Source organism: Excalfactoria chinensis, chromosome 1 (genome assembly GCF_039878825.1).
Source record: "Excalfactoria chinensis isolate bCotChi1 chromosome 1, bCotChi1.hap2, whole genome shotgun sequence".
Lineage (NCBI taxonomy): Eukaryota > Metazoa > Chordata > Aves > Galliformes > Phasianidae > Excalfactoria > Excalfactoria chinensis.
Genome location: NC_092825.1, coordinates 45,389,273 through 45,612,109, shown reverse-complemented (window position 1 = coordinate 45,612,109; position 222,837 = coordinate 45,389,273). Strand labels below are relative to the sequence as shown.

Genomic DNA, 222,837 nt, shown 5'->3' with positions numbered 1-222,837 from the left:
TAATAAATGGGGTTAGCGATGTGGTGAGCCCTGTGCAGTGTGCAGCACTGCTGTGACAGCAGTGGGGACAGCCACGGGGACGGCCACGTTTCAACAGAACCAAGTTTTAAAGCATCATCTTCATGCACTTGGGGCAGGAGAGCTCTAAGACAGAGCAGTCTCCATCTGTCCTGAACCTCCAAATCACATATATATACATATATGTATGTATGTGCGTGTGTGTTTATATGTGTCTGTTTATGTATCTAGATCATTCATGTACATGTAGCAGACCCAACGCTTTGATCTATTAGTCAGCTTCTGCTGTCACAGAAGAACCTGTTCATATAAATGCAGCCACAGGGCAAACATTTGCAGACCTAGATTTTAAGTCAGCTACAACCATAGCTTTGTTAGCTTTGGAAATAAATACTTCTGCAGATACATGCCTAGATATATCTGACACTGCATTAAGAAGATGACAGCCCTGATAAAAGAGCTAATTGGTTAAGTTTGTCCCTATAAATCTGGGCCGGTTTACAGTGCTCTAGTCACTTCAAAAGGATGGTTGATTTATGGTGAACGGAGAAGTAACATCATTATTTCACCATTTTCATCAATCACCGTGGCAAATGGTGCATGAGCAGCTATTGTGCTTCTGGTAGCAAGTTTTCGGCTTTGCAAGGCTGCCCAAAGGCAATGGGACAAGGGGAAGGAGATGGTGGCTCCTAGCTTGCATCGTCCCTCTTTGCTGTAATTACAACGATACCTTTTTTTACAGTAGCTCTCTGAACAGCGACTCTTCTCTGACAGCACTTCAGCTAAAAGAGAAATGCATCTCTTTCAACAGAACCTTAAGTGACTTTGGATGTATAACGCCTCCATAAAACTGCTTGGCAACTTGATTTATTGGAACAGGATCAGTGACAAAAGTGACTTCTCTGACAGTAATGGATGAAACACTTCCAGTCTAGCTGCTCCATCTCTGCTCAGTGCTGATGCCAGCAGCAGGCTGGTTTTGTCATCTCATTCATAATCTTTCTGCTTTGCTCTCAGCTCAGTCTGTAGCACAGGACGGATTTTGATTTTGACTTTTTCCTAGTCTTCTATGGGAGCTGCTGCAGAAGATGGGTCAATGCAAATGACACTTGGTTTCTGAAATGGTGTCTAATTCTACATCCTGAGTCCTTGTCCAGGTGAGATTTGGGTGCGTGCAGCTCTCCTGGCACTTGTTCCTGCCCGCATCCCAGTTTCCATAGGGAGTAACAGGAATGGATGAGGTGGAAGGAACTGCACTCTTCTTTATGAATACAGCTCTGGGTCTGGCTGATTGGTGGCTCTAGATCCTGGGGCAGCCTCAGTCATATCTTTCATGCAATCCAGATAAGAAGATTGGGTTCAAGAGCCTGAATTTTAGGTGGAGATTTCTCAAAGATTAGCCTGGGGAAGAGGAGTCTCAGGGGAGAACTCATTACACTCTACAACTTCCTGAAGGGAGGTTGTGATGAGGAGGGGTTTGGCCTCTTCTCCCAGGCAAGAAAGAGGACCCAAGGAAATGGCCGCAAGTTGTACCAGAAGAGATTTAGATTAGACATAAGGAAAAGCTTTTTATCTCAGAGGGTGGTCAGGCACTGGAATGGCTTCCCAGGGAGGTGGTGGAATTGCCGTTCCTGTTCAAGAGGCGTCTGGATGAGGAGCTACGAGATCTGGTTTAGTGGTTTGTTGTAGCTACGGTAATGGGAGGATGGTTGGACTAGATGATCTTGTAGGTCCTTTCCAATCTTGTGATTCTGTGAAAGGTAAAAATGGAAGTGAAACATCACGACAGACACAGCTGGGATTTAGGTGCTTCAGGATCTTTGAGCACTTAGATCCTTAGATCGGTGGATTTACACCTGGTCTGTGCTTGAGCACTAGGGTCTGTGAGAGGTGTGCGGTGGGTGGAGAGCTGCCTGCAACATGTATTTCTGTCATCCCAAGGGAAAACGGAGAAGCATTGCCATGGCAACTGCTCTCCTTCGAGTATTTTTTCCAGAGCTTTCCAAGCCAGTCCAGGCTTTTCTTTCTTTTATATTTTTTCAATATTCCTAATGTTTAATTTAAGGTCTTTCCTAACTGGAGTCTGAAGTTACAATTGAAGCATCTTCTTCTATGAGACAAAGAGTTCAGCCACCTTCCCACGCAGCTGATGAAGAACAAGAGTAACAGAATTAAACACTGCTGCTAGTAAGGGAGGAGAGGATTTGAAATCTGACGTGCATCATATTCAGACAAATGAGACAAATGCAGCTCTTACCCAAAGCAAAGTACAGAAATAAAAAGCAACGTACAGCTTGACAATTTTGGACACCTTTTTTTCTTTTTCTTCTGGAAGATCTTTCTAGCTGTTTAATCACTGAGTTTCTCACTGTTCTTTGTGAGTCAGCTCTGTAAGGGAGCATCTTTCCAAACCATCATGTGCTGTCTCATTGAAATGTCTCCCATGAGCTGTAGTATTATTTAACCAGGGTGCTCAGGAGGGGATGGGAGCTGCGACTTGTTACTGAAATGGGGTGCTACATGGGACAACACCAGAATGGCCTTGCTTCTGCTGTGTTGCCATTTGCATTGCACAGAACTTCGGTGTACACCTTCGTTGAGAGCAGTGCTTTTCTTCTGAGGATACCCTCAGTGCTGCTTCCCAGGAGGGCTGATCCTGAGCTCCAAGATTGCTCCAAGCACTGCTCCTTGCCATGGGGAGGGGGAAACAGAATTATCAGATACTGCATCTTGGGAATCCTGCCTGAAACACCCTCCAATAGGGAACCTGCCCCGCTCCTTTCAAATTGATGAAGGCCTTCCTGTTGATTTAGTGTTTGACATGAATGGGGAAACAGGGCTTGGAGCCCATAAGACTGGAAAAAGCAGTTATGGTTTCAGGCTCATGGAGTGCCCCAGGGGCAGTTTTGTTCCTTTCAGATGTATCTGTTGGTCTGACAGTGTGCGCTCCTCTGCCTTCAAACCTCACCTTCAGGGCAAGAGGCGCCTTGTCCTCGCCCCGCTTCTCGTATGCCCACACCAAGTGTTACCACCAGAGGGTTTCCTTGGGGCCTCAACCCCTCAGCCTGGGAGATGCAGCAATTGGGAGGGATGGGAGCTCTCCAGACAGTTCTGATGTGGAGGTAAACACAATTGTTTTCCAAAATCCCACAGTCAACAAGCTGATTTATCATAAATAGCCATTGCTCAGCCTGCTGTTATGACAAGTTCTTTGGAACAAATCCAGCCACAGAATTATGACATGCTAAAAATGATGTCTATTCCCATGGCTATAGACAGAGAACTGCTACTCAGCAACAAATGTAACACCGAGTGCCATAAAAATAGCCTATCTGGGATTATTCAGTGTTTGGGAGTTGTCATTTCATAAGGGTAAAAATGGATCCATTTTGTCACAAAATATGCATAATATGTATCCAGTCTTATAAATAGCATTTATAAAATTACATGCATAATTTTATCTTAAATTGGTGCTGAGCAAACAGACAAAACAATCAACAAGAACTTAGCCCACAAGTTTTGTTCTAAGGAGAAATCTCGGTTGCTTGTAGCAACTTAGATAACCGCATCTTGGATGACTTAGATAACCGCATCTTAGATGACTTAGATAACACTTTTGTCTGAGAAATGCAGGTGTCAGAGCAGACCTTTCTTCTCCCTGTTCCTCCTTTCTTTTTGTTAAGACAGCTTTAGGGGAAAATTGAAAAGAGTTTGCAAGTGGAGACGTGGATGTGGTGGAAATCTAGAGGCTGAAATGTAGCTCTGGGCCAGACTTAGGGGCAGTGGTTGGTCAAAACTTGAACTGGTTCTCACTGGAGCAAGTGGGGATGGTGCTCTTTGGCTTTTCCTCTTGTGACTCTGCTTTCTGACCCCGGTCATCCATCACATTTACCTGTGTAGCAATGATGTGGAGACAAAGCCTCCGTACCAGTGAGTGAAAAGGTAAGGAGAGGAGCAAGCCTATGTGCTTGTAAGCTCCTGGGCATCTCTTCTTTCCATTGCATATGTTGGCTTTGCTGAAAGGAAGAAGATAAAAGTGGAAAGGGTTTCCTGCTGCCCTAGTACCCTTTTTTGTCTCTAAAGGTGCCTGGTCACATTACATAGCAAAGTGCAGGGGAAAGGTAGGAGTTGGGGGTGGAGGAGGAGGCATTCAGGGAAAAAACTATTGCAACATTGGGGTCATAGTACAGCAGATATCAATGCGAGACCTTATAGGACAGAGCCATCGTTTTATTTGAAAACTGACTTCACTTATTCACACTCCCATATCCTCATGCAAAAGCAGTAAGATGCCAGTATCCACGTGGCAGATTATTATGGGCCAGATGGCCACAGCTGCCACCAATGGGACAAACTCTGCCGAGGGGGTGGATTCAGCTTTGCTGGGGAAGAGGCAAAGCTTTTCCGAGTCTGAAAGAAGTTGGGGACACATATCTGCACAATGCACGTGGTCTCCCTTCTCTGTCTATGTGCCCTCCAGAGGAGAGCCCATTGTGTAACAGTGGAGTGGGGAATGGGGTGCAGGTGCTGGGAGATGGTAGGGAGAATTTTAACAGCAAGATTTGGTGATGGAGAAGAGAGTTAAATGAGTTTCCCAGAACGGCGCAACAGCACAAGGCGGCAGCTTTACTGAATTCGGAGATCATTTAAATTGCAATCAATGCTTTTCTTTGAAATCAGCACTAAGAAGCGCTTCTAATGAAATGTGATGTTTTTCTTTGAAAAACAAATCTTAGAATGGTACATTAAAAATTATTGTTTTTATGGGGGTGGGGTTTGGGGGGTGGTGGTGGTTTGTTGGTTTTCTTTTTGTTTTATTTTTCCCCACACGAGTCCATAAAATCCAATAAATATTTTCTGGGCAAAAAGGCATCCCTCTCACCACCTTACTGAAATCATCAAATGGTTTCCAGGACAACTTTCTGACAGCACCAGAGTTTGCATTTCTGCTTCTGGAAGGGTCACAAAGGTTCTTGGTCATAGAAACCATGAGTTAGACACGAATGTCAGAACAGCGCTGTGATGTTTTCCCACCTCTTGCTAAATCGAGAAATATTGCCTGCTAACGTGATAAAAAGGCGTGAGGCTGGCAGGGGATTGATACCCTCCTGGAGACACGGTGTGCTTGCTCTCCTCCAAGTTCTCTCATGCTATTTCCATGGCAACTCCATATAATGATGACTCCCACTGATTTTCTTCTTTTATCTGTTATTTTGGTCTCGGATAGTGATGGAGCTGAGAAGCGTGTTTCTTTCACACCATTTGATGCCCATCGCCAGCTAAAAGTAAATAATGTCCTCATTCTTCAGACCTTTAGGAAGTGCAGTTGGTTCACAGTGCTTTAGTGAATTCACCTGTGGAGCTGGAAAGGGCTGAGATAGGAAAAGTGGTGCTGCGGTTGCTCAAAGGAAACCAGAGATGATGAATGCTCGCTGTCAGCCCAGGTGACAGGAGTACCTCCCAGCCTTGCCTTCCTTCCGCCTTGGTAGAGGCAAAGTAGGAAGCCACGGTGCAATGGGGAATGGATGGCTTGGGTGCAGGGAGCTCACAGAGATGGGAGGTCACCCTGCAGGGCTGGAAGTGCTCCCACTCTCTGCTCACTGCTTATATTTATGGATCTGATCTGGTTCATGAGACGGGAACAGGAACTTCTCCCTGACAGAGACACTCTCGACCCAATGCCTCTGGCTCGTGACTTCCTCTCTCTTATGAAATCTCTGCAGCATGCTACTGCTGGGAGATTTTACACAGCAGAAATGTCAGGCATGCAGCTTGTTCTGGGAAATTCGTGCTTGTTTCATCTAGTTACTACAGCAGGACACAGGCTGCCCCTGTTTAGTTCCCTGCTGGGTCCCTCTTTCTGCCACCTTACAAAGAAATCGGTACAGTTTCAGGCCTGAGACCTTTTGCTGCTTGACTTCACCTTGTCAGCTCCCAGCAACAGAAGTTAATCCCAAAGGAAAACAGAAAAGGAGTCAGAAAATCTGTGCTACGTGCAGCTCACAAGTAAGACCGCTTGCTGATTAGTGCCTCCAACATGGGGAAAAGAACGAGGGCTCCATACTATGAGTCCTGCTTGGAAACAGCCCAGGTGTGAATCTTGCCTGCAAGTGGCACACAGCATCTCAACTGGGTGTGAGGTGACGGGCACCCAGCCATGTAGATGATTCTTGGCCTTGTGCCCTGAGGGGACCAAACAGCCTTCCCCTGTCACACCAGCGTTGGAAGACAAACAAGCACATGAAATATCCCTTGTAGGAGCCACAGACACACCAACCACGCAAGAGGAGCACTGATAAATGCCAGACTTGAGGTCACCAACACAAAGCTGAGCCCAGGGCCTTGTCTACATGTGTGACTACCATCCCACCAATCACAACCAATTCTACAACCCCCAGAACAGAACAGGTGGTGAAGCCACAGGGTTAAACAGCAGCATACTTCTCAAGGTCAAGCTGAGGGGCTCTGAGCACCCTGATCAAGCTGCAGGTGTCCCTGTTCACTGCAGGAGTGTTGGACCAGATAATCTTTAATGGTCCTTTTCAACTCAGCTGATTCCATGATTCTACAACACACTTCCAAACTCCCTGTACAAAAAATGATCAGTTTTCACGTTTTTTGTTTCTTAAGAGGTCGCTAAGACACGTATGCCCTTAAAAGTGGTTCTTTCTAGCCTTAGGCACACAGGTAACTCTAATCTGAGAACTAAAGCCAAAGGAACTTTCATCAGTGATTTCAACAGCAGGAATTTAACTTTTCGTCCCAGATTCTCACTTCAAATACATCATCATGCTTTTATTAATTTCAGAGTGAGCATTGTACGCACAGTTGGAGGTACAGCATGCCCCAAAAGCTGATTACTTGTAGAGTGCTCCGTGAAAGAGAAATCAGAAGAGACAATATCAAGAGATGCATATCTTTGGGATCTTGTAAAGGAGCATAAAGATTCTTTCAGCATTTCCACATTCATTCAGTATAGAGAAAGCAACTGCCACTTTTAGAAGCTACTGTCAGACAATGAAGACAAATGCTATTCAAAAGAGAGGCAATGTGCATAATGAAACCTGCAGAGCAGCCTTTCCCCTCATCCCAACCTCTCCTGCCTCCAAGGTTTGGAAATAATGATTTGGAGCCAAAACCAGGGCACTCACACTGATAAAAATCTGGCACTGGGACTCCCACTGAATTAAAAGCTTGACGGCCACAAGACTTGAAGCACCAGCCTGGTGTGAACTCCTGCTAATGCCTTGGTTGCAGAATACTTCGTGTTCCATCCTCACCCAGCACAGCTGCAGCACAGACGAGATGTGTGGTGCAACTGTGTAGGGCTGAGCAATTGGAATGTCCACCATCTCTGGCTGTGGTTCTTCTCTGGTAGATTCCATCTCTTCTGGCTGATGTCTTATCTCTCAGATCCACCTGTTGGGTGCAGCGCTGTGTGACGCTTGTATACATTAAAGTAATGTGTACCCTGTGCATGTGTTACAAACAGGTCCTGGGGCCAAAGCAGGTCTGGATTTGGAGCTGACCTTTCCCTGCACTGTACTGCATGTCAGTGGATGCACATGGAGCGGTGAGGCCGTCTTAGTGAAGAAGCCTTTCAGGTCGTCTTTAGAGCTGCTCTTCAGCCCAGATTTGCAATCTCTCTCTCTGAACAGAGACAACATTACAACTACCTTCAATGCAGGTTGAGACTTTACTGTGGAACACACGCGATCACATGTGGGTGAGCATACCCTGGCCCACCAGACTCACAGTCCAACAGAGCCCATAGCATCATTAAGGTAGGAAAAGACCACAAAGAATAACCCAGTCCAACCATCAGCCCGCCACCACCATGCCCACTAACCACATCCCATCAGTGCAGCAAGTAGCATAGCAAGCTGCCAGAAGCTCCCAGAGAGCTCTGACATAAAGCAGTGCCCCAAATAAAACGAGTTCAGAGAAGCTTTTTGTATCGTTGTGTAAAGCAAGCTGAATGTCACAGCGGAAAAGCTTCCTTTTCAGGCTGGAAGGTTTGAGGTTCAGTGCGTGGTTTGCATTTAGTGATTGCAATTTATTGGAAGATGCCGAGTCAAAATGCATCAAATAATTCTGAAGCAAAAATGCAAATTCTACTCAAGTTCAAAGAAAGGCCGTGACATCACCTTTTTTTCTTTCTTTTTTTTTCTATTTATTTATTTTTTTTAAACACGTTTAGTATGAAAGCCGTAATGAGTTGCATTGCCAATCTCACGAGACCTTCCCCGCCCCTTATCTTATGTAATTAATCACAAGCAGCACCCCGGCGTGTTGACGTTCCTCCAGTCTCACGGAGGCGGAGACGCCCCCTCCCCCGCCCCCGGGGCAGCGCCCCCAGGCTCAGCTCCCCAACCAGCGTCTCCGCTCCGGGGACGGCTCTGCGGGGCAACGGCGCCACCGTGCGGTCGTATGTCGTCACTGCGCCACTTGCCTCTCCGCCGCGCCCTCGGGGCTGGAGGCCGAACAGCAGCTTCCACACCCCGCTTTGCTCCTTTTCTCCTTTCTCCCTTTTCCTTTCTCTTTTTCCTTTCCCTTTTCCTTTTTTTTTTTTTTTTTTTTTTTTTTTTTTTTTTTTTTTAATTTTCTTTCTTGTTTTATTCCCCCCCCCCTTTTTAATTTCCTCTTTCTTTTTCTTTTTCCTCTCCTCTCCTCTCCTCTATTCTCCTCTCCTCTCCTCTCCTCTCCTCTCCTCTCCTCTCCTCTCCTCTCCTCTCCTCTCCTCTCCTCTCCTCTCCTCTCCTCTCCTCTCCTCTCCTCTCCTCTCCTCTCCTCTCCTCTCCTTTTTCCTTTCCCTCCCTGCAGCAGTGGGCAGGTATCTTCGCTGAGTCAAAAACACTGCCTGCGTCTCTTTCTTCCCATGACTATACCAATGGAGAAGAGGAGGCTCAGGAGACCTTATTGCTCTCTACAATCACCTAAAAGGAAGTTGTAGAGAGGTGGGAATTGGCCTTTTCTCCAAGGCAACAGTGATTGAATGAGAGGTAATGGCCTCAAGGTGCACCAGGGGAGGTTCAATTCGGAAATTAGGAGAAAGTTCTCAGGAAGAGCGGTGCTGCAGTGGCACAGGCTGCCCAGGGAGGTGGTGCAGTCACCATTGGAGGTATTCCAGATCCATGTGGATGTGGCACTGAGGACATGGTTAGAGGGTATGGTGGGGATGGGCTGATGGTTGGACTGGATGATCTTGGAGGACTTTTCTAACCTTAAGGAGCCTATGATTATATGATTTCATCCACTATTTTCAGCACTTCTTTGCACTTCTGTTCCAGCATTTGAGCCTCATTGCAGATCATTTCGGAGGGAAACAGCGGACATCACAACCTGTCAGAGGCAAGGCATTCTGTTTCTACTCCTGAATCATTTATTAGACTTCAACACACCTGTTTTGTAAGCCACAACCTTTGCTTTTCCCTCAAATATGCCTGCTAGTGTTTTGATTTGAGAAGCTCCTCACCAGGTGAAGCCTTGGCTGACTCTGAAGAGGTACTTGTCCCCTCCAGACGAGGTCAGTCAGGATGGCAGCTCCTGCCTGGCACCTGGCACTTCAGAAAATCCTTTTACAGAATAAGAGCACTCCTTGTAGGTATGGCAGTACTCCACTTGTCACCATAGTGAAGGCAAAGCAAACACCAGATTCCCCAGAAAGGTGGAGTAGGTCACCTGGCATGTTGACTTTAGGGGAGGGAGAGGATCCCACGTAGGTCTGTGCTGCGTGCAGAAGGGTGAGTGTGCAGCAAGCAGAGAGAGGGAGCAGCAGCAATCTCAGACTCACGTGGGGCATCGGGGTGGCTGGAGTGGGGTAGGGACCCCCTCTCTCCGAGAAACAGTTCCCATGGTTGGTGGCCCAGGAAGGGCATAGATCCATCAAACACAGCTGGCCTTCAACCGCAGCCTGGGTAGAGTGATGCTGACAGTATGGTGCCCAAGTGCTGGGCTTGCTGATGACAAGGAACATGTCTTCTCTGATGCTGGCCATCAGAAAGCTGTCATGTGCCAGCACAGACCCCTGGGCTTCCTGGTGTCCTCACCAGGAGGGGCAGCTGCAGCTCTCAGCTTGCAGTCAGCCTTGGTTGCTCCTTCTGGCTCCTGTTCACCTGCCTTAGAGATGAAGCCTCAGGACTGAAGAACTCCTCCTATTTCTAGCCACATAAGTTCCTCCAGGGCAATGGGATTAACTGGTGTTGGGAAAATGAACCTGGAGAAGGCATTGCCCAGTGATGTGTGCTCATGGCAATTTAGGCCAAGAACATACCAGGCTGCATGAGTAAGGGTGAAGTCAGCAAGGTGAGGGAGGCCGTATCTGCAGTACTGTATCCGGTTTTGTCTTCTCACTGCAGCAGAGACTGAGCAAGCTGCATAAGTCTGGCAGGAGGACCCCTGAAATATCTGTGGGCTGATGGAGCACATCAGCAGGATGAGAGACCCAGGGAACTGCTCAGCCTCAGGGAAGAAAGGCAAAGGGGGATCCAGTTGCTGTTGGCTATTAAGTAAATGAGGTCTATAGCAAAGATGGGATCAGGCTTTTCTTAGAAGAGCACAGTGGAAGGACAAAGGATGATAGGCACAAGCTGCATTACGGAAACTTCTGATTAGACACAAAGAAAATGTGCAAATGAGAGCGATCAGGTCTCCACCCATGGAGATATTCAAAGCTTAACTTGGTCAAGGTCCTTCACTACCTGGTCTGGTTCTCAAGTGAGACCTGCTCAGGGCTGGATCCCTCCTGAGGTCCCACTTGACCAAAACCTTTGTTTAACTGCAATTCTGCTAAAATGCAGAAAAGAGCTGGATACACGAAGGGGCTGCAGAAACACCTACTCTATGCACAACGTGTTTCACCCTGTACACTGCTGTGTCTTGAATATCAAAACAGGGAGGGGAGTGGACTGCAGCATAAGTGATATACGAGGGAGGGAGGGAGGCAAGGGGGGGCTCTGTGTCAACCACTGCTGGGAGACGGAACCTTTTGGTACAGGTTGGGTTGGGTTGGTGAACCAGTGAGGTCTTTCCCCAGCATCACCTGCTCCAAATTCTAATGGCACCCCCTGTGCCTGCATTTGCCCAGACGGATGGAGCCCTGGAGAGGTTCTGGTGATTCTTCTGTTCCTCACCCTCCTCCTGTGACACTCTGACCTACAGATGCTAAAAAAAATATAGCCCAGCACAGTGCCTCCTCCACACACTTGTTTCTTTCAGGACTGGCCCATCCTGCCCCACCAGTTTAATATTACATATTACGGGGCATTGTGTGTGACTAAGTGGCTGTCTGGGTTGGAATAGCAACAATAAGAAAAGAGGAAACTGCTGCTTTCCCAAAAAACCTCCCCTGGAGCTCTGTGAGGCGGCACCAGCCTGTGCCCAAAGATCTACTGAGATCTTTTGGCAGTTAAATCAGCCCCCACCCAAAGCCACCTCAGTACTGAACAAGTGCAGGTCAGTCCTGAGGCCATCATACAGCAGTTTAAAGAATGACTCTGAAATGCACCGTAAATCCACAGAGCGGGGAAGGACGATTCCGCAAAGCAGCATTCACAGTAACAATCAATCACAACAATCGTCGTTCCCTGCACTGAGTGCCCGTAGTATCCCTCATCCCTCCTTGTTATGCTGCCTCAAGGCCGAGGTGCATTCCTGCTTCCAAAAAATAATGTTATTTCTGTGCAACACATCAGACCAATGTGTTTTCAGGGGCTGAGTGAAATCCCTACAAGCTTCTTTCCTACTCCCGATAGTGCAAATACCCAAAGGTGCTGCTGCCAACCCTCCCTCCTTACCAGCTATTGCGGGGAACCATATCCCCAAGGAACCACACCAGTCTCTCGAAGTCAGGGTGTTTTTATTAATTAAATATCCCATATACAAAGAACTAAATAAATACATAGCTGTGTCAGACGCCAGCATACCACACACACCCACTTGGAGAGCTCTGTGTGTCTCTATACGAAATACCAGAGAAAGCTATTTGCTGAATGCAAAGCAGGATGCGGAGTGATTCAGCTCTGCAGGGCGCAGTCCTTGCAGCACATGGGCAGGCACATGCATGCATACTCTCATGTGCACTCATCCCTGGGACAAAGCAAATCCTCCGTAACCTGGCTGCTTGAGAAATGTTGATGCTAATGTTGCAGAAACACTCGGGAGGAGGCAGAGCTCAGGATGGGGATGTTGCAGGCAGCTGCAGAGGAGGGGTTTTGATTGCAGGCTCCCACAGGTCGGGGTGGTTGGGAGGGTCTGTGGGGTATGGCAGCCCCTGGGGGGGGGCTCTGTTGGAGAGTGTGGTCAGGGATCAGAGCTGGGGAGGTGGGTAATACTCAGCAGCGAATCAGAAAATGTGCCAGGGCAAACAGGCGGGGGTGTTTCAATGCTGGTACCCACGGTGCACTTGCAGGTAGGCAGCAGTCGGGACATGGAGAGCTGGTGCTGCTGCTCCTTTCTCTTCTCCTGCCAGATGTGGGGCCCAGGCAGACACATGGGCCAATCTGGGGCAGAGCAGGTTGTGGGCCTAGCTGGTGATCTTCCCGCTGCTCTAGCCCTGCAGCATTCCTGCTGGAAATAGGCCAGGGCATGCTCTCCCCAGGATGAGCTCCATCCCACGTAGAAACGATTACCAGAGCAGTGTCTGAGAGCTGTCTTCCAGGAATGAGAAGGGTGCCGGTGGGAAAAATGAGGGAGAACAGGGCCTCTCGTTGTCAGCATTGCCAGTGTGGGTCTGAGTCTGTCTCTTCTGCAGGATCAGCACACCTGTCTCTGCGTGGCCCTTAGTCTATTTGCTCCCCACACAGCTGCTACATGGGGCCTTTCCCACCAGTGTAGTCATGGTATGGGCTCGGGTGGGCCTTGGCCCGAGGGATGGAGAAATCATTCTTTGCATCAAGGGTCTGAAAGGGAAGCAAGGCAGTTTTTACTTTTAAAAGATGGAAAAAAAGTAATAGAATAGTGCTTAAAAAACAGGGAGGGGAGAAACGGGACAGGAGATTTCCCAAGAGTGTGACTGATGACACTGTAGGAGAGGATCCTGGTACGGCAAACCAGTTATTGAGACGTGTCATCAGAGGACATGGGAGGACATGGCATGATCTGCTGGATCTGGCCAGGCTGTGAGCTGGAGGAGGACTGGTGAGTGCACACAGGGTGATGCAGAGTGCCGCTCTGGATCTGCATGGCAACTTGCAGTGTGACAGCCGATGGGAATACATTCAGGCCATGGGCTGGGGAGAGAAGTGCACACTACTGAGAAAGGGGCACAGTCTACTGCAGGGACCCTGCTCAAAGAGAGAACTTCTTATGCAGTGTCAAATCAGTAAGCATTGAAAACTGCCACCTGAGATTTTGCCTCGGGGTTCCTCTCACCTCCCATGTTCAGAGACAAGCAGCAGTTCTCCCAGCCACAGATACCTCCATGAGTACAGTGTCATGGCATCACCTGACCCTATAAGAAGTATCCACCTGCCTCTGCCGAGACTGCTCTGGGCCCATCTGGTTTTGCCTCTTCTCCTTCCCTTCTAGTCAGCCCCCGAACAGTAGCCTACATCAGAGAAGTGTGAGCTTACCTTCATCTGGAGGTGAGCAGAGTACGGGGAGTAGCCGGTGCCTTCCCTGTCTCCTAAGTCACAAGACAAAATGGGGGAAAATTTGGTGAGCAAGTGTTATATCGTCGCTTGGAAATAGCACGTCAAGGGACAATTAAACAGCCTGTGGCTACCTTAGAAGCTGCTTTTAGACAGACCAAGCTCTATGTAACATACAGTCAGGAATGCATTAAAATCCACTGCTGAGTTTCTTGTTGAATATTTCTATGTGAAAGCAGAACTGGCTGGTATTGTAAATAATAGGACAGAGGCGGCCTTGGAGTTTAGACCACCTTCTGTTGCCTCATGATTACTAACCTCATCTCCAGCCAAATCCCTCCCATTGGCACACACCAGACCCCCTCTGCAGTATTCCCTGGGAGATCACATCCTTTCTCCTCTGCTCTCTAACAGACCTGGATGGCTGACTGCAGGGGGCAAATGAGATCTCGAGAGCAGATTCACTGGAAGGTTAGTCATACCTTCTACACATTACTTTGAAATGCTTCAACAGACAAAACCTTTTTCATCCAAGAATGGATGCGATCTGTACAGTAACAAAGATCTTGCTTCTGCCTTTTTGGGTGAGGGATTTTATTTATTTATTTAGTGGATCATGGGAACGAAGTCAGAACTGGATGAAAAAATCTCCTAGGTATAACCCGGAGAGGCCTCAAGTGCTGAAGCATTGCTAAAAGATGACAAAAAAACTCTCCTGAATTTTCATCTGAGCTTACCAGACCTAACAGAGTCATAGGGAATTACATCTCAGCCCTGACACCCAGGAAGTCCCTTATTCAGTCACTCCTCCTACACATCTGTGGCTTCTGCTCTGATCTGTGCTCTATTCTTTCGGCTGTCTGGTAATTCATTTTCACTTGCATTTCTTTATCAGTCTGAAACTTTGTCTTTCCCACTTCTAAATTGTACATCAACTTCAAGCTCTTTTCCTTTTAGCTCTTCTACCTCTTTTAACTTGTGAGTGATGCATCTGTGCTTAGGGCTGGGGGCAGTTCAGTCGATCAGTTCATCATACCTTGTGCAATTTCATCTTGGGTATAGGCGTGGTTGTCCATTCCAGTCACCTGCTTTATGAATGTGGGCTGGCAGAAGTCGTTTTCTGGAGGGTAGTCCCCCAGTTTGAGAGGGGCGGTGAGGAAACAAATTTCAGGGATGATATACATTATCAAGAAGATCCATCCATTGGACACCAGAGCAATGGCCACAACAGGATCATCCCAATTAGCTTTCCCTAAAGACTGATTGCCTCTTGTGAGCATAGTGATCCACACAATCCAAATGGCAATGGAGAACAGGACAGTGACAAAGATGTGTGCTCCGTGTCTCTTCCAGCTCTTATACGGCCCGCAGAATGTGAACATGGAAACCAGGAAGGTCAAAGCCATCAAGAAGAGCACATAGATCAAAAGCATGACGAAGTCCTCGTTGGCCTCCTCTGGAGCCATATTTAAAAATGCGTCTCTGCTTTTTACCAGCATGGTGATTAGGTATTCAATGTTGATCACAACTTGCACCAGAGCAAAGGAAACAATTAGTAGCAGCAACACTGGCCAGGAGAAAGACTTTTTTCCTCTCACCAGTCTGATGAGATTGGAGGCATGGATGAGGAGGCAGGAGAAACAGAGTGCAAAGAGGACTCCAAACAGGAAGAAGCGAGTGGGGCGAATCCTTTCATTGCTTCTAATGATGAAGGCAAAAGTGATACCAAAAATGCCGAGTGTGCCTAAGAGGAAGAAGAAGTAGATGGAGATCATGTGCCTCTTGCTGTTGTCTTGGACTTTACAGATGAGGAAGAAGAGGGAGCAGATGAGGAAAACAGTGACAAGGACTCCAGCTGCAGCCAGTGACTCCAGGACAATCCCCCAGGCCTGATCCATGTCACAAAGGAGGAAATAGTCAGCATGGATGCTGCCGCAGCCTCGAGGAGGCTGTGTTGTCATCCTGATGTCTTCTTGAATAACTTCACAAGGAAATGTGTCCTCAAAGCTGTGGAAAAATAAAAGTCATAGGCTGTTGGATCAACCACCTTGGTGCTGCAGCAGAGCAGAAAGAGAGGCAGGTTGGACATCCCACCTCACTGGGCAAGGACGCCACAGTGCTAAAGACATGCAGCTGTGGCAGCTTAGCCATCTCCTTGCTCAGCACTGGCACTCTGTCAGGAGCAAGCCAAACCCTTCAGAGGGTGATGATTCACCTCAGAAGTCCCCTGCACCATGCCTGGGGTTGTGCAATGTCCCGGCAGCATGGGCAGCAGGGGAAAGTGAGGCCCTTTCATGGAGTACAGGGGCTGAACTGCCTTGTCACTTTTGTCCCAGGCAGTACAAGAGCAAGTTAGTCATAATCACGTTTACACCCTTTTGCCAGGTTTATACAACGTCAGTACCTGGTACCAGTGAGCTCCAGAGATGAGCACTACAGAACAGGAAACTCTTCATTCATTTTGTTTTCCTCCTGTTACTTTCGCTGAAACACCCGTGGCTTTGGTTTAGGTACGAGTGAAAGGACCTGCAGATAGCTCACTTGGATACCTCCAGCACAGTTCCTTTCACTCCAAATTAAACAGCAAAAGCAGGAAAACAACCATTAGCCACAAACTCACAGTCCTTCTTCAGCGTAGCACAGCAATAACAACTATCCCAGACATCTCAGTCCCCTCCCCAGACTAGTGCTTTGTGTGGTTAGAGAATCAACATGTCAGAGTCAGTGCTGGCACTGCATGAGGAGTATCCAACAAGTTACTGCTTGAAGAGCCCATGAGCCAAGGATGCACAAGGTCTTCCAACATGCCTAGCACGCTCCTGCTGTCTCATCATAAAGAGTTAAGTGATGGCTGAGTAAGCCTGAGGTAAGCCTGTCTCGACAGGGGATCATAGGGCTGTTTGGGTGAGCCCTGCTCATCTCCGCAGGGAATTAAGTTGCTGAATGCTTTCTAAACCTAAAGCACATCCAAACAGCATTGCATGAGGATGCTGGACACTGCACGACCCATTACACAGGCACTGAATAAATTTAGATCTCAGAGCAGGTAGTGCTTTTGAGGCGCCAAATTGTGCAGTCAGACTTAGACTCTAAAATCTCTCAGAATGGAGGTTTAGGAACAATGTCAGCATTAAACAGGAGGGAATATCTCTTTGATGGTGACCTGCACTCACAAGCTAAGGGCTTTATTTTCTGGCATATAAAGAAAAAAGAGTTGATCTTGCGAAATGTAGTATTTTGTTCTCACTGTGCCATTTGCTTTGATTTCCTCCCATCCAGAACAACATACTGCAATTACCAGGCTAGTTCAAAAGACAGATTCCAGGGAGGGGAGGTTGAGTCTTCAGTAAATGGCACCTGACCCAACCAGGGGGTAAACAAAGGGGGAAAATACCACTGAATCACTCTCAGCCTCACATAAGCCTCAACATTACCCAATTAGAAACAGTGCAATATCACCGTGTAAAAGGAGATGCACAGCTCTTCCAAAAGATGCCTGAAATGAAATGCAAAATATGCAGGCATGCTGGAATCTCGCGGAGAGAAGAGTGCTGGTGAACAGCGCATGTGGGAGCTTTTGAAGATGATTGTTCACAAAGGATTTTTGAACACTCGCACAGATAGCTGAGAGCTAGATGGACAATAGCGAAAAATCAAAAATGAACGTTTCAGAAAAGCTAGAGAGCTTTTTTTTTTACCCATAGAAAGTTACTGTTCATCAGATTAGCTTATCTCTTCACTGCTCTGACACAGTGGAAGCTGGAGGGACCCCACGGCGGCACAGTGCACAGCCCAGCCACAGATCCTGACTGGGGCCATTACAATTGTTGCAGATAAGAAGGAGTGAACCTCACTGTTCTGAACTATTGGGCCACATGCACCGATCTCTCTTCCCTTTTCTTTTATTCCAGCATGGATGTCCTCTGGGGCATGAAAAGGCTCTGGCCTATCCTGCTTTTCCCAGAAGCAGAGCTTGCCCATCCAGCACCTACAGGAGCACCCGGGATTTCCCTGGGTTTCTGTAGTCTGTGCCAGAAAGCACGTGCAGTAGTAACTTCACACTGCTGCATCTAGTTCACCCCAAAGTGTGGTTGTCACTGTAGCACTGACTCTTCTCCCTCCAGGCTGTGCCTCCTCTCTCATTCATACTTTTGCATAAAACATGCCCATCCAACTGCAAATTTCAAATCACATCCCAGGAATGTCTGCCCCAGCTCCAGTTGCCTGTCTCAAGTTGAAGCCAGGACTGGCTCTGTTCACTGTGACACCCCGTGCCCCCTCCTCTCCCACCCTCAGAGATGAGGTCATGCTGCCATCCCACCCCAGTTCCAGAGCACGGGTCTGCCCTGGATCCTGCATGACATTGTCTGGAATTACCTTGGTGGATCCTGCCCTGAGAAGGCAGCAGGGAGACTCCGGCTGGAAGAGGCTACCTCTTAGTTCACCAGTAACACAGCCACTTCCACTCCCGTGAACCCAGCGGAGCAGCAGCCCTTCACTCACGTTCTTTGGGAGCTTTAAAGGCTGGAGGGTTGCAGAGGTGTGGCCGAACACGCCTATTCCAGTTGCACTACCTCTCCGGCACTGCTATAAAAATATGGTCCCTGTGCCAGGAAATGAAGTCAGGGTTCCTGACGTCAGCAGGGCAGTCACCCCTGTGACAGGGTGGGCATGGAGCCTCTGTCTGTCCCAGCCCAGGTCTGGCTGAATGCTGTTCAGCCAAGCTTCTGATAAGGCTCCTTTGGCTGCTGATGCCTGTGGACCATGGCTGGGAAAAGCAGTGTGCTCCCTACAGACTCCAAGCCCTATGCCTACGAGTGTGCTTTCTGGCCAAATAACTGCTTGTAAGGTGGAAATTGAGATCTTAGGATGAAGACAGCCCCACAGCACCTGGACTGAGGGCGGCTGCAAGCCCAGCTCCAGAGACCAGAGACAGCTTCCTCCAGGATCCTGCTGCAACACAGTCTGTGCACATCCTATCATCTCACTCCTTCCACAGGCAGAAAGATCCACACGCTGTCCCAGGGCAGCTTGCCTTTCCTGGCAGCACAGCTCTTTCAAGCACTAAGCTGCAGTATCCGGAGTGCTCCCCAAACAGTGAAGGAGAGGTGATGATAAATTCTCCCTTGCCCTACATTGTGCCTCTGGTCTGACACACTAATTGGGACAGTCCCTTACAAAACTGGTGTATCTTCATTAGGGTCATGACTTTGTCTGTTATTTCAAATGTTACTTACCAGGAATATTTTATTAAGGATTAAGGAATTGACAGCTGTGCCTATCCACAGCAAGCCCTGAACTGAGAAATCCCTCCCACCCTATGAAGGATGTGATCCTTCCCAGCACTGCAGGAGTGGCTGTAAACCATAAAATGATTGAATCATAGAATATCTCAAGTTGGAAGGGACTCATAAGGATCACTGAGTCCAACTCTTGTCTCCGCACAGTATCACCCAAAAAATCAGACCCTATGTCTGAGACTGTTACACAAACACTCCCTGAACTCAGGCAGCTTGGGACCATGCCCATTGCCCTGCGGAGCCTGTTCCATGCCCATGCTGGGGTCAGGCTGTCAGTGGTTATCTCACCTGTACATTTGTTGTTATTCTTTTTGTTTTGAAATGCTAATTTATTTCAGGCTACTGAATGTCACACACAGAGATACTCACAAAACACCTTCCTCCCCTGTACGTGCACTGGAAGCACGTGCAGGAATGCTTGTCTCATTTAGTGAATGGCAGAGCTTGGTGTGTAACTACGGGCTGGGCTGATCCTCATGTCTTTCATACTTTCATTTAACTGTAAAATCATGCAGCTTTTTGGAGAAGGGCATAGCAGGGTTTTTTTTTTACCCGAAAAAGAAATAATAATGTTAGCTTTTAAGTAGGTCTGTGGCTCTGTGAGAAAGCCAAAGAAGGAGGTAGCTGTGAAAAATGAGAGAAGGAAGAGTCCATGGAGACAAGTTTAGCACCGCCTCAGTGGGACCCAGCTGGCCAAGGAAGAAATCCTCAGAAGCTTTCAAAGGTCACCAGTTACTCTCCAGTCCGTTTGCATCTTGTCAGAGCCCATCACAGACTGCTAGCTACTTTCCCTGTGTTTACACAGATACACAAACCCCCATGGAAATCAGTGTGTCAAATTACATCAGGTCTGTGGGGAAAAAATGGAGAAAAGATAAGAAGATTAACACTGACATTTTGCAGAATGCCTGAGAAATCCTTGTGAGTCAGTCATTAAACACAGCCTGTGCTTTCAAGATACTAACACATGGGGCTGCATTTGTAAAAGACATCCCCAGTGACCCAGGAGTCCAAGCGCTGCTGGCTCCTGGTAGCATGAGAAGTGGTGCTCATGGCCCTTATGCAGTGTGAGGGCTGTAGAGAAGCAGCTCTGGTCTGCATCCATTACTTGTGTGCTGGATATCTAAGTTCACATTTGAGATGACATAAGATACCCTGCCTGACTCCTAGCAGCTGCTCATGGGTTTTCTATACCTTCTGTATCACACCTTGAAGGTCTTTTCCAATCTAGAAGATTCTGTGATTCTGAAATACATGGCAGTCCTGTGCGGATGCTTTGGATATCTTCATGCGTCTCAAATCACCTTACTAAGAATAAGTGGTTCAGTGGAGTTCCAAGGTTCCACTGGCTATTTCAGAGCTTAGATATCCAGTTTATCTGTAGGTAGCTGGATGAAGATGCTGACAGATGAACTTCATTCTGATGTATCAACACTGACAAATATGAAAGGGTAGAGTAACAATTACCAGCAAGGGTTTTGGCATATAGGATCATTGTATCACAGAATCACTAAGGTTGGAAAAGACTGCTAGGATCATCTGGTCCAATTGTCAGCCCAACCCCCCATGCCCACTAACCGTGCCACTCAGTGCCAGGGAGGTGATGAAGTCACCATCCGTGAAGGTGTTCTATAACCATGTAGATGTGGCACTGAGGGACACAGTGGACATGGCGGAGATAGGCTAACAATTGGACTAGATGATCCTAGCGGTCTTTTCCAACCTTAATGATTCTATGATACTGTGATACAGTAGCAAATTGGCTTGCTTTGGCCATACAGTGTCCCTGGACAGATAAGCTGGCGGCTGGTGAATGAGAGGAAGCAGCAGACGGGCTCTACCTCTGTGTTGGCTCCACTCCTTTCCCCTTTCTCACTGCTAGCATTGCCTCATTCTGTGGTGCCAACGCCTGGTGCTGCCCACTGCACCCTGCAGTCTGGGGCCAGCCAGGCTCCACCAGTTGCATCAGGTCCAGGGGACAGAGAATGTCTGGGAGGTTCAGAGAGTGAGTTTGTAACTTTCATTAAACCAAGTAATAAAGCAATTAGATGCCTAGGGAGAGACAGTGCGTGGTGTTCTGGGATGTGTCTAAATACCGTGTTTATTTTTGGTCAGATACTGGCTACACTGTGAATATCGTCATTCATTCTGCGTAGCTACCTGTGCAGTACATTGACAACACAACAAATTCTCTTGTTGAAAATCTCACCTCCTGCAAGTAAACTCCTTCATGCTGTGCTAACAGTGCAACAGCCTCCACACCCTGTCCTGCCCCTTCCATTTCCTCCGTCTTTAAATCAGTTGAGATATAAACAGTACAACACCCTTGGAAATAGTCATGGGGCAGAGGAATGGCCCAGAGATGATAGACCAAGTATCCAGCTCAGAGCACCCCCTCTTTAGCCAGTGTATGGACAAGGGCAGCATCTGCCATTTATAGGTGCCACCTCCTCACAAACTGGGCTTTGTGCTGGGGGTCCAAACCATGAACTCCCTGTGCTCTGGTTCTGAAAGGCTTATCAAAAACCCCATCTAAACACTGAATGATTTTCCTTTGGAACTGAAATACAGGACACCAAGAAGAGAATGACTTCTGAAAAATAAAAATTAAAAAGAAAAAGAAACTTGTGGCAGCGTTTTTCAGAGCTGTTACTTGTTTGCAGCCACCATCTCTTCCAAACTGCATGTGTTGCTCCCTACCATTTCCAGTTCCAGTAAGAAAATAAACATTTCAAATATTTAACAGTGATGTGCTGCTTTGGCAGGGAGCGCTGGTTGCCGCCTCCTTCTCAGAAGCTTCCTTCTATAGATGAGCAGGGTTCGGTCAATCTCCTTCTATTCCTGGCTTCTAAATGCCTGGATTCCTGATACAGGGGGGTTCATTTTCTGGGAAGATAAGAGATCTGTACAAGAAAAGGGCAAGGGGATTTGTTAAAACATTCAGGCCAGTGCTCGCTGGGAGATGGTTAGCTCTCCTATTGCATGGGCGGCTGTTGGCGACATGTTTTCTAAGACAGCTCTTCTGCTTTGGAATCAGAGGCAGTGGCTTGGGTAATAGGCTCCATAGAGGGTTGCTTCTGTGCACGAAGCGTTCCTGGGAATCAGGTTGTACACTAAATCACTTTGCTCAGTGATACAGGAAATTCTGTTTTGGGGCTCTTGGTATCTTAACGCCACTTCAATGACTCAAAACAAAGCTGAGATCCAACACCAATTTTTCCTCCCACTTTAGACCTCATAAAACAAACCAACCAACCCAAACCTGCTGATAGGTTTTATTTTTTTGCCAGTGTGCTGGTACTGATCTGTACCCCCACAACAACCAGCAAAAACAAACAACAAACAGGCATAAACTCACTGCCTTTCCTGGCTAAACTATCAGAAATACCACTATGTTTACATGTTTAATCTTAATCGGACCCATTCTGTTGAGTGACACAGCTGTGCACAAATCTACTATTGGCTGCAGAACCATGGGATCAGTCAACAGTTTCTATCTGTGTGCTACCCTGCCAAAGCTAATCATTAATCAGTACAGTGATTCTTGATGAATGCAATGGGTGGCAGTGAGGAAAAAATACAAGGAACAAATGAAAGGTAAAATTGAGGGCAATTGGTTCATAGCCTATTGCTCCTGTAGATTTTCTTGCAGTGTGGAGGAGGTCCCCATGGCAGGCAGATTCCCCATGCAGGTCAATGGGAAAATACTGCCTTGCTGGAGGTTTGGGACTAGAGCTTATCTCTTCATTCCTCACTCCAAAGCACATTCTTGAATGAGTCTCCCAGTGCAGCGTTTGCCAAGAGAAATCAGTTCTACTGATGTGAAGATTTTTCTTCATGTTTCCTCCTGTCCTACCTGCTGATGACAACTGATGCTTTATGATACCTCCAATCCTCTGGTATGACCGCTGACTGACATTAAGCTCCCCAGGGGCCATAGTGATGTTTACTTTATGCATACCTCTCCCTTTGCCGGTTAAGCAGCGTTAAAATCAATGACATCATGATACGTATTCAAATACTTGGGGGGAAAAAGCAGGAGGAAACAGTGCCCTATTGTATCTGTTTAACCAAGACAGAAGTTTAAATGGGTGCGCCTGCAACAGCATTCCAGCCCCAGCTGCTTGCTCCTGTAAAATGCTGCCTCTCACTGCAGCCTGTGGCCGATCTTGCTGGGCACAACGCCGTGCACAGACACACATTCCTGCACGCAGGCATGCACAGGTAGCAGCAGCCGCACCCTGAACACCTGTTGCTCTCCTGCCTCTACCACCATAATAGGTATTAAAAATAGATATCAATATGGGATTTGTAAGGTGAAGGGGCTGGTGAAAGCAGGAGCCAGGCAGGCTAGAAGGGAGAGAACAGTTGCAAGCAACAACATCACAGAAAGTATTTTCCCCTAAAAATTCACTGCAGGATGTTCAGTGTATGCTCTGCTGGGGCAGGAGCCCTTCTTGATCTGCACTCTGTAAATGCTGCTTAATGCAGTAGCTGCCCTTTGTAAAGATGGAGCACTTAAGCCATATATTTGAATCCTTGCCAGAGAGATTAAGTACTTGAGAAGTGGAGCTGAGGTCCTAATCTAATCCACTTCATTATTCTCTCTTTAATTCTATCATAATAAAGAGCGGAGATCTCAGGGGGAGAGCTGACTGGAGGGTGCTGCAGTCTGTGCATAGAATTCCCACTCAATGCTTTATGTTTTCCAATAAATGCAAAGGAAAACCAGCTCCTAGCATATGCAGCCTAATGCAAGGAGCAGCTCATACAGAAAGGAGTACACGCATTCTTCCACACTCCTTTACCAAAAATCCAACCTTCTTTTGAAACTTCAAAAGGAAATTCCCGCTGGTGGTTCAGACCAGATGGTGGGACTTCTTGCTGCTGGGATAGTTCCTACTTCACCTAAAGACTGCATTCCAGATACAACTAAGGCTGTCTGTTATCAAGCCAGTGTATTCCTCTTCCTGTCCTTGGTGGTCATGAAAGACATTGCAGACACACCACATTTATGCAGACATATCCAAACACAAGCAGTGATGAGTTGGGAAATAATATGATGCTGTTGAACATCAGATAGCAACCTCTGCACTCCAGGAACATCCAGTCTGGTGCTGAGTCCAGGGCTGGAAGGGGGAAGGAGTATCCAAACCAGGCAGATACGGCAGGCTGTCTCTGTCCTTAACTACTTTTCCTCCAAATTTCTTGACAGTCCAGGAGCACCCTGAAGCTAGGGGGAAGAACATTAATATCCTGCAATTATTAGTAGACAAATGGAGAGGACTTAGCAGGGAGGAGACAGGTTTATAAGGCTTCTGGCATGCAGTATGGAGAAAGATAGTACATGCCAGTGGATTTGTTTGGTCCAATTTGGTCCAGTAACCTCAACTAAGGAACAACTAAACTCGCTCTTTGGAGCCCCTACTCCCTGCTGCTTTCCAGACTCAGCAGCCCTGGGCTGTTCCATTTGGTAAACAAAGTGACATCCCCCCTAGTGACAGTCATACTCCAGGGAAGGGTTTGATGAAGGTGTAGTTGCCAATTAACCTTCTTAGAAATGCAAACACAGTTTCAGCTAATGATACAAGCAATCCAACAAAGCATCAGGGAAGAGGAATTGATCTTGGTGTATGTGCAGCAGGGCAAAGGGAGCTATGACCTTCCCACAGCAGGTTTCGCTCCTGTTTCACAGCCACTGCATTGCCTGATAATCCCTTCCTTGCTCATTATTAACAAACCACTCTAACAGACATCTGTTTGTAGTAATGAAAAATCTACTGGCAAGGGAACAGCTGTCCTGGAAAGGCTTCAAAGTGCTTTTCCAGGGAGCCATTGCCACATACAGGATCTCACCCTAAAGTAACAGCTAGCTGCTGCTGAGCACCAGAAGTCACCACCACGTTTCCAGGAGTAAGCAGTACCCTACCTATGGGACCTGCTGGGTGGTTTATTTAACTATACAGAAAAACCGTCACCTTCACATTTATGTTTTTAAAAGGCAAAAGAAATAACCACACATTTTGGCTCTGACCTGTTTGGCACATGGCACATCGCATCATGTGTGGGATGGGCTAAGGTTACAGGGCCACAGTGCACAGAAGGGCAACAATTATCATAAGATCTTACACTACATGGAATTAGAGTCTCAGTGGTATTCTGCAATGAGGCAGACAGTGAATCACCACTAGCCCTGTGACCTGGCACACTAGCCTTTCTTAGCCTACTCAGTCTGTCCTGCTCTAAGGAGTCAGACACAACCTGACAAGCCAGCTCATGGTCACTTTCCTTCAGCCAGAACTGAAATCACTCAGTGGATCTGAAGCCGTGCTGAACTGGAGCTGCACTATGTCAGGCTTTGTTCTTACCTGACAACCTAAGTAAGAAATAAATCCAACTCATAATGATTCACCTGTCTGATTAGCAGCATGTCTTTTCCCTAGAGGTAAAGGCAAAGGAAAGTGACAATCCAAATTTGATTCTGCCAAGCAAAACACATTCTGGATGTATTACATGACAGTCGGGTTTCTTTAGCAAACAGCATCTGTTGCTATCCCATTTCCAATTAAAAAATGCTTGCAGTTACATAACAGTTGATCCCCAGTCTCTGGTGTAGTTAATCTAGCTGTACACATGGTTAAAACTTCTGCTGGTCAGTTGATATGACTTTCCTAACTACTCATTTGTATTTATTACGTATAGAGAAATGAATCTGTAGAGTCCAACTGGTTAGGATGTATCTTGCTTTTCCAGTGCAGCAGAAAAATTTGATAGGCTTGCCCTCTATTTAACAATCCCTCTCCTTCCTCACCAAACAGATTAATACAAGTTGCTGAAAATAAATGAATGCTCTCTTTCTAACAAGCAGTTCCACACTATCAAGCAAGGAGAGATTTGTCCAGTTGGTCCAGGCAATAGAGTATCCACTGCCTTGTTTCATTGATCTCCTTGTTTTGTATCTTCTAGACTCTAGAGCATCTATGAACACAGATCTCAGTCCATCATGACTAGATGAGATATGCTTGCAGTTGTGCAATGAGGGGACCTCCACCTGCATGGGGCTATAAGTAGGTTCCTCTGGCAAGAGTCTTCAAAGCACAGAGGTGTCTCCTAGGTTGCCATCAAGAGAGGGAGAACAATGCAGGAATTGCTGAGGCAGTTCACATCTCCCCACACCCTGGAAAATGCAAGGCAGGCACTACTGGAGGAAAGTGGCCCAGGCAGGGATCTGCCTATTATGCCTATTAGCAGGGAGAAGTGTCTGCAGGACCACATCATAGTGTGATGCGAGCAACAAAACAAAGAACTGGCTTTGGAGTACCTTAGGGATCTGCCTATAAACTGCTTAGAGGAGCAAGGAAAGCAGGGGAGGGTGTAGCAGGTGCTTAGAAAAGGGCATGAACAAACGATGAATTCATGAGGCTATCGTGGTGAAGAAAGGTAGCCAGAAACACAGGGATAGCAGAAGAGAACAAGGAGATGGCAGGTCCCAAAAATGCACAAACTATTGGAAGCTCAAAAGGGCATCATGTTCTGGGGGATGCCAAGCATGAAGAAATCCTGCTCAGGGAAAACCTCAGCAGAGTTCAGCAGGCCTGCACCAGCTCTAGAAGCAAAGCACTTGGGTGCCAGTTAATTACATGAAGGCCTTGGAACAAATAAGCCAGCGTGCACAGAGGCTGGAAGGAAGGTAAGGAGCTGCATCCTGGGAGCTGTGGGCAGAGGCGCTCCCTGCCCCAGGCTGTGCAAGAAAATTCCCTTCCTTACATTATGTCACAGGTGGCTCTGGACTGTTCCTACGTGGCAGCACCACCCAGGATCTAAGTCTCTGAATGCTTCCAAAGATTAGTAGAGTCCCTTGGTCAGCTTTATCTGATTGGAAAATGGGAGAGGACTGGGTGGTGATGAAATCCTGCAGACAGTACAGAAAGGCAGAGCTTGCACCTTTCTGCTTACCTGAGCAATAAGGTTTTACTGAGGTGCTAAGCAGTCATGCTAATCTGCTTGGAGATTCCAGTACAGCTTCCTAGCTCAGGCTGTCCTGACTTCTACCTCAGACACTTCCAGGTGAAGCTGGATCGGTGACAACACACACATTCACCAGGAATTTCCTTCAATGCAAGATTCATTTTAAGACTCAGCCTGGCTTCTAGTGTAGTTGTTTTACTTCAGCAAAGCAGGCAGAAAATTACACATTCATCCAGTGTAAAGATCAATTAGATGAATGTCCAGATCCTGAAAGTCAAAAAACTTCAAGCAAGACAAAGTCACCTCGCCATGGTTGATTTCACATTTCTGCTTCCCAAAGGTCTTTCCCCATCTAGAAGTAACAGCTTGATGCAACTTAGCATTCAGCTTGTGAAGAACTCCTATCAGAAATCTTAATTCCTGTTTTCACATGTCAATAACCACTGCATAATCCTTTCTGCAGATTTCAGCATATTTTTGGATGTTCACCCAAGAAGAAAGAAGAAAAGCATCTCCCTCAGCACCACCTGCATGAATTAGTAGTACACAGTTCTGTGGAGTTTGTCAGAGAAGCACAGGTTGGACATGGCCAACACAGCTAAATCCTTCCACCAGGAGGCTGCCCTGGTGAGGCTGAAGAACATGGCAAGGGAGGGTCCTGTTTAAGGACCTAATCTGTGTCCTGCTTGGCACAGGACAAACAAATACTGCTGCTTCAGGGTTTCTGTCTTCCTTGCCAAGAAAGAACAAGCAAGCAGCTTCCCAAAGGGTTTGTTAGGGAAAAAAAAAAAAAAAAAAAAAAAAAGAGGAAAAAAAGCCAAAATATAACACACACAAAGCAACAAAACAAAACAAAACCCCTCACTCAGAACCTCTACTGTGTGCATGAGATAAAGAGGATTTTACTGAGACTATGCCTGCCAGCAAGGTGCCCTTTCTTTGTACAACAGATTTATCAACAGCTGGAGGCTACAGAGCTGTGCACCAGCCACATCTTCTTCGAAGTAAGCAGCTTCTGTTGAATTCAAAAGAGCCACAGTTGCCTGCAGTTGGATTTTCAAAGGAACGTGGCAGTCACATACTCACAAATAGTCCACAAAAACAGTAAAGATCGTAATTACAGCAATTGTCCTTGCATCAGCTGAACCAAGCAGTGATGGGGAGGGAGAGCCCCCGTTAATCACAAAGAGCCATTCATTGGGCAGACCAGATGGTAGCATCTGACTTGCAAAAGGAGCACCGGCATTTTCAAAGTGAGGTAGTCTGGAATTCAGACAGTGGATCTTCAAAAAATCATCTTTTGAACTACATGAATGCAATTTAACCAGAGTACAAGGAGTCAAATCTGACTGGGAGTCTTGGAAGAACCAAAGAGTCAACATGCTAATAATGCTTCACAGTGGCCCACTACAAACATGACTGAGAATAGCAACCCTGGCTGCAGGCAGAAGGAAGGTTCTCTCCAAATTTGACCTTAGTATGAGTAGACTAGCAATTTATTTCTGACGTTCATTACATAGATAGCAGAGTAACATAAGATGATCTATTCTGGACAGTAGAGCTAATATTCTGCTTGCATTTTTAAGAGTTTGCATTTTCATCTAAACTTTTATTGATAATTGGAAGATTCCTAGTTCATGTATTGATAATTCCAAGATTCCTTGTTAATATTAAAGCAATACTCACCAAAGGGTGCAGAAAGCCATAAACAAACAACTACGTGACTCGAGCATATATAGTGGAAAATTACCCCCAGATCCACAGAATCTTTAAGAGGTATTTGAGATCTGCGGTTAGAGGGAAGGAAAACTGACTCTGTTTAGGTTCTGTCAGTGGAGTCTATAAGGGCATCTGCTTCACACTGTTGATTGTATTTGGGAATGACCAGTCATTAATAACCACACAGAGCCTCTGGAATATGTGAAGATAAAGGTTTAACACAGCTGTATGCATGCACTTGAACAGCAGCAATAGGAAACTAGCCACCATTGGCTAATTTATCATTCCTTACTTTTTGTTGCTTTAAATAAAACTAAAGAAGCCTCTCTCCCAGGCTTGCTCCATGGATCCTGCAATCCCAATTACACTGCTACTCCACGTTATTATTATGACTCCAACTTTGTTGTGCATAGACTTTTCCTAGGTCAAAGCCAAGAGATTTAATTTTTAACTCCATTAACAGGATGAAGCAGTAGGACAAGAAAAACACACAAGGGAATCATTTCCTTCTAGAAAGCCAACATAATCAAAACAATACGATCTTATCATGAAATCCTCCCCTCTACCTCACATGAATGACTTGCAGAGCAGGATTTGCTCTTTGCCTTTCTTTACACAAAGATATATTTGTGTGTGAAAAATCTTTACAAGGATACAGAGAATTTAAATCAGCCCATATGGGAAACATGCCAACTAGAGGCCCGTCAACAGCGTTCTCTCTCTGCCTTCACAAAGATTTGAATGGAAGATAAAGCATTTACCCTTTTTGGCAAAGAAAGCCCACAGTGCATCTCCCATTCCTCAGGAACACTTGGAAATACCAAGCTCAGTGCATAATGGAAGGCAGAAACTTCTGACAATCTAATCTCTAGAGTTCATTTCAGAAGGGCAGAGGAGCAGCATGTGCATCTCTGCAATTATGATGATCCTTCAGCACATAAGGCAAAGATCTTGCTGTATGCTCTCTTCCTTGTGGGCATGCTGAATTACTCTGTCACTCTGCCTCTAGTTAGCCCAGCTTCAGGCTTCCAGATACATCCCTGAGAAGTGCTAAACAAAATCCAAGGGCACAACAGGAGGATCCTCAGGAGGAGATACAGCACAGCTGGCATAGCTGTAGCTTCCCCTGGGCCAGAGAGAGGGAGAAACCATTCTTTCCATGTACCAAAAGGAAAACATCCTCAGTTTTTCCTTTTAAATAGTTACTCAAGAGCTTTCTTAGTTTGACTAGGAAAAGAAAAAATCATCTATAGACTAAGAAAACTTCTTTCAACTTTGTTTTTTTTTCCTCTCTCCTCAAAGTTCAGGGGTTGACCCAAAGCTTGGGCTTCTATGTCAGAAAAAACATATTCTGATTCTCTGAGTTTACACAGTGAGAGTTTTTCCACAAAATGAATTGCTCTAAGTATTTAGACAAGAGTCAGTAAGAATCCAGAATGACTACATAACTACTTCTGGCACCAAAACCGATTTTTTACAGCATTTGTTTGCTCTGCAACATTTAAAAGAATTAATTGCTCACTCAAATGTTCGCAGAAGCACCTCACATGCTACCGCAGGCAAACCACAACTTCTTATTTATACAAGAGTTCGTATTTATATAAGATCAAGATGCTTGGTACACACCTCTGTCTACCACAGGTCACACAAGCAATTTCATTACTCTTCAAGTACTTCCAATGGCTTTTAAGTGTGTTGGATATTTTCCTTTTTTCCTGTGCTTGGCACAACTGTGAACGTTTGCTAGTTTCAGCTTCACTGTCCTTCCAGATTCCCAATCACTTCTTACTCAAGAGTTCCTACCTAAACTAAGCCTCTTCAAAGCACAGATAAATGGTGATGCTAGAATGTCATCTCATACAACTCACTCTTTGTCATCTCTGTTTTTGGGGGTTTGGAGTCATATAATGATTTGAGTTGGAAGGGTCCTCTAAAGGCCATCTAGTCCAACTCTCCTGCCATGAACAGGGATACCTACAGCTACACGGGTTTGCTCAGAATCCCTCCAGTCTGACCCCTGAAACCGAACTGACACATACAGTTTCAGTCCTATGGTTATGTTGAGCAGACACCAGCTCAGGTCACCACCATAAAAGAAAATCCCTGTGATTTCTCATTCTGATTCCCAGCTGTGCTTTCCTGCCAATGCCTGGCCTTGCAGCCCCTGGGCAGAGCAGGCTTTCCATGGGAGTACTGAGATGGCCAAATCCATTTCAGGTAGGTCAGTTGAATGCACTTCATAATCTGGACCGTGATAGGATTGCAAAGAAAGCTATCTTCTGGCAGCTATCCTCTCAATATTTGTACAGAATAACAAAAAACAAAACAAAACAACAACAAACCTAACAACAACAGTAAAAGGAGACTCAGTTTGGGTTTTCTATGGATAGGTTTGCACTACTTTCATCTCTGACACCAGTGTTTAATTTCACTATTCCTCCCCAAAGGCTTGTCCCACCTCTGCTGTCTGTGCAACATTAATTTGAAAGACACAATATGCCTGTTCTTTACTGCTTGGAGTAGACATCTGTGCAGCATTAGAAATCAGAACTATAAAGCATTATTTATAATATCATTACAAGCACATAAACAATCATGTCATCGACTTAGGGAAGTATAGAACTGTTTCAAACTGCAAACATCTCTGCTGAAGGTGTCTTGAGAATACGTTTTTTATTGAACTGTTTGAGTTTCAATCATAAAAACTGGCAGGTTGTTCTAGCCTGATCCTTCTTTATGGCACCAAGATTAATCCTTCACCTCAGCCCTCTGATGTGCAGAGGCTTGAAAAGCTCTCACAGAAGTGTGCTTTAGAATTATCCCCTGAGCGTCCACCTGACTGAACAAACACATACTGGCAGTGGTTGTTATACAGAAGCATGAAGACAAACACATATAAGTACTGGTGTTTTCTTTTATCCAGAGGGACAGGTCTCGCTCCTTTCTCCCCCCAGCCTCCCCCCCTCACATTTCATTAAACCATCTACAGATTTTCTTTTAGTCTGGATGCGAGATGTTTTGACTAAATTTAATCTTTAGACACTCCCTATCCTACTTCAGTTATATAAACACCCTCCAGCCCAACCCTCATAACATCGTCACGGTATGAAACTATTTCCTGTCACTTCAACCTGTTGAGATATTTTTGGTTGAAATTGAATGTACATACCTGTAGCAGGTGAGGCACCAGTGAGAATGTGGGTGGGGGCAGACCTTTGCTTTTCTTGAACCAAGGACTTCTACAGTTTGTCATGCTACCCAAAGGGAGGTGGTCAACTGTCTAGGAGTGACTCAAGGAGTGACTCAATATTCTTTTTATAAGGAGTAAACTACTACTCTCCTGCACTACTCTTGCCAGTAGAGGATCTTTGATCCCAAGAAGGGGCACAACAGTTCCTCCCTGGTGATGCAGTCTTCCACGCAATAAATGATCAGAGGCTAAAGGCTTCACCAGTCAATTAAGCATCAGCAATTTCCAGAAGGAATGACCCTGTTCCACCTCCTCCAACAGTAAAATTGACTTTCACATCACTTTACAAGACTGACTCAGGACTGGCTCTGTATGCCACCTAAGTTACATTGCTAGGATAGTATTGACAGGCTTATAATAAAGAGATCCAGAGACTTAGAGAAGTATAATGTTCATCTGTTGATAGCAGGTCAAATCCTGCCCAGTTTGTGAATCACTACATTCTACTATCCACACATCAGAAGAGCAGCTGGAAGAGCTACCTTGCACCAAAGCATTTGCATCCCATCTCCTGTGCTCACTCAAATTTCTCTATTTTCTCATCTCTGGTACATCCTATGGCTACTTCCTCTTACCCAAGAGGATGACTACTAAAGGGACATGCAGAACTAACATATTTTGTCATTTTGCCTCTCTGCACCAAGCTCTACAGAAGATTTGCACGTACTTCCTCCACTCTAAGAATATTTTCAGCTGTCAATAGACCTGAGTTCTGTAGCACTATGTATCTGGCATTGAGTCTACACTGTTTTAGAATTATCATACTTGAAGATGGATGTTTGGAAAATTGGAGAAAAAAAGGACAACAGACACAGACACTTCTCACAGCAGTGAGTACATCTCCTCCTCATGAGAAGACAACTTAAAACATGTTCCCTCCATCTCAAAACAGCTTAATCAAAATTCACCTATTCTAGAATGCCTTGCCTCAAAAGTATAAGAAAATTCTCACCAGCACAAATGTATATATAAGATATATGCTGAGACTATAAAATACCAAATTTGCCATTTTTTATTATTGCAGTAGTTTCTTTTTACTATTTACACCTTAGACAATAAACTTTTGAACGTATCTTTCACGGAGCAGAAAGTCCAGTTGTTTTTTTTTTAATTCTAATGGATGCTAAATTTCTGTGCTGAATGATCATGAAGCAGTTTCTCACCTATCTCTGGTCCAAGAGAACTGGCAAGTACAAAAAAAATGTACTGCCAATGGGAACTAGCATTAGTCTTCTAGCTTGTAGTGAAGAAAAGTACACTTCTTCCACTTCTGCAAGTCTATAAGACTCTGAACTCGGTACAAGACAAAGAATAATTGCCAGAGGAATAAACAGGGCAATGCAAGAGAACCTCTTCAAAACCCTTTTCTCTGTTGCTCAGCTCATGGGCTGCTTTTCTATCCAAATACCACCCTCTCGTGTTAGTATGTAAGTACTACAAGAATTGATTACAAAACCAAAAATAAAAACCAACCCACAAAAAAACAACTAGCAAACAAAGACCTCCCCTTGATTTTATCAATTGTTTCATACTTTCAACTGAATTCCAGGCAGTGAATAGCCCAACCAGCCACAGCAGGCTCCCTCTGTTGGACCACTCTTCACCTGACCCACTTAAAATATTTATGTCATATCTCTAGTAAGAATGATGTAAAGAGGAAAACCTTCTGGTAGAGCTGATATTCAAAATATGCAAAACAGGTCAACGACAATACAAATAAAACCAGTTTGCTTTAAAATTAAGCTATATTTGGAGCTCTCCAAATCATGTGTCCTTTCAGTAAGGCAAAATCATCACGATGTAGTGGAAACTTGGTTACTTCTTTATTTTTTTTCATCTCTTCCTTCCTTATGGCGGTTCAATTTGACCCTAGAAATACTCGGTGAGTTTGGGTACTGAGACAGAGGCTGCACCAATGGGAAAGTTGCACCCATTTCTCTGGGGATGAGCTGGGCCAGGCCATACAATCTTCCATTCCCTTAGGGGACGATCTGGCTTCACTGAAAGACAAACTGACACCATTATACCACAATGACCAGGCTCAGTCTGTAAATGGTGAAGCAGAAGAGAGGAAAACCTTTTAGGCCTTTTCCAGACAGACCGCCCAATGCAACATTAAGCAGTTCTGAAAAAAATCCACTGGAGATGGTTGTGAAGACTATTTTTGCCAAGCTTATGTAGCCAAAAACAGGAGAGTAAAAGTCTGTTCAAACACTGAGCTAGAAGGCTTTCCGTTTCTTCTTTTTTCCACCTGCCACCTTTTTCCTGACACCAAGAGCTTCTTCGGTATCATCGTCGTCACCATTTCGAGATCGCTTCTTTTCTCCTTGTTCTCGCAGCTCCTGCAACACAATCAAGAGATTGACAAGGAGTCAGGGCACACAAGGAAATTCAGATCACCACTGTGAGTACACAAGGATGAAATGCCATCACTTACCATTCGAGCAAATCTCTGGGCCTCAGCCACACGCTCTGTTAACATCATAACTTCCTCCTCTTGCATGGGGAATGCTGGCAGCTTCTTGCCAATCAGGTGTTCGATGCGCTGAAACAGCTCTACATCATACCTGAGAAAAGATGGCCTGAATCAGCCCAACTGTGACTCCTTCAGTTACCTCTGTCCATAGACACTGTCCCTTAATTCCACCCAGTAGAGATTGCTGGCTTGTGCCAATGCAGAGCAACTCTTAAATATATCCCCCAGTAATGTCACCCTTCAGAGTGGCTTTGCGGATTTACCTCAAGTGTTTGGGCAAAACATTAAAACCTATTTAATCTGTATCATTTATCATAAAAAATGTACATACATTATGCAGCAAAGTTATAAACAACTAGCTCCAATAATTACATAGCTGCTTCCAGAATTTACCTTTGATCTTTCTCTCTCCCCTCCCTGAACTTTGAATGCTCTCCCCTTTCATTAAAGAAATCCAACTGGTCCCTCAAAATGAAATACAGCATTTTTCTCTCATCGAGGACAAGGCCAATGCACTCTGCTTTGAAAGACAGCTGAGAAGAATAAGCCTGTGACATTTTAACACTTACTGCGTGACAAAGGTGATCGATTTGCCAGATCTTCCAGCTCGAGCTGTTCTTCCAACACGATGAATGTAATCCTGAAAGCAATTTTCTTGATAAGCAATACATGCCAAGCACACAAAAGAGTTGGGGAAGATCTACCTTTTTGTTTATTTCTTTCTTTATGGGGAGAAAAGAGTCAAGGTTTGATATGCTGACAGTATGCAGCTTTAAAGTTTGGTAAGACACTGGCCTGTGGAAGTGCATTTTTGTTTTTAACCTTTGTTTGATTGCTTTCTAAAAGAAAAGATCGTTATTCAAGACTGTAGGACAGAAGCTGTGAGACATGGATGCTAATGGAACAATCACTTCCTCAGAAAGATAATACTTAAAATAAAAGTGAGCCAATGCTTCTATCTTCATTCTCAGGATTTAGTGTTCTACCTAGCCTGTCTTTGACAGAGGCAAGCACAGTGAAAGGGAGGATGAACAAGAACAGTTTGGGAGCTTCTACTGAGAGCCTTCAGTTTATATGGTTCTGGGCTGTTTTCCAGGTTTTACACTGCATTATGGAAGTCAAAACATCCCATGTCACAGGCAGTACCTGTGGGTGTCACTAAACCATGAGAACGCTCAGGACATGTTCTGTGACACAGTGAGCTGAGAGGGAGGTGCACAAAAACTGTAATGATGTCATTCATGTGGCTGCTCCCCAACTTTAACTTTTGCCTTTCCATAATGACAAAATCAGTTTCTCCAAGGATGAACCACCTCTTCCTTTGTTTGCAGTGCATGGTACCTTTGATCGTTATAGGAAATAACAGCAAATCTTGAGCCATTTGTTAACGATGTGCTTTCTGAAACCAAGCTCGTGAGCAAAGCCACATATGTAAGATAATACTATGCTTTCCACAAGGAAGAAAGTTCGTAACTCACATTTTTCAGCTTGCTATACTTCTGTGATATGGAAGTGGAACATATCAAAGATACCACCCTTGATCAACTGAGCACGTGGGAAAATTTTATATTTTAAACAGAATTAAGCCTGGATTGCAGGAACACAGATGCCTACTTGAAGCCTGATACATGTTAAAACTATTTCCAAAAAGTCTGTAATCTGTTCAATGTGGTATTACAAAACACTCTTGAGCAAACACACCAAGACAAAGAACATCTCCCTTACTTCTCCTCTTCTCCTTTGGATTCAGTTTTGCAACCCAGATCAGGCCAGTCAAATTGAGATATCAACTCAGTCGCTGAGGCTGAACAACTTCTTTTCATCTAAACAAGTGTGAACTACACGCCCTGTCAGCAGAACAGAGGAAAGTTGTCTTTCTTCCTCTGCCTAGCTTCAACACTATACTTCCTGGTGACAGAAGACCCTCAGCTGGCACACAGACTAACTTACCTTAGAGTGCGTAGGAATATCAAAGTTTATCACCACATCTACATGCGGGATATCCAGACCTCTGCTTGCAACATCAGTAGCCAGCAGAATAGACCGTGCTTTTGCCTTGAACTTGTTTAAAGAGCCCAAGCGTTTGTTCTGGAAGAATGGTGGACAGAAAGGGAATGAGAGAATGTTCACTCTGGTTAACATGCTCTTGTTGAAATATGATAGAGAAGAACTGCAGTAGAAACCACTCAAAAAGAAAAAAAAAAATAAAATCTCACTTCTCTCATTTCTAATTACACAAATCAGCACCAGTATCAACATTAGATTAACATCTATGGATCAGTCCAATCCACTAGCTATGAAATACGTCTGCAAGGGAGCTGTGACTCAGTATGGTGTAGTTCATCTCCCAAGTGACATGTCTCCAGCCTAGTGCATCCTGTGGGATATGCCCATACCTGACTCATCTGCCCATGGAGAGGAATAGCAGTGAATCCCAGGTTACGGAGCAGTAGAGCAGTCCTCTGAGTATTGTTACATGTACTACAGAAAACCATGAAAGAATTTCCAGCTAGTTCATTCAAAATATAAACCAAGTAGCTGTCCTGTAAAGAGAGGGGAAAAAAAAGAGAAATTAATAAAGAAAATAATCAATATGCTACGTTAAAAAGTAATTTAACTATAAAGCCAGAGAAGATATTTTACAGATGTGGGAACAGTAAGACTAGACATGGAATAGGAAAGAAACAGAAGATAGTGGTAATACCTTGAATTTGGATGGGATGAAAATGTAGTACTGCTGTAGCTTTTCGACCGTCTGATATTTGGAAGAAACAGCACATTTAACAGGATTTTTCAGAGCAGCACGCTGGAGTTTTTGAACCTAAAAAGATTAAAGTAGATCAATACTGGAAGTTTCTGACAAAGTCTCTGTCCTTGTATCTGCATCAGACAGCCTAGTTGACAGTATAGTCTGATGAAAGAAGAATTAAAGGAGAGTACTCGCCTCTCACCTGCTTGGTCATGGTGGCAGAAAACAGGAATGTCTTCCTGTCTCGAGGAATCACTTTCAGTATCTTATCCACCTGCAGAAAGAAAATGGAGAGAAATACTGAGTACAACAGCAGTCAAGACATTAGACTCCCCAAAAATAAGAGCCATCCAAGCAAAGAGTACTGCAAGCATACATGCATCTTTGGTTCACAGAAGGCACAAATTTCCCCTCTTTCATGGGAAGTTTTAGGCTGATACTTTGTTGATAGTTAAGCAGCACAGACTCCAGAAGTCAAAGTTAGTACAAAAACAAGCAATATTTCTGCAGCAGGTTTGCACAATTGACAGTTAACACAGAACACAATGTCAGGCAATCCAGAGAACCCAGTCGACTTCACAGACAAAATGCCTCCTACTTGCTAGCTAGTACTTTGCAGAACTCTGCTAGGTTTACCTCCTACCACAGGCTTCCATGCAGTTATGAGACCTTAGTTATGAACTGCCACTAACTTCTACAGAACTGTTTAATATAAGCATTTCCTATATGACTGCATGTAATGATTCAAAGGGACCTTCATGGTGTTCCTAAGAGCTCCTTCAGCACAATCCTACCTCTGTCTCAAAATCCATATTGAGGATCCGGTCAGCTTCATCCATCACTAGGAACTTCAGAGCCCGTAAATTGAAGCCCTTGGTGTTCTCCAGGTGATCCACTAGACGGCCAGGAGTTGCTACAAGGGAGTAAGAGCGCCAGTTAAGAATTAAAACAAAGATCCAAAGAAATAAGAATTATCAGTTACAGAAATAAATCATTCACCAAATGTGAGTATAAGTAGGTTGCTTTGTGGTGAGCACTATTTCATCCTTGAAGTGTTCTGAAATGAGACTAGTCTCCATGAAGAATGCCCACCTTCCCCACTACCCCCCCGAAAAAAAACCAACAAAACAAACAGTAGATGAGATGTACTAAGAATGAGACCAGGGTTTTGAATACTTCAGGAGAGTTAAAGGCCGTCCAGTAGGAACACTTTGGAGTAAGCTGGTAGCAGCAAGGATACTGGTGCCTATTAAAATATTAACATCTCAACATTAACATTAACATCTCAAGATGAAACAAATGAAGGATGTATTCCTGCTTCCTCAAAGACACAAAGGCTTCTGCCACACTCTGGATGACTGTAATCTAATTAATATTAATACCCCATACCTCGTGTAGGTTGACTTACCAATTATAATATGTGGTTTCTTGGCTAAGGCCAGAGATTGAGACATTGAGTCAATTCCACCGACGATAACGGCTGCAGGACAAACAGAACACAGTGAATACCCCTGTTTATCTCCAGCCAACCTCTAGAGTATAATCATAGAATTACTCAGGTAGGAAAAGACCTCAAAGATCAAGTCCAACTGCAGCCTAACCACAGCACCCCAACTCTAACAACCCTCTGCTAAATCATATCTCTGAGTGCCACATCCAAATGGCTCTTAAACACACATAACGTGTTTCTTCTTACTCCCTGCCACCCACAACTATATCACAGTATCACAGCCTCTTAAGCCACACACCGAAGCACCCTCAATTATTTTGATACAGTTGAAGAGCTAGAGGCAGAGTCTACTCTGAAACCCAACTCAGCTGCAGAATCTGAGAACTCTTAAAATATCCAAAAAGCTTATGTCAGTAGCAAATATCTTTAAAAATAAAATTATATATATATATTTATATTATATTTATATTATATGTATAATTATATATATATATATACACGTATATATATATATGTATGTATATAAAATAAAGACTGTTATGCAGGGAAGATTAAGCTACATCCTATGTAGCAGAACTCTATGCAATTTAACACCAATACAAACTTACTGCTGGGGAGATTCTCTACTACTTCCACCTTTAGCAGTTTGGACATTAAATGCTGACAAGCTGCAAGGTGTTCCATAAGGGAAGACCATACAGTCAAAAGTACAGTTTCTTTCCTATAACCGATATCAGCATCACAAAATTCTTTTACCTTGTGTTCAACCCTCCATATAAACACTCTCTTTTTCCTTTGCACTCTGGGAGCTGGTCTTCAAACCTTGAAAACAAAAGCACGCCAGTATCACAAGGCTACTTACCACTGTGGACACCAATGGAGGACCCAAGAGCTTCAAACTGCTCTGAGATCTGGAAGGCCAGCTCCCTCGTTGGTGTAAGTACAAGAGCAAATAATCGCTGAGGTGCATCCAGCAGTGCTTGAAGAATTGGCAAAGCAAATGCTCCCGTTTTCCCAGAGCCAGTTTCTGCCAGTCCAATGATATCTCTGCCTATAAGGAGTAGCAAGGAGAGCAAGAAGTGTTACAAATCTGCATTAAACACAGTGGATTTCAAAGAATTATGTAATTAAGCATAGGAGTTCGCTAAGAATAAAAAGAATCGCCTTGGCAATAAATTCTCTCCCTCATTCCCCCAAAAAGGACAAGACACAAACAAAACTGAAGGGAATCAGAAAGAGGTAACAGCAAATTTCAGGACATCTCTAGAGAATTCTAACGTGTAACTTCATTTGCACATTATACATTACAGTCCTCATTCCTTTCAATTATGTTTCTGGATAACATAGCAGTGTTCTTACATCTCAAAAGCCACAATGTATTTTATGTTACAGATTAAAACAGTAACCCAAACCCAGAAAAAACTCAGGAATGTTATCTTTTCTTTTTGCTTTTGAAGAGAACCTTCTGAATGGATTAAAAAGTCTGACTACATTTAGGTGTCAGGAGAGAAAAGGGAATGAAAAGTCATTTCCGTTTTAAAACCAGTGTCACTACATCGTGCTTCTGTTTCGACTTCATGATGAATTCTTTCTGAGTAAGAGATAATCTAGAGGTAGAAATACTTGCTGAATTTAGTAAAGCATTTCCCAGTTTTCCCAGGACGTTTACAGAAAGACACTGTGGCTTTGTTATTTCTCACTCCAGAAATCTGATTTCAAAGAATTGTCTGCTCACAACAAAACAGCTTGTACAAGCTATGTCATCACTAATGGCATCTCCAATTTCAGAAGCAAATTGTAGATCTCTAACAGAAGAGACACAGCCTCAGGTGTGCCAAAGGTATCCAGCATACCTCTGCATACTTCAGAAAGGCCACAGGCAACGCTGACTAGCAGCTGAAAAGGCTGGGAACAGTTATATTTACCATGGAGTGCCAAAACGATCCAACAGGAGCGAACAGACAAGAATCTATACACTAGCTTGAAAGCTTGAAATTGCAGGCAATGTTACAAGAGAAATCAACATTCCAGCTCCATCAGGGATGGGCACAAGAATGAACACTGGGATTAATTCTATATACAGATCTTCCACGTGGAAGATGGGAAAATGCTCTCAACCCTGTCACTTCACAGAATCACTAAGACTGAAAAGACCACTAAGACCGCCTAATCCAACTGTTATCCCATCCCCACCAAGCCTGCTAACCATATCCCTCAGTGACACGTCCATGCATTTCTTGAATACCTGTGGGGACAGTGACTCCGCCACCTCCCTAAGCAGCCTGTTCCAATGTCTCACCACTCTTTCTGAGAAGAAATTTTTCCTTATATCCAACCTGAACCTCCCCTGGTGCAAGATGAGGCCATAAGCTCTTGTCCTATCACTGTTATCTGGGAGAAGAGGCCAACTCCCAGCTCATCACAGCCTCCTTTCAGGTCACTGCTGAGAACAATAAGGTCTTCTATGAGCCTCCTCCACACAAACAATCCCAGATCCCTTAGCTACTCCCCACAAGACTTGCACTCCAGACCCTTCAGAGTTCTGTTACCCTTTTCTGGACATGCTCCAGAGCCTCCATGTCTTTCTTGTAGTGAGAGGTCCAAAACAAAACACAGCACTTGAGGTGTGGGCTCACCAATGCTGAGTATAGAGGGACAGTCACCTCCCTGCTCCTTCTGGCTGCACTATTTTTGCTACAATCCGTGATGCCATTGGCTTTCTTGCTCAGCTGAGCACACTGCTGGCTGACATTAGCTGTCAGCTAACACTCCCAGATGCTTTTCATTTGATCAGCAGAATTAATTCATGCAGAGCTCGCGGGGAACTCATCCCCACACTGAGGATGGGAAACAAACCGCTTACCCTGAAGAGCCACAGGAATAGCTTCTACTTGAATCTTCGTTGGTACCTTCCATCCCAGCTGGTCACAAGCTTCACACAGGACATCCGTCACTCCCTGAGTATCGTTGAAAAGAACGGGAAACAACACAACACCGGTGAGGAATAAAGGAATTCACCAATGAAATACGTACTGCAACACAGTCCAGCTTGTCTCCACCACAGCCAAACCCAGGCCCGTGCAGCACCGCAGCGACATCTGCGCACGTGGCCGCCCCGTGACCGGCGGCTCCGCCGAGCACAGGGCAGCTCCCACCCTCTCCCTGTTCTAGCTCTCATCTGCGGGCTGAGGGCACACAAATGCCTCTCGGGAGCGGCGCGGACCGTAACGAGCCCCAACTCCTCCTCACCAGATCCTTGAAGCTCCGCGCCTCTTCCACTACCGGCACCTCCTCAGCTTCCAGCCCGGCCGCCTTCTCCGACTCCCCTTCCGCCGCCATGTTGACCCGTCCCTCCGGCGCGGCGCAGGGCATGCCGGGAGCTGTAGTCTCCGGTTCCGCTCCCCAGCAGCGGAGGGGCGGGGCCGGGCGGGAGGGTTCAGCCGGCGGCCATTGTGTGTCGGTGTGTGGCCGTGTATTACTATGGAGTCACTGACCACCACAATCTGGGTACGATCTCGTAAGCAGTCCCTCATCCATCAGACAGTCCACCTGTCAAATCCTTATCTTTCCAATTTGGAGAGAAGGATGTGAGGCATCATGTCAAAGATCTTACTGAAGTCCGGACAAATTACATCAGTGCTTCTTCCCTTTTCCATTGGTGCAGTTAAGCCATGTATATCCCATCTTCTGGAGAGGAATTGTCTTGTGGGCCACGTATGTGTAGGTTACACCAAAAGAAATGCCTCCTGTTTATGTCCTTGGAACTTACAACCAATACAAAGAGCACAATAACACTATTTGATAGAGCAAATTCTCAACTGCAAAACACTAGTTTGCAGCAAAGCCACCACCATTAGATAGGTAGTTTTGCCAGCGATGAGCAACAGCCTGCACGCCACTCATTAAAACCTGCCCTAATGGAGGTGATCCAGCACCCAGCACCCCCCTGTGCTCACATTCACTGTCTGGTCTCCGCAAACATTCAGTAAACATCAATTAATGGTACCCATTGGAGCATCATTTTTTTCTGTGTGGAGGAGTTCAGTTAAACATCTTTTCTTCGTATGCACTTTCATGTCAGACACCAGTATGTCAAACTGCCCCTCAGCTTCCATCTGTTGCACAGCAGCAAAATGTAATAGGATATTGGTGAGAAGGATCAATCTCTACTGAGTTAGCACTGCACTGTGCAATCCCCATGTCCCAGTTTCAGCTCAAATAGTGCTGATCGCATACTGATGTTTGCTCATTGCTGGCCACAGGTTGGACATGCCTGAGTTATGTCATCAAAGAAGGCCACTAAGTTGATCAGGCTGATGCCCTTGATGAAGCCATGCTGGTTATCCTGTATCATCTCTCTCTCTTCTGGATGCCTTAGTTCAGCTTCCAGGAGGATCTTCTCCATGACCTTCCCCAGCACTGAGGTGAGGCTAACAGGCGAATAGTTCCCTGAGTCATCCTTTCTACCCTTCTTAAAAATAGGTGTGACGTTGTCTTCACAACTTTGAAGTGCTGGAAACAACAAAACACGGCTGTAGAAATAGAGCATAAAATGAGAGAATGAATGTTGGGAATGGAAGCCAGCATTCTCCATCTCTCACAATAGATGCTATTGCTGACCAAACAGGTAACCTATGAAGGCTGGAAATGGCGATGAATTCAGTGACCTTTGGGGGAAATATGTCATAACTATCGTTCCTGAACTTCCTACTTTCCATCTAGTCTGAGTGTGGCCTCTCTGATCTGAAGCCCCAGTGCTGAGTGCAGCAGGGCACCCTCACAGCTAGGTGCATGTCCTTTGCTCTATGTAAAATAGATGTTAACATGTCAGAGAGCTTGGGCCTGGAAAAGACAGCAGAGCTGATGACAAAGCAGAACTCATGACAGTATTTCTGAGCAGATCTCCATCTCTCTTGCCACTCGGGAAGCACAACTGGGTGTGCCCGCAGTGGAAATGCTGACACTCATGAGCATCTGTCACTGGGTTCCTAGTGTGCCATTTCCTCTGCTCCCAGAACAATGAGGAAAGTTAGAGGAAATCCGAACAAACTCTCTGCATGACAGGGAAAGGAAAGGAAACTTGGAACAATTCACTGGGCAGCAGTGGAAATGAACTTGCTGCATCCCACTGTGCTCAGGAGCACTGATTTAAAAACAGAAAACACTCTGTGTAGATGCTAGCTATGAACACATATATTAAAAAATTATAACAATTTGAGCCATGAGCTTTCTGTTTATCATTAGTGCTAAAGGTTAGGCCTGGCCAGTACATAAGACACGAGCCCTTATTGTGGGATGCCTCAGGAAATGGATGGATGTGACAGGAAGTCGCTCACTCTTTGTTGAGCTTACTTCTCAGATAATACAGTAAGTGCTGTTCTGGTGGGGGCAGGGGGACCAGTTCACTAACGATTCTGTATCATTTCAGTTTGGGTAATTCCATTCTGTTAGTAAATGTGTATTGAACAAAAGTTTCTGACTGTTCTAAACTATGAAGAAAATCCTTGTGTGTGATAAAAAATGTATCACTTCCCTTTCTGTGCTTCTCAAAACAGGGCGCCGTTAATTACACTGGGCTTCAAAATTTTCACTGCAGGAATTTTAGTCTTGGCCTTTGAACAAGCACATTCCTAACCCCACTGCATGTTAAAAGCTAATTCTTCTTTAGGAGGTACAGTGTAGGCACATACATGGGTGAATTTTAGTACAGATATAATGGCAATTATTCCCTCTGTACTCAGCGCTGGTGAGGTCTCATTTCAAGTATTGTGCTCTGTTTTCGGACCCTCACTACAAGAATGACACTGAGGCCCTGGGGCATGTCCAGAGAAGGGTAACAGAGTTGTGAGGGGTATGGAGCACAAGTCTGATGGGGAGAGGCTGAGGAGACTGGGATTGTTCAGTCTGGAGAAGAGGTTCTCATGGGAGGCCTTATTGCTCTCTACACTGACCTGAAGGATGTTGTGTAGAGATGGGGGTCAGCCTCTTCTTCCAGGTAGAAGAGAGAGAATGGCCTCAAATTGTACCAGGGGAGGTTCAGGTTGGATGTTAGGAAAAAAAAAAAGATATTATCTGAAAGATTGTTGGTGCATTGGAACAGGCTGCCCAGGTAGCAGTGGAGTAACCATTCCTGGAGGTCAAGAAATGTGTGGATGTGGCATCAAGGACATGGTTATTGGGCATGGCGAGGCTGGACGATCTTATCTGTCTTTTTAAACCTTAATGATTCTGTAATTCTATTTCACAAGTGATGCATACCAACACAAGATGGACAATGTGTATAGTAGATCACAGCTGATGATAAATAATTCAGTCTACTCATCAGGATGCCTAGTGAGAGGCTACTGGTATATCCTCATACCCTGACTCTGTTCAGACTCCTTTACTATAAATAACTTTTATTATGCTTTCAAACACACTATGAGAGTTTGCGTTAAAATGGTTATTGTATTACCACTTCATCACTGGATCATTCTTCCCTGCAGCATTTTCAATAAAAGGAGAATAAGAGTGGCAACAAGAAGCCAAGCTTCATAACTGCCAGCCCAGGCTAATGATCAACACACACACTTTTCCAAGTCCAACTACTGAAGGAAGGGTCCAACCAACACATATGTTAATTTGAAGGGCAAATAACTACTATGAAAAAGCTGCTTACCTAGGGCACTTCCCCTAGATGCTGCTTCTAATTCTATATTGAAATGAAGACATTAAGTAGAAAGAGAATGAGACCTGTCCAGCAAAGCTTGGTACCTTAGGTTCAGTCACACTCACACATCTGCACTGCACAACAACACATATCCTGACCTCAAGTGTAGGCTTAACCTAGGGAAAAACAGAGCAGATGCAAGCTTTTTTTGCTCATGTAGCTGTAATGGAAATAAAAGTGTCTCTCATTTGTCCTTAGCTGCTGAAACAGTGGTGCGATTGCAGTGCAAGGCAAACCAGCCCTCACAAAACTGTGAGCTATCCACTCCGTATTCCTCTTTCAGATCAGCTCGTTCAGAGCTGTGTTGTCATTCCTATGGTGTTCCCTGTATAAAGGTACACAGATAAAAGCGACATTGCCATAAAATTGAGAAGGTAGGAGAAATAGGTTGTGATGATGAAAAAAGCTTTCTCAAAAGGATGGTGAAGTCATAACCATCCTGGTAAAGCTGGCTCACAAGACGTTGGAGCATTAAGAAAAGTGTTGCACTAGGCCTGCCTTTGCACAGTATGCAATTCACACCCCAAAAATACACATACATACTTGCATATACATACCTTGAGGTGTTTGTGTGTCAGAGGCCATCATGCACACCAGGATGCTCACTCACACAGACATAAATACATACACTCATACACAAATGATCACATCACTTTTCATTTGCCCTTTCCGAGCACACCCCTCACTGCTCATAAAGATTCCTTGGCTCCAGTGTCTAAAGCATGAAACTGAGTGATTGAAGCAAGGGCAGGAATGTGATCACATGCAGGTGTGCAGAGAGACACTGACACAACAGTACTTCATATTCATTTAATCAAACTAGCAGTGTACTTTCCCCTTACAGCAAACAGGCACGGGCATTACAGACAACTGAGTCACATTCTGAGGGACAAAAGCTTTTGTTTTACGCATCAAAACACATGTTGAAGTCATGAGAGGAAGATACAACTTGAGAAGGAGTTGAGCTTTGTGAATCGGAGTGTAGTCCTTCCCAAGAGTTTGCTCAGAGCTTTAGAATTAAAAGTCAGCTTTTTCATCATTTTGATTCACAAATCCTAAGTTCCCCTCACCATCTGGGTTCTACTCGTAGGAGTGGAATTGTCCCTCCATTAAGTTCCCTGATTGTCTCAAGCTAGATTTTGGGGTCTCTTCCTTGTACCTCTTTCAGGTACTGACATGATCTCCATCACCACAGCACCTGAGCACTTCAGAATATGTGTCTCAGAAACATCCTTGTGAGGTAGGAAGTGCTTCTGTTCCCATTTTTGCACAGAGAACTGAGGCACTGAGGGGATGGAAATCACAAAGGACATTCTTAACGGGGCAGTCACTCAAAACTGAGTCCGAGTCATTCCTCTTGCTTCCTCAGTGTTCTGACCACTGAATCATCCTACTCTTCTGCACCCTTGTTGACTATTAGTACCAATATATGTATTGCTGATGTGGAGCCTTCCCTGGGAAGCACTGCTAAGCGTATGCGTAGCTCTCTGTACATGCTGCCTCCTCCCTCCCCAGACAACCACTGTGGGTCTCACAGGCTGTTTGACTGCACAGAGAGCAGCACTACAACTTCTCAGGTGTGTTCTTCTCTCAGCTGGTCTCCAGCTCAGACCATAACACCAGCATACTCTTCCCTCCATGCTCCAAGAGGTACACTTACTCTTCTCCCCAGAGGGTCTGCTGGGGCAGGCTCTGGTCCCAAAGTCACTGACCCATCTTTCTCCCTGTTTTGGTTTCTACAATCTGTCACTGGTTAACCACAGTTCTCCTATGTTACAACTACCAGCATTCATCTTTACCTTTCCTACAGGGACTTACCCTTACAGCTAAAGAACTTGTAACTTGCTCTCACTTGCCACAGACTTGCATTGCCTCTAAGAACAGATGCACTCCTTTGGAGCAGAGACCTCTTTTTAAAAAGAAAACAAAATGTTTAAATAAAATATCAAAACTTTAAAAACTTCTCACATAAATAAATAGAACACAAACATCACAGTTCCCAGCCTGGAGAGGTTTCTTTATAAAGGATAACAGTTTCTGGCTTCTCTGGTTCACCCTACGATGACTGAGCCATCCACACAGTCTGTCATATCCGGGGCTGCTCCTTTCAACAGCCTTCCCCAGATGTACCTTGGTAACGGGGCTGTACTCCACTGGAAGTTGGTGGCTGTTGGCTCTTTGAGGGTATCACAGCCCCTTCAGCATTCATAGATTCATGAGTTATCCACAAACCAGGGTCAGTCAGCACCAGGGTTCCAGGGATTTCATCACTCTGCTGACCTACCGCTTTCTGCTACATGAGGAATCAGAGTCATGGAGGTGGATGTGAGGCAATGGGGTGTACCTCTGTGTGGGTGTGGGTGTGTGTCTATGTGTAACTGTCTTGATATCAGGGAGAGATTTGTGTTCAGATATAAATAAGGCACAAGATGTGTGCATCTATGAGGATGAGCACCACCAGTATTACAACAGCAACAGGTAGCAGTGCTAGTGGTGACAGTTACGTAGTGTTTTCAAGTCTGGTTTCATTACAGGGCAATTACTGTTTCAGCTGGATGGTCTTGGGGTCCCACTGGTGGTTCTAGCACCCAAGCTGAGCTTCCTCATCTGTGGGGAAAGCTCTGTCCTGGACTCAAGGAGTTCACAGACTTCATCCATTGCCCTGGTACAGATCTCGAGGTTGGCAGCCAGCTTCTGGATTTTGGCCTTCAGCATGGCTTGGCTCACTTTTGTGACCTCTTTTGTGTATTCTGGCACAAGGAAGCTGTGGGAGCCACAGAAGACCATGAAGCAGACGGAGTTATACAGGGAAATGGACGCTCTCTTCTCCGACTGGAGAAGCTTGGGGTCCCCTGGGCCTTGCCCACGGCGGAGGAATTCCAAGCAGCCGAGGATTTCCCTCATCTGTTTCCGACAAGTCATTGCAATTTCCTGCACCTTCTTCACCTCCTGGGAATTGCAGAGCACGGCAGAGAGATCAGAGGTGATGCTGACAGCTCCCCCAGCAGTGGCTAAGCCCAAACCCACTGCAGATGCCAGGAGGGAGGCTCCCATTGTAGCTGGGCTTAGGGACAGCCCCACGATGGCTGTGACTGCTCCCACGGCTGTCAGTGAGCTCCCACTGATGTTGGCAATCAGGGATCTTTTGCGAAGCTTGTTGATTTTGCGAGCTGCCTTGTGAAGGTGAGCAATCTGACCTCGCAGCCTCCGTCGCTGATCCAGCAGCGCTATGTGGAAGTGGCGTGTGGGGTCTGGCGTCTGGGGACGGGAAGCACCGTTCCTCTCCATGGCCTCTGTCTAGAAAAGAAAAAGATGGGATGGGATTTATAAAGAAAAGCACAAGACTTGCTCAGCCTTGACCTCCATCCCAAGGATGGCATCCAGCCAATTTACTCGCTTCGCCCCACTGCTGGGAAGGTTTGCTGTCTGTGCTCACATGCTCACGTACATGTGCGCACACATGCACGTACACCCACATATGCTTAGTTACTCTATTCTGACGTTCAGACAGGGGAATTTTTGGAGTTTTTTTGTCACCCTTGAGAAGATTAAAATATCTATATAGGATTTGAACTCGATGATCCTTATGGATCCCTTCCAAGTCGGAAGTTAAGTGACTCAGTGCCCAGTGCAGAACTACATGGTGGTGTCCTCCCGATGGGATTCAGAGGTTTTGTTATAGTCAGGGGCATATTTCACAGGAAAGTTAAGACTTTGAAGAGATAAAAACCATCCATCCTAGGCTGCTATTTAGGGATCCTTTCCCATTAAAGGAGGATAGAGGGAAGCTGCTGAGGCAAGTCAAGGTCTAATTTTTCTATCTACAGGCTGGGAATGCCTCAGATGGTGACTGTGAACATCCTTCCTCTCTTTATGCTTAAGTAACTCAAGGTCCTGCACCACTTCTTTCTTATTGTAACCTGGCGTCAGGATCCAGACAAAGGTGGGAATGATTGTTCTGCAGTACTCAATCCAGCCTATGTCTGTGAATCCTCAGCAGTGGTTACAGGGAGGCCCATGAACCATGCATTAAAAGGTCCATGGACAATGTTTAGGAAGTCCATGAAGGGCACAGAATAGCAAGCTCATTTTCAGTGTATACACTCCTAGGGGACTACTGGGACAAATAGTGCTGGCTATGGTAACATCTCCCCTCTAGATGGCGAATCCTCAGGGTTTTGGAGCTGTATGATGTCTCTTTTCTCTCTATACTTTTTCACCAGGGTAGAAGGAAATGAGCATTTTCAAATCTCTCTAGGGTTACAACATGCTTTATAAAGGAAGACAGCATCATTATTCCTGTTTTACCTGCATGGCAGCTGAGGCACAAGAAGAAACAGGAGGGATGCACAACACCTGCTGTTTGATGAGGGCAGTGCTCGTGCTCTCCACACCACTGCACCACATAGAAGATTGAATTGCTTAACATTTCTTAACAAGATCTGTGCTTAACATGATCTAGCCATGGATCTAAGAAGCTGGTCGCATTCCACATTGCCTTCATAACCACAATAAGACTCTGCAGTAGAAAAATTTTGTCCCAGTGCCAGCTAAGTGTAACTATTAATTACTGCAGATATGTTTTCTAAGTCCTCATTACTGCACAAACAGGAGGGGCCCAATCCCTCACACTGGGCACACTGTATGGTTTGGTTTTTCAGGGCTTTCATTCTGCAGACTCTGTCTTCCAGAAGAAAGAAACCATCTACCCCTGAGAGTGTTTCCACCCTAAAGAGTGTAAGTTAATAATTCTTTCTGTTATTTTTCTTTTCTACTTTTCCTAAACCATTTCATACAGAACCCATTAGGGCCTCCTCTGTCCCTGTGACCATCAGAACAATCATCCCATTCTCTCTCAGGCTTTTGTCATCATTGGGCTATTTGAGCCACTCAGTACATTGTGCTTTTCTTAGCTGGAGGCATTGTCCTCTTATTTTTTACTCTGTAGTCAGAGATTAAGCTGAAGGCGCAAGGACTAAAACTAAGCCTGAAAGGTACCAGTATCAAAATGAGCAATGCGCTCATCATCAATGACTAAGCAACAGATCATTAAATATATTGATTCCTGTAGCTTCTTAACATCTTGTTCTGCAGATTTTATTGTGGACAACAGTCTCTGGTAACACCAGCAGCCACCTCACTGAACAGTTAGTAGAACAGTCATTTGATATATAGCATCAAATTTGCAGTAATGCATGTCTTTTGAATGCACAGATTTATGCCAGCATAAAGGAAGACAGAAGTCTCCCACTCTTAGAGAAAAATCCCCCAACAATAACCGTTTAATTAAATTACTGCTAGTAGTAAATAATGAATTCTATTTGTTAATAAATTCATAATAAATTATTGATAAATATTAATAAATAGTGTGGTTTTTTTTTAAACATTATGAAATAATGTGTACGTTAGTCCCAATCTACAGCTAAACTTTAAACGCTTTCCTAATGCAGTACTCAGACAGATTCAAAAGAAAAGCTGATTCAAACTTACCTTTAGTTTCTGGCTGACCTCCCCACAGGCAAATTTTAGTCTGTTTCTGGAGGAGACCAATTTATAGCTCCTGTGGACCAATTGCTGCAATGGGAATGCTTTGCCTCATACTGGGAGTTTGCCATTTCCTGCTCTCCCTTGTGCAGAAGGATGTGACACACTGGAAAGTGACCTGCGGGACAGCGAGCACACATCATGTTCAGGAAACGATCCCTGCGAATGAACATTGTGTGTTCGCTTTTCCTGAAGTCTTGGTCGGGGAGGGGGAAAGTAATTAAATCTCAGCCTATTCCTGACTCTGAACTAGTGCAGTCATTCCCTCCAGGGAGCAGTTGCCTTTCCTTTCCCTGAAATAGCAACTGACTTTACTCTGCGCTCAAGCCACCAATTACTTGATGACTGAAGTTTCTCCCCTCCCACATCTAGAGCATCAACCAGCCAGCTTCTTCATTCAAGGCCAGTGTACTTTCAAAATCCTGGCTCTTTCGGACAATGGTGCTTGTGATTGGATGCAAAGCAGCAGTGCTGCCTGTGAGCTGGAGCAGGGCTCCCAGCCCATAAAAGGAAAGCAGCTCCACGGCAAGTCAAAGAATCATAGAATTGTAGAATTTCTTGAGTTTGATGGTAAATATAAGGATCACTGAGTCCAACTCCTGGCTCCATACAGGACCACACAAAAGTCAGATCATATGTCTGAGAGCATTGTCCAGATGCTTCTTGAACTCTGGCAGCTTGGGACCATGCCCACTGCCCTGGGCAGCCTGTTCCATGCCCACCACACTCTGGTGAAGAACTTCCTGATATCCAACCTGACCCTTCCCCTATGCATTTCCCTTGGGCTCTGTGGCAAGATGGCTGCTCTGGATTCCATTTCTTAACCCTTCTGTGGAGACAAAATCATTCACAAACCTTCAAAAGGGGTGATCTCTCAGTGGTTTTTCCATTTCTTAACCATGGACACTGTTCTTTCCCTAAGGTGTCTGCCCAGCAGCCAATAACCAGAAGAAAAGGTCACTTGGATCCCCTCCTCTGCTGTCTGCTGTTGCCTGGCAGCTGTGCCTACAAAAGGATATGGCCTGGATGAAGTAGTCGGAGTGATGGAGACAACGTAAGTGACACTCCTGCTCACTGAAGGGGAACTGTGGGCTGCACAGACATTTGGTTGCTGGAGCTGACCTAAAGAAGGGACAAGGACTGTGGAGCTGCTGACAGAGAGGAGAATGCTGAGGCTGTTCATTTTTGTGCAGTTTTGGACCATCTTAAAATGACTGTGAAACAGTATGTCAAGTGTTTTGTCAAGGTGGGCTTTCATGACACTGAGTGTTAAATTAAAACACTGATAGCACTGAAGAGCCACTTCAACCTGCCACAGACCTGGAAAGAGAAAGCATTGCTTTGAAGGTTCTTAAACAAGCAATCTTTGTCAGTTACACTTTGTACGGATTCCATGTTAACAGGAAAGTGAATTTTGACACCAAGGGAAATTGTGCTTCAACCTTTCCCTTTGTTTTAGCAAACATGTGCTTGAACTGGCGCCTATCAGCTTTGGCGAGGGTTTGCAGCTGACAGACACAGTATTTCTTTTGTACAAGGAGAACATTTCTCCATAGCCCATCCCAGTAAATACCCATATGCATACCCAGAAAATGCATACCCAGAAAATAAAGACTTTCCATGAAGAGCTACAGATAATAATCATAGAATCATAGAACAGTTTGAGTTGGAAGAGACCTTTAAAGGCCATCTGGTCCAACTCCCCTTCAATGAACAGGGATGCCCACACCTCAGTCAGGGTGCTGAGAGCCCCTCAGAGAGGAGCATCCTACCCAGGTGCCTCCAAGGGACTGAAAAACTCTCAGCACCATTATCCCAGCTATCAGATGTGAGGACATCTGCTGAAGCACCTGGAAGGTCCCAGGGGCTGGGAGTGAATCTCATCTACCAGGGACCTCAAGACTGGTGGGGTACACCTGACCCTCTCTGAGCAGTGCTGTCTGCTGTGTTTTTTCATCCAAACCCCTCTGCCGTTGCCATCCTTTCATTCTTGACCCATGAGGAGCTGGGGCTGGAGGGCGGAAGAGGTACAGCTGGTGTTTCACAAATAAATGCCCTAGCCAAAAATGGACCCTCTGCTTCACCATTTTCCCATCTAGCCACATCCTCTCAAAACAGACAGCAGCCAGACCCATGCAAAATCTGACCTGAAGGCATTTTGTGGGAGCAAATGACAATCAAGGGGAAGGAAGGATGTTTTATTGCTTGGGTTCTTTTCCTTCCAGTGAGTTTTGGCAGAAGAGACTGGTCTTTCTGCTCTCATTCTCTCCAGTAGAAGGGATGTAGGGAGCAAGTGTTTATTCTGAAGCTGTTTGGAGCTACTGCAGTGTGACATTTGAAGCTAGAGTTTCAAAGGTATACTTCCTCTATTAATAATATTTAATCAAAAGTATATTTACATTTGAATATCATCTTTATGAAATGGGACGTTTTGCCATATTTAGTGTTTTCAACCTTAACTACAGGGTTAAAAGCTGTCTTTTATTTTTTGGTGGTAGACTGAATTGATGACAGATTTTAACTCTTTGCAGCAAGACATTCAATCACATTCAGTGAAAACCTGAAATAATCCAGAACTAAAAACAAAAATAATATAAATCAGTTCAAAAAAAGGCTGCAGCAACTTTTAGTAATATTACTGGTAGATGGAAATTTTGAATACAAATCTTAGGAGGAGCAGCTGAGGGAACTGTGGTTGTTCAGTGTGGAGAACAGGAATTCAAGGGAGAATTTATTGCTCTCTGCAATGACCTCAAGGGAGGTTGTGGTGTGATGGAGGTTGGCCTCCCTGGTAACAGCAATAGGATGGGAGGTGATGCCCTCAAGCTGTCCCAGAGAGGGTTCAATTTTGATATTAGGAGTAAGTTATTCTTAGAAAGACTGGTGTTACATTGGAACAGGTTACCCAAGGAGGTGGTTCAGTCACCATCCCTGGAGGTGTTCCAGAACTGTGTGGATGTTGCACTGAGAACATGGTCAGTGGGCATGGTGGGAATGGGCTGACGGTTGGACTAGGAGATCTTAGTGGTTTCAGACAGCCTGAATGTTTCTATGATTCTAAGATAATACAAAATTAACTTTTTTTAAAGCATTCATGAGACATCCTGCTCAGGGCTCTGGTCATTTGTGTGGGGGTGATTTCGGCTGAAAGGAAATGTTAGTTTTGGAGAAACACAAGTCTGGCCAGGGAGGAGGAATGGGACAGGACTGTATATACTGTATTACACCAGTGCATTAACACCTGTTCCTGCTCTGTGAACAAGCATTCACATGACTAGAACACCATCTTAACTTGCTTTGTCAAAACACTGCCAGCGGTGTCTGCAGAGATCAAATATTGATTAAAACATGGAGAGCAAACTTTTGCAATCAACATAAGCAGAGCAGCTGACACTGTTACTCACCACCTTTAATTCTATGCTACATGCATGGCACAAGGCACTCTCTGACGCACAAAAAGCAGCTCCCAACTGAGTCTCAGGCCTTGCCCATGGCACAGCTGATGGGACTGAGTCAGGCTTGCTCAGTGTTTCAGCATCAACACCACAGTGAGTGGGTCTGGCTGCCCATACCCTCAAGCACTACAGAGAACAGAGAATGATTTCATTCATATTGAATCATTCCAGAGCTGCAAAGAAACCATGTAGAAATTAGCTAACTTGGCTTCTTGTGGCTGTTTTCCTTGTGGACTTCTTGATGGCTGGCTGAACTTGTGCTGCAACACTGACTCCAAGGAAACAAGAGTCTGAATTCTTCTACCACGCTAACTTTTGACAATGAGCAGTGCTATCATTGAGCTCTAAAAGAAATATAAATTATAAATGTTAAAATTTCATAAAGAGAGAGTTGACGTGCCCTGAGATGATCACAATCATGTGGTTGCAGTTGTATTCTTTCATCATCAAATAAGAGATTTCATGCACAGCCTGTAAGGAATCCAGTGCTACATTGGAAGAAGTTGAATTAAGGTTGAGCGGTTCACACTGTGATGAAAGACCCAACCCTGAACTCATCTAAATTTGTCAGGTCTCTTCTCAATGTTTTACAGTTTGTTTGTTTGTTTGTTTGTTTTTAACAAACGCTGGTAATAACTGGTTGCTGATGTTGTTGTGCTTAACTTCATATTGTTAAAGTTTTACTACCAGCGTTAAGATTAAAGCAGAAACATCTAAAAAATGCACTGCTTTGAAAGCAAAATAATGATATTTCTGACAATGATTAAATCCAGAATGAATCTGCCCCAGTCTTGCTCCTTTATCAGGACCTCCCCTGCTCTCTACTGGAGAAAATCAAAGTTTTTTATCTGTGACAAGGCAACGTGGGTGACCAAGCATTTGTACTGCCTACCCTTAGTGGACAAGGTAATTTTCCAGCCCTTGCTCATAAAGGCAGGATTTCATCTATGTAACCTCATATGTCAGAAATGTATCTTTAAACTCCCTCTGTGGACACTGGAAAAAGGCAGGAACATGCAGAATTTAAACCACTTATTATAGAGCAGGTTCCTGAAAGAGAAGGGTTGAACAAGCCTTTGGGAATGGCTGTTTCTCCTTGCTCTACTGAGAGTTTCAATAGGTGAATAAATGGGGTTGGGTGTAAATCCCTGAAGAGCGCTGAAACTGGGTAAGATGCATTTTCGACTGAAGGTTGAGGAGATGGTTTTTAACTCCCTTTGAGCTTCTTTAGGCCATTGTGTGCCTGTCATATTTCTGTGGCATCATCTGGGAGATCAGCTAGTGGTGCAGGCAGCTCTTGATCTCTCTCCCACCCCATTCACCGTCCCCTAGGATTGTGAGGTTTATGTTCCAGTTTCAAATATTCCATCTCATAGAGATGCCTCCAGGCTAGAGATGGCTTGTGGTGAACATCAGGACTAGGAACAATAATCAGAAATGTTCTTCCCTTTTGTTAGTGTGCTTAGAGAGAGAGAGTCAAAGCAAAATACATAATCAGAAAAGGCCAGACATTTTAATGCCTTTATTAGCATTATCATTGAGGCATAAACTGATGTGAAGACCTCAGAAATTATTACACGTTCCCCAGAATATCAAGGTACTCTCTTGAAGGAGCTGACAGTATATTTCAAGCCAAGGACTGAGTCTATTGATGGGACACCTACCAAAAGCATCTCACCACTCCTGTAAGGGCTGTCCAGGTTTCCAGGAGAGGGGAAGATGACATGCTATGGAGCCAGGATATAATGGGAACTGGCTCTTGGCACTTCTCCTAGACTCCTGGTTCAGATGTGTGCTATGCACTCCTCTGCCCAATGTCCCTGATACAGCTTAAAGAGAGAATTAAAATGGTCAGTAGCTCTTGACTTGAGTGGGTTTGTCCTGTTTCCTAACACCCTCCTGATCAGAACATGGAAGGGGGGGAAGGAAACCCGAGAGAGAATGTACTTCCGTGCATCTGTAGATACGCCCAAAAATATGAGCAGGAGCCATAAAGATGGGGCATGATCAAATGACCTCTTGGTGTGCAAACGTGCAGTTTAAATAATATAATGGCATAATCCTGAGAAGCACAAAGGCTTAGAGGAAGAGGAGAAATTTCTTCTCAGAAAGACTGGTGTTGCAGTGGCACAGGCTGCCCAGGCAGGTGGTGCAGTCACTGTCCCTGGAGGTGTTCCAGAACTGTGTGGATGTGGCACTGAGGATGTGGTCAGTGGGTATGGTGGGGATGGGCTGGTGGTTCAAGTAGGTGATCATAACAGTTCTGTAATTCCATAATTCTCCCTACTAGCTTTTGATCACAGCATTTTGAACAACCAAGAATTGCCCCTTGCTACTTGCTTGGAGAAGTCAGTTGGGTCATCCAGACTCATAAGGCAATCTCATGAGCATCGCTCAAGTCAGTTCAGAGAAAAAATGGAAGTTATCTGCTTGCTTACTTTAAAGGAAGATGCTGATATGACAGGCTTTTTGGAAACCTTAAGCTGGCAGAAAGAAATTTGAAGGAACAGCTGGGAGTATTATGTCTTCACAGGTGGGTGGACATGGCTGAAGTGACTGACCGTGCTGGGGACACAATGGCGGAGCTACCACTCACACAGAAAGGCTTGAAAAGGGGAAAGAAGATACTAGTACTGGTAACAGCAGGGTGGGATGAGGATAAGAAAGCATCATTCAAAAAGCTGCAGGTGTGTCTACTAAATATATACATATATATATATATTTATATTTATGTTTATATTTATACATATAAACTCCAGTGGATAAAATATAAAATGTAACTGAGCTATTCAAAAAGGAATCACATGAGTCACTAGTTAAAAATCAAAGCTATTACTAAATCCTCCATCTGTCACAGCAGCAGCAAAAGCCCTGCCTGAGAGCCTGTCAGGTCACAGGACTGCAGGGCTGCAACTATGGCTGTGCCAGCCACACTAGTGGAGCTGTGACAAGGCTCAGCACAACCTGGATAAATACAGCTTTTCCAATCAAGTCAGCATAGTTTTGGCATGTGATGGCAGGTCCTATCTTGTAAACATTGTGGAGGTCTTTTTGTGATGGGGTCATCTAGTATGTGGAGAAGAGTGACCTGGTTGATGTGATCTGCCTGAATTTCCAAAGCCTTTTTATAAAGCCTCTCTGAAAAGATCCTGAAGAAAACTCAGCAGCAAGATAAAAGGGAAAATCAAAGATGAGATCAAAGACTAAAAGACAAGTATAGGACTAAATAGGAAAAGGTTACTGTTGAAGCCTGCAGGAGTCTGCACTGGGATCCGGGCTACTAAACACAGTTACTAAATGACCCGGAAAAAGAGGTGAACAGTGAGACTATGGGCTTTGTAGGCAATACAGCTGGCAAAAATGATGGTGAAGTTGTACATTTAGAGAAGATTTTGTATCAGTGAATACAAGCAGACATGCTATATGAGCCTGAGGCCTCATCAAGCTGAGAAACTGGGAATAAGTTAACACAAGAAGCATCAGAGCTGTCATAAGGAGGGCAGAGTCACTGTTCCATACTTTGCTACTGCTGAGAGCAAGAATGCTTTTGCTTAGAGCATCTCCATGCCCAAAAGTCCCCGAACTTTCCAGCCTGGGGCTGCACACTCTGACAATGCAATATAGGGAGGAGGTTTTAGGAAAGGTTTCCTTCTGTAGCTCCTAAACATTACTCATGCAGGTACTGCTGTTACATCTGTGCTGAGCTCAGTGTTAGGAGGGGAGGTGTATCCAGCTGTTGGGATGTCTTATACATCCACTTTCTGGCACTCCTATGCCTCACCAGCTGCTGAGATGGAGCGCTTGCACACCTCTATCCCTGCTTTGAGGAGGGCTGTTGAGAAGACAGTGAAGGTGGCTGTTAGCAGTGCTTTAGGCCAGATGTGCAAGAAGGGTGTGCTGCAGGCCACAGCAATGCACACCAAGCATCCTGCCTTCAAATGTACGTACCTTTGGGAGCAGATTCTGAATTTGGCAAAGCTGCCTTGGAGACTGGTTGCAGACTTTGCCTTTAAGAACAAAACAAATTCTTGATACTTAGGTCAGATTTTAATCCAAATCTGTGAGGCAACGGTATACAAACTGATATCTCTTGGAGTGTCATTGGGCTCACTTCTAAGCCAGTTTTATTTCATACTCGCGGCGCATCTAAGACTGAGTGATCATACAGATCAGGTAGCAGCATTTTGTACTGAATGTTAGAGCTCTAGTAAAACTTGTTCATCTCTGACACAGCTCTGCAGGCTGAAAGAAGGGGAACTGGGCAGGGAAGGTGGACATGGCTTCTTGACATAAACCCTTGCTTGAATGGGGAACTGGATCAAGGCTCAGAAAGCAAGTATTTTGCTCCCTTTTGTGCCTCTTTAGAGAGGCGTCAGAAGATGAGCATCCTTCTTCCTTCAGCCTCTTTGCAAAATAATTGTTGCACCTGAAGCACTATTTTTTCTTTAGCAGTTCTGTAGGAAGTTCTTCACATGGTAACTTGTCATGAGGTAGCCCAACAAAGAAAAAAACAATCACTTTCTCCAAAATCTCTTCCATGGTAGGAGAATTTTTCTCCCTAGCACAGTAGGCTGCAAGGAGGTGTTAGTAATCAGACCACCTACTTCTCACTGCCTTTCATATTTCAGGAAGCATACGGAGGCTGATGCATTTCCTGATGTACATTCAAAAATAACATCGGTTTGAATCGGGGACCTCTGCTATCAACCCGAAGCTGCAGGCAGCTGATACTTGCTGGCTGTTCTGCTGCAATCTTTAATGAAAGCTCAATGAGTTTTAGCAGCGCCTTAGCACAAACCCTTCTGACTAGCAGGGAAACAAAGGTAAGGAGGAAGGTGGAGATTTACCCACTGCTAAATGCTGAATGTAGGTGGCCTCCCTTTCCAGAGAGTGCTCCCTGAAACTACCCTGTGACACAGCACAGCTTTAGTCTTTGATTTGGTCTTTGAGGCCATGGCATTTTTTTCTTTATATATATTAGTGAAGAAGAGGTACCAGTAGACCAATGGGAATCTCTGGAACAAAATTTCTTTCTTTTTTTTTTTTTCTGCATAGAGCAGCTGTCACAGGAATTTCTCATTTCAGTACATACCAGAAGGAAGGAGGGAGAGAACCGGGGGTTGGAAATAGATGTTATTTAAGGTCCTCTCCAACCTAAGCCATTCTATAAGTGTTTCACACTGGTAACTTTTAAAAACCCTTGGAAACTGACCATCAGTGGAAAACTACCAGAGATGTCCAGTGGAAAAGGAACAAGAAACAAATGGATTCAGAGTCCCCAAACTGAGCACTGTACATAGCAAGCTTTGCATATGCTCAAGAGGAAGGTGATGAAAGAATCTGCTGGGAGTATCCATTCTCCTCCAGTCATTCTCCAAAGATGTCTGCTTGCCCAACCCCACGCGGCCCCTCTGTTCTTGCAGGTGCTATGATGTCAGCAGTTATTTTTACACTGAGCTCAGGGCAGCACTTCAGCTGCTGGACATGGTTGCCAATCCACTCCTTTCCTTTGCAGGTTCTGCATCCCAGTGGCCTCCTGGAAAAGTGCAGGGAACATCATTTCAGGGAGGGCAGAGGGATGTTTGTTGCAGCAGCCAGGCACACACTGCCATGGCCTTTCTATTCTGGACAGGCCAGGAAGGAAGGCCCAGGATGGAGTAGCCACATGTGCAAGACTGGCTGCCTTAGTGAGCAAATGACTGTTCCTACTTGCCACTTTAGGGCTTTGTGACTTGCTGGTGGGTAGGGAAAGACTTAGGTCACTGGTACCGGCTGCCTAGAGAAGGTTGGGGAATCTCCTTCCCCAGAGATACTCAAAAACCCATCTGGATGTTATCATGTGAACCCTGCCCTGAGTATCCCCGCTTGAGCGGGGTTTGGGACAGAGAGACCCAGAGGTGCTGCCAACCTCAGCCATCCTAAGAGTCTGTGAGGTGTTACCTCACGGCCTGACACACTCCCACCTCTAGGTTGACATCCCCACTTGGCCTGTGTATGTATAGGAGGGAGCTGAGCTTTCTAACAAATTGGAAACGAAAACAAGTAAACTGATTCATTGGATTTTGATTTGATTTTATTTTTTTAGTGTTGTTGTATTTTTTGTTTTGTTTTATTTATTTTGCCATCAAATGAGATGAATCATCTCTGAACTGTTTTTCCTCCTCACAGGAAATGGTGGGAGTTCACATGTTGACTCAACAGGAGGAGGGTGGAAAATCTGAACCAGACAAAAGTTGGAGGATGAAAATAATTTAATTTCTAAGAAGTGTGGACAAGTGACTCTCAGTTCTCCCACCCCTAAAGCGGATGTGGCCTCTACTTGTTTGGAAGGTGTAGAAACATGAAAAGTGCGCTTAAACACCAATGGCAAGTGAAAAACCCATAAGAAAGGGGAGGAAGAGAAGCAAATAAATTCAAGAAGAATGATCCTGAGTATGTGCAGAAACAGATAAAGAGTAAATCTCATGTATATACATTAAGTGGTCTCGCTAGGACCTGTGATGTCAGTGGTGGTGTTCGCTATGCTTCATCACCTAGTGCAGGGTTAAGTGACATCAAAGAGACAAGGAAAAAATGAAAAATTGCCCTTATCTTGGAATTCTTATCAGCTTGCAGGCTTGAAGTTTGGTTTGGATTGCAATAGGTTTTCTTTAAAATTAGAAGGCATATGTTATTGATTATAACAATCTACATATATCACACTGGCTTGAAGTGCTCTAAAGGGGCTTTTGGATCTTGCTCTGCAGCTTGAGGTGCACTAACAATGCTCAGAAGTGCTCAGAAACTAACAACATAGAACAACTCTGAGGTCCTATTATTTCTTGATGGTCACCTCATCTAACCTGAGGCAACAAAGCTTGCTGTAACTGTGATGGCAAATGGTTAAGAGGAGGGAGAGCAAATCTCTCCAGCAAGTATTCTCCCTGTCTGCTCTTCTTTTGTGTCTGCATTGCAGGGAAATGTGCACTGCTTCTGCGTATTGTAATTAAGCCTGAACATGACTACGCTGACCACCTCTGGTGTATAAGTTCCAGCTTCTCGTGCTGGTAATCACATACAGGGAATAGCTGTACTTGGGAGAGGACGGCAGATCGCCATCCTTGTGGGTTCACATTCACTACTGAATGAAGCGGTGCTGCATTCACCTCTTCTTGAATGCTTTGGTCTTCTTTGGTACTTACACTCTTTCCCTCCTAACACTATGGCTTCGCTGCTTGCTTGTGCAACAAGAACATATTGTCTTCAAAACAGTAAAAGGGGAATCATGAGGTAAACACATAAATGGAAAAACAATCAAACAAGCAGAAGCACTTAAAAAGATTACAAAAATTGTTTTGAGTTGAGAAATAGTCTTTTTTTTTTGAGGGATACAAATTGATGGAGCTTAATGGCTTCAAAAGTGGAGTGAGGAGCGCAGCAATGTGCTGTGCTGCTGCTCTGGCACATGTTGAGAAGCTGTTCCTCTGGAGATGGTGGGTATTGTAGTTATCGCTGCTATACAGGTTTTAGGCATACAGCTGTATTCCATCAGACTGTGTGTGTGTAAGATTTTCAAGACCCAAAGAAGAACAGTCTCAAGAAGATCAGATTACAGACTGGAGAAAAATCTTCTATTGTGCTGCATTATTGCTCTTGCAAAACAGGAGTTGCAGAGAATGAGGGAAACTGTTTTATTGTGGGGTAGAAAGGCTCCTGTCCCAACCCCAGCACTGGCACCACAATATGGGAAGAGTTAGTGAGCATTAAAAGGTTCATCTTACAGATCCTGTAACAAGGTTAGTCCTTAGAGGGCACAGGGTTTCACATGATGGAGCAGAATTCATCCACCTGAATTCAGGGAGCTTTAGGAGATACTACCAATTTCATTGTTCAATTCTCTGTGCCCGCTATTGCCACATGAAGTGGCTTATGGCTGAGTTATGTTGCCATTGTAAAATCCCTGGGGAATATTGCTCTATGAGCCACCCTGTTTCTAGTGCTGCTTGCATGGCCAACATCCAGATCTGATGGATTTTCCATCCTAGTCACCCTCCTTGCCTGAGGAATAACACTCAGCTGGGAAACCTCAATGATGAGGAAGGATCAGAGAGAAAGCAGAAGTGGGAGAGACAAAGATTCCTATTCACTTTCCCTGTGGTGGGAGGGGAGAATGGAGTGAGTTATTATTACTTTTTTCTCTGTCACATATCTTCCATTTTGCTCAAACAATGGAGCAGAGCATCCGGTCAGCACCCTTCAAGAACAATCTGTACACATCAGGCAGAAATGCAGCAATGTGATGGGTGAGGGATGCGAATGGACAGACTTTAAGCTAAATGAATGAGGAAATCTTATCAGGTACCTATCAAGTATCCTATCAGTACTGCGTGCTGCAGCCCAAGGTTCTATGTACAGAAACTGCTCTGAGTTTGACAGCAACAGCCGAGCGAGCAGCGGGCAAAGATGGTGAATTTTCCTTCTATTTTGGCATCAAAATATGCACAGGGTGGCATTTTCACATCTCCTGCAGATGCGCTCTTTCCATTATTCCCATGTACTGAATCACACCAACATATTGTACATAAATAGCACTGCACGTTTTAGTTACGTGGTTTGTTTCTGCGTGCCAGAGGCTTCCACGCATCTCAGTCATTAGACACAAACGTTTTCCTATTTGGTCTTCACGTCCCTCCTTAGCCATTACCATTACAGAGCCTTTAAAGCGCCACGTTAACAGCAGCGAAGGGTTGCAGAAGAAAGCCTCCCATTTGGAGGAGCATAAACTGTACACCGTCTCCTATGTCACACGGACAAGCTTGGAATTGTAGCCTGAGAAGTTTGGGGAGAAATAACCCCAACCGAGCGTTCGGCAGTGGCGGAAGAATGGAGCGGGGTGAGCAGCGCTCAGACACCGCAGCCGGCAGCTGTGCTACCTCGGCAGATTTGGAGCCCTGTGGTTAAGAACAGCGGGACCCTGACCGCCCGCTTCCGGCTCAGGGGGAGAGAAGACCCTTTGGAAATTGACACCGGCTTTGTTGTTTCGCGTTAGCACGAAGAGAGAATTTATAATTTACAAAGAAAAACAAAACTTTCTCTCTCGGAAGGAGCGCTCGGTTGCAGGACACGGGATTTATCGTCCTCTCTCCGCCCGAATCCAACTCTTTCCAGAACAAGACAACCACAAGTGAAAATAGACCCCTCCATGCTCCCTCAGATGTAGAGAAAGAGCGATTTGGTGACAGATAAAGTATAAAAAACACACTTTATTCTCCCCGAAGAAACACAAGCTGAGCGGCCGAGAGCCGAGCAGCAGCGGAGCGGGGCGGGGCGGTGTGCACCAATCAGCGCCCGCTGCGCTGCTATAAATGGGAGCGCCGCGGCCTTTGCCTGTAGTGCTACTTGCACCGTCGTCATGGCCGAGACCGCTCCTGCTGCAGCGCCCGCCGCCGCCCCGGCTCCTGCCGCCAAGGCCGCCGCTAAGAAGCCGAAGAAGGCGGCGGGCGGCGCCAAAACCCGCAAGCCCGCGGGGCCCAGCGTCACCGAGCTGATCACCAAGGCCGTGTCCGCCTCCAAGGAGCGCAAGGGGCTCTCCCTCGCCGCGCTCAAGAAGGCGCTGGCCGCCGGCGGCTACGATGTGGAGAAGAACAACAGCCGCATCAAGCTGGGGCTCAAGAGCCTGGTCAACAAGGGCACTCTGGTGCAGACCAAGGGCACCGGCGCCTCGGGCTCATTCCGCCTCAGCAAGAAGCCGGGTGAGGGCTTGGAGAAAGCTCCCAGGAAGAAGACATCGGTAGCTAAGCCTAAGAAGACAGCAGCTAAGAAACCTGCTGCTGCTGCCAAGAAGCCCAAGAAAGTGGCAGTGAAGAAGAGCCCCAAGAAAGCCAAGAAGCCGGCAGCTGCTGCTACCAAGAAAGCAGCGAAGAGCCCAAAGAAGGTGACTAAAGCTGCCAAGCCCAAGAAGGCAGTGGCTGCCAAGAGCCCGGCCAAGGCGAAGGCAGTGAAGCCCAAAGCTGCTAAGCCCAAGGCGGCCAAACCCAAGGCAGCCAAGGCAAAGAAGGCGGCCCCCAAGAAGAAGTAAACTCCTGTGGCAGGAAACTCTTGACCCGCTTCTAAACCCAACGGCTCTTTTAAGAGCCACCCAAGATTTCCCAAAAAGAGCTGAAATGCTGCTTAGAGAACTTGGGCACTTCCCGAAAAAGATAAGAAAACCACTTTGCCGATTAACGTGGAGGTGGGCGGAGCGGGCTATGGGCTGTGGCGGACGCTACGCCTCTGCGCCACTTAGAAGCGCTGCAATGGCTTTGAAGCGCCCGCACTGCGTGCGGATTGGCTGCGCGGCCGCGGCTATCACCGCTTTTGAGGGGCGCAGCGCGGCCACACTGGGCGCAGGGATGTCTGGCGGGAGGGGAATTACTCGGGCGTTCCTGTACCAAATGCAGGAGTTCGCGTATTATCTACTTCAGCCGAGCCCTTTTTTAATTATTTTTTTTTTTTTTTTCCACTTTGGTCACTTTTTAATTAAAAACGTAATGAAATCGCAGCTCTTTTACTGAATCTGTTGGTGGCTCTGAAAAGAGCCTTTGGGTTTCTCCACACGCGGTCCTCAGCCTTCTCACTTGGCCTTAGCCTTGTGGCTGTCGGTCTTCTTGGGCAGCAGCACAGCCTGGATGTTGGGCAGCACCCCGCCCTGCGCGATGGTGACCTTGCCCAGCAGCTTGTTGAGCTCCTCGTCGTTGCGGATGGCCAGCTGCAGGTGGCGCGGGATGATGCGCGTCTTCTTGTTGTCGCGGGCCGCGTTGCCCGCCAGCTCCAGGATCTCGGCCGTCAGGTACTCCAGCACGGCCGCCAGGTACACCGGGGCGCCGGCGCCCACCCGCTCCGCGTAGTTGCCCTTGCGCAGCAGCCGGTGCACGCGGCCCACGGGGAACTGCAGCCCGGCCCGCGACGAGCGCGACTTGGCCTTGGCGCGCGCCTTCCCGCCCTGCTTGCCGCGGCCCGACATGGCTGAGCGCTAAGATTCAAAGGCGAAAATAGTGCAGTATTAGCAGCAACCCAACAGTTCCCTCTTATATCCTTTCTCAGTAACGTGAGCGCGATTCGATAGGCTAAGAAAGAGTTTTTGAGGAATCAACCAATTGGGACGCGGATCGAATTCTAACCAATGGCGATGAAGTATGGAGACCTACGAGCGAAAGGATCTGTCTCAGCCAATAGAAACTGAGAGTAGAGGAACCTAATTTGCATACAGGGACTATAAAAGGGGGGCGAACGGAACTACTGGAAACGTTCCTGTGGTTGGTTGCTGTGGTGTCTTAGCAGTGTTTTATCGCTATGCCTGAGCCGGCCAAGTCCGCTCCCGCCCCCAAGAAGGGCTCCAAGAAGGCGGTCACCAAGACCCAGAAGAAGGGCGACAAGAAGCGCAAGAAGAGCCGCAAGGAGAGCTACTCGATCTACGTGTACAAGGTGCTGAAGCAGGTGCACCCCGACACGGGCATCTCGTCCAAGGCCATGGGCATCATGAACTCGTTCGTCAACGACATCTTCGAGCGCATCGCCGGCGAGGCGTCGCGCCTGGCGCACTACAACAAGCGCTCGACCATCACGTCGCGGGAGATCCAGACGGCCGTGCGGCTGCTGCTGCCCGGGGAGCTGGCCAAGCACGCGGTCTCGGAGGGCACCAAGGCGGTCACCAAGTACACCAGCTCCAAGTAGAGTGGTGCGGATTACTCGATTTTAACCCAAAGGCTCTTTTCAGAGCCACCCACTCTTTCAGTAAAAGAGCTAAGGCGCTTGGTAGTGTTATTTTGTAGTTTTTGTGTCTTCAGAAAAGAAAACTAAGTAGGAGAAAAATGTTATTGTGTAGTTATGTGTTAATTGAGAGCACCTGCTGGCTTTAAACAAAATGTCACAGCATCTTCAGGAGAGCGTGCTTATCACAGATACTTATGTCTTTAGAGTCTGATTTATATGTCTTGTGTTCTATGGGATGCTGCCAGCTAATGTTCATGTTCCCACCGATGACAGAACTGAAGTTCCCTCCACCTGTGTATGGGTGAAAATCGTGAGTTGGGCACCACTAAGGAACAGACACTAAGATCGCTGTATGATCTTAAAAAAACGTTGAAGGGATGGGTGTAAGGAACGCCATCAATGTTCTTTCAGGAGAGAGAGAAAGCAAATAGGTTTACTTCATTGCAGTGGTGTCTCGGTACCGTGCAGCACTGCCCGTGGCACAGAGCACACTGTCCCCTACGGCCCCAGTCCTCAGTTCTCACCCCTTCCCTCTTCTCAGCCCCGCCGCTCCGCGTTGCAGGTCCAAGGGCCGGGACTGGCATACAAGAGGCGTTCACAGGACGCGCAGAAGCTGAGGCGATGCGGACCTGAGCGAAGACTGCACGGCCGTCCCCGGCTCAGGAAGGAGGCGGGGCCAGGTCCCGGGAGAGATAGGCAGCTCTGAGCGCGGATCGCCTGCACGGAGGAGAGCGGAGCCTTACCGAGGGTGTAGGCGGGGTCGGGAAGTAGACCGGCACAATTCGCACTGCGCGAAGCGGAGGCTGCGACCCACGCCTGGCGCGGTGCTGCCGCGGCCCTGAGCCGATAAGCGATTCCTTCACAGCAGCTAATATGGAGGTCTCGGGAGCTCGCCGAGAAAAGGCGGTTCTGCCTCCAGCTCTGCTTCTGGTGGGGGAGAGGTGGCAGTAGGGAGAGTCTGAGACATGGACAGCGGGACTGCTAAACCCCAGTCATGCTCTACGCTGCTATTCGTGGGGGCGGCGCTCCTATTTCTCCTTAGGCAACGGTGGACCCGGCAGCGAAAAAGCCGTCCGTGGTGGGCTGGCTGGCTCAGCACTGAGAAGAGCAGAGGCGGATTGGACGAGGCGGGAGGGGGAAGGGCTGGGCGGCTCAAGCTGCCAAAGGGGCGGGGGGGTGGCAGCGAAGCGCGGGCTTTTCGAATGGACGTCTCGGCCAATGACAGACCGCCTCCCAAGAACGTCCAATCGGCAGCGAGCGTGCGGCTATAAATACTGGCGCCGCAGAGAGCTTGCTGTACAGTCGTTGAGAGCAAGGCTGTGTTGTTGGTTACTGTGCGATGGCGCGCACGAAGCAGACTGCGCGTAAGTCGACAGGCGGGAAGGCGCCCCGCAAGCAGCTGGCCACCAAGGCGGCCCGCAAGAGCGCGCCGGCCACGGGCGGCGTCAAGAAGCCGCACCGCTACCGGCCCGGCACGGTGGCGCTGCGCGAGATCCGCCGCTACCAGAAGTCCACGGAGCTGCTGATCCGCAAGCTGCCCTTCCAGCGCCTGGTGCGCGAGATCGCGCAGGACTTCAAGACCGACCTGCGCTTCCAGAGCTCGGCCGTCATGGCGCTGCAGGAGGCCAGCGAGGCCTACCTGGTGGGGCTCTTCGAGGACACCAACCTGTGCGCCATCCACGCCAAGCGCGTCACCATCATGCCCAAGGACATCCAGCTCGCCCGGCGCATCCGCGGGGAGCGCGCCTAAGGCTGCTGTCCCTTTATTGCCAAACCCAAAGGCTCTTTTAAGAGCCACTCCATGCACAATAAAAGGAGCTGTTAACGCTGTTACTAGGTGTCTGAAGTGCTAAACTGTAATTGCCTGTTTGTTTTTCCTGTCTTTGTGGTTTTTTGTTTCAATTTAAAGTTTCTCCCGGGGTGCTGTGCTGTCATCAGATAAAACTAAAAGACTAGTTAATGAATGAAAACTTGCTTTATTTCACATACGCAACACATCTAAATCTAAATACATACCAAAGAACTTCGATTACACACTGGAAGGGAACCTATATCCCTCATACGGAAACAGTGCAGGAAGGAAATAGCTTTGCAGGTGGGTATCACGAAGGAGATTATGTACTTTGATCACTCTTCCCATGCTACTCGGTGTAAAACAGGATGCTTTTACTTTGGGGAATAATAAGTAACACAACTAAGTATATCACATTCAATGATACATTGCAGTGATAGTGCCAACAGCTCCTTTTATTGTGCATGGAGTGGCTCTTAAAAGAGCCTTTGGGTTTGGCAATAAAGGGACAGCAGCCTTAGGCGCGCTCCCCGCGGATGCGCCGGGCGAGCTGGATGTCCTTGGGCATGATGGTGACGCGCTTGGCGTGGATGGCGCACAGGTTGGTGTCCTCGAAGAGCCCCACCAGGTAGGCCTCGCTGGCCTCCTGCAGCGCCATGACGGCCGAGCTCTGGAAGCGCAGGTCGGTCTTGAAGTCCTGCGCGATCTCGCGCACCAGGCGCTGGAAGGGCAGCTTGCGGATCAGCAGCTCCGTGGACTTCTGGTAGCGGCGGATCTCGCGCAGCGCCACCGTGCCGGGCCGGTAGCGGTGCGGCTTCTTGACGCCGCCCGTGGCCGGCGCGCTCTTGCGGGCCGCCTTGGTGGCCAGCTGCTTGCGGGGCGCCTTCCCGCCTGTCGACTTACGCGCCGTCTGCTTCGTACGCGCCATCACCAAAGAACGCTGATAGCAAAACGCACCACCACGAAATGAACACGGCACTGAGCCGTGGGTTATTTATAGTAGATTCGCTCATTCTGATTGGCCAAAACAGACAGGTTGAATCTCATTGGTCGATTCGAAGTTTAAAATAACCGCCCTTGGGACATACCGGCAGCCTCCGTCTATCTTTGTTTTCTCTCAGCAGCGACTCGCCCGACACGCGCTTTTTTTTTTTTTTATTTCTTTTTTTTTCTTTTTCTTTTTTTTCTTTGTTTTATTTTAAAGGCTGAAATTTATTCTCGCATTTCTGGAAAGCAGCCGCATACGCTCATCTAAGAGACACCAGACATTAGATAGCAAAGCACTCAATAGTGTAGAGAGTAATAACAAAAGTAAAGGCAAAGCATATTTTTCCTTAAGAAATGACAATACAAATTGGTTCTGTTTTTGTGTGTATACAGAATTGCCACAAGTCCCTTAACTCAGGAAATGGGGATCGAAGCGCTTTGCAGAACCGTTTTGCTTTGAGGATCATGAAGTTTCTAATAAATCTGTTGTTTTCTTTGACAAGTGCTGTTTAGGAAGGAGATGAGAGTCTTTTCCTCATACATGCAATATTGGGTGCCGGGGTAACGTTACAGAGTGACCGTGTCGCAGCCGCGTAGTTTCCCTGTGGCGAAAAGCCCTGGGTCGTTTTAGCGGGGCGCTGTGAGGGGAGCTCGTTGTTACATTAGCTCCGTGCTCTCGGAGACGCACGCGCACGCAAATCCCGTCCTCCCTACACGCCGCCCGTCCTTCCAAGTATGCCTTCCCCTCAGCTGCGGTTTCCCCCAGTCTGCAGTAGAAAAGAAAAAAGAACGCGGAAAATGGATATAAAACAACCCGACCCGGTAAAGACACGCAGACGGGACAGGTACGTGCCACTGCCCGTGCGCCGCCATCGCCAGTCGGCGCATCCACCGGCGTTTCCGCACATCCTGCTCCGCCATTGGCTGTCTGAAAAGAGCGGGGCGGGGTGGGGAATAGCGCCCATCGCTATTGGTCGGACCGAGATTCGTTACGCCATTGGCCTCTCGTTACTCGTGTGGACGTCTCCGCCTATCAGGAGCCGGCGGCCGCAAAATGGGGAAGGGATATAAAGGCGCGCGGGCAAATGCGGGCAGCCGTTGCACATTTCTGGCGAGCTTGTAACTTTGAAAACTCAATCAGCGATGTCGGGCCGCGGCAAGCAGGGCGGGAAGGCGCGCGCTAAGGCCAAGTCGCGCTCGTCGCGGGCCGGGCTGCAGTTCCCCGTGGGCCGCGTGCACCGGCTGCTGCGCAAGGGCAACTACGCGGAGCGGGTGGGCGCCGGCGCCCCGGTGTACCTGGCGGCCGTGCTGGAGTACCTGACGGCCGAGATCCTGGAGCTGGCGGGCAACGCGGCCCGCGACAACAAGAAGACGCGCATCATCCCGCGCCACCTGCAGCTGGCCATCCGCAACGACGAGGAGCTCAACAAGCTGCTGGGCAAGGTCACCATCGCGCAGGGCGGGGTGCTGCCCAACATCCAGGCTGTGCTGCTGCCCAAGAAGACTGACAGCCACAAGGCTAAGGCCAAGTGAGCCGGCCCCGAGGAAGCGCGCAGAGCAGCGAAGTGAAACCCAAAGGCTCTTTTCAGAGCCACCCACAGTCTCGAGAAAGAGCTTGGAATGCCCCCACTTGATGAGTGCTTGCGTAGTGTGTTGGCGCGGGAAGCTCCGTATTGCTGGGCGTACGCCGGTACTGGTTGGGAATCTAACGTCGGTGTGGGCCTCGCAGTTCCGCCGGAGACGCGCCGTGGCCGGGGAGCCCCGAGTTTTCCCTCCGGCGCCGCTGCTCCGTCCCGACCGCAACCCGGAGTGCTGAGCTGAAGCCGCTCCCCATCCCCCTCCCTGGCGGCAACCGCTGCGGAAGCGGCCGCAGCCGCGGGCGGCACAGCGCGCGTTTTTCGAAAGCGCGGGAGAAACACACAGCCGGGGAAAAGGAGCGGACACTGCGGGGCTGCGGTCTGCCCCGTATACGCGGCCTCTGCGGGCGGCCGGAAAAGGAACAGCCACCTCTTCCCTATCTCCCACCCCCTTACCCTCCCGCGGGGTTCCTGTCAGGGCTGAACACGCTCCTGCTCCTCCCTTCCCCCCCTTCGGTCTTTTGGTCGCGGGGCCTCTTTCTCCCGGCCTTTCCGGACGCGGTGCCCAATGGACGCGCTGGGTTCTCCCTAGGCACCCCGACAGGCGCCTGACTCGGTCAATAGCAACAAACTTAGAAGAGCCCTGATGCGAGGGGCAGCCCGAACGGTGCCCGGTGAGCGCCTGCCTGTGGGGAAGCGGAGGCAGTAGAGCAGCTGCAGGAAAACGGGGACGCCGCCAGGCGTTAAGAGAGCTGAGCTACGTAGCTCTGCGGTCTGCACACAGAAAACGGAAGAAGAGTAGGATACGGTGGTGAAAACAGAGCGACAAATATGAGAACTATTAAATAAAAGAATAAAAGCCGTCACATGAGGTATGGTGACACAGCCCTTTGTTGGAAAGCAGTGGGCGGCTCTGAAAAGAGCCTTTGGGTTGTTGAAAGTTTCGGTTGCCGAAATCGGAGACGAGTTTAACCGCCGAAGCCGTAGAGGGTGCGTCCCTGGCGCTTGAGCGCGTACACCACGTCCATGGCCGTGACCGTCTTCCTCTTGGCGTGCTCGGTGTAGGTGACGGCGTCGCGGATGACGTTCTCCAGGAAGACCTTGAGCACGCCGCGCGTCTCCTCGTAGATCAGCCCCGAGATGCGCTTGACGCCGCCGCGCCGAGCCAGGCGGCGGATGGCCGGCTTGGTGATGCCCTGGATGTTGTCGCGCAGCACTTTACGGTGGCGCTTGGCGCCCCCCTTGCCGAGCCCCTTCCCGCCTTTGCCTCTGCCAGACATTCTGAAAGCCTGAGCTCTTCGATGCGAATGAGAAGCGAGAGCTGCTCGCGTCGGTGTTATGGTGTATAGTCGGACCTGATTGAAAACAGGGGCGGAGCCCGGGCGCTGGTGGGTGTGGCACTTCATCCTCCTCCCTGGTGGGCGGGGCCTTTGACTTTCGCCGCTCTGTGGCACCACCCCTGCTACCTCCTCCCTTAGGTTCCCTTTCCCAGCATCTCTCGCTCTTCTGGGGAGGCGGCGCTCCGCCTTCGTTCCTCTCCGAGTCTGTCTCGATGAGGGTTATTGTTTTTTTGTTTGTTTTCGGTAGTAAAATGATCTGTTGAAAGACTTTATTGCTCTTATTATTCACCTTTCTATGTGATTTTTATGTTTAATTAATGTTTACGTTGGATACCTTTTTTTCTTGTATCAAGTTATTTTTTTAATTTGGGGGAGTTTTGTGAAATTTTTTGTACTTTTTTCTTACAAAATCTCCCAAATGAAGTGACAGAGAGGCCAACCCAATGTACTTTTTAGGCAGTGTAGCCTTGAAAAAACGATATGCTTGCTTTGTATGAAATTATGGCTATGGTCTGATTTCATATTGCACTGAGAAAATCTCCTGGAGTTCCGTTTTCTATGTCATATATTGGCCAAATTACTCAATTTTTAGTAGAATCTAATGACCAGGCATTTGCTTTAAATGATTTCATAGTTACATGACCCCTTCTTTTTAAGAAATAAAGTTGCTGATTCTTGTGGACTGTGGTGTAGGTGTCACTTGTCCCTATTTATAATGTGCACTGTTTTTCACATGGGTACTCATTAAGACAAGGAGTGTGATTGGAGGTGGATGCAATCTGACTTTGTGTACCTGGAACTAAAGACTTGAAACACTGTCTAAATTGATCTTGTATTTTTTTGGAAAAAGAATAACTACATACAAATAATAACCTGCCCACTAATTTGGGTACATATTCATAATGAGTGCTACTCACTGGAAACAGTTTTTGGTGTACATGCTCACACCTCTATATCATCAAGTCCTGAGCTCTGCTTGTCTCACAAATGAAGGCAGCAACAAAAACCAACAATTTTGGGGGCTGTTTTAATGTACACAGTGTGCATCCTAAGAGCAGTCCCTTGGGAGGTCACTTCCCACTGAGCCACTGTGTTTCCAGGTGACAGTTTCTCTGAATTATTGCATTCTAAACATGCTGTATTAGGCAAGTGTTGGACAGCCTTTTTCCTCCAGTCTGTTGCTGTAGCTTTTTTTCATTCATGTCATGATGATGCTTGTCTGCATCCACCCATGTCCCTGCATAAGTGACAGTGCTACAGTACTTTGGTACATGTGAGCCTGAGAAAATTAACTTGGGGTGACCTCCATAGATTTATGCTCACATATTGTATGCACTTTGAAGCATCAACAAACTTAGTTTTGTGCCTTTATCTCAGACCAGAGAGAAGTGTGAATGTTCTAGGATGTGTCCAACCCATTAGTTTTATATTTCTGTTGCCCTCTTTTTCTTTTTCTTGTTTTTTGTTTTTTGTTTTTTAACCAATATATACAAATTAAAACAGCTTTGTTATGTACATTAACTGTATTATATATTTTATATGCTGTTCAAAACAACATTCCTCTTCACTCAACATGATTGTCAGACTGTAGCATCACTGTCATGATGAGCATTGTCAGCATAGAGCTGGAGAAAACCCTTTATTTTCTTTCCTGTGTCTGAAGTGTTGTTTAAGATTAAGTCACAGGCATGCTGGTCATGCTTGGAAAGGTTATATGTCCATGTAGATCACTGTTACTAATTGGATAAAAGTTAGTCATACATATCAAAGGTGGCTACTTCAGCTGTGTACATGCATGAGGTGCCTCCATGACTGCAAAGATCTGACATCATTCTGACTGGATAAGCACTTTTTTCCCCTCCATGATTTCCTTTCACCAGTGTACAGTACCAGTGACAACATGTCTCTGTTGCTCTGACACAACTTCATGACTCTGAAAATCAATCATCACAACAGGTAAAGCCTACCTCAGTTGCCCTCACCAGGCTTCTTTTTGTAGCTCAAGGCCCTGTGGGGCTGTGAGATCAGCATTGTTCCAGTATGGAGAGAGTGACTGCAATCCCAATGCACACAACAGTATCCAGAAACAGAGGAATGCCCATCAGAATGAAAGGCTAAGGGAGGTACTCCTGAACCCTAGCAAGCCTTTCTCTCACTCACACTGGTATTTGGTTCTGGCTCAGTTGTAGTGACTCCAAGAGGGAAGGTGTGTGTAAGTGATGAGATCTGAAAGTAGAATGCTGAGGTCATTTCCCCCAGCATCTTGTAGCTTGCATATTTTATATAAAGAATCTCTCTGTTGAGCCATGAAGACTCTCGATTTTTCTCTGTCCTTGTCATTCCCTCCCCTTTAGGCATATTCTCCTCACTTTTCTTCAGCCATAAGGAAAGGGTTACAGCTCACTCACTGTGCTCATTGCTACTTCATCCCACTTTATCTGGATGAAGGAAATAGTGTTTTCCAGATTTTGAAACACACAGACAGGACACTTAAATGCATATAGTTGGGCCCCTCCATGACTGAAGGGATATACTCCATACAGTATATACATACCTGTCTCCCATTTGCCTAGCTCCCACCCTCACCATTATTGTTCCTCAGCCTTCTGTTATTTGTCACTCTAAATCACATCCTGAAGTGTGAGTAATGGAAGGTGCTATACCCAGAGAAAGCGGTCAATGAATGTGGGAGAAAAATCCACTTGAGGGTCTCCAATCCAAAGACAATCCCTCTGACTTGGGGAGTACCTATGCAACAAACCACCAAGAGCTAAGGGATCATTTTGATGAGATATCAGTTACTCCACTTTTTTTCATGGCCTCTGTCACGAATGGGATATTGGCTCAGAGGAAAGTTTCATGTGAACAACTCAATTCTTACAGTGTTGTAATCATAATCCTCTGTCCAGAATCCATGAAGAAGGGCAGTAGAATCTCAAGGCTGCCTTGCTCACCTTGCCCATTTATTTCTCTCACTCAGTATTCAGGCTGAGACCATCAACTGCAGAATCATGTTTTACTGTTAAGGCACATGTTCTGCCTCTATTCCTTGTGAGTTCACAATCCTGAAGTGAAGGAGCATAAGAAGTGTCTCCCTCTCCCTCCCAACTCAGGAGGAAGGAAAAGACAGAAGCACAGAGCTAAAATAATTTTCAAGAATCACCATATTAAAAGAACAAGCACATCTTGCAAATGAAAAAGATAATAAACTTAAAACTAATTTGTTTTAAGTACAAGAATGCTCTCCTCCTTTTTTATTTTTTATTTTTCATTTTTCATTTTTTATTCTTTCTTACCTTAGTGCCAAATGCAAACAAATATTGCTGGCCTTATGCAGTGATGTGGCTTACAGCAGGAAGCCTTGCAATCCTTTTATGCACCCAAGCATGCCAAGGCCTCTTTCTTCTAAAGAATTAATAGAGCAAGCAGAAGCTAAACATCTTCCTCTACTTAGATTTTGGTATCACTATTTAGCTTAAATAATTTTTGTCTGTTTTTTCTTTATTGCTCTTCCTGCACCTCCCCATCCCTACCTCCTCCTACCAGAAAATGCTTATCTAAATGAACATGCATTAAATTTGAGCGTTTAACAACAGAATTACTCAGATGATCAGCTGTCCCTCTTCTCAACAGCTGTGTGATGCCGTGACTATGTTTCCTTCCTTTCAGGTGCCTCCTATTGCAATTTGGGTAAATCCAAAAACCCAAATGGTTTCTCTTTGCTTACTGCCTCCATAGAGCTGGACATGGCTGATTCCTGCTCCAACCTGCTCAATGCTGGACCTGTTTGCTGCTCTTTAGGTCGAGTGTAAAGTGTTACTGGCTTCTAAACTCAGACAGCACACAAATGAGGCTTGTTATTCTGCTCCTCAATTCATGCATAAATCAACCAAAGTTTCATTGCTTTTTCAGTGTTAAAAACAGAAAGAAAAACAAAACATCCCACTAAAAAAGCCCTGTGTCAGGAAGGTGAAGGTTTAGGCCTAATACGTTTGACTTTTTCAGACTAGTGTGCATATAATATGTTGCAGGCAAGATACATGAAATCACAGTGTACTGGGCCTCAGACATGTCCACACTGTGCATGTATCCCTACCTGCCTATGATGCCCTATTCCCGAGTTCCTAAGAGTCTGACAGCAGAAGTGCTGAATGGCTGCTCTCATTTGCTAGCTGTGGGGATACAGGAGCTCCAGCCCTTCGTACTGGTGTCTGTGGTAGTCTGGGTGACCTCCTAACTTCCTATGTGCCCCTCTGGCAGCAGCACATAGTTTGCACAGCTGGGAAGCACATGCTGTAAAATCATCAGCTATGGCACAGCACTGAATACCTCTTCAAAACCATTTAGCTGATTTCTAAGGGAAGAAAGCCAGCCTATGTTGTTGGCATCCAGGTGTTACCTGATGATACTCCTGCTCTAGAATGGTGACACAAAGCCTCATCTGGAGCCAGGAACTGTTTGACCCCCACACTTCCCTGTAAACCACAGTGTATGACAGTGCTTTGGTCCTCAGTGGTGGCAAGTGCCCAGTCTGCATCATGTTTGGGTGTCACTGTCACTGGCTGCATGACAAAAGAAAAAAAAACAAAGTAACAAAAAATCATACCCCATCATCACATCAGCACCTGGAGTGGCTCCAGCCAGAGAAATCACAATATCATAGAATCATTATGGTTGGAAAGTCACTAAGATCATCTAGTTCAATCATTAGTCCATCGACCCCATGCCTACTAAGCCATGTCTTGTGGACTATGGACCTGCTAAAGAGCCATCCCTTGGCTTGTCAAACATGACTTTGAATGGAAATGGGGGAGCATCTAGATCACATTGCACCCTACTAGCACCAATGCAGTTCTTACAGCACCCACAGGGAGCAAGGCACACAGGTAGAAAAGGGTGGAGAGCAGAAAGTGTGCAGAAATGCCAGGGGGTTGTGGGGTGGAAGAGCGAGTTGCTCAGCATTGCTCTGTGTGGGCTGCTTGCTGCCGAGAGCAGTCTGGTTTCAGTGCTGCTGGAGAGACTGCTCTGAAGGGACAGGAGGTGGCACATTTTCTTGGTGGTATTCACTGATATTAAATGTGGGTGGAAGAGAGGCACTGTCAGTCCATGGGGAAAGGATTTCTGGGTGAAGCCACAATTGTTCAAGCTTCTGTTCATCTTGCTTACCTGTCACAGACTTGCCTCAAGGCCTGATATTCTCCGTCTCTGGCTGATGGCTACATTCAAAGCATGCCAGGGTGGTCCAGAAGACATTTTGTCAAATGCCCTAGTTTAGTTTTAGAAGACCGAAGTGCTTTAAGACAATGATAATTCTGTGCTTTGGTAGGTGACTGATAAAATGTTTCCTTGACTGCCTGTGAGAAAAGTAAACATGTGTTAACATAGTCAAAAGTGTGTGGGGGTCCTCTGTGGTATGGAGCATAGTGCATCTTTCCTCCCTTGCATCAGGGAAAACCTTTGATTCCAGCAGTTTTGCTGCTTATTTTCCCTTCCCCGTGAAGGACACTCTTCCCAGTGCCTCTACTGCCATATCTGTATCTATTTGGATTGCAAGTGTTCAGTTCCAAAAGGACACAGCATGGTGATGATGATGAAGGGAGGCCTCAATAAGTGCCCCATCCTTTAACTAAGAGTACAGGGAGGAGTGTGCAACATTCCAGGAAGCTGAATCTGCAGGGACAGTCACCCACTGCCCTACCCTCCTTGTCCTGTCCATTGCAGATGCTTAGCTGTACACTGACTTAAAAAGCTCTCCATGGCCTCATTACATTTAGGAGTCTTAACAACATCAGCAACAACACTGATATCATGTAGGCAAAGAAATGCAATGAGTTTGTAGCTCCGTAGGTACCACTTTAAAATTGCTTAGCTAAGGGTTAAAAGCTGTTTAACTGTGCTGGCTGGTTTGTTCACAAGAGTTATTACATTTGTAACTTGCATAAGGATGAAGTCACTGAGGGCAAGTTAGACATGGGTGTAACATTGTAATAGGAGTGTAATCACCATTGCAGGGAGTATCTGTACCTCATACCCCAGGAACATGTACATGAGAAAGCAGAACATAAGGACCTTTACCTAAATCTCTCTGGAAATTGCTGTTGGAGGAAAGAGAGGGGCCAAACTGCTCAGGCACATCCACTGCTGTTCCTCCAGCCGCCTGCAAAGAACTGATCAAAGCACTCTACTTTGCTGGTAGAGCAGCCTATTAACCATGTTTGTGTGGTTAGCTCTCATGCTAATGCTCCCTAACAAAATTGCTTGAAGAACAACTGCTGTGTTACCTTGCCTTGCTGCACACATATCTAAATATAACCCAGAGCTCATTTTCTGAGGAACAAGTACTGGCAGGTCCTGAGACAGAGATGGGAATGTCTGATATCTTTCAGGTGCTGCACCATCCCATGGCTGTGGCTCATTTCTCCTTCCTTATGCCAGGAGGTCTGAACAGGAAAATGAAAAAGTTGGAAAGAGTTGGGCATCTGGAGGGAAGAGACTTGCAGTGTTTAGATAGCAATCGTGCAGGTTTGTAATGTACTGAGGCTTGCTATGCTGCCCAGAAGGTGGGAAGAACTGAAGTCATTCAGATGTAGCAGATATTACAGTGATCCTCTCTCCAACAGTACCTTTGGAGATTCTGATATCATTCTCTTCCTCTTTTAATGAGTGAGGAAGTCTACCTCCCTCCAGTCTCCTCTTTGGGAAAACCAAAATGCACGCCAGAGTCAATACAGTGCTTTCTTGCTGAAGTCTTTCTGTGATGAATGATGACTAAAATGCCTAAGAAGCCAAAAATATGATTATTTCCTTTTCAGACCTGCTCACCTAGAGGTGGAACTGTCATTCTTACCTTCTTTATAATCCCTCACCACCTTTCCTCCTTGCCCGCCTGCATATCTCTGTTCCTTCTTCCCTGTCTGACTGTGGATCAAACTCTTTTTCAAGCTGTCAGATGTACCTTAACGTTCCAAATTGTTGGTCCTGCACGTTTTTCTTTCACGTGAAGAAGAAACCGTTCCTAGTATCAATTCTGCACACTAAAGTTGTTTTCTACCTTTACTGCAGAGCTATTAGAAAATAAAGGGCAGAACTTGTCCTCTTGTCTTGAAATTTCTGAAGTCACTTCAGTTTCAGAGCGATAACCTGTAACTGTTGCAGATCAGAAGCTGCTGTACACACTACTGGCTTCTTCTATTGAGAATGTAAGAGGATAGCAAGTGCTGGGAGAAAAGCTGAGACATCCCCCAACTGGGATGGCGACCATTTTAACCACCTCCATTTCAGCTACCAGTAAACGTGAATCAGCTTTCCTGTCACAGGCGTGTCACTTGTGATCTACACTTCTCCTCTGTCTTGATGTGCTGTGAAATGTCCTGCTGGGTGCTAAATGTCATCTCAAAATCCTGCTATGCACTGCCCTGTGTAATCAAGTCACCGCAACATCTTATTCAGTGATTTATGGACACAAGTTAAGAAAAAACATTTATTTTTTCACTTCACTTTTGACAAGTCATGAAGATATATCTTCAATATTCACGGTCACACTGATATATTTCATTCTTGTGTCCTTACCTTACGTTGCATAATTTTTACAAGCAAGATTCTGAAAGCTGCAGTTGGATTTACCCTTCTCTCCATCATCTTCCTGTTGCAGCACCACAGAGCTCAGATGCACTTTTTCTTGCAAGCTTATATTAGCTCTATATTAGCCTTATATTTTCCTCTTCTAGGATGTATTAGTTTTACTTTTCATTTTTTTAATCTCCATAGTGTTTAGTGTGACTTTTGTACTCAGTTAAACCCAATTGTGAGGAAAACAAACATGTTTAGTGTTGTCACAGAGGCTGTAAATAAAACAATGAGGTGGAAATAGGATCGCATTAACTTACAGCTGTATGCTCATATAATCTGAAATTTTGGTTGTTAATCTGCATAAATTCAGTGTTTACATTACATGTTGTTTATATGAAAGAAAATAGCAAGGCGAGGTTGATGTGTAATATTTGTGTTTTTGTTAAGTAACCATTACAGTCAACAGATAATGGACTTCTTTATAATCAGCTGCAGATTCTGAAAAAATATCTATTCCAGAGCTCCATTCTTGTCAGCAGATTTCATTACCTTCAATCAGATATCAGTATTGATTGAGTTCTTCCTGGTTCTTAGGGACGAACTATGGCCTACCACTCCCCTAACTGAAACGCAGGTTATCACAAAGAGCTCTGCTTCTTGTCAAGAAAACAGTTCCTCCTTTCTGTGACTGTAAAATGCAGGAGAAAGAATTAAATGGGCTTTTTCTTTTTTCATCAAATGGGTTTTTCTCCTCTTCATTTTGTCTTTTGCTTTTCCTTACAGAGAGACAAGGAGATACTGCATTGGCTTTATTGAATTGTTTTGTCTGTGTAAGAGGTTTATATTTTCTTTTTAAACAAAGGTAATGTTGTGTTTAATGTTATAACTATCACAGAAAAGACAACAAGATGATACTCTCTGGGCAGTAAGAGCAGAAGTACATTAAGTGCTACATTAGGCCATCCACAGCTTAAATGACCAAAGGGAGAGAGAGAGACAAAAGTAATATCGTTAAATATAACCAGAAGTTTAGAAGGCTGCTTTAGTTTAGAAAGCTGCAGTTTGGTAATACGGGGTACCAGGAGATTGTTTAGTGGAAATAGAAACACAACATGGAAAAAAAGAACTATTGATTTACTTAATAACTGGTACAGAAATTCACATGGAAAACAAACAAAGGAAAAAAGCACAAGGCAGCAGGGGAAGTTTGCCTACCCTCTAGTGAAATGCCAGGACGACAAAACAAAACAACTACATCTTTACGAATTCACAGGCATTAACAAATTGTTTACAGCTCTATAATAAGTGCTATAGGAGGTGGTAGGCGACCCTATTTCAATAGAGTTTAGCGTTTTAGGAGGTAAAACACATGGCCAAAGGAACCGGTTCTTAATCCATATTCAGGGCTGAGAGAGGAGTTTGTGTTACTTCCTCCTCTTCAAAATCAATTTAAACTGTCAAAATAGCTTTAAATCGTCAGATTTCGATTTTAATCGCAAGAAAACCCTCTAAAGAATAAGATACGGTGGTTGCTGAAACATTTCTGCCGAAAGAAAATTTTTAATTTGCAATGAAAAACAAAAGTTTCTCTCTTCAGAGCTCTCTCCAGCAGCAGCACACGGGATTTATCGCCTCTCCTTTAACGCAGGACGCGTGTCTGCGGCTGGAAACTCTCCCGAACGCAAGTACCTGCTCTTCTCCTCCCTCACCGAGGAAACGGGGCGATTTGGTGGCAGAAATTCCGAGGAAAATACACTTTTGTTAGTCCAAAGAAACACAAATCGAGCACACCGAAGGGCTCCCCGGCCGTGCAGCGGGGCGGGCTTAGCAACGCACCAATCACCGCGCGGCTCCTCTCTAAAAATACGAGCATCTGACCCGCGCCAGCCCAATTGTGTTCGCCTGCTCCGCAGAGGACTCCGCCGCGATGTCCGAGACCGCTCCCGCCGCCGCCCCCGATGCGCCCGCGCCCGGCGCTAAGGCCGCCGCCAAGAAGCCGAAGAAGGCGGCGGGCGGCGCCAAAGCCCGCAAGCCCGCGGGGCCCAGCGTCACCGAGCTGATCACCAAGGCCGTGTCCGCCTCCAAGGAGCGCAAGGGGCTCTCCCTCGCCGCGCTCAAGAAGGCGCTGGCCGCCGGCGGCTACGATGTGGAGAAGAACAACAGCCGCATCAAGCTGGGGCTCAAGAGCCTGGTCAACAAGGGCACTCTGGTGCAGACCAAGGGCACCGGCGCCTCGGGCTCTTTTCGGCTCAACAAGAAGCCGGGTGAGGTGAAGGAGAAGGCTCCCAGGAAGCGAGCAACTGCTGCCAAGCCCAAGAAACCGGCGGCCAAGAAGCCTGCGGCTGCTGCCAAGAAGCCCAAGAAGGCAGCGGCTGTGAAGAAGAGCCCCAAGAAAGCCAAGAAGCCGGCAGCTGCTGCCACCAAGAAAGCAGCGAAGAGCCCTAAGAAGGCCGCTAAAGCTGGCCGCCCGAAGAAGGCCACCAAGAGCCCGGCCAAGGCGAAGGCGGTGAAGCCCAAAGCTGCCAAGCCCAAGGCGGCCAAACCCAAGGCAGCCAAGGCAAAGAAGACGGCAGCCAAGAAGAAGTAAGTTATCCCAGAAGAGTCCTGCTCTACCTATTTTGATATCCAACGGCTCTTTTAAGAGCCACCCACACCTTCCCTAAAGGAGCTGAGGCACCGAGGTCGTCAGAAACCTCCGGCACGGATCCAGCAATTCGTAAGTCGTCAGAGGTCAATTGCCTTCTCCCCTCCGATTACCGAAACCTAACGAGCACGGTTTAACGCGGCGGCTTTAGGGAAGTGTAGACTTTGTATTTTTTTCGCCGAAGTAATTGGTTTGACAACCGTGAAGAAACGTTTTATAATGATTTGATAAAAATCGGGTGACACTTTTTTTAAGGATATATTTTGTAACAAGTAATGGATATCCCAGGCGCAAAGCTACTACTGAGCCATGTCTAAATGTATTGTGTTGTTCCTCTTTAAGGTGTCTCCTTAAAAGCTTTTTGTGTATCAGGGGAAGACGGGAGATTTTTTTTTCTTACTGACGCGATAACAGCCCTGATCTCCCCCGTCTCTTTTGTTCCCGTTGAGACAGAACGGCAGCTTCTGCTGTTGGAAAAGCCCGCCCTGGCCGAGGATTGGCCACGAGTAGCCCGGCCCTCTGCCCCTTCCCCCTCCCACCGCAGACCCCGCCTTGGGCCGGGCTCTTTGGGCCGCGTTGAAGAAAGGAACAGGCGTGGGGGAATGGGGTGGGAGGAGGGGGAAGGGGGCGGGCGGTGACGGGGCTTCCCGGAACGCATTGGTTTCTTTTAGTGCGGTATACGAACTGAAAGCGCAACGGAGCGTCCCGGGAGAAACTTCCTTTAGGAGAAAACACTTTGGCACGACTTTGTTAATGGAAGCATGGAAAGCATTGCTATCATTACCCAAAAAATAATACTAATAATAAATATGAAAAATATAAAATAAAAGCAAGGCTCGAGTAATTCATACATCTGCACGGCTGTATTGTGGATTTCTGAGCTCTCCTGCGATGCAGTGGGTGGCTCTGAAAAGAGCCTTTGGATTATTCTCTCCAGACAGTGTCGCCTCGGCGGTGCTCACTTGGCCTTGGCCTTGTGGCTGTCGGTCTTCTTGGGCAGCAGCACAGCCTGGATGTTGGGCAGCACCCCGCCCTGCGCGATGGTGACCTTGCCCAGCAGCTTGTTGAGCTCCTCGTCGTTGCGGATGGCCAGCTGCAGGTGGCGCGGGATGATGCGCGTCTTCTTGTTGTCGCGGGCCGCGTTGCCCGCCAGCTCCAGGATCTCGGCCGTCAGGTACTCCAGCACGGCCGCCAGGTACACCGGGGCGCCGGCGCCCACCCGCTCCGCGTAGTTGCCCTTGCGCAGCAGCCGGTGCACGCGGCCCACGGGGAACTGCAGCCCGGCCCGCGACGAGCGCGACTTGGCCTTGGCGCGCGCCTTCCCGCCCTGCTTGCCGCGGCCCGACATCGCAGACTGAACGCTGACAGCACGCAAAGGAGAAACGCAGCACGCAAGCGACGGCGCTCGGCTACGCTCTCGCTTTGGTTCCTCGACTCTGCCCTGATAGGCTGACGTCTGGTCCGCTCTGGGCAGCCAATGAGAAAGCGAATCGAATTTGAACCAATGAGAAACAGGTATAGGGGAGGAATGGCATGTTCTCGTGTTCTGACCAATGAAAGAGTGCGAGAGGAATACTTCTCATTTGCATAGTAGGGCTATAAATAAATGGTCCGGGATCGCTTCCTTTCCATTCAGCTTCTCGTTCTCGTGTTGCTGTTTTCAGCTGCCTGAGTGAGTTTTGCCGTTATGCCCGAGCCGGCCAAGTCCGCTCCCGCCCCCAAGAAGGGCTCCAAGAAGGCGGTCACCAAGACCCAGAAGAAGGGCGACAAGAAGCGCAAGAAGAGCCGCAAGGAGAGCTACTCGATCTACGTGTACAAGGTGCTGAAGCAGGTGCACCCCGACACGGGCATCTCGTCCAAGGCCATGGGCATCATGAACTCGTTCGTCAACGACATCTTCGAGCGCATCGCCGGCGAGGCGTCGCGCCTGGCGCACTACAACAAGCGCTCGACCATCACGTCGCGGGAGATCCAGACGGCCGTGCGGCTGCTGCTGCCCGGGGAGCTGGCCAAGCACGCGGTCTCGGAGGGCACCAAGGCGGTCACCAAGTACACCAGCTCCAAGTAAGCAGGTCCGTCTCCCGTACCTGAGTTGCTCGACCCAAAGGCTCTTTTCAGAGCCACCCACTTTGCCAGAGAAAGAGCTGTAATTCTATCAAAGACAGAAAAATAGCATAACTATCAATCCGGCTTTCTACTTCACATCTGTAAATTCCTATCTAGAAGCAATTTCTGTAAATACCTGCCAATACTGTTCCAGCAAATATAAGGATTTTTGCTATTTGCAATACTTGTTTTATTTTTTTTCTCCTAGCTGAGACTTTTTGTTCCCTCTCCTTTTTCTTTCTCGTTTGTGTTAAACCTCGCTTGCAAGTTTACCGGTCATCACATCCCAATCAGTGTCTACGTTCGGGTTTTAAGAGATGTATTCAATACATACGGAAGGCAAAAAAGAGCCTTTTAGAGATCTTATGTTGCTGAAAGAGACTCTTTATCTTTCACTGATAATTTTCACCCCAAGAGCAGCGCTTTAGCTGCTATATCGTCATCAGCCACTTGAGGGTGCCTCAGTCCCAACTGTTATAGTTGAAGCGAGGCGTGTTCCCACGGAGCACCACAGTGTAAAGTAATTCAGTTAGTTACAATCGACACTTTCCAATAAGCTGTCACTGTAGCCTCAGCCTCCATTCTTTAAACAATATGTATGGAAGTTAATGATCAGAAATCCTTTCTGACAGTTCAACAATTTTCTTCTCTATATGTGATTTTATTTTTTTCCCACTAACTTAAACAGCTTCTCTTAAGACAGTTTCCCCTTGTAAATGCACAGTGAAAATGAATGTGATTTATCAGCTACCTTTTCCAGTATTTGTAGCTCATTAACTAAACTACTGAGAACTGCAAAAGTAGCCACTGTAGGCTGACCTGTTAAAGCACACAGAATCACACAGAATGACCTGGGGTGGAACGGACCTCAAGGGTAATGAATCTCCAACCCAACCACCCAATTCCCTGCCACATGTAGGGCTACCAACCTCCACATTTAATACTAGACCAGGCTGCCCAGGACCCCATCCAACCTGGCCTTGAACATCTCCAGGGATGGGGCATCCACACCCTCTCTGAGCAACCTGTTCTATCACCTCATTGATCTCATAGTAAAGAACTTCCCTGACAACCAACCTAAATCTTTCCTCCTTCAACTTAAAATCATTTTCCCTCGCTCTGCTGTTATCAACTTTTTCAAAGAGTTGACTCCCCTCCTGTTCATAGGCTCCCTTTAGGTACTGCGTTATCAGCCCTGAAGTCTTTCATCCAAGCCCCTGGTTTTCCAAATCTCCACCACATTCTTTGGTAACTAGACATTGCTGCTAATGCAGAACTGAGCTGTTAGCACTGTCTCTCAAAATGTATTTGAGTAACCCTTATTTCCAAGCATTATGCTGTGGCCTCAGCAACACTTGGTTTCATCAAGAACTGCAGAAGTGCTGGACTTGAGGTTTCCAGCACCAATTAGATATGGTGTTTTAGCACTGGTACAGAGATGATCACTAAGTCTTTACTACTTTAGTCACTGATTTATTAACATTAATTTCACCTTGAATGCTGCTGTGGGAGGTCTCTGTTTTGATCTGAGATAACTGATGCTAGGATCCATCCTCCCTTCTCCCCATTCTCTTGCGGTTTCAAATTGCACTTTGAGATCCGCTCTCAAAGCATCTTAGAGCTAATTCAAACAGCTTTCATTTCCTGCACCTCTTTATACACTCAGTACTTTAAAAGATGATTAAACAAAGTGTGCTCCAACCTCTAATTTCTTAGATAATATAATGTGTGTGTGTGGGGGGGGAGGGTGTGTAGGGGAGGAATCTGGAAAATATCTAGAAGTATTTATACCTTGAAAGTGGTGATGCTCGTTGGTACCATTGTCAGAAGCTATTACACTTAGTAATGTGCTATGTAAAATTCAGATTCATCCATGTTAGCCTAAAGAAAAAGAAAACAAGGTGTATTCTATCCTCCCAGCTCAGGATTGCACAAGCATTATCTCAGCCCTTCTGTTTGCATTCTGGATGCTTCATTTGTGGAGCTTTCACGTAAACTGGGTTGGATGATCTAAAAGGTCCCTTCTAACCTGAACCACTTTATGATTCTATGGAATTCCAGATAATCTTCCTCTCTTGAAGGCTGTTTCACAGGACATGCATTTCTTAATCGAATCCTAAAACTCATCAGCACAGGAACTATCGATTACAATTGCTCCTTCCAACGTCAGTACAATATTCCAGCATTGGCACAACCTCAGATGTTGCTACGCTGTGAACGTTGCATTGCCCAGACACACATACCATCAGATCTGACTGTAGAACCATCGTTGCTCCATCTGTCAGTGCTGAGATCCCAGTCACCACAGTGACCAAAACCAAGCGCTGTCAAAAATGTTCTTGCTTGCTTTTTTTAACCGGTAATAACAGCAGTAAGAAATTAGGCTGAGCAAGAGCAGCAAAGATAATTTTACCTCAAAGGATGACAAATGTTCAGAATTAATGAAAACACCACAAATATTAAATCACACACAATAGCGCGTTATGCCATTCGTTATATTCTTTAAAGTTCTTTACTATTAGATCCAGAGCAGTTTTCACTGTCTTCCATAACACATTCTACTTAGAGTACGCTTTCCAGGAACCAGAGAGTGGAACAACGTTCACATAAACCATCCTGGGAAATGCTATAAAGCACAGCCTTCAAAAAGGCCATTGATACTGTATTTTGTGTACTGTCAGTGTCTGTCTTCAAAATCTCTCTTCATTCACACTAACAGAAACACACAGTAGGTTTACTTCTGTCTGTATGAACACCTTTGTCACTTGATCACTTACACTGTGTTTTGTACCTGTAGTGCGTTATCAGCCATAACGTACAGCAAAGTTAAAAGCCGACATTGCTTTATTTTTCTTTTCTATAGTCTATTAGAGTCAAGCAGTATTGGAAAGACATTTCTTATCTAGATAAATACGTGCAGTACATTTTATATTTGTCAGTCACTTATGAGTTAAACAAAATGAAATGAAACCACACATCTGTTCTTTGTGAAAGTGAAATGCAGCAATCCGGGTGAACAAGTAACTCCTGCTCTGCTTGACTGACAAACACAGCACAGGAAGAAGTTTGGGGTATTATAAATAGAATGTCCAGTGCCGAAGATCTGATTGAGTGCCTGAATGAAACAAACACACTCCTCTATTTTATACTGCTTCCTGGTTGGTAGCTTTGTTTGAGTCAATATTTGCTCACCCACTTCTCAGCTCACATTAGTTTCCAAGTTGCCAGAGATTTATTATTAAACACAGTGCAAATTAGCCAATTACTTCTATGTTAGTTAAGCCAATCCCATCTTTATTTTCCAGTTTGATTACAAAATAGTATATCTGAAAGTGATTCACATTATGAAAGTATAAATAGATGGGGGGATGAAGTGGGGGGGGGGGGGGAAATTCCCCTGGGAAAGCCCTTCTTCCCTGCCCAGCTCACACATGGAATGGGAGAAGAAACATAATGAAGAGCAGCAGCATCCAGTTCCCTCAGGACTGGGTCACAGAACCAGAGGCCTACACAGCTACAAAGCAACATCGGGAACTCATTAATGCGGTCCATCTTATTTTATTATGTTTTAATATATATGTTGGTGGCTGTAAATAACTTGCCATACTTGGTGGCCCTTCTTGATGCCATTCCCAGAGCAGTTTCAAAAGTAAAGACACAGCAAGACTTGCTTTTTTAAGTCATTCTGCGTATACACACAAGAAAGGACATTACTATAGAAATGATACATCTCCCTAAATAGGGCTGCTTCCTTATGTGCTCCCAACACATGACCACCCAGCTCAGCATCAGAGCAAACACAGGCATCTGGTCTGAGCTGGCTCAGAGAGCTCTATTCGTTCACATCAGTTTTACACTCAAACTTCCAGGCTCTGCTGCTTGAAACCACAAATACAAATCCCCCAGGAGAAATGAAATCATCATGTGGGTGTCACACATGCTTAGTTCCTACAAAAAATACACAGGCTGATGTAGTTGGAGTCTTACAGGATTACTTCATACCATGTAAAGCTTCATGGAAAATAATTGTATGAAATCTGCTTCAAGTTTATACTATCACATATTGACTGCACATTATAAAGAAGGCAAAAATAATAGAAAAAAGTAAATAGATTAGGAACCAAATAATGGCCAGCAGAATCAATCGCAGAGATTCGCTCAAAAAACAGATTCACAGAGGCAAACAGACCTACAGCAGCCGTTAGTTTCACGCAGCAAGGAACAAAAAAACAGCGGCCAGCTCTGCCAGGAAGCACCGCCCGGCGGAACTCCTCCGCCTGAGCGGATACGGCCCGGAGAAATACTTGGGAGCACTCCGCGACGTTACTGCACCGCCCCCTCCGGCACAGCCCTGCAGGCAGCTGCGTGCAGTTTTACACCAAAGCCGGGGACTGTATACCAAAAGAAAAGTAATATAAAAAATAAAACAGCCAACACAAGTGCCATCAACGTACACTGGAAATACTCGAACTGTAAAAAGCATATCAACTCTTTTAAAGAAATTGTGGGTGGCTCTGAAAAGAGCCTTTTGTGCTTGTTACGGATTTGTTTTAAGTTGAGCTCACTTGGCCTTAGCCTTGTGGCTGTCGGTCTTCTTGGGCAGCAGCACAGCCTGGATGTTGGGCAGCACCCCGCCCTGCGCGATGGTGACCTTGCCCAGCAGCTTGTTGAGCTCCTCGTCGTTGCGGATGGCCAGCTGCAGGTGGCGCGGGATGATGCGCGTCTTCTTGTTGTCGCGGGCCGCGTTGCCCGCCAGCTCCAGGATCTCGGCCGTCAGGTACTCCAGCACGGCCGCCAGGTACACCGGGGCGCCGGCGCCCACCCGCTCCGCGTAGTTGCCCTTGCGCAGCAGCCGGTGCACGCGGCCCACGGGGAACTGCAGCCCGGCCCGCGACGAGCGCGACTTGGCCTTGGCGCGCGCCTTCCCGCCCTGCTTGCCGCGGCCCGACATCGTAGACACTCACTCCAACGAAGAAACCAACAGCCCAGACAGAAATGCTCTGTGGCCGCGCCCGCCCGCTTATATTCAGTTCGGGCGGACCGGAGGCGCGCTTTCTGATAGGCTGAGCGGGAGTCGAAGTGCACACAGCCAATGGGAGAGCGAATCGACTTTGGTCCAATGGTGGAGCGCGTGTGTTTGTGATGTCACAAGGTAGAACTTCCAGCCAATGGCAGTGCGGCGCTGCGGAGCTGCCGCTTTGCATAGCGCCGCTATAAAAGCGGCGCCCTCCGTCTTACGCCTCACTTTGTTCTCTGCAAGTGTTGTGGTTGAGTGTTTGTTCTTTGTCCGTTTGATCATCATGCCTGAGCCGGCCAAGTCTGCGCCCGCCCCCAAGAAGGGCTCCAAGAAGGCGGTCACCAAGACCCAGAAGAAGGGCGACAAGAAGCGCAAGAAGAGCCGCAAGGAGAGCTACTCGATCTACGTGTACAAGGTGCTGAAGCAGGTGCACCCCGACACGGGCATCTCGTCCAAGGCCATGGGCATCATGAACTCGTTCGTCAACGACATCTTCGAGCGCATCGCCGGCGAGGCGTCGCGCCTGGCGCACTACAACAAGCGCTCGACCATCACGTCGCGGGAGATCCAGACGGCCGTGCGGCTGCTGCTGCCCGGGGAGCTGGCCAAGCACGCGGTCTCGGAGGGCACCAAGGCGGTCACCAAGTACACCAGCTCCAAGTAGAGTGGTGCGGATTACTCGATTTTTAACCCAAAGGCTCTTTTCAGAGCCACCCACAGCTTCAATGAAAGAGCTAAATTGCTATGATTTTCTGTTGAGTGTACTGTTTTAGTATTTTGGACGTCTTTTAGCCTTCTTTTAGCGGTGCGTTGTTGTGTTTTTACTTTTGTTCCGCGATAAATGTAATTGGACGAATCTCAGTGTTTCCTGAGCTTTTACTTTCCTAGTCTGGTTGGGAATGTTTCAAAGGGGGGGGAATAACCGCTTTAACATTATAAACTGGCCTGGAAGGATGTTTTGCGGGTTAGATTTAGTGTTTTGTTGCATCTATAGCCTCGGGCCAGGTCATTGAGGAAGCAATTCAAATGTAATCGCCTGTTTCTCAACAGGCACCGTAGCCGTGGTGGTCGCTGTGTAATCGCGTTACGCCGCAGTCCGGCGGCTGCGTCACACTTGGGTGTACCGCGCTGATCGGAAGCCGTTGTTCATTGGCTGGAAAGGCGGAGCTCCGCTCCCTGATGTCACTGAGTGTCGGGTGGAATCCTTGGGGGGAGGTGAAGACTCCGGAGTAGACGGTGCTGAGGTTTAGGAATCCCTGCTCGGTGCGGGGATGTCTTAAGCCTTGCAGAGCCGAAACCTCCCAGCCCACACACGGCACGTTACCCAACGGGAGCTCTCTTCTCATCCTTCTTTTTACACGTGCTCAGAGTGTGGAGGGAAGTCGCTTGTCGCCTAATTAAGATGTATATACAGTAGTTAGCGGTCGTTTTGTTTGTTTTTTGCGTGATCCTTAACAGTACCAGAACAGCTTCATAGGAGTTCATCATAATGTTCACCAATAACGGTGTGAATGTCTGGGTATGAGATAGTGCAAGGTGTGAAAGCCCTCCCTTTCCTCAGTGCTCTGACCACCTCCTCCTGATACCTGGCAATAAATTCAGGGCATTCAACATTTGCTTCCAAATCCTCTGCAAACCAACATTCTGTCTGGGGAAGGTTGTTATTCCTAGATAAGCAGGACATCTGGAGCCTGTGAGTAGTCCCTCGGTATTCCACAAGCTTTGAGAGCTACGCTGTATCCTTGTAGAGTTGATAACAAGGTCAAAGTGCTAATTAGAAACTTAGTTAACAGCTACTTTTTTTTGTAAATAAATTCCTGACCATATATAGGACCTGGTTTGTGTAATATGATGTGCAGCCTTTTGCCTGGATAACACTTAGCAGTGGAACCTCACAACACTAAAAGCACCATGCAAGGACCCCATGTTTACATAGCATATGTGTAGCTTTAGATTTTAGTATGTATATCAATTCTCAAGATAGGCAGGAAATTTGGAGAAATTGTGTGGATATTTGCATGTTTGTATGTATATAATGTGTGCTTTTGCTCCTACACTTCTATGTGAGCAGCAGTGATCCTCTATGAACCTACTGCCTGCTATAAGGTAATGTCAACTTTCTAACCTGTCATTTGGGTTAGCAAGTTTCATACCCAGATTTTGCTGACAGATTTTTACTTATGAACATTTTACCAATCAGCTTAACGCTATCTCTTGCATATGATTCATACCCTTGGGTTTCTTATTATTATCATAAACATTATTGTTGAGGATAAGAAGAAATGTAAACCCTCTTCTCATCAGGTTTTGCAGATACTCAGTTGTGACTGTTCTGCCATTTGTCGTCTACCAAATGTCCCTGGTAGACACTGGTGTGTATTGCTTATTGACTGGGAAAGAAAGTTAAAAGAAAGAGATGGTGAGAGACATGTGGAATTCACACCAGAAGGTTCAGTGAGTAAATACCAGGCAGTATAAACCAATTTTCCTTTGGGTGTTCCTTATAAAAAACTTCACCTGATAATCAAAAACCCAAGAAAACAAAAACATACCAGCCATCGGGGTGTGCCTTTGTACGGATGTTGTGTTTAACAGGGTGGAAATCTGAGAAGGAAGCTGAACTCACTCCTCAGCAGGGAGCCTATCAACCTGATGTCAAAGGAAAAGGGGACTTAGTTCAGACAAAGGGGGGGGAAAAAAAAATCACACCACTGAAAGCAGTGGTTTTAGCACCCTTTTGTTCTCGCAAAGCACAGCCTTCCTGTAGGAGCAGTGCTTGTGTCAGAACAGCCTCTGTTCCCACAGGGAAAACGTCCCACAAAGCTAGGCCCTTCTTCCTCTCTTCCATGATATGCTCACTGCCCGGATAACACCAGAGCAGGTTCCCCTGAGCTGAATGAAGATGTCCTGTCGCTTACTTGGAGTGACACACTTCAGGATTTCTGCTTAGATGAATATTGACAGATGTCAACAGAAGTGCCTTTCTGCCTGTTCTGTCTTTGCTTCCTCTTTCTTTTATCTATCCTCGCTCCCATTCACCTCATCACTCTGATTGTGCCTCCTGCTCGTGTTTCAAGTTACCTTTTACACACAGCACTCTCCCATTGCCACTCCTACTGGGAAAGGATTATTTGTTCCTTATGGCACTTACAAGCAATGCTTGAAGTTATTGAACATGTAACATCCACCTCCTCCCTGCCCCATCAAGCACCTGCTTCCTGTCTCTGAGTTGTAGTTCTGAGTTATTGTAACTCAGCCAAGAATTGTGCTGAACTTATGTCTAGAAAGACAGGAGAAGCTTGTGGCAGGTATTAAGAACCAGAGAAAACATTTTATCATTTCTTCGTCTGGCTGAACAAAGAGCAAATACCACTCTCCACATCCTGCTCCAATGGTCTGTGTGCAGTCACACAGGTGTAGATCTACAGCAGTGAAAGGATGGACATAAGAGAGAGAGTGGCAGAAGTGTCATGGTGGTGTAAATGGATGATATCTTGAGGAAAGACTAAAATACCAGGGGATTTATGAATCAAAGCTGAGCACCACTGAGTACCTGCTTCAAGTACCCAAACATAACAAGATGGTTGGCATCATCCTGTCAGCAAATGGACATATTCTGCTGCAGTTGTCCTACTGGCAGGTAAGGCAGCCAGTGAGAAATCCTGAGCCATGTTAAGAGAAGGCATCACATAAACTACTAATGCCCCACTGATCTTGCTGGTACCACAACCTTCTTCTGAAATGCATAGGTTTCCCAACCCCAAAGTATCTAGGAAGGACACATGCATACCAGCTTTTCAGTGTCTTATCTGCAGTGCTGACTTTGCAGTGTTCTGCTGTTCATCCATCACTGCCTACAAGAAGGAAGGGAAATATGATGTCTTCTCCATCCTGAAGCACTGCAGTTGGTGGCACTCTTCCCATCTGTGCAGCACTTCTTTCAAAAAATGATTATTCCCTAAGCTGCTGGGCATTTTAAGTAGCAGCTCAACCTGTCCTCACTGCCAACAGACGTAGGAGACCATACAGGACAGTTTGGTTCTCAACAAGGTGTGTTGTTGCACAACTGTCACTTCATATTTCACCCTGATATAATCCATACCACTTTGCTACAGCTACCAGGTGGAAGTCAAAGATAGCATACGGTTCTCATAGTCTTGAGGTACAAATGAGAGCTTGGCCACACAGCATTGCACTTTTCCTGAGACTGTTTGTGGGGTGGACAAGCCAAGAAAGTGTTTCCTCTGAGCAGACCCACAGGGGAAGGAGCTTCTGTCTGCAGGTTGAGCAGCAGCAGTCCAGGCACAAGGTGCCAGGAGATCTCCAATTACATGTGCAGTGTGTACTGCAGCAAATAAACCATCTTGTTCATGTGGCTTTGGAAAGTGACATTTCACACAGAATCACAGGATCATTAAGGTTAGAAAAGACCTCTAAGATCAAGTCTGACCATCAACCCTTCCACAGAGTGCCCAGTAAGCCATGTCCCTACTAGAGCATGTGACTTAAGGGCAGGAAATAGAAATCTGTGTTTGAAGTTTTCTTCATGTTCACCAAAAATAATCCCTAACATTTGTCTGAATGCCTGTAGATATTCAGTATACTGCATCTGAGTGATACACTGTGTTTCCATTCTATATTTCCTCCTGGTCTCCAAAGTGCTGTATGCATTTTTTAGACATGTCTCCTGTGATCCTCCCAGCTTATTAAATGGGTGAGGCAAGTGGAAAGAAGGAGTGAGGAATGGCTATTTTCTCTCTCGCTGAATCCACATTTCCTACTGGCAAAATTTCACTGTAGAAAAACATTAATTTACATATATAAATTAATCAATACAATAACATTTTGTGATGTATCCATATGATGTTGAAGCCTTAAATACTGAACATGGAACTATGTACTGACTGATGGATCTGGACTGACTCTTGGAATTACACCTCAGAAGAGTTTGGGAGCTTTTAATAACAGAGTGGCCTGGAATAAAAAAGAGCTACTTATCTTCTGCTTTGCGTCAAACTAAAACTGAATATTTGAACTCAGAATATCTTTTGCAAGAAGATAATTTTAGAACTAATATAGAGGTCTTACAGTGAGGAGGAGTCCTATACTGGAGACTGAGCTGCAAGCAGTAATAACTCTTCCCAAGTGATAAACAGATTTTTCTTTTCTCTTTCATGTAATAGTGTGTTATTATGTAGAACAGCAGCAAAAATCCATTTTCAAATAACTGCCTCTACCCATGACCAGAAGATGTCCCACAGATCATCCTAAGTCAAGCAGATTTGCATTGCCATGAGTGACTTTGTGAATGCATTCATGTTTATTGTTGTTGTTTATCTGGAGCACAGAGAAGTTGGAATTAACTGAATAGAATCATGCATAAGAAGAGTGAATGAAATACAGCACCTGTAGAGGCGGTAGATCTAAATAACCTAATATCCTTCTCTTGTTACATTCTCATATGTGATGCTATTCTGTTGTTTGTCTCATGTAGGCAGAAGCCACTCTGGGATGCAACAGCATCTCTTGTTGGTTTCTCACACTTTAATTGTAGCCAAGTCATGGTAAATCAGAGCTACTGGCAAAATCCTTAAACTGTCTTCACTACTGCCATAACTTCACAAGAGTTTGTGTGCTGTATTACTACAGGAAAAGCAGAAAAAAACCCAAATGATTTCATTTTCATAACAGGAAACAATCCCTCAGGTCTCCTGTCCTTTCCCACATTATACTGCATATTTCTGAACAAGTAACTCCACTATCCAACCCATCCCAAGAAAATCATATTATACATATTCAATTTAGACCATATCATAAAATCTTGCCTTGGTAAAAGGAAATCCTTCTACCCCCTCCCCTCCCCCCCATTGCCTTCCCCATGGTTGTTCTGATCTGCCACCAACAGCTCAAACATGAGATCATCTCTGACTGTATGTGTGTGTGCATTGTGCCACTCTCTGACCTTCTACCGGGGGAAGAGAAATGTGCGACAGTAGTTATGAGCAAAGCTCTGTCCCAGAAATCTGAATGAGCCAAGAGAAGAACTGTCCAAAAGCTGCCATGGCTTCATTTCTTTGTTTAGGCAGTTTCTTCAGTGACTTACAAAAGGTTAAAAAATGAAATCTGCTGCCAGCAGGACCAGTGCTGAGAGCAGGAGACACCGTGCTGTAGTTGTAGGTTATGCCCGCTCATGTGAGGCCCCAGAGTACAAAATAACCAACCACCGCATCCTGTCCTCTCACAGTCCTTGTGCTCATGGTCCCTTCTGCAACAGCATTTAATAACTAGAAGTCAAAGTTGGCTCTGTTTTCTATTTTCATCAGGATCTCACAGCTTCTCATCAGATCCCACATGGATCCTGTTTCTACATGTCTCACCAGAGAAAAAAAAATATGTGTTGTAAGATGAGAGACTGTAGCTCTGCTTTACATATTCAACACCGTGTTACATGTTTTCCTGAAATACAGGATTTTAATAGTCTATATATAAAATGAATATATATGAAATGAAGTATAGGGGACAAAGCAACAGAAACAGATCTCTCATTATGAGCTGGACGTTATTAAGGCTCACAATACTAACTTTGGCTTTAGAGCTCCAGATATCAGCTTGTAGGGTATAGGAGTGCTGAGAAGGAGAGGAAACAGCAGATAAACGTAAATGAAAGGAAATGTATTTATCATATTTACAAAGTTAGTAAATTCTGTGCCTTACTGAAGTTAACTAATAAACCTACAAACAAATGGCAAATAAAGTTTTCCCAGGTTATGTGAGAGCAATTTTGACCTGGGGAAAAGAAAAGAAAAAAAAAAAAAAAGTCCAAGTAATTATGATGAGAAGTATTGATCAGCTGTACTGTAGCATTTCCTCTTTAGCATTGCCTTCAGTTTCCTACTCTAGTTTACCTTGGCAGCGCTGAGGAGAGAACTGTTTGATCACCCACTGGATTTATGTTGTGTTATTAAAGAAGTCCCTGCATTTTAACCTGCAGTTCTTTCCATGTGGAAAACAAGCACACCAGACCTTGATTATTTTTGGCTCAGCTGTCGTGTTTGACTGACAATATGCCCTCAACTATAAAAATAATCACGAGAGTAAACACTTTATCTTAAAATGTGAGCACAGGGATGAATTTACTTGCCTGCGTTGGATAATCAAATAATTATTTTGAGAGAAACAAATGGAAATACAATTATCTGAAACGTCAATACAAAGAGGAAGAAAGCTGAAGGAAGCAGAGGAAGAGCATCTGTATAACTTATAAGAGGTTGATGTTGCTGGCTAATTAAACAGACCTGGCATTCATTTAGCTATTTCTGGTGAAAGACACCTTCTTTCTTCCCTTTTTATAAGCTCTGTGCAAAGCCATATAGGGCACTATGTCCAAAGGTTTTGTTATTTTAGGAGATGAAACCGTGTTAATGGGAAGCAGCTCCTAACCCAGCTGCAGAGCTCGGAGGAGACTTTGTGTTACTTGCTTCTTTTCAAAGCGAATTTAAACAAAGAAAATGACTCGAAATTGTCTCCACTTTGCACTACATTGATAAAAAACCGTCTCAGGAACACGAATCCGCCACCCATGTGGGGATGCCGTCAGAAACGTATTTGCAGCATGGAAGTAAAAATAAAAATCTTACTGTCCAACTCTTTGCACAATCATCAAACTCAGAGATTACGGTCCTGTATAAACATCATTTTACATCTGAGATAAAAGAAACGCAATAAGACAAAAATACCCTCTGTGTTCAGCACCGGGGCTAAGAAACGGGGTGCCGCGGTCACCAATTTTTACCAAAATCACACTTTTTTGAGCAAGAAGAAACACAAGCCGAGATACAGCGCGCCGGGAGGAGGGGCGGGGAGGACTCCGCAACGGACCAATCAGCGCCCGCTGCGCTGCTATAAATAAGGGCGCCTCGGCAACTACCGGTGGTTCACATCGCGTACCTCCGACATGTCTGAGACGGCTCCGGCTCCTGCTGCTGAGGCTGCGCCCGCCGCCGCCCCGGCTCCGGCTAAGGCCGCCGCCAAGAAGCCGAAGAAGGCGGCGAGCGGCGCCAAAGCCCGCAAGCCCGCGGGGCCCAGCGTCACCGAGCTGATCACCAAGGCCGTGTCCGCCTCCAAGGAGCGCAAGGGGCTCTCCCTCGCCGCGCTCAAGAAGGCGCTGGCCGCCGGCGGCTACGATGTGGAGAAGAACAACAGCCGCATCAAGCTGGGGCTCAAGAGCCTGGTCAACAAGGGCACTCTGGTGCAGACCAAGGGCACCGGCGCCTCGGGCTCGTTCCGCCTCAGCAAGAAACCAGGTGAGGAGAAAGTGAAAGCTCCCAAGAAGAAAACTCCTGCAGCTAAGCCTAAGAAGACAGCAGCCAAGAAACCTGCTGCTGCCAAGAAGCCCAAGAAAGTGGCAGTGAAGAAGAGCCCCAAGAAAGCCAAGAAGCCGGCAGCTGCTGCCACCAAGAAAGCAGCGAAGAGCCCAAAGAAGGTGACTAAGGCTGCCAAGCCCAGGAAGGCCGTGGCAGCCAAGAGCCCAGCCAAGGCGAAGGCAGTGAAGCCCAAAGCTGCTAAGCCCAAGGCGGCCAAACCCAAGGCAGCCAAGGCAAAGAAGGCGGCCCCCAAGAAGAAGTAAACCCCTGTGGCAGGAAACTCCTGACTCACTTCTAAACCCAACGGCTCTTTTAAGAGCCACCCAAGATTTCCCAAAAAGAGCTGAAGACACATTTTTATTAAGTGATAAAGTGATACTGTTGCTTTTTGACTTTGTCATGTAAGCATAACAAATACAGCCTGAATAAATTCAAAGCCTTAGAATAGCATCCAGAATTGCCAGAAATATTTGCTGTCATGTAGATAGTGGTTCACTCCTAGAGAATCACTTCTGGATTGCTTAGATAGGGGTTGAGGTCTGTTTTCTGTATTGTTTAGATAGGGGTTGAGGTCTGTTTTGTTGCTAATGGAGTATGGATACTGTAGCAGCTACTTTGTAAATCAAGAGTGACTACAGTAAAGGGGAGAAATGTCACAGGCAGGAAATAATGAAAAGACAAAGGAAAACATAGAATACACTAAAACAGATACATTGTACTAAACTTCAAAAACAACCATTAAGAAATTACCACTCCACCTGAATGCAAGTTAAAGTAATTTAGCTCTTTTTGAAAGAAATTGTGGGTGGCTCTGAAAAGAGCCTTTTGTGCTTGATTCGGGATTTGCTTTTTTGTTTTAAGTTGAGCTCACTTGGCCTTGGCCTTGTGGCTGTCGGTCTTCTTGGGCAGCAGCACAGCCTGGATGTTGGGCAGCACCCCGCCCTGCGCGATGGTGACCTTGCCCAGCAGCTTGTTGAGCTCCTCGTCGTTGCGGATGGCCAGCTGCAGGTGGCGCGGGATGATGCGCGTCTTCTTGTTGTCGCGGGCCGCGTTGCCCGCCAGCTCCAGGATCTCGGCCGTCAGGTACTCCAGCACGGCCGCCAGGTACACCGGGGCGCCGGCGCCCACCCGCTCCGCGTAGTTGCCCTTGCGCAGCAGCCGGTGCACGCGGCCCACGGGGAACTGCAGCCCGGCCCGCGACGAGCGCGACTTAGCCTTGGCGCGCGCCTTCCCGCCCTGCTTGCCACGGCCCGACATCGTAGAGACTCACTTCAACGAAGAAACCAACAGCCCACACGGAAATGCTCACGCAATGCGCCCGCCCGCTTATATTCAGTTCGGGCGGACCGGAGGCGCGCTTTCTGATAGGCCGAGCGGGAGTCGAAGTGCACACAGCCAATGGGAGAGCGAATCGAATTTGAACCAATGGTGGAGCGCGTGTGTTTGTGATGTCACAAGGTCGAACTTCCAGCCAATGGCAGTGCGGCGCTGCGGAGCTGCTGCTTTGCATAGCGCCGCTATAAAACCGGCGCCCTCCGTCTTTCGCCTCACTTTGTTCTCTGCAAGTGTTGTGGTTGGGTGTTTGTTCTTTGTCCGCTTGATTATCATGCCTGAGCCGGCCAAGTCTGCTCCCGCCCCCAAGAAGGGCTCCAAGAAGGCGGTCACCAAGACCCAGAAGAAGGGCGACAAGAAAAGGCGCAAGAGCCGCAAGGAGAGCTACTCGATCTACGTGTACAAGGTGCTGAAGCAGGTGCACCCCGACACGGGCATCTCGTCCAAGGCCATGGGCATCATGAACTCGTTCGTCAACGACATCTTCGAGCGCATCGCCGGCGAGGCGTCGCGCCTGGCGCACTACAACAAGCGCTCGACCATCACGTCGCGGGAGATCCAGACGGCCGTGCGGCTGCTGCTGCCCGGGGAGCTGGCCAAGCACGCGGTCTCGGAGGGCACCAAGGCGGTCACCAAGTACACCAGCTCCAAGTAGAGTGGTGCGGATTACTCGATTTTAACCCAAAGGCTCTTTTCAGAGCCACCCACGCTTTCAGTAAAAGAGCTAAAGTGCTAACAACTTTTAACTTTTGTATGTTTTCTGAAGTGGTGCTAAAGTCGTTTCAGTGATAATATCTTCTAGCAGCTGTACGTTGTGTCTATTTCAAGTAAACAGTGTTGCCTACGTACCAAAGAGCACGTTTCACTCTTGATACATTTTTTAAAGTCCCATTTTTCTCTTCAGGGTTGCGATATTTTTTATTTTTATCGTTTATTTTTTTAAGCATTTCATGAGGTGCGTTGTGAGTTCTGGGATAAGTGATTGCTTTATCTGTTCCAACCGCTCTGTTCCCTTCCACCCTAATATTCTCTATTCCAGAGGCGCTCTATTAAAAAGCCGTATGAATAGCAAGTAACTCAATCACAGACGCTACGTTATAGTGTGTTTATAACAATCGAAAAGCTCGAGTACGGACAGCATCACGTTGAGCATTCTTTTTAGCGATATGGAAAACAAATTGCGCCTCGCATAGCCCCGAGCAGACTGTCTCCCACGGCCCCAGTCCTTAGTTCTTCCTCCCCGCCGCCCCGCGTTTCAGGTCCAGGGAGAAATGAGGCGGGACGGGCAGGCGAGAGGCACTCGGAGAAGCCGAGGCTAGCGGACCTGAGTGAGGACTGCATGGCCATCCTCGGCCAAGGAAGGGGGCGGGGTCTGGTCGCTGTAGAGCTAGGCGGATCTGAGCACGTCTCATTCTCGGAGGGAGCGAAGCCTTACCGAGGGCGGATGTCGGAAGGTGGAGTCAGGAAGCAGCCAGGCAATGTTCGTACTGCGCGAAGCGGAGGCTGCGACCCACGCCTGGAGCGTTGCTGCCGCGGCCCTGAATCGATAAGCGATTCCTCCGGAGCAGCCAATATGGAGGTTTCGGGTGCTCTGCTTCTGGTGGGGGGAGCGGGCAGTCGGGCAACAGGGAGAGTCTGAGGTAGTGACAGCGTAACTGCTATACCCCATACTATTCGTGGGGGCGATGCCCTAATTTCTCCTTAAGCAGCGGTGGAGCCGGCAGCGAAAAAGTCGTCCGTGATGGGCTGGCTGGCTCAGCACTGAGAAGAGCAGAGGCGGATTGGACGAGGCGGGAGGGGGAAGGGCTGGGCGGCTCAAGCTGCCAAAGGGGCGGGGGGGGGGGGGGGGGTGCAGCGAAGCGCGGGCTTTTCGAATGACCGTCTCGGCCAATGACAGACCGCCTCCCGAGAACGTCCAATCGGCAGCGAGCGGGCGGCTATAAATACTGGCGCCACAGAACACTTGTTGTACAGTCGTCGAGAGCAAAGGCTGTGTTCTTGGTTGTTGTGCGATGGCGCGCACGAAGCAGACGGCGCGTAAGTCGACGGGCGGGAAGGCGCCCCGCAAGCAGCTGGCCACCAAGGCGGCCCGCAAGAGCGCGCCGGCCACGGGCGGCGTCAAGAAGCCGCACCGCTACCGGCCCGGCACGGTGGCGCTGCGCGAGATCCGCCGCTACCAGAAGTCCACGGAGCTGCTGATCCGCAAGCTGCCCTTCCAGCGCCTGGTGCGCGAGATCGCGCAGGACTTCAAGACCGACCTGCGCTTCCAGAGCTCGGCCGTCATGGCGCTGCAGGAGGCCAGCGAGGCCTACCTGGTGGGGCTCTTCGAGGACACCAACCTGTGCGCCATCCACGCCAAGCGCGTCACCATCATGCCCAAGGACATCCAGCTCGCCCGGCGCATCCGCGGGGAGAGAGCATAAACAGAATTAAAGCTCGAAAGTTACTTTTCAACTTGCTTTTTAATCAACCCAAAGGCTCTTTTAAGAGCCACTCCATCAACAACAAAAGGAGCTGTAACACTGCAATGCAGTATAAGTAGTCATAAATTTTATTATCTGCGATGTCCATATACAGGCAAAGAGCAGATAACAATTCAATGTACAAAGTATGCACTGAGTCATTTGTAGAGTGGCATCTGCTTTAGTTTTTCCTTTCTAGAAACTCATTGGGGTATGAAAGTAGTGCTGCAATGCTTCCTGGAAGGTGGCCTAGAGCAGTTAAACCTTGGGCCGTCCCAACGGTCTCACCTCTCGAGTCGCTCTGACGCGAATGCTCAACACCCGCTTTTCTTTCTCCCTCCGTCTCTGTTCTCAGGCCCTCGGCAGCTGCAGTGCTGTTTCAAAAAGCAAATTAACAAAACAGGCAGGAAGTAGGAAAGAGTTCTACGCAGACACAACCGCTCTGAGTGGCGTCTTGCCTCCTACTCCCGCCCATCCTGCTCCGCCATTGGCTGTCTGAAAAGAGCGGGGCGGGGAATAGCGCCTATCGCTATTGGTCGGACCGAGATTCGTTACGACATTGGCCACTCGTTACCCGTTTGGACGTCTCCGCCTATCAGGAGCCGGCGGCCGCGCAATGGGGAAGGGATATAAAGGCGCGCGGGCAAACGCGGGCAGCCGTTGCACATTTCTGGTGTTTGTAACTTTGAAAACTCAGTCTGCGATGTCGGGCCGCGGCAAGCAGGGCGGGAAGGCGCGCGCCAAGGCCAAGTCGCGCTCGTCGCGGGCCGGGCTGCAGTTCCCCGTGGGCCGCGTGCACCGGCTGCTGCGCAAGGGCAACTACGCGGAGCGGGTGGGCGCCGGCGCCCCGGTGTACCTGGCGGCCGTGCTGGAGTACCTGACGGCCGAGATCCTGGAGCTGGCGGGCAACGCGGCCCGCGACAACAAGAAGACGCGCATCATCCCGCGCCACCTGCAGCTGGCCATCCGCAACGACGAGGAGCTCAACAAGCTGCTGGGCAAGGTCACCATCGCGCAGGGCGGGGTGCTGCCCAACATCCAGGCTGTGCTGCTGCCCAAGAAGACCGACAGCCACAAGGCTAAGGCCAAGTGAGCCGGCCCCGAGGAAGCGCGCAGAGCAGCGAAGTGAAACCCAAAGGCTCTTTTCAGGGCCACCCACAGTCTCGAGAAAGAGCTTGGAATGCCCCCACTTGATGAGTGCTTGCGTAGTGTGTTGGCGCGGGAAGCTCCGTATTGCTGGGCGTACGGAGATAGTGGCTGGTGGCTTTCCGTCCGTGCGGGCCTCACAGTTTCGCTAGAGAGACGCGCCGTGGCCGGGGCTGCCCCGAATTTTCCCTCCGGCGCCGCTGCTCCGTCCCTACCACAACCCGGAGTGCTGCGCTGAAGCCTCTCCCCATTCCCCTCCCTGGCGGCAACCTCCGCGGGCGGCACTGCGCGCCTTTTTCGAAAGAGCGGGAAAAACACACAGCCGGGGAAAAGAAGCGGGCACTCCGGGGCTGCGGTCTCCCCCGCTGCCGCGAGCCCCGCATGCGCAGCCTCTGCGGGCGGCGGGAAGAGGAATAGATGCCTCTTCATTATTTCCTAGCCCCTTAACCTCCGGTGTGGTCCCTGTCAGAGTAGAACCCGCTTCAAATACTCCCTCCCCACCTCGGTTTTTGGGTTGCAGAGTTCCTCTCTCCCGGCCTTTACAGACGCCAGAAGAGCCCTGAAGCGAGCGGCAGCCCGAACGGCGCCCGGTGAGCGGCTGCCTGTGGGGAAGCGGAGGCAGTAGAGCAGCTGTAGGTAAACGGGGACACCGTCAGGAGCTAGAGCGCTGAGCTACACAGCTCTGCAGTCCACACACAGCACAATAGCGGAGAATGCGGGAACATAAAGAGCTAAACTATTAAACGAAATGAGAAAAACACGGCACATCAGATATGGTGGCACAGCCCTTTGTTGGAAAGCAGTGGGCGGCTCTGAAAAGAGCCTTTGGGTTGCTGAAAGTTTGGGTTGCCGAAATCGAAGACGTTTAACCACCGAAGCCGTAGAGGGTGCGTCCCTGGCGCTTGAGCGCGTAGACCACGTCCATGGCCGTGACCGTCTTCCTCTTGGCGTGCTCGGTGTAGGTGACGGCGTCGCGGATGACGTTCTCCAGGAAGACCTTGAGCACGCCGCGCGTCTCCTCGTAGATCAGCCCCGAGATGCGCTTGACGCCGCCGCGCCGAGCCAGGCGGCGGATGGCCGGCTTGGTGATGCCCTGGATGTTGTCGCGCAGCACCTTACGGTGGCGCTTAGCGCCCCCTTTGCCGAGCCCCTTCCCGCCTTTGCCTCTGCCAGACATTCTAACAGCCTAAGATCTCGGATGCGAATGAGAAGCGGGTGCTGCGCGCGTCGGTGTTATGGTGTATAGTCGGACCTGATTGAAAGCAGGGGCGGGAGTGGCATTGCATCCTCCTCCCCAGTGGGAGGGGCCTCCTCCTGGCTGATTCTCTTCCCCGGTCTGCAGTGCTTTTCATTTTCTTTATTACGTTCTGTTTTTCTCATCCCTCTTTTTTTTTTTTTTTTTTTTTTTTTTTTGATGGAATGTACACTTCCTGAATAATCCATTTCTCTTTCTTTATCTACTGCATCTCATTCATTTCTTTACCACTTTGTTTACTAATTCCCCTCTTTCCATGAATCCCAGTATTTTCAGTATTCATATATCAGTTGCTGGGTATAAATTATCACGTAGTTCCAAGGTAAGGATTGTTTTGTTTTGTTTTTTTCGTGAAACTGGTGCCAGACCATGGGAATTTCCTTAAGTTCTTTTTCCTTTTAGTATAGCACCTTGTCTTTAAACTCTTCCTCTCTTGTTTATTTTGATGGGGGACCCTGTACATACAAACTGAAGTTTACTGCACAGTATATAGAGCCTTATGCATGCTTAGTTTGCTGATCCTTAGGAACACTAGGACTTCTATTCAATTTCTTTTTGTTTTGTTTTGAGTTTTTTTTTTTTTCCTTTTTAATGTGATGTTAGGCCTACTTATGCCCCCAAGCCCTAGAAAATAACAAATAAATATTTAAGAATAAATGATATGTTGCATAAACCGTAACCAGTAATTTTTAACCATGCAGTTTTTAAAGGCTCGGACACAGTAAACATGATCTTAAATGTCTGTGGATTCTGGATAAACTTCTTGTAGATTTTCTTAGTGGTTAATTCTCTGTTTTTCAGGCTATCTCCAGTTTCACTCATTTATAGAACATTCTTCTTGGCTTCTTTCCTTTTAAAATAATTTACATAGAACAATTTTTACTTTATAGACATGCTTTATTTTTCTCTACAGTAAATTTGTGCACAAATATTTATAGATGGAGGGGAAATGATTTATAGCTTGCATACACAGGCATGGTCTGGTGTACAAGACATGAAATGAGATTGTCAGCTGTAAACTGGATGTCAGAATGCAACCCTCAGTGGCAACAAAGACAGAAAAGATGTCAAAGGACTGGCTCTTCCTTTGATCCTTTCTGAGTTCCAGAACTCTTTCAAATACATGGAGCTTTAGAAAATAAATATCTATTTGAAATTGCTGGGACACCTCTTCTCCTAAATCTTGAGAATTAACTTGTGGATTTCAAGCTCCAATGTCAGGATGGAAGTTCTCCTGACTGCTTTGCCTTATTCCATTGCTCAGGTTTCATAGTTGTCGCAAGTAGGTTTTAAGTAAACAACTTTCTGTTAAACAAATGATCGTTTAATGGTCATCAATAAGACTGCTGAAGAACATGAGAAGCTTCAAGGACTGAAGGAGGAATTTCTGTATTTACATTTTAGAAAAAGATCTAATTGACATTTTATACTAGTATAATAGAAAAGTTTTTTATCACTTTATTGATTACAGCTACTTAGTTAATTTATTAAGTGTTAAAACTAAAGCAATGAGTTTTGAACCAGGACATGCCTTCATTGTATAGTGCATAAACGTATTAACAATGTGGGCTGAAGTAGGCAGTAAAAGTTTGGCCAGTTATACCATAATAGATATTGGGTTTATTGGTATCAGTTGTGTTGGGGAACTCCATATAATATTTCTGCCATTTCTAGGGAAAAAAAGAGGTATTTCAAAGCACATTAGGAGTTTCCTAAGCATCCTGGGCTTCCTTCACTACTACACCTAAACTTGTCTGCTTGCATCATATTTGCAGTTTCCAAGGGGCAGTGCCATAACCCTGCAGTTCCGGACAGAGCTCTATTCTGATATTTAGAAAATGCTCTTTCTCACCCCAAAACTGTGAACTGAAAAACAGTTATTCCTAGCTTACACGTATTCCTAAATATGCATATGTTGTTCCTTCTTTCCATTTCCACTCCTGTGTGACAGAGACAGCTTCAGCTGAAGCCAGTAGATCTTGATCAGAAACTGTTCTTGCTCCTGAAAGGAAAGTAACAATATAATCATAAAGTATTTCAGAATTTCCATTGACACCTCTTTATTCTGCATAGGAAGGGAAGAAAAATTGAATGATCATAGTCAAACACAGCATCTGCCAGTTGAAATAGGGGAAGATCAAAGCCTGAGGAAGCTTTCCAAATGTAACTATCCTAAATTCCTATGTTAACACACATTCCTTGCTTTGTATTACGTTCTACAATGGCTGAAATTTTAAATTGCAACCTACAGTGGCTGAGAAATTAAAATACACTTAGAATACTTGGACAATTATAGCATACTAAACCTGAATGTTACAATGCAAAATGTAGTTGAGTAAAGAGGCAGAGAAAAATGATCCAAGAGTTTCTACAACACTCAGCAAGTGCCTTTATTTCTTTTCTTTTTTGCCCTTTAATTTGACCTAGTTTGTAGAAGAGCTCAGAATGATTTCCCCAGTGAGAACCAGTAGCCTGATATACCCAGTCATTTTCTCTTATCATGAGCTCCTAACACAGTGGATGGGGGTAATCTCATGTGCAGAAAAAAATATATATATATATTATCATTATAGGAAACACTGATGGTTTTAAGACCTCCTGCTCAAAACTGTAAATACATTCCAGTTTCTAAGTAAGTGCAGAAGTTGTCATGATAATAAAGAAAGAGGGAAGAAGCATATATATATAAATGCTAATGCGCTGTAGAACTATAAAACTTTGGTTCCCTTGCCCCTGGGAGGACTTGAGATCTGCAGGTGCTGCTCCCAAAATAATGCCTCCTATTATGCTGGCCCATGATATCAGATGGAGAGATGGTGGTATGGCAGTCTAGGTTGAACCTCCCTACCATTATTCCATTATGATTTGTTGCCATGTGACAGATGGCAGCAGAGGGGCAGTCTGACAAGATGGCAGCAACAGTAGATCACCTCCACTGGTACAGATTTTTATGGGCATGGCATACAGGACCCACCTGTTCAACACTGGTGGAAATGTAGAGATGATGGTGGTAATTATGTTGAAAAATAGGTCAATTTCTCAGATAAAATATGCTAGCTGTTTTGGTTTAACCTGGCAGGAAGCTCAAAACTACACAGCCTTTCACTCACTCCCCTCAGTCCCTGTCCAGTGGGATGTGAGAGTGAAGAGTGAAAAGGACCCCATAATAAATGAAAAGGGAATAATTTGCTACTGAAAGGGAAAGGGGGCCTCACAGAAACCAAGGCAAAGGGTAGTTACAGATAGTTTATGTTAAGGGGGGCAGAGAGAGGGGGAATTGCGGACACTAAGTCTGGAAAAACAAGGGGAAGAAGGCCATAAAGATAGGAGTTTGGGAGCAGCCCAAAGACAGCTGGCAGAAAGGTGATTAGATATTCACAGGGCAAGATGACATCGATGTGTGGGGGTGCCCCACCTGCAAGGCCAAAAGTTGACACCAGAAGAAAACAGGAGTTCTCACAGCAGGAGAGGGGTCTTCATCCCAAAACAATGACGGAGAGAAGTGGGGGGGACCATCTTTGCCAGTGGGGTTGCGGGGAATATAATGAATATGTAACTAAACTCGGGGAGGGGGGGGGGGGGTGCACAACTATTGATTATGTACTAGTTCGGCCTATATCTGTAACGTGCTTTTTCCCTATGCCGTGCAGGTTTGGAGTGTTAACCCCTTGCGCCAGGACTGTGTGTACATCTCTTTATTAAATCATACCTACTTTATACCCTAACAGGCTACAGAGTCTGATTCCACACATCAAGAGAAATAGTAAAAAATAGGACTAATGGGCTGAGATGAAAGTTATTTACTGAGAAGCAAGAACTGGAAATAAAAATGGAATTACAAATGCAGTCACTTACCACCTGCTGAATGATGCACAAGAGCAGTACTGCCTGCTGACCTGTCACCCATCAGCAATAGAAGCTCTCAGCTGCTGATGGATAGACTAGACTGCATTAGAATCCCAAGCAGCAGATCCTCCTCCCTCCAACTTTTCACTGCTTTACAGTGTTCTGCATGGTGTCCCTAATTCAGGCCAGCTGTCCCAGTGCCACCCGCTCCCTGCTGCCCCATAATAAAGGCAGCAGCTCTTCCCAAATGTGTGGCCTGTGATTACATGATGTTCCATCACTCAGCAATATCTAAAACACGCCTGTGCTATTTGCACTCTTTCAGTTGAAACCACAACAGTATAAAATAGTGCTATTGTGCTCTGTGTGTCTGTTGTAGTTTCTATGGCAGTAAATAGGAGGCAAAACTTTCTGAGCAAACTACATATATTTGTTACTACAATAGTCTCCACTACCAGTTTACATCTAACCTTTTCCTCACTGTCAGCACTTCTGAGTCAGTCTTCAGACCCATCACTAAGGGCCTCAACTCTCCGCGTTTTAAGGAATAACCATCAGATGAAATCAGAATAAAAACTGCTTTCCAAGTTTTGTTTTCATACAACAGGCAATCCTACAACCTTATATTAACATTTCCATCATGCTTGTTATAGCAGCCGAAGCACACAATTACCTACATCTTGCATGCCAAACTGCTCTACCTGTGGTACCTCACCCAGACATGTATTTTTTTCCTCATTTAATCTCTAGTGAATAAAAATTAAGAATGTGAAATTACTGAAATAGTTCGCATCTGTTATTTGATGTAGAGGTTTGGCTTCTTGGCTTGTGAGTGACTGTAAGAAAAAGTCATTTAAAAATATTCACAAAGGTCATTCAATATTCCCATCTCTCATTTGCCAGGAGATGCTGTTGAGATGCAGTTCTTGTAATTTCTCAGAGATGCACATTTTCAACTTAAGACAACAGCGCATCTGTTTATCCAGGCTGCTGTAACACTGTGCTGTGACCTCAATTGTTTTACTGTTTCTCGAATCCCTGAATGTATCTGCTCCACCGGTTTGAGCAGCTAGTGATGGCCTTGTATCCAGTGTGTGCAACAATATTATCACAGACAGGCCACACTGAATAAGAAAGCTGCATGCCTCCCGTTGAAAGGGAGGGGAGAATTTGAAGATGGAAACTGAGAATGTGTCAATTTTTATTTGGATTTACCTGGGGAAGGGAACCTCTAGACTTGGTGTGAGTTCTGTTCTTTCTTCTAAAAAGATTGAAATAGCAAATGCTGTTACCAAAGCACTACACTTAAACATCAACATTTGCGCATTAGAACAGAGAAATCTATTTGGATAATAAATTATTCCAATCGTACCCTCTAAGGAAAGGACTTTGAGCTGTAAGTCTCCACTCAGTTCAAATTTTCATTACACCCAGATTCTGTTGCACAATGAATTTTAATAAACTACGATACAAAGACGTCTAGGTTTAAAGATCAAAAGACGGTGTACTACAATGGTAGCTATCCTGTGTCACGACAAAGCAACCCTTTCAGGATGCATTGGCACATCAACCCTCAGGGAGAGGCTCGTTGGTGCTTTGCTCCCTTGAAATACCAGAACAGACTTAAAGAGACATCGGCTTTCATTGCTCTGCTGGAGCACCAACCTCCGCCTGCCGGCACCGGGAGAGCTGCGGCCAGCCGAGCGGGTGCCGAGTGGGACGCTGTTTACGAGACGGGGAGCGGGAGCTGAGCTCGCGCTGCGGGGCCGGGTTGTGTTACTTCCTCAGCTTTCATACTGGTTTACGGTGAGATCAGACACTGAAGCCGCTGAGGTATTTGCCCTAATCTGGAGAGGAGCTTCTGAAGTACATGGTTTCATGCCGGCTGTGTAGATTTAGCCAAAGGGATACTTTTAATTAAGAAGATAAATAAAATGTTTCCCTCAGCCAGGGTCAGCACAACTCCACTCAGCAGAGTTTCTCGGATCTCTTTTCCTTTATTTCTCCTCATTCTAACGGGTAACTCTTCCAGCTTGCAGCATCCACGTCCCCTCACATCCCAGTAAGGAACTGGGTGCGGGGGAGGTCAATTTCTGTAGGAAAAGGAGCTTTTTGGACCGACAAGAAACACAACCGGAGCGGCGGCGGTCGGCGGGGCGAACCAATCAGAGCGCGCGGCGCTGCTATAAAGGGGGCGGCGGCGGCGACCGCGCCATTGTTCGCGGAGCTCCGCAGGAGGCACCATGGCCGAGACCGCTCCCGTTGCTGCGCCCGATGTGGCCGCCGCTCCGGCTCCAACCAAGGCGGCGCCCGCCAAGAAGCCGAAGAAGGCGGCGGGCGGCGCCAAAGCCCGCAAGCCCGCGGGGCCCAGCGTCACCGAGCTGATCACCAAAGCCGTGTCCGCCTCCAAGGAGCGCAAGGGGCTCTCCCTCGCCGCGCTCAAGAAGGCGCTGGCCGCCGGCGGCTACGATGTGGAGAAAAGTAACAGCCGCATCAAGCTGGGGCTCAAGAGCCTGGTCAACAAGGGCACCCTGGTGCAGACCAAGGGCACCGGCGCCTCGGGCTCTTTTCGGCTCAGCAAGAAGCCTGGTGAAGTGAAGGAGAAGGCTCCCAGGAAGCGAGCAGCTGCTGCCAAGCCCAAGAAACCGGCGGCCAAGAAGCCTGCGGCTGCTGCAAAGAAACCTAAGAAAGTAGTGGCAGCGAAGAAGAGCCCCAAGAAAGCTAAGAAGCCGGCGGCTGCTGCCACCAAGAAAGCAGCGAAGAGCCCCAAGAAGGCGACCAAGGCTGCCAAGCCCAAAAAGGCGGTGGCTGTCAAGAGCCCGGCCAAGTCGAAGGCAGTGAAGCCCAAAGCTGCCAAGCCCAAGGCGGCCAAACCCAAGGCAGCCAAGACAAAGAAGGCGGCTCCTAAGAAAAAGTAAATAACCTGAAAAAATATCCCTTCCTTCTGCTTTGCAGATAAACCCAACGGCTCTTTTAAGAGCCACCCAAAGTTTCCCAAAAAGAGCTGAAACGCTGTTTCTTACGGTTTTGTAGATGGAGGTTTGCTTTTTTAGCGCCGCGTTAGACCGCGGTGCGGATCGCCCTCCCTCTGCTCTCCCCAGGTCCCTGGCAGCCACCCCCGCGGCAGCTCATTGCACTTCGTCCGAGCCGGTGCGCTGCGAGGAGCCTCACGGCGGCCGTACGGAACTGGAGCGAGCCTGCAGGGTTCGTGAGGGTCCGTGCAGCTCTTGACGGTTCGGCGCTGCGCCGCGGTGGGCGCGCTCTTTGCTTTCCCCATTACTGCGGATTTCGAAAAGCCCGCGCTGCGTGAACATTGGCTGCGGCAGACGGGCTGATGGGCTGCGCGGGGTTTCCGAGTTGCACAGGCGCTCCGTCTCTCTTTTGTCGGGCGGAAATTCAAGTTTTTCGCTCGGCGGAAGGGATGTATGAACTTAATGGGTACGTGCTTGCCTCCTCTGTGTGGGTTTATTTCACTCCCTGTGCAGTTCTGACCCCGAGAGTCTCGTCTCTCCATCTGGAAATCGTAGGGTGAGGATTCGAGCACGGGAGCTGCTCCCGAAGCTCTCCGCACTGCTTCGGTGCCTGAAGCTTTTCCCTTAGAGCCGCAGGGCTCGGTTCTTGCCTGGCCGCCAGCGGCGGATCCGAGCTCAGGAGGAACTAGTGGGGCTCGGAGCACCCCTGCCTGCCTCCTGCCTCACCCCTACGCGGACGACTCGACCGCATCCTCCGCCTTTAGAGAGTTCCCTGCGCTCAGCTTTGCGCGGGGGCTTGAGCGAAGGGAAATAAAGGAACTGGATGTCTGCTTTGCTTCTATACGTAGGGCCGGAATCACTGTTTCCCCAGCGGTAACGTGAGGAAGCAAGTTCGCAGGTCTGCTCAGCTCTCAGTAAAAAGGCTTGATCTTAGCTCGTCAGCCCACATATCCGAAGTGATTAAACAACAGTAGGGGTGGGGGGGGGAATGGGAGGGGCTGCAGTTTGGAGGAGAAATTGTTAGACAGGAGTTTGCAGATATCCGTGGGGTTAGTCTTGTTTTGTTTTGTAAAGTATGAATGTCTGAAATCCCTGTGGGATGAATTCAAAACAGAGTCTTTGCTGCTGAGATAACTTACTCATACGTTGCTGTTAAATTTCTGCATGTCCTCCTAGCGCACAGTTTTGGTCCTTGTTGGGAACTAAGACCTCTTCCTCTATGTAACACGCAAAACCACACGTACATCTCTTTGTTTTATTTTATTTTTCCCCTGAAATTCCTAGTCTGGCTCACAGTTCACTGACAGCTCCAAGTCCTGAGCTGAGATCCAGAGGTTGGGGTGGAGCTGTGCCTGACAGTCTCACACCTACCATAAGTTAAAGTTGCTTGCTATCACACCCACTGATTTTTAAAGGGTTTTACCCACCTACTTGCACTGACCCAATGAGACTGGCTCAGTTGCGGTTTTCCATCTCTCTACACATGGTCAAAAAGAAGTGGATTTTGGCTGAGTACGTTCAAACAACAGGTCCAGTGCTGTGGCAAATGTAATATAAACGGTCAGTTTAGTACTTTTGGTCAGAGCCTGAAAAAGCAAAAAACTGGTTGCAGCAGGATCGGAAAAAAACAGCATTATATGCCCTGCTAATTGAATTGGGGATTGTCCTGGAGTAAATATTTTGGCCTGGGAGATGAGTTGGGCTAAATGGCAGTGGTTCTGTGTTGGTGTGCTGTCATTTACCACCCCTATTCGCCCGCAGGAGGGATTAGGGAATTTCCTCAGAAAAACTGAGAAGTTGGAGGAAATGTGTCAAATGATGATTACTGATTTTTTAAGAAAATCCAGTTCAAACACTTATCTAATTCAGATATCTTTGCATTAGATAAGTTTTAGAAGATTAGGGAGTGACTGAACACCACTGGTGATGGAGCACTGGCCTGCGTTCAGTAGTATCAGTTTAAGATACCTTCAGAAGAAAGGAAAATGCAGCTGTGGATTCAGCTAAATGGACTTCACAGTTCTTGGGTGGAGGCAACTGCCAAATAATCTTGAGTTCCACACCATGATAAAGGAACTGTGTAGCAATGTAGGAATACTGATCGCATCAGCTATATGGGAACCAGTGGATGAAGTACAAGGACAATAACATTAGGTAGATCTATAATAATCTGTTAAACTGTGTATAAAAGGGAGAAAATACAGCAGAGTAGGTCATGTTATCTTTGCTGATTTATTCAAGAAAGCTCAGAGTTGTGTCAGCACCACAGTTGACAACCATGAGTTGACAACCAACTCATACATCATGATCACTTTTATAGCATTACCCTTCTAATAGAAAGGACTTAATGTCTACAAAAGTTTCTGTAGAGTTCTTCAAGTTCTTAGAATCCATCATTCATAAAGTCCAAACAAATTACTTCATCAGTACAATCTTCATTCTTAGTCTCCATTTCTCAGTCTAGTTTCAGGAGTTTGCTTTCAAGTGGTCAAACCCTGCACTCTGCTTCTTGATGGTTCCCTTCTCTAGAAAAAACAGAAAGTTCCATTTAAAGACTTCACAATAAGTAATTCCTTAACTAAAGGTCAGCTGTCTCTATGTCTACTTATGCAAGCACACCTGGAAAAGTTAATTCTTCAGCCTCTGTCTAGCTGTCTTTCTACTGATTCTCTTGAGTGGATTTGAAACCAATTGTGGAAGGGGTTATTCAGGGAGTGGAGCTAAGAACTTTTGCTTCATATTCTGCAGCAGTATATTCTATAATCTACTATATTCTGCAACAATATAAATTATGAAATCATATGACTTATTTCAAAGAAGAAAATACTTGTTTTGTTACATTGTGTAAAGCTGAGCTGGACAGAATAGTGTAATTACTGCCTGAAAATTCTTGTGTGTGGGTTTTTTGTTTGTTGTTTTGTTTTGTTTTGTTTTACCTAACTGGAAACAGGGAGTGCAACAGCAAATAGCAAGAGCTACCTGAGGAAAAAGAGCATGCATGCAACAATGTGATGGATTTGTGGCAATCACACCACTGCAATTTCAGCCAGTATCATGGAACATTTTTTTTTCTCTCTTCTTCCCTTAGCCTGTGCACTGCTGCTGTGGGGCTGTCAGCCTATCTTACCTATGGGAACAGGTGTTGCACAACTCCCTCTTCTACAAAAATAGGTCAACTTAAACCTTTAAGTCATTGCCACAGAACTGGATTGCCTTGTGAATCTTGGGGTCCCAAGTCAACTTCAGCAGTCCACATTGGCTACCTAGCAGTTTCCTATTCTGAACATAAGGCAAGCAGATATCCTAATAAAAAATTAGGGGATACAATTTTCCTGTCATTTCAACTATCCAACTGTAAATTGTCTAGCAAAGATTTGATTCTGTTGTTTATGATTGCAGCAGAGATGGGACACATCTCACTGCGTTGTGTGATACCTTTATTGGACATCCGGGCTTTTGTTTCTTTTCTTATTGCATATTAAGATGCTTTGTGGTGGTGGGGAAATCAGGAAGAGATGAGCTCAGCTCTGTATGTGCCAAAATGAGCCATGTGCTAAGATCATAGAATCCTTAAAGTTGGAAATAATCTTTAAAGGTCATCTGGTCCAAATCCCCTGCAATGAACAGGGATGCCTACAACACTATCAGAGTGCTCAGATCCTGGTCCAACCTGACCTTGAGGAGTGAAGTATTCAGGGCAGACTGAAAGGAAAGAAAAATCGGAACAACAGAAGGGATAACTGATTTTTGTTGTTTTGTGTTCTTGGAATGCTTATGACCTGCTTAGTTTCTAGTCCTTGGAAAACTTTGCTTCAGAGCATGTATCATTGCCCATGATGTCATTCTTTCTGTCTTTTAGTTGTGTCCTTTTCTGAGAACCAACAAGCAGAAAGTTCCCCAGGTGGTAACTATCCAGGGGTTCCGGAATAGGATTGCAGCACCCCTGTATGTTGGAATAGGATTCCAGCAAGACTTGATTCTAGGTCAGGACATCTCAGCTGCCATAGAATATCTATTATATTTTTTGCAGATGTATAGGCTGTATTTTGGGCCACAACCTTTTCCATATTTCTAAATTGCTTGGATTAACAATGTCTGTTCTGAGATGAATGAAAGATAGCACAGTATAATGCCCACAGTATAGCACAGCTATAATGCCCACACTGCATGGACGCTTCCTCATGCTGCAGACTCCAAGCAACATGAATGTCTAAGATTTTGCATAGAACCAAACCTTCCAAAAACTCAGTCTTTTCACTGTGATATTTATTATGTCACAGTTGCCAGGATCAGAGATAAATATGAAAGGCCACATAAGAAAGTACCTGCACATCTTGAGAGCAGATGACAGGAAAGGGCATTTCCCTGCTGTGACAAGCTGACAAATCATGTTCTCTTCATAAATCTGTTTTCTTCTATTAAAACCTCTAACTTTTTAGTTTTCTTTGCATTTTCAAAAGGTGGGACTTCCATCTGCCCCAGCCTCATTTGTGTCCTCCAAGTGTTTACTAGCAGTAGCTGAGGATCAGTGTGCAGCAGTCCAGGAATGGATCCCTGGCTTGTCACTATGTACCAGACTGAAAACGCAGCAGGACTACAAGAATCAATATTGATGTTGAAAGCTAATCCTGATGTCTTTTAATCCGGTGGGAATCAACTGTTGTTTCTGCATTTAGAACAAGATAAGAATATTTCATTTCAAGGTCTCAGTATCTAAGTGAAGCAATTTGTAGTTATTAAAAATTAGGTAAAAGTCATAAGTACAAAGACTGCAGATCCTGTCTGTCCAGTCATCTGAAATAAAACTACTGATTTTTGGTGCTGGACAAAAAAGACCTGAGTAATAAAGGATCGAAAGAGGAGAAGTTAAAAGAATTAACAATATACCGGTATAAACTAACACAGTGTATGTTTAGATATATATATATATGTAATAATTTGTTGTACACATTGTAAAATTATACAAGTTGTGATATACCTAAGGATGTGCCTGAAGAGATCAGGAAGGAATGGAATCCCTATCAGTGTGCCGGCCATTGCAATCGCGAATAAAAACTGCTTTTATCAGAGATACCGTCCTGACCAAAACTTACTGAGGATATTTCCAACAATCCTTTAACTCAGGTGATCACCACATTCTGCCTGATGTGGCAGAAGGTTTGTTTTAGGCCTTAAACACTGTGTGGCAAACCCCAACAAGCTGATGCAAATTCTGCGGAGTGAGAGAAACCGGGGGCATTGGAGGAGGGAGGGAAGTGTGAAGCTGAAGGACAAAAAAAGTGTATATTGATAATAGGTTAATGTTACACTGTATCTTTATTGAAAGAGAGGGAGAGGGAGAGAGGGGAAGGAGGGGGAGGGGGGCGGAAGAGAAGGAAAGGGAGGAGGGGGAGGGGGAGGGGGAGGGGGAAGAGGAAAGGGAGGGGGAGGGGGGGGAGGCGGGGAGAGGAGGGGGAGGGGGAGGAAGAAGAGGGGGAGGAGGGGGGGGGGAGAGAGGAAGGGGGAGAAAGGGGAGGAAAGGGGTGGGAAAGAGGGGTCAGTCGGGGGAGGGGGGGGGGGGGGGGGGGAAGACGGAGAGCATAAAGCCACTCGGCTAGAGAGGGAGAGGAGTAAAGTAATATCCATGAGAGGGCAGCAAACGCTCATGACAACGTTTTTCAGCTTTTCTAATCGTTTTCAGTTCATAAGCAAGATACTCATTGTCTGCTGAACAATTTCGTGTTTGTAACAGAACGTTTTCCAACACAGAAGAAATCAAAATAAGAGGTCTACACCTTCCATTAAGGGATAAAAACACCTATCGCCTTATTCTTCTTCAAGGAATTTACTTTTTCCATCTCTAAAGAAATAGACCCATGGATGTTTACAGTACCATAGAAATGGGAAACACTGTATGTTCATTCAAATCATTTTTTACCTATTAAAAAAACAGATAAAAGACAGCAAATAAAACTTAAACTCTCTCAATTAATGTACCTTTTGTGTCACACTATCCTTGAAAATAAGTTCAGAAAATGAAGGGAACTGAGATTGTAAAGAAATTCAAGGAAGAGGAAATCAACTACTAGGAATGCTATGGGATGGATTTTGCTTAAAGAAGCTCCTGTAAAAACAAACAAACAAGCAATCAACAACAAATAAAAACCTCAGAGGAACAGCTATTTACATTACAACCATATGTAAGAATCAGTGCTACTGGATAATTAAAGATACAATTGAAACAGTAGTATAAAATACAGAGCCATGTTTCATAATAATACATAGAGATATTTGAAGAAATGAAAGAAAATTTCCAAAGATACAATAATCAGGAAACCGTTACAAGATCAAAGTTTTAGTTCTAATTGAACGAAATTTTTAAAACAAAACTAATAATAATAACAATAAAAATAAAGCCAGAACGTCAACTTAAAAGTAACAGAAAAGGTTATGCTCCAAAAAAGAAAACTCACAAAAAAACAGAATTTTTTGCAAGCGGGGAGTGGATGAGCCAACATAAGGCGGCTTAGGTGGGAAGTGCACCTAGCCCCGCCCCTTTCTCTGCAGTCCCCAATTAGGTCGGCTCACGCGCTACAAATATCCCCGCTCCCCGCCAGACTCCGTGCATTTGTTCTCGGCTATCACAGCAGTCATGTCTGGCAGAGGCAAAGGCGGGAAGGGGCTCGGCAAAGGGGGTGCCAAGCGCCACCGTAAGGTGCTGCGCGACAACATCCAAGGCATCACCAAGCCGGCCATCCGCCGCCTGGCTCGGCGCGGCGGCGTCAAGCGCATCTCGGGGCTGATCTACGAGGAGACGCGCGGCGTACTCAAGGTCTTTCTGGAGAACGTCATCCGCGACGCCGTCACCTACACCGAGCACGCCAAGAGGAAGACGGTCACGGCCATGGACGTGGTTTACGCGCTCAAGCGCCAGGGACGCACCCTCTACGGCTTCGGCGGCTAAAGTTACCTGATGTCAGACTTGGCTTTTTAAACTACCCAAAGGCTCTTTTCAGAGCCACCCACTTAGACTAGAAAAGAGCTGTGACACTCGTTTTGTTGAAAGGCCACCTCTTGAAGCTGTTGTTACTTAGTAATTAGAATCGTGTTACTATTCTGCAAGTGTTTATAATACTTGCCACGTAATGCTTGGCACTCTACTATTAGCGAAATTAAGCTGCCTAAAAAGGGTTTTTTCACTTTTTGAATTCACCAGTAAGTATTGAGCACCCTTCTAATGAAGTATATTATCAAAACAATTTGATTTCCTTTCTGTTTTTAGAACTTACAGAGTTGCGTGCAATCTGAAATATGAGCGATACTGTAATTGATCTAAAAATCCCTCTGGCTGCAGATCAGCATTTGAGGAGGATCAGCATATTGGAGTTAGAGAAAGGGATGTGTTACGAGGGGGGAAAGAAAAATCAAATAAAAAGGAAGCTGATGCCTGCAAGTGTTTTATTTCTGTTGACAATCCCACGTGAGTTGTTTCTTCACTGTATCCAGGAATCATTGAGTTGTGGGCTTTGTTGTTGTTTGCTGTTTGTTTGTTTTAACTATTTAAATATATTTAATAGAGATTTCTTTAGGGAAGGAAAGCACAAATGAGAACCGCATTCCTAGCAAAGTGTTGTAACAGTGATTCCAGACAAGAAAAGGAGACCTGCCAAAAGGATTCTGTCACAGAATTCTTCCCCACTACACCATCCAGGAAGTGTTTATAAAGTGCTGTAGCTTTACACCTTTCATCATAAAGATCAAAGGGAAATAACAGGAACAATTCTGTGCTTCTCCCACACCCCCCCACACACAGTTTTATGTTAAAAACATGTGCAACCGTTTTATTCTCATGAGGAAAACAAAAATGTCAATAAAAGCTCACAGTCACCCTCTGCCTTTCCTCCAGTTTCAATGCTCATCAGTACAGATGCAGAAGTGCCAGCTCCGTGACTGTCACAGAGTCCTCATGGCTCCAGGATTTTGTTTCTCTGAGCATTCACAAACTCACTTATTAACTCGATGGCTCTGAAAGCTCATCCTGACTTTCTTACTAAAAAGAAACAAACGTGAGAAAAATAGCAGTCAGGATTCATCTCTGCTCCTGTTTGTATCACACCACAGCTACGTACTGTGATAGATGTATCATGTTATACAATCTGTCTCTGATGAGAGGAAGAGGAATTCGGGCAGAGGGGAAACCGGAGAAGTCGGGATGAGACTGCAGAGTCACAAGTGGATCTCACGCCTCAGTCGTGCACCGAGAACTGAGATCTGGTGGAGATAGCGGCAGTATTGCCGCTATATATATATCCAGCTTGCTACGGCGCTGACGGGGATTTTCAAGGGCTCCAATCAGGAGGATGCTTTCAATCGTCCAATCAGAGATGAGGAAGTTCTATAAAAATCCGCGTTGCGCAGCTGCTTTCCGTCTCTCAGTTAACGGTGACCAGAGAGGAGGTTCTCGGCGATGGCGCGTACGAAGCAGACGGCGCGTAAGTCGACAGGCGGGAAGGCGCCCCGCAAGCAGCTGGCCACCAAGGCGGCCCGCAAGAGCGCGCCGGCCACGGGCGGCGTCAAGAAGCCGCACCGCTACCGGCCCGGCACGGTGGCGCTGCGCGAGATCCGCCGCTACCAGAAGTCCACGGAGCTGCTGATCCGCAAGCTGCCCTTCCAGCGCCTGGTGCGCGAGATCGCGCAGGACTTCAAGACCGACCTGCGCTTCCAGAGCTCGGCCGTCATGGCGCTGCAGGAGGCCAGCGAGGCCTACCTGGTGGGGCTCTTCGAGGACACCAACCTGTGCGCCATCCACGCCAAGCGCGTCACCATCATGCCCAAGGACATCCAGCTCGCCCGACGCATCCGCGGGGAGCGCGCCTAAATTCTCAGCCCATCCCCCTCCTCTTCCGGCAGAGGCAGCTCACATAGACCCAAAGGCTCTTTTAAGAGCCACTCCATACACAATAAGAAGAGCTGAAGCACTGTTGTCTGTTTGAGATGTTTGATCTTTGAAGTCTAGTTTTCTTTCTCAGACCAATATTTTATTTGCAGTTTCAGCTCCCGATACAGTTTTTAACCATTCTGCAATGTCTATGCAAACATAGCTTGTATAAATCGTGAGGTAAGTTTTTTAATAGGAAGGATTTTCTTAAAAGTCTTAATGTATACGTTGTATATATTACCAGTAACCAGTATATATAATTTGTGCTTGATCTTTTGCTAGCCCAGATAGTAATCAGAAGACATACAGAGGCAGAGACAGTACTGAGCAATCAGATTCATGCAGTTACAATTCTAGGATTATATATTAGGGTGAGTGTAGCCTTCTCAATTAAGGACATCATTGGTACAAGGACTCTTGAATCTTTATTATCACACAGAGGGACCATTCTAACAACAAGGTTTTATATGTTAAAAATCAGGCTTCACAGGCTCATCACAGGGAGTAAAATGAATTTTTCTATGTATGTAGGAACTAATGTCCTGTCTGTTCCCATGGCTTGAAAGTGCGTGCTCTGAACCTGGATTAGGAGAGTACAGAACACAGATAAAGAATGCTATAAGATGCTAGAGCAGCCACCTCTTGCCAGCAGAAGTTTCTTAGTGATCATTGCATTTTCCCTTAGACCTGCTTGCTGGATCTGTCAGAGGCAGCAATCCAGTGGATGAGAAAAGAAATTGCACTGTGTGCCTTGTGGCCAGCAGCCCTGAGTGAGGACTGATTCATTCCTTCTTATTCCACCCTCTCACGACGCTCCTCATAACAGTTAACATCTGCACTAGAGATAAGACATCTGCATATCTTATTTTGAAATGAAATTGCAATGAAGGTACAGAGCCACGGTGTCACTGAGTGTTGGGTGCAATGGCTGTGATCTCTGTAATAGACAGAGAAGCTACGTTTTGATTTTCTATTTCAAACACAACATGTACACACACACACACACAGTGAATAATTTCCACATCCACTTTTGGGAGTGGATTCAATTGACTGCAGTCTGAGAGCTTCACATGGCACCTGGGCCTGCACCGTGCCAGGCAGCAGTGTCTGTCCCACAACGTGCTCTTCACTCCTGTTGTGACCTCCTTCCCACTATCAGCTCTGTGTGCTGAAACATTTTAACTTTTGCTAACCTCAAAGTGGCATCTGGCTACAAAAGCAATTTCAGCTGCAAATCTGTTCCTAACATGGAACAACAAAACCAAAAATGACGTAGCCTATTGTCCATAGCCTTATGGTCAGATATTTAGCAAATACTTTAAAATTACACTTATGGACACAATCTTTATGTTACTCCAACAGGAGAGGTTTCCATTTCTCAGATTTCCAGCCCCTGTTGTGCAGGTGTTAATCTGTAAAGAGACAAAGTCAGTTTTTCAATTAGATCATCCCATACAGCAACAGTGGAATCACAGAGAGCAGAGCTGTACAGAATACCTAATCCTTGTCATGATGGGACAGAGGGAACTGAGAAAGAGTTAAAGGGATACTGAGTGAAGGAAATGCACACACATGTATCCATGTAGATCATCATAGTATCATGCGAGTTGGAAGGGACCTTAGAGATCATTGAGGTCTTTTCTGTATGTACATTCTACAGCCCCATGTCTGGCTTTCACCACCAAGCATTGCCATTTTCCAGTTTCCTTCCCCTTTGTATCTACAGTTATGCTATGAATGTGTCCTGTCTCTGGCCTCTTTTATATCCCATGTGTTATTTCTGAAACAACGCACCCCATGAATCGTCCTCACATAACTAAGTTCTCAATGGAGACCAACACGGACGATAACATTATGGCAGCACATAGGATAGGCCACACTGCATTATCGAGGACAGTGAATAAGATGCCCTAAGAACCAAAGCCACGGGAATCCAAATGTTTTATTTGTGAATGCACAAATAAAAAAATGAGTTTACCAAGATATTGAGCAGCTGAGTCTGCAGAACTGAGCACAGTACAATGGGAAACTAAAGCAAGTCAAAGGCCAGCTGCAACTTTCTGCCTACAGAAGCCTGATGAACGAACTAAAATCTAGTAAATATAGATTCTATCTTCCTACTTGTATTCCTCTTATATCTCGATCTTCTTTTTGGGATCGAATGCAGAACCCGCCCTGAATTCTCACTACCGCATTCCCTACTGACTTCCCCCCCCCCCCCCCCCCCCCCCCATGAATCCACCGCAGCCAGGCAGCCGATTCCCAGCCCTTTCTCCCCGCTTCAGTCTCGAACAAAAGCCATGGAGCCCTGTGCCAGCCTCCGCTGTTTGCGAAAGAGGAGAGGGGGGTGGGGAACGCAGCACTTCCCAGGAACATCCACTGACTTCTGGCTTTCGGTTTATCTTGATCCCTTCCCGCCCCCCTTTTTTTTTTTCTTTCCACTGCCACCGTTGGAAGGTACTCAGGCAGGGTTTATTCAGATCTCCAAGTAGTAAATCAGGCAGAGAACGCAGATAAACAGCAATTTAGATTACTTAAATATTCCTAGCTGTCCCAAACACCAGCCTCACTTTATTAGTGCTTTTGCTTTATTCGGTATAACAATTAAGCCATCTATGGAAGCATTAAGTTTAGACCATCTCCCAGGACAAGCAATGTCTGAGCACACTTGTAAGGGAAACACTGAAATAAATTACTGTAAACTTGTTTTTTACGCTGTTGTTCTGTTTGCTTGTTATTTAGGCACACAAATAATACCTACCGTGCTCCTTAGAAGTACAAACTCCAGCAGTGGACGTTAAAACTACACGAATGGCCGATTCATGGTGAAATAAAAGAACTATGAGAAACTGCTTTAACCTACCATACAACATGCTCTCACACTGAGACTTTTGCAACACGTTTCCACACCTGAACTAAAGCAGCACTTCAAACTGTTTACACACATACAAAAAAAGGCACCCTCCCATCCCCCCCCCTCCCCCCAGATCTGTATTGTGTCAATAACGCTTGCAGAGAAAGCAGCAACTAAAGAGGCACTTATAAACATTTTTCTACAATTTCCAGCAGCCGTCTATATGGAAGGTGAGAAACAAAATGACGAGTAGTTACAATACATATGTTCCACTTTTTACTATACCTTAAATGAAGTTCAAGATGAAACAAGTATGCAGCTATCCCAGTGAAGACAGCGACACAGCTCTCTTAAGTGGCAACGTGGTGGCTCTTAAAAGAGCCTTTAGGGTGCGGGAACAAAGAAGCAGGGACAGGAGCCTTAGGCGCGCTCCCCGCGGATGCGCCGGGCGAGCTGGATGTCCTTGGGCATGATGGTGACGCGCTTGGCGTGGATGGCGCACAGGTTGGTGTCCTCGAAGAGCCCCACCAGGTAGGCCTCGCTGGCCTCCTGCAGCGCCATGACGGCCGAGCTCTGGAAGCGCAGGTCGGTCTTGAAGTCCTGCGCGATCTCGCGCACCAGGCGCTGGAAGGGCAGCTTGCGGATCAGCAGCTCCGTGGACTTCTGGTAGCGGCGGATCTCGCGCAGCGCCACCGTGCCGGGCCGGTAGCGGTGCGGCTTCTTGACGCCGCCCGTGGCCGGCGCGCTCTTGCGGGCCGCCTTGGTGGCCAGCTGCTTGCGGGGCGCCTTCCCGCCTGTCGACTTACGCGCCGTCTGCTTCGTACGCGCCATCGCTGTGAAACAGCAAAGCAAATCCCGGGCAACACCGGAGAGGAATAGTAGCGCGCAGGGTCCGTGGCTGACTTTATAGTATGTGCCCCCCTCTGATTGGCTGTCTCGGAGAGCCCGTTTTTATTGGACACTTTCAAATTCAAAAAAGGCGCCTAGAAAGAGCGCCACTTTATTGCCGTCTAACGGTGCTCGCCCTTCCCCCCAGCCCACGTTTGGCGCCCTTTTTGTGTTCAGCCGCGTCCGCTCCGGGGCGTCGCCTGCGATACCGGGTTGCAACCTGCACAAAATCGCCGTAAATAGTTAAGAGGAACCCCCTACTTGCTCTTTTTCGAGCCCCTGAGATCCGTACATCCTTTTGTTTCGGCTTGTGTGAACCCGAGTTCTGGCTATAAACGCGACAGCATTTCTCAGCAGGAACTTCCTCTTGACAGATTCGTTTGCATAAAGAGAATTTGGTGTCACGGTACCAACGCAGCACAGCACGGTTACCCAGGTGCCTTCCGGTCGCTGCAATTCAATGAATGGTGCTCCCAGCGTCTGGGAACTGCTTAGAGCACAATGGGCGCCTTGCACGCTTCTTGGTAAGAAAGCGCCTGACCAGAGGCTGTTTCGGGTGAAAAGGAACAGGGAAAGCGGATGCACGGAGCTGCTCTGGCTTAAGCGAAAATGTCTTTAGACACGCACCAGGAATATCGGGCTGTTTTGTACAATTGGGAGAGTTGGGATCGTTTCGGTATTTACAAGTGTGTGTTTAGGGGACCAGCAGCTGAGCGCAGTCCCCTCCTCCACTCGCTTTCCCCCACTGCATTTCCGCACACCGCAATTTGAATAGAATCCGCCCCTACGTGTCTTGTTCACGCCCTCAGCACTTGGAACGGTCCGAGGGGTCTACAGGCGCCTGGGGGACGGAGGGCTCAGGGAGCCTCTCCTACGATTTAACTAAATGTATCAGTGTAGCAAGCGCTAAAGCCGTCAGTTGTCTACTTGGCTGTTGATACGGCTGCGTATGTATTGTTTACTTCTAAGTGTGGATCCCTAACGGAATAGTGAACCGGAGCTCCACCTAAATATTCAGTACTTAAAACTTTAACTTACAAGTGAATTATACATCATAGTTGTTAAGGAGAGATCTTAGTATCACGTTATAACTAGGTCGAAGCGACACAGCTCTTTTCCAGCTTAAGTGGGCGGCTCTGAAAAGAGCCTTTGGGTTATTGAAAGCGAAATGTTATTAAAGAGTTTAACCGCCGAAGCCGTAGAGGGTGCGTCCCTGGCGCTTGAGCGCGTAGACCACGTCCATAGCCGTGACCGTCTTCCTCTTGGCGTGCTCGGTGTAGGTGACGGCGTCGCGGATGACGTTCTCCAGGAAGACCTTGAGCACGCCGCGCGTCTCCTCGTAGATCAGCCCCGAGATGCGCTTGACGCCGCCGCGCCGAGCCAGGCGGCGGATGGCCGGCTTGGTGATGCCCTGGATGTTGTCGCGCAGCACCTTGCGGTGGCGCTTGGCGCCCCCTTTGCCGAGCCCCTTCCCGCCTTTGCCTCTGCCAGACATTACTGCTGTGATAGCCGAGAACAAATACACGGAGACTGGCGGGGAGCGGGGATATTTGTAGCGCGAGAGCCGACCTAATTGGGGACTGCGGTGAGAGCGCGCGCGCGCGAGAAAGAGGGGGAGGGGTTCCCGCCTCTTTTGTTCCCTCCCGTATAGCGGGTGATGGCGCAGCGCCCCCAGATAAAAGATAAGCAGTGTTGTAACGATTACACCCTCTCAAGTGAATACTCCCCATTTAATAAATGGTCGTGGAAACTAGAAAGTGATTTTCCTCCTTTAGCAGTATTTGTATTTTATTATTTTGTACTACCCCACGTTTGTTTGGGTTGCTATAAATTCCTGGTGTTTTCTCACTGTTGTTCATTTCCCACTGTTGTTCATTCATTTTTTCTCTCTTTTTTTCATGTATTTAGAATTTAGTGAACTTTTCTTCAGAAATCTTGTCAGGCTGCCTTTGTACTTGGGAGGAGTTTGCACATTTATGCTGTCAGATTTCCTAAAATGCAGTTTTCATTGTTTGATTTCTACTTCTAAAATAGGGAAAATGATACTCTTTTCCCTTTTTTACACAAGCAACCCCGAGTCTATTAGCTTATATTCACCAGAAATAAAACAGAAGGTTTTTTAGATAGGTACACTGATATTAAATTGTTACCAATTTCAGTTTGACTTATTTGGTTGGTTGGTTTTGTAGGAACCAGGTTATCATCTCTCAAGTTTGATTTTGTGCTGTCCTCTCAATTATTATTTCCACATATTATTTTCAAATTCTACTATAATTAGAACAGAAATAATTTACTGAGCTGCCATGTACTAAACCAGAAGTTCACTCTGTTCAGCAATAAAGGAATTTAATTCTGCCACAAAGCTGAAGGAGGTTTTTGTTCAAATTTTAGTCAAATTTTAATTTTAAAATAGGAGATAATTTCCCCAACTGTACAAAAGTCATTTCTTACACTTCCCTTAAACATTTTATGGTCAGGATCACTTCTATGTCCTTTTCAGCTGCTGTATTTCACTTATTAGAGGTATCCACATCTTTTTTCCCATAATCTTTAACAACTGTGCCTCTGGTTGCACAGACAAGGAGTAACACCTAGCTGTATCTAAGCGATCATATAATTTGTCACAATCTAAATCCCGTTTGATTTGTTATAGTCCTCCTCACACATCCTTTCTCTACCTTGGAGAAGTTACGATGCAACTTCTGTTGTTTGTATACTAAAGAACTGCTTTGCTTGTTTGTTTCTAAGTTAGTTATGATGGTTTTTCCCTCACTTACAAGTGCCTCATTAGCTGCAGAATGCTGTATTCCAGAAGTCTTTCCTTTCTGCTCCTCAACTCCTGCTAATACCTCATAGTGACAGTGCTCCAGCAATAGCATTTGCCATTAAAAAGAAAAATAAATGAATAGTTCATACATATAAAGAAATATTCACAAGACGGATCTGAGACATCTAATAGTGCAAGGCAGAGACAAATGACCCTGGTGCACTGAGAACACTTGCTATCTGTCCATATGATTTTTGCACTCATCTTTTGGGTAACATTTGCAAGTTTCTGGCTGCCATGCTCTTACACTGGTTTTCTTTATCCTGTAGGTAACTAACATGACGTTTTCTCATTTGTCTTTAAAGTTTAGCACTAGAAAGGACTGTTGGAGGGTTTTCTATCTTCACTTAAATCTTAGAATTGAAAATCAGAATACGGAGTTCTCAGTTAATCCTGACTTTAGAAACGAAATCATTAATGAAATGGAATTTCAAATATCAGATCAGTATTAGACAAAAATAAAAACAAAATACTTCCTGACATTATATTGCAGAAGCATATGTGAATAATCTTCTGGAAAGCTGTCTATATTTTTTGAACTAGTAGTTTGCAGTGTTTTTATCAGTATCAGTGAATTGGTACTTCTTGCACTGCCCACTCACAGACAGATGCTACTTCATTCTCTATTTGAAACGTTACCTGCCAATTACAAAGGGAAATAAAATGGAATTGTGATCATTTCTTTGTGAATGAGAAAGGTCATATAGACCCTAACTTTGCATTGCTCTGTGTTCCTGTTATCTACCATGCTGAAAATATACCAGAAATTTCCTGGGCTATCTGGGGAAATGAAATGTATTATTCACTTGAAGTGAGAACCAGGGCGCCTGTGGCAGACCAGCCCACCCCACAGCGGAGAGGAGAAGGGGAAAAGAAAATCAGTGAGCTTTAGTAAAGGAAGATGAACTTATGTGAACACCAGGGAGACTGGAAGAGTAACTGGTTTTAAATAAGACAGCAGTGTCAGTGAACCACCAGGTTCCCTCAGATGATAACAAAAACAGTTATTTTCTTCCTCCTACAACATCATGGAGGGTGGGAAGTAGCAACATATATGTAGTTCAGCCCAACATGAGGTATAGAAACTGAACAACTTTCAGAACCAATTTTGAAGAGAGCAACAGGCTAGAGGTGACAATCAACTTACTCCTTTTGGGTGACTGAAAAAGGTTGTTGTTGTAATAATGAGTATATAGAGATCAGTAATGAGAATTATGTTTGCAGTGATATTCAGCTGTATATCACAACTGATACATTATGTTTCTGATGTGATCTCTGCATAACGCTCTTAAGTCAAAATCTCATGTAACTAAATAAATGTCATATTAAATATTAAATTCTTCTTGTGTGGGATATCTAAAATGCTTACAGAGCCCTGCACACTGACTGCAGGGAAATGTGGTGAATGGCAACCCGTCATATGTGGCTATGAGTGCAAACAACACACTGTGTAAAATCCCTGTGTCTAAATCTACCCCTGTAGTCCTCATTCTCTATATCCCGATACCCACATACTCGACCTTCTGTGCCACACTGCAAAACTGAGATTCTGGGGTTTACAGATACCCTCTTTCTGATCCAAGAAATGGGGCTGTTCTGGATTGTTTGTAACCTTTCTCTTGCTGCCATGTCTAGAAACCGCATAGGGTCCAATAGGGCAAGGAAAGTGCTCTGGCATGGCCCAGCCTGTACTGACCTTTGAGGTCAGCCATTTGCTATACACAGAGTGTGACTTCTTACACATCAGAATATAATCCACACGGGCAAAATTTTCCAGACCTCTCACTTCCTTTGTGCCATGCCAGCTGCCTGCAAAAGAGTAAGTGCAAGCTGTCTGAGTTACTGCTCTGTTCCTCTGCAAATCAGCAGGATCTGGCTGCCATTTCCTCATGGAAAATGATGACAACACAGTGCCGGCCTCCAGCAGCGATGACAGGAAGGGCCACTGCACACACATTTCCCAAGGAATGTTGTCCTTGGCACCCAAACCCAAACACTGTGAGTCTAATGTCCATCTTAACAGGAGGAGGCTTCCAAAGACATTGTCCCCCCTGACACCTCATGCAATCTACAGGCTAAAATACATAGGTCTCTCTTTCCCCCGTCGCAAGCCGCTTGGCAGCTCTCCCCAAGCTAGTGAGGCAAGAGCAGGTACTGACAGGATCCTTAGATAGCTAGTATAGATGAGCATCAATAGTGTTGGGGTGTTGGGAAGATAGTAAATACCTAGTTCCTCAAGTTAAGCTGTTTTAGAATAGGAGAGACAAGACAGGGTAGTAAGTTGAGGATGGGCTCCAGTGCACTGCTTTGCCAGTGTTGTATTCCTTGGACTCCAGACATCTCCCAGGGAGACAGCAAAGGGCTGAGTATGGAACCAGGCTTCTCCAATGTCCCTGAAGGTGATTTTCCAGGAGCAGGACGGTTTATGTGGTCAGAGCTCTGTAGCACACCATGTATGTCTGGTCCTGCACTCAGGTAAGCAGCAGCAACCCAGCTGCTCAACAACCCAGCTGGTACTTACCTACTTCTCTTAAATTATTACTTTGCCTTCCAAAGGGGGTATTTGAAGCACACAGTTCTCCTGATTCATTAATACATCAAGAGTGGGTAAAATATCACAGAAGTCTGACAAGCACAACGTTTCCTACACAGCAGAGGCTATTAAGTCCCTCTCCTTGCCTGGGATCCTGCAGAGATGCACTGGGTAAGAAGTATTTCTTTTGAACTCTGCCAGCTCCTATAGTGTTATAAGTACTTTACAGCCACTAAAGTACTGTCTCCTTCAAGCAGCCTTTCTGGGACATAGTCTTCAAAGAAATGAACCAACTGTTCACATTCCTGTTAAAAGATATTTGATTTTGTCTTGAGTCGAGTGTTTCTGGAGGAAGCCAAGTCTGTAAACTGGTGACGTGTGTTGTGTCAGTGTCTCCAGACACTACTGCTGTGCTTTTGTCTTTGTTTCAGTAATATTTTTGTTGGAAAACCAAATGTTTTGTTTGAAACCTCAGCTGCTTACATGACTTTATTTATTCTTCGGTTCTGAACACAGCAACAGTCATCCCTTCAAGGGCTCAGCAGTTGGGAAAGATGATTCTAACCTTAGCGGGGAGCTCAGGCCTGTCATTTCCTAGTCCATGCTGATGTAAATGGTTGTTCTGTATTATGTGCAAAAATTTGCATTTCTCCTTAGCAAACTGTATGAGATTTATTTTGGCCAAATCTTAAGTTTACTGAAGTCCCTTCGAACAGAATGTCTTAATTTTCACATCCCTACCCTCCCTAACTTAGTGTCTTCTACATATGCTAAGGGTACAGCCTGTCTTATCATCTAGGATGTCACAGAATACAGTGAAGTAGTAGCCCTGGGTTATTCTAATCTTCTATAAGTTGTTCTTGTCTAAGCTATGTTAATTGCTATGTTTTCATCTCACTTTGTGGACAATTTTTAAGTACCTGACAGCCTATTGTACTCACTCTACTCCCTCGGATCCCAGATGAGATCCCATATGAGAGTGCTGTGGGAGGTTACTCAAAAAATGTTACTGAATGCAAAGTGCAGTGCATTAAGCACCCTCCCTTGCCCACACAGATTCACACTCTGATTCATAGTTACGAGACAACTACAAGTAACAAAGCATCAGCATTTTTATTGTCCTCCATTCGCTATAAACAATCAAACCCTTTTCATATCTGATAATAAGTTCAGTGTCACTGATCATTGGACACTCCACAGTCTTCCCAAGCTATTTCTCCTAGTGTGTCACTCCACTTTTAGAAGATATTCCCTTACTTTTACTACAGCAAACATTTTCGTCTATTTTCTTATATTTTCAGCAATGTTGATTGAGCAAATATAATTCCTTTCCTTTCAATGGCATAAGTGTTTTTGGAGGAATATTAATTTTTCAGCCTTCTCTCTTTGAGTCAGGCAGTGCCATCTGTATATGCCCTTTTATCAGGGAGTAGCTCCTCGTCTTGTGATAATTGCTGTTGCTTTCTCCTTTGTGTTTCCTCCAATTCTTGTTACCTGTAGTTCAGTACAAAAGCCAGGCAAAAAACACACAGTGAGACCACAGTAGTCCTGACTACAGTGGGAGATCTTCTTTCGTGTTACAGATATAACCGTTATGTTCCTCCCTCAGTTTGTTTTCAACTTGTATCTGTATTGTTATAGGTTATAGTTACAACCTGAAGATTCAGATCATTTCAAGTGCAAGTCAGCTGCTACCCTACTGCTGACAAATTTCTTTCCAAGCAAATTTCACAGTTTTGAAGATAACGTCTTCAGTTTACAAGGAATTTTTCACTTTCTAACCTCCATTATTCTCGATTAATTGTAACTTGTAACACATCTAGATATGCAATGCAAACTATTACTCAAATTAATAATAAAATTATACCACGCCCAAGACTGAATCTTTTAGAATAGTGTTTGACACAGCATTCTAACTTAATAAGTGGCAATTATAAACTTTCAGATATAATTTTGTTATCAGCGTGGGTGTGTTTGTTTTGTGGAAGCCAAAGTGTCCCTGATTAGTAATTTTAATTATAATATTTTCCTACACTTAAGAAAGTGTCCAACATTATGTAAAATTGAAATGGAGATAAAATCTGTAATGTATCAGCTATAGGGAAATATTCCATTCTCTGCTGAGAGTCTTTCTGATTTTAGAGCAAGTAGTTTGACTCCTTCCTTGAGTTTGCCTGACACAGTAACAGCGTGTTCCTTTCCTGGGGTATGCTGAGCCTGTGGCCCTGTAGCTCAGTTCTTGCCTATGTTATTTAGATGCCTTAAGATTAACAGAGTGATTTTCAGGCAGGGTGTAGATCTGGATCTTCTGATCCACATCAACATTCCTTTCACATATCATGATATCTCATAAACATAAACATCCTCACTGCTACTGAAGGGATAGGATGTGGATGTTGATGATCTAGTATCAGTTTACAGCACTGGGTGGATTAGTACTTGTAATCTGGCTCTCTGGAATCTAACTGTGTTGTGTATTGCCATTTTTTTTCTCTTTTTCCAGGCACTTAGTGAGAGCTATAGTAAGGGTTACATTTCATTTCCACACATAGGCATGTGTGTCCTTTATTTATTTATTTCCTCTTCATCTGCTGCTGCAAAAAAAGACCACAATTATATATCCAGTAGAACAAAATTATGCTCACAAATCAGATTCCTATATATAATAATAGTACTAATGTTCAGAGATGAGTGTAGGGAAATAAAACATGGCTATGTGGGGATTTCTGTTCCATATTTTCCAGGTGGATAAAGAGATTTTCATCTTCAGTTATAAAAAGGGACAGCTCTGATTTTTGCTGCCTAGCAAACATGGCAGAGAGGAGAGTGGCACTATATTTGTTTCTTTTAGCTGCTCACATGCAAGAATCTAATAGGTCCTTATTAGGCACTTCAATCACCCCATTTTTATTTTATTTTGTTTTGTTTCATTTTTCTATGTTATTGCCTTTCTTGTACAAGGAAAGGACACCAGCCTATTGATGTACTCTGGTTTTAGAGGATTTGGGTTGTATTCATATTTGAAAGAGTAGATTTGCCAAGACTCCAACTGACATGGTTATTTTATCTGATTACCTGAGAATCTCAATTCCACATCCAAGGGAGAAATCAACAGGAAAGGGAAAGGAAAAGGTAAAGGGAAAAGGAAAAGGTAAATGAAAAGGGAAAGATAGAAGAAGAAAAAGAAAAAGAATAGGAACAAGAAAAAGAAAGAGAAAAAGAAAGAGAAAAAGAAAAAGAAAAAGAAAAAGAAAAAGAAAAAGAAAGAGAAAAAGAAAGAGAAAAAGAAAAAGAAAAAGAAAAAGAAAAAGAAAAAGAAAAAGAAAAAGAAAAAGAAAAAGAAAAAGAAAAAGAAAAAGAAAAAGAAAAAGAAAAAGAAAAAGAAAAAGAAAAAGAAAAAGAAAAAGAAAAAGAAAAAGAAGGATAAAAAGGGATAAGGAAAAAGCTCTATTAACTCCACCTCATATCTCTAAAGGCCCACTCTGCGCTCTTTACAAACTTTTCAGAGATAGCACTCAAGAACAGGAAACTTCTCAGTGATCAGAAAAAGGAGACCAGGGTTGTGCCCTGTGCAGACTGGGCAGGTCTGGTGCCTGAGGAACAGTCAGGATGAGGGATGCTGACAACTCAGTGTTGGATGTGAACTGCCAGGTCTGTCTCAGACTGCCAGGGAGAAACATGGAATTTCAGTAGTGCAACTCAGTCAGTACCTGAAGGAGGAATAAGTTGAAAAACATTTGGATATATATCAACCCACCAAGAATTAAACGAGGAGAAGACCAACATCCATCAGATCAGCTGATCTCACCATCACTGCCTGCACTTCAAACCCAGAAGAGAGCCTTACATCAAACAGACCTGTATATCTGACAACCCTTTCTAGTTCTGTTCTCTCTATCACTTGCAGACTGATTCTATTTTACAGAAATCTCGATCTAACTGATTGGGAAAATAAACACCATCTCCTTTTCTAGCAACTACCTTTTTGTCTCTCAGAATTTTATTCCCATGCAAGTACCTGATATGTGTGGTAGATCTCGGAGCCCAACTCAGTGTGCCTTCCAGCCTGGCTTCAGCAGTAGGGTACTGAACAGCCAGAATCTCCCCTTCCTCTGCCTTTATTTTCCTCACCTTCATTGTATCAGCTGACCTGCATACAGACATGGCAAAATAAAATTAGAATTACATGAGATGATAGAAGAGTGACAGCTCATTGTCACTGGCTATCCTAATGTATCTCAATGCTCCTTGCTATTTTGTTATACTTCATTTAAACTAAATCCACTTAACGTTAAGAATAACACAATGGTTTCCAGCACTGGACCAATAAAACTTCAAGGCAAGGCCTTCTGCAGAGTATTATTTATCTTCACGAATCTCAGATTCATCAGTGCTAGAAGAGATGTTCTCTTATATAACAGCCCACTGACATTTTGTGTGGTAGCTATTTCTAAACTGCAAAGGGACAAAACAAGAATGTGGGGATTAATTTGTTATTTTTCAATGAAGGAATAAATTTCAGTCTGCTTTCTAATTAGGAAACAGTTGAGGTTACTGATTTCTGAACAGCTCCAAAATCATTGCAATCAATCCTTACCACTACTTAAACTAATGAGCAAACAGAACTATTTTCATTTGTCACTTGGTGACACAATAATTAAGTGAGAATCAAAGTTGATTTTAAACTGTGAGGATTATCTGAAAATTATGCCAATATATGAGCATTTATATTATGAGGGTTTGTCTGTCTGTTTTCGTTTCTCTCTTAAGAATAGAGTTACAGATTTTATAGAGCTTATGGTGGGAAAAGAAGCTTATATCCAAATATATGCAAACAAATGTTGTATGAGTTGATCTGTTCTCAGAGGTCGGATTTCCATATTATTATATTTATTATATTTATTAGGGGAGAAGAGAGGCTTCAGTTTGTTCCATTAATGTTTGAGGATAATGTGACCCATCTTGTTGTATATATACCCACTGAACGTTTTTCTCCTTACTTCTTGCTTCTGACTTTTGCAAGTTTTAGAGCAGCAATATAGTGTACTCTAAAGGACAAAACATCGAGCTTGCAGTTTATTTCGACTTTATTAACGAGGCAAAACCAGCTTCGTTTTTACATACAGACACTAAGTCCAAAAATAAAACAAAACAAAGAAAAAATCAAAATGCTGCAAATTATTCTCAGAATATAACAAAACACGAGGAAAAGTGACAAGTTCCGGTACATACATTCCTCTGCATGTATTATATTTTCTCAAAACGCGGAATTTTGTGAGAATACCGTATTGTTAATGGTTAAAGATATGGTTCAGGGAGGCGATTCTCTATCCATATTCAAAGCTCAGCCACGAAATTGTGTTACTTCCTTCCCTTTGAACTCGATTTGCGACAAAAATATTGAAGCTGCCCCCTCGGTATCCATCCTGTTCCGCAGAAAAGCCCCTAAAGAACAAATCTGACCGACGGGGGAGACTTTTGGACGAAAGGTTTTATTTAAATTTAGACGGAAAAACAAAAGTTCGCCTTCCCCAGGGTCTTCCCGGACGCAGGACGGCACGTTAAACGCGTCTTTTCGCTCTCGTCCTGGCTGCCCGAGGCGACAAACTCCGCAGAATGAAGCTTCAAGGTCTTCCCTTCGCCCCCTGAAGAAAGCGGGGCGATTTCGAGTTCGATATTTTCCAAAAAATACGAATTTATAACTCCGAAGAAACACAGACTCGGAGGACGGAAAGCTCTTCCTGGCTAACAGTTAGGCGGGCTCTGCAAAGCACCAATCACAGATCACCGCTTCGCTATAAATTCAGGCATCGGGGTTACTGTAGCCCAATTACTTTCTTTTGATTAGGAAGAAGTCTCTGCCGCGATGTCGGAGACCGCTCCCGCCGCCGCTCCCGCTGTCGCGGCCCCCGCCGCTAAGGCCGCCGCCAAGAAGCCGAAGAAGGCGGCGGGCGGCGCCAAAGCCCGCAAGCCCGCGGGGCCTAGCGTCACCGAGCTGATCACCAAGGCCGTGTCCGCCTCCAAGGAGCGCAAGGGGCTCTCCCTCGCCGCGCTCAAGAAGGCGCTGGCCGCCGGCGGCTACGATGTGGAGAAGAACAACAGCCGCATCAAGCTGGGGCTCAAGAGCCTGGTCAACAAGGGCACTCTGGTGCAGACCAAGGGCACCGGCGCCTCGGGCTCGTTCCGCCTCAGCAAGAAGCCGGGTGAGGTGAAGGAGAAGGCTCCCAGGAAGCGAACTCCCGCGGCCAAGCCCAAGAAGCCGGCGGCCAAGAAGCCTGCCAGCGCCGCCAAAAAGCCCAAGAAAGCGGCGGCGGCGAAGAAGAGCCCCAAGAAAGCCAAGAAGCCGGCGGCTGCAGCCACCAAGAAGGCGGCCAAAAGCCCCAAGAAGGCGACCAAGGCTGCCAAGCCCAAAAAGGCTGCGACTGCTAAAAGCCCGGCCAAGGCAAAAGCGGTGAAGCCCAAAGCTGCCAAATCCAAGGCAGCCAAACCCAAGGCAGCCAGGGCGAAAAAGTCGGCAGCCAAGAAATGAAGTATTGAAGTGGAAATACTTAAACCCAACGGCTCTTTTAAGAGCCACCCACCACTGTCCAAAAAAGAGCTGGGACACTCGGGCAGTGAGTTCCATGCCCGCAGCGAAGCTCATAGTTCACCGTTAATTACTCGCGATCTGGTGGGATGCTCGCCTGCAAAAAGGGCAGGACTCTGAGCTGCCGGACATAGTTAAGATGGGGCTGGGAAAAATAAAGTTTGCGGGTTTGGGGGGAAAAAATAAAAAAGAAAATGAAATAAATCTCTTCGGAGTGCCTTTGAGCACTGCAAGACCGAGGTGCGCGTTAAAGGGACTGCTGGGGCGGGTGTCGCTCAGGGGCATGCAGGTCTCTCTCGGTGCTTTAACTCAGACAATGCAGTTCCTAACAGTCTGCGTGCTGCCGCCACGCCTCTTAGGGACTGTCGCAGCCAACTCTCCGCGTCCTTGGCAATGACCTTTCCGCTCGGCGGGGGACGTCGTAATTCCTGCACAGCTTCACAAATCTGCTGTCAGAGCCGGAGAGCGACAGAGCGGAGCAGGCAGCGCGGCCGCCACCTCCCTCCATCTTACACCGCCGGGCTCAGCGCTCACCGCAGCTCACCGGGGCCGCTGCCGGACGGACGCAGAGCGGCGCGGGGCTGCATGGGACGCAAGGCTTTGCCTGCGGCCCGTTCTGATTGGATGAGGGGAGAGGCCGCGGCCGCTTATTGGACGGTTAGAAAGATTCGAAAAGCCCGCGCTGCGCGACCGCCGTACGGAGCTTCTGCCGGCGCGTCCTGACAGCTCCGCTCCGAAAGCGTCTGTCCCACCGAGACACCGCTCGTGGGGTTGTTTTCAGGTCCGCAGGGGGAATCTTCTCAAAAGCAAAAATTAAGGACAGAGAAACGGTAAAAACACTAAGGGAAAAGAAGAGTACGGTTGCTTGTTTTCTCTAAAGAATGTGTTAATGGAGATAGTGAAAGATCCGTGATGGTCTTTCGGATAAATCGCGTATTACTGGAACAACTAGAATCGAAATTAAGAGACGCTACTTGCATTTACTGCATAAGGAAATACAGACACGTAACATTTACAAGCTCATCACTAATCACATCTTCAAATCGACACCACAAAACACTGAGCAATGATTCTGGATAAATCTTTATTTAGCGTTTATACTGAATAACCAGGAAGCAAGCAGGAACAGCCCAGTTGCAAGAATCGCTGCTGATTTAAGCTTTCAAGTCTTTTAGACGTGGAAACATTGTGTTAAAGCTCTTTCAGGGAACACGTGGGTGGCTCTGAAAAGAGCCTTTGGGTTAAAAGTGAGGTTCAGGACCACTCTACTTGGAGCTGGTGTACTTGGTGACCGCCTTGGTGCCCTCCGAGACCGCGTGCTTGGCCAGCTCCCCGGGCAGCAGCAGCCGCACGGCCGTCTGGATCTCCCGCGACGTGATGGTCGAGCGCTTGTTGTAGTGCGCCAGGCGCGACGCCTCGCCGGCGATGCGCTCGAAGATGTCGTTGACGAACGAGTTCATGATGCCCATGGCCTTGGACGAGATGCCCGTGTCGGGGTGCACCTGCTTCAGCACCTTGTACACGTAGATCGAGTAGCTCTCCTTGCGGCTCTTCTTGCGCTTCTTGTCGCCCTTCTTCTGGGTCTTGGTGACCGCCTTCTTGGAGCCCTTCTTGGGGGCGGGCGCGGATTTGGCCGGCTCAGGCATGACTAATCGTACACGTTCCTAACCACTGGAAAGCGAACTACGACACAGACGGCTACAGCGCCCTTATTTATAGGGCTGTTATGCAAATATACAGGCTCCAATTTGTGCGATTCTATTGGTCAATACCGTAAGTGGAGTTTTATGCCTCTGATTGGTTGAAATAAGATCCGCTCTTTCATTGGTTGTTTTCACAATTGGCGTTTCCAGCCAATCACCAAACGCTACTCCCGCCCTGGGAAGGGATAAAAGGGGACGAGCGCCTGCGTCAGTATGATTTCCCCTGTATTGTTACTGGCTTAGTTTCTACTGCAGGCTTCTGCTATCAGCAATATAATGTCGGGACGCGGGAAACAGGGCGGGAAGGTTAGAGCTAAAGCAAAGTCGCGATCATCACGAGCCGGGCTGCAGTTCCCCGTGGGCCGCGTGCACCGGCTGCTGCGAAAAGGTAACTACGCGGAGCGGGTGGGAGCCGGAGCGCCTGTGTATATGGCGGCCGTGCTGGAGTATCTGACGGCCGAGATCCTGGAGCTGGCGGGCAACGCGGCCCGCGACAACAAGAAGACGCGCATCATTCCGCGCCACCTGCAGCTGGCCATCCGCAACGACGAGGAGCTCAACAAGCTGCTGGGCAAGGTCACCATCGCGCAGGGCGGGGTGCTGCCCAACATCCAGGCTGTGCTGCTGCCCAAGAAGACCGAGAGTCACAAGGCTAAAAGCAAATAATCATAGCCTGCAAAGCCAGTTAGGTTTTTCAAAGCATAACATAACCCAAAGGCTCTTTTCAGAGCCACCCACTTTCTCAGAAAAGAGTTGAGTTGCTTTTTAAGGAAATCCCTTCGTGTTAAGTGTTTCTTTTATGCTGCTTTGCTTTTAATGTGCTCAGTAAATTTTCTGCCTTCTACGTATGTCTTGAGTTATAAAGTAACTCATCCTTTTTGCTGAAGGAAGACTATTTGTGTTTGACTTGTCCTGAAACAGAGTATTTGTTTCTTAATGTTTCTTTTATTTAACAGTAATGTTTTCTTGTTACACTATGCAGCATGGCTTTATTGTATGATATAAAGGTTTTTGACTATTAGTTGAGAAAAGAAACTATGAAGTAAGAAAATAAATTGAATGCTCCAAATGTGCTGTGTAGGCCTTGGTCTTAATATCATGAAGTTGTTCTGCAGCTGAACTTATTTAGAAAGAGATGGGAAATGCTGTAGGGAGAATAACTTAATTTGGTCTGAATCCTGAACTACTCTGACTTGCCCAGCAGAGCACCAACTGTGGCATTTCTCCTTTCAGATAAACTGCAGCTCTGGCAGGTTTTTGTTTAAAACAGGACTTTCAAACTATCTGGTCTTTTACTCAGTCAGCGTAGCTGCTCTCCTGTTAGGTCAGTTAATTGTAGGCAATACTATATGAACTTGGATAGAAGGATAATCCAGAAGCACTTTACTAAAGCACCTGATTTGCTGTTGTGAGTTACTTGAAAGGCTGTCTGACTTCTGCTGGGATGTTCCCTGGAGCTGCCCATGTCTGCAACAAGGCCGCAGCTCCCATGTGCACAACAGCACTTACCCAAGGAAGAGGGCTGCTTTGGAACAAGAAATTAGTACCTATAGCACATCCCTGCTGTAACAGAGGAGCTCTCTAGGTGGGGTTGGGGTTCTGTAGCTGAAGTGAGTGGTTGGGGATTGCTGGTTTGGACATGATGGAAGAACCAGCTGGTGTAGCAGGCTGGTTTCATCTTGTGACCTCACCTGTGCCTCGTGGTTCTGTTTGTAAGCAGAGAAATGTAAAGTTGATATTATTTAAGATTGATATTATTTAGGAGGAGGTTATTTTATTGATTGTAATTAGCTGCAGCTAAATATCTCCAGGTGCTTACTCTTCCTCTTGAAGAACTGCAAAGGTTGTTGCTTTCCCAGGCACATCTTGTTTATATCGAGTCTCCAGGACAGATACCTGTGCATCTCGGATGCATTGCAATACCTGCACCAAAGCACTGGAATGCCAGAGAAAGCCCAGGGCTCTGTCACCAGCTGTGGGAGTGGAGCATGTCCTGCCTGTGGCAACCAGCTGGCACCACCAGGAAGGGCCCTGCTGCTCTGAATGTGGGGTAAGCCCAACACAGCTTGCAGAACTTGCAATCTCTTCTCCACAGTCTCAATCCAAGCACAGGAGATTTCACTCTGCTCGCTTCTGCAACTGTAGTATTATCTTCTGGAATGCTTTTTTCCTGCTTGCTGGCATTCCCTGTTTCCATTCCTAGCTACCAGGGGATGCAATGCTGTGACTCTCACACTACCACCACACTGAGGGTCAGACCTCCACATTCTGTAGGTCAGGCAGCTGTAGGGTGAGTTGGCTGATTGACCTGAATGCTGCCGAACCTCCAATGATTAAAAAACAGCAGCTTGCAGGCAAATTGTGCCAGATGGAGCAAAGGGAGTTAAAGCATTTATTTTCTCTCAATTGCATATATTTAACCTGTAGTGAAGAGGGAATCCTTGGCCTATGGGTGCCCCTGTTAGCTGCAGCTCTGAGTCCCGGTGCACCTTCAAGTTCTCAGGAGCTTGGGATGTACAAAGATAACAAAATTCACCTCTGTGAGTTTTAAGTTAGAGTTCTGTTTTGGGGCAACTTGGTACTATTCTCTATACATATCAAGACTTAGAATGGCAATATTTAAAAACTAAATAAAAGATTTTTTTTTTAATCAATTTTTCACCTTAATTTTTAACGTACGGAGTAAAGCACTCTAATAAATAGATCTCGCATGTCTTCAGTTTGCGGGTTCCTACTGTAATAGATACGGTGATATATGTACATTATCATTTAAGCTCAAGAAAATAGTAATCTAAGTTTGTGCACAATGCGCTGCTGCACTGATCTTATTTTTCAAATGATGGTGTAATTTTTTGTGCAGACATGCTGAGGTGTTGCCTAATGCAACAGCTGCTTTAATGGGGAAATACTGGTGGTAGGTGGATGGTTCAACTGATGATACTGGGGGTCTTTTCCAACCTTTATGATTCGATAATGCAATAAATGATCCTGTTTTTCATTTTATATTTTAACAAGGAAACATGGCTTCTGTCTTCAGTAAAGCGCAGTAGAAATGCTGGATGTTTTTGGTTGGTTTGTTTGTTTCAAACAGAGCGGTTCTGCAAATGTTTCCATCTTCCTTTTACTCCTAATGCTGGGTCCAAGCTCATGAGCAAAATGCAGTGAACGTAATCTCAAGGTGAGATCCTGAACGTTGATCCACGTAACACCATCCTCAGGCTGCAGTAAAAACACCCATCTGTGGCCACTGCCAGGAGGAGCTCCTGCCATGAAGGTATTTCAAACGTGCTTTGGAAGATGATTTTTGCAATCATTTTTTCTTTTCTGAGGTGTTCCAGTACTGCTGGAGGAAAGAGGCAGAGGGGGAGACACAGCCTGCACTGTGGAAGAACTGGTTTTGAAAGAAAATGTTTCCTAATGTTCCTTTAGATTTCCTTGTGTATTCAGACAGTGGCTTAAATTGCTCTTACTCCACTGTTTTAAGGGACAAGTCTGAACATGGAGCTTCAGGCACAAAGAACTGGGCAGACTCTCCAGCTTATGTAGGGGCTGTGGGTGCTGTGTGAGCAACTGGAGCCCATTCTGCAGTCACAAAGATTCACATGATTTATTTTAAAACATTTGGAATTAAAATGGAATTTGAGTTGTTCTAAGAGTAGTTAAACATAAGGAAGACCTGTACAACTTTGGATACCCTCAACTTGAAGTGTGAAAACCTCTATTGCATTACCAGCTGAATTGAAAGAATATATTATCCAGATGGACTGGAAATGTGGCCCAAATGCTTTAAATCCAGATCAGAAATTAAATTACATTGACATCTGTACAGACTTAAAAAAAATTGATTGTTTTAAAAGGTTGAGGTGTTTGACGTGTGCTATGTGCTAAGAGTACAAATAGCCGTCATTTCTGGCTTATGAAATAACATTTACATGCATGTTATGAATCATAGGCTCCCAAATCTTCCTCAACTAATCTACCTCCTTTTGAATATTGTCCAACACACAGTAAGATGAATGTGAGTGCTGAGTTCATGAGCAAAAACGCTGAAGAGCAAAACTTCTGATCAGCTGAGGGGAAACCATTTGCTTACCGTTCCTTTTACATTGTGTCATATGGGCATTTTCTGAAAATGAACGCCACGACCTCTTTTGCTTGTCTCTGATCACATACGAGCGGCAGAGACCTTCCATGACACACCAACCCCCCAGTGTGACCCAGCACAAAGTGTGCAGCTGCTGCCGGCAGCCCGGAGTTGTGTGACCCGCCCCGCCTGCTGGTGCTCACTGTGGGGCCCCTGCTGCATGCCAAGATTGGCCCTACCAGCACCAGGGTCGCTGCATTTCGCAACGAAAGCCTCAAAGACGGCTCCGGAAAGCTTAGGGCCACATTCCCTGCTCCCTCCCGCAGTCCTGCGTGAATGTGAGACGGAAGGTGCTCAGAGAGCGACTTCCAGGCCTGCACGGAGGAGCAGGGAGAGGTAGAGTGCGGAGCACTAGAGAAGAAAAAGGGAACGCGAAACCACCACGGATAGAGCAAACAAAGAGTGCGGCCGGGAAGCCGTCTCTGGGAACGCTCTCGACGAGCGGAAAAAGGACCGGTCGGTAGGGCGGGGCGGCAGTGCAGAGCGCGACCTCGGATTGGCCGAATTTTGCCGCAGACCCCGGGGCAGCAAACGGGGACAGGGATGCGGACAGCCGTGCCGAGCCTTGAAACGTAGGACAGCAGCCCACGCTACAGTGGGTGGAGGTGTCTTAGATACATCACCTTCACAGGGAGCGGGGAGGAAACGGAAGAAGAGAAGAAGGCAGCGGAACCCCAGCAAAGGAAGCCAGAGGCCCCGTCTCACGCCGGCGAGGGGCAAAGACACGGAACAGCACCGGGCAGAGGAAGCCCGCACGCGAGTAGCTCTCGCTGAGACGAGAGGGTGGAAAGGGCGGAGACTACGGTCGAGTCCCGCCTCCTTTCGCCCGACGCAGTTCTCAACCAGGTCGGCTCCCGCGCCATATAGCGCCTACTCGACAGAGTCTGCGGCGCGCAGTGTGGTCTGAGTTGAGAGGGGAGCTATGTCTGGCAGAGGCAAAGGCGGGAAGGGGCTCGGCAAGGGGGGCGCCAAGCGCCACCGTAAGGTGCTGCGCGACAACATCCAGGGCATCACCAAGCCGGCCATCCGCCGCCTGGCTCGGCGCGGCGGCGTCAAGCGCATCTCGGGGCTGATCTACGAGGAGACGCGCGGCGTGCTCAAGGTCTTCCTGGAGAACGTCATCCGCGACGCCGTCACCTACACCGAGCACGCCAAGAGGAAGACGGTCACGGCCATGGACGTGGTCTACGCGCTCAAGCGCCAGGGACGCACCCTCTACGGCTTCGGCGGTTAAACGCCCATTGCAAAGACACAAAAACACTGTTAAAACACCAAGGCTCTTTTCAGAGCCACCCACACATTCACAACTAGAGCTGTTTATTACTGATCTTAGTTATACAGAATATTGTGTTGTTAAAGTGCCCCAAATAATCTCGTTTGTGTCTTAAGCATATTATACAGCAGTACAAAACAACCAAGAAGATAGACGTTAAGAGCTGCGAGTGTATTTTAAAAACAAAAGATTTTTATCTAATTTCCATATTTATAAAAAAATCACAATAAAACATTCCATGAGTATTAATAAACATTTTTGCTGGTTAAAACAGCCCTGACTTACCGAGCATAGTTTTGTACGTTGTGAAAGCTGTGACGACATCAAGCGGAAGTGTCGGTAATTACGTTCCTAATTTTTACTCCAATAGGAATGGAACTGTTACAATCCGCTCATTTGCATAACGCCCTTATAAATAGAGGGGCAGACGCCATTTTCGGTGTTGTTGAGTTGCAGTAAAGACCTTGGAAAGAAACTTTTAAGGATGCCTGAGCCGGCGAAATCCGCTCCAGCCCCCAAGAAAGGCTCCAAGAAGGCAGTCACTAAGACCCAGAAAAAGGGTGACAAGAAAAGAAAGAGAGCGAGGAAGGAGAGCTACTCGATCTACGTGTACAAGGTGCTGAAGCAGGTGCACCCCGACACGGGCATCTCGTCTAAAGCCATGAGCATCATGAACTCGTTCGTCAACGACATCTTCGAGCGCATCGCCGGCGAGGCGTCGCGCCTGGCGCACTACAACAAGCGCTCGACCATCACGTCGCGGGAGATCCAGACGGCCGTGCGGCTGCTGCTGCCCGGGGAGCTGGCCAAGCACGCGGTCTCGGAGGGCACCAAGGCGGTCACCAAGTATACCAGCTCCAAATAAGAAGGTTCTAAACTAAACCCAAACGGCTCTTTTCAGAGCCCCCAACTTTTCTAATAAAGGGCTGCAATTGCTTTTTTTCTTTTTTTTCCCCTTTCGTATTTAAGAATAATTGAACTCTACAAAACAAAGCAGGAAAACCTTTTTCTATTAAAGATACTTTAGTAATAAACAGCTCTCGTTGTGAATGTGTGGGTGGCTCTGAAAAGAGCCTTGGTGTTTTAACAGTGTTAGCTTTGCAAGGGGCGTTTAACCGCCGAAGCCGTAGAGGGTGCGTCCCTGGCGCTTGAGCGCGTAGACCACGTCCATGGCCGTGACCGTCTTCCTCTTGGCGTGCTCGGTGTAGGTGACGGCGTCGCGGATGACGTTCTCCAGAAAGACCTTGAGTACGCCGCGCGTCTCCTCGTAGATCAGCCCCGAGATGCGCTTGACGCCGCCGCGCCGAGCCAGGCGGCGGATGGCCGGCTTGGTGATGCCCTGGATGTTGTCGCGCAGCACCTTACGGTGGCGCTTGGCGCCCCCTTTGCCGAGCCCCTTCCCGCCTTTTCCTCTACCAGACATAGCTCCCTGCTCAACTCAAACCACACTGCGCGCCGCGGACTCAGCCGAGTAGGCGCTATATGGCGCGGGAGCCGACCTGGTTGAGAACTGCGTCGGGCGAAAGGAGGCGGGACTCGACCGTAGTCTCCGCCCTTTCCACCCTCTCGTCTCAGCGAGAGCTTCCCGCGGGCGGGCGGCAGTGGGGCGGCGAGGTTCTGTTTCTCTAAGGTGCTGCTCCCGGCGTGTGCCTTCGGCTTTACCTATCGCCGGCCAGGGCCAAGTCGGCTTGAACTGCCGCCCGATTCCTTCCCTTCCCCTTTCCTCCCCACCCCCTGTGAAGGTGATGATTCAAGGACGGATCCTGGGCTTCGCTAGCGGCTGCTACGGGAGTCGTGTTTCGGGGTTCGGCGCTCCCGGCCCCAGCCTCGTTCCCCTCCTTTTCTGCCCCGGGGTCTGCGGCAAAATTCGGCCAATCGGGGATCGCCCTCCGCGCTGCCGCCCCGCCCCTGGTCGTTCTCCCCGGCTTCCGTTCTGCTTTGGCCGCCTCGCGTTATTCTTTAAGAACGCGTGTAAATGCTTTTCTGAGAAGAACCGTCTCTCGGATTCATTAATCTGTGCCAGCTCGTTCCTATTCGCCTTCCGGCTTCTTCCTGTCAGTAAATTCTATGTATTTCTTAAGAGACCGCGGAACAGAAATCCTTAGCCGCGCATAAAAAGTTCTTTTTTCTTTTTAAAACGTTCAATATATTTCCTTTGTGTGGATTAGAACGCGACAGGTATTTTCTCTGGCATAAACCACACACTTATACACCTGTCATAATTTCACCTGTACGTGGCTGCTGCGAGTAAAGCAGAGAGACTCCAAAAGCCAATGAGAAGGGATCGCAGCTTGAGCAAAGCCGTTCCTTTCAGGGCTGTTCCTGCTGGGGACATGAGAGCCCCGTGTTGCTCTGCTCCTTAACTTGTGAGGGGAGGCAGAGAATTTTCAGAACGTTGTCACACCCATCGTTTATCTCTTCGCTAAATATGTGCTGATTAATACAGTAACGCTATTTATTTTTCACGGTTAGCAATAAAATACAGGATTGTAACCTAATTTTACTGACTTTGATGGGTAAGGATGACTTATACAAACTTTGCCGCACAACATAGGAAACACCCATCTCATTGTAGAACCACAATATTGGGATTTGAGAGGATAACTTTGGGTGTTGTTGAGTGTCTTCAACTACATACATACAATTGGACTAATATATATATATGTATATATATATATTAGTACAATTGTTTGTATATATATATATATATATTAGTCCAGTTGTTCAAAAAATATAACTCCCACAGAGCTTGTAAAGAAATTCATACAGCTTTTCCCCATGACAGCCCTTCCAGATCACCTCCTCTACAGCAGCAAACACGTGGAGGAGCTGCTGGGAGGATCTCAGGGAGCAGTGTGAGCTCTGCTGTACCCCTCTGGAGGACAGAGGTGAGAGGTCTGAGCTGCAGCAGAGGAGTGGAGTTTTGCAGACATATCAGGACAGTGCTGTGAGCTGGGGGAAAGATTAAACTGTACTTTCAATTAAGTATCTGATAAACAGTAACTACTGAATGATAACATTAATTATGTGGCTTAACACAGAAAAGAAATAGAGGGGATAAAAATGAAAGAAGGTGAGAGAGGGAGCAGATGGATACAAAGTAGCAGCAACTGGAAGTGCTCCAAATACAAAGTATTCTCAAATGCCTCTTCCGTGGTCTCGGTGCAATTCCCAGGGCCTTCCAACTTCATGGTGTATGTTAACAGAGCAACTTCCTACTCGGGCAAAGAATAAACATTCCAGAAATCTAGAATCTGAAAATCATTAGGTTGGAAAGATCCCTAGGGTCATCTAGCCCATCCTCAGCAACCATGTGCCAGATCCACATGGTTCTGGATCTCTTCCAGGGACCATGACTCCACCACCTCCCTGAGCAGCCTGTGCCAGAGCAGCAACACTCTTTCTGAGAATAAATTGTTTCTAACTTACAACCTGAGCCTCCCCTGGTGCACGTTAAGGTCATTCCTTCTGGTCCTTTCACTGTCACCTGGGAAAAGAGGCTGACTCCCTCCTTGCCACAACATTTTCACGTTGTTGCAGAGAGCCATAAGGTCTCCCCTGACCCACCTCTGCTCCAGACTGAACAATCCCAGTTCCAGCACTGGATGCAGAGACACTTTGTCTGGTGAGGCTTCTGTTCTGTGTTTTCTTGCACTGAGATTATCATAGCAGTCTCAGAGAGAAAAACACTGATGTCCCACTCATTTCTTCTGGCACCTGTCTCTCATCAACTTTTAAAACCATCACTGAAGGGACTGGAAAGGAACGAGTTCATGTAAATGAGCATCGTTTATTTCCTGGAAATGTTGTTTTCCTTATGAACAAAAAGAAAAATTATATTGTTTAACCTGGCTCAGGACTGATGGGAAGATCAAAACTGGCACAGCAAAGAAAAATAGCGTTCAGTTTCAAATGGCATCATATGATGGTTAGTGGAAAGAAGGGAGGGGGGGGGGGGAGGGGAAAGAATACTTGTAGGTCATATCCATGCTGTAAGCTATAGGAACACACCTTAGACCTGCACTTTTTGTTTGAAGCTCAACACTTAACTGGAAGTTATCTCTGGTGTCAGCTGGAACAATTTCCCAATTAAATGCCTCATAGCATTTAAGCAGAACTGCACTTTGTGCAGCTTTGCTGGCCCATCTTACTGGATGCGTGTGCTGTGCTCAGGATAGCACACAAAAATGCAGACAGAACAAGTTGCTCATAACTGCCTTGAACATTCACGACATGGGGCAGGTTTGCAGTGGTAATGGGATGCCCTCAAAGTTGTACAACATTGGGTTGGGATAAAGTGTAAAGAAAACAGACAACAGGATATATGGCAGACTCAACAACTTGTTGGATATTTTGTCTGAATTTCATCTGCACATTTACATCAGCACATTCAGCATAATTTTAGCACAGCACATAGCTAAACAAAACAGCCTATACTGCACCTCTTCAATATTTGTATATTTACAGTCTACAGGATGCTTCCAATCAGCTGAAGTTACTTCTGACTCTTTGGAGAGAAAAGATACCACATTCCACATTAATTCTACATTACAACACTCAATTTAAATGGAGAAAAAAAGAAAATCCACTTTTCATGTGGAAAAAGATTTTGTTTAGAGCTTTATCTAAACTAATAAACACCTGAAGCAGGGCTGATATGTCTGTGTGTGTGTGTGTGTGTGTGTGCACGCGCGTCTGTGTATATATATATATATATATACATATATGTATATTTAAGATATTTTGATCAGAGCTTATATATTTCTGATGAAAGTTGAAAAAAATTCATCAGGAGGACCTCAGTGGTGATGCTGCCCATTGGACTGATTTATCCCAGCAGTGATTTGACTCAGACCATATCAGCAGGGCTCTGGATCACTCACGGATCCAGCCAGAATTCGTCTCTGCCAAGTATTGCATTGATCTGGGATTTCTGTCACTTCTCTTTTACAGCAAACTAAATCAACGTCACATGCAAGCTGGTAGGATTCATCACTTATATAAGGAGAAAAGAGCAAAGCCCACTTGAGATTCGCAGTCAGTCTGCTGTGGTTCCTGGTATCACCACTGCAGCTGTTACAGACTTCAGATTCTGCACAGTGAATTCTTTCTGACTCCTGGTCTGATTCTCTGGAACAAACTCTGACAGATTATTATCATCAGTGCCATTCTGTGTTAAATCCCAGATCTTCTTCAGGCCCAGACATCGCAAATTCGGGGATCACATGATTTTACTCTTCCTGCAAAACCCTTGCATGCCTACTTCCTTCTCAACTGCTCAAGTGTTATTGTTTCTGTGGTTGTTACATTATGGACTCAGAGTAATCCTGGCCAATAAAACCCAGCTTCCCTCCTCCTCCAACATGCAAAAGAAGAACAAGAAATGAAAGCATCATTTTAACCAAACTCCTACAAAAATGTAACTGTTGTCATTGCTCCTATAATGTACTCAGTGTCCATTACATATTAAAAATGCACACTGTTTGCCATGGTTCAGGTTCACTCTTACCTTGGAAGTTACAGTAGATACATTCTGACAAAGAGATTTTGGTAATTAATGGATCCTTTGGTGTAACAGAAATGGGAAATTTGTTGCATTTTGCTACTGCTCGTTTCTACAAGCATGACAGTAATTATCCACAGCAAGAAGCAGATAAATCTGTTCTGAAAGCATGGAATATGGGAGACCATATGCCTATGGTCTGATCAAGTATTCCAAAGTGTTATTCTGACATCTACACCACAATCTCCGCCCCCCCCCCACCGTTACTGCACTGAGAGTAAAAGAAAATGGCTGAAAGGAAGAAAAAGAAACAGGAGAGAAAATGGAGCACCGAGGAATGCGATTGGTCAGATTTTGCTGCAGAGCCCAAAGTTCCTGAAGCAGAGGAAGGAATATTTCCTAAAATGAACCAGCAATTACACAGAAGAAACAAACCAAACCAAAACACACACAAAACCCATCACCTACTGAATGAGGCTTTGAAAAAATATCTATTCCCTCCAAGTAATCCTCCCTGCCTGTGTTCATTCGCAGAAGTGCAATCTGCATCTCACCCACTCCCACATGGTATTGCAGAACCAATTCCATCAGGCAGAGCAGGGAGCTCCCTACATTACATGGACATAAGGAGGGCTGCGCTGTACTGAGCAAGCAATACAGGGCGCAACAGGAAACTGGGAATGGGTTAGGAAATGGTGTTTTGGGTAATAGGGGTAGAACTCCTGGGTAGGATGAGAAGGAGCCGCACAGCAGAGCGGCAAAAAGCCATGTAGGTGTACAGGAAGTATTGGATACAACGTCCTGCCATAAATGTTACACTGGTTTCAAATATAAACCAAGTATCCTTAAGTAGGGCCGGAGACTGACAGGAGGGACATGCTTACAAGAAGAATGTTCAGCCCGTGTTTGACAAAGCACCCATGCAAAAACGGGCAGCTCTGGAGACTAGATTTCATGCTATTTCACGATTAAAAGCCTAAATAAAAGAAATAAATAAGCAAAAAGAGACAATGCTTTTAACAGTGGGATTAATGAAATCCAAGTAACACTTTCAGCAGAAGGAAATAAAAGCTACAGAATAACACGGACAATTAACTACATAATTACTGCCTAACACACTGCAATCGAGGAAGGAAACATCCAGTGAATAAAGAACTGCATTTATACATTCGTGATTGCTTTAACACCATTACATTAAGGAGCACCGGCTTTTAGAAGTGAGGCACTTTTGCTTTCAGCTTAACAAAGCAATCAGAAACCTTTTCCACTAGTACTAGAAAAGCGAAACCGCTGGTTAGATCTCTAAGTGAATTTTCCTACTCAGTTAACCCTTCCCATCACTAACAAAGCAGTATTTAATCAACACAAACATCTCTTCCAATCTCCTAAAAACACGGCAATGCCTCCCCCTAGCACTTACCTTAGAAACTGGCCAACAAAAGGCCACCCGTAACACGTGCAGTAATAAACCCTCAAAAGATTTAAGAGTTTACAGCTCTTTTTAGTGTCTCTGTGGCGGCTCTTAAAAGAGCCTTTGGGTTTTCGATAGTCAAGGATTGTCTTGCCAGGGGCTCAGGCGCGCTCCCCGCGGATGCGTCGGGCGAGCTGGATGTCCTTGGGCATGATGGTGACGCGCTTGGCGTGGATGGCGCACAGGTTGGTGTCCTCGAAGAGCCCCACCAGGTAGGCCTCGCTGGCCTCCTGCAGCGCCATGACGGCCGAGCTCTGGAAGCGCAGGTCGGTCTTGAAGTCCTGCGCGATCTCGCGCACCAGGCGCTGGAAGGGCAGCTTGCGGATCAGCAGCTCCGTGGACTTCTGGTAGCGGCGGATCTCGCGCAGCGCCACCGTGCCGGGCCGGTAGCGGTGCGGCTTCTTGACGCCGCCCGTGGCCGGCGCGCTCTTGCGGGCCGCCTTGGTGGCCAGCTGCTTGCGGGGCGCCTTCCCGCCTGTCGACTTACGCGCCGTCTGCTTCGTACGCGCCATTCTCCGTAAGCAGCACCTCGGCAGTGAAAAAGGAAACTATGCAGGAGGTGCAGCGAGGCCCCGTATTTATTGACAAAGGCGCGCTCTGATTGGCTAGCTGGCATGCGGCCATCCCATTGGGCTGCGGCGAGGATTTGAAAAGCCCGCGCTCCTCGGGAGGTAACGGCGCCTTCCCGCTCCGCAGTTCCCGCCCCTCCGAAAGCGGCGCCGCCGCCCTCGGTTCGTGGCCCCCCCCCCTTCTCTCCCTCCCTCCGTCCCTGCGGCGGAGCGCTCACAGCCCTCCGTCAGCATAGCCCGACGCGGCCATCTGTCCCGCAGTCAGGACGCCAGCGCCTGCGTGAAAGGCTCTCTCTAATACCAGCCTTCTCCCTATCGCTCGCATTTCGTAAGCCGCTCTCGGTCAATTCCTCCCTTACATGTAAACTCTATGAATATTCTTTTTAGTACCTCTATCGCTCAGTGTGTGCATTGGACTAATGCATCCCTCCGTCCCCAGAGGATCCTCCGTTATATTATTTAGACAGGAAAGCAAACTACGCCACACGTATTACGAAACCCTCTGGTTTATTTAAGCAGTAGTTTACCCAGTTCCATCCGTACAGCTCTACAAAGGTGATCATACAGGAACATCACCGTCTTGCAGAAGCCACGTATGAGCACAGAGTTGTCCCCACAGAGACCCAAAACATACAGCTGCCCCATTACCCACGGCCAGGTGTCTTGGAAAGGGTGGAGGTGCTTAGCAGGGACGTCATTAGGAATGATGTGAATGCGGCATAGTGCTGTAACAGAGGTGGCTTTATTTCAAAGCAGGAAGAAAACATCCATGTTTATGTACCTCTATTTGCTTAGAATTCAGAAATGACTGTCAGATGAATACTTACTAGGCTTAGAAATTTGATTCTATTATCATACAGTATCTACATATTTCTCCTATTCAGTTACTTTAAGTCACGTAAAACGCCACCACATTCAGTTCCTTTAATGTGTGAAGCATTAGCGGTAAGCACCTTTTTTTTTCCCCACCGTTAATCAGATCGATCTACTGTGAGAACACAAGACCGTGAAGAGCAGCACCACTCACCAACACGCATCTGTGAACCACTCTTTTACTGAAAGCGTGGGTGGCTCTGAAAAGAGCCTTTGGGTTAAAAGTGAGGTTCAGGACCACTCTACTTGGAGCTGGTGTACTTGGTGACCGCCTTGGTGCCCTCCGAGACCGCGTGCTTGGCCAGCTCCCCGGGCAGCAGCAGCCGCACGGCCGTCTGGATCTCCCGCGACGTGATGGTCGAGCGTTTGTTGTAGTGCGCCAGGCGCGACGCCTCGCCGGCGATGCGCTCGAAGATGTCGTTGACGAACGAGTTCATGATGCCCATGGCCTTGGACGAGATGCCCGTGTCGGGGTGCACCTGCTTCAGCACCTTGTACACGTAGATCGAGTAGCTCTCCTTCCTCGTCTTTCTACGCTTTTTGTCACCCTTCTTCTGGGTCTTGGTGACCGCTTTCTTGGAGCCCTTCTTGGGGGCAGGAGCCGACTTCGCTGGTTCCGGCATCGCGCACGCCCGCCGCTGCCCGTACCGCAGGATCGACGCAGGTACAATGGCGCAGCCGCCCGTACTTATAGAGACGGTATGCAAATGAGGGGACTCGAGACTGCTCCTTCCCATTGGACGTTTCTGGGCCATGACGTCAAAATTACTCGCGGTGGTCAATTGGTCGGTATTCTATCGCCGTTCCCATTGGTTTACTCCACAATCGCTGTCTCCACCAATCAAAAGTGTCGCACGGCCCCAGCAGGAAGGGATAAAAGGGCGGCTCCGAGCTACTGCTGGATTCTTCCGACTCCTCTGAGTTCTCTTGTCAGTTATTTTTTGGCTGACTTGCAGACCGAGCCATGTCGGGCCGCGGCAAGCAGGGCGGGAAGGCGCGCGCCAAGGCCAAGTCGCGCTCGTCGCGGGCCGGGCTGCAGTTCCCCGTGGGCCGCGTGCACCGGCTGCTGCGCAAGGGCAACTACGCGGAGCGGGTGGGCGCCGGCGCCCCGGTGTACCTGGCGGCCGTGCTGGAGTACCTGACGGCCGAGATCCTGGAGCTGGCGGGCAACGCGGCCCGCGACAACAAGAAGACGCGCATCATCCCGCGCCACCTGCAGCTGGCCATCCGCAACGACGAGGAGCTCAACAAGCTGCTGGGCAAGGTCACCATCGCGCAGGGCGGGGTGCTGCCCAACATCCAGGCTGTGCTGCTGCCCAAGAAGACCGACAGCCACAAGGCCAAGGCCAAGTGAAGCGCTAAAAGCAAACAACCCAAAGGCTCTTTTCAGAGCCACCCACACTTTCCCAAAAAGAGCAGGAACACGTCAGTATGAATGCCAGCATTGCTGTTTCTTTGGAAACTGACTATAACCAGAGTCTTATTTATAGAGATTACTAAGTGGCAAGTTCTCATTGTTAATAATATAAGTATGTTCTACTTGGAAGATACTGTTAAATCCTCTAAATATCAACAAAATAAAGACACTGATGAAGTGCAGTCGGCCCCCCTCTCCCGCTGCGGGACGCTTGGAAGCAGCCAGGCTGGAGGCGCGCCCTCGGCGCGCGACTCCAAGGGGTCAAAGCCCCGCCCCTTCTCGGTGGCGGCCAATTGGATCGGAGCGCGCGTTTTTTGAACAGCCGCGGAGGTGCCGCGCAGTTCGTTTGGGTCCGTGCGGAAAAGGGTTCCTGGTGCCCTACGGGCGACGTGCTGCTTTCCTGCCTCTTGAGTCTTTGGGTGTATTTTGTGGGGTTGGGGTTTTTATTTTTCTCTTTATTTATTTATTTATTTTTATATTTGTTTGTTTCCTGTTTGCCTTGTGTTTAATACAACAACAAATGTGTATTGCTCATGTGGGACACCATCCCACCCCCAGCACAAGTGTGTTTCCAAAGTCCTTCATGGGCTACCCGAGTGGTAAAGGGCACAAAACCAGGGTAACAGTGGATCACGAGTTCATCACAAACGTGCTGCCATGCACTTTCTCTCACAGCATAAGTTTCTATGTACTTTAAGGGATTTTCATACACCACTCTGAACTGGACTCTACCGGCTTTTTCTGTGGTTCTATGGGTGGCTGTTACAGGCTCTGTTGGGTTTTCCACGAGTCTTCTGCCCCCCAACCATTACTTTTCTGCTTGGCCACTTTGAGCATCTCAGCCATCCTGTGCCCATAGGAGGGGCCATCTGAAGACTGCTGCTCATCAGGGCTGGGGGTCTCTGTTCTCAAAAGGCGCCTCCTGAGGAATAGGGAGAGGAAAGCAGCTGCTGTGCCTCTCCCCCAGGAGCACCTCTGTGCTGTGATTCCTTAACATAATCTCTGTCATCTGCACTAAATCTATTCCTGCTTGGTCAAGGTTATTCAACTGTTGTGTTGTTCTCTGTCTTTCTGCCATCTTTCTGCCTTGAGATGATACATGCAACGAGCCTGGTTTCCTTCCAGCTGTTGTTGCTTTCCATGCCATAAATTTTCATGGTATTAAAAAAAATATTATTCATTTAAGCATCCTGGTTTCATCCAAAACAGTGTTAATAGCACACCAGTGTTTTGGTTGTTTTTGAGTGATGGGAGCGTGCCCAGGTCCAAACATATTTCTGCATATTAAACGTTTTTCTACACAAAAGAGGAAATCACTGATTTAAGAACAGTGCATCACAGGTGTTGGTGTAGTCATGGAACAACAAAAGCACATCATGTCACAGACACACGAGACCTTTGAGTCCACACAAAATAATATCCTTTTGCTCAAAAGTATTCACATGGGTGATGCTGTCTTTCAGATAGACTGGTCTCAGAGAATGTTATTCAACGTGTTGTTACATCGATCCCTGTACTTCATAGTTCTTTATCTTCTCCCATAGTGAAAATAAGTGAAATGATATCAGAAAAAAAGAAACTCCATGCAGTTACATAAGCATTTCCCAGGATGCAGACAATAAATAAAAACGGTGAAGTAATAAATGAATATTCAGCTTTTGGTTAAGTATCACAGTGACAATAGTGTGTAGCGTATATATTTGATTAGTCTTTTCCTTCCGAACGATGCACGCTTTTATTGAAAAAGTTGCTTGATTAATAGGACCTGTAATGGGACCCCTCTGGAGAGCAGAAAGGCACTTTCCAAATTTCTGTGCTACTAAGCCATCTTCTACAGGCTTAAATCCTTTTCAAACATTTCCAATCTTCTGATTCTATGAAATAAAGGTATGGGTTTTTTTTTCTACTGCCTTTCAGAAGGAGAAGTTCCTTTGGGTTGTGGTATTTATCAAGTATGTAAGCGAGATCACTTGCCTAATTTAAATATGTGTATGCTGTATTGGTTTTTAATGTACAGATGGTAACAAATGTACAGAAGGTATAAGTGAACATAAGTAAAGGAAAAACTCACCAATGGTGGTGCCTTGGCTGAAGAAGCTGGGGCAGTCCTCACTGATGAGCAATCTCCAAGAGATATTGCTTCAGTGGGAGTCAGCCCTTAAATGAGGTCTCAGAGGGGATGGAGTCGAGCTCCACCCCTCCCAGGAGCACAGCTACATCACTCTCACCTGTGCTCCCACAGCTGACCCCATACTTGCCTCAGCTGATTAATCAGAGGTTCAGGCTGTGATTACCAATCTCCCATACAGTATGCCTATTTTTATAGAGATAGAGATAGAATGAATTTTCTTTTGTTGAAAGCAACTCTACTAAATTGAGTAAAACTTATTTGACACTGTGACTTTGTGACATTTTATACAATGGATAAATGCTCTTTGATCTTTTCATAGGTTACTCTCAAACCCCTTCACATAAACATTGATTCCCTTTTCCTCTTACACCTTTCTATAAGTAAAAAGTATAATAAATTAGAAATATTTTCAGATTTGGTGTAATGCAGATAAGCTTAGACACTGAAGGAGATAAAAAACACTTGTTTTTAAGATTAACAGTAATATTGCTGTCGATTTATCTCAGGTACATGATCAAGTTAGAAACATGAAAGAAAATGATGTGACTCCATTCATACAGCCTCAGAGGCTGAGATGCTCACATTCAGGAATTATGAATGGAGAGCCTGGTGTCTCAAAGCCAATTACTTCACAGCTGTACAGGTGCAGCAGAAACTCTCCACTGGTAGGGAGAATAAAAAAGGCTCTTTGTATACAATAGTAACAAAAATGCTTATTGATGTAAAATGCAGCTGATTCATTGTGCTTCTTTCTTTATTGCTTGTATCTTTAAAAATTCTCTCTGAATGCTTCCAGTGCTGCTGGGACTGGCTGTCAGTGTTGCTTAATCTCCAGTTTCTCTATGTTGTGGCTACTGTGTGGGATAAACAGCCAAGGATCAGCCAGGGTTATCACTGTCCCCTGTTACTAAATATTGTTTTCATACAGTGGACTCCGCAGCTGGGAATGAACAACAGTGGAAGCTGCCTGATTAACTGCTTCTGCAAAGAGCCTGCTCTCATCAAAGCATTTCTCCTTTGTTCTTTCTTTACTAGAAAAGCTGATGCCTGTCTGCACACTAGATCTTCAAGAGCATGCATCAGATAGCAGCTAATAGCACCAGAGACCAACCTGGAAATTTGAAAGCTATGATAACGCTTTAACCTCAGCGTTAGGAAGTGCTCATCATTATGAGAGCAGCTGCATTTTTCAGGAGTCATTTCTGTAGAGGGGAGAGATGGAGCCACCCTCACCTTTTTGCTCATCACCTTCAGCTCTTCATTTGGAAAAAGTCAATAGAGACAGAATTTCATCCAACATTTAGACTACTCATGCTGCAACTATTTTACACAGCATTGCAACGATAGGGAGATACAGTATCCTTTGTTGCACTCTGTTCCTCTTCTGCTGATTCTTGATAGTGAGTTTCATTGCAGTGCTTTTGGAGCACTGAAGAAACAGATTACTTAGCTGTGCATTTAGGGTTTGCAGGTGTGACAGGATGTTTTCACTGTAATCAACCTGTAGGTTGCAGTGAGGGTGAAAGATAGTGGCATTATGCATTTGAAGGACCAGGGATTGGGGTGGGAGAACAGACAGTGAAACTGAAAGCTATGGTCTAAAGAAGCTGAATACTTTTTGTTCAGTAACCTCCAAAACACCTCAAGTTTGGAGAGCTCAAGATGTGAATGCTGTAAAAAAGTCACGCAGAGAAACAAGGAAACAGATTCTTCTGCAGGGTCTGCAAGGGGAAATGGTTTCAAACTAACACATGAAAGATTTAGATTGGATAGAAGGAAAAGGGCTTTTTTTCTTTTACAGTCAGGGTGGGGAGATTCTAGCACAAGTTGCCCAGAGGGGCAGTGAATGTCCCATCCCTGGAAATGCCCGAAGTCAGGCTGGGGGGGGCTTTGAGCACCCTGATCGAGCTGTAATGACTCTGTTCGTTGCTGAACAGTTGGATCAGATGGCTTTTTAAGAGTTCCTTCCAACCCAGTGCTTCTATCAACTGTGTCCTTGTGTCTGTGTGGGCAGTGAAGTTCACACAGCATGCTGCTTCCAGACCCCTGTTAAGTCTGACAACTGCTGAAGGACTTTACAGCTACAATGGAGCAGTTCTTGGGTTTTTGAAAACAAGGATGATTCCAACAGCGATTGTTGTATTAGATTTGAGCTCGTGTTTTGAATCTAAGAGTCATAAAGTTTGGAAAAGACCCCTGTGGTCATCATGCAGTCCCTAAAGAACTATTAAGACAGTCTAGCACAGAGTGATTTTAGTGTGGTTTATAAAGATCTATCAGAGATGGATTATGTAATTCTTGTGGTAGAAGCTGCTATGATCCACATGGCAGTAGAATTACCATTTTTCACCTGATGGGAAATTAATTAGAATATAGCAGTGGTGATCTTCAGCACACAGCTTCAGGTAAAGCCCAAAGGCAAATTCTCACTTGAGGAGAAGGGCTGGTTAAAAACATCAACCCACTACAAAGACTGTGAAAATTGATCTTAATTCTCCAAACAAATTGAAAAGACACGTGAGGAAAGATCTCATAAGAGAGCCTCACCTCCTTGAAGAAAACACTTAAACAATTTTTCCCAGAAGTTCAAAGTAGATCTGCAGAAAGAAAACAAGTTTTGAATTTCACCTCATTTATTTTAGTCTCCTCCTTGAAACGCTGGTTGTCATATGGGAAGGTTAGGAGGAAAAAAACAGCACTCATCATCCTCCCCACTCTGTCCCAGCTAATGGGAAAAGATTAACTGTAAAAGTGATCAATGGAATTAATAGTGATTTGTTGGTTTTATGAGTATCAAAATCCACACAAATGAACGACCAGGACAAAAAGATAAACACAGGCTGTGGAAAATGACAAAGAAAAGGTGAAGTGATACTTCAGAATTTAATAAATGCAGATTTCTCAGCAATGCATTCTGCTTTCCAGAACACTGAAACACCAGAGCTCCTGTAAGTAAGAAGCAGGCCCCTTCCTTTGGTTTGATTTAGCTTTGTTGAGGAGTGGCCTAAGGCATCAATAGCATACACATTTATATTCTGTAATTACAGCTGGCAGCGAAAGAAAGACACAGTGCACATACATCACACCAAAGTAAAAACAGGAAACTTTATATCACTTGGTGTGGAAAGATACAACCAGGTAAACAAAACGTGAATTTCCAAATAAATGGAAAGACAAAAATACTTCAAGCTATTCAAGCACAACAGTATATTACAGCAATCTGTTGTACGTCCCTACACAATACTATCATATCTGCACTGATTGTTTACTACTGATTGGAACAGAAATGCATGCATTAGTAGTTGAATTATTGTTTATTTTCTTACTGATTATTTGTAGGTCAAAGATGAACTTTGTTGTTAGTAGTTTGGTTCTTCAGCTGGGTTGTCACACAGGGATAAGAAGTGGACAAGGATAAGAAGTGGACAATTTAAGGAAAACTGATTCTGAGAGGAAAAAATAAATACAAAAGTAAGAAAAGGTTAAATTTCCATTGGGGGGAAAATACACAAAATAATTGGTGAGGTGAGACAAGGATTCTAATGAACCAAACAGAAGCAAGAAACTGATGCTAAAAGAGATTTCAGCTATTTGGCAAAGAAGCATTCAGCCACACTGGGTATGAGAAGTAGGTAGGGTGGGTTGCAATGCAGATTACATATTCCCTCTAACTCAAAACAAGTGTAGGAGAACGTTTACCTGAAAACTCTGTAAGAGTAACATCTAAATCATTCTTAGTTATTAGGCTAATGAAAGCAAAGCTATAAAAAAAGATGTGCAAAGAGAAACAAGTCAGTGATGACTGAAAAGAATTACACCACATGGGAGAGGAAAAACAAATATTTTCAGCAGTCCTGAAGAACAGATGGCTTTGGTGTCTGGACAAGTGTAGGGAGAAACGCACTGATCACAGGCAGGGAGAAGTATACGATATGAAATAGTGAGAGGAGCGATAGGTGAGGAAGTCAACACAGAAACATTATGAAGCTTCCTGTTGCACTGCATTCATTCTGTTCACAGCAAATGATGGAGAAAATATGTATATATCAGTTCATACTTTTTTTTTTTCTTCTAAGCCTTCTCCAACTTTGTAAATTCATTTATTAAGCAGGATTCAAATTATTAATAGGCAAGTTATGCTATAACATATGTAACTTTCCAAACTTAATAGAAATCCCAAAGAAAGATGTCAAAAAAAAACTATGGGATGTAGGAAAAAATGTTCAGTCTCATGCAATAGAATGTAACAAAGTGGACATGATTTTATGGCTTTTCAGAACACTCTTACAATAAAATTTGAAGATGTGGAAAGAAGCAAGAGGGCTGGTAGTGCACAATGCACAGCTATGTTCAAAAGAAAGGGACGAAAAACGACAAAGAACGAAACGCAAATACAATACATCAATGGAAAAGCATCGAGCAATTACCAAAGAAAAAATGCTAACGATAAAGTACTACAGCAGCAGTAGGGATCCATGACAGGAAAGAAAAAAAACAAAGGGGGTGGAGAACCTTAGTGCGAGCGCCGCGAAATGGCGGCGGCGGAGCTCCGGAGAAGGAGATGGTAGCGGCGCTTCGGCCCCACCGCCGCCGCCATTGGTTGGCGTTTGCTGCAGAGCCGCACACGCCGACGGCCCGCTCCCAAACCAGCACCGAAAGCCGCGACAACGATAACAGGAAACCGGGAGGGGAGAAAAAAACAGAGAGAGGAAGGCAACAAAGCCAGGCCATAACATTAATTCCACAAAGCGCAGAGACGGACAGAACTAATAACTGGGCCACCACCTCCCCCTAACCGGGAGAAAGAGCGGAGAAGGCTCCGCCCGCCCCGCCCCCCTACCGAAGTCCTCAACCAGGTCGGACCGCCGGCAATATACAGGCGGGCTGTCGGCAATTCCCGCCACAGCTGCTGAAGAAAATCGTGCTGGAAGGATGTCTGGCAGAGGCAAAGGCGGGAAGGGGCTCGGCAAAGGGGGCGCTAAGCGTCACCGCAAGGTGCTGCGCGACAACATCCAGGGCATCACCAAGCCGGCCATCCGCCGCCTGGCTCGGCGCGGCGGCGTCAAGCGCATCTCGGGGCTGATCTACGAGGAGACGCGCGGCGTGCTCAAGGTCTTCCTGGAGAACGTCATCCGCGACGCCGTCACCTACACCGAGCACGCCAAGAGGAAAACGGTCACGGCCATGGACGTGGTGTACGCGCTCAAGCGCCAGGGACGCACCCTCTACGGTTTCGGCGGCTAAAGTTACTGGACGTCAGACTTGGCTTTTAAAACAACCCAAAGGCTCTTTTCAGAGCCACCCACACTATCAATAGAAGAGCCTTTATCACTATTTAGTCATGATCTTGTTGTTACTAAGAAATTTGGTTCTCAGTGTAGTAATTCTGTTTTCACATCAATTGTTTTACGATTCTTACTGTACGTTCAAGCAACACCCATTAGTTTCCGTAGTAAGGAAACAGAGGAGGAACAGCAAAGAACCACTTTTTAGGAAATTAGCAGCCTTTCCAAGAACGTAGGGAGCGGCTACAGGAAGAAACCAAGACCCCGAGCTAGGCGCTGCGGGGAGAGCCGCGTCTCAGCCAGCGGCTGCAGAGTGCTCAGGCGGGAGACTCATAAAATGGCGCCTTTTTTTTCTTCAGGTCTGTTTCGTGCTCGGGGAGAAATAACGCAAGGAGAGAAATGGGAGGTTCCGTTGGAATCGGCTCAGGTTACTCCTCCCTCCCCCTGCTGAGGAAGAAGCCACTGCAGACACTGCCCCACCCTCAAATTCCCTCCACCGTCACGGACCCGCAGTAGTGAACTTCGCAAGCACTGCCTTTATAAGGATAGTTCTGAATAAAAACTTAGCTTGAAACCTAACACCCCCCCCTCCTCCTCCCCAGCCACCGCTTCTTGATAATCAGTTCCGCCGAGAGCACCAAAAGGAGCACTTGCCATAGATCACACACCCGCTGCCAGCACAGCGATACAGCTCTCCTCAGTGGTAACGTGGTGGCTCTTAAAAGAGCCTTTGGGTTTGGCGGAGAAGGGACAACAGCCTCAGGCGCGCTCCCCGCGGATGCGCCGGGCGAGCTGGATGTCCTTGGGCATGATGGTGACGCGCTTGGCGTGGATGGCGCACAGGTTGGTGTCCTCGAAGAGCCCCACCAGGTAGGCCTCGCTGGCCTCCTGCAGCGCCATGACGGCCGAGCTCTGGAAGCGCAGGTCGGTCTTGAAGTCCTGCGCGATCTCGCGCACCAGGCGCTGGAAGGGCAGCTTGCGGATCAGCAGCTCCGTGGACTTCTGGTAGCGGCGGATCTCGCGCAGCGCCACCGTGCCGGGCCGGTAGCGGTGCGGCTTCTTGACGCCGCCCGTGGCCGGCGCGCTCTTGCGGGCCGCCTTGGTGGCCAGCTGCTTGCGGGGCGCCTTCCCGCCTGTCGACTTACGCGCTGTCTGCTTCGTACGCGCCATTTACTCCTACTGTCGTTCAAAGGTAAGGAAGCGATCTACCCTCTCGGCTCTTACTTATAGTAGATGAAACCCCGCCTGTTCGCCTTTGATTGGTCAACAAAGCAATGAATTTAATTGGCTAACTCTGAGCCTTCTGCAATTCCTAGCTTGCAAAGAAGCTTGTAAGCTTTTTAGCACTTCAAATAACTTTTTTTCTATTATGTACTTGTTTGGTTAGATGTGGCGTCATGATGCAGGCGATATTTGTTTCGAGAAACAGACTTATATGAAAGTTTTAAGGTTGAAGTGCAAACAAAACATCTCACTTTTTATGAAACCCTTCCTTAAACTCAATGTGACACCGGAGACCAAGACACTTGGGACTTTCTTCCCAGAAAACAAACCAGAAAAAGCAACCTTTACGATAAAGCAAGGCTCGTGACTTTCTGTCTGATAGATGACTAAAAACAAATCAAATCCTGTAGGCACGTTTTCACTGCTGCTAAACATCTGGCTTCCTTCTGCAGGTTAAATAAGGGGTGTGAGAATGCTATTTATTGCCCAAGGTGACAATGAGGTAAGACAACTAAATAAAAGCAATAAAAGCTTCACGTATCAGTGGAAGCATTAAAGTGAAAGGCTGGGGTTTAAGTATTAAAGAGCAACATTAGGGACAGTAAGTGGTTAACGCGGGTTTTTCAAATTGGACCAATGATATTTGTCCTTTCGCCAGCCAATGGCAATGCAGCGGTCGATATAAAAAAGAGTCAGGAAAGCGCAGGAACTCAGAAGTTCTTTGCGGCTTCTGTGTGAAACACTAGAGGGGACTTGTGCGATGGCGCGCACGAAGCAGACGGCGCGTAAGTCGACGGGCGGGAAGGCGCCCCGCAAGCAGCTGGCCACCAAGGCGGCCCGCAAGAGCGCGCCGGCCACGGGCGGCGTCAAGAAGCCGCACCGCTACCGGCCCGGCACGGTGGCGCTGCGCGAGATCCGCCGCTACCAGAAGTCCACGGAGCTGCTGATCCGCAAGCTGCCCTTCCAGCGCCTGGTGCGCGAGATCGCGCAGGACTTCAAGACCGACCTGCGCTTCCAGAGTTCGGCCGTCATGGCGCTGCAGGAGGCCAGCGAGGCCTACCTGGTGGGGCTCTTCGAGGACACCAACCTGTGCGCCATCCACGCCAAGCGCGTCACCATCATGCCCAAGGACATCCAGCTCGCCCGGCGCATCCGCGGGGAGCGCGCCTGAGGCTGTTGTCCCTTCTCCGCCAAACCCAAAGGCTCTTTTAAGAGCCACCACGTTACCACTGAGGAGAGCTGTATCGCTGTGCTGGCAGCGGGTGTGCGATCTATGGCAAGTGCTCCTTTTGGTGCTCTCGGCGGAGCTGATTATCGAGAAGCGGGAGCTTGGGCGTTTGGGGGGTGTTAGGTTTCAAGCTGCGTTTTTTGCCAGCCCACAACTATTGCGTGTGGGTAATAGCTCTCAGTTACTGCATGGAGATTGCCAGAAGCGGCTTGGTGAGAGGGATAAGGGCGGGGACGGATAATCGTGGCCGGAGCCATAAGGAACGTAGGGGGGGTGTGTAGTCAGTTCGAGCGTGCCCCGACTTTTTCCTGCACCTGATGCACTACGAAGCGCTTACGGCAGTTTCTTCCCGCGCTTGCAACAGCGCTAAGAAAAAGCGCTGCCGCTATTTCACGGACTACGCGCCTGAGGCTGCATTCCGCAGACGCTGGCCGAGAAGCCTTTCTCAGAACCGAGAGCCGATCGCCAGTGCCCTCCCCGGTCTGCTCTCGTGATTGAACTACGTTCTCGGACCTAGGAGCGGCCGTTGGCAGGGAAGAAAAGTGGACGGGGCCGGAACAGACTGATTTCCCCCCCACCCCCCAACCCACAACGAACCGCTTCAGCGCATGGCATTCTACAACTGTTCCCTTATGCTTATTGAGGTATAATAAAAGCAGTATTTCGTTTACGCAACGCTATATTCATTATAAGCAAGTAACAACGAAACAAAATCATTTCCATTAACTACCATCACTCGACTGCAAGCAGTGATAAAGGCTCTTCTATTGATAGTGTGGGTGGCTCTGAAAAGAGCCTTTGGGTTGTTTTAAAAGCCAAGTCTGACGTCCGGTAACTTTAGCCGCCGAAGCCGTAGAGGGTGCGTCCCTGGCGCTTGAGCGCGTAGACCACGTCCATGGCCGTGACCGTCTTCCTCTTGGCGTGCTCGGTGTAGGTGACGGCGTCGCGGATGACGTTCTCCAGGAAGACCTTGAGCACGCCGCGCGTCTCCTCGTAGATCAGCCCCGAGATGCGCTTGACGCCGCCACGCCGAGCCAGGCGGCGGATGGCCGGCTTGGTGATGCCCTGGATGTTGTCGCGCAGCACCTTGCGGTGGCGCTTGGCGCCCCCTTTGCCGAGCCCCTTCCCGCCTTTGCCTCTGCCAGACATCCTTTCAACACGATTTCCCTCAGCAGCTGTGGCGGGAATTGCCGATAGCCCGCCTGTATATTGCCGTCGGTCCGACCTGGTTGAGGACTGCGGCGGGGCGTAATGGGGGCGGGGTCTTTCGGCTCTTTTCTTTGTCAGGGTACGGGGCGGGCACTGCGCCGCGTCTTTGGGCGGTCCAGCTATTGTTTCTGGGTATGTCCGCGCGTAGCGGAGAAGAGTTTACGGTCTGATCTTGTTTGTGCCTGTCTTTCTCTCTTCTCTTTCGCCGCACACCTCCTGTCTTCCTGTTGTTGCTTCGGCACTTGGTGCTGGTGTGGGAGCGGGCCGCCGCCGGCTGCAGCTCTGTAGCAAATGGTAACCAATGACGGCGGCGGTGGTGGGGCCGGGTTGCTTCTCCCACCTCCCTCTCCGGAGCTCCGCCGCCGCCATTTCGCGGCGCTCGCACAAAGGCCCTGGTCGGCTTGTTAAGGAGGCGCTCAAAACCAGTCTGTCGTTGTTAGGGAAGGCGCAGCAGTATTATGTCCACCGCGTATTTTGTTCATTTTCTTTTTCCTCCCTATTTCTCGTTTTGGTTGATGGGCCCCCACTCTTTCTTTGAGGAGAAACAGAGTTAAATCTTATTTCTCTGCTTTGTCTGTGTTTCACCAAATGATTTCTGGGCTTTGCTTGTAGGACTGATGTGCTGATGAAGGTACGGGTTTGGATTTCAGTTTATGCACCCAAGGAAATCAGTAGATTGCTGTGTGTCCTTTGAAGAACACAGCATTGCTTACTTGTTTTCTCCTTTCAAGTCGCTGTGTTCTCTTGATCTACCACTTCCCAAATTACCTCTTGTGTTTTGTTTTGTTTTTTTCATTTATATAGTTTTTTAACTGCACTTTCTGCACTTTTTCTTCACCATTCACTAATGGTGTTTTACCATTTTAATGAGTTTTATCATCTTAATTGGTTTTTGAGATGTGAAGTGAGTAAACATCTCTTAACTCAGAAAATAGAGGAAAAGTTCCCACTGCCCCTTTATTCTTTCATCTTTTTCTTCCCTCTTTCCATCTGTCTGCAGCAGTGCTTTAATGATGGGGAAATGTGAGCTGTTTACTCCTTTTAGCTGTTATAATGTCTTCAGATGACAGTGACACTCAGCATCTTATCAAGATAGAAAATCTGCACCTATAGATGGCCACATGTACAGAATAATGCAGCCATGCTTCATATTTCAGTCAGAAACTCTAGAAGTATGGTTGCTACCATTAACTTTAGAAGTGGGCTTTTAAACTGTGATTCTAAGGTGTGCTTTGTCTCCCATGTTTTAACAACTTCTGATGCTTTGTGCTAGTAACTAGATATTCCTCTTCAATGTCTGCTTATTCTGTAACAGTTACCAGGACACCTTGGTTCTTTTATTTGTATTCCATAGTGAAAATACACTCAACCAAATGAACTGAAGTTCAGAAACCAAGTCAGGGCAATGGAGCTTGGCTTCTTCAGCCCAGAGCAAAGAAGGCTGCAGGATGACCTTAGTGCAGCCTTGCAAAACTTAAAAGGAGCTTATAAACAAAAAGTAGTCAGGTGGTTTGTTTTTCTTTTTACGTGGATAGATGGAGATAGGATGGGGAAAAAGGGGGGAGAGAAGGGGGGGCGGCTTTAAACAAAAGGAAGGGAGATTTAGATTAGGTGGTGAGGTGCTGGCACAGCTGCCCAGAGAAGCTGTGGTGCCCCATCCCTGGAGATTCAAAGCCAAGTTGGATGGGGCCCTGGGCAGCCTGAGCTGGAGTGGGGCAGCCCTGCCCATGGAACAGGGTAGGACAGGATGGGCTTTGAGTTCTCCTTCAACCTGAACCATTCTATCATTTATTTCCAACGATTCTTACTGCACTTAAGTCTTTTTTGTCTCTACTTGTAAATAAATGGGTTCTGCTTGGTTTTTTTTTCAGGATCTCTTGGCCCTGGGAAGGTAAACTCTAATTCCAAGATGATGCCCAGGTGTGTGACTTTCTCTCCCTTCCCCCCAGCATTCCTAGTCAAAGATGCTGCAGAATGCACAGCAACAGAAGTCAGGATAATACTCCTAAGTCTTGTGTTACCCACAGCTTTTGGGGCCAATAGACAGTGACAGAACTGTATTTCTGACTTCAGACCATAGAATAAGAGTATTTTCCAGCTGCATTTGTGCAGACCTCTCTCCAGCTATTCCACCCCTAGCACTCCCAATGTATACCTGTCTGTGAAGGCACAGCAATGTTTGCCCTGTAGAGGAGTTCACAGATGTTCAGAGCTGCCACTGCTTGGCAGAGCTGATCTCAGTGCTTTTCCGCATGATTTTTACACCAAAAGAAAGACATAAAGATGGGAAGTTAGGTATTCAGATGGACTGCAGCAGGAAAAGGTAACAGTTCTGTTGTTATCACCAGAATCTTTACAACTCTATTTAGAAATCCTAAAAAATACAGCTTTGTTGTGATTTTAGCAGTTTAATCCTTTCCATCTCCATTTAGGTATGGCAGATGAGTTTCTTCTATAGGCTTATGCCAACTATCTTGTATGATACCCAGAAATTCTGGGCTTTGAACAGCCTTAGAGGTTGCAAAAGAAGATGGCATTATTGTAGCACTGTTATGAACTCTGTTATAGTCCCAGCTCCAATCAAAATGGAATTACTTTAAAAGTGAATTATAACATTCCCAAGTACTCAAGTTAATATACTTTAAATCTGCTGATTAAATCAGAGCTTTTATACTATTTAAAGTTCTGGAAGCCAAACCATATAGGTCAGAAGAGCTCCATTCCAGAGCCAGCATACTTTTTCAGGTTGTATTTGTGGCTGCTATAAGTGTAGGCTATTAAGTAAGTATTCAGGTTAATTTCATTTTGATGGGGGGAAAAAAGGTGGAGAAAACTCTCTCAGCTTTCTCCAGGCGTTTTGTTTTGTCTTCTCGAAGATTGCTGTCTGTACCTACAGCCCCCGCGCAGGCAAATGGAGGCACCCAGGCGACCCCCGGCAGCGCCCACACCGCCGCGGGTGGAAGCCGAGCTTTGCCGCTGAGCTGGGATTGAAAGAGCTCACAGCGATTGGTCGATGGGATTTGAATTGTTACCCAGTAGCAGCGTGGGATTTGCGATGGACCAATTATAGAGCTGTTCGTATTGAGAGACACGTCACGGGCTCTGTTATCCAATCAGAGCGCAGATAACGAAGGCACTCGATTTGCATACGGCCCCTATAAATAGGCGAGCAGTGCTTGTTGCCGGCACTCCGCTGCGCCGAAGGGATCGTGGAGAGTTAGTCATGCCTGAGCCGGCCAAGTCTGCTCCCGCCCCCAAGAAGGGCTCCAAGAAGGCGGTCACCAAGACCCAGAAGAAGGGCGACAAGAAGCGCAAGAAGAGCCGCAAGGAGAGCTACTCGATCTACGTGTACAAGGTGCTGAAGCAGGTGCACCCCGACACGGGCATCTCGTCCAAGGCCATGGGCATCATGAACTCGTTCGTCAACGACATCTTCGAGCGCATCGCCGGCGAGGCGTCGCGCCTGGCGCACTACAACAAGCGCTCGACCATCACGTCGCGGGAGATCCAGACGGCCGTGCGGCTGCTGCTGCCCGGGGAGCTGGCCAAGCACGCGGTCTCGGAGGGCACCAAGGCGGTCACCAAGTACACCAGCTCCAAGTAGAGTGGTGCGGATTACTCGATTTTAACCCAAAGGCTCTTTTCAGAGCCACCATCTATTCTAGTAAAAGGGCTGTGTTACTTTTTTTCTTGCGGGGTGTAGCGTGAGTGAAATGAACGCGAGTGCCTGAAGCACATATAACAGAAAATAATGGCTTCACCTCGCATTTTGGAGGTCTCAGTTCCAAATGAGCCGAGCAGTAGCAGCAATTCACGGAGCTGTCTGTTGTTTGGTAGCCGTTCTATTGCTGCAGCACGGCACACACGGCTCCCGCAGCAGTCACTGTCTGCTGCTCTCTGCTGTCTGGACCCCGTCGGGAAGGTGAGTGCTTCGTTTTGGTCTCAATTCTTACAATAAATGTTTTGCCAAGAATATTTTTACTCACTCTACAAGTTTATTCCAAATAGGAAATCCGCATTGCTGTTTAAAGCAAAAAGTTCGTGTTACATACATTGTAGCTGCTCCACACGTAAAGAATCTTAATTCTCCCTATTATTTCATTCATTAATAAACGGATGGAAAGCAGCCCGTGGGGCCACGCCGTTTCGTACCAGCGCGTCCTTTTCCCTTTCCCTTGTCGCGCACTCCATCACTGGACAGGGAATGACCGCACACCGTATCTCCGCTGTGCAAAAGCAGCCGTGGAGCCGCGCTAAGCGGCAGCTCCGGGGGCGGGATGGGGCGGAGACGTGAGAGCGGCCTCCGTCGGCGCACGGGACGGAGCGGGGGTGGTGCCGGAAGGGGGCGGTACTGAAACGGACCAATCACGGCCTAGCGCGGGTTATTTAAACCCCTCCCCGAGTAGGAAAGAGGGGCTGGCACCGCCCCGCCTGGTCGCGTCCTTCTGCACGGGGGGGGCGGGCGGGAGAAGCAGCACTGCTGGTGCCTTGCTCCCGGACTGCACGTAGTGCTGAACAGAACGGGCTCTTCTTATCTGCTGTTTAGTTTGCAGCTAATGCGCCCAAATCTCAATCTCCGCAACTGAGATGATTAGTTGCGCTACCCCGGTACCCGCAGCATTTCAGCTCTTTCTGAGAAGAAGTGGGTGGCTCTTAAAAGAGCCTTTGGGTTTATTTAAATGAACAGACTCCAATTTCTTCTGTCATCTTACTTTTTTTTTGTTGCTGCCTTCTTTGCCTTGGCTGCCTTGGGTTTGGCAGCCTTGGATTTAGCAGCTTTGGGCTTCACTGCTTTTGCCTTAGCTGGGCTCTTGGTGGCTTTCTTGGGGCGGCCAGCCTTGGTCGCCTTCTTGGGGCTCTTGGCCGCCTTCTTGGTGGCAGCAGCCGCCGGCTTCTTGGCTTTCTTGGGGCTCTTCTTCACTGCAGCTGCTTTCTTGGGCTTCTTGGCGGCAGCCGCTGGCTTCTTGGCTGCCGGCTTCTTGGGCTTGGCAGCAGGCTTCTTCTTAGTTGCTTTCTCTTTGGTCTCGCCCGGCTTTTTATTCAGCTTAAAAGAGCCCGAGGCGCCGGTGCCCTTGGTCTGCACCAGAGTGCCCTTGTTGACCAGACTCTTGAGCCCCAGCTTGATGCGGCTGTTGTTCTTCTCCACATCGTAGCCGCCGGCGGCCAGCGCCTTCTTGAGCGCGGCGAGGGAGAGCCCCTTGCGCTCCTTGGAGGCGGACACGGCCTTGGTGATCAGCTCGGTGACGCTGGGCCCCGCGGGCTTGCGGGCTTTGGCGCCGCCCGCCGCCTTCTTCGGCTTCTTAGCGGCGGCCTTAGCGCCGGGCGCAGACACCGCGGGCGCGGCAACGGGCGCGGTCTCCGACATGGTGACAGACGTCCTCACAGATCGGGGGGAACCACTGGGCCTGGAGCAAGTCGGCGGCCTCGTATTTATAGAGCGGAGCCGGGCGGTGATTGGTGCGCTGCAGAGCCCGCCCCGCCGCACGGCTCAGAGCTCCCTTCTCCCCGCTCATTTTGTGTTTCTTAAGAGGAGAAAAAGCGCGTTTTTTCTATAATTTCCGCCACCGAATCGCCCCAAGTCACAGCGGCGAGGAGGGGAAAGGCTGCTGCTGCCACGGGCGGAGTTTCTCTCCGGAGAAGCGAAGGGTGAGTTTAAAAAGAGTCGATAAACCCCGAGTCCTGGACCTGGGCAGACCTCGGGAGACAGAAACTTTTGTTTTTCCTTCTAAATAAAATCTACACCGTGGGAAGCTGCACCCCCAGAGTAATGAATTGTTGTTCTTTAAAGGGTCTTCTCTTAATCTGAGACGAAACCCAGTAGCTGGGATCGTTATTTTCATCACAAATTGATTTCAAAGAGGAGGAAGTAACACAGGCTCATAGAGAGCACTGAATATGGATTAGAAATTAGCTCCTTTGTCCCCGGCCCTTTGACCCATTAAAAATAATACAAATCAATTAAAGAAGTGCCTGGTGCAGAGAGGTGAGGAGCAGCCCGACATCCCCTGAAGGACTTCTCTTGCCCCAGGAGCAAATGGCCTCGGAACACTGCACTGCGCTGCAGCCACATACAGGGATCCATCCCGGCTGCTGTGCCACAACAGCACTGAGCACCTCAGCAAAGGGGGCTGACACGGGGGCAGATCTCACTGATCACTGCGATCGATACCTGGGATTCTGTCCCTCAGCTGTGCTTTTATTTTGGGCTGGTTTTTTGGACATCTGAGTCAGCGTGACTGAGGCAGACGCTGCTGCAGGTGGTTTCCCATTCCCTGGTGGCTGTGGCACTCCCTGTGTTGTTATGGGGGCTCTCCCTGCAGAATGCACCCTGCATACCCTGGGGTTACTGCACACAGCCCGGCTCCCACCCTGGGAGCAGTATCAGAAGCATCTGCAGGCCCTGTTACTCTGCCAGCAGGAGGGGGAGAGCCTCTGGCACACATCATCGAGGCCACGGAATAAACACATCTAGTTTCTCATATCAGTAAGTGCTCGTTCCAATTCTCTGTACAATTTTATTTGTTTCCCATATCAGGAAATGCTCCTTCTATTTCTCTGTGCTGTTTCCATCGTTGTCTGCAGCCCTTGTTCTTCCCACAGCAGCCCGTAAGCTGCTCTTTCCCTATATGTAACCATTTGTGGCACTACAATGTAACATCATCTTGCTTCCTGTAATTTCTCCTTCTATTAAAATACACTCACTGAGCTACGAATGGGGATTTGTTTCTGTCTCAACATCTATTACAGCGTTCATTGCTGTGGATAAGGTGCAGCCAAAGCTGGCAGCATTCCTCCTTCGCTCACAGAGCTCTCATCCAGGTGTAACGCAGCAGAGGCACAGCTTGGACAAAGCCGTGACAAAACTGCATTAAAATTAATTTGAAGAGCCTGAAGGGGGGAATGACCGAGTCTGTAGGCAGTGCTGGGGGCAGGCCAAGGGGGATCACTGAGCTCTTCCAGACTGAAGAAAAGGACCTTGGTGATGATTCTTGCAGTGATATTCAACTTTTTGCCTTTCTCACCTCTACCGAACTGATTCCTTTAACACAAAATCTAACTTTTTGGTCTCTTAACACACATTCAGCTTTTAGCAGGTTACTTTGTGATCTCATTTCGTGTTTACAATATGCTATCATCACGCTAACGCCTGGATTTTAGCAGCAAAGGCAACACGTATTTTTAGGATCTGCAGCTCCTTTATGAGGAGGTGGGTGGCTCTGAAAAGAGCCTTTGGGTTCTTTGGTGGTGGGATCAATTCTCAGCTTTCACTTGGCCTTGGCCTTGTGGCTGTCGGTCTTCTTGGGCAGCAGCACAGCCTGGATGTTGGGCAGCACCCCGCCCTGCGCGATGGTGACCTTGCCCAGCAGCTTGTTGAGCTCCTCGTCGTTGCGGATGGCCAGCTGCAGGTGGCGCGGGATGATGCGCGTCTTCTTGTTGTCGCGGGCCGCGTTGCCCGCCAGCTCCAGGATCTCGGCCGTCAGGTACTCCAGCACGGCCGCCAGGTACACCGGGGCGCCGGCGCCCACCCGCTCCGCGTAGTTGCCCTTGCGCAGCAGCCGGTGCACGCGGCCCACGGGGAACTGCAGCCCGGCCCGCGACGAGCGCGACTTGGCCTTGGCGCGCGCCTTCCCGCCCTGTTTTCCGCGGCCCGACATGGCTTCTAAAATCTCGGCGCAACCACCACCCTGCTAAAGTGATTCACGTGTGGCTTCATTCCCCCGCCCTTCTCGTTTTATAGCCTCTCTGAGCGGTCCGGCTCGCTTTCCGATTGGCTGGCTCTCTCTCTCGCTCGCTCCGACCAATGGCGCCGCGGATCCAAATCCACCCAATGGGCGGCGGGCGGCTGCCCTGTTTGCGCTCCCCCCCACGTTCAGCCGCGCTCCGTGGCGGTGGGCGGGGCGCTACCGGGGGTTGGTTTCGCAGTCGGTCCTGAATGACCGGATATGGGGTCGTTCAGTGTAAGCCACTCAACGGGGGACAAAGTTCTCCCGCTCTCTTCTGTGCTCTCTCAGTGCCTGTTTTGTTGCCTTTTTAAAGGACAAGATAAAGGCACTTTCATAAATAGCTAACTCCTAATCTTGTGCTCCAATTCAGCGCTTCAGACAGAACTGAAGTATTTTGAAACTGCTGATCTCCCTCTGAAGAAGGATTACATTTGGGAAAGTGTTAATGCCTACACAGCTGATCCCACAGCTCTTAAGATGGTTTTGTCTACAAGAACCCATTAAGTCTTATTCCCATTTGACACAGGCTGCAAATATTGGTTTCTTGTAAAGGCTTCTAGAAGACCTCTGTCCATGTTTAGGTTGGATGTTAGGAAACACTTCTATACAGAAAGGGTAGTTAAACACTGGAATAGGCTCCCCAGGGAGGTGGTTGAGTCACCATCCCTGGATGTGTTCAAGAGCCGTTTGGATGTGGTGCTCGGAGATATCATTTAGCAGAGGGTTGTTAGCATCAGGGTACTATGGTTAGGCTGTGGTTGAACTTGATGATCTTCAAGGTCTTTTCCAACCTGGGTAGTTCTATAATTCTGTGATTGATTCTATCAGTATAATTTATGAAACTAAAGCTATATTTCAAGGATAACATATATATTTTTTCTAATAGTAGACAATGAGAACCATCTCATTTTCCATTTATATGCTAGATTTACATATATCACAAGGAAGCCGCTATTTTGATACACTGAATATTTATTGTCTTTCACAAGACAAAGTGAAGGTTCCCCTGCCAATGAAAAGCCATCAAGATGACGGTTAAGGGGACAGGGTGCCAAATTCCAGTGTACAGTATACGCAACAAATGACCGCCCTGACTACCCCGGAAGATGATTGACCTCACTGCAACTAAAAAAAAAAAACAAAACAAAACCAAAACAACGGGATTATAAAATATTTACAGAAAGGAACAGTACAGAAAATAAAACCACGTGTGTATGAAATGCCGCTAACGTTTTTCTGGCTCCTTAAAAATTGGCTCCACTACCCACACCAGAGCATTCAGGATGTGAAAGGATTCAGGAAGAGCAAAGTCAGCCCCAGCTCCTACACCCCCTCCACAGAGCACCATCACCTCCTCCAAGGAAGTGGGAGGACTCAAGGGAAGCAGCGTTGCCTTACTGACTGTAATTCCCTTGTTCCAAGTGGACATGCTAGCTCTGAAAGGAAGTACCTGGCTGCGCCTCACCTGCAGCAGCCCCTATTCAGATCGTACTGGCAAGTTAACCCATGGGTAGGGAACCATTCCCTGTCATGTGAGCCCTTCCATTGCTTGCAGAAAGACCTTTCCCTCTTCCTCTGTGGTGGCCTGATCTGTGCTCAGAGGGCAGGAAAGCTGATTGGGACAGGTCAGAGAAGACCTTCCATTTCCTTCATGAAGGCTTCATACACATCATCCTTTGTCTGTACAGAGATAGGGGCGGACGATCCAGCCTTAGGGGCAGCTTTGGTTAATGGGAGAGCAGGCTCATCATCTTGTTTTCTCTGGGAGGCAGCCAAAGCCCCTTTATTCTCCCTGCGCACTCGCAAGGCAGTGGGCACAAAGCGAGTGATTTCTGCCTTGGGGTTAGTGATCTGCGGCTTGGCACTGATAGTAGCAGTGGCCTTCTTCTCAATGGTGGCTGCACTGGTGTCATCCGCCTTGGGACGCTGAATCAAGCTGGGTGGGGCACTCAGAACACCCGGGTTTGGAAGAGGAGCTGGTGGGTAAAGCCCAGGCGGGGCAGGTCCTAATGGAGGCACCAGAGGTGGCCGCAACATGCCCGGGCGAGGAGGAGGGATACCTGGAAAGAAGAAGAAAAAAAGGTGAGCTGACTTTATCTGGAATTCCTAAAAATCTTTGGACAAAAATAATGCACATTCTCAGCCCAAAACTGTCAACAAAATGCAGAGGCTCTGGCTTAAGAGAAAGGGAAACAGGGAGAAGTATTGCACCAGTTGATAGCTCCCAACAAGAAGGTGGAAGATGTATTAGGACAAGAAAACTGCTCAGCAGACTTGGAAAGCCACAAGAGCCTGTGTATTGCTCCCTTTCCATTTGCAAAGTTAAAATGTGAAAAGCTTCTTCGATGATTTATCCAACTGGAATTTCAAAATCAAAAACACGTGACTAGCCAGCAAAACAAAAAGTCACAGCACACTATCACCTATTCAGAAACATTGCAGCACAAATTTAAACGCTGAAATTATTTATTACAGGTGCCAGATCTCTTACTACCAAAATACACATAGCGGTATGGAATCACTTGTTATTATGCATAAAAAGAAACGGCAAAAGGGATCAACCAGAAAGAACCTAAGGGTGTACCTTTAGCTGCACATACAAGGACAAAGGCAATCTGGTAGTAGGGGACTATTTAAGATCTAAAGGAATATCTGATTCTCCAATTAGATATACTGACTTGGTCACCACAACAACAATTACAGAGAACTGGGAAGACAAAGTAGGGAAAGACTTGGCTCTGAAGCAGAGTACTTTACCTGGTGGGGCAGGAGGTGGCAAGCGAGGAGGGGGCCCACGAGGAGGAGGGCCTGGGGGCAGACCAGGTGGGGGACCAGGGGGAGGGCCTGGGGGTCGCCCAGGTGGGGGACCTGGTGGTAGAAGTCGAGGTAAAGGCCCACGCAGTCCTGGTAAACCAGGAGGTCTCAGGAAAGGAGGAGCTCCTGAAAGCATACACATAAGAGAAGAAAAACTTCAGCTCATGGATAAAAGAACAATCCCACCTTCTAATACTGAAGATTTTCAACGGATACTTCAAAGATATTCTCATACTAGCCAGCTGCCAGATTAAATAGATCTTCTAAAAAGTCTCAGGAAGAGGCAACAGTTGTAGAACCAAGAAAGTTTCTTGGTTATATTAAAATACAAATATTTTCTCCATCCTGGGGGAAGGCTTTTCCCCATGTATTGAATCAACAGTTAAGAACGGTTAATAAGCTAGGCTTATCTGAACTTTAACAGCTAGAAATAAAAGCATTTCAGTCTTTTTAGGCTGTGCTTCTGGCCTGAAAAGTATAAGTAATTTCACTCTACTGAAAATAGCTGCTTTGAGGTTTGAGGTTCCCTTTCTAGGGGATGTCAGAAACAAAACTGTCGGAAGACATTACGAAAACCACAGACTGACCATGGAAGAAAGCTCACAGGTCTCAGCAAATACCACACTGGGCTTCTGTACTTAATGTCTAAAATGCTTCGCAGCTTGATAACCCTGACACTGACAAACCATCTGCAGTACTTAGAGCCCACATTCTTCAGAACAAATCAAATATTCACCCGGTGGAGGGCCAGGAGGGAGGCCAGTGGGTGGCCCTGGGGGCCTCAATGGAGGGGCAGGAGGTGGTCCTAGTGGAGGTGGCCCAGGCATAGGAGGTGCCTGTATCTGACTTGAAGCAACGGCTTGTGAAGACTGCTGCTGAGTTGAGACTGCAGTAGATGACCCAGTCTCTGCAAGAGCTTCCTCACTATGTTGCTGCTGCTGTTGCTGCTGTTGCGATGTGTCTTCAGACTCCGAGTCTTCTTCATCCTCCTCTTCTTCTTCTGAATATTCTTCCACTTCTCTCCCTTCTTCTGGGATTTCCTGACCTGGAAACAGACACATTAATACAATCAGTCCACAAGTAATAACTTTGGCAAAGTAAAACACTAAATAAGAATGAAAAAAATATATCCTTAAAGGAATGAAAATTGATGATATTAATTAATACACAGAAAAATGCAAAAACTAGATAGTTCTGCTTTCCTGTGGGAACTAAAACTTCTATTAATAAATCTGAACTGCAGTTGAGTTTGTGGGAGATAAAACTTTTTAAATAGAAAATCTCACAGATTATTTAATCCCCAAAATAGACATAACCACCACTTCCAAGAAACCCAGCTTCTCCCAGCTTCCTTTCTCCCCTCACAACCCCAAAAAAGATACAAGTGTTGTCTTTGTATCGATTTCAAATGAAAACTCTTGACTCCATGGGTTAATACCTTTCTTCAAAAGGATATTTTTAGGAAGTATTAAACCCTGCAGATAACAGCCTGAGCACACTAGGCTAAAAATAATAATCTAAATGAAAACTAACCACATCTTACGTACATTCTTAGTAGATTTTCAAGTATGGCAGTAATGCATTTACTTCCATAAACAGACTGTGCAAATTAAGTTCACCAGAGAAACCTCATCTGCAAATCTAATAGCGTTCCTACTCTCAACGCGTCCGTATCACCCACCTGCCATTCGTAACATCATGGCCTGGAGTGGAGTCAGTTCTTTCATGTTCTTTTTCTTCTTCCGTGATTTCCCAGGCATGTCTGCAAACCGTACGCTATGGCCTGGGGAAAGCAAAACACAGACAGTAAAAATGGGCAGGGGGAACAGAATAAATCAGTGAATATAAAAATAAAATACATATTTATATAATATGTATACATTCATCTTTACGTTTTCATATAAAATACATGGAAGCCTTTCACTTGGTACAGAAAATATGTCGTTATGACAACATGATGTCCCTAAATGAGAGTTAAGAGCCATCTTCTTCCCAATCTTCTCAAGTTTTGGTAACTTAGGATTTTCTGTCAATTGGACTCCTTTTAAACAATCGAGAGACATCATTCAAAAGCATTAATAGCTCAGCCATCACTAAAGTACTATTCAAGTCACCAAAGAGTGAGTACATTTTAGAGTGAGGCTTAATTTTTTGTGGGATCCTTTGCTCTTTCAGCGCTTCAGGTGGCAAATCTTGCACATTCAGATACTTCACATTCATTAATAAAATTCTTTAGCTGGAATTTCAATGAGCTAGAACAGAGTTCCTTGTCTAAACAGACTTCTTCTTTCCCCCTTCCCCACAGTAAGGAAAACAAAGACTGTTCAGTCGTACTTTTCCTCTGAAAACTCAAAAGTCCAACCTGTAAATTCTCATCATACCTGATTTCTTTTCTTCTCCGCCTTCCCTCTCCTTGTCATTATCACGATGTGGGAAGTCCTCACCTTCACTGTCTGCATCTGACCTGTCACTGTCACTATCATCACTACTCTCATCATGCTTGTCTTGATCCATATCCTCAGGATAGCCTTCATCCTCACTTGTACTGGACATATCATCATCATGCCCTCGCTGTCCTGTGAAAAGCAAAGTGTTAAGAAAGACATGAACTCCAAGCACACTGGTGCGAAAGGCAGAATATTTTAAGTTCACAGTAAGAAGAATCTTCCTAGCAACAGAAGCAATGTATTGTCAATCCTTCGCTATTTAGCACATTCTTAAGGAGTATTCTGGGGACAATATTGGTAAGATTTCCCATTAACATTTGATTAACTGGTACAGTAAATAAGTGAAGCAAACTGAAATATACAACTTCCCCCTCTAGAAATATTTCAGTCCTTTTTGGTATGCAGTAAGGCTGATCTACCCATTCATAGAAGCCTGCATAGACAATACAGCAACTGTTTGAAAATGTATCCCCAGATTTGGTGTTAGGGCTTTTGTTTGTTTTCCTGGGTTTTATAGCAAGATGGGGGGGAAGATTAATTCTCTGCAAATATACATATTGTCTCCTTAAAAAGAGAGTGAAACATATTTCAGCCTTGCTAAGACTACATGGGAAAACACTCAGTTTATGCAACAAAACGATATCTGCAAGCTGTAATTAAAAGACACAACATTTAGAAATAGACTCAACAACAAAATGGCAGATGTTATGAAATATATCAGAATCACCTCAGGATTGCAAATCACACAAAGAGTTCTTCAAGCAGTCGAAACACTCAGATTACACAGACAATACGTTATCTAGAGCAAACAGTGTTCACAGCAGTACTATCAACAGCAAGAAAGAACCCAGAAAGAGATAGGAAAGTCCTTGCCTGGTTCAGAACCATAAGAAACATCTTCCTCTCGCCTTCGAGGAGCCATCTCCAAAGCAAAACCCACTTTACGGCCATACATCTGTAGGACCTGTGGTGGGGGCGGCCCTGGAGGAGGTCCTGGGGGCTTCCTGCCAGGAGGTAAACGTGGAACACCGAGCCCAGGAGGAGGAAGCATAGAAATAGATCGAACCGGTGGTCTGCAAATAAGACAGAAAATGAAAACCAGGGAAGTCACAAACAAATACAAATAGCTTATACAACAAGTTGGTAAAATCAAACAAAATCAGAAAAAATTATATATATTTGCATAGGAAGAGCTCATACTAGCTAATACTAGCTTGAAGAGCCAGATACACAAACAAAGTAGGAGTTTAAACTGAATGTATTAGCAAGACAAAAAAACAAATAAGCCACATGACAGTTTAAGGGGCATTTATGTTCAAACAGCGTGGCAGGGCTTTAAGTTTGACCAATAAACAGAAAGACAAGTGCTAGAAGGTACAAAATACTACCCAAATCAGTTTAAACAAAAACTGTAACAGGAAGGAAAGATTGAGGTTTTTCACTTAAAACAAAAACACACAACAAACCAATTCATTCTCACAGAATTTCTAATTCCTGCTACTTAATATTACCTCTGCTTCCAACCCCAGCTCTTTTCTAGTAAAAAACATTTCCCTGTTTTCCTTTCCCCTCCAAGCATCCTTTCCCTCTTACCCATAGGCTGATGTTTTCTTGAGGATAGAAGGTGGTTGGGCCCCAGGAAGGGGAATGTCTTGTATAAGGATGTTGGAGGGAGCATGAGGCATGTCAGGTAAAGGGATACTTTCCACTTCAACATGCTGAGCGTTCTGGGAGAGGAAAAGGCAAAAATAAAAACTGAGTTGCTTCCACAGAAGTTACTGCACAATCTTACTACCTTCAAGAACATCTGACACATGGGACCTGCCATCATTGCCAAAGGTCTGTTTCAAGGGCATGCTGCCTTACAGCAGTCAATATTGCAGTAAATGCCTTCAGTACAAAACAAATCACATGTGCAGTGCATAGGTGAAAAACTTCAGTCTTTCAGGTAAACTCAGCCACATATTCATCGCCTTTTAGACCTTCTGTCCCTGAAACAACAGAACTGCAGACAAGTCTGCCTACACCTCCTGAGCACCCAAAAAGCTTAAATCACAGGTTCTGCATATTCCAGAAAATTTTAAACACTTGCACTTATACAACATTATATTCCTCTGTACAGGAAGAATTTCACAGAAAGGTCCTCAAATAACCAAATAACTATTTCCAGATCTAGATTTAGCAGAAATTCTAACCACACATTCATATGTTCTCTCTCTCCTTAATTCACAAAACAGATTCTGATGTTGATCTGATCAGTTTTCCTTTTCCCTTTAATCTGTTGATAAATTAAATCAATATAAGAGAGAGAAATACAGACTTGTCATCCTCCACACTGTCTGGAGTTACTAAGCAACCTAGTACGTGTGCCTAATATTAACTAAATATATACTGGTCCCTTATAAAGACCCTTCTTTTTAAACTGTTACACCTAAAGAGGAGTACATAGTATGGTTACAAGCCTCAATATTAAAAGCATTACCTTGACAGCATCAAAATACTGGCTAAGTTGTGCTCTCTTCTGCTCATACTCCACTTCCAACTTGCGCAGTTCTTTATAGATGTCAGGATTCTCCTTCTCATACAGCCGTAAGATACGCTCAAAAGTCTCACGTAGCTTTTTGCGTTTATCCTTTAGCACCTTTTCATTAAGCTGTGGCTGCTGCACTGGGTTAAACTCTAATCAAAGACAACAAAGCCAAAAACTCAAAAGTTACTCTACTTTACAATCATGATTAATGAAACAACTTCAAACCAAACAACTTTCAGTTTCAGTAAGATTTCAATATTAAGACCAATTATAAGTCACTAATATACTCATTACTCAGTGTTTGACTGCCATCTTCAACACCCAGTACCTCCCTTACTCACCCATCTCATCCAATTTTTCCATGTCCCGGATGATCTGCTTTGGGTCTTTCATCTTCAGTACAGCTGCTCGTACCATCATTCGTTGCTTTTTGTTCTAAGAGGATCAGAAATCAAGGAGATCAGAAAAGAGACAAAGGAGAAAGAAAATCTTTGTATCAAATAATCCTTTTTCAACACTCCCAATAGACAGGGGAAAAAAAAGACATCTCAAAATGCCTTGCAGACATTAACCACAGGACAAAGCAGCAGCAGAGATGTTTTAAACTTCTAGGAGCTGCAATTCCACTATCTCACTATTTACAGATGCTTCTATAACTCATACATTCCAATGAAGACACAATCAGTAAAATAAGCCAACTGACAAAAGCAATACAACGAATCATGCCAACAAAAACATAAAGGTTTTTTTCATTTTGTTTTGTTTTAACTCCAATCCAGATTTCTGTGTTTTCTTAACTGCTTGGACAGTATATCCCTAACTAAATTTTACAAGATCAACTGAAACACTAGTCTATTCACCATTCATGGTCCTTTATAATCACAAATATAACACATAGCACAGGAAATGCCAAGTCAAATGTTCCAGATCTCTTTATGTACCTTTTTTAGTTCCCTTTTCCGAGCTTCCTTTCCTAGAGAGAGGGAAGAAAAAAAGAAGAGAAAAAAAAAAAACAACTTGAATGAGTGGATCAAATCCACAAACAACTTTTCTTTCATTGGGACAAGTGCTATTTCTCAACAGTTCATTCATTTTGCATTTTTCATTAAATAAAAGGAAACTTTAAAGCTTATCTTCCCATTGATAGACAAATACAGTATGAAATAGAAATCTATTCCATAGGTGTTACATAGAAAGAAAATGCAATACAGCAGTCCTCAGGCCTCTAGAAACAGCAATGTTTTTATACAGAAAAGAACAACAGACAAAAGAAGGCACAGTGATGCATGCAACGTAAAAGACTGCCACTGAGATATAGTGCCAACAAGAAACAATGCCCTTTAAAAATATTCAGGTTTTTAATACACATCTGACACAAAGCACGCTCACAGCAGAAGCCTGGGCTTTCTGTTTCTGGGTAGCACTGAAATTGCAGTATGTTACAAAAAGGAAAAAAAGGTTAGACAATTCCCTCCTGTAACCTGAGCCTTGGCAAAATGTGACCATTCCACAAATTCTAGCCTCAGATAGATTACACAGATCTCAAAGAGCAGCTCAGCCAACAGTTAAGTATAGAAACTTAACTGTTTCTATAGTTAGAAATTGTCAGTGACAATTACAGTAAAAATTAAGGGACAAATAGTGAGAAGTAGCAATGGTACACAAACTAGTAGCCTTCTTGGCAAGTTTTTACACCAGCCAAAATGGAGACAGTACTTTTTGGGTTTGGAAAAGTCAGTTCTCAGTCCAAAGTGATGATGTTCCCCTCAGAGAAAGATTTTTATCTGCTTGCCTGGGACTCCCATTTCCTTTTGCTTAGCTTTTATGGGTACTTACGAGCTTGATCTGTGGGATTCATGAATTTCCCACTCTTGGTGGATGATGTCGATCTCCGCCCCATTTTGACTTTTTTTCTTTTGCTTCAAAATAAAAGGACTGAAAAAGATCTGGAAAAGATAACCATAGTTTCAGGCTCTATACATAAGCAGGACTCATGTGCTTATTCATCCCTTTGTAGTAGTAGGTTGACAAACAATCGAACAAAAGAAAACCTCAAATATAGGATTTGAGAATCTCAGAACACAAGTTGGGGCATTCACATCAAAACCATCTTATTTTTACTAAGTATCGCTTATAAAGTAGCTGTAAGTAAGCAGTTAAAGTGCATACTTTAAACAAGTCAGCTTGTTCTTCACCTCAAGACTTAAACCTGAAAGCTTCTCGCTTTTAGAAAAACAAAATGTGTTATTTTAACTGTTATTGTATCCCTCCATAACATAAGCATGTCAGAGCCTTTCTAGCTTTCCACTTAATCACATAAAACATCTCTATTGTAAATGTTTCCCATAAATATCCTTCTTTACCCAGACTTCTAGGCTGCCCTTGACTTCTTCCCTACCAACCATCAACTACCATATCCATCAAAAAGCACTCTGTACACATTCTTTTTCTCATTACAGACCACTGCCCTTATGCCATCTCTATCTGTTTCAAGCTGCATCACAATGACCAGTAAAGAAAGATTATTCTAATGAAGGGTTCTTTCCTGCCTTTGGGCATTCCTTTAACTTACAGCCAACTGCAGAAATACAATCAGAGGCACTGCCTTTCTCAAAGAGAATAACGTTCTCAAACCTCGATCCCAAATTCTTTTAGGGTAGAAAGGAGGGTCCGCACGAGATAACCGCTCTAGGAGGAGGAAAAAAATCAAGCAACCCAACGCATGTTTTGTGAGCACTGGGAAGCGAGGCAGAAGGTCTCCCACGAAGTACAAGAAGGCCTTCCCTCCTCCCTCGAGGGATGCTGGGGGAAAGGAAGAAGGCGGCAGCGCCAACCACCTTCCTCCCCCCCGCTTCCTTTCCCTTCCCCCAGCCCAGCTCCATCCCTTTCCCCTCACCACTCGGCCCGGTGGGGCAAGGCGGGGCGGGGCGGGGTGGCTCAGCTCACTCCCACCACCGCCGCGGCCTCTACCACCACCGCGCTGTCCGCCTCTGCCGCGCCGCCATCTTGAACCGGGACGGAGTAGCGCGCCGCCGTAAAGCACGACCGCCGTAAAGCACGATTGTCGTAAAGCACGACTGCCGCTCAGCGCCTCTCAGAGCAGCGCTGAGGAAATAGAGGCGCGTTAGCGCCAACTCTATGATCTCGTTGTCCTTCTGGTACGCGCGGGGGCTGCCGGGACGGCGGCGGCTTGTGGGGGGCTGGGAAATAAAGCCTTGAAAAATCGAAATTGTTGTGAGACTTTTTCACTGTTTATTTCACTGAGAGAAATAAATGGATGTAATTTAAATCCTATGTTAGAAAGAAGCAGGGTAAAGATGATTTTACTGACAGCTTCAGCAGCCAAATGAGGCCGTTGGTTGCTTAGCAGTGACTCATTTGGGCTGTCTTCTTCGTTGGGCTTGTGCTTATTTTAGAGCACGTGCATTATACAGGTTTGATTCTTCATTCTGTGCCCACACATTGAGCAGGGAGGGAATACATGAGTGGTGTGATGGGAGCATCTCCACCGTGTGCATCCTGGACATGTCTCGTACCACTGGAGAGATTGCTGAGCCTTTGCAGGCTGCCTGCTCCTCACACAGGTTGGGACTCTCCCTGTGGCAACAGGACCCAAGGAAATGGCCACAAGTTGTATCAGATGAGGTTTAGACTGGACATAAGAAGGAATTTTTTCTCTCAGAGAGTGGTCAGGCACTGGAATGGCTGCCCAGGGAGGTGGTGGAGTCGCCATCCTTGGCAGTGTTCAAGAGGCATCTGCATAGGAAGCTAAGAGATATGGTTTCATGGTTTTCTGTAGGTATGGTAAAGGGAGGGTGGTTGGACTAGATGATCTTGTAGGACCTTTCCGGCCTTGTGATTCTATGATTCTATGAATACTGGGCTCGGGGCAAAGCGTTACCATGGTGACCACAACTGCTTTCTCGCATGAACGTCTACTGACTGTTAGAAAAGTATAATACACAACTGTCAGTGATATCAGCAAGTCCCACCGATATTTTGTTCTCTTTATGGAGTTGTGGAAAGGAAGTTGTTAAGGTTATTTTAACCTTAGAACTGCCTTGTGGGGCTGGGAGGTGCTATGCCCCACTGTGAGGTCAGCTCCCTGGGGTTCTGGCCAGGCTTCTGTGGGCTCACGGCCTTCTTCCCCTTAAGCAGGCTCCGGCCTGCTGGGCTCCAGCATCTTCAGCATCTTATGGACATGAGGACACCTCAGGCACCTGCTTTTGCATGGAAGACATCCTTCCACTAGGCCCAGCAGGATCAAGAATCAATCAAAAGGTGAATGGAAACTGTATTTTTAGGCTCTTCACTGTGTGTGGCCTGCTACCACTGGCACTGCTTAGAATTTGCGTTCAAGAAAATGTGGGTAAGCACCCTGTAAATAGATTTGTTTCTGTTTGGCTACGCTTTTCTCCTACAGCAGTGACTAACAATCTCATAGAGATATGTAGCAAGCTCATGCTTTTTCTCCCTAACTTAGAATAAATTTGTGCACAGACAGCAGAAGGAATGAAGAACTCCTGCCTCTGCAACACTCAAAATGGCACTGCTTCTGCAGTTGTGGTTTGTACAGCCTCTTGCCTCTAAACAGCTGCCCCTAAACTGACTGCTGTACAGGACAGGAGTGAGGCTTGTTACACATTAAACAAGATGCTTTAGGTCACCATGCCAACACAAAAGCTTATGTCTAGGTAAGGCAATGTTTTTTGCTTCCTCTGAGTTGCCTCTCCTGGCTCACACTGCCCAGCCTGTAGCTTGTGCTGGTCCCAGTTAATCAAATCAGCAATGGCCTCTCTGGCATCTGAACTTTGTCACTGATGGCTCAGAGATGCTTGAGGGCCAGCAGCTGCACTGCCATCTAGTGGCTCCCACGTTGGTGAAAACAAAAGAGAAAACACAATAAAGTGGGAGTAGTAGCAAAGGGGGAAAATAATTGGATGTAAACACACACACACACACAGCACCAAAACAGAATGGAAGACGGCAGTGGACAGCTTCCATGATGTAATCTCACCCATCTCTTCATTTTTGCAGGCACTAATCTAACCAACATTTGATGCTGAATTTTCACAAGCACGTACGAAGAATTTATAAGCTGCATCCATAATGAAGGATTTTAATATCTTTTTTCTTGATTTGGCTTGAGATTGATTTCTCATGACAATTAAAACAAATAAATAAACCAAATGTAGGAAAGAGAGCTCTGAGAATATTTAGATATATTTTTATTAATTCCTAAATTATATATATATATATATATATTCTAAGAAAAAAAAAAGCAAACCACAGCAAATCAGAGCTTGATAGCAGATCATGCCCTTGCTTCCTTGCTTCTGGCTTTGTGCTGAAAGTCCGCACAATAAGGCCATTTGGTGGCAAGTTGTGAAATATAGAATGAGAGTATTTTTGGCAGTCCCACACTGGTGACTCGTAAAGCACTTGTAAGTAAATTTAGCTCATTAATAGGGCTGTAATCTTACAAATCCTTGTGTAAGCATATAATGCCATTTGATCAATAAAGCAGCAAGTATGCACAGGAATATCTAGCTGTGAGTGGACAGGAGCAGGACAATACTGATAACAAGATGTTGCTCACAGTTAGATACTCTAGGAGCACTACAGCTGTTGTGTTCATAAGCCCATGATTTTCCTATCTGTTAATCTGCTAATATTAGAATGTATATAAAGATCTGTCTGGCTCCTCAGGCAGGAATGGCACAGGAAATAGGAGTTACGTGTCCTTCAGCTAGTAAGCGCTTCTATGAATGGAGAATTCAGCCTGTCAGATTTAGCACAAATCCACACTAAGAGTTTAACGACGACAGCTGCCCAGATGATTATATGGGTTATTTTGCTGAAATCATTTTCTCCCGTTATAATGTCATTTTGGTGGAGAAAATCTGGGAGAGAAAAATGGTACCTTCTCACCACTTCTGCTCCAGCAATGCGTATCATTGTCACCAGTACTAATAGTATTTCATCTACAATGCATTCTGGAAAACAGCTGAAGAAAACATGCCACATATTTAAAGGGTTGCCTTTCCATTCACTGAACTTGATGTCTGACCAAAGAAGTCACTTCATGTATGGCATGCTGGTATTTTTCTGAGGCTTCTTTAAACTCAGTCAGGTGCTCCTCATAGCTCCTCACAGCTGCCAGCAGCTGATTCCTCTCCACAGCTCCCAGAATGGCATGGAGAATCATTTCCATGCCGAGCCCAAGGACAGTAATGCTGATTCCCCCAAGAACAGATGCCCCAATCTGCGCGAGGAGGCTGACAAGTTTGCAGACAGTGATAGTGATAAGGTTGGAGCTAAGCAGTTTGACAGCTACCATCCCAGCAGTTGAAGTCACTTCTCCAAGAACAATGGAAAAAACTTTATGGGCTATTGCAATTTTCTCCAGCTCAGGCTCTTTGATGTCGTATAGCTTCTGGTACAGCACAGGCTCCAGCTTCTTCTTCATCTCACCATCAATCTTCTGTACCTGACACTGAATCTCACGCATCGCTCGAATGATAATATCACAGTTCTCTTTCACAGTGCTGCTCTCTCTCATCTTGATGTGGGTGATAGTACACCCCAAGTGTGCATTCAGAACTTCAGCCAGCTCATTTGTTGCATGGAAATTCATGGACATGCAGCCAAGCAATTCCTGGTGCAGATGGATCAGTTCTTGCCGTCTCCTGGGGTTTTCTGGGTAAATGAGGTCACTCAGTGCCATTCTTCAGGAATAAACTATTTCAAGAGAGAAAAGAAGATTCTCACTCTGTTTAACACCCATAATCCCAGCACTTAATAAGCAGTGAAATGTAGACTGTTTTGTCTCTGCCTCATTAGTTCTTTTTATACTTGGCAAATCAAATCCAAAGACACAGCTTGTATATCCATAAATCTTAAACACTGTTATGTATCTATCCCTAGCCAAATTATTCAAAAAGAACCTTATGAGACATTGGACATTCTCAGAGCATCAGAACCAGCTAACAAATATGCAATTAGATCAGTAAAATGAACATGAGTCTTCCCTCACTTAGGAAACTGCAGATGGTAGAAGCTGAACTAGTTCATCAGAGAACAGGAAAAGCTCATCTGGTCAGCAAAATCTAAAATAAGGTGTGGAAATGAAAGGCCTGTTCTAGACATACTTTCCTGTCAGCCTACTTTTTCAATTAGTGGCATCTGATCTTTCAGTGACTATAATGACTGTGCAGTCTGTATCAGCGTGAGGGTGTTTTAAGCCACTGTAGTTTAATTCTTATCCCATTCAAGAGAAATATAGGAAATTTGTATGCATATTAAATCACATTTGGGACTTCATAGGGAGTAGCAAAATTATCTATAACAAACCCGTCTTTACCCATATCACTTACACACAACTCCCAAGGTGATTTGTTTCCTGATATGTAGCCCCTCTTCTTTCACTGCTTCTTTCTTCAGTGTTCCTAATCACATCCCCACCTAATGCCATGAATTCCCTGTTGATTTTTCACAGCTGAATGCCAAGCAGCTACAGGCAGCCCCCTGACATTCAGTGTGCCATGTCAACTCCTGCAGGATGCCTGGGATGTCAGACTGCCTCAGAGCAGCAGGCAGCAACCTGCAGGATCTGCCCCACTTATGCTGCCACACTCCCTCTCCATACCACTTTCTTTTAACCCATCACCAGCTGCAAAATAAAAACGATTTTGACTTCAGCACCCTCATCTTACATTGCAATGGAGACAAACAATGAATGGGTAGGATGACCGGTTTCTTTGGTGATGCTTTCTCAACCCTTTTATTGCAAATCGAGCCAATGCTAAGTATTTCCAAGATAAATCTCTTGTTCTCAGTGCCCACATACTGCAGTTACAGCTACAAATAATCAAGTGTAGGAGACAAGCTAGACTTTTCTCACTGAAAGATACATTTGTGCCATTTTTGTCCTTTGTAGTTCCTGCATTATCAGCTAACTGTGAATCCAGCTGTATTTCACTAAATACATATTCCCCAACAAGATCACTATAGAAAAACAGAACAATCTTAACATTCCTTTAGCCAACTTTCAGTGTTACTGTTGAACTACAAGGCAGTTCTCTCATGATTTCTTTCCACACTATTTTGCACAGTACACTGTTGTTTCAGACACTTACCTTGTAGTTCTGTCAAGGGAATAAACTCTTTAACTTATCTTTCTTAAGGCTAGAGGAAGCAAAGGTTACATACAATGAAAGGTTTTGTCTTTCAGGAAACAAAAAGTCCTACCAGCTCAAGGTATGTTTCCTTATGCTTCTGGGATGTTTTTGGCTTGTACTCTGGCTCAGTATTATATTAATCTTTTCCACTTCACCGATGCTAAGTTGAAAGGTCATTTGTTAATCCCCATTTATACAAATTGAGAAGACACAATGTGCTAAGAGAAAGAGCATTTCAATTAACGTTTTACCTACTAGAAGGCTACGGAGAATACCAATAGCATCTGTTCTCTATGCACGATTCTTTCAGCATCCAGTAGTTTCTTTTGATGTTATGTCCCTTAAACATATATTATCTCTTATTCTTCGCATTGACCCTTCATTAACATTCACTTTTTAGAGTTAGGCAGGCTTCATACATTTCCATATTCTTGTCTATTTCTCCAACTCCAGGCATGTTTTTTTCCCAGAGGCTTTTCGAGTTAAACATTCAGACTGCCTACCTGATTGTGCCCAAGTGCTCTTTCAAACAGCTGAATGTGTACAGGACAGTGATCTCATCCTGTTTCCACTGTGTTCCTCTGGTGTTTTCCAGCAGCATGTGATGAGTCTGGGATCCAGAGCCTGGACTTCAGCTGGGTCCTGCTGCCTGCCTGCTTGCCATTTATTTTATTGTGTGATGTTTACCTGAGTTCTCCTCATTTTCTTCCTCATTTCCCCTTCCTTTTAATTTTAACACATTGCAATTTATTTCATGCTAGTTTACAATTGTTAGGTCCTCCAAAGGCCTTTTGTTCCTGAAGAGAATAGGGACAGCATGAATCCATCTGCCTATGTCAGAAGTATCTGTAGTCACTGCTGAAAGGGGATGGGACAATTTACTGTTCTCAGAACAATAAAAAAAGCTCAACATGTGAAGACTCCTGTAATATGTTTACTTTTGTGCATACCCACTACTATATACAAAATGAAGGATTATAGTTCTAAGGATGATGTAATGTAGATTGCCTGAGAGGACTTAGACAACTTTACCAATAAATATCAGCGGTGAAAATACTTCATCTGCACCTCTACTATTGCTTTTCAGATGACATGCTGAAGGTCAGATTCATAACTCCTGCATCCATAAGAATAACCATACCTGCAGCTTCTGACACCATATTTTGCAGGCCAGTTTGGTAAGATCACTGCAAAGGCTGATTAAGAGCTTTTTCTGTGGGTTTTTTTTCTAACACTGAGGTCTTGTGGGGAGAGTAAGGTGGTTTGATAATCTGTAATATTCGTTTCAGAAATGTGACATTCTAGCTGAAAATATTTGTATTTTCCCTCTGTGTCAGCTGAATTTCCTCTGTTTGCTTTCCAGAGCCAGACACCTCCTTCAGAAATGTTAGCCCGCCTCGGTTTTAGCAACGATAAAGATCGGCTGGTGAAGGCCTGCCAGAATCTGTATGAATTAGTGTACATTTATGTCTCTGCAACCAATACAATATTCCGAATCCTCAATCAACATCTTGGCACCAACTTCCCCATCATGACAGTAAAAGAAAATTTCAGCATTAAAGAGAACCTGCAGCTCCTAGTTGGTGCTTTAAAAGAGATGCAAGCCACAATGGAAACAAAAGACAAAGATGTACAGGAAAGCATGAAGCAAAGGTTGTATGCTAGAATTTCCGGCCCCATCATCTCTCTACAGGAAAAAATGGCTGCAGTAAAAGACATCTATGAAAATTATAAAGGGATTATAGGAGGTATCTTGGGCGCACTGGTTGCAGTGTTGTTAAAACTTGATAATTTCCCTGGCACAGTCGAGGCTGCTATGGAGCAATTACTGAGTTCACCTGCTTTATCCCTCCACATGTCAGAACTCCTCATGGACTATGCTGATATCATTAAGATGCTGCAACAGAACGGGACACCAAGCATCACAGGAGGCAGCTCCTCCTCAGGTGCAACATCACAAGAGCTCAGGCTTCGTTCTGTATCCTCCAACTCATCACTTTTTGCTTTCATACAGACCCTCCTCCGAGGGCATAGATCCATAAAGAAAAGCCTGAAAGTAGCAGCTGACAGCTTAGAGGAGGCATTCAGGGTGCTGAGGCCGCCATGTGAGGCATTCCAGATCTTTGTTAAAATGATTGAAGACTGCATCCCAGCAATAACAGAAAAGCTGCAAGAGACATGAATGTGCCAACGTGTCACAAGTCCACCTTGATTCCTTTAATTCTCACATAGGAAGAAGTTCGAGCAAGCTTGAACACATACAATCAAGATGTACCTGTGACAGCTGTTTCTCATCTTCCCAGCCCTTTCTGAATTCTGTACTTAGTGCCTCTGAGCATTTAGGAATAATAACAATAAAGTTCTGCTGATCAATCATTTGAAATGAATGGTAAAGCAAACGAAACAAAACTGTGGTGTGAAATATACATACAGAACAAGATAATCGTAAAGTAGTTTAGCATTAAATCTGTTCAAACTGTGCAGGCAGACACGTTTCAGGATTTCTGCAGCAGCAGCTGTTCAGTTTGCTAGAACATGCTACTACATTTAAATAATTACGTGATGGTCTCTGCCATTGCATGTGTCTATATCTGATGTGAAATGCTGAGTGTCAGGCAACTCATTTCAGTCTTCCCTAAAAGTAAAGACACTCACATATCCTAAGTGCCCTCATTTCTAGTGCTAGTATTTCTCAGGTGCCTAAAGTTCTGCATTTCTTGACATTGGATTTCCAATGGAATGGCAGCATCAAGCTTTCATGGAGCTGCTCAGAAAGCCAAACAGTTCACCCAGCTGTTTTTTCTTGTCTGTTACTCCAGTGTATGTATCTGGATGTAGCCAGAGAATCGGTCACTGCCTGGCCAAGCACGAGAAAATGCCAATTACACTAGGAAGAATGAAGGAGGCAGAGGCAGTAGAACCACTGTTCTTGATTCTTGAAGCTGAAAGAAAGTTGAGAGATCAGTCATTTAAATCTCCTTTGACTACCTAAGACTTCCTGCCCTTTCTAATGCACCCTTTGCCCCAAAGAGACATTTCCTCAAGTCTACCTACTATTCTGGCTTAGAGCTGGGTAAAAAAAATCTCATTCCAAAGGGACAAAAGAAGGATCTCATATTAGTGGTGCACTCTTAGGACAGGGCTGTGGAACAAACCCATCGAGATCTTCCAACAGAAGAGTTACCTCATTAGCCAGGAAACTGACACCGTGTGTTTTGCCAATCAATACCTCTCCTGTCTTCTGCCATAGGAAGGAGAACAGGTGTGAAGCAGGGTAGTTTTGTTTACATTTATTTGAGCCTGCCAAAGTAGTACTGCACCAAAGTCCTATGTAGTCCTGAGGCCTGATGTGCATCTGTATTCAAGTTGCCAGCAAATCTCATCTGCCCTTGCAATAAGGGAGGCAGGGAGGCTGGGAACATGATGCATGTGTCCTGCAGCATCCTTGCAATAGCAGACAAGTGGAAGCTGCAAAGAACCCTGAGACCTGCTGTGCAGCAGGTGGCCCTCTATAGGTACATCTGGTGTGGGCTGATGGAGCTACTGAAGACCAGGCTGGCCCACATCCCACCTGCAAAAAGGGTGTATATACAATACCTTTCAAGAGCTGGCAGCGGTACTTGCTGTAGTTCCCCACAGAATGCAGGTGGAGCCGGTTACCATGCTGTGTCCGAAAGAAGTTTTTGACAAGGAATATCTCGTAAGGGGGAATGAGGACTTCCTTCTCAGATGTGTAGTAAGAAAAGCCTTGCATAGCTGCTCCCAGGCAGGTTGTCACCGTAAACAAAGTTTCATTCCCAAATTTCTGGGCTTCATTCCAGAGGCGAGAAGTGGAGGTGAAACGGCCAAATCTCACCATGCTACCAACTGAGGCCTCAATATATAAGTCCTTTACACCCCTGTGCACCCGGTAGCAGTGACGCCTCCCTACGTTGTCCCTGCTGCTCTGCCATTGCTTCAATATCTGGATAGCTGTTGTTAGGTAAAAATGAAAATATTTGAAGCTGAAGTTGTGTCTGTAATGCTCTGGAGACTTTCCTGCTGTGGATGTGGCCCAGTTCAGCTGAGAGTGCAAGGAAGAATTCATGGTGTAAGCCATGAGAACGGTCGCATGGCTGTCATGCATCTCCCTCAGGAGACCTACAGGGCTCTTCAACAAAGCTTCCTGAGCCTTCTTCCAGAGGCTTGAATAGTTCTTACTAGCAGCTATTTCCTTCTGGAAATAGTCTCCCCTCTCCAGTTCTTCCATCATTTGCTCTCTGCAACCCAGGTACTGGTCATCAAAGGCATGTAGAGCCATATCCATCATAAGGTGGGACACCACCTGCAATTCAAAAGCAAATTATGGTTAACATCAGAGGTGTGATTTTTCAGTGTGTGTGTATCTCTGTAAATTCAAGCTAGGTTTTCCCCAACCTTTTCCCTTCAGTTTTTCATTATTGGCAGAAAAAGCACAGAAAGCAGGCATCTTTGACTAGCCCTTCCTGAGCAACCTTGGGTCCAAGCTCCATCTCAGCAAATAACGAGTGCCAGAGTTCTTATTTTATGGAGATCAATGGCATTGAAGACTTATGGATAGTTTTCACTTCAAAGGGCAAGGGAATAGCACTCATAGGACAGACCTATAGTGCATGAAGTTCAATATTCTGCTCATGATTTGTAAGTGATTTTGAAGAAAGAAAGAATAAGCAAAATATCATGTTAAGGGCAGTACAGCCTGAACACATCTCACAGGTGAATTTCTTCCTTCTGTCTTATCATACCCCATAGACATATTCTGGCTCCAGAGCAGGATGTTCAGTAAGGAGAACACAGCAGCACTGTGCCAAAACTTTTATTTATCCACTTTTTCTCAATGAGGCCAGGTGGACTTGTCATGTAAATAAACATTAAAAACATGAGTAAGGTTTTACATAGCCCAGTGCTGTAAGAAGAAAATAATCTCTAATATATTTTGTTTGTGAAAAGACACGCTAATTATCCAGCACCCTTCTTACCTTCTGATGTTAGTCTATATCAGAATTCCTATTATTTCTCAATGATACTGTAATTTCTTTGAGGGGAAGCTAAAAATCACAAGGAGTAAGTAGAGCAATAAGGTCATTGCCCCATCCAACAACATACTGCTGTTGGTAGAATCTCAACCAAGACAGGCTAGAAAAGGAGAGGAACAATTCCATGAGAATTAATCCAAAGCTCCTAAGAGATTATATTTTAAATTTATTTAAAATAATAATAATAATAATAATAATAATAATAGAAAGTTTTATTTCAGTAGGAAAAATGATTTCACTATTTCAAATAAAACACAGTGTTTACCCCTCTTACCAGTCTTTGCAAGATCTGCAACAGAATGCTGGCCAGCAGAAGTGCTGACATCCTGGAGTCCTCCCAAGACATCGTAAAAAACACTGAGCTCAAGCAAAGACCCCTTGCATTTGTTTTGTTCTCTTCTTTTCTTGAGTTCTGAAGCTTGTATTTTACTCTCCAGTTTTGGTGCCTGTTCTTCCACCAAGGATCACCCAGTGGATTTTTAAAGCAATTCAGATGTCGCCGATCAAGCCCAACAGTCAGCTTACTGGTAGAAGTGTGCCAATAATCCACAAACAAGAGTCTAGATGCACTGAGACTTTATGAGTTGTTTCTTCACTCCAACTTCAGCCAGTGCAGCTCTCCTTTGCCTTGTTAATTCTCTTAATTCCAAGGTATCTCTCACTCCTGCTCTTGCAAAGTGAAGGGAAACTGACTTGGAGTGGTTTAAGACAGTTCTCTCCTAAGGAGTATATGTGAAGTTGGTGTGAAGAGAACTCCCTGGCTAAGAGTTTAAAAAGTCATTTTCATGACGTGCAGAGCTCTGATAAAGCTTGCCCAGAAACTTACGGTAGGTCGGGATCCCATCTGGAGGCAGTGATAACATAAACATCTCTCTTCTCTTTATCTTCTCCCAGGTCCTAATAGCATGCTGACAGTTCTCCACCTAAACTACTGCAGAGTGGCACCTTGTTGACCTGATTACATGGTTGCACTCAGAATGAGTGTGTAAATGCAGATTCTACGTCGAGAAAAATCTCTCCCTGGTTGCCACTTTGCAGTCACCCTTCCAATTAAAGGGCAATGAGTTACTCACGTGCTAAAACCCCATAACCTCTGGTAAGACTTCCGTGCAAGAGTTTCATTCAGACTGTGATGCAGATAAACGAAGTCCACTTCTCATTGCCTGTTAATAGTAAGTTGATATGAGAAGTTTTGAGGTGGGCACGCACAGCCATGACGATAAATGCAATGGCCATACGGTGGCAGCAGAGGATGAGTAATGGTATTGAAGTGCCCCTTGAGCAGGTGAAAATCGAACTGCTCCAATTCAGCATTGCATTTGTGATCTATTTGCGCATTCAGCTCTCCAAAGGCCATATAAAGGTCCGGTGACACAATGCAGATTGAATGATCAAGGCCTTAATGTTCACCTCCCCAGAAAAAAAATATTTATCAAAAGGAGGAGACAAATGTAAAACTAACAGAAATGTGTAAATATTGACAGAAATTTTGATTTTCTTTTTATCAAAAAAAACCAAAACAAAAAAAAAAACAAAAAAAAAAAAATGCAACAACAACAAACCCTCACATTCATGCAGCAGATACTGAGGGTTCACTAATCTCTTTGATATTTTCTTGGCAACATTTTCACTGCTTTCAATGAGAACATTGTTCATTTTATTAGATGGCCTTCAAAGGTGAGTTTTTCTGCGAGCATCACTTTTTGCCAGTTGAGGAACCGCTCTCAGATATTTGACCAAGACAAGCAGAGATACTTATTAACATTTTCTCCTTGGCCAAGGTCAGTATACCCAGAGCAAGCCATAACAGCTTGCTAAAGGAGGGCTACGCACACAGCAGCCATCTGTGTAGACTACTCCCATATCCTTACTTAGTGTAGGGTCTTTCAGAGAACTGCTGAATTCAGTAGGCAACAAATCATTAAAAATCTATCTATCCTCTCCACCACTCTAATGGTGTATAGGAGTCATTACCTGAATCTTGGTGTAGCCATTTATCGAAGCACTGGCTGCCCTAAGAAATGGTGGATGCCTGTCCCCGGAGACATCCAAGGTCAGGCTGGAGGGGCTCTGAGCACCCTCACTGAGCTGTAGATGTCCCTGCTCATTGCAAGGACCAGATGGCCTTTAAGGGTCCCTTCCAACTCAAACAATTCTCTGATTCTCTGGTTTCTGATTTGCAATGGAGCAGAAGAGGAGGAAGAAAATCTCATCAATCTGGATCCTGCTCTACCTTCCGGTCATCTTAACAGCAGAAACAGGCTGTCCAGAGGAGCAGAGAAAAGCAGCACACCAACTATTTACATAACAAGTATTTATTGCAATCAGCATCTGGGAAAGGTTGCACCAGCTTACATGAAAGCAAAGAGATTTGGTGTTTTTCAGTTTCCTGAGGCTCAACAGTGTCTACTGTAGATTTGCCATCTACCCCTCAGGGAATACATTTTGACAGACTGTGCCAAGGGAGCCTGCTGAAAGTTGCTGATGCATAACATTCATACAGGGAGACAGAATGAAGTAGTGCAGAGGGAAGAAGAGAGGTTGCCTTGAATGAACAAAATGCTGTCCCAACTTCAATCCACCACTGAAAGGCTTTATTTTTTATTTCACGAAGTTCACTGTTTTATTTCGTTTGCTTTTGGGTAGATATTTTCACATGTTTAATTTCAAGCACAAAAGCTAAAGCATCAGAAAGAGACAGGTTTTGTTGTTGTTGTTGTTGTCCTGCTTCGATATATTCAGTTTCACCAGAAATCAATTGTAACAAAAACAATAGGAGATTTCCAATTCATTTTTCACAGTCACTGAATGTAGCACATAAATGTATGGGCTCATCTAAAAGCCTTCAGACACACTTCTGGGGATTTAAACATTGATGTTATACAGGACAATTTTATGATAGAATAATAAGAAGAGTATACTGGGATGTGACTTCTGGCTATGTAATAGCATTTACAAAGGAAGCAGGTAACACAGAGTATTCTCAAACATTTCTGGTGGCACTGAAAATACTACAGAAGATAACAGAAAATAAACATTTTTGATGAAAGCAAGAAAGCTGATGCATCCAGACAAGTAGAAGTCATTGCCTTTTTGTTTCAGCTGGCAAGGGTGACAATAGAAGAAGGTCCCAGTGTAGATGTCCTTCTTCCCTTCTTTCTATACACAAGATTATTTCTGCTGGGGGTTTCAGAACTGTCAGATGATCAAAATAATCATCCGACTTAGTATCTCCCAAAGAAACGGTTGTAGGCCATGGGAAATCCTACTTGGTCAGACAGATAGTCACAGGGAGGGTAGCTTTCACAACGCTCACGCATCTGCTCCATTGGGCTTTTGTAATACTCAGAGTACCTGGAGTGAACAAGGAGAAAGATGCTGTTCTGCACATTCAGTCCATGGAATTGGAGAGGTTTCACACTCCAGCAACGTGAGGAGTGACTCCCCAAAATGCTCCAGCAGGGGTCATCTCGTGGCAGCTTAAATATCTGCCTACATTGAGGATAGACCTCCTTGACAAATGCTGGGAGAAGTTGGAACTGAACCCAGCTTGAAACAACTGTCCTTGAAGTTTCACCAGCAAAGGAGACCGTAGAAGCACTTAAGAGTTTTGAAGAGTTAGTTTTTGGCTTGATTGTGTTGGGGGTTTTGTTTTGTTTTGTCTTTGTCCCCAGCCTCATTCCCCAGCTATGTGATGGTCTTTTAAAACATACATATATATTAGTCATTCTATAATTATTTTATTTTAGTATTTCTTGCTTATTTTCACCTGTGCTCAGTTTCTGCTCATTTTCCTGCTCACCACTCTCCCCCTTTAGTTTACATAGTTCTGTCTTATCACTTTCTCTTTTGTTGTAGACAGCAATCCTTTCCCTCTCACAGCTTTGTTTTGCCATGCTGAGCAAGCCCAAATCTTTTAGTCTCAGCTACACTCACTGGATGCCCTTCTCATCTCCTCTTGCAGACTTAGTTAATCTTTCCTGCACATACTGCTACAGGAGATACTTTCATGTATCTCAGGAATTATCACTTTATTTCTGTACTGGAAATTCCCCACAGCATCCTTGAGTTCTATTTGTTGCCTCTGTATTTCCAGACTAACCTTAACTTGTGATTGAATAATACAGCAAGCTCTCTCTACCTAAGTCCTTCCTCATTTATGCTTGTTGCTGAAACTACTTTTATGGTGACCCACTTGTACTGAGGCAGTCAGTACAGTTTCTCATCTGAATTTCATTTTGTTTTTAATCCCTCCAGGTTTCAACATGAGTGACTTCCTCTGCCTCCCTGCTACTATCCTCTTCTCTGTAGATGGGAACTTGCAATTTTCTGTCATCTAAATAAAACCATCGTCCTTCCAATCCAAAGACAGATTGAATAATAACTATTCTTGACACGGGTCTACAGGAGGCTGTGGCTTAACAGTTCCTTCTAGGAAACATCTGAAGAGCATTCTTGCTCAAATTTCTCCAAATGTTTTTATCTAGGACTTCTCCAAATCTCTCTGCCTAGATCGTAGAATCGTAGAATTATAGAATGGCTTAGGTTGGAAGGGACCTTAATGACTGTTGAGCTCTAACCCCTGTGCCTCAGGCAGAGCTGCCACCCACCAGATCAGTCTGCCCAGGCCCCATCCAAGCTAGCCTTGAATGCCTCCAAGGATGGGGCATCCACATCTTCTCTGGGAAATCTGTTCCAGTGCCTCACCACCATGGATATTCTGCAGATATGGATGTAGGACCTACAGCTTCAGATTTATCCCCACCATTGCAACAGAGCTGTGGAGGTTGAGGCAATGGCCAGGGACCTGTGATGATGCTCATGGTCCTGGAATTTGGAGCTGATGTCTCTGCAGGTTTGAGCAGATCCTAACTTGTACCCTGATGACCCCATTAGCTACTTCTGTCTCCCTCCATGGGAAGAAATAATGAAGACCAGCAATGAATTTCTGAAAGGTTATTTGTGAAAAAAGATCAACTTGTCTATCAATGGCAGTCTCTTACTGCCTTTTTAGTTCTAGACATGATGTCTAGATGTACAGCAAAGAATTGCTTTGCCACATCCCACCCCCTCTTCCAAAAAGTCCTCTGGAGCCCAACTCTCAGCCTGGCTCATGTGATTTTACCATTCATACATGTCGAATCTCTTCTGCCTCTTCACAAACGCATTGGCAACTTCCTTTTTAACTGTGATGCCTACCAAGAGAGAACACAGCAGGTTAGAGATGCAGGGTCATGGCTTGTACAAATCAGAGACCAGCCTAGCCTCTGAAAAGTGATTGTTCTCTCTCTTCACAAGCAGATGACTGCTGCAGCTCAACCCAACTGCCAGTTCACTTCACCACACTCAACTCTCCACTCAAAGCCCCACAGCTGGGTTCCTGCCTCACCCCAACCTGCACATCTATGTGAAACAATGGCTCTTTCTTAAATTCCATTCCTTTATCATACAGCATGATTTGAGTCCACAGCAAATGCTCAGTAGGCAAAGTCATGACAGAATAAAATACAAATAAGGAGAAAATGAAAGGAACGGCACACTAGCCCAGGTTTCTCTAGCCCAGGTAACTTCAGAGTCTTGGCTTGCTTTCCGTCTCCTAGGTTTAGTCAGGTTCCCTTGTACAGGATATTGATTGCACAGGAATGGCCAAATAACAGCCTGTCAGAAATCACCCCCTTTCTCTGAACACTTTGGTTGTTTTTTTTTTCACTTTCCCAGTCCATGTTTGCATTGGCTCACTGGAGAAAAACCAAATTTCATGCTCACCAGCAGCAACATTACACTCTAAAGTGTGAAAAAGGAAACACAAGGAAGAACCAGGGAGATTTTCCATTCAGATTTCTGTCAGGTTCAGCTTGCTGTGAAACCTATGGACACTCCAAGGTATACAGTTTCCTGTGACATGTGCAACCCAATAGAAGAAAGACTTCAACCTCAGCTGCCAAGGAAGGAACTTGCTTTCAGTACAAAACCTTTCTTCTCTGCTGTCCTAAGCAATGGACAGTCTGACCAGCAGATCCAAAGACCACTGTTTGGAGGCCCTGGGTCAGGTTCTGCTGTTGTAAGAGGCTGGGGGCACAGTAGTCTCTTCAGAGAAGTTTCTGAGGCCAGCTCAGAGAAGCACAGAGACCAGACATGTTGCTCCTCCTACATCACACTGTTTCATGAAAGGGAGATGCAGTACGATTATTGTTCATCCACTGTACCCATCAGAGTGAAGAAAGGAAGAAGATACAGGAGAATGGAGCTAAGCGTCAGTCACAACAATATACTCACTGGCAGCACCTGGAGATCCTGAGGGCTCTTTGGGATCTGCAAGATAGACAGACAGACAGACAGACAGGAGCTTGCTTGTGCTGTCTGCTCTTCTGCTTCTCTCTCTATGTGAATCACTCTGCTTACTGATTGAATCCAGCTCCCTCCCTCTTCCAATAGGCCAGTCCCTCCCCAAAAAGGTTTTATCAACACCAAGAATGTAGGGAAAGAATTATCCACCACAAAATTCACCTGTTATGGTTGAATGCATTTAATTTCATCTTCCTTACAACAAGGTAAAATGACACAGTAACCATACATCACAGTGGAAACTTGAGGCAGACCTTCATTTTCCTCCATCCTCATCCTTGCTTAGAGCAGGAACAGCCAGAGGGAAGTTTTTGAGTAAAACCCAAGATATGGACAGGACCAGAAGATCATAGAATTATTTGAGTTGAAAGGGATCCTTGAAGGTCATCAGGTCTAACTCCCCTGCAATGAACAGGGACATCCACAGCTCGATCAGGGTGCTCAGAGCCCCTCCAGCCTGGATGTCTCCAGGGACAGGACATCTACCACCTGTCTAGGCAATCTGTGCCAGAATCTCATCATCCTTATTGTAAAAAATTGCTTCCTTATATTCAATCTAAATCTCCCCTCTTTAAGTTTGAAATCATTTCCCCTTGTCCTGTCACGTGAGACCCTACTGAAGAATCTGTCCCTTTCTTTCTTACAGCCCCCCTTTAGATAGCTGAACAACTCTCCTACCTTTGGAGAGAGAGAGATTTCCCTGGATCTAGGTAGAAATCACAAGATATTGACAGCAAAGAGAACTGGGGCCAAAAATTAGGATCAGATTTACAGTTTGCTATGCCTTTGGATTTACACTTTAGGATCATTTCTACCAGCTTTGCAGATTTGAGGGCTGAGATATCTGGCTCACCAACCCTCCCAGGACTAAGTCACACACTGTATTTCTGTTTTCAATCCTAATCATGATATTAATAATACCCACTACAAACATCCAAGCAAATTGTCTTCTAACAGATGTGGTAGGTCTCCTCTTCATCTTGGTGTTCCCACACAGGACAAGTTCACAAGTTTTTTCTCCCACTATTTCACTAGGTATTTGGCATAAGTGTGCTTACAGGCAGAGAAGCATGCTTACAGGCTATGCTGTACCCAACAAACCAAACAAAACTGTGCTTAAACAAAGACTTTGTGTGAGAGGAGTTGTTTGTAGTTCTATTTTTAAGCAATGTATACATTCCTTGGATTTCAAAAATGAAAACAAAAAATTAGAAGTTACTCCAGGGCTGTTAAGCAATCTGGAATGTAGTAATAGCTAACAAAAAAAAGCAGAGATACACTCAACAGTGAGAAAGTGAGCAAGAGACTGACAGAGGAAAACACAGATCAAACAAAATATATTTGCCAGTATTGAATCATGACACATCTGATGCCAGGGACTTAATGAAACTTAATGCTGAATGAGATAATACAGGCAAACAGGGCCCCTTCCTACTTTGTTTCTCTTTCCCTGCTGCAGAGAGAAACACTTGCTGTTTCTGACCTTCCCACCCCTCCCTCTCTCTCCGTCAGCTCTTGTGCTAACCACTGCATTACTCTCTCTTGATCATAATGTCACCATGCCTAAATCATCTTCATATGGGATGTGCTTTTATTCAATGGGATAACTCCCATTTTTTTCTAACTATCAATAGGTGTGGTTATTTTTCCCCTCCAGAGTTCTTCCCATTCCATATTTTCCAGCAGGTGAAGACTTGACTCAGTGCCTATCTCTGCGATTCTACAACACTCCAGTGCTGGCAGGAATAAAGTCTCCCCCTCTACTCTTGACACAGCTCTGCTCTGCAGCTCACCCTGCTAATTCAAAATTGAATGTCCATCATGCCTTCACCAGTTCACCTAACTGTTAAACTGGTTTATTGCTTCAGTATGTTAAAATGTTGGAATTCTCTGCTGCAGTTCAGTAATGCAAATGTTTATTTTTTTTGACCAAAAGAAGAAAGCAGCCAGTAGGAGATAAAGCTGTCTATCCCCAAATCCCCCTGATTTACTACTGTGGTACAGCCTCCCAGACTAAGATACAACAGTGTTAACACAGAAGGTGTCCTCTTTCCTTACCTTTCTCACAGCAGCAGAGCACTGCCAGGGCCAGAGTCAAGATCAGAGGTGCCAGTATCTTCCTCATGTCTGCTTTGCCTTTGCTGCTCTCCCTACAGTCAGAGTGTTCTTGGAAGTTACCAAGGCACTCTGGAGCCTGCTTTCAAGCATCGTTTTATATCCTGTACTTGCCTGGAGAGATCAGGGCTCTGGCTTGTGTTCCTGTGTCTGAGCTCCAAAACAAAGCCTGTCCTTCAGGCCACAAAACATTGGGCCCTGGCAGCCATTTGGACATCCATCTCAGGACTCATGGCACTTCCAGATGATATTATCTGAGATTTTGAATAGGTCTCTTGAAGAAAAACAACTGGATAACTTTTACTGTAAACATAGAAGTGATTCATCTTCTTGCAGGAAAGCCAGGAGAGAGACCAGCACATGCAGAAGTGAAGCAGATGCTTTGGTGTGATGGGACACTCCCATGTGGAAAATGAGTCTGAACCTGATGGTGATCCTCTTCCTCAACCATGCTCATACCTCTAAAGGAAAAGACATCCATAAAATGTTTTTCATAGGGCAAATATACAGTAGGTTTTCACTTTGTTAAGTTTCAACAAACTATTGCAGAGATTTGAGATGTTTACAGTATTGGGATCTTTGGTAGATAGCAAGTTGGAGCCTTTCATTTTTTTTCCTGGAAATCTTCCCAGTTTGGAGGCTATTGGCTTAGCTTCTCTTGTCTCAATGTGAAATAAGCCTCAAGACTCCAGCAGTGTTTTACTCTTCAGAACCTGAGTGACTATGGTTACTTGGTACAAAAGAGGTACATGTCAGGAACAGGCTCTGGGCAGGCTCTGACCCAACGGAAAGACTGTGCTCCTTACAGCTCATGTCAGCATGCTCCCCAAGCAATGATGGTGTTTGCAGAGCCCCATGTATGTGGAAATATCCCTGCTGTCCCTGCTCAGACTCACCAAGGAGCATCCACAGCCTGCGCTGCTTGTAGTATTGGTAACCAACCAACAAACCAACCCATCAAACAACCAACCATGTATTTGAAATAACCTCAAGCAGTGTTTTTGTCTCCTCAGTTCAGCAGAATTTTAGTGAATACAGTAGCTCTGTATGAAATGCTGAATTGTCACTGGGTATGGCCTGAGCTATGGTGACATTTCAGCTTATGGCTAAATGACATTTAATTGAAGTCAAACATCAGGCAGTGCTTCTGCACACGAACAATATAACTAAACCTCCTCTTCCTCCTCATGCTGAGATGCTTTTGTCTACCAGTACTCCATATTCCTATATTCCACTATGCCAGCCAAGTTTCCAGAGTCACATCCCACACAGCACATGGATCACATCTTCCTCCACTTTGCATTTGGTCATCCACAGCCTCACACACACTGTTACAGAATTAAAAGGCTCCCAAGGGCAGTCAAGGCCACTGAAGATTCTGCTGATTATTAGAAACATGGTCCTTTATCTTACATAGAAATCAGAGAAATTTCAGGATTAAAAATATGTTCAGCTTTTCTACAGTCCAGGACAGACTGAATATATATGCTAACAACATCCAGAAGTAGCGTCTTGGAGAGCAACATTTTAAAAATAAAGAATTATCAGAAGTGATAGTACCCTAGGAAAGTCGTGTTTGCAAAAGAAAGCTTGAAAGCACAAATGCACAATGCTAGTCATCCAAACAGCCTTACCTCTCTTCCTAACTTTTCTGAGGTTTTTTAATCAATGTGTAGTCTCTCAAGCATGTTTGATTATCGCTTACATTAATGAAAACCCTCTGAAAACTGATATTATTCATTATTTATTCTGGTAAACTGGAGGTTGGAAACGCTAGATATTTTTGGACCCGGCCCCAGACAGCACTAGCCCCACGCCTTCTGTTTTGGTGGTGTCACCGTGTCATGACAAACCCAGACACTACAGACTTGTTGACTTGAAGGTATGAAAGCTGTGCTTTGGTTGGTAGTCTTAACATTCACCTCCTTATGAACACGCAGAACAAATGAGAGTGCAAATATACCTAATACGAACAGCTTTTTTTCACAACACTCATTTCTCTCTCACTTTTTCCTTTGGACAAAACCTCAGCAACTGCCAGGGTGGAGTTTCCTATCAGAAGTGTTTTCTATAAATAAATCTGTTTTCTTCCCAACAATTCATCTGCCAATCTGGCAAAACCACAAAGCATATTTCTGAAAAGATGTATGTTTCTACTGTGGAAGGTAGATTTGGCTCTATATTTCATTTCATAGAATATTCAATAATTTGATACTTTATATCTTATATATACTTTGACAGCTTGCTGTAATCTTTCCCATTTCTCTAATTTGCAGGTCACTGGAGAAACCTGGAGCTGCGTGAACTGAAACAAGCTCTGCTGAGCTGAGGATTTTACACCTGCACACCCCACACCGATGGGTGTCCAAAGAGCTGTGGTTGTATCCTGCTGACTCCAAGACAGAGTGAGAAGAATGGGTGGAAGACATGAGATCTGGCTGTTGTCCCTGATGCCACTGGGGTGACAGAGTGGCTACAGAGGAGACCCACTGACTTCTTCAGTCACTTGTCACTCCCAGAAGCCCTTCCTTCTGTGTGACTGTAGCCACCATATGGCTCCTTCACACAGAACACGACTTGCTCCTTGCTCCTCAGATCTGAATCCCTCTTTGTCCCCCCCTTTGCTAGTGCTTTGGCTCCCTGCTATCCTCCCCGTAATGGGTTCAGAGTGACACGAGAAGAAACAAAAGGAGTACAAAGGGATACTATGTTCAATTTTGGGCCTCTCTCTGCTAGAAATACATGGAGGCAGTGGAGCATATCCAGTGAAGGGCAGTGAAGCTGTGTAGGCTCTGGAGCACAAGTCTGATGAGGAGTGGCTGAGGGAACTGGGGTTGCTCTGTATGGAGAAGCAGCAGCCTGGGAGAGATCTTATTGCTCTCTAAAATGACCTGAAAGGTGGTAGAGAGGTGGTGTCGGCCTCTTCTCCCAGGTAACAGTGATAGGTAAAGAGGTGATGGCCTCAAGTTGTGCCAGAGGAGGTTCAGGTTGGTTATCAGGAAAACCTATAAGAGTGGTGATGCACTGGAACAGGCTACCCTGGGAGATGATGGAGTAACTGTTTCTAGAGGTGTTCAAGAAAAGGGTAGATGCTACACTAAGAAACATGGTCTAAAGCAGTCACAGGTAGGAGCTGATGGTTGGACTTGTTGATCTTATTGGTCTTTCCTATCTTAGTGATTCTACGATTCAAACTGATTTTCTGTGCCAACAAGAACAAGGTGTTGAGCCAAGGGGAATTTATGTCTGCATTCTTGGTTTTAGCTGAAGGAATAAAAAAAAAATAATCTCCATATAATATTTCAAAGTAAAAGGCTAATGCTAAAGTTGTCTGGAAGAAAGGAGATAAAACAGCACTCCTAGAGAAAATATGAATAAAATCTGGACCACATGCTCCTTTCTACAGGAGCACCGTACAGCAGGATCAAAGGGTGGCTGCAAGGACAAAGTGCCATTGACAGGTTTTTTCTGTCACAAGTTTTCACACCAACTTCATCCTTAGGGTTAAACAGACGCTTAGATGTTGTTTACCCAAGTGAGGAAATCTCAAAGAGATTTTGCTTTCAAAAAGTGCATCTCACCCTGCCTTCTGAACACTAGATCATTTTAAGATGTCCAAAAGTTTGGGAACTGAAATTTGCCAGTGATGTTTAAAATAAGTCAGTTGTAGGCCCCGAAGCAAAACCATTGCACATTCTTTCAGACCTCATGTGATTGCATGGTAAGGAGTTGTTTCCATTATCTGCACCAGGTTCTTTGATAAAGAAACTCAGCCTCTTCGTGAGAAGTCATCCCCTAAAATACTGTGAGTCATGAGATGATAGTATCAAACCAGCAGTTTATTGTGCAGCAAACACCCACATCCTGAACTCTCTCTGATCTCTGCTACGTCAGCTCAGCGCTAATTAACACAGTGTAGGAATCCATGGCTACATGGGAGAGAAGCAGCAGGCAAGATAACATACAGGGGCACAAGCAACCGAATATGTTTCAGAGCTATTGCTTTTCCTAGGAGGTTACCCTGAGGTCCAAGCCCCAGGGTGGGGACAGATCATCTTTACTTATTCCTCCTCCTCCCAAAATAGTGCCTGTAAGCAGCAGGATAACCGTGGTTAAGAGCGTACTGTTCACACAGGTAGAAGTCCTCACAGATCTCTCTCTGACGTTCCTGGGGTGCCTTATTACGTTCCCTGATCCTGCAAAAAGAAATTAGGAGTGTTATCTTAAATATCTGTCTATGGCCCTTTTCTGCCTTACCAGATCTAAGGGTTCATCCCAGCATCTACCACCAGGATACCAAGATCACGGCATACCAATGTTCACCACACCCAGGGTATCAATGTGACTACAGAAGGTGTGGTTGCTTTCCTAGGTAACCTTTTACTTCAAGGCTAAGTAGGGTGGTGGGGGAATAAGAGGGTGGCTCCTGCCTCAACCCAGTGCTGCAGGAGTAGTCCCCCAGTCTGATCCCTCCAGCTCTTCTGCTCTTCCCAAACCCCACAAATGAAGAAAGGACAGCAAGAAGCTTCCTGCTAAGGGGCTACCTGGTACTGCTGAGAGGGTTTCCCTTCTGCACCTCGGCCTTTATTTTCACAAGCCCTGCATAAGATGTAAAACTGCCTGTATCTGAATTCTATAGATGAGGAAAGGAAGCCCACAGAAGGTCTTGCAATTTAGAAAAAGTTATGCAAATTCTGCACAAGACTTGAAGACTGGAACAAGATCTCAAATTGAGCTTCCTTTCTGGCTGGCCCACACTGATTCCCTCTCCTTTTGCTTCATCCTTCCTTCAGACAAATTTTAAAGGAACTCCAGTACAGAACATGTCCTTGAATGCATGGACCCTCTCTGCTTTCTGAGAGGTGCTCAAGAGCCATGTGGCTGTAGCACTGAGGGGCATGGGCAGTGGGCATGGTGAGGATGGGCTGATGTTTGGGCTAGATTACCCCAATGATCTTTTCCAACCTTAATGATTCAATGGTTTTCCCAGGGTTGGCTCAAGCAGAGAGAGGGGCTGAGGCTTCTGAGGTGTCACTGTGGCTTCTCCCCTGGTACCAGCCTGTGCTTGGCAGAGAGATACCTCTCCATGTTCCCACCCTCAGTGTTCTGATGCCGTAACGTACCTCTCCTGAAGAACAGCTCTTAGTCCTGTGTCATCTCGAATGAAGCCATTGGCCCTTTGCCTGTTGAGGAAGGGGTCTGGGAAGGCAAGAAGTGGTTCAAAGTAGATTTAGTAAGACCTGATTTTCACAAAGGCCTCTCCCACATTTGTGACTGTCTCCTTGTCTGCCCTCCCACACGCAGTGAGACCCAAGATCCTCTAATATTCCCTCTTGCCTGCCCTACTGGCTCACTGACAAGCTCTTCTTCTGCAAATGCAACCTCTATGGAAGCACACACTCTGCTTTTGTCCTCCTGTTACTCAAGCCACCCTGGGGAAAGCTGCTGCCATAGCCCCCTCTGGCTGGGTGGAGCTGGGACAAGAAATAGGTGCCAAGCAGCACAGATCAAAGGAGGTCTGGACACACGCAGTAGGATTAGCAGGACTGTGAAGCTATGATGGAAAACAGGAAGGGCCTGAACAAGTTTATCTGCCTCCAAGGTTGGGCAATCACAGTGCAAAGGTCTCTGCGGAAATTTTGAAGTGAGGGGCCTGAATGTGCCTTCTGTCCTTTTGGAGGAACAACACAGTCCTACTGTAGCATGGAAGAGTCCCTGGCATTGGCTCCCACTCGTGTTTCTGACTAGCTGCTTTGTGAAGTCATTCTCCCAGATGGTTTAGTTTCTTTTAGCTTTGAACTCTCTGCTCATTCGCGAGTGACTCTCCACCCTCACATGCTTCTCCTGTGACACCAACTCCCTCTTTCAGAATAAGGATCCCTCCTGCCCACACATCCCACCTGCTTCTTCCAAGGTGCAGAGAGTTGTGTTCTCCCCATCCTTGCATAAGGACAGCCCATATTACTGGCTTCTGCAGTACCCTCCTGAGGTTTTTGAGCAATCTGGTGCTATTCAACCTGGTTTAGGTACATGCAGCAGGGATCTAATATCATGATTCTGATTTCCAGTTTTTATTGTATTTGTTGCAAAGCACAGTGCTTGCAATTGTGTCCTCCTTCCTATTTATTCTGACACTCTGTCGTCCATTAGATTTAGTATCCCTGAACTGAGAGGTTCCATCTATTTAATCCCCACAATAAAGTACGTGGAAATGGCCTTGGAGATGTCTGTAGTGTATTTTGAATTCAAGAAAATAGTAAAGCAATCTTACTGAGATACTCATGGGATTCCATGCTCTCATGGGACTCTGGGGAAAGAAAGAATACAGCCTGTGTAAGTCACATGGAATTCACAGTCTTTTACACACCACAGATCAGAAGAACACATCTACAGGGCTAAAGGTGAGTATAACACATCAGAACAGACCCGAAGATGTCTGCAGTGTTGGAGTTGTTGCTCCACCCAGTAAAAGAAGCTCACCTACCATAGCAAGTAGCGGCCATGACCAAGACGGCCAGGAGCACAAGGACGATGAGAGCACGCATTGTGCAAGGACTCTCTCACTCTGTCTCTTGCTGTGCCTCACTTTCTTCCCACTGAAGGCAGACAGAGATCCTGCAAAATTAGCAGTGGAATGTTTATTATGAAAACAGATCCAGGAGGGTGCCCATGAAAGAACCTGGGGAAGGTGACTGCTGGTTGGTACGCACTCTATATGGAGCCATTACAACACAGCTTCTGTTAGCAGATTGAGTCAGGCTTCAGGAAGGAGGGGGCATACCCCTTCCTCTCTTGGTTTGGTAGCAGAGGCCATAATTCACAGGCAAGCACGCCCCAGCACTTCACTCTCAGGAACCTGGCCGCAAGTGGAAGGAATTCCAGGGGCTGCCAGAGGCCCACAGGGAGAGGCATGTTCTGATCCCAAATGTACATGTTTGTCTTTCACATTTTTATTTTGATATGTTCTTCTTGCCCTTGCCATCCTCTGTCTGGATACACAGAGCCCAGACTGTTTTGGCAGCGCTACTGGAGGAGGTGTAGGGAATAAGGCTCCCAGCACTTCTCCTATGCTCAGCCCCCCTTCCTTGTCCCAATGCTCTCCTAACCTGAATGATTCTGGAGCAAGAATTCAGCCCTAATGTTCCTTCCCATCTCCTCCTTCACTGTTCCAGGAGTGACAAGCAGTGATACAGAGGGATTCCTTCTGCTGAAGGGATCAGGAAATTTGAGACGACAGCAGCACCCAGAAAGCTATATCTCCACAGGTCTTCACTGTGGTCCTACACTGCTCTTCCAGCCCAAGGGACAACACCTATCTGAAAGGAGACGATGTGTTCCTGGGCTGCTGCCTCTGCTCTGCCACCAGCAGACTTTGTCCTACTGGACACAAAAGTCAGAAGTCATAGAATCATAGAGCTGCTTGAATTAGAAGGGACCTTTAAAGACCACCTGGTCTGACTCCCCTGCAATGAACAGGGACATTCACAGCTCGGTCAGGGTGCTCAGAGCCCCTCCAGCCTGACCTTGAATGTCTACAGGGATGGGGCATCCATCATCTCTCTGGGTGGCCAGTGTAAGGCTTTTCAGAAAGGATTAATCTCTCAGGCCAGCAGTCTCTGAGAACATTACTTCACCTGCTAGCATCAAAAGAGCTTGTCTGGGACCAATATTATGGGAAACAGTGATGGACATAAGGTGGCAGCTTGACTTTCAGTTCTGTGGCACAAGAAAGAATTAAATAGGAGGGATAGCAGCAGTTGTTACATAGATGGCTGTTGGGTGAAAAGCAAAGGGGAGTAGTTTACCAGAGGCAAGGCAGTGAGGAGAGGTGGGTACCCAGTGTCTGTCAACACTTCCCATGGCAGCAGTGGGGCTGGGACTATGCAAGCTGCAAACTGCAGCTCAGTCCTACACGATCAGTTCCCTCTATATCCTCCACATTATGCCCCTTCAGTGCTCAGTCTAAAATCAGGATGAAAAGCAGGTTGTGCTGTAACTAAAATAAATCTTCTCTAGGAAAACTGAGACTTGTGTGCTGTCCCTGTGACCTACCACTCTGGTCTCTTTAAGGGAATTCTCTGCTCTAGGATTGTTTGCATTCCTTGGAGCCCAGGGTTTTTGAGTTAGTGCTGAATGTGGATTTTGTAGGTTTCCTGAATGTTTTGTACAGTCTGGCAGCTCTGGGAACTGACAAGAAATAGAGGTTTGGGGGACAGTGCCTAGCAGGAGAACAGTGGGGCACAGGGAAGTACTTTGGAATGAAAGTGATGCTACGGAGTGGGAAACTCTGACAGACTTTTCAGTCAAACTGTCTTTATTTACCTGTCTTTACTCAGGGCAGAGCCCTCTACTCTCTGAAATACTCCACTACAATTTCAGAAACTCACAGATCCCTGGAGTATCCCCTGCTATCACCACAGAAGTGCTGCAAACATCCTTTAAATCAAATGTTTAATTTTTTCTCCACAGAGGCAAAGCATTTTTCAAGGACTCAATGAACATCCTAGCTCTATACCAATAACTTGACTTCAGGGAGCATTTTCCCCTGGAAAGAATGATCTCCTGTTCACTCTGCCTGCACCCTGGGTTTTTCAACACACCTCCCCTCCCCAGCACCACCGTGCTGTCCCACATACAATACTTGGTGTGGCACAGTGAGCCAGATCCCCTTGCTTTCTAGTAGCATCCACTGATTAGAACTACAGAAAGTGAGATGAACCGCCAGCAAATGCCTGAGGGGTTTCCACAGTATCCCCCCCAAAAAGGGGATATTCAGAAAAGCAGCCCTCTGTCCTGTTTCCTGCTGGAATGGAGAACTGCAGTTTAACACAAGACACAGCAATCACTCCTAAAAGTATGCAGCTGCGAAGCCCCAGCAAGGCATTAATAGCGAGCAGCCATCCAGGCAAAGCGAAGCAGTTCTTGCATACTCACAGATCTGTTCTTCCCAGCCAGCCTGTAGCTCGTCCAAGGGGCAGCTCTTCCAGCGTCCTGGGCCCTGCACGGAAAAAGAAGGGCCTTTTATTTATTAGCATTGATGAGTGACTCCTCCCCCCTTCTGTTTCCCACTCTCGATCCACCCTCAGTCTTCCACCTTCCCAGTCAAAAACACCTTCAGGCATTCCCTTGGCCAGTAAATAAAAACTTCAAGCCAGTAGGGAGAGGAGGGAGCCAGAGCAGGCACTGAGGGTGAGGGAGGCACAACCCACGCTGCCTTTCTGTGCCCAGAAACAGAGGTCTGAGGACAAGCTCAGTGTCTCCTTTTTCTGTGCCCACCCTGAGCAGAACCATGCTGCTGGCCAGGGCACCTGCTCATCCATAGGGAGCTGGAGGACTTCTCCCATCTACTTTCATGCTCCTTCTGCAACTAATGACCCACAACAGGGCTATACAAGCCATTGGATAACCCAGGACGTGAGCTGGCTGGGTTGAAATACTGAGATCCTGGACTCCTGTCTCTGTCCACATACCCAAGCTACCCAGGCCAGGTGCCCACGTGCACCACACCGGGATGCTGAGCCTATGCACGAACCCACGCCAGCAGTGCTCCAGCTCAGCCAAACTCCGTATCTCTCTTGTGCTGAGGACGCCATGTCCAGACATTACACTCGGGCGAGGTCTCACCAGCACAGAGCAGAAGGGCAGGATCACCTCCCTCTCATTGCTGGCTTTGCTACTTTTGATGCAGCCCAGGCTGTGGTTGACTTTCTGCACTGTGAGGGCACACTACTGGCTCCAGTATTGACTGTGGAGAGTTCAGACCTGCCTGTGGCACAATGGTATACTACATTATGTGTGTCCTTGCACTAGGAGCCCTTGGCTCTCAGAGACTGAGAACAAAAACCTGACATGGAAATGCCTGGTTTGGAATCACATCATTATTGCTACAGACAGCTTGCAGAGCATTACGGATGATGCAGGAAGGAAAGCTCTTCCCTGATCTCTGAAATGTCATAATGTGGGCTGGAGCTCTGTCCGCAAGTTGAATTCCTGCTAGGATAGGGGAGAAGGAGTAAAATGTTCCCTGAATACCCAGAGGGTGTCAGAGTCATTGTCACGAACCACCTCTGAAAAGTAGAGGAAAAAGAACATCTCTTGTGGAGTAGAAACTGCCTCTTGGGTACTGCTGAATGTTGAGCCCTATTCTACACAGAAGCCTGAGGGAAACTGAGGCATAGAAGATATGGTTGTTCTCAACTGTATTTATAACCAAATAGCTTTAGCCACAGTACCATCTGGCACCTTATTAGTTAAATCAGACAAGATGGGCATTAATGCCAAAACTGTGAGATGCTGAGGAAGCAGACAAATGGGACAGAAGTTTGAGCAGTGGAAAGGAGAAATGTTGAGAAACTGCCATTTGAGTTTCCCTTTGAACTATCTTAATTGAATATTTCCATTAAGGACTGCTCAAAAGGGAATACTTGCTGAGGTGGTTAGCTGATGACACAAAGTAATAAGGGAACATCAGTGGAAGGGATGACTGACTGAGAGGTCCTACAGAAGGACAAAGAAGCTGTTTAGAAAATAAAGAAGGAAAGGAAAGGCACAGCTCATTGAACTCATTGAAGAGATAGACTTTGTTTTCTATGAATGTGCTGCAATAAACACTAGGAAGGTAAAATTATTTAAGCCACTCTGACTGCCCGCCTCATGCCTCTAGGAAGGCTTTGGCACTTGCTGAGCACCACAGCAGGGAAATAAAGTCCACCAGCTCCATTGTGTTCATGGCATTTCAAACATGGATTCCAAACCCAGGTTGCCCAGAGTACCAAGAACGGAACTCACTGATCTGGACAGCCCTTTCCAAGCTCACTTCAATGTTTCAGGATGTAAGTTAGTCAGCCACCACATGGGCTACGGCTTAGAGATTTCTCAACAAGATAAACAAGTGCTTTTTGGAACAACTAGTTCTACAGCACATGAGAAAACAAGACTTTATTTTTACTTTTTTCATTTAGTCCTAAGTAATGCCTAGGAATAGATCCAAGAAGCAAGTATAATTCAGCCACTAAGTAACAGCGTCTGAGTATCCACAATATAATTAAAGTCAACAACCTCATGAAATAAATCGTGCTGAAAACTAGCATACTGACACTAAGCTTTAGAAAGAGAGATGATTTTTAAACACAGGAGCTAGTCAGAAGAGTATGAAATAAAAATAAATGGAACACATTTCAGACATTTGAAGAACTCGATATCCATATCTGAATGTGTGCTAGTTCTGGCAACAAACTCACTCCACTACCCGATATTAACCCTACAGCTAGTTCAAAAGTCTGTTGTTCAACCTGGGAAAAACACTTTAGATTTAAACACTTCAGAACTAGCTTTAAAAACTCTCAAAATGAAAAGAAATGGTGCACACATAAACCAGAGAAATGTGGCTTCACAACAAAACAGACAAATTGCTTCAAAATAATCAAAATGATTCATTTCCATTTCAGTGGTAGAGTGGGGATAAAGGACTAATTTCATAAGAAGTAAGCTTTGGGTTTTTTCCCTAAAATACTTGAACACATATCTTTGAAATGCATTTCTACCTTTCTTTTGAGAAGAATTTTGCCACCAGCAACACAGCTTCCTGCAAAAAAGAAAAGTTTATAGTGGGAAAACACCTACTGGCTCTAATTGACATTTCTTCTAACAAAGCAAATATACCATGTACAGTCTTAGGAGTAACTTAGAAATTATCACCTGAAGTTTATAAGTAATGCCAGTCTTCTATGGAGAAGGAGAAAGATCCCCATGCCAGCTCATAGATATTTTCTTTCATGCTTCCTCCAAAGTTTTAGGCCAAGATGTACTTTAGAAATTCCCATTTCCATGCTACATGATGACTCTCAGTGAGATTGACCAACCACAGACATGGAGCACACTTGCATACTCAAGCTGACTAGCTGCTCAGTAGTCCAGTACCAAGGAGTAGGACTGAAGTTAAACATTATGAAAAGGCCCAGAACCTTCCTCTCTGATCAAATCCAGAGGTAAAATGATCACTCTTCTTTCACTTGCTGTGTTCTACAGAGCTTGCCACTTTCATAAAAAGAGATTTCCTATTTGTGAGCTATAAGGCTTCTTTGGTTGGTTGGTTGGTTGGTTGGTGGATTGACAGAGTTTTTTTTAGCTGCTGTATTCTGTTGTTGGTGCCAATATTTAATCTATCATGATTCAGAGATTAGTGACCAGGTGTAGATTTGCAGCTATTTTCTATGGAGTCATGATCCTTGAAGTCACTCCTTTTAATCCACCAGACATAAAAATGAAGCCCAATGTCCAGGAAAAATCTCAAGCTGGATATAAATACAGGAATGTTTGGGGTCAGCAGTACAGTTTAATGGGAAGTCATTACTTTCCATTTTTCCTTTCTTCTCAAGTCTTCACCTCCAATACATTGCACTCTCAATGGAATATCATTTAAAGTTACCTCAAAGACCAACTCTCCATGTTTGGCCAGGTCTTCCCAGAACAGCTGTATTTGCACGAAACAATGAAAAAAAATATTACTGGTAACGGGAAGTTCATAGCACAGAAGGGCAGAATTTCACAGAAGCCAGACTGAAGATATTTAATTCATTGAAAAAAAGCAACCAAAGTATTCAGGGCTAAAAGCTAACTCTGTTGCTTCCTTTGGCTTCACCTTCATCCACCCACACACATCCACATACACCAGTCAGCCTATTTCTTTTACTGTCTGGGAAGGAAGGAAGAGAAAGGATATTGTTAATATTTGGATGTTGAAAAAATTGGCAGAAGCTCCTTTGCAGGGATTAAACAATACATGTAACTAAAATTGCTTATGCTTCCAGTATCCTATTAAAAACCAGGCAAAGAAAAAGTTTGAAGTCTGACTGTAAAAACAGAGCATGCTTCTGGGTTGCACTCTTGTGGGAAAGGGGAGCAGAAATCACTCCTCCTTGTCCACTCCTGACCCTTTCACTTCACCACATGATGAATGTTCATTCCTTGGAATCAGATGAGATTTGCCCACTATATTTCCTGTACAGACATGCAGAATGATAAGAAAGCAGCTGCTGTTTCACTTTGCTCATCCGTCTAGTAAATAAAATAGAACAATATTGTGACTTTTTTAACCACTGAACTAAAGTAGTGTGACAGTGAACTTAGATAGTGAAATTAGATCCAAAATCTGTCAGTCCTTGTAAGTCTAGATTGGACTGAAACATCTCTGTGCTATCTTGAATGCAGGAGATCACTGAAATATTTACAAGAACCACTGTTTCTTTGTTCTGTTTTGGGTTCAGTATCTATAGCGCCATAAATTTTGTCTTTAGTAAGTAAATAACATTTTCTGTGGCACACCAAGCCCTGATCTTGGTCTCTGTTTGTTGTCAGGAGATGATAGGCTTCAAAGGAAGACTGGAGGACCGGAGGGAAATGCATGATACCCAGCTAATTGTGAAATAATGTTTGTGGTGAGAAGAAAGACTTTCTTATCCCTTGAAGCATTAAATCTGATTCTTCTTATCTTCTGGCACATAACTACAAATGATATTAATGTTCCTAACATCACATACCTGCCAAGTCATTGGATTTGATGACCTCCAATAATAATAAAGAATTTCACACACTAATTATGCTCTCTTTGGAGATGTATTTATAGTTTATTAAATCTGACAATTGATTATTTTTATAAAGTAGCATGGTTCTCAAAAAACAGATAATTTTGAGAGGAGAACAAAAGATAGATCATTTTTTATTGCTTTTGAATTTGTTTTCTTCATGAAATGGCTCTGAATGCACAATTCATTGCTTTATCAAGGATAATGACTTTATCACTAGAGGCCATAACTTCCTTTACACTGTAAGAAAAGCAATAGGATTGGTATAAATGGAAGAAGAGCGTTGGATGTGGAAGCACTTGGATGAAAGGCAGAAGAAGGGCTACAAACACAGCACATAGTGATAGCACATTGATTAGGAGATCATTAAGTTCCCAGCACAAAATCAAATAATTAGAGATGACAGTGCTATGAAAAAAGAATGTGAATGAACCGTAAGATATGTTGATGAGGAAACAAAAAACAGTGAGCTGTAATGATACTCAGAGGTGGGAAAAGATGTAGAGACAAAAGACCACAAATACTGTCAGTTCCTGAAGGATATTAAAAGTGTGTCTAAAATGAGCACGTAGTGACCAAACTATGAAAAACCCAGGCGACATAATGAAGACTGCAGAGCCTGTGCCCTGCATTCTGTGTCACTTCAAGGAAAACAAACTGTATGAACAAATGTGTCCTAGTGCTTGTGAGTAAGTGGATATAAGTATTTGTCCAAATGAGCAAAATCAGCGTGGCTTAAAACAAAGTCTTCCCTTCCTATAGTGTGTCACACTGACTTCTGTTACTCCACTACTGCAACTTTATTTAGCACAGTTTGAGGTATCAACAGGTTCCATGCTGATATTTTATGATACCTTCAGTATGAAAAAGTCTTCTTCCAAAAGCATCTCATACCATTGTGCAGCTTTGGCAGTGGTCTATGTGGTAAGAAACTTTCCTCAGAGCTCTTCCCTCTTTAACTTGTGGTCTCTGTAGCCAAACACCAAGGGGATATCCGGGTCAGATACACAAAAAGAGCGCCAGTGCTGCAGGCATAAAATGACATTCTTCGACTCAGCCTCCTCCCTCACTTGTCTTGGTCAATGTTGTTTTGGGGTCTACTGTGCTGACATTAATCACTCATTTTTCTCAGTGTACATGATAAAGGATGGCATTTTAAGACTCAATATCGTAACCACAATCACAAAACCACATATATAACCTAGGGATTTTTCCTTAATAGGACTTTTCATTAATGACTTTTGCCAACAAAGAGAATTTGTCCTTCCTTTAACTAAACAGGCTTTTTCCCCTTTGTTCTACTAATAGGTTCCATAGGTGATACTTCCTGGCTCCCACTAAGCAGCAGTCATTGAGATTTCTACCTTGTAGCCACATTTACACTGGAATATGATGTTCTGTGTTTACCAGCAAGATGTACTGGATGAGTCATGTGTTCAGTACACAAGCATTTACAACACTGATGCCTGACTAAGCCTAAGATTAGTGAGGATATCATTTAATTTTCCTAAAGCAGATACTGCATAAAAGCCTCTGTTGTGTATATATTATTTACCAAACATCCGTAGACATCTGTAGAATGAGTCTTCTCCCATACTACTTGTCCAGCCATGAGGTTCAATTAATCCAAAGTGCAAGGTCTTGTACTGGGGTTGAAGCATCCCCCACTATCAGTACAAGGTGGGGGATGAAAGTATAGAACACAGTCCTGCCAAAAAGGATGTGGAGGTACTTGTGGATGGAAGGTAGACATGTGCCAGCAGTGTGCCCCCTCAGCCCAGAAAGCCACCCGTACTCTGGGCTGCATCAAAAGGAGCATGGCCAGCATGGCAAGGAAGGTGATCCTGCCCCTCTGCTCTGGGCTGGTAAGACCTCACCTGAATACAGTGTTTAAAAGAGGAGTCCTCAGCATGGGAAAGATATGGATCTATTGGAGCACATCCAGAGAAGGGACACAGAAATGATCCAAGAGATGGAATGCCTTCCTATGAGAACAGGCTGGGAGAGCTGGGGATGTTCAGCATGGAGAAGGCTCTCCTAGTTAGTTATGTGCCTGTCTTTGTTCCTCCACAGGAGATGCCTGTCTGGCAGGAGCACTTTCCTCAGCCAAGGACCCCCTTATCACCGCCTGGCCTCCCAAGCCTCAAGCTTGGTGATGACAGATGATGACATGCAGGTGTCCCAAAGGCTTGGACGTCCAGTTCACCCTCTTCTTCATCCCCTGGAGCTCTTCTGTGTTAACTTATCTCTCTGCCCTCTTATGTGCTATCAGTATAGCTATAATTTATTTCTGTACTCCAGTAATGTATCACAGATGTTGGGCTACTACACAGAAGCCGACTGAATTCTCAGTACCCTGGTGTCCCTTTCAGGACTCTGCCATCTCCACTCTGTTTGTGAGCATTTTGGGGCAGATAGCATTTCTGTTTCTCCCAGCCCTGTGTTATGTGCTGTTATTTGGGAGTATTTGCTTCTTTTCCCAACTACCTGTGATTTCACTGAGCGGATGGTGTGGCTGGGGAAAAACCAACAGAGGAAAGTGCTCATCTGGAAACAAAGCCCCCTCCCACATACACTTCCCAAACACAGCATGTCTGTGCCTGTCAATGGGAAACTCACATAGACAGATTTAATACATCAAAAATAAACAAACCAGTGCCAGGCCTTTGGCTGGTTGTCACAGCTAGGAAGAGCAGCAAGCCAATTTCAGGGCTTTGGGTTTGTGTGCGTGGTGGGTTCCCAGCAGAAGGACAGATGGTCAGGTTAAGTCCACCCCAAATGAAAGCAAACACTCCTGCCTGGATATTTAAGAAGGAGGCACAGGGGTGTCAGAGAGCTTGGCACCTTGCAAGGCACTGGGCAAGTGGCAAGAAGCATCTCCAGGACAACTTGTCTGAGGCAGGGGCTGGGTTGTGGGTCCCTGTAAAGAGGTGAAGGCGTGTTATGGTTGGAACCACTGCATTCTGGCATAACAAAGCTAAGGATGCAGCTTTTGGACTTTCCTTCTCTGCCCAACACCTGGTTTCACTAAACCAGTTCTGGGATTCACAGACCAAGCATAAATGTATTTGTGAACAGGGCCCTCAGTGTGAAGCAAAAAATCCATTCCCTTGTGTTGCTAGATGTTGCTTCATCATCTCTGGGAAGAAGGGTGTCTGGTGGATTCTCATTCCCATGCATTGTAGCAGGCACCTTCACTCAGGAGCAGCAGGGTTGTGCTTGGGGCACCAATGTCTCTAGTGTAAGGAATGGGCAGAGAGAAATAAACTCATAGTCAGAGTCCAAAGGCCTGCCCCTCACAAAAAGATGAGGAGCAAGAAGAGTGAGGAATACAGGTACACTGTTCCATCCCATGAAAGCCTCCATGCCTAACACAGAGGGCAGAAAGACAGGAGAGAGATTTTGGATACTGAGGACAGCCCTGCTGAATGATTCTCAGGGTACCGTGCTCATGTTTGTTTCTCTCAGGGAGGACAGCATCATTCCAGAGTGCTTTGTATCTCTCTGCAGTGGTGGTGCATTAGCAGATCGCCAAGGATTCACTGTTTCAGTGCTACAGAAGTGCAAGGTGGAATGACTGGAAGACTCATTAACTCTGGCAACATCCAGATACCCAAATGACAGAGCAGGTATATGGAAAGAGTGATAACTTTTTAAAGATGATGTGATGCAAGCATTGCTGTCTCACTTATAACATCAGAAATACCCCAAATCTATTTGCAGTGAACACTCCCTTCCTTTCTACTGTGCTGGTGTATTGCCAAAGCTCTCACCAAAGTTAAATGTACCAGGCAGTGGATCATTCATAGGTTTCCATAGATCTTTTTAAATCCTATTAATGTACAGGTATTCTTTGAAAGACGGTCACTTCAACTTTAGGAAATAGCCCTTGGTAGTCACAGGGAGATGGAGAGTGAAGAGAAGGTCTGACCATTTGGCTAAGGCTAGAGATATCTGGATCCAGGAGATCTGGGTTCTCTTTCCAGCTCTGCCCACAGGCTTCCTTTGTAATCTGGGGCAAGTTATTGTCTGTCTCTTCTGCTTTTCAGCCAAATAATAGAAGTAATTGTCCAAGGAAAATAAAATCTTGATTACAATGGGAAGTCATGAAATAGCCTTGGATCAGCACCCACACTGAATTCCAAAATGCCAAAGAATACTTAAAGCACAACAGATTTAAAGTGAAAATATCTATGTCTATATTTTAAAAAGCAATCTTCTGGGCATATAGCCTTGTATTACTCATGGATAAGAAAACAGATGAAGATTTTTTCTTGGGGTGATTATTCTGTTGGTTCCAGTCATTAATATCAACAACAGCAAGAAAACTGCAAGAGCCCATCCTATTCTCTTGATATCTGAGTAGCAGACCCAGGGACTTGATATTTCTCTGAAGTTTCCCACAGACCGAGGAACAAGAAGTACACTTATGTCTTCTAGTCCTGTGGAAGCAGTGATTAGCTATCCCAATCCTGTGCAAGAAACTACAGTGAGACAACCAATCACTTAGCTGATATATAAAGGGCAAGAAGTAACGCTGGTGATGCAGACATCATACAAACCACACAGCCTCGTTCACAAAAGACTCCCTAACATAGTGGAGGGACAGGTGTTTCAGCACAGCCTGCTGAACCTCTGAAGCATGGGACTTCCCTAGTTCTGTGCTCACCCCATGAGTTCAGGCTGTGGGTTGGATAGGGCTGGCTTTTCATCCTGCAATTGGACATGGGAGGCTCCAGGGCTGCTGTGGTGCACACATTTAAGGGCTTGAGCTAAGGTGAGAGTGTGGGAAGGAGGACACCATGCTGGTTGCAACCATGGTACAGAAGGCAAGCAAACAGCTGCCATACACAGAGACTTGGTGCAAGAAGGCAGGCAGTAATTCAAGATTCTTTCCTCTAAGCTGGAGAAATGTGCTGCTCTGCAGATCAGGGGGACAGCCTGCCTGCCTACATTTTCAGATATATTGCCAGTGAAGAGAGAAATTCAAAGAAGAGAACAAGTACTTTCTTCTTCAATGCACATCTGTGGCTTTGCAGGTTTTTCCACTGAAGTTTTCTTAGTGACTGAGCCAAAGTGGCTCACAGAGGAACTTGATTCACAGCCTCAGAAAAAGAAAAACCCTGCTATGTTCTCCTCCCCATCATTATCAGCTCCTTGTGGTATCCACCCAACACCTTCCACGCTGACCCTTGCCTGTCCCTGGCAGCATCACCTCCTGCCCAAGTCCCTTTCTCCTCCCACACCAGCCTCTGGCTCTTCCCTGCCCTGTTCCTTCACACTCCTGCAAACCACTTCCCTGGCTGCATCCTTTAGACAATATTTCCCCCTCCAGTGTCAACTGTCCCCACCTCTTTGCCAGCCCTTGGGCTGCTGTTACTCATGCTGAGGGGAAGTGTCCTGTGTTGAGGTGCAGGGTGACTAAGGCCTGTGGTCTGTCCACCTGCCAGAGAGGGTTTTCTTCTGGTATCACTGCCTAGATTTGTTGGTTCAGCTTCCTTCTGGACAAGCAGAGGTGTCAGCCCACTGTGCCCTTCCTCCTTTTATTATAAAGAGGATATCAGTTCCTACCATAACAGAAACATAATCTCCAGGCTGGCCTGTACACAGAAGGCAGAGTCATCTCCTCTCCCTCAGGTTGTTCTGGCCCTTCTCCTCTTGACTAGACTCCCAGAAACTCAGAAGCCACTCATTACCAGACACAGCACTTTACAACATGCTTTAGGTGCAGAGATGTTTGCACTGAACTTCTAGGTTCTACCTAGATGGTGGATATTACAGAGGTTTAATTCCCCAGCATTCAACAATGTTCAGACTTTGGTTCGGACCTACGATACAAAAAAAGAGAGCAAACAAATTCTGTGCTCAGGGACAGGAGTGAACAGAGACAGTGAACCCAACAGCTGAAACATCACACATATCAAAGAATCACAGAATCACTAAGGTTGGAAAAGACCTCTAAAATCACCTATCCCAACCATCAGGCCATCCCCACCATGCCCACTAACCATGTCCTCAATGCCACATCCACACAGTTCTGGAACACCTCCAGGAACAATGTCTCCACCACCTCCCTGGGCAGCCTGTGCCACTGCAGCATCACCCTTTCTGAGAAGAAATTGTTCCCCATATCCAACCTGAACCTCATCTGGCACAGCTTGAGGTCATCCCCTCTTGTCCTGTTACTATATCTGAGAGAAGAGGCTGAATGCCACCTTGCTAAAATCTCTGCTCAAGTTGTTGTAGAGAGCAATAATGTTTCCCCTGGGCTTTCTCTTCTTCAGTCAGCAGCCAGCTGTTGACTAAGAACCCTATATAATGCTGAATCTCTCCTTTCACCATCTTGCCCAAGCTGATGAGAGCTTCACAGTGAGTGGAGAAATACCCCACCAATGAGCAGGAAACACTGAAGAGGGCTGTAGGAAATGCCTGAGATAGCAGAGCAGTGCCACAAGGACCTGCAATTGTTTATCCCCAAGGAGGTTATGTGGGCATTGCTCATGGGACCCCATCCTCAACTATAAGAGACATTCATTTATTTCACACTAAAGAGTTCAAGTGGAAAAAACACAAATTTTCAGTCCCCTAGCTGAACCTCCGGGCTGCTCCTAGAGGCCCAAATCCTTTCTCAGAAAGGATGAATATGAAGTTGCATCACGGTGCAACCCAACTCCCCATTCCCTGGGGTAAAGACAGCAGCTCTCAAATGCTGACAGAGTCCAGCTTTGCTGCTGGGCAGGCTCAGCTGCTAGCTCAAATATTTAACACATTCTTTGGGTTCAGGCATTGCTGCAGAGCAGGGGCTTTCACACGGTGTCCTGCCCTCTGTCGATTTGCATCTAGCTCTTCCTCCTCCTGAAAGCCAGCCTGGCATCCTTAAGCAGGTCCAAACATCTGGCCCAAGTATGTCACAAACTCAAGTCAGAGGTAATACAGCTGGGGCCTAAACACACAGTAACAAACAGAGATTGTCCCTCTGTGAGATTCTGCCTGTTTTCTCCCTAAGATGTACCATTCCAGTGAATAAGCCCACCACTAAAGCTACACTGCCAGAAGCTTGAGAGCATGGGGAATAAGGCAGACCAAAATCCTTGGCTCCATTGCTACCACTGTGCAAGTCCTCCTGGCAACTACAGGCTTTTCCTGTGGTTGTCCTGTGGCTCCCAAGGTTATTGGTTATGTGCTGAGTTCAGGAAGGTGCAGAGGTAATTAACCCCCCTGCCCACCATGTACACAGTGAAAATCCCAATAATATGTCCCTATAATTATCTGTGTACATAGTGAACAGGGTCACTGGGGATGTTGCTTTTGCTCCCAGGCTTGTTTGCAGAACCAGGGCTTCTTTCACATCCTGTTTTGTTTCCCTCTGGCCCTGAGGCAAAATCACGTTGCTGTGCCCAAGTTCTGCAGTTGTCGTGTCCATACAGGGCCAAGACACAAACCTCAGACACCCATGCAGCAGACTGGTTACCCACACACTGTTTGGTTTGTACCACATAGGTGCGTGACACTGGGAACATCCACAGTGCCAATGCTCCTCAAGATTTCTCTGTGGAAGACCTTTAAGGGCTGAGGACAGGTGCCTCCACTTTTACCAGACTAAAGAAATGCACAACACATAATGCCCCAAATTCACCTCCTCACTGACATCGTCACTGTTATTATCTGTCTGCATCCAGATACCAACAGTTCCCATAAGCCATCTGCCAACCAGAGAGCACTCAGCTTTGACAAGAGAAGAACTGAACAAGGGAACTGGCAAAGAAAGAACTTATCTTCTCCAAAAGAGCGGTGCTGCAGTGGCACGGGCTGCCCAAGGAGGTGGTGGAGTCACCATCCCTGGTGGTGTTCAAGAACTGTGTGGATGTGGCACTGAGGGACTCGGTTAGTGGGCATGGTGGGGATGGGCTGATTACTGGAGATAACCCTGGTGGTCTTTCCAGCCTTAATGACTCTGTGATTCTGTGTTGATTCTGTGACTACAGAGTTCTGAGACCCCATGTTGCTCACTTCCCTACCACTTCAGTGAGAGCTCACTGTGCAAGGAGACAGTTTGTCAGCTTTGCCAACACAAGGACCAATCCTGAATATTGTTTTGGTCATTTCACTTTCCCCTGGAAGTGGGCAGCAATACTGGGTCCCTAAATCAATTTTACAGTAATGGGCTTGCTTTCTGAAAGTGGAGAATAAGGGAGGTTGAAGCACAAAAGCAAGTCAATCTGGATGCTTAAGTGACAGAGTCTCAGGCTGATAAGAGACACCAGCCAGATTCACATGGAGAAGGCAAGAACTAATGCTGGGTTAACACCTGCCTCCCTGTTGTACACAGATCCTCTGTGCCATGCCCTTCACTGTGGTGATTAGTAGTTTCTTTGCATCCCCTTCAACTCTTCGCCTCTGTGGTGGGCATCCGTGTTTGCCTCATTCCCAAGTACACCTCCTTTCTCTTCTCAGTTTTTTGCCTTGGGCCGATCTCTGAGAAAGTGTTGAGGTTTCTCAGCTTTACGCCTCTTAGACTCCATGTCTCAAGCCAAGTCTCTCAAACCCCAAGAGACAATGCAGTCACTGTTTGACAGGAGCATCCATACTCCATGCCAAAGGATGCTGAGCCAACTATGAGGAAAGGCTGTTGCATGCATCTAATACAGCTGAACAGAGATGGCTCATATGCCTTGCCTGAAAAGTCCCCATCCCCTGTATGCCAGCAGTGAGACCTCAGACATCCGAGGTCAATAAACTGACAACAGCCTTCCCTTCTAATGCACTGTGGAAATAGTCCCTACCTTGCAATGCAATTTTCTACTGCCATTCTGCTACAACTTCCATTCCTTAAACTGCATCTCCAGCTTACTCATTTTCGCTGCATCAGCTCATGCTTGCTGTACACAGCACTGTTCTGATCCCAGACCCTCACAGAGATCTCTTATCCTCATGGACCTGTGAGTCATGTGTCCAGTTCCATGGGAAATGACTCTTAGCAACTAATCTGTCTGCTTAGGTATTGCAAGCCTATTCATTCATAAATGCACAGGCTTTGTCCTTAAG

At 45.9% G+C, this 222,837-nt stretch overlaps 46 protein-coding genes across 47 annotated transcripts; 22 read left to right on the top strand and 24 right to left on the bottom strand.

Annotated features, from left to right (window-relative positions):
• Nucleotides 1–12,824: 12,824 nt before the first annotated feature.
• LOC140265207 (retinoic acid-induced protein 3-like) lies at nucleotides 12,825–18,071 on the bottom strand. The gene is made up of 4 exons (XM_072361103.1): nucleotides 17,985–18,071; nucleotides 14,644–15,614; nucleotides 13,590–13,642; nucleotides 12,825–12,917 (listed from the first exon to the last, which is right to left on the bottom strand). Exons 2-4 carry the CDS (start codon nucleotides 15,566–15,568, stop codon nucleotides 12,825–12,827), a joined length of 1,071 nt encoding a protein of 356 aa, XP_072217204.1. The 5' UTR covers nucleotides 15,569–15,614; nucleotides 17,985–18,071.
• A 10,280-nt stretch (nucleotides 18,072–28,351) lies between these two features.
• Nucleotides 28,352–41,873, bottom strand: DDX47 (DEAD-box helicase 47). The gene is made up of 12 exons (XM_072361502.1): nucleotides 41,769–41,873; nucleotides 41,383–41,476; nucleotides 39,382–39,570; nucleotides 38,478–38,549; nucleotides 37,864–37,982; nucleotides 37,272–37,343; nucleotides 37,025–37,141; nucleotides 36,717–36,863; nucleotides 36,271–36,408; nucleotides 34,890–34,960; nucleotides 34,282–34,411; nucleotides 28,352–34,186 (listed from the first exon to the last, which is right to left on the bottom strand). Exons 1-12 carry the CDS (start codon nucleotides 41,856–41,858, stop codon nucleotides 34,064–34,066), a joined length of 1,362 nt encoding a protein of 453 aa, XP_072217603.1. The 5' UTR covers nucleotides 41,859–41,873; the 3' UTR covers nucleotides 28,352–34,063.
• A 4,194-nt stretch (nucleotides 41,874–46,067) lies between these two features.
• Nucleotides 46,068–51,049, bottom strand: APOLD1 (apolipoprotein L domain containing 1). Its single transcript, XM_072351204.1, has 2 exons — nucleotides 50,719–51,049; nucleotides 46,068–48,525 (listed from the first exon to the last, which is right to left on the bottom strand). The coding sequence occupies exon 2, from the start codon at nucleotides 48,514–48,516 to the stop codon at nucleotides 47,776–47,778; it is 741 nt and encodes a 246-aa protein (XP_072207305.1). The 5' UTR covers nucleotides 48,517–48,525; nucleotides 50,719–51,049; the 3' UTR covers nucleotides 46,068–47,775.
• Nucleotides 51,050–63,614: 12,565 nt separating this feature from the next.
• LOC140260156 (histone H1.11R-like) lies at nucleotides 63,615–64,286 on the top strand. Its single transcript, XM_072352210.1, has one exon. The coding sequence runs from the start codon at nucleotides 63,619–63,621 to the stop codon at nucleotides 64,282–64,284; it is 666 nt and encodes a 221-aa protein (XP_072208311.1). The 5' UTR covers nucleotides 63,615–63,618; the 3' UTR covers nucleotides 64,285–64,286.
• Nucleotides 64,287–64,682: 396 nt separating this feature from the next.
• LOC140260174 (histone H2A-IV) lies at nucleotides 64,683–65,240 on the bottom strand. Its single transcript, XM_072352233.1, has one exon. It carries the CDS (start codon nucleotides 65,206–65,208, stop codon nucleotides 64,819–64,821), a length of 390 nt encoding a protein of 129 aa, XP_072208334.1. The 5' UTR covers nucleotides 65,209–65,240; the 3' UTR covers nucleotides 64,683–64,818.
• Nucleotides 65,241–65,506: 266 nt separating this feature from the next.
• On the top strand, nucleotides 65,507–66,068 carry LOC140260182 (histone H2B 1/2/3/4/6). The gene has a single exon (XM_072352242.1). The coding sequence runs from the start codon at nucleotides 65,538–65,540 to the stop codon at nucleotides 65,916–65,918; it is 381 nt and encodes a 126-aa protein (XP_072208343.1). The 5' UTR covers nucleotides 65,507–65,537; the 3' UTR covers nucleotides 65,919–66,068.
• Nucleotides 66,069–67,241: 1,173 nt separating this feature from the next.
• Nucleotides 67,242–67,758, top strand: LOC140260167 (histone H3). The gene has a single exon (XM_072352222.1). It carries the CDS (start codon nucleotides 67,297–67,299, stop codon nucleotides 67,705–67,707), a length of 411 nt encoding a protein of 136 aa, XP_072208323.1. The 5' UTR covers nucleotides 67,242–67,296; the 3' UTR covers nucleotides 67,708–67,758.
• A 449-nt stretch (nucleotides 67,759–68,207) lies between these two features.
• Nucleotides 68,208–68,853, bottom strand: LOC140259469 (histone H3). The gene has a single exon (XM_072350848.1). It carries the CDS (start codon nucleotides 68,675–68,677, stop codon nucleotides 68,267–68,269), a length of 411 nt encoding a protein of 136 aa, XP_072206949.1. The 5' UTR covers nucleotides 68,678–68,853; the 3' UTR covers nucleotides 68,208–68,266.
• A 205-nt stretch (nucleotides 68,854–69,058) lies between these two features.
• On the top strand, nucleotides 69,059–70,491 carry LOC140252966 (histone H2A-IV). The gene has a single exon (XM_072338250.1). It carries the CDS (start codon nucleotides 69,880–69,882, stop codon nucleotides 70,267–70,269), a length of 390 nt encoding a protein of 129 aa, XP_072194351.1. The 5' UTR covers nucleotides 69,059–69,879; the 3' UTR covers nucleotides 70,270–70,491.
• Nucleotides 70,492–71,187: 696 nt separating this feature from the next.
• On the bottom strand, nucleotides 71,188–71,606 carry LOC140252972 (histone H4). The gene has a single exon (XM_072338260.1). The coding sequence runs from the start codon at nucleotides 71,591–71,593 to the stop codon at nucleotides 71,282–71,284; it is 312 nt and encodes a 103-aa protein (XP_072194361.1). The 5' UTR covers nucleotides 71,594–71,606; the 3' UTR covers nucleotides 71,188–71,281.
• Nucleotides 71,607–81,126: 9,520 nt separating this feature from the next.
• On the top strand, nucleotides 81,127–81,809 carry LOC140257538 (histone H1.01). The gene has a single exon (XM_072346896.1). It carries the CDS (start codon nucleotides 81,150–81,152, stop codon nucleotides 81,807–81,809), a length of 660 nt encoding a protein of 219 aa, XP_072202997.1. The 5' UTR covers nucleotides 81,127–81,149.
• Nucleotides 81,810–82,707: 898 nt separating this feature from the next.
• On the bottom strand, nucleotides 82,708–83,336 carry LOC140257547 (histone H2A-IV). The gene has a single exon (XM_072346901.1). It carries the CDS (start codon nucleotides 83,212–83,214, stop codon nucleotides 82,825–82,827), a length of 390 nt encoding a protein of 129 aa, XP_072203002.1. The 5' UTR covers nucleotides 83,215–83,336; the 3' UTR covers nucleotides 82,708–82,824.
• A 66-nt stretch (nucleotides 83,337–83,402) lies between these two features.
• On the top strand, nucleotides 83,403–84,120 carry LOC140257562 (histone H2B 1/2/3/4/6). The gene has a single exon (XM_072346908.1). The coding sequence runs from the start codon at nucleotides 83,554–83,556 to the stop codon at nucleotides 83,932–83,934; it is 381 nt and encodes a 126-aa protein (XP_072203009.1). The 5' UTR covers nucleotides 83,403–83,553; the 3' UTR covers nucleotides 83,935–84,120.
• Nucleotides 84,121–87,591: 3,471 nt separating this feature from the next.
• LOC140256617 (histone H2A-IV) lies at nucleotides 87,592–88,950 on the bottom strand. The gene has a single exon (XM_072345247.1). It carries the CDS (start codon nucleotides 88,921–88,923, stop codon nucleotides 88,534–88,536), a length of 390 nt encoding a protein of 129 aa, XP_072201348.1. The 5' UTR covers nucleotides 88,924–88,950; the 3' UTR covers nucleotides 87,592–88,533.
• Nucleotides 88,951–89,226: 276 nt separating this feature from the next.
• On the top strand, nucleotides 89,227–90,990 carry LOC140257665 (histone H2B 1/2/3/4/6). Its single transcript, XM_072347123.1, has one exon. It carries the CDS (start codon nucleotides 89,273–89,275, stop codon nucleotides 89,651–89,653), a length of 381 nt encoding a protein of 126 aa, XP_072203224.1. The 5' UTR covers nucleotides 89,227–89,272; the 3' UTR covers nucleotides 89,654–90,990.
• A 5,945-nt stretch (nucleotides 90,991–96,935) lies between these two features.
• On the top strand, nucleotides 96,936–97,780 carry LOC140259819 (histone H1.11L-like). The gene has a single exon (XM_072351477.1). It carries the CDS (start codon nucleotides 96,944–96,946, stop codon nucleotides 97,613–97,615), a length of 672 nt encoding a protein of 223 aa, XP_072207578.1. The 5' UTR covers nucleotides 96,936–96,943; the 3' UTR covers nucleotides 97,616–97,780.
• A 143-nt stretch (nucleotides 97,781–97,923) lies between these two features.
• LOC140259834 (histone H2A-IV) lies at nucleotides 97,924–98,634 on the bottom strand. Its single transcript, XM_072351503.1, has one exon. It carries the CDS (start codon nucleotides 98,607–98,609, stop codon nucleotides 98,220–98,222), a length of 390 nt encoding a protein of 129 aa, XP_072207604.1. The 5' UTR covers nucleotides 98,610–98,634; the 3' UTR covers nucleotides 97,924–98,219.
• A 283-nt stretch (nucleotides 98,635–98,917) lies between these two features.
• Nucleotides 98,918–99,666, top strand: LOC140259838 (histone H2B 5). The gene has a single exon (XM_072351517.1). It carries the CDS (start codon nucleotides 98,959–98,961, stop codon nucleotides 99,337–99,339), a length of 381 nt encoding a protein of 126 aa, XP_072207618.1. The 5' UTR covers nucleotides 98,918–98,958; the 3' UTR covers nucleotides 99,340–99,666.
• Nucleotides 99,667–100,584: 918 nt separating this feature from the next.
• On the top strand, nucleotides 100,585–101,150 carry LOC140259828 (histone H3). The gene has a single exon (XM_072351490.1). The coding sequence runs from the start codon at nucleotides 100,697–100,699 to the stop codon at nucleotides 101,105–101,107; it is 411 nt and encodes a 136-aa protein (XP_072207591.1). The 5' UTR covers nucleotides 100,585–100,696; the 3' UTR covers nucleotides 101,108–101,150.
• Nucleotides 101,151–101,823: 673 nt separating this feature from the next.
• Nucleotides 101,824–102,326, top strand: LOC140257590 (histone H2A-IV). The gene has a single exon (XM_072346994.1). It carries the CDS (start codon nucleotides 101,850–101,852, stop codon nucleotides 102,237–102,239), a length of 390 nt encoding a protein of 129 aa, XP_072203095.1. The 5' UTR covers nucleotides 101,824–101,849; the 3' UTR covers nucleotides 102,240–102,326.
• Nucleotides 102,327–102,624: 298 nt separating this feature from the next.
• Nucleotides 102,625–103,482, bottom strand: LOC140261054 (histone H4). The gene has a single exon (XM_072354049.1). It carries the CDS (start codon nucleotides 103,467–103,469, stop codon nucleotides 103,158–103,160), a length of 312 nt encoding a protein of 103 aa, XP_072210150.1. The 5' UTR covers nucleotides 103,470–103,482; the 3' UTR covers nucleotides 102,625–103,157.
• A 6,148-nt stretch (nucleotides 103,483–109,630) lies between these two features.
• On the top strand, nucleotides 109,631–110,376 carry LOC140251609 (histone H1.03). Its single transcript, XM_072335590.1, has one exon. It carries the CDS (start codon nucleotides 109,637–109,639, stop codon nucleotides 110,309–110,311), a length of 675 nt encoding a protein of 224 aa, XP_072191691.1. The 5' UTR covers nucleotides 109,631–109,636; the 3' UTR covers nucleotides 110,312–110,376.
• Nucleotides 110,377–116,992: 6,616 nt separating this feature from the next.
• On the top strand, nucleotides 116,993–117,844 carry LOC140251622 (histone H4). The gene has a single exon (XM_072335615.1). The coding sequence runs from the start codon at nucleotides 116,997–116,999 to the stop codon at nucleotides 117,306–117,308; it is 312 nt and encodes a 103-aa protein (XP_072191716.1). The 5' UTR covers nucleotides 116,993–116,996; the 3' UTR covers nucleotides 117,309–117,844.
• A 947-nt stretch (nucleotides 117,845–118,791) lies between these two features.
• LOC140251616 (histone H3) lies at nucleotides 118,792–119,285 on the top strand. Its single transcript, XM_072335603.1, has one exon. The coding sequence runs from the start codon at nucleotides 118,812–118,814 to the stop codon at nucleotides 119,220–119,222; it is 411 nt and encodes a 136-aa protein (XP_072191704.1). The 5' UTR covers nucleotides 118,792–118,811; the 3' UTR covers nucleotides 119,223–119,285.
• Nucleotides 119,286–122,450: 3,165 nt separating this feature from the next.
• Nucleotides 122,451–122,989, bottom strand: LOC140259163 (histone H3). The gene has a single exon (XM_072350224.1). It carries the CDS (start codon nucleotides 122,965–122,967, stop codon nucleotides 122,557–122,559), a length of 411 nt encoding a protein of 136 aa, XP_072206325.1. The 5' UTR covers nucleotides 122,968–122,989; the 3' UTR covers nucleotides 122,451–122,556.
• Nucleotides 122,990–124,084: 1,095 nt separating this feature from the next.
• Nucleotides 124,085–124,530, bottom strand: LOC140261498 (histone H4). Its single transcript, XM_072354993.1, has one exon. It carries the CDS (start codon nucleotides 124,517–124,519, stop codon nucleotides 124,208–124,210), a length of 312 nt encoding a protein of 103 aa, XP_072211094.1. The 5' UTR covers nucleotides 124,520–124,530; the 3' UTR covers nucleotides 124,085–124,207.
• Nucleotides 124,531–134,232: 9,702 nt separating this feature from the next.
• LOC140256304 (histone H1.10) lies at nucleotides 134,233–135,167 on the top strand. The gene has a single exon (XM_072344709.1). It carries the CDS (start codon nucleotides 134,251–134,253, stop codon nucleotides 134,911–134,913), a length of 663 nt encoding a protein of 220 aa, XP_072200810.1. The 5' UTR covers nucleotides 134,233–134,250; the 3' UTR covers nucleotides 134,914–135,167.
• Nucleotides 135,168–136,028: 861 nt separating this feature from the next.
• Nucleotides 136,029–136,651, bottom strand: LOC140258418 (histone H2B 1/2/3/4/6). The gene has a single exon (XM_072348649.1). It carries the CDS (start codon nucleotides 136,614–136,616, stop codon nucleotides 136,236–136,238), a length of 381 nt encoding a protein of 126 aa, XP_072204750.1. The 5' UTR covers nucleotides 136,617–136,651; the 3' UTR covers nucleotides 136,029–136,235.
• Nucleotides 136,652–136,907: 256 nt separating this feature from the next.
• Nucleotides 136,908–138,871, top strand: LOC140256227 (histone H2A.J). The gene has a single exon (XM_072344575.1). It carries the CDS (start codon nucleotides 136,950–136,952, stop codon nucleotides 137,337–137,339), a length of 390 nt encoding a protein of 129 aa, XP_072200676.1. The 5' UTR covers nucleotides 136,908–136,949; the 3' UTR covers nucleotides 137,340–138,871.
• A 2,555-nt stretch (nucleotides 138,872–141,426) lies between these two features.
• LOC140260024 (histone H4) lies at nucleotides 141,427–142,322 on the top strand. Its single transcript, XM_072351946.1, has one exon. The coding sequence runs from the start codon at nucleotides 141,740–141,742 to the stop codon at nucleotides 142,049–142,051; it is 312 nt and encodes a 103-aa protein (XP_072208047.1). The 5' UTR covers nucleotides 141,427–141,739; the 3' UTR covers nucleotides 142,052–142,322.
• Nucleotides 142,323–142,535: 213 nt separating this feature from the next.
• Nucleotides 142,536–142,967, top strand: LOC140260489 (histone H2B 7). Its single transcript, XM_072352909.1, has one exon. The coding sequence runs from the start codon at nucleotides 142,575–142,577 to the stop codon at nucleotides 142,953–142,955; it is 381 nt and encodes a 126-aa protein (XP_072209010.1). The 5' UTR covers nucleotides 142,536–142,574; the 3' UTR covers nucleotides 142,956–142,967.
• Nucleotides 142,968–143,132: 165 nt separating this feature from the next.
• On the bottom strand, nucleotides 143,133–143,539 carry LOC140261898 (histone H4). The gene has a single exon (XM_072355834.1). The coding sequence runs from the start codon at nucleotides 143,511–143,513 to the stop codon at nucleotides 143,202–143,204; it is 312 nt and encodes a 103-aa protein (XP_072211935.1). The 5' UTR covers nucleotides 143,514–143,539; the 3' UTR covers nucleotides 143,133–143,201.
• Nucleotides 143,540–148,948: 5,409 nt separating this feature from the next.
• Nucleotides 148,949–149,593, bottom strand: LOC140259376 (histone H3). Its single transcript, XM_072350622.1, has one exon. The coding sequence runs from the start codon at nucleotides 149,574–149,576 to the stop codon at nucleotides 149,166–149,168; it is 411 nt and encodes a 136-aa protein (XP_072206723.1). The 5' UTR covers nucleotides 149,577–149,593; the 3' UTR covers nucleotides 148,949–149,165.
• Nucleotides 149,594–150,121: 528 nt separating this feature from the next.
• On the bottom strand, nucleotides 150,122–151,353 carry LOC140250981 (histone H2B 8-like). Its single transcript, XM_072334156.1, has one exon. It carries the CDS (start codon nucleotides 151,259–151,261, stop codon nucleotides 150,749–150,751), a length of 513 nt encoding a protein of 170 aa, XP_072190257.1. The 5' UTR covers nucleotides 151,262–151,353; the 3' UTR covers nucleotides 150,122–150,748.
• Nucleotides 151,354–151,392: 39 nt separating this feature from the next.
• Nucleotides 151,393–152,162, top strand: LOC140250987 (histone H2A-IV). The gene has a single exon (XM_072334167.1). The coding sequence runs from the start codon at nucleotides 151,471–151,473 to the stop codon at nucleotides 151,858–151,860; it is 390 nt and encodes a 129-aa protein (XP_072190268.1). The 5' UTR covers nucleotides 151,393–151,470; the 3' UTR covers nucleotides 151,861–152,162.
• Nucleotides 152,163–158,962: 6,800 nt separating this feature from the next.
• Nucleotides 158,963–159,447, top strand: LOC140261390 (histone H4). Its single transcript, XM_072354775.1, has one exon. The coding sequence runs from the start codon at nucleotides 158,987–158,989 to the stop codon at nucleotides 159,296–159,298; it is 312 nt and encodes a 103-aa protein (XP_072210876.1). The 5' UTR covers nucleotides 158,963–158,986; the 3' UTR covers nucleotides 159,299–159,447.
• A 524-nt stretch (nucleotides 159,448–159,971) lies between these two features.
• LOC140252120 (histone H3) lies at nucleotides 159,972–160,518 on the bottom strand. The gene has a single exon (XM_072336466.1). The coding sequence runs from the start codon at nucleotides 160,507–160,509 to the stop codon at nucleotides 160,099–160,101; it is 411 nt and encodes a 136-aa protein (XP_072192567.1). The 5' UTR covers nucleotides 160,510–160,518; the 3' UTR covers nucleotides 159,972–160,098.
• A 785-nt stretch (nucleotides 160,519–161,303) lies between these two features.
• Nucleotides 161,304–161,860, top strand: LOC140252125 (histone H3). Its single transcript, XM_072336478.1, has one exon. It carries the CDS (start codon nucleotides 161,324–161,326, stop codon nucleotides 161,732–161,734), a length of 411 nt encoding a protein of 136 aa, XP_072192579.1. The 5' UTR covers nucleotides 161,304–161,323; the 3' UTR covers nucleotides 161,735–161,860.
• A 539-nt stretch (nucleotides 161,861–162,399) lies between these two features.
• On the bottom strand, nucleotides 162,400–162,964 carry LOC140252133 (histone H4). Its single transcript, XM_072336489.1, has one exon. The coding sequence runs from the start codon at nucleotides 162,938–162,940 to the stop codon at nucleotides 162,629–162,631; it is 312 nt and encodes a 103-aa protein (XP_072192590.1). The 5' UTR covers nucleotides 162,941–162,964; the 3' UTR covers nucleotides 162,400–162,628.
• Nucleotides 162,965–166,142: 3,178 nt separating this feature from the next.
• Nucleotides 166,143–166,921, top strand: LOC140258795 (histone H2B 1/2/3/4/6). The gene has a single exon (XM_072349462.1). The coding sequence runs from the start codon at nucleotides 166,224–166,226 to the stop codon at nucleotides 166,602–166,604; it is 381 nt and encodes a 126-aa protein (XP_072205563.1). The 5' UTR covers nucleotides 166,143–166,223; the 3' UTR covers nucleotides 166,605–166,921.
• Nucleotides 166,922–167,674: 753 nt separating this feature from the next.
• Nucleotides 167,675–168,390, bottom strand: LOC140258511 (histone H1). Its single transcript, XM_072348844.1, has one exon. The coding sequence runs from the start codon at nucleotides 168,363–168,365 to the stop codon at nucleotides 167,709–167,711; it is 657 nt and encodes a 218-aa protein (XP_072204945.1). The 5' UTR covers nucleotides 168,366–168,390; the 3' UTR covers nucleotides 167,675–167,708.
• Nucleotides 168,391–170,253: 1,863 nt separating this feature from the next.
• On the bottom strand, nucleotides 170,254–170,688 carry LOC140257657 (histone H2A-IV). The gene has a single exon (XM_072347111.1). The coding sequence runs from the start codon at nucleotides 170,653–170,655 to the stop codon at nucleotides 170,266–170,268; it is 390 nt and encodes a 129-aa protein (XP_072203212.1). The 5' UTR covers nucleotides 170,656–170,688; the 3' UTR covers nucleotides 170,254–170,265.
• Nucleotides 170,689–171,678: 990 nt separating this feature from the next.
• On the bottom strand, nucleotides 171,679–181,555 carry WBP11 (WW domain binding protein 11). The gene is made up of 12 exons (XM_072359441.1): nucleotides 181,412–181,555; nucleotides 180,352–180,461; nucleotides 179,457–179,488; nucleotides 178,857–178,950; nucleotides 178,468–178,664; nucleotides 177,579–177,712; nucleotides 176,859–177,058; nucleotides 175,920–176,114; nucleotides 175,220–175,321; nucleotides 174,275–174,583; nucleotides 173,482–173,664; nucleotides 171,679–172,784 (listed from the first exon to the last, which is right to left on the bottom strand). Exons 2-12 carry the CDS (start codon nucleotides 180,413–180,415, stop codon nucleotides 172,351–172,353), a joined length of 1,944 nt encoding a protein of 647 aa, XP_072215542.1. The 5' UTR covers nucleotides 180,416–180,461; nucleotides 181,412–181,555; the 3' UTR covers nucleotides 171,679–172,350.
• Nucleotides 181,556–183,926: 2,371 nt separating this feature from the next.
• SMCO3 (single-pass membrane protein with coiled-coil domains 3) lies at nucleotides 183,927–192,528 on the bottom strand. 2 transcript variants are annotated; one of them, XM_072349657.1, is made up of 4 exons: nucleotides 192,024–192,528; nucleotides 190,293–191,019; nucleotides 187,199–189,637; nucleotides 183,927–185,256 (listed from the first exon to the last, which is right to left on the bottom strand). In XM_072349657.1, the coding sequence occupies exons 1-3, from the start codon at nucleotides 192,093–192,095 to the stop codon at nucleotides 189,546–189,548; spliced, it is 891 nt and encodes a 296-aa protein (XP_072205758.1). In that variant the 5' UTR covers nucleotides 192,096–192,528; the 3' UTR covers nucleotides 183,927–185,256; nucleotides 187,199–189,545. The 2 variants fall into 2 exon arrangements, with proteins under 2 accessions (XP_072205758.1, XP_072205767.1); XM_072349666.1 differs by lacking the exons at nucleotides 190,293–191,019; nucleotides 192,024–192,528 and having other exon boundaries at nucleotides 184,434–185,256; nucleotides 187,199–187,330.
• A 1,524-nt stretch (nucleotides 192,529–194,052) lies between these two features.
• Nucleotides 194,053–200,627, bottom strand: LOC140262102 (osteocalcin-like). The gene is made up of 4 exons (XM_072356269.1): nucleotides 200,153–200,627; nucleotides 198,026–198,061; nucleotides 196,875–196,944; nucleotides 194,053–195,103 (listed from the first exon to the last, which is right to left on the bottom strand). Exons 1-4 carry the CDS (start codon nucleotides 200,217–200,219, stop codon nucleotides 194,974–194,976), a joined length of 303 nt encoding a protein of 100 aa, XP_072212370.1. The 5' UTR covers nucleotides 200,220–200,627; the 3' UTR covers nucleotides 194,053–194,973.
• Nucleotides 200,628–204,027: 3,400 nt separating this feature from the next.
• On the bottom strand, nucleotides 204,028–209,276 carry MGP (matrix Gla protein). The gene is made up of 5 exons (XM_072350314.1): nucleotides 209,144–209,276; nucleotides 206,694–206,824; nucleotides 206,481–206,516; nucleotides 205,333–205,408; nucleotides 204,028–204,405 (listed from the first exon to the last, which is right to left on the bottom strand). Exons 2-5 carry the CDS (start codon nucleotides 206,752–206,754, stop codon nucleotides 204,267–204,269), a joined length of 312 nt encoding a protein of 103 aa, XP_072206415.1. The 5' UTR covers nucleotides 206,755–206,824; nucleotides 209,144–209,276; the 3' UTR covers nucleotides 204,028–204,266.
• Between the last annotated feature and the right edge of the window lie 13,561 nt (nucleotides 209,277–222,837).

Excerpts from the sequence above, each read along its gene's own strand:
- LOC140261054 (XM_072354049.1), bottom strand. The coding sequence starts at position 103,469 with ATGTCTGGCAGAGGCAAAGGCGGGAAGGGGCTCGGCAAAGGGGGCGCT.
- LOC140262102 (XM_072356269.1), bottom strand. The coding sequence starts at position 200,219 with ATGAGGAAGATACTGGCACCTCTGATCTTGACTCTGGCCCTGGCAGTG. Across the intron at positions 196,945-198,025 it reads AGGATCTCCAGGTGCTGCCA|GCATCACAGTTAAAAAGGAA; the intron begins GTGAGTATATTG and ends CTCTCTTGGTAG. Across the intron at positions 195,104-196,874 it reads AGATTCGACATGTATGAATG|GTACTCTGAGTATTACAAAA; the intron begins GTAAAATCACAT and ends TGTTCACTCCAG.
- LOC140260489 (XM_072352909.1), top strand. The coding sequence starts at position 142,575 with ATGCCTGAGCCGGCGAAATCCGCTCCAGCCCCCAAGAAAGGCTCCAAG.
- MGP (XM_072350314.1), bottom strand. The coding sequence starts at position 206,754 with ATGCGTGCTCTCATCGTCCTTGTGCTCCTGGCCGTCTTGGTCATGGCC. Across the intron at positions 205,409-206,480 it reads GGAATCCCATGAGTATCTCA|ACCCCTTCCTCAACAGGCAA; the intron begins GTAAGATTGCTT and ends TTGCCTTCCCAG. Across the intron at positions 204,406-205,332 it reads AGAGCTGTTCTTCAGGAGAG|GATCAGGGAACGTAATAAGG; the intron begins GTACGTTACGGC and ends TTCTTTTTGCAG.
- LOC140260182 (XM_072352242.1), top strand. The coding sequence starts at position 65,538 with ATGCCTGAGCCGGCCAAGTCCGCTCCCGCCCCCAAGAAGGGCTCCAAG.
- LOC140260167 (XM_072352222.1), top strand. The coding sequence starts at position 67,297 with ATGGCGCGCACGAAGCAGACTGCGCGTAAGTCGACAGGCGGGAAGGCG.
- LOC140251609 (XM_072335590.1), top strand. The coding sequence starts at position 109,637 with ATGGCCGAGACCGCTCCCGTTGCTGCGCCCGATGTGGCCGCCGCTCCG.
- LOC140261498 (XM_072354993.1), bottom strand. The coding sequence starts at position 124,519 with ATGTCTGGCAGAGGCAAAGGCGGGAAGGGGCTCGGCAAAGGGGGCGCC.
- APOLD1 (XM_072351204.1), bottom strand. The coding sequence starts at position 48,516 with ATGGAGAGGAACGGTGCTTCCCGTCCCCAGACGCCAGACCCCACACGC.
- SMCO3 (XM_072349657.1), bottom strand. The coding sequence starts at position 192,095 with ATGTCTTGGGAGGACTCCAGGATGTCAGCACTTCTGCTGGCCAGCATT. Across the intron at positions 191,020-192,023 it reads TGCAGATCTTGCAAAGACTG|GTGGTGTCCCACCTTATGAT; the intron begins GTAAGAGGGGTA and ends TTTGAATTGCAG. Across the intron at positions 189,638-190,292 it reads CCGCTGCCAGCTCTTGAAAG|CTTCAAGAATCAAGAACAGT; the intron begins GTATTGTATATA and ends ACTTTCTTTCAG.
- LOC140260174 (XM_072352233.1), bottom strand. The coding sequence starts at position 65,208 with ATGTCGGGCCGCGGCAAGCAGGGCGGGAAGGCGCGCGCCAAGGCCAAG.
- LOC140259838 (XM_072351517.1), top strand. The coding sequence starts at position 98,959 with ATGCCTGAGCCGGCCAAGTCTGCTCCCGCCCCCAAGAAGGGCTCCAAG.
- LOC140251622 (XM_072335615.1), top strand. The coding sequence starts at position 116,997 with ATGTCTGGCAGAGGCAAAGGCGGGAAGGGGCTCGGCAAAGGGGGTGCC.
- WBP11 (XM_072359441.1), bottom strand. The coding sequence starts at position 180,415 with ATGGGGCGGAGATCGACATCATCCACCAAGAGTGGGAAATTCATGAAT. Across the intron at positions 179,489-180,351 it reads GAATCCCACAGATCAAGCTC|GAAAGGAAGCTCGGAAAAGG; the intron begins GTAAGTACCCAT and ends CCCTCTCTCTAG. Across the intron at positions 178,951-179,456 it reads GGAAAAGGGAACTAAAAAAG|AACAAAAAGCAACGAATGAT; the intron begins GTACATAAAGAG and ends TGATCCTCTTAG.
- LOC140257657 (XM_072347111.1), bottom strand. The coding sequence starts at position 170,655 with ATGTCGGGCCGCGGAAAACAGGGCGGGAAGGCGCGCGCCAAGGCCAAG.
- LOC140259376 (XM_072350622.1), bottom strand. The coding sequence starts at position 149,576 with ATGGCGCGTACGAAGCAGACGGCGCGTAAGTCGACAGGCGGGAAGGCG.
- LOC140259834 (XM_072351503.1), bottom strand. The coding sequence starts at position 98,609 with ATGTCGGGCCGTGGCAAGCAGGGCGGGAAGGCGCGCGCCAAGGCTAAG.
- LOC140252120 (XM_072336466.1), bottom strand. The coding sequence starts at position 160,509 with ATGGCGCGTACGAAGCAGACAGCGCGTAAGTCGACAGGCGGGAAGGCG.
- LOC140257547 (XM_072346901.1), bottom strand. The coding sequence starts at position 83,214 with ATGTCGGGCCGCGGCAAGCAGGGCGGGAAGGCGCGCGCCAAGGCCAAG.
- LOC140258418 (XM_072348649.1), bottom strand. The coding sequence starts at position 136,616 with ATGCCTGAGCCGGCCAAATCCGCGCCCGCCCCCAAGAAGGGCTCCAAG.
- LOC140252133 (XM_072336489.1), bottom strand. The coding sequence starts at position 162,940 with ATGTCTGGCAGAGGCAAAGGCGGGAAGGGGCTCGGCAAAGGGGGCGCC.
- LOC140252125 (XM_072336478.1), top strand. The coding sequence starts at position 161,324 with ATGGCGCGCACGAAGCAGACGGCGCGTAAGTCGACGGGCGGGAAGGCG.
- LOC140252972 (XM_072338260.1), bottom strand. The coding sequence starts at position 71,593 with ATGTCTGGCAGAGGCAAAGGCGGGAAGGGGCTCGGCAAGGGGGGCGCC.
- LOC140259163 (XM_072350224.1), bottom strand. The coding sequence starts at position 122,967 with ATGGCGCGTACGAAGCAGACGGCGCGTAAGTCGACAGGCGGGAAGGCG.
- LOC140252966 (XM_072338250.1), top strand. The coding sequence starts at position 69,880 with ATGTCGGGCCGCGGCAAGCAGGGCGGGAAGGCGCGCGCTAAGGCCAAG.
- LOC140259469 (XM_072350848.1), bottom strand. The coding sequence starts at position 68,677 with ATGGCGCGTACGAAGCAGACGGCGCGTAAGTCGACAGGCGGGAAGGCG.
- LOC140257665 (XM_072347123.1), top strand. The coding sequence starts at position 89,273 with ATGCCTGAGCCGGCCAAGTCTGCGCCCGCCCCCAAGAAGGGCTCCAAG.
- LOC140265207 (XM_072361103.1), bottom strand. The coding sequence starts at position 15,568 with ATGACAACACAGCCTCCTCGAGGCTGCGGCAGCATCCATGCTGACTAT. Across the intron at positions 13,643-14,643 it reads CCAAGATGAAATTGCACAAG|GAGACAGGGAAGGCACCGGC; the intron begins GTATGATGAACT and ends CTTGTGACTTAG. Across the intron at positions 12,918-13,589 it reads CTGCTCACCTCCAGATGAAG|ACCCTTGATGCAAAGAATGA; the intron begins GTAAGCTCACAC and ends CTTCCCTTTCAG.
- LOC140259828 (XM_072351490.1), top strand. The coding sequence starts at position 100,697 with ATGGCGCGCACGAAGCAGACGGCGCGTAAGTCGACGGGCGGGAAGGCG.
- LOC140260024 (XM_072351946.1), top strand. The coding sequence starts at position 141,740 with ATGTCTGGCAGAGGCAAAGGCGGGAAGGGGCTCGGCAAGGGGGGCGCC.
- LOC140259819 (XM_072351477.1), top strand. The coding sequence starts at position 96,944 with ATGTCTGAGACGGCTCCGGCTCCTGCTGCTGAGGCTGCGCCCGCCGCC.
- LOC140258795 (XM_072349462.1), top strand. The coding sequence starts at position 166,224 with ATGCCTGAGCCGGCCAAGTCTGCTCCCGCCCCCAAGAAGGGCTCCAAG.
- LOC140250981 (XM_072334156.1), bottom strand. The coding sequence starts at position 151,261 with ATGGCCCAGAAACGTCCAATGGGAAGGAGCAGTCTCGAGTCCCCTCAT.
- LOC140256227 (XM_072344575.1), top strand. The coding sequence starts at position 136,950 with ATGTCGGGACGCGGGAAACAGGGCGGGAAGGTTAGAGCTAAAGCAAAG.
- LOC140251616 (XM_072335603.1), top strand. The coding sequence starts at position 118,812 with ATGGCGCGTACGAAGCAGACGGCGCGTAAGTCGACAGGCGGGAAGGCG.
- LOC140257538 (XM_072346896.1), top strand. The coding sequence starts at position 81,150 with ATGTCCGAGACCGCTCCCGCCGCCGCCCCCGATGCGCCCGCGCCCGGC.
- LOC140250987 (XM_072334167.1), top strand. The coding sequence starts at position 151,471 with ATGTCGGGCCGCGGCAAGCAGGGCGGGAAGGCGCGCGCCAAGGCCAAG.
- LOC140257590 (XM_072346994.1), top strand. The coding sequence starts at position 101,850 with ATGTCGGGCCGCGGCAAGCAGGGCGGGAAGGCGCGCGCCAAGGCCAAG.
- LOC140258511 (XM_072348844.1), bottom strand. The coding sequence starts at position 168,365 with ATGTCGGAGACCGCGCCCGTTGCCGCGCCCGCGGTGTCTGCGCCCGGC.
- LOC140261390 (XM_072354775.1), top strand. The coding sequence starts at position 158,987 with ATGTCTGGCAGAGGCAAAGGCGGGAAGGGGCTCGGCAAAGGGGGCGCT.
- LOC140256304 (XM_072344709.1), top strand. The coding sequence starts at position 134,251 with ATGTCGGAGACCGCTCCCGCCGCCGCTCCCGCTGTCGCGGCCCCCGCC.
- LOC140261898 (XM_072355834.1), bottom strand. The coding sequence starts at position 143,513 with ATGTCTGGTAGAGGAAAAGGCGGGAAGGGGCTCGGCAAAGGGGGCGCC.
- DDX47 (XM_072361502.1), bottom strand. The coding sequence starts at position 41,858 with ATGGCGGCGGAAGGGGAGTCGGAGAAGGCGGCCGGGCTGGAAGCTGAG. Across the intron at positions 41,477-41,768 it reads CGCGGAGCTTCAAGGATCTG|GGAGTGACGGATGTCCTGTG; the intron begins GTGAGGAGGAGT and ends AACGATACTCAG. Across the intron at positions 34,412-34,889 it reads TCGATCACCTTTGTCACGCA|GTATGATGTAGAGCTGTTTC; the intron begins GTAAGTGTTAAA and ends ATCTTTTCTCAG.
- LOC140260156 (XM_072352210.1), top strand. The coding sequence starts at position 63,619 with ATGGCCGAGACCGCTCCTGCTGCAGCGCCCGCCGCCGCCCCGGCTCCT.
- LOC140256617 (XM_072345247.1), bottom strand. The coding sequence starts at position 88,923 with ATGTCGGGCCGCGGCAAGCAGGGCGGGAAGGCGCGCGCCAAGGCCAAG.
- LOC140257562 (XM_072346908.1), top strand. The coding sequence starts at position 83,554 with ATGCCCGAGCCGGCCAAGTCCGCTCCCGCCCCCAAGAAGGGCTCCAAG.